This window comes from Pygocentrus nattereri, chromosome 4, assembly GCF_015220715.1.
Source record: "Pygocentrus nattereri isolate fPygNat1 chromosome 4, fPygNat1.pri, whole genome shotgun sequence".
Classification (NCBI taxonomy): domain Eukaryota; kingdom Metazoa; phylum Chordata; class Actinopteri; order Characiformes; family Serrasalmidae; genus Pygocentrus; species Pygocentrus nattereri.
In genome coordinates this window covers 31,077,637-31,326,458 of record NC_051214.1, presented here as the reverse complement: position 1 = coordinate 31,326,458, position 248,822 = coordinate 31,077,637, and the positions used below count along the sequence as shown (strand labels likewise).

The 248,822-nt window shown below is 40.0% G+C and overlaps 9 protein-coding genes and 1 long non-coding RNA gene across 22 annotated transcripts in view; 4 read left to right on the top strand and 6 right to left on the bottom strand.

The window, feature by feature from the left end:
• Positions 1-6,065: 6,065 nt before the first annotated feature.
• On the bottom strand, positions 6,066-14,460 carry tdh (L-threonine dehydrogenase). 2 transcript variants are annotated; one of them, XM_017710516.2, is made up of 9 exons: positions 14,440-14,460; positions 10,236-10,435; positions 9,962-10,004; positions 9,744-9,814; positions 8,919-9,068; positions 8,185-8,357; positions 7,977-8,067; positions 7,175-7,444; positions 6,066-7,064 (listed from the first exon to the last, which is right to left on the bottom strand). In XM_017710516.2, the coding sequence occupies exons 2-9, from the start codon at positions 10,423-10,425 to the stop codon at positions 6,925-6,927; spliced, it is 1,128 nt and encodes a 375-aa protein (XP_017566005.1). In that variant the 5' UTR covers positions 10,426-10,435; positions 14,440-14,460; the 3' UTR covers positions 6,066-6,924. The 2 variants fall into 2 exon arrangements, with proteins under 2 accessions (XP_017566005.1, XP_017566004.1); XM_017710515.2 differs by lacking the exon at positions 14,440-14,460 and adding an exon at positions 12,982-13,126.
• Positions 14,461-20,150: 5,690 nt separating this feature from the next.
• Positions 20,151-43,408, bottom strand: mtmr9 (myotubularin related protein 9). Of its 3 annotated transcripts, none has more exons than XM_017710517.2 (11): positions 43,328-43,408; positions 42,521-42,703; positions 41,012-41,120; positions 40,001-40,126; positions 39,619-39,792; positions 39,302-39,519; positions 39,004-39,165; positions 36,049-36,190; positions 34,927-35,147; positions 32,892-33,046; positions 20,151-22,720 (listed from the first exon to the last, which is right to left on the bottom strand). In XM_017710517.2, exons 2-11 carry the CDS (start codon positions 42,700-42,702, stop codon positions 22,557-22,559), a joined length of 1,653 nt encoding a protein of 550 aa, XP_017566006.1. In that variant the 5' UTR covers position 42,703; positions 43,328-43,408; the 3' UTR covers positions 20,151-22,556. The 3 variants fall into 3 exon arrangements, with proteins under 3 accessions (XP_017566006.1, XP_017566008.1, XP_017566007.1); XM_017710519.2 differs by having other exon boundaries at positions 32,892-33,043; XM_017710518.2 differs by having other exon boundaries at positions 42,521-42,729; positions 43,328-43,354.
• An 11,915-nt stretch (positions 43,409-55,323) lies between these two features.
• xkr6b (XK, Kell blood group complex subunit-related family, member 6b) lies at positions 55,324-140,189 on the top strand. Its single transcript, XM_017710520.2, has 3 exons — positions 55,324-55,922; positions 132,220-132,416; positions 133,931-140,189. The coding sequence occupies exons 1-3, from the start codon at positions 55,324-55,326 to the stop codon at positions 134,902-134,904; spliced, it is 1,770 nt and encodes a 589-aa protein (XP_017566009.1). The 3' UTR covers positions 134,905-140,189.
• On the top strand, positions 113,644-115,852 carry LOC108435016. Its single transcript, XR_001858412.2, has 2 exons — positions 113,644-114,104; positions 115,347-115,852. It is a non-coding gene; the product is annotated as an uncharacterized LOC108435016 (long non-coding RNA).
• Positions 140,190-142,950: 2,761 nt separating the features above from the next.
• ccm2 (CCM2 scaffold protein) lies at positions 142,951-153,455 on the top strand. 3 transcript variants are annotated; one of them, XM_017710523.2, is made up of 10 exons: positions 142,951-143,314; positions 147,684-147,860; positions 148,177-148,260; positions 148,876-149,056; positions 149,214-149,344; positions 149,818-149,953; positions 150,324-150,381; positions 150,557-150,701; positions 150,821-150,959; positions 151,717-153,455. In XM_017710523.2, exons 1-10 carry the CDS (start codon positions 143,285-143,287, stop codon positions 152,001-152,003), a joined length of 1,368 nt encoding a protein of 455 aa, XP_017566012.1. In that variant the 5' UTR covers positions 142,951-143,284; the 3' UTR covers positions 152,004-153,455. The 3 variants fall into 3 exon arrangements, with proteins under 3 accessions (XP_017566012.1, XP_017566010.1, XP_017566013.1); XM_017710521.2 differs by having other exon boundaries at positions 148,873-149,056; XM_017710524.2 differs by lacking the exon at positions 142,951-143,314 and adding an exon at positions 146,706-146,945 and having other exon boundaries at positions 148,873-149,056.
• Positions 153,456-158,172: 4,717 nt separating this feature from the next.
• On the bottom strand, positions 158,173-167,032 carry fam167ab (family with sequence similarity 167 member Ab). 8 transcript variants are annotated; one of them, XM_017710528.2, is made up of 5 exons: positions 166,916-167,014; positions 165,301-165,318; positions 163,193-163,268; positions 162,377-163,092; positions 158,173-159,168 (listed from the first exon to the last, which is right to left on the bottom strand). In XM_017710528.2, exons 4-5 carry the CDS (start codon positions 162,740-162,742, stop codon positions 158,905-158,907), a joined length of 630 nt encoding a protein of 209 aa, XP_017566017.1. In that variant the 5' UTR covers positions 162,743-163,092; positions 163,193-163,268; positions 165,301-165,318; positions 166,916-167,014; the 3' UTR covers positions 158,173-158,904. The 8 variants fall into 8 exon arrangements, with proteins under 8 accessions (XP_017566017.1, XP_037393353.1, XP_037393354.1 ...); XM_037537456.1 differs by having other exon boundaries at positions 163,193-163,325; positions 165,297-165,318; positions 166,916-167,000; XM_037537457.1 differs by having other exon boundaries at positions 165,297-165,318; positions 166,916-166,998.
• A 1,869-nt stretch (positions 167,033-168,901) lies between these two features.
• enpp5 (ectonucleotide pyrophosphatase/phosphodiesterase 5) lies at positions 168,902-174,303 on the top strand. The gene is made up of 4 exons (XM_017710529.1): positions 168,902-168,965; positions 170,200-171,059; positions 171,954-172,130; positions 172,609-174,303. The coding sequence occupies exons 2-4, from the start codon at positions 170,225-170,227 to the stop codon at positions 173,007-173,009; spliced, it is 1,413 nt and encodes a 470-aa protein (XP_017566018.1). The 5' UTR covers positions 168,902-168,965; positions 170,200-170,224; the 3' UTR covers positions 173,010-174,303.
• Positions 174,304-174,448: 145 nt separating this feature from the next.
• On the bottom strand, positions 174,449-184,126 carry eif5 (eukaryotic translation initiation factor 5). Its single transcript, XM_017710531.1, has 12 exons — positions 184,023-184,126; positions 183,265-183,490; positions 182,384-182,663; positions 182,181-182,262; positions 181,919-182,091; positions 179,528-179,639; positions 178,479-178,597; positions 177,303-177,464; positions 176,941-177,102; positions 176,443-176,607; positions 175,088-175,228; positions 174,449-174,827 (listed from the first exon to the last, which is right to left on the bottom strand). The coding sequence occupies exons 3-12, from the start codon at positions 182,453-182,455 to the stop codon at positions 174,729-174,731; spliced, it is 1,287 nt and encodes a 428-aa protein (XP_017566020.1). The 5' UTR covers positions 182,456-182,663; positions 183,265-183,490; positions 184,023-184,126; the 3' UTR covers positions 174,449-174,728.
• A 737-nt stretch (positions 184,127-184,863) lies between these two features.
• Positions 184,864-231,718, bottom strand: LOC108434973 (tumor necrosis factor alpha-induced protein 2-like). Its single transcript, XM_037538115.1, has 14 exons — positions 231,506-231,718; positions 225,780-225,867; positions 211,518-211,643; positions 210,810-211,419; positions 210,610-210,724; positions 210,383-210,472; positions 209,048-209,142; positions 208,649-208,738; positions 207,522-207,645; positions 206,776-206,901; positions 206,429-206,584; positions 201,238-201,359; positions 196,225-196,360; positions 184,864-184,938 (listed from the first exon to the last, which is right to left on the bottom strand). Exons 1-14 carry the CDS (start codon positions 231,716-231,718, stop codon positions 184,864-184,866), a joined length of 2,166 nt encoding a protein of 721 aa, XP_037394012.1.
• Positions 231,719-241,755: 10,037 nt separating this feature from the next.
• The window catches only part of LOC108411899 (tumor necrosis factor alpha-induced protein 2-like), a 10,229-nt gene continuing 3,162 nt past the window's right edge, over positions 241,756-248,822 (bottom strand). The window contains exons 3-12 of the mRNA XM_017683694.2: positions 248,510-248,822; positions 248,263-248,377; positions 248,012-248,134; positions 247,742-247,836; positions 247,277-247,369; positions 246,350-246,473; positions 245,781-245,906; positions 245,508-245,663; positions 243,909-244,030; positions 241,756-242,053 (exon numbers count right to left, since the gene is read on the bottom strand). The exon at positions 248,510-248,822 is cut by the window's right edge and continues 339 nt beyond it. Coding sequence (XP_017539183.2) covers positions 241,894-242,053; positions 243,909-244,030; positions 245,508-245,663; positions 245,781-245,906; positions 246,350-246,473; positions 247,277-247,369; positions 247,742-247,836; positions 248,012-248,134; positions 248,263-248,377; positions 248,510-248,822 — 1,427 coding nt within the window. The 3' untranslated portion in view covers positions 241,756-241,893. The remainder of the gene's footprint in view (positions 242,054-243,908; positions 244,031-245,507; positions 245,664-245,780; positions 245,907-246,349; positions 246,474-247,276; positions 247,370-247,741; positions 247,837-248,011; positions 248,135-248,262; positions 248,378-248,509) is intronic.

The following is a 248,822-nucleotide window of genomic DNA, read 5'->3' as shown; positions in this document are numbered from 1 at the left end:
TGCTTGTGTGAAAAATTAACTTGATGTTTGTTAAAAAGAAACTTAAAAGTTTGCATAAATTACATGTTTTCTCCCAGTTCCACTACATGTGTACATACAGAAAATCCTGATCCTTGTATCATGTATCAATTTATGGTGTGGGGTAAAATGTTTTTATTTTTAAATAAAGTATTATTCATGCCATAAAGGTTTAATGCATCAACTATTTTCATTACACCCAATACCCCATTTCTGAAGAGTCTGGAGAGGGGAGTGAAATTTTAATTGTAGAATGTGGATAAAAGAGTTTGGGGGACTGCATTTCAAATTAAATCTTAGAGAAAAAAAAAACACACAGAACACATGCATGGCTAAATCAGCTGTTAATTATCAAGTCTGACAAAGTGTCAACGTTAACTTATCAGATTTGTTGTCATAGCTGAAACAGAGCTAATGAGGTTAAATTACCATGAAAGAAGCCATAGGTTAAAACTCTGCAGCTCTGCAGCGTTTTGTGAATGGACATCCTGCACCTGGCCTGACCATCCCTGTCAGGAGGAGGAGAGTGGAAGATTAAACTCACAATGTGAATACAGAATACGAGCATTAGACTGAAATGGAGATGTGCTGACAGCATAGTGACAGTCTGTGATAGCCTAACATTGGCAGTATTTACCACCACATTATATGCTTGTACAGCTTTATATTCATAGCAAAGGATCAGTTTAGATAAATGGTAAGAGCATGTTTGCAGAATTTCTTTGGCTAACAGCTTTACTATAAAGTGAATTTGCAACCAAGTATCATACATAATGCACTGCAGATCTTGCAGGACTAAAGCTGGCTATGTGTAGCTGAAACATACAAATGCCATAATATATGAGGACAGCCAAAGGTTAAAGAGTTCATCTGCTGTCAGCAGTGATATATAGTACATGCGACAATTATGCCCTGTCACTAGGAAATGGTTTTTGATGCTGTATTGAAATCCAAACCAGCATTCAATTGATTTTGCTGTAGCTGGCAGAAGAGTGATTTCTAAAAGGTCACCACTAGGTTGCATCAGCTATTTTTAGGAAAGAATCTAGCAAATTGATGTATTTTCAAATTAAGTTTGTAGTAAAATATCTCAGGAGACCTCATGCATGTCTCAAGCAAGCGTTTAATATGTAAATACTAATATAATTTAATTAATTGGAATTATTTTTGTCTCTCATCTAAAGCAGTGTTTTCAAACATCCTTATACGAGTTACTCAACATTCTCTCAGTAACAGGTTACCATGTGAATAATGGCTGTGACACATTGTGTTTTTGCATTCTCTATCAAGGAAGTCTCCAGACATACTCATACTGAGCCCATTCAGTCATTGCTGAACTGCATGTCTTGGCATTTATTAAACATGGGTTTGTATTCTCCGCGGCTCCTATTGGTCAGAAAGCCGATAAGTGTGTGCAGGTGTTGAGACCTTGCATAACATGTTCAGCCAGAAAAGAAAACAGATACCCTGGCACTTTCTTTCAGCTTCAACAGTTACCTTATGATTTTGGCCGATACTCAAAACACGCACTCCCTGAACCGTGGGGAGATTATTTAGACTCTCCAGGCCAATTCCAAGAAACCAGAAGAATCACATCTATAAACAATGTGTACATAGAGATTGTGTAACAGGACTGGAGTGTGTGGGTATGGAAATCAAGGTTATGTAAGAGATTCCTTTGGCATGACGCTTAAACAGTACAGAGGAAAACATATGAACAATAGCTCACGTCACAAAAGCCTTTCGTGCATATCTGACTTTTACTGAAAGATATTTTAATCTGCATTTCTACCTGCTGCAGAAGTTATTCTTATATTTTAAAATATAAAAGTACCTTTTGGGTTTCAAAAGAATTTTTTAATGGAAACTTGTGAATGTGAAGGACAATTTGTAGCATCTTTCTCAAACAGACCTTTTCACCTCAAAAGGTCAAACAGAGAGCAGCTTTTACAGCAATGCAGAATTAATCAGAGTTTATGTAGCATGACTGCGAATGTGCATACATGTCACATTAAGCTGTCTCACATGATTTACAGCTCCTCTTAAAAAAGACATGTTTTCCATTGAGTGAACTCAATTGCAGCACTGTTTCCCTTGAGGGTCAACGAGAGAGCCACATTCTATGATATGCATGCATACTGCAGCCCAAATCACTATACAGCATGTAATTTGACATGTGTACACTGATCAGGCATAACATTATGACCAACTCCTTGTTTCTTGGCTCAGTCCATTTTATCAGCTCCACTGCATAGTTGCACTTTGTAGTTCTTCAATTACAGACTGTTTTTCATCTGTTTCTCTGTATACTTTGTTAGCCCCTTTTTACCCTGGTCTTCAGTGGTCAGGACCCCCATGGACCCTCATAGAGCAGGTATTATTTGGATGGTGGATCATACTCAGCACTCCAGTAACACTGACTTGGTGGTGGTGGTAAGTTAGTGTGTGTTATGCTGGTACAAGTGGATCAGACACAGCAGTGCTGCTGGAGTTTTTAACCACTGTGTCCACACACTGTCCGCTCTATTAACTCTATGAAGCACATGTTGGTCCACCCTGTAGATGTTAAGCCAGAGACGATAACTCATCTCTTGCTGTATAGTATGAGCCAATCATCTCCTTATCCTTCATTGGTGGTCACAGGACACTGCCCACATGATGCTGTTGACTGGATATTTTTGGTTAATGGACTATTTTCAGTCCAGCAGTGACACTGGGCTGTTTAAAAACTCCAGCAGCACTGCTGTGTCTGTATACAGTAAGTGGTTTTGATAAAATGGACAATGAGCATAGAAACAAGGAGGTGGTCATAATGTTATGCCTGATCGGTGTATGTGTGTATACAATAAGAAAAGTCATTAAAACTTATGAATGAAAAGAAAATAAAAAATACAATAATCTGTAAAAATCATTGTGTATTAATAAAGTGTGACAATGTTCATTAAAAAGTGACAATTGCAAAAAGATCCAAAAATGTTAGTTTACATTTTTACAGGCAAATACATAAACTATGATGAAATATTTTGATTCACAATTTCAAGGGAAAAAAATCATCCAAAGCCCAGAAAGTCCTATTTTATAAATGTTATGTTGACATATACATACACACACACACACACACACACACACACACACACACACACACACACACACACACTGAAGAGTGTACAGAGTATCAATGGTGTAACTAAGGGTAAAAAAATAAAGACTCCCCACCACACACAAATTGTATTTGCAGGTATGAAAAAACGACTATATAATTGTTTACTCACTATTTTTGTGTCTTAAACAAGTTGATGCTCTCTCTGAATGGTGTTCCACCCACCGGCATCTAACATTAACCTAAATGTTTAAGACTATTTGGATCACAATAATTATACACCATACTTAGCTGTCTGACACACTGCTGGCCAAATAAAAAGATAGATTCCCTGGAACCCTTGCTGTGTGGTATGCATATTTTAATAAAATTCATATTTTCTTTCCCTTGTTTTCAGGGGTCCTGTTGCCATGACCTCCCTCCACCCAGACACCCGACCCCTGTAAAAGCTGTATTGCTTTTATGCCAAACATAAGTTCGATTTTGGTTTCGTCTGACCAGAGCACCTTCTTCCAAATGTTTGGTGTGTCTCCCAGGTGGCTTGTGGCAAACTTTAAACAAGACTTTTTATGGATATCTTTGAGAAATGGCTTTCTTCTTGCCACTCTTTCATAAAGGCCAGATTTGTGCAGTGTACAACTGATGGATGTCCTATGGACAAAGTCTCCCACCTCAGCTGTAGATCTCTGCAATTCATCCAGAGTGATTATGGGCCTCTTGGCTGCATCTCTGATCAGTCTTCTCCTTGTTTGAGCTGAAAGTTTAGAAGGACGGCTGGGTCTTGGTAGATTTGCAGTGGTCTGATTCTCTTTCCATTTCAATATGATCGCTTGCACAGTGCTCCTTGAGATGTTTAAAGCTTGGGAAATCTTTTTCTATCCAAATCCAGCTTTAAACTTCTCCAGTATCTCGGACCTGCCTGGTGTGTTCCTTGGTCTTCATGATACTCTCTGAGCTTTAAACAGAACTCTGAGACTATCACAGAGCAGGTGCATTTATACGGAGACTTGATTACACACAGGTAGATTCTATTTATCATCATCAGTCATTTAGGTCAACATTGGATCATTCAGAGATCCTCACTGAACTTCTGGAGTGAGTTTGCTGCACTGAAAGTAAAGGGGCTGAATTATATTGCACGCCCCACTTTTCAGTTTTTTTATTTCTAAAAAAAAGTTTAAAGTATCCAATAAATTTCATTCCATTTCATGATTGTGTCCCACTTGCTGTTGATTCTTCACAAAAAATTACAATTTCATATCTTTATGTTTGAAGCCTGAAATGTGGCAAAAGGTTGAAAAGTTAAAGGGGCAGAATACTTTTGCAAGGCACTGTAAATGGCACTTCATACATCAGTGGTTCCTAGTCAGTCCACCTTTTTCTTTCATCCTGATGTGTTGAGAGTTAGGTTTGAACAAAAATGTGGACCACTGGGGGGTCCTCAGGACGAGGTTGGGAATAAGTGGTCTACATAATTTTGTATAGAGATTAAACAGGTTAATGCTGTTAGACAGGACTGTTAACACCTACTAAACCAAGCAGTCAATCCTCAGTTCTCAGACTAGCCCATTTTAAAATGATTACATTTCTGCATAGAAAAACATGTCAAACACCAAATAAATAAATAAATGTCTAAACCAACATTGTTATTGTTCATCACCGTTTAGATTAACATCTTGTTTTGTTCAATTTAACAGCTCAGAAAACTAAATGTCCAAAATGTTTAAATACCTTTCACAATCTTGTGTAAACTAGTACACATCAAACTGCTACCCATATTTTCCAATACTGAAGATAAACACGTGCGTTCACTGAACTCAACATAAGCTATCATTTCATTTGACAGGGATCATTTGACAGTAAAGGTTGCCTCTGACTAAAACACGTCTGCCTTTTCTGTCTCACTTTACACATACCAAAGAGGTTCTCTCAATGTTGCACCAAGTGGCTTCAGTATCCAGCCAGTAGATACTGACCATCTCTTTCTCACCATTCAAAGGATTCACAACAGGAAGCCAGTGAGATAGTCTAAGGAGTCGTGACTTGTAACACAACTAAAGCAATTGTTAGAAATAGATACAGTACAAAAGTGCAAACCGACAGATTTTGTATTTGTAGGTAATATCACATCACATGATGAGTCACATTTATTTTGGCAGGTTATGGGATACTTACATAACCACCATAGGAAAGTTATCTGGGTGGCTATATTAATCTTGGCTTGCACAATAAGAAAAAGGCCAGATAAAAGTTTTTTTAAAGTCTTAAGAAACTCCACACAATATGAAGCTTCCATACCAATTATTAAGGGGTTTTCTCAGAAACATGTTCCAGGTAAAGATCCATTAAGGCACCTTTATTTTTAAGAGTATAAAAAACAAACAGGAGAATTCTGTTTCTAAAGTAAAAAAAAAAAAAAAAAAAAAAAAAAAAAAAGTCATTTAGACCATAAGCAAATTATTATTATTGTATTTTTGCTGTGTATACACTACTGTGCAAAATTCAGAGACCACTCTTCATTTATTTAATTTCTGGTGAAGTTATTTTTATTTTATAAACAAATACCTGTCAGATCACATAAATGTACAGAGAATTAGTCACATTATATACATACATACACACACACAGTGCATATAAACAAGGAGGTGGTCTTAATTCTCTCACCAATTGTGACTAATTCTCTGTACATTTATGTGGTCTGACAGGTATTTGTTTATAAAATAAAAATAACTTCACCAGAAATTAAATAAATGAAGAGTGGTCTCTGAATTTTGCACAGTAGTGTATACACAGCAAAAATACAATAATAATGAACTAAACTAAACAACTAAAATATATATAACATTATATATATATATTTTATGTGTTTTGTATATATTTGTTCATTTTAGTTGTTCAGAGAAAACTATGATGAATACAATAAAGTAATAATATTCAGACAAGATCATTTCAATCCAGCATAAAAAAGGCTTTATTTTGTTCTCAGCTATATCATGAGCGATATGCTCTTTTATGGAAAACACATAAATTAAGAAAATTGCATTACTTTAAATAGCTATGGTGCAATAAGACCATATATATATTCTACAAATATAAATTCTATTTACTTGTTTGCAAGCTAAGATAGTAACTAAGCACAAGAAGAAAAGCAGCTAAGAGGAAAAATGATAGCTTTACTGTACACAGTGACTCCCGCTTCCCTTTTAGATCCACACAATATGCTTCAGTTTTACTGATTATTTTCCTTTATTGAAGGAAATGAATCCTTCAAGCTTCTTAGCTGTTGATAGTATATTTGGACCACAGTCCTTTTCCATGAATATCAATAATGATTTGTATATCATACCTTCCCCTTTAAAAAGAAAAAGATCTTTGGAAGAAACATTTAAGGGAGCAACATTACAAAAAACAATGACAGCTGCCTTTCTTTTTAATGATATACCTGTTTGGTGTGCTTTGCCTAGAGAATTCAGGCTAAAATTGCTTATATACAGAATACTAAATACAGCAGGCCCCAAGTGCACCCATAGCTGTCCCATGAGGGTTCCCTATCTGAGATGTAGATCACCAATATGGCAGACTGCTCAAATACAAACAACTCTCCTTTCTCAAAGAGGAGGATGGTTGGCAGACCCTAATTAAATGATCAAAGATTTTCACATTCTTTTCCTGGCAGCATGCACTAGCCAAGCAGGATCTTTCCAAATGGCGCAGTAGAGACAGAGAGAGCAAATGTCTATGCACAGGCCACAGATCTCTCTTGCCTAAAGCAATCAGTCTTTTTTCCCTGTTCTTCTGATTTGAACTTAGTTGGCTTGGGCCACTCGTGACTCTGAACCAATAAAATTGAACATTGTCTGAACCAGCTCTGGTAGGTCGTAGTCATGCTTCCACCCCCAGTCATTTCGGGCATTGCTGTCATCAAAATTCATGGGCCAGCTGTCAGCTATGGAAACAAGACAACAAGCACAGATTTAAGTGTGATTGTTTAATAATGGTGTGAAGTGAAGTGAAATGTAATGATGAGAATGAGATATTGTGACAGTGGACACTTGCCTATTGCTTGTCGAATGTGGTCAACTTCATATGTCATTTGCAGGTCAGGGAGCTGTTTCCTGACCTCTTGAGCAAGTTCCTCAGGAGTGAAGCTCATGGCATTGATGTTGTAAGTGCGCATGGACAGTATCTCAGCAGGAGCTTCCATCACTTCCAGCGTCGCTCGCAAACAGTCATCAATATACATCATGGGTAGCTGTGTGTCTGGCTTCAGATTGCACTCAAACTTGCCTGTCTTGACAGCGTCATGAAATATCTGCACAGCATAATCTACAGAGCAAAAGCAAACTAGAACTTAGTGTCAATTTAAGGTCTGCATAAAGGATTTGTCAACTGTATGACAGAGTTCCTGTCCGTTACAAGCTCAGCATGTGTTCTCATCACGAGTACATGCACGCGCTGATGTATACAGTAGTTACATAATTCCTTCAGGCGTGGCCTACCAAGAAACCCGTGTCGAAATAGTTCTTGGCTTGGATGCATGTCTCCTTGTTAAAATCCTTTAAATGGTATACAACCTTTACTTTATGTAGACGTTCTTTCAAAATTTATATTCACACTTGTCATTTACAAAAACTATTAAAAAAAAAAAAAAAAAAAAAAAAAAACTCAATTAAAAGGTTCTTCAGGGAGCCAAAAGTGGTTCCTTTATGCAGCCACACAGGCCCCTTATGAATAAGACTGGACAACCATTGAACAAGCATTGCCATGGACAAGCATTTCTTCAAAGAACCCCTTTTGGAAACTTGGGCACTGTTTTTTGAAAGAGTGTAGAGTGAAACTGTGGCTGGGACTGCTGTACCTGTTGTGCCACCGCCAGGCTGGGAGTCTGCAGAGATAATGCCGGGGTACCGGAGACAGCGGAAGTCAAGGCCATACCTGTGATGGTAGTACTGTCAATTGAATAAAAACAAGAAAAGAAAACAAATGAGGCGTGTGGTCACTGGTGTGTGGTTACTGATGTAAGCTGAGGTAATGGCTGTATACCTGCCAAAATACATTTGACTCACCTCTCCCATTAGCTCAGCATGGACCTTTGAGACGCCGTATATGGTGCGAGGTCGTTGCACGCAGAGGTCTGGGGTGGGATTCCGGGGGGAAGTGGGGCCGAAGGCACCAATGGTGCTGGGAACAAACAGGCGAAGGCCATGCTCTGCAGCAATGTCCAAGATGTTGTGAAGACCTGAGAACATGAACAGACAAAAAAAAAAAAAAACACCAATAAATACAGATAATATTAATATAAAGTGATGATTTTATATATGTCAGTTTGTTCACTTAACCATTTCCATACCTCCCCTCATGGGAGCATAGTACTAACTGTAGTTAGAATCCAACACTAGGCCTGGCTAATCATTACTTTGTTGGATTAAATCGAGTATGATGGTGATGGAATTTAACAATTTTTCAATTCTCTGGTATGTTTTCAAAATGCTAAAAAAACAGATGCATAACATTAACCAGTGAATAAATCATTACTGGTAAGCCGCATTAAATCAATGCAGTCAAACGTTGAGCTTATTAGTCAGTTATTAACCTTATTCATTATATTCCATTAGCAACTATAAATTAAATCTACTAACTAATGTGGAACTAATCCATAAATATAAGTTATGTATTCATGAGCGATGTTGGCCCACTCACATGCCGAGTTTAAAGGGTTAATTTATGTTATTCAATGTCTGTTAATGCATGTTAACGCTGTTATCAGATAAGAAATGCTATCAGTTTCGTGCAGACATACCAGTTATGTTGACAGCACGGGCTAAGGCAACGTTGGATTCCCCTACAGCACTGAGAAGGGCACTGTAGTGCACCAACCAGGTGATGCGGTTGTTGACAACAATCTCTCGCAAGTTCTTGTAGTCCAGAATGTCAGAGTAGATAAAGGGACCTGTGTAAAAGTTGAGACAGACAACAATCATTATGAAGAAAATTCTGCAGGCCTTCTGACACTGAATGTCCCTTTACACTGTGCTGTCAAGTCAGTTAACCTTAACAGGGCCAAACAGTTGCATGTAAAGGTTTCCCTGTTATAATCCTCAAATAATTTGGCTAGCATAATAGGGAAATTAAAGATGGAATATGGTGTCAAATCCTGGAAGCCTCACCAAGAAGCTTAACCTGCCATGACAGATAACCGTAATTAATCTTCGTAATAAGATTACAGGCAGCTTAGAACATCCACTTTTTAAAACACTCCATTAGTGCTGTTAATATTATTTGATAGTCATAAATAGTTGGACTTATTTAAAAGAAGGCTTGAGTGTGTCTAGCAAGTGCACATATTTTTATAAAAAGGAAAGCATGTGTGAGCTTGCGCATTGCCCAATTATAATATGACCCACTCATAACTTGTCTTTACACCCTTGAATAAGAAACTTGCATTCTGAAGAAACTTGCATTCTGTCCAAATAAGGACACCCTCAACATCTAGGGTTAGGGTTAGTACTGTTGTCAACTACAAAGCTACTTATACTGATAACAGCAGGAAGGCTTTGTCCATGTGCACAAAGTTCTGACACAAGGTTGCAAGTCACAAGAGTGAAACAGACCAGAGAGCACGTACCGCTGTGGAACACATGGCTGGGTGGTTTCCTGATGTCTGAAAGAATGACATTGTTCTTTCCAAACCGCTTCCTGTGAATTGGCAGAAAAATGGTTAAAACCCCTTTCAAGATGCAAGGAAATTGTACGTTATGTGTTGACCAGTTGCATATTCCTTCAACACCTGTTACACCTCTGTTACACACAGAGCAAACAGGCTACATCTGCTGATGCGCTTACCTCAACAGTTTAGCAAGGCCAACCCCTAATTGCCCAAGGCCACCTGCAAGCACACGAAAAAGCAGAAGGATCAAACACAGAGAAAGAAGAGCTGAAAATGTGAACTGAAGGCTACTTCAGTGTTATGTAATTTTCAAAGTAAGCTGATATCCACAGCAGAACAGACTACGCTGACTCAAAAACAATCCTGTGTCACAGGGACAGCATGTCTATAATACTTGACTGGGAGCCAGTGACATTAGGAAATCGTGGATGTGGCAGGTGGTCATCATACCTGTGATAAGGACTTTGGGGTGATCTGTTTCAGAGAAGGACACTGAGTGAAAGCTGGCATCAGAGCCAGATGTGACCTGGCGGGGGGAGAAGCTGATGTTGCGCATGGCCACTGTCAAAGGTTGGCATCCACATCCTTGCACCTGCAGGGCCTGCTTGGCTACTTTGCTCAGGGCTCTGACCACAGGCATTTTCTTTTACCTGTGTATACAGTTGGTGGCAAGTGAAGAACACAAACTGTTTAGCATGAGTCCCATAAAAATATACGTTTCCTAAGTGATGGCAAATATAACTTAATCAGTTTATTAATTTATTGATCTGAGATTCAGCTGTCAGAGCTTCATTTCGTATTAACGTATTCACACAAGAAAACCGGGTAGCAAAAAGTACATATCAGTGGAGATGAAGGAAAGAGGGAGTTGCCCATTAAGATAAAGCCAGCACCCTTAAGAGGAAGTGTAGAAACGCTTGCACATCTGAAGTGAAAACAAGAACCCGAGGAACTTCTCTCACGCTTCATGTTCTCTAGTGAATGTACAGTTTCCACAAAGAGACTGTTTGAAAGGTTTCGTTCCAAAGCACCTAGTAGATGAGGTTTCATTTTTTCTTTGTGATACAAGTTGATATGATCAGTACCATCCGAGACAGCAAAAATCTGTCAGCTGGCTTGAAAAGGTTGGCACCCCAATGACAGTATGCCACTGCTGGTCTGCCCTCAGTTTGCTGTATACAAGTTTTAAATAGTTTTTAATCTCCTCAAACAGATTTTAAATGCATAGAGACTTTTATTTTAGAAAATAAACCAAGACAAATATTACAAACAACTGAAAGAAAAAAAAAAGGCCTGATTTTCTAAATGTTGTTGCTGACACTGAGCTAGCTTAAAATGATTTACCAAAGTATAAAGTACAACTAAAGAAAAGAGAGACGATAAACAGTTGACAGGACCGTAAATGGAAAACGAGCAATGATACGTGGAGTTTTGTCTAATACTCCGCTTAACCGCCGGTTGACCGCCCGGAAAACGCCAAGAAAAAAACATCAGTGGAAGGCCACATTTGCCATCAGTGGGCCGACAGGGGTCCACTATCCTCTTGCTATCAGGGACCTTTATTAGTGAAATAAATATGTTTCCATAATTCGCCAGCTGATCTTCTTTTTAAAAACACGCTAGATCCAAAACGGTCACAAATTGATATTTATCAGTTTGGAGCGAAACTCTTCAGTTTCCAGTATGATCTTCTAGCTAAGGTTCATTTTTTCCTTCTTATAAAAACTAAACTGAGCAAAGATAACCGAGAAAACAACGGAAAACACAGCTGAAGGAGACCCACCTCCAACAGAAATGGCTCAGTCTTGACTAATTCTCTATGTCGAATGTCTTACCTTGCAGTTTGGTGGCGAAAAAGATCGGGGGAGTATAATTTGGAATCATTTATAGTGCCCTGCCTTCGCAAACAGCCAATCAGCGCACGGCAAGACAGACAACAGTGACAGATTGACGAGACACGAGTTGGCATGGCAACGACTTTCACTCAGCCTAAAGCTACTCAGGTAAAAGTGACTTCAGAGAAAAAACGACATGTACATCTACCAAAACAGCTTGATGTCTGAGGTAAAAAAATATTGAGAGATGCCTTTTGGAACTTAACCTAGACCATTTACTTTACGAAGTGAAGTTTATGTACTACTGTTCTCTCTGTGCGATACTGTTGGTCTAGAATAACATGATAGCGCTCGAACTTGAGAGGTGTGAACAACAGAACAGCAGCCCAGGCGCTGTCAACAGCAGAAATTAAATGAAATATGAATAGCTAAAAGAGAATGAGTCAAATATAACAGTAGACTATCTATATTTATGCAGTAAAAAGTACATTTCCCTCATAAGTAAAATTTGCACATACACACAAAAGAATAAGTTCAGCAAAACCGTGTGAAAATGAACTATTTACTCTTTATATTGCATAAGGGATAATGCAATATAGCGTAGTGTTTTATCGGGCTATGTGGTGAAAGCTCGTTATCAGGAGCAATGAACAGGACATCGAAGCTGATCAGGATTACGTTTTAGCACTAGTGGAAAAGCGAGGAGCTGCACAGTTGCGTGAAATGCCTTTTGTAGCACTGATGAGCCAAGTGGAGATAGATCCCCAACTTTCAGAGATCACCGCCCAGCCAAAGGCTACATCAACAACAGTATCCCCTCAGTCAGCGTACAGCTCCCTATACAGAGACCCCATACACGGGTTCCTGGAACGATGACGCACAGACTGTTTTTAACACCCCCTGCCGAAGTTACGCCCACCGTACCACCTCACAGCCAAACGTTCTGTCTCAATCTACTGAGGCCTAATCTACACTTTGATTTATCTTTTATAACTGAATCTGAACCCGAGGAAGTGCAGCATAAAAGATAAAGATCAACTGTTTTTGTGTAAAAAATTCATGATGGTTGCGCCAACAGAAGAATTATTTGTGATAAAACGGATTTACATTCACTCAAGTTTTTTTCCTTCTCCTGTGGAGTTGCCACTTTGGAGATGCGAAGTTTTGTTCCAACAGCAGCAATAAGAAAATAATGAGCTGAAAAAAGCCACCATCATGCTAATATGGAGACGTACTCTGAAATCCTGAGATCCTGAAATCTATGCGCATCTCAAGCAGTGTAGGACACACGAGATCAAAAAGTAACGCCTTCGTGGCACCAACGGCGTCAAGAACGATAGATTTCGACAAACGAGACTCACCAATAATAAATACTTTAGGTAATAAAAGTGGAATTGTCTCTCTCAAGTACAGGATGCTGTCTCGCGCTGCTCCTTTAGTTGGACTCTTTCCCACCGACTCGATATCTCCAAAATTGCATCAGCTCCTGGTCGAGGTTATATATCAGCATTCAGCTGCTTTCAAGAGAAGCCGGTGCTCGCTCTCTGATTGGCCAGCGGGCGGAGGTGCGGTCTCCGGCCCTAGCCACGCCTCCTTTACGTCAGCGAAATGTCTGCGTGTTGCAGCGCCATGTCAGAAAGCTTTAAAGCCCCACGTGTTCTCTCTCTCTCTCTCTCTCTCTCTCTCTCTCTCTCTCTCTCTCTCTCTCTCTCTCTCTCTCTCACACACACACACACACACACACACACACACACACACCGTGCGGCGTAGTCAGCCGAGGCTTTTAAAAACGCCACTGCTTGCTAGACCTGTTTAGGGTTCAAGGCACAGTGAAACTGGGATTTCAGCACTATTGATCGAAACGCTTTTGGACGCTGCTCTTTTTGTTAACTAATTTTGAATCATTTCTCATTTCTTAACCATATCATTTCAGTTTATTGGCACTCTAGCAGGTTAATTGTTCAACCTGAAACCAGAGAAGGCATGGGGAACTGAAATCATGACGCATCTTTAATGACAGACTTGCATAAAATGTATGAAATCAGTCTGAATAATTCTCGTAAGTGATGAGGAATGTCATAACACCATTTCCTTATTTGTGAAACAGATTTGTTTTAGTATAGACGTGACTTCCAAGCACGACAGCCCTAGAATGATAAAGCGTATTTGTTCAAAAAAGCTCCTCTGAGTTATCAGAGCTGAAAAAATAAAACTTACTATCCTAAAAAAGAAAACAAACCTGTTAATGATCCACTCTAAGTGATACACCGTCAGGTAAAAACAAGGCATATCTGAGGGGCTATTATTGGTCATATCCTCCTTGAGGTCAACATTTGTCATATATGCCATGATATGTAGGGAAAGTGTTTTGAACATGCTCTTATCACTAAACTACTTGATAATTTTATTAATCACCTCTATACTCTCAGAAAAAGGGTATGAAACTGTCACTGAGGCGGTCCCCTCAAGGGTACATCTCAGTACCTTTAGTCAGGGAACATAATTGTACCATAATTCATTGAAATTATGTTTTTTAAAGTTGTATTGACTCCACACACACCCCGTCTCATCGCTAGGCTTTTTATTTCATTGTTGTTTTAGAGAATTAGGTAATGAAAATGTACAAATACAGACTTTTCACCTAAAATACAAAAATGTATCTGCACAGAACCTTTGTTTCTGACAGTGTAGTTAAGAAAATTCTCATCCGTTTATTTTTACCACTTCATTATTGTAAAGTTGTCAAGAGTTAATAAATGTTAAGTAAATATGAGGGCAGCCAAAAAAGTTGTTTAAAAGATTTATCTGTGCAATCTTACGTTCATAGCCGAGCTGTCCGACGCCTTGATGAGATAAACTTGTGCCAGAGATATGGCCACGTCGGCAACTTGCTGAGAGACAGTGTGAAACGTGAGCACATGCACAACTCAAAATGGTTCCACACTGCTGTGTCTCTTTCCCCACCCCTCAGGAAAAAACAGAGAGCCTCTCTTTGTGCGAGGCAGAAGCTGAAAAATACACAAATGCCCTTGTGTTATTGCAGTGAACTACTCCTACTTGCCCACCCCACACTTTCAATATCCAGGAGGTTTCATGTGAAGTTTCAAACCATATATACAAGCAGAGCTCACAGCATATGCTACTGTTAAAAGGTCTTCTTTTAGGCTTTTTAATTTCCAGTCAAAATGGATATTAAGTACACTTTATTATTTTTTCTGTATGAGAAGAACAAAATCACAAAACATATAACAGAAAACTACAAAGTACCCTAAATACCTCATTCTAAATTTTCAGTGTTAAGAGCTCTCTTTGCATTTATTGCAGTTTCAATTATTTTCTTTTTTTTCATGTTTTCAAAAAAATCTGCAGGGAAACTCCAAAATTCAGCCTTACAAGTTGGTTGCAATTTCTGCTTCTTCTTCTTCTTTCGTCTGCTCCCTTTAGGGGTCGCCACAGCGGATCATCTGCCTCCATCTTGCCCTATCCATTGCCTCCTCTACTTTCACACCATCTCCATGTCCACCTTCACTACATCCATAAACCTTCTCTGAGGTCTACCTCTTCTCCTTCTACCCAGCAGCTCCATCTCCAACATTCTTTTCCCAATATATCCACTATTCCTCCTCAACACATGTCCAAACCATCTCAACCTGGCCTCTCTGTCTTTATCTCCAAACTGCTCCACCTTCACTGTCCCTCTGATCTGCTCATTTCTAATCTTATCCAGCCTTGTCACTCCCAACAAAAATCTCAGCATCTTCATCTCCGCCACCTCCAGCCCAGCCTCCTGTCTTTTAGACAGAGCCACAGTCTCCAAACCATACATCATAGCAGGACGCACTACTGTCTTATAAACCTTCCCTTTCACTCTTGCTGCTATCCTTCTGTCACACATCAGCCCTGACATCTGTCTCCACCCACTCCATCCTGCCTACACCCTCTTCCTCACCTCTTTTTTGCACTGTCCATTGCTCTGGATGGTTGACCCAAGATATTTGAAGTCATCCACCTTTACGACCTCTACTCCTTGCATCTTCACCTTTCCACCTGCCTCCCTCTCATTCACACACATATTCCATCTTATCTCTACTGACCTTCATTCCTCTCCTCTCCAGTGCAAACCTCCACCTCTCCAGATTCTCTTCCACCTGCTCTCTACTCTCACCACAGGTTACAATGTCATCTGCAAACATCATGGTCCATGGAGCCTCCTGCCTGACCTCATCTGTCAACCTGTCCATCACCATTGCAAACAAGAAGGGGCTCAAAGCTGATCCCTGATGTAACCCTACCTTCACCTTGAAACCATTTGTCACTCCAACCGCACACCTCACCACTGTCTCACTATCCTCATACATGTCCTGCACCACCCTAACATACTTTTCAGCTACACCTGACTTCCTCATACAATGTGCAATTTCTGCTTCTCATGATCCTAATATTCCTAAACACATTCAGTGATGTTGAGGTCTGGACCCTGGGGTGGTCAATACATTGTTCTGAGGACACCAGCAGCTTTTTTTTTTCTTCTTTTTTTGCCATTTTTTGTTTCTACATAATTTGAGCACAGCAGCTTCTTTTTACATTTACATTATGAGGCATTTTTTTATAAATAATGGACCAATAAAAATGCTCCAAAACAGTTTGGAATAAACTGTAAAATCTTTACATTATTTTGCATTAAAAGTAAAAAAAAAATTCTCTCTGGTAAAGTTACGATTTTGGAGAATTTGCTCTTTAGACATCACCGACTAAATGTTCTTACTTTTTGCCTATTTCCTTTTCTCAACATCAGCTTCTTGACAGCTGCACATCCTCTCAGACCCATAGGGTTGAGTGTGAGTCTTATCACAGTGGAAGGATGGACAGAAACACCTGTGGATTTTTTTTCAGATCTGAAATAAGAGTGGAGCTATATGTTCCCATGTCTCAAATAAGAAAACTTTATCTGATGGTGACAGGTATTGGTGGTCTAACAAGTCTCAAGACATTCACCGGTTTATTAGGTACATCTGTTCAATTGCTTGTTAACACAAATAGCTGATCAGCCAATCACATGGCCGCAACTCACTGCATTTAGGCATGTAGAGGTGGTCAAGACAACTTGCTGAAGTGCAAACCGAGCATCAGAATGGGGACGAAAGGCGATTTAAGTAACTTTGAATGTGGCATGGTTGTTGATGCCAGACGGGCTGGTCTGAGTAGTTCAGAAACTGCTGATGTGATTTTCACGCACAACCATCTCTAGGGTTTACAGGGAATGTTCAGAAAAAGAAAAAATATCCAGTGAGCGGCAGTTGTGTGGACGAACATGCCTTGTTGATGTGAGAAGTCAGAGGAGTGGTCTGAGGACTGGGCGAGATGATAGAAAGGCAACACTAACTCAAATAACCACTTGTTACAACCAAGGAATGCAGAATGCACAACATGTCGAACCTTGAAGAAGATGGGCTGCAGCAGAAGACCTCCCTGGGTGACACTTCTGTCACCTAAGAACAGGAAACTGAGACTACAATTCGCACAGGCTCACCAAAATTGGACATCAGAAAAAAATGTTGCCTAGTCTGACGAGTCTCGATTTCAGCTGCAACATTCAGATGGTAGGATCTGTCTATCTGCCTGTCTGCCTGCATGTCTGATCGAGAGAAAGAATTGTACTTGAATTACTGATGTTATAACTGGTTTTTATTAACTGTTGAAGTAAAGTGTGCATGAACACAACATTCACTTTTAATGCCCACAGAACAAAATCAAAACATCAAAATGATATAAAAAAAATCTATATAATCTGCATCATGTTTTAGACAAATAAAAACAATGGAAAAAAGATACAAAAAGCATTAATTTCACTTTCTCAGAAAAGCATCCCACAGAGATAATCATCCATCCATCCATCCTAAGCAATGAGGCCCAGACCTCCCTTTCCCCAGCCACTTCCACTAGCTCCCTGGGGGGGATTCCGAAGCGTTCCCAGGCCAGCTGGGCGATATAGTCACGCCAGCGTGTCCTGGGTCTTCCCCGGGTGGACTTGCCTGTGACACCTCCCAGGAGGCATTCTAACCAGATGCCCGAACCACCTCAGCTGGCTCCTCTCGAAGGTGGAGAAGCAGCGGCTCTACTCCGAGTCCCTCCCAGATGACCGAAGTTCTCACCCTATTTCTAAGGGAGAGTCCAGACACCCTGCGGAGGAAACTCATTTCGGCCACTTGTATTCGCAATCTCGTTCTTTCAGTCATTACCCAAAGCTCATGACCATAGGTGAGGGTGGGAATGTAGATCGACCAGTAAATTGAGAGCCTTGCCTTATGGCTCAGCTCTTTCTTTACCACAACAGACCGGTGAAGAGCCCGCATCACTGCTGACCCAGCACCAATCCGCCTGTCAATCTCCCGCTCCCTTGTACCATCACTTGTGAACAAGACCCCGAGATACTTAAACTCCTCCACTTGAGGCAAGAGCTCATCCCTGACCCAGAGAGTGCTCTCCGCCCTTTCCCGCCTGAGAACCATGGCCTCAGATTTGGAGTTACTGATCCTCATCCCGGCCGCTTCACACTCGGCTGCAAACTGATCCAGCAAAAGTTCACGGCCTGATGTCCCCAATAGGACCACATCATCTGCAAACAGCAGCGATGTGACATTGAGAGCCTTGAGGAACTCGGGACGGATCTCATCCACCCCTGGAGCCCTGCTGCCAAGGAGCTTTTTAACTACCTTAGCGACTTCGGCCTCAGTAATGGACAAGCCTATTCCCGTGTCCCCAGACTCTGAGAAGGTCCTCAAAGTATTCCTTACACCGCCCAATGACGTTTTCAGTCGAAGTCAGCAGCACACCATCTCCACTATATACAGTGCAAGTGGCACACTGCTTTCCCCTTCTGAGTCACCTGACGGTTTGCCAGAATCTTTTTGGAGCCGACTTAAAGTCACTTTCCAAGTCCTCACTTTTTCCAAACTCTTCCCACACCCGGGTTTTTGCCTTGGCAATGACTGAAGCCGCAGATCGCTTGGCCTGTCGATACCTGCCAGCTGCCTCTGGTGTCCTACAGGCCAACCATGCCCGGTAGGACTCCTTCTTCAGCTTGACGGCATCTCTCACCTGGGGTGTCCACCACCGGGTTCGAGGATTACCGCCCCGACAGGCACCATCTACCTTGCAACCACAGCTACAGTCAGCCGCTTCAACAATAGAGGAGCAGAACATTGCCCATTCTGAGTCAATGTCCCTCACCTCCCCCGATATCTGGTCAAAGTTCTGACGGACAAGTCTGACAGGTTCTTCTGCCAGACGTTCCCAGCAAACCCTCACTATACGTTTGGGTTTGCCTGGTCTGACCGGCATCTTCCCCCACTACCTGATCCAACTCACCACCAGGCGGTGCTCAGTTGACAGCTCAGCTACTCTCTTTACCAGTGTCCAAAACACAAAGTCTGATTGACTACAAAGTCAATCATTGAACTGCGGTCTAGGTTGTCCTGGTGCCATGTGCACTTATGGACATCCTTTCAAACATGGTTTGCACAGAAGTCCAAAAACTGAACACCACTCGGGTTCAGATCAGAGAGGCCATTCCTCCCAATCACACCCCTCCAGGTCTCACTGTCATTGCCCACGTGAGCAGATAATCATAAAGTGACAAATGGCACGTCTGTCCGGAACGCTTAAACGACTGACTATTTGAAATAAAGAATATTCTGAGCAAACAGTGCACACATACAATACATAATCATATATGGTTAATATGCCATTCTGATTAATTACATCTAAAATACTATCAATAAAGAGTCAATCCATACACTGCCTCTATGTTGGTTTTAAAAAAGGCTATAGTCAATTTAATTAGTAAATGTAGTGCCATGGAATTAGGCTTTTCATACGTACTGAAAATATGAATAGTGACAGCAAGGGCCCGTAACTTGTAGGGGACAAGGAAAAAACAGCCTGAACAAATGCAGTTTACTTGGATCATTCATTTGAGTAGTTACTTTAGTCCATGCAACTAATATGTATTAATTAGCACAGAATAAACACACGAACAAATAAGTTCCTACAACTGACCAGGGCTATATTTATAACAAATCTGGAAGCTTTCAGGGTTTTCCCCGAATGATCCTAATAAACTTTTGTTAAACCAAGATTACCACACAGAATAAACAATTACGTAGCCTCATTTACATGTACCTCACCCTACTAGGTATTCAGACCAGTCAGTTTATGCTAAACACCCAAACTGTACTTGGACACATTCAAGAATGCAAATGTATGCTGTTTGTCAATAATGCAACCACAGAACACGAGAGAAAACACTGAAATACAGGCCTCCAGAATATGTAAATGTAAAATATATAAATCCTAAAGCCTTCGTTGCCCTACTACAGATAAACCTATTACTTGGGCTTGAACAAATGGATCTATTCGGGTGAAATCACGAGTACGTGATAAGAAAGGATGAGAACATAGTAACATTCATTTCATGAGAACAGTGCTGATTTTTGGGCTTGGTGGCATATTTAGAATGAGTCTTCATGTATACCTTCCATCAGCATCACAGTACAGGATTTAATTTTGCTTCATTTTCTAGATAGAGAAAAGGAATATATTCTGTATACAGCATATACACTTCCAAAAATTGCTATAATCAACCTTTTGTAGGTTAAAGTCTAGAATGAGATGAAAACGTATAGAAACAGAGCAAAACCTCATAACCAACTTGTACTAAAATGATGTATTCTACATAGTTTGACTATTATGACATATGTCTTAAAATAGTATACAAGTCAAATGAAACGTTTTGTTCATGAAGAAGAAGGATAAAAAAAAGAAAGTCAAAATACATCTACTAGTAGGTCAGCATTGTCACACTGACACGTTATACAGCCTATACAAAACAAGACAATTGGAAAGTTTCTCTTCCATACGGTCACTCTCTAGAGATTAAAAGATATATTTGAATTAAATTAGATATTTAACTTACTGTTTCATGGTCAGTTGACGAGAGAACACCCATTTGCTTTTATGCTGCCTAAAAATTGCAACCTACTAGTAGAGAAATTCTGTTTATAATTGATATAAAACAAAGTATTTTGTTTAGTTTGTACAACATATTTTCAGTGGGAGGAGAGGGTCAAGACTAACATGTGCTTCCTCCATGTCATATGTAGCTACCACCACATCTTTTCAAACTGCTGCTAAGGTAACATCATTGGTTAGTTAAACACAGTTGTAGGAGAATGCTAACTGCCAATTCTGTTATGTCAGATAACAGATGCCTGTGTCAGCTTGTATGATGCTGATTGATGGGGAGAGGGGGAGGGCTATCCTACCCACTCAGAGAGAGCATGGCCATCCTACCTACCCAGAGAACTCAGCCATGGATGGCTGTGACATCACCAAACACTGAATTTGCAATCTTGCAAAGATAGAGCCAACACAGCTGTGCTTCCTAAGAGCCCAAAAGACTATCTATCTCTATCTCGCATTTATACAACAGTTAGTTCTGGCCATGCAAGCTGATTGGTTGAGAGGTATTTTAATCATGCTGTTATTTTGCCATAACATCATAGTTTTTTTGATGATATCACTCCACCATTGCCAAGCAACGGGTTGGACAGGTGTAGGAGACGCTCAAATTTGAAAGTTTGTCTTCTTACTTTGCGCATAGACAGAAAATGGATACTTCTAAGTTTACATTTTACCTAAGCCCATTTGGTCAGACTCTGAAGAGGAGAGTACACTAAATTCCTAAACCGTCATCACCACTGAGCAGTTTTTCAGCCGGCAGCTATGAAAGAAGAAAAACTAAACAACCTGGAATCAGCCAGAAATTAACTGAGTAGCATTCGCCAAACGTGTAGTCTAATTTTCAGAGTTGAAAAATTGGACTGAACTATAAAACTGCTGCAATAAAAAAACAAAAAAGCTGGTGATGACAGTTTTGGGATTTCGGGTAAGGAACTGGAGAACGAACTGATGGCTGTGCAGCGAGTGAGTGGAGCTTGCTATTCTGATGTAGCTACAAGCTGCTTGTAAAGGACCTATAATTTGGCAGGGCCTAATTTCTTACTTTATTTACTTAACTGAGTTGTATAAAAGCAACACTCGAGGTCGTGTGTTATCGCCATAACATTCAGCTTGTGCCTGCAACGAAATCACAGCCGTGATATTATTTCATGATAACACACTTGCTTTAGTGTTTTACTGCTTAAATCAGCAGCAGACAGAGCACGCTATATGCTCATACTGACCTCGGCAAGGTTCTATATACCAGTATGGGGAGAACTCATCACTAAGAAAAGAACAATGCTTATATTAGTTGTGGTAAGTGCTTTTCTTAAACAAGTCATCATTGTGAAGAGTTTGTGATACCACACTGCTTTTGAACCACAGCCTGCAAAAGTAACTATGTCTGTAGCAGCTACTCAAACTCAAGGTCATACCATCTCCCTTTTAAAAGACTTTTCGTTACACTGTACACTGTCTCTCAGGAAGTGGAAACAATGGCACAGTTTAGTGTAGGCACCTATATAACCACTACTACTCACAAAACATCAAGCAGGTAGCACCTCATGTTTTTAAAGCAATAACATATAGTGTGCTCGAGAGGCATGAATACGTAGAATAGTGTTAGTGTAAAGTACAGATTTGTTCGATAGTCAGAGATCAACTGCTTGGCACAGTACCAGAGCTAATCGATTAGCCTCAGCAAAGTAAAGGCCAAATGCAAGGGCAAGAATTATAGGTGGAACAAGACTATAGATAAGCAATACAGGAACTGAGAAACACATGGATAAAATGTGATTCTAAGAAAGCAGAAGTAATGACTGATGGGTCTACATATGTGGACATACGTGCACGGACAGAGTAATCTCAGTAGTGGTGAAGAGGAACTCCAAAGAGTACCACTCTTGTGAAATTTCTCAGTATAGAACTGAATGTCTTATGGAGTCTGCAGAGGGCTGTCCTCTGTCTCCAACTGAGCCAGCTGTCTTCTCAGGCTGTTTACTTTATTCTGTAGCTCCTTATTGTACTCAATAATATGGACCATCTCCTCATAGGCCTCATCCAGAAACTTGGTGGAGCGATTCCAGCGTAGGAAGACACCTACGAGAGAGTAAGAAAAAGTAAATAGACTAGTGAAATAACAGTGGTTTATAAAAGGTTGAACTGACATTCTCATCATGAATTTTTGTATTTATTTATTTGTTCATTTATTTTTATTCTACTTTAAAAAAGACCAGCTGCCTAAAGGTAATTTTAAAAATTACAAATTTCAAAGAAATATTAAATGATAAGGTGTGTTAAAGATTCAAATTTACATGTATGTAAACTTTTTTCTTATTCTGTAAAAAAACATTTAAAAAACATTTTAAAAAAGCAATACATTGACCAGCAACAGCAATACATTGTACATGACTGACTTATATATTCCTATGAAAAACACCCACACTTCAGGTACACAGCCTCATATACAAACATGAGACCAAAACTGAATGCTGCATGAGTAAACAGTTACAAGGCTACGCCAGGAGATTCACATATCAAAATGCCAGCAACTCAAACAAGCATGTGACCAGTCTCATGGTGCTAACTCAGTTTACACCCGTCACTAGTCTCATGAATGCCCTGCAAAACTCATCATGCCCTTTGGGTAACATGAGAAATGTACTGCATGGTCCGCATTACTATTTGCTCTCATGTTTCACCATTGTGTCCAGTGAGGCAAATGGTTCATATTACTGTTCCTGCTCTTCTGTAATAAACAGTGCTGGGTGTATTAAAGTCTTCTATACATTATTTCTGTATCATTAAAAATATCTTAAAATACACAGAACATCAAATAACTGTGGAGAAAAAAATTGGGATGCACCGATATAGGAATGTTAGGTGCCAAGATATCTTTTTTTTTTCTTCAAGACTAAACACTATATGGACAAAAGCATTGGGACAGAACTCAATCATTGAATTCTGTTTTTTCATTTAGTCGTACTGCCACAGGTGTATAAACACAAGCACCTGGCCATGCAGCCTGCCTTTACAAACATCTGTTAAAGAATGAGTCGTTCTACAGAGCTCACTTAATTTGAGCATGGTACTGTAATTTGATGTTGCAACAAGTCAGTTTGTGAAATTTATTCCCTTCTAGAAATTCCACGATCAACTAAGTGGCATTATTGACAAAAGGAAGTGTTTAAGAACCACAGAAACTCAGCCACACAGCGTGAGACCACATAAAGTTACACAGCGGGTCGCTGTGCTGAGGCGCATCGTTTCAAGTCCCCAATGCTCTGCTGACTCAGCAACTGCAGACTTTCAAAACTCTTGTGGCACTAACATCACCAAACACCTTTGGCATAAACTACAACATAGATTGCGCGCCAGGCCCTCTCATCCAACATCAGGGTGTGACCTCACAAATGCTCTTCTGGATGAATGGAAAAAAATTACCCACAGACACACTGCAACATCTTGCAGAAAACTTTTCTAGAAACGTGGAAGCCATTATAGCTGCAAGGGGAAGATCAACTCGATATTAATGCCTATGGATTTAGAATGGGATGTCATAAAAGCTCCTGTAGGTATAAATTAAGTGATACTTTTTTAATCCCACAAACGGGGAAATTCCACCTCCGCATTTAACCCATCGGTGAAGTGAAACACCACATACACACTAGTGAATGCACGCACACTAGGGGACAGTGAGCACATTTGCCCAGAGCGCTGGGCAGCCCTATCCACAGTGCCCGGGGAGTAATTGGGGGTTAGGTGTCTTGCTCAAGGACACCTCAGTCATGGACTGTTGGCACTGGGGATTGAACCAACAACATTCCGGTCACAGGGCCAGTGCCCTAACCTCAAGCCCATGACTGCCCCCAAATAACTATAATACGTGTAATACGACCTATAATACGTAGGTGTCCCAATACTTTTGTCCACATAGTGTAACTGCCAATGTCAATGCGAATAATATTTATAAAATGTAAAACCTGGTACTAGATGAATCTGGATTAGCATTTTAAAGAGATTTAAAATATATAAAATTATAAAATATATAAAAAAGACATTTCTGCATAGTTACCTAAACATTCTGCTCTTCTCGAGTACAATAAGTACATTATCAAGCATTGGTTTAAAATATTGATCAAATGTGAAACAAAAAAATCTTGCCTGATACAGACCAAGTTTTAAAATGAACATTTGCCGATACTGATATGATCTAGATATCATCATGAATCACTAACTGTTTCATGTGACACCGTAGCTCTTTTTTTAGAACAGATTAATGTTATTATTTGGGATCTTCTGAGACATGAGAAAAGTATATCACAGTGACAAACACATACTGATGTAGACCTCACCTCATTATAATTACCACATGCTGCCTTTGTGATAAACTCTACAGCTTGATTTTGTTTTTGAAGTTCATCACTGCCTTAAATGTGCCAAATGGGTGTGACTTCTTTTTAGAGAGGAACGAGGAATGCTCAGTCTTCAAACACACTTTCTCCATGCTTACAGTAGGTGAGGAATGTAACCTCTAGGTTTAAACTCGTATGTGAGTTCGCTGCAAACTGTTTTAGTGACTGTCTAAATACCCTTTAAACTCAGTGACCACTGAAGATATGCACCTGACACAGTAATATTCACTATGGGGAAAATCTTGTTTCTCCTAGAATAAAAAGTAAACACAACTTGAGCGAAAGCTTAATTTAATCAGTGATTGATATCACTAGACAAGCAACTAATCATTTAATCCACCTTTAATCACACTCTGCATGGCCAGAAAAGAATCTGAAGAACACTCTGTGTGAGCCACTGCTCTGTCACAACCTATGCTGTTTTCTATATACTTTACACTCTTAAAAAACTCTTTAGAAAGCGTTGCTCTTCTAACAGTTTCCTCTGGCACTTGATAAAATGCTGCTATCTTTATTTAAAAAAAAAAAGTTTATTAAAGTCCTTTCTACACAATGGACACTAAAGCATTTGGTAGTTAACTTTAAATAAGAAACAATGTTAGCAAATCCAGTTATGCCTGTGGCTTTGTTCCCATATGAACAACCTAAAGTAACCCTGCTTAAGAACAGTGTGGTAATCAAGAATACTGTGCTCATAAAGAAACAAAAATGTCCATAGGAACGTACAACATACATAAACGTTTTGCCCTGGGAATCCTGCTGATTTACATTCTAGGAAGTTAAACAAGCTAAAACAGAACAAGCATGTAGTGGTCAGCCGTGAACCATAAAGCCTTCATGAAGTGAAAAAAAATGTTTCAAATTACTTGAAATTAACTTTGAGTCAGTAATTTCTGTAATTCTAACATGCATACACTATTGTTCTTAGTACATTAACCGAGTCTACATAAGGTGATAAGCTGCATGGTATTCTAAGTGCACTTAACGACACTGCACTGTAGTCGCACCGCTGCCATCTAAAGGTTAAACAAGAGTCAACTGCACATTAAAGACTTTTTTCCTAACATTTCTGTCAAAGACTTTAAAACAAGTAGAGTTTCTTAGAGCAAGGAAAAATAACACCCAAGTCATATTTCAACTTCAGGGACCAAACAGAAAAGAAACAGAAAGGTGTCGTTACAAGGAATGAAAACAAACTAAACCGGGAAATCTGCAGAATTATTTGAGCTCTATGAAGTAATGCTGTAAAAATACCACATTGTGCAAAATAGCACAACCAGTGCAGAATATACAGTAATAAATATGCAGTAATGTGAAGATGGTACAGAGATGTACAATGATGCATGAGGAATAGATGAATTACAGTGCAGAGCTAAAAAGTCAGATGGCTGCAGAAAAAAACCTTTTCTATTCTTCTATCCCTGTAGTGTTTTGTGGAGTGGGTGGGAGGGGTCCTTCAGGATCACTGACACCTTTGCAATCATCCTCCTCCCGACCACCATGTCCACTACATACAATTTCGCCCCCAGGACTGAGTCAACCCTCCTAATGATGTTGTTCCTTCCGTCAGTGCCCTTCGCTGTAATACTGCTGCCCCAGCACACAACAGCATAAAAGATGGCACTTGACACCACAGACTCATAGAAAGTTCTTAACAACTGGCCTTTCACATCAAAGGACCTCAGCCTCCTCAGAAAGCAAAGCTGTTTGTCCATATTTACTTCTCATCCCAACTTGTCACACAGATGATTATCCAGGTCCCTGTATGCGTTAAGCACTCACTCTGGATAGTGACAGAAGAGACTTTATTCAAAGGAGACTTAATTTTGCAATAGTCCACAGCAAGCTCCTTGGTCATCTTGGTGTTTAGTTGGAGATGGTTGTGCTAATAAGACTACACAGCCGTTCACTAAGCTCCCATACTCCTCCGTGTCATTTGAGGTAGTTATAGTTAGCACAATCCATATGTGAAATCACAGGTGTAGAAAATGAAAAGGAAGAGAGCAAAAACAGGTGCAGTACAGTCTGCTCTGACACACTGCCCTGTAAACTGATGATCTGCGATACCACAGCAGTGTCCGCCTGCGCTGCAATCAGCTTGTCCCTTAGCAAGACAGCCTGGTTGGTGTTGAATACGTCAAAGAACATGACTCTCACAGGCTTCCTGCCGTCTCCAGGTGTGAGTAGGCTCTGTGTCATAAGCAGATCACAGCATTCCCCATCCCCACATGCAGCCAGCAGGCAAACTGTAAGGCGTCCAATCCCGCACCCATATGTGTCCTGAGGTGACCCAGGACAAGCCTTTCCAGGGACTTCATTATATGTGATGTCGGCATTACACAGGGTTCAACTTTTCCATGACAAAAAATGTAATTCCCATGACAAAAATGCGAAGTTATGCGAAGTTCACAGAACAGAGCAAAAGGGAGAGACACTCGCACCAAGGATGCTTCGATAAAATGGAGTTTATTGGCTAAATATTAAACTACCTTGGACTACATTCAATGATAGATGAAAGAAAATAGAACAAAACACAACAAAAGGATAAAAGTTAAAAGGACAACATAGCTCGCGTGAAGTGGTTCAGTTTAATGATATGAGGCAGGGTGGTTCTCGGGAAGACGTGGGAAACTTAAACTTGAAAGAGTCTCTGTAAAGAACTAACTGGATGGGAGTAACTACATATGGCAGAATCTCATGCTACCGGACTACACTAAGAGACGACAGGAGGTTCCGAAAGGGGAGTCAGATCGCTGGAGTCTCGCAGCCGATCGAGTCCGCAATTCGAGTGTAGTTTGCAAAAGGACAACATAGCTCGCGTAAAGTGGCTCAGTTAAATGATATGAGGCAGGGTTCTCGGGAAGACGTGGGAAACTTAAACTTGAAATTGTCTCTGTAAAGAACTGGATGGGAGTAACTACATATGGCTGAGTTAGATGTACCTATTAAACACTGCCTTATTAAATAAATTGGCGTCAGAACCCTGACTGTCTTTATAGAGCAGATTGTTATTATTTGGGATCTTCTGAGACATCTGAGAAAAGTATATCCGCCTTTGAGGCCGGAGCTCACGCGTTGCTTTGTCTCCTCGCTGGTTGCAGATGCTGTGTCATTGTGCAGGCACGCGCCTTCCCGTCAGGGATTGGTGAAGGCGTCTCGTGGCTGTCTGAGGGTGGCATCTGGCAGCCTTTCGCTGGTTAATCTGCTCACAGATTAGTGCGTGACACTGGGTGTGCTTTTCCTGTGTCCGGTTTGATTGCAGTCAAAGTTCTGAGGCTGGTGATGCTAACTTAACTAAATACCTCTCTTTAGCAGACAAGAAACATCTACATTCCTTCTCCAAGGGTGGTCTAAACTTAAGGTCTGTAGATGGACTGATCTAAGCAGATCTGATCTTGGAGCGTTCCAATTCTGGCCTGTCTCTTTGACTAAGGCCGGCACAAACTTAAGCGTTCAGCTATCTTCTGGTTGAGAAAGCTGACTCCTGCTCACTCTGTCTCTCTTTCTGTCTCTTCTGTCTTCCTTGACCTGTCTGTCCCCTGGGGTTTTGCTCCAACTTCTGACCCTTCCCCTTGGGGTGGAATCAGAGTGCTGATAGGTTTTCCTAACATAACACTTACAACCCCAATTCCAATGAAGTTGGGACATTGTGTAAAACATAAATAAAAACAAAATACAATGAATTGCAAATCCTTTTCAATCTATATTCAACTGAATACACTACAAAGACAAGATATATAATAATGTTCAAACGGATAAACTTTATTGTTTTTTGCAAATATTCATTCATTTTGAATTTGATGCCTGCAACACGTTCCAAAGAAGTTGGGACAGGGGCATGTTTACCACTGTGTTACATCACCTTTCCTTTTAACAACACTCAATAAGCGTTTGGGAACTGAGGACACTAATTGTTGGAGCTTTGTAGGTGGAATTCTTTCCCATTCTTGCTTGATGTACAACTTCAGTTGCTCAACAGTCCGGGGTCTCTGTTGTCGTATTTTGCACTTCATAATGTGCCACACATTTTCAATGGGAGACAGGTCTGGACTGCAGGCAGGCCAGTCTAGTACCCGCACTCATTTACTACGAAGCCATGCTGTTGTAACGCATGTAGAATGTGGCTTGGCATGTGTCTTGCTGAAATAAGCAGGGACGTCACTGAAAAAGACGTTGCTTGGATGGCAGCATATGTTGCTCCGAAACCTGTATGTACCTTTCAGCATTAATGGTGTCTTCACAGATGTGCAAGTTACCCATGCCATAGGCACAAACACACCCCCATACCATCAGAGATGCTGGCTTTTGAACTTTACGCTGATAACAATCTGGACAGTCCTTTTCCTCTTTGGCCCGGAGGACACGGCGTCCATGATTTCCAAAAACAATTTGAAATATGGACTCGTCAGACCACAGGACACTTTTCCACTTTGCGTCAGTCCATCTCAGATGAGCGGTGTTTCTGGGTGTTGTTGATATATGGCTTTCGCTTTTCATGGCAGAGTTTTAACTTGCACTTGTAGATGGAGCGGAACTGTGTTCACTGACAGTGGTTTTCTGAAATGTTCCTGAGCCCATGTGGTAATATCCGTTACAGAATCATGTGGGTTTTTAATGCAGTGCCACCTGAGGGATGGGTGAATATTTGCAAAAAACAATAAAGTTTATCTGTTTGAACATTAAATATCTTGTCTTTGTAGTGTATTCCATTGAAGTTGAATATAGATTGATATATATACATATACATACATACACACACACATATATACATATATACACACACACTGCTCAAAAAAATAAAGGGAACACTCAAATAACACATACTAGATCTGAATGAATGAAATATTCTCATTGAATACTTTGTTCTGTACAAAGTTGAATGTGCTGACAACAAATTCACACAAAAATCATGATTGGAAATCAAATTTATTAACCAATGGAGGCCTGGATTTGGAGTCACACACAAAATTAAAGTGGAAAAACACACTACAGACTGATCCAACTTTGATGTAATGTCCTTAAAACAAGTCAAAATGAGGCTCAGTATTGTGTGTGGCCTCCATGTGCCTGTATGACCTCCCTACAACGCCTGGGCATCCTCCTGATGAGGTGTCGGATGGTCTCCTGAGGGATCACCTCCCAGACCTGGACTAAAGCATCCGCCAACTCCTGGACAGTCTGTTGGTGGATGGAGCGAGACATGATGTCCCAGATGTGCTCAATCGGATTCAGGTCTGGGGAACAGGCGGTCCAGTCCATAGCTGCAATGCCTTCATCTTGCAGGAACTGCTGACACACTCCAGCCACGAGGTCTAGCATTGTCCTGCATTAGGAGGAACCCAGGCCAACTGCACCAGCATATGGTCTCACAAGGGGTCTGAAGATCTCATCTCGGTACCTAATGGCAGTCAGGCTACCTCTGGCGAGCACATGGAGGGCTGTGCGGCCCTCCAAAGAAATGCCACCCCACACCATTACTGACCCACTGCCAACCGGTCATGCTGAAGGATGTTGCAGGCAGCAGATCACTCTCCACGGCGTCTCCAGACTCTGTCATGTCTTTCACATGTGCTCAGTGTGAACCTGCTTTCATCTGTGAAGAGCACAGGGTGCCAGTGACAAATTTGCCAATCCTGGTGTTCTCTGGCAAATGGCAAGCGTCCTGCACGGTGTTGGGCTGTGAGCACAGCCCCCATCTGTGGACGTCGGGCCCTCATACCATCCTCATGGAGTCGGTTTCTAACCGTTTGTGCAGACAAATGCACATTTGTGGCCTGCTGGAGGTCATTTTGCAGGGCTCTGGCAGTGCTCCTCCTATTCCTCCTTGCACAAAGGTGGAGGTAGCGGTCCTGCTGCTGGGTTGTTGCCCTCCTACGGCCTCCTCCACGTCTCCTGGTGTACTGGCCTGTCTCCTGAGAAGTGAGACGGTACTGAGAAGTGGTCTGTGGTCCCCACCTGCAGAACCACTCCTTTATTGAGTGTGTCTTGCTAATTGCCAATAATTTCCACCTGTTGTCTGTTCCATTTGCACAGCAGCTGTGAAATTGATTGTCAATCAGTGTTGCTTCCTAAGTGGACAGTTTGATTTCACAGACGTTTGATTTACTTGGAGTTATATTGTGTTGTTTAAGTGTTCCCTTTTTTTTTTTGAGCAGTGTATATATATATATATATATATATATATATATATATATATATATATATATATACACATACACATACATATATATATATATATATATATATATATATATATATATATATATATACACACACACACACACACACACATACATACATACATACATACATACACACACACACACACACGCTAATGCTGTTATTTCATCCAATTTGTTTGAGAGGGCTCTCAAATAGCTGAATGGCTGATGGGTCTCTTGTCTAGATGCACAGGTGTTTTCCACAGCGCAAACAGCTGCTCCCCTGGCATGAACAAAGCTGTGCATCACCAGTGTGTACTCTGCAGCTCCACAAAGTATATTAGCGTTCATTATTAACAAATCCAGAGGAAGTGTTATAGCGACTTAAGTGTTATAGTGAATACAATGTTACAGTATCTGGAAAATAATACACACAAAATGAAAAAAACAAACATGAGGGTTGACGGAGCTGCTGCAACAGGCTGCCGCTAGCATGGCGCCGTCTTGGGCAAATGTGTTGGCAAACCCATAAGAATATTGTGCTTAAAAGCAACTTCATATTTAAAAAAAAAAAACCTCTTGAATAACTTTTATAGATTCAATGCCATGAACTGTTTTTTTCACTCCAAAAGGCTCAATCACAGCACAGAGTTGGCAACTGCTTGCATTTGTGCATTTCCCACTAGAAAAATACAACCCACTGCACTGAATTGCACTCACAAGGCTGTGTGGGTAGCCAATTAGAATATAACTGGCAAAAACTCTAATAGCTCACTTAAATGGGAATTCCACAAATTTTTCAAACTTTCAGAATAATTCAGACCTTGAGTAGTCAACAGATTAATCTAGTGTGATTTGATGTGAAGTGGTTCACCTGCAGAGCAAGTTAAAGAATTTTCTTACAGTGGTAGTAGTAGGAACAAGGGGTCATGATGTCAGTAATACAAATTTAGCCATTTTATCTACTGTCCAAGACCACCAGTGAACCCATGTGTGTCTTCTGAATTTTATATGTAAATGTTCATGATGGTAAAATAGTCAGAAAAAATAAGCTTTGTTTGCTTTCACAATATCAATACATGCATCCCTCTGTGATGAATGGATTAAAATTAATGGGTTCAAATACATTTTAAGACAAAACTATTATAAAACAATGTGTCAGACATTAGCAGTGGATATTTAACTATTACATAAACTAACTTTTTGTGAGTAAGCTTTCAAAAGCATTAAACTCTTCAGAGTCTGGTTCCTATCAACACCACTGTGAACAATTCTGATTTGGTATGTTTCTGCAGAACAGCATTTCACACCAAATCATTCTGAATGACTTTGTTCATATCTCAACTATTACATATATACATGTAGAATATTTTGTAAAAATCAGTGGAAGTCCCCTTTAACATGCAAGAGATCAGATGCTCCATTTATGTGTGGGCAGAGTGTCAAGAGTACTTGTTAGACTTGTGAAAAATTATGAATATCACAAATCATGGCTCAACAATCACTCACCTAATCACATCACCTGAACTACATTACCAATACAAGTAAACTTAATGTAGCTTGAACGGGGCTTAAGATTCATTTACAGTTAAAGGACAGATGGAGAAAAGAAACTGTCAGACATGAAGATGCAGAAGTATAAGACAGCTGGGCTATGGGGGTTAGGTGACGGAAGTAAATAAGTTTGGTTCTCACCCTCCCACAGAAGCAGACTCTGCGGGGCTACAGAGGGCCAAATCACCAAGCTGTTGGGTTCATACAGTGGGTTAACGAAGCGCTCCAGCTCCTGAGGCCTGTTTACCCACGACCACAGAGACACCGTCTTCCGAGACAACTTCAGCTTCACCCTACTTCGCCAAACAGATTGTACATAGATACACATTATTAGACACACACACACACACACACACACAACCCCAATTCCAATGAAGTTGGGACGTTGTGTAAAACATAAATAAAAACAGAATACCATGATTTGCGAATCCTTTTCAACGTATAATCAAATGAATACACTACAAAGACAAGATATTTAGTGTTAAAACGAATAAACTTTATTGTTTTTTGCAAATATTCATTCATTTTGAATTTGATGCCTGCAACATATTCCAAAGAAGTTGGGACAGGGGCATGTTTACTCCTGTGTTACATCACCTTTCCTTTTAAAAACACTCAATAAGCGTTTGGGAACTGAGGACACTAATTGTTGAAGCTTTGTAGGTAAAATTCTTTCCCATTCTTGCTTGATGTACAACTTCAGTGGCTCAACAGTCCGGGGTCTCCGTTGTCATACTTTGCACTTCATAATGCGCCACACATTTTCAATGGGAGACAGGACTGGACAGCAGGCTGGCCTGTTTAGTACCCGCACTCTTTTACTAAGAAGCCAAGCTGTTGTAACACGTACAGAATGTGGCTTGGCATGCGTCTTGCTGAAATAAGCAGGGACGTCTCTGAAAAAGACGTTGCTTGGATGGCAGCATATGTTGCTCCAAAACCTGTATGTACCTTACAGCATTAATGGTGTCTTCATAGATGTGCGAGTTACCCATGCCATGGGCACTAACAAACCCCCACATCATCAGAGATGCTGGCTTTTGAACTTTGAGCTGATAACAATCTGGGCAGTCCTTTTCCTCTTTGGCCCGGAGGACACGGCGTCCATGATTTCCAAAAACAATTTGAAATGTGAACTCGTCAGACCACAGGACACTTTTCCACTTTGCATCAGTCCATCTCAGATGAGCTCGGGCCCAGAGAAGCCAGTGGCGTTTCTGGGTGTTGTTGATATATGGCTTTCGCTTTGCATGGCAGAGTTTTAACTTGCACTTGTAGATGGAGCGGAACTGTGTTCACTGACAGTGGTTTTCTGAAGTGTTCCTGAGCCCATGTGGTAATATCCGTTATAGAATGATGTCGGTTTTTATTGAAGTGCTGCCTGAGGGATCGAAGGATTCCTTGCAGTTGCACATTGAGAAACGTTGCTCTTAAACTGTTGGAATATTTGCTCATGCAGTTGTTCACAAAGTGCTTGTGAACAACTGAGCCTTTCAGGAATGTTCCCTTTATATCCAATCATGACACTGACCTGTTTCCAATTAACCTGTTCACCTGTGGAATGTTCCAAACAGGTGTTTTTTGAGCATTCCTCAACTTTCCCAGTCTTTTGTTGCCCCTGTCCCAACTTCTTTGGAACGTGTTGCAGGCATCAAATACAAAATGAGTGAATATTTGCAAATAACAATACAGTTTATCCGTTTGAACATTAAATATCTTGTCTTGGGGACAATTTGCTTTTCTCTGAAATAAGATTTTTCCTGCTATATAAAAAAAAAATTTCACATAAAACATTTATTTACTAAAGCTTAGGGAGTTTTTGGTAACACTCAGCATCATGTTTATCAAAGTGTCTTTCTTGCTGTGAAGAGTAAGTTTTGTCTAAAATTTGACTTGAAGCATATACTCTTTGTCTCTGAAGGATGTTGACATCACAAATAGGGGACAAACTGTGGGCTACAGTATTGTTACCAAGAAAATTCCATTACAAATATTGCCATAAGTATTTACATGTGATATTATTTTCCTCAAAACAATTTGATTACATTAAATGATGGCAAAGTGACCAAAAAAAACATACTCATATGAAGATATGATTGTTGTGCTACGGTGAGATCATAAAGTACAGCAATTAAAGAAGACTCTCCAGCACATGTTCAGACATTGAGCCCCTGACCTTTCAGCGGCGCTGTTTCCCAAAAACGTGCCGAACTGGGATGCATAGGCATGTTCAAAAAGCGTGATCAGGAAGTGCTCATTGAACTGGAAGGAGCAAGGGAACTGGCGCAGAATCTGCCACACACAGTCCAGAAACAGCAAGAACACCGGGGCCTCGCTCCTTGGCTTCCCATTGGAATAGGCAGACTGCGCACAGCGCTGCTGGAATGGGTGACCTGCCTGTAGTCAATGTCACACGTTAAAGACTAATCAGTGTTACATCAGACATTATTAAGCACTATGTAAAAACGCATGATAAGTCTACACCAGCATTCAAAAGTATGAAAATCACAGTCAAACATTTGGAATAGAGGTTTTCAATATAAATTATGCAATTATGCCAGTGCAACTTTGCAAAATTTCAAATAGTTAGCAAGAAAAAAAGAAAACATTTTTTAAATTGTGACCAAAATGATGAGATGCAAACGATTTTGAAAAATAATTTTTTTGCAGTTTATCATCACTTAATAATTCCTTTGTCCACAAAAAGCATAAAACAAATTTTTAAGTAATGTTTTACCTAAAATACCTTTTGTTCTCAAGTTTAATTCGATATTGTATATGCTCTTATTATGTACTAACCTTTTTTGTGTGATTCAATGTTTTTATTTTCAAGACAAAGCTCCAAAATATCAATATCAAACCATATCAAATGAGCAAAACTCTGGCAAATATGGGCGTCCCTGATACAACATGGTTACGCAGGGAATGTACAGTTTAGTGAACTAGTTTTTTTTTTTGAAGCTGTAACAAGTGATGATGTGTTGACTGATGAGCAGTCTCTCCATTTTGTTTTTTCCTCAGAACAAGACACCACAGTTTGCCTTCTTATTTTTTATTAGTTTATACTTCTAAGGTTGACAAACAAGATTCTTCTAGATGAACTAGCTGAAGTAAAATTAATCATTACTGGAAACACATTACTCTGTCAACTGAACCCATGTTCAGTGTGACCACAGCTTGAGGCTTTACCTGAGTTTTAGTTCCAACTTTGTTTCCTTAACTGTGTTATTTGTTGATGAATGTTAATAAACAGCAGCTTCCTTTATTGACAAGAGATAGATGAAGCAGTCTCGCTCACCTGGAGCCACTCTCGCTCCACCAGGGCCTGGAAGCCACGGATAGTCCGGCAGGCTGGTTCCAAGATGATCTGGGCCAGAGAGGTCACCTGCAGTGTGGAGTCAGTACCCTCGGTCCCATGGACAAGTACTGATGCACCCTCTCTGGGGACAGAGACATAACAAACAGAACCAAAGTCAACAAAACAATGTTTCATTGGTGCAATTAGCTTTGCTGTGATTTAGAGTTTAACTCAAGTTTAAACCTGAATGAGTCATGAGTGTTCTTAAACTCTGTTACTGTGTCCTTAAAAAATGCAGTTTAAACTAAACTAATCCGCTGTGTTACTGAGAAATCACACATCTGTCACTAGATGGTGTACATCAGGTTTAACTGAGGTTTATCTTATACCTGCTAAAGACATGGCTTTACCATGATTTAAGGCAAGATTATTTTTAACAGGAGCGCATTTAAGCTCAAATATTCCATACCTCATTACACACACCTTCCATCATAATGTTTTATGGACTTCGTGGCATGTTTTAATTTAATGCCACGTTGCTTAAATAAACACACACTGGGATACTATACTGAACTAGAAGAAATCACTGCATTAATCTGTGTTAATCACTGCAATCATGATTAGGCTTTTTCAGAATGTGAATCACAGCTCCGTGGCCGAAGTGGGCCTTTTGGAAGAGGTGTCAGTAGGTACCAGTGCAGAGGGTAGCCTTACTCTCAGAGCAGCAGTCCACTGTAAGGACCTTCATCAAGTCGAGTCATTCATTCAGTGATGTTCAGTTAGTTATTTAAAAAAAACGTCATGGATGCTTCTTTGAGTGAGTGGCTACCTGGTTAGATAGAATTTTTACATGTAAATTTTTTTTTTAACACCAGTTATTTATCAGTTCAACCAAACCTGCGTTAAACAGAGATTAAGGCCCAATCCCATTTCTTCTTTACACCCTCACTCCTTGTTTTTGAGTGTCACCTTTCCCCTTTGAACGGAGTTACCAGGTGTAGTGGCCGAGGGCGTGTATAACATTAGTGACTTCTGAGTCTGTTCATGTTTAATGAACCCATTTGCGATATAGATTTAATGTGTTTACTGTGATTTGTGTGTTTTCTCTAACACTTAGTTTGGAGTGTGCCTCTGAAAACATCCCTCTATCCCAACAAGAATTGGTACACTCAATACAACAAAGTCAAATACAGAAAAAGGAACCTAATCAAAATTAAAATAACCAAGACTAAACAAAGAACTAACCAATCTAAAACAGCACATGTATCAAATGGTTATTTGGTAAACTCAGTTTAACCTAAATGAAATAATAAATCATTACTTCCAGAGGACATGAATATTATATAGGAGACAGCTTTATAGAACATTTCTTCATTCCAGTTGAGTAACAGCTAAGTCAGAGCTTTGTGTTGAAACAGTAATTCCACTAGATTAGAGACCAGACATTGCTCATAGTCTATAAGCTCTCATGAAGCAAAATTAATCCTCCAGCACTTTTAAAAATGTCATGAGCAAAACACAAGGACAACTCCATAAAAACTAGATAAATTAGCCCAAACCCATGACAAAGCAAAGAAATTAGCCCATATGTAAAGACCCAGCAGCACAATGCCCAGTAACGAGCTGTGTGCCAAAAGCAGGATGGGCCCACAGCAGTACCAGGGTTCCATGAACTTAATGATGATTGCAGGCTAGACAGCAGCTAGCAATTACCACTCAAATGGGCTTTGCAACAAGTGCAGCATGAAACAAGGCAATAACAGACTTGGCAATTAACTTAAAATAGAACTACCAGTGAGAAAACAATAATTAGCACAGTTATAAACTAGTTACGTGCAGTTATCATCTAAAATAAGTCGTTTTGAGCATGCACACATACATAGTCAGACGCAAAAGTATGTGCACCATCTATCAAATGACGTTTTGTATATTTGTTTAGTGAAAGCAACTTAAATATGGCATTTTCTATTTATTTCTACTTATTAATTTTTAGACAGTCTAACATGAGAGTGTAACATGTTTCAAAAAAATAAAAACAAGCTACTTTTGCACAGGTAACATTTTATGTTTTATTTGTTGTTTTCCCAAATATGTTTCATTGTATGGATGTGTATTTATTTATTTTCAAGCTGTATTCCCCATCAAGAAAGAATTCAAGTTGCTATGAACAAACAAAGATGCATACTCTCATAATACTAACAGATATTAAAGCATAAGATAATCAGTCATTTAATGGGCTTTTCAACTTTGTCACATATCCAACTACGCATTTTAATGTATTGTTTAATGTACATTACAATATTCACTTTTACATCACCATTTTCTCCAACCAACAGCAAACTAATGGTCATTTATTTTTACTTTCATACACTGGTTTTAGTTTACATGTGGGAATTTGAATCTTCTAATATATACAAACAATCTATTTTTTACTTTGTATGCTGCATTTTTACAGTAGTTTTTGTTTTATCTTTCAAACTTTCAACGTTGAGTGTTCTTGCTTATTTGTACAACTTGCACCGAGCAAAGAATAATAAAAAATGAAAGACTCCAAAATGGCTAATTAAAATGACACTTTCAACTATTTTTGTTTTCTGGTAAAATAAGTAGTTCAGAGAAAGTTTAACACAATTTCTGTGATAATGTCATATTAATTATCATATATCTGCCATTATTAAAGAATGAAAATAGTGTTTTTTAATTTTTTTAGTATGTTGTCTTATTGGGTTTTATTACAATTGATATTCAATACCATAATGAGTTTCTGGAATTAAATTCTCCAAACTGATATTGTCATTTTTCCCCTCACTGGAACGGATTTAGTATACTTTTCAAGATCTGAAAATGAATGCTTTTAAATTCCATATTTTTCAAGACTTTGCTGGAGAGTTCTGATGCTGAGGAGAAGAGAGGGACCACAAAGAGACACAGCTGAGAAAGTGGCCAAACACTGACCTGTCAATGCACTGAGCAGCCAGGCAGGCAGTAGTGAGGATCTCTTTCACATGGCTCTGCCAGTTGGAGGCCTCCAGTTTGCTAAGCCAGCGATCCATGCTGTTAGATTGATCATTACAGGCTTCCACTAGTTTAATCAGACTTTCTTGTAGAATATTGGACCTGAGAGAGATCAGATATCACAACCACAGAAAAAGAGAGATTTTCATTATATAATCAACCACACATGCATTTCTGCTAAACTACTTCATAAACCATTTTAATGATTTATTTCACTGAGATTTTTAAGTAAACACACCTCTCAATTGCCTTGTGGATTCTTCTCCACTGTGGGTAATTGGCCTCCTGTTCAAACCCGCCTCCACGAGCCTTAGCTTGTTGTGCTACAGCAATAGTGCGTGTGTCGATGATGTAACCCCGTTTTCCTGCACGAAGTGTAGCGTTGATCAGTTTCTCATCCTCCTTACAGCGGCGTCCATTGGTTCCAGTAAGTGGCTGCCCTGCTCGCATCATCACCTGACAACAAACAAGGAGACACCATATGTGCATATCCATTCATGTCGAATTGACCTCAGACAAAATCACAAAAAAAAAATCCTCAGACGCATGACTGACCATGCCATTCTTCTTGTGGTAGTAGCTGAGGACTGGGAAGCGGCCACCATGGCGAAATGCAGCAGCTTTGCAAAGAGTGTCATCATCTATGTCCTTGGGTACAGTCACCAATGATGGGTAGGAGGGGCAGACAGTGAAGTCTTTATTCACTTCACTAAGTCTCCATTCATCTGTCTGTCAGGGGAAAAAACAACATTTAAAGTACGCTATATACGTTTTAGGCTATTTCTCCAGTCTCAGATCAATCCTAAGCCTAGATTTTATTGTCAATGGTAAAACACTATCAGCATTGTGATTTGGTCCAAGACTACATGTCTTAGAAATCAGCTCTATGAAATATCACTAGTCACAGGCTAATGACTGCATAAACAGTGAAACTAACCATTGATTCCAGATCTTTGAAGGCCTCCTCTGGAGAGAACAAGTGCCACCCATCCTCAATGACCTCAAACATAGGGCGGTAAAAGAAAGGGTACATCAGGGAGACAGAGTCAAGTGTGGACAATGCCTAAAGAAAAAGACACTTTATGTTAGACCAGGGGTTCCTAAACATTCTTTCCACATCTGGGATATTTTTATCAGTTTCTGGGTAACCATCCTTACAATGCTGTCACTATCGATTACATCAAATTAATATTAAAACTTACCAAATATTTTGATGATTAATCAAGTAGTCATGGTTTAAAAATTAGTGAGTGACTTAATGAATTGATGAATAAATAAATAAATAAATGAACCTCTCTGACAATTTAAAGATGGATTAATCTGTCCAATAGCAGAACACGAATATCCCTTCAAAGATTCCAAACTACTTTAATGAAAAGATAAACTAGAAAGCCTTAAAAAAGAAAGCAGCGAGTTAAAGAATTTTAATTTTTTTTTATTATAATGTTCAGCTTTTTAAGGATCCACTGATATCCTTATCACCCACATTCTTTGAGAGGGTTGACTTTTTAAAAACAAGTTTACTCAAGTAATCCTAAAAAATATAACCTCTCCTCTCCTCACAAACAGGACAATATTTGCCTACTGGCTAAATGCCTGGCATAACCTTGTTTTTTTATGATATAACCTTGTTCAGGGCCTTAAGTGTCACTTGTTTTCAACATTTTGGCAGGGTAAGAAGCATTAATCAAAATAAGTGCTATTGCGCTACAAATTAAATGTAAACAACTAGGAAATAATGTAATATAATTTGACAATGAATCACTGGTTGCCCAGTTTGGGATAAAAGCATTGAGCTGTCCACTCTGTGTAAAGGTAAACTATGTGTAAAGTTACATGAGGTCAGGGTCTCAGACCAAATTAATGATTAAACATTTTTAACAGACATATCAATACATGAAAAGTGATCAATCTGACCACAGTTATCTTAGCAAATTATTAAATACACCTCAATGGAACTGGCGATGTTGAGGCACTCCTCCATGCCAGGGATGTCCAGCTGAATAATTCGCAGGTCCTTGCATTTCACAATAATTGTGCCAAGAGATCCAATAAACCTAAAACAGAGGATGTAAAATGTGCAATTAATGTCATATTTCTCTTGTATCTTTAAGGAGAAGTATGAAATATGAATACTTAGATATGATAACACTCTACGCAGTATAAATATATAAAAATTGGAACAGTCAAAGGTTTGGACCCACTACAGAATTACGCAGTGGCCAAATAGTTCTGGAATAAATGTATATTTGTCTTAGAAACATTTAAACATTAGTCTTTAGATTACAACCTTATGATTCTCCAAGATCCTATTCTTTTTGTCTTAAATTTTCTGAAAACATACATCTAAGCAGATGCATCATCAAGTTGACAGGAAGAGTAACATGAAGGTAGAAGCTTCCTTTACACAGACAAAGTTACATAATATCATATGTATTATTACGTAATATTATAAAAACAATTAAAAAAACTACTTTGACATATCTGGTGTTCATTTAATTGCCTTTCATCTTTTGTTCACACTAACTTGAATAAAGGAATCATTAACACATAAGCTGATCACAGCCTCAATTTCAATTTAAAACATATATTTTTAGTGCTGTCCTTTAAGCAAAAACAGTTCTGTAAAAGTTCAAAGACCAGAAATTGTGTCATACACTTTACGCCTTGAAGTTTGTAGGTAGCTGTTTATCAAATGTTTCTTCTAAAACCAAGAGTATTAATAGCAGGTTTTTCTCCACTTTGCTGCAGTAACAGGTTCTACTCTTCTGGGAAAGCTTTACACTAGATATTAGAACACTGCTGTGAGGATCTGATTGCAATCAGCCAGGATCATAGATGCTAGTCAAACTCATTCCAATATTAAATGGCACTCTATCACTCCAGAGAATGCAGTTCCACTGCTCCACAGTCCAATGCTGGGGGGATTTATACTCCTCTAGCTGGTGTTTGGCATCAGCTATGGTGACCTTAGGTTCATGTGAAGCTGCCCCTGATTGTTCCATTCAACTGGAAAAACTTTTCTATGAAGACTATACAAGCCATGTATAAACACCTGCGTCAGCAATGCAGGCACCTTAAAGCAGCTGAGTTCACTCATTTATAAGGGGTAACTCAATACTTTTGGACAAATATTGTATCAAGGATCCATTCTGTAAAACTCAAATGACAAATTAATGCAAGATTGGCCAGGAGGTTTTCTTGCCCCCAACAGTGGAGTAAGGTGCTTCTAACTGTGTACTGGTTTGTGCATCATCATGTAGATGTTTAGGGTTATACAAATATGATTTAGCTTTACATTATATGGACATAGTTGTCAAGGGGGTCTTCTTCCCTCTTCTTCGCATACATATCTGAGAAGATGTAATCAGTTGCCATCCACAACTGTGAGAGGATAATAACTAATAATTACACTCACAAGTTCTTATGTAAAAGCCACACGTTACAGCAAATATACCTTTTTTCGATTGCATCGATGTTTGAGTGGAGCAGCCAGAGCTCCTCTGTGTTATCCTGTCGAGAGGACAGGATGAGATGATGTCCAGTCAGACACAGAGTGCCCTCCACTGTGGGCAGGAAAGGACGGTGGAGAACAACACCATCTACCCGTGGGGTCTTTATCAGTTCAGCGAACTCCATTCTGGACAGAAACAACAAATAAAAAGCCTGTCGACGATATATGAATCGATTAAAAGGATATTCAGAACCATTTCCGCTTAACTTTAACTATAAACTGTTAGACCATTTCGTCGGAAACCGTTACAACGAAACAGACCTCAGAGCCTAAGCAACTTTGAAGGAGCTTTTTTATGCGAAAAGCCCCTATTATTACTCTTTATAAAACATGAGGCGCCCAGACCAACGGAGCCACTCAGTTCTGTGAGAGCACTCAGAAAACCGTCAGCTGGTTATCGCCACAGGCAGCTGGCAACGAGCTTACACAGCAAGCAGCAAAGACGAGGCAGTCAAAATGAACCTCGCCCATTCGTTGGCAAATCAGAGACTAATCCTAACAGGCGCTATTCAGACATTTACGACGTGTAGCAGTGATCTGCCTTGGTTAGCTAGCTGGCTAACTAGCTGCTGTATTCGCTCAACGGCGCGTTGGCGATTCATCATCTGGAAGACAAATTTAGCAGAAACACGAGCCATAAACGTAACTAACTAACTAAACCGAAGGTGCAGAAATTCACAGACCTTACATAAACGTGAAATGTCGTTTTTTTATGGATGTCAGTAATAAAAATAGAGTGATGTATCATACCTGCTCCACCTGACACTGCTCCCTATTATTTTTCACTTCTTCAGAGCTTCACAGCGCGGGTGGCGGAGCAGATTCGTGTCGTGTCGCCGCCTACAGTTCTGGATGATATCAAAGATGCGCAGTCAAAGGTAAAACAACGCACGCAGTTCTAATAATAAATACGGGGCCCCGCTGGTGACATCATGTATAAATAAAAACAATGCGTGGCAACGCCTTATTAACGCGCTAGTAAGGCGTGGGAATGAGATGATCAAGTCGTGGCCATGAATTAGTAAGGCGTGGGAACGAGATCACGGCTTACTAAGTCGTGGCCACGCATTAGGATCTCATTCCCACACCTTACTAAGTCATGGCCACGCATTATTTTTATTTATAAAGGATGTCACCAGTGGGGCTCCGTACAAGCGGAGCTCTGTACGAATACATATATTTTTTTGTTAAAATAATTGGTGCTTACTGATTTCTTGTATCCAATTGTTGAAGACAGGGCAAAAGTAACAGTTGGAAGCCTCAGTATATGGTCTTTTTAAAGTCAATGCATTCACAGCAACTGTGGTTCTTTTGATATCCATTTATTCTAGTTTAGGCTTATTATAATAATGAATAGTAATAGCATAGAAATTATATTTGTTCAGCCCACTGTGAAATTGAGGCTTCAGCAGTGTTTTTGCTGTAATGATCTTAATCAAAATCCTTAGTTTAGATATAAAAAGAAGAACAAAGAAAAGAAACTAGGCTTGGAAAAATAAACTTTAGACCTTTTATTTATCCATCCATCCATTTTCTAAGCCGCTTCTCCGTCAGGGTCGGGGGGGGATGCTGGAGCATTTCCCAGCAGTCATCGGGCAGAAGGCAGGGTACACCCTGGACAGGTCGTCAGTCCATCGCAGGGCAGACAGACAGACACAATCACTCACACACTCACACCTAGGGGCAATGTAACATGCCCAATTGGCCTGACTGCATGTCTTTGAACTGTGGGAGGAAACCGGAGAAAACCCACACAGACAACATGCAAACTCAAACAGAGAGGACCCTGGTCACCCGGCAGGGGAATTGAACCCAGCGCTGTGAGGCGACAGCGCTACCCACCGCGCCACCGTGCCGCCCCTTTTGTTTGTGTGTTTGTTTGTTTGTTTGTTTGTTCAAAACCACTGCATCAGAATTGTTCAGAGTGACAGTGGTATGAAATAGACAGCCAAAGTGTTTAACACCTGTAAAAGCTCCCTCACAGAAAGCTATGACACGAAACGGTTACAGATTCACTGCCTGATGTCTGACACATTATTTTACAATATGGTTTTGGCCAAAAATTTATTTTTATTATACATTCATGGTGGAAAAGTACATGTAGGCCAATTTATTCTCCAAAGAAGACTGCACAGCTGTCTGCACCTTTGTGCTCTTGAGTGTGTGTAGATTCTAATCTTACCTAAGACCAAATCCCAAGCAAGAAATTTTTGGTGAATGTCCAAAACTACATGTCCAAAAGTTTGCAGACACTTGCTCATCCATAGTGTCTTCTGAAATCAACAGTATTAACAGGAAGCATTGCTGTGGGGATTTGGTCACATTCAGCCACAAGAGCATTAGTGAGGTCAGGTACTGATGTTGGATGTTTAGTTCTGGTAACAATTTACACTCCAACTCATCCCAAAGGTAGTGGGTGCACATTAAAGGAGTTGAGTTCACTACTTAGAAGAAGTGTCTGGATACTTTTGGACACATAGAGCTGTTTCTCAGACCTAGATTAAGCCTAATCTAAGACTAAAAATAATTTCTAACAAAGACTCTCCATTAGCACTGCAATTTAATCAGAGACTTAATCCGCACCTGGAAAACCAATTGTTTACACCAGAGAGCCTATTCAAACACGTCATATAAAATAATAGTCAGATAAAGAAGTGCAGGTTTGATCCCAATCATTTATAAGAACAAAACTCAGGAGGTCTCTGCAAAATGTCAGTAAAATCTTCTCTCACACTTGAAATGGAATCATATAATCTACTTTAGTGCAGTAATACTGTAATAAAGGTAGTTTTGATATACACTAAATAATAATGATACCAAAAAGGGTTATTTGAAGTGATGCCGTAGAACCTTTGGTTACAAAAGAACATTTCAAAGGATCATTTTCTTGCTTAAAGAACTACAACATAATGTAAATGTTCTATATCAGTTAAAAGGGAGTTTTCCAACTTTATGCATAAATCAACTATTGAGCTGTAAGTCACAAATTACACCACATGTCCAAAAGTTTGTATAGATACCTGCTCATCCAAAGCTTCTTCTGAAATCAAGAGTTTTAGTAGGAAGCATTGCTGTGATGATTTGGCTGCACACAGCCACAATGTGAAGGTCAAGCATGATGTTGGATGATTAGTTCTGGATAACAAACCCCATTTCCAATTTATCCCAAAGGAAATTGATACACTTTAAAGTGGCTGAATGGTTTGATGTGAAATGCTCCATTTTAGAGAAACCTACTGACTCAGATTTCTTTACAGTGGTAGTGATGGGCACCATGGGTCACCATGTCTACAACACAAATAGCCATTCTAGATTTTGTTTACTATCCAAAATGACCGGTGAGCCTACACTGTTAAAAATGAGAGGTCAGCTCAACTCAAAATGATAAAGTAAATGATTTCATGGATTTTCTTGAATTGCCTCATCTTGAGGACATGAGAGTTCACACAACTCAAACTTGAGTCAAGAGTTCTCTAAATGTTTTAATTCTATATCTGTTCAGTAAATGAAATGAACTTTATACTTTATACTCAACTTCTCCACTATCCAGGACTCTTTCCATCATACAATCCTGCTAGACATTTTTCCTCTTGGCTACTCACTTATAGATGGCTATGACATTGCTGGGGCTCATACTCACAACCTCCTGTTGGGGTGATGGTTTAGTCTACTGCACCACTCAGGAACACATGAAGCAACTTCTGGATCACAATTGAGTGTGGTCAAATGTTTAATACATTGGAGAAAGTATATGTTGTTTTACCTTTAAAGCATGGCAGAGTCTCATGTGGTGCAACTGCTTAATAATTCATCTCAACATCATGAGGTTGTAAGTTAAAATCCCAGCAATACCGTAGCCGTCCATAGCTTGAAGCCCAAGGGGAAAATATGCCAGATGGGTCTGTGTGATAGAAGGAGTGCCAGCTAGTTAGGAAACTGAGTAAAAATTACATTCAGTCTTGTTTATCTAATTTAGATTCAGACCTAGAAACAGTAGCTGGGAGAATTTTTGAGTTGTGTAAACTCTTGTGTCCTTAAATTGAGTCAACTCAAGAAACGGCATGTAATCAGTTACCATATTCATGAAGTTGAACAGACTTCTCATGTTTTACAGTGTACATATATCGTCTGAGTTCTATATTTAATGGTGATGATCATTAAATAGAGGCAATTCTGGGGTCCATTTTGCCTCACAATACCCTCTATGCACCTCTGCCATGGATGGATTCAAAAACATGTTTTAGGTAAAAATTTATCTCAATTGTCATGAAACTATGCATCAGGTTTCCTAACCATTCCATGTAATAACTTTCTCTGAGGGAGCCTTTATAGACATTAAACTCTGCAGACATCTGGTTCCCATCACTGCTGCTGTGAACATATCTAATTCTGTAAGTTTTTCTACAACAGTGCCTTTCACATCAAACTCTCAGTGACTTTGTTCATTTCTTAACCACTTAATTATGCAACCATTTTGAAAACTCCATGGAATTCCCCTTGAAAGACTTTTCCAAGAACCATACGCCCAATCCACGAACAATTTAGGGACCGTTATCATTTTTAGAGTATAATTGCAGCAAGATTTGGTTGTGAGTAGAGAGGCTTCCTGTTGAGTGAGGTGATGTGAGTGTGTGGAGCCTCTAGGGAATGGGCTGCAATTGCAGCCACTGCATTATTTAGCTTGAGTTACATGTGCACCATGAATCCCACACTACTCCAGAATATGTGGCTCCATTTGCTCTCATTAAAAATGCATGGAGTTTTGCAGGAAAACAGATTCCCCTGACTAAGAGCTGATATTTTAGTGGCTGTAACCAAACAGAGGTGTCTGTCTGAGCTTTGGAAGACGGGACTGTACATTATCGGCTCAGGTTTATAGCGTATCAGTTCTCTATATGGTAGCATGAGAACACGGTGGTCTAGAAGTGTCTGCTGCGGCTGCCTCTTATATGGCACTGTAATAATCTTGTCTTTGTGTTGTTATTGCAGCATGACAGGGGTGGCTTGTTAAAAGCCCAAAGGCTATGAAGCATTGCAAGAGTGCTTTGATGAGCCATCCGCCTCGCTGCAATGCCACGACACACTGCATCTCACACACACTGCTTTGCCACGTTTGGGGCCGCTTTGATAGGCCCTCCTCGCCGCAGTGGCCCAGAAATGCTGGTTATTCCGGGTTAATGCTTCTCATCAAACATCTCTATGAGATTTCCTCTGCTCTGAAACACAAAAAGAGCCTCCAGCTGACACTGACAGAGTGGGCTGACCGGCTCCACTAAAGCTGCTCGAGTGTAATGCACTCCTCAGTGAACTGTCTGCAGTACAGACGGCAGCTTACAAACCTCTGCATCCAGCTTTTATTTCCCAATTCTCTTAAAATTAAAGGGTCCAAAAGGGATGTGTGGGAGAATTCATGGAAGAATCCTCTTTGGTTCCTTGAAGGACCTTTTAATGGATGTTTCTTTAAAGGAATGTACGAGCACTAATTTAATTAACTAATAAAAAATGTGCATGCCTCAATTGTTAAGATGTAAACAAAAGCATTCAGATATGTTTGATGTGAAATGGTACACTGTAGAGATTTTTTTACAATGGTGGTGAATGGATGGGTGGTGAATGGAACCAGGGGTCACAATGTCTACAACTACAGCCATTTATTTATCATACAAAATAAACAGTGAACCTACAGGTGTCATCTGAGGTTTTATATGTGATGATGAAAAATAGTGGTAAATCTGGAAAAAAAAGGTTTTTGGGGGTATTAGTTTTTGTTTCAATACTGTAAACCTAACACTTTGCCATGAAAGAGCCATTAAACTCTTCAGATCTTTGGCTACTATTACCACCAGTGTGACGTAAATTTCCCACAGTAGGAGCTGAATCTCTGTGTGCTGGGTGACGGAAGTGGCTGCTCTTGTGGCTGCAGGAAACGGCCACTTTGCGGCCACTTTTATTAGCAGCTGCCATTGAGCAGCCACATCACAGCCACTTTTATTAACAGCCACCTTTTGAAGTGAATTTGTAGCTTTTGAAATGAATTTGTGCTCCAGTATCTTAATTATAAATGTTGGTAAATGGACCTTTAACTGGACAAAAGCAAGTGTTGTAGATTATTGATACTCTGTGAAAATGTAGTTTGACAATTTGGTATCTTGTTTGCCATTTGTGAGGAAGTACAATGCAAAACACAGCAGTCAGTACCGTTCATTTAGTTCATGTATATTTTGTTACATCTTTAACCATCCATCCATCCATTTTCTAAGCCGCTTCTCCATCAGGGTCGCGGGGGGGTTGCTGGAGCCTATCCCAGCAGTCTTCGGGCGGAAGGCTACATCTTTAACCTTTATTAAAATTGCACACAATTAAAAAATATAATAACAATACAAATAAATGCATTTATTTAATAAATATTTTTTGGCCATTTTCATATATTGCAAAAATATATTTCAGATATATATTTGAAATATACACTATATTGCCAAAAGTATTCGCTCGTCTGCCTTCACACGCATATGAACTTGAGTGGCATCCCATTCTTAATCCATAGGGTTTCATATGGTGTCGGCCCACCCTTTGCAGCTATAACAGCTTCAAATCTTCTGGGAAGGCTTTCCACAAGGTTTAAGAGTGTGTTTGTGGGAATTTTTGACCATTCTTCCAAAAGCGCATTTGTAAGGTCAGACACTGATGTGGGATGAGAAGGCCTGGCTCACAGTCTCCACTCTAATTCATCCCAAAGGTGCTCTATTGGGTTAAGGACGTGTCATGTTGGAACAAGAAGGTGCCAGCCCCAAACTGTTCCCAAAAAGTTGGGAGCATGAAATTGTCCAAAATCTCTTGGTGCTGAAGCGTTAAGAGTTCCTTTCACTGGAACAAAGGGGCCAAGCACAACTCCTGAAAAGCAACACCGCACCATAATCCCCTCTCCACCAAACTTTACACTTGGGACAATGCAGTCAGGCAACTAGTGTTCTCCTGGCAACCGCCAAACCCAGACTCATCCATCGGATTGCCAAATGGAGAAGCATAATTAGTCACTCCAGAGAACACGTCTCCACTGCTCTAGAGTCCAGTGGCAGCACTTTACACCACTGCATTCAACACTTTGCATTGCGCTTGGTGATGTAAGGCTTGGATGCAGCTGCTCAGCCATGGAAACCCATTCCATGAAGCTCTCTACGCACTGATTTTGAGCTAATCTGAAGGCCACATGAAGTTGGAGGTCTGTAGTGATTGACTCTGCAGAAAGTTGGTGACCTCTGCACACTATGCACCTCAGCATCCACTGACCCCACTCTGTCATTATACGTGGCCTACCACTTTGTGGCTGAGATGCTGTCGAATATGTGGAATATTTAGAAGTGAGGAAATGTCATGACTGGACTTGCACAGGTGGCATCCTATCATGGTACCACTCTGAAATTCACTGAGCTCCTGAGAGCAACCCCTTCTTTCACAAATATTTGTAGAAGCGGTCTACAGGCCTAGATGCATGGTTTTATACACCTGTGACCATGGAAGTGATTGGAACACCTGAATTCAATTATTTGGATGGTTGAGTGAATACTTTTGGAAATATATTGTATATATTTTCTCCTTATGGGAGACGAATCTTAATATTGCTGTAACTCATGAAAGGTTGGTGTCTGTTTCTGTTTAACACTACTCACACTCTATTTAAGGTGCTGAAGTAGACAACACATTTTGTTAAACTTGACAAGCAAGGATAATTAATCATAGATATTGGGTATCAATGGGTATTTTGGATTTAAATAATAATAAAGGACAAACAGAAAATGTGTATGGAAATAATAGGGAAAGCAGATCAGTTTTACTGTAGAAATTACAAGATTAAATGTTTAATAATGTAATGAACCTTTTATCTTCTAGAGGCTTGCTGTCTTATCAATTAAGAGTCCAAGTTTTTTGCATTTCCGTACTTTCTTTCTTTTTTGCTGTATTTGCTTTAGTAATGCTTTGGTGAAAATTATTTACTACATTTATTAATATTAATAAATCATGAACATAAACATTATTAAGACATAAGTAATGTTTACAAGGTATTTATTATTTATAAATTATGTTTGTTATTGTCAAATAAAGAACACATCATGTTTATTTAATCTTTTTTCTTCTTTAAATCTTCTTTGTAAATTCAACATTTCTTTACGATGTCTTTTTACAGGTATCGTGTAATTTTTCATGCCTTCTGACTTGGTGGCTGTGATGTGGCTGCTCAACGGCAGCTGCTAATGAAAGTCACTGTGATGTGGCTGCTTTGTGGTGTCAGCTAATAAAAATGGCTGTGAAGTGGCCGAATGTGGCTGCTCAAAGGCAACTGCTAATAAAAGTGGCTGCGATGTTGCTGCTCAATGGCAGCTGCTAATATAAGTGGCCATGATGTGGCTGCTTAATGGTGTCAGCTAATAAAAGTGGCTGTGAAGTGGCCGAATGTGGCTGCTCAAAGGCAACTGCTAATAAAAGTGGCTGCGATGTTGCTGCTCAATGGCAGCTGCTAATATAAGTGGCCATGATGTGGCTGCTTAATGGTGTCAGCTAATAAAAGTGGCCACAAATTGGCTGCGATGTGATGGTGAAGAGGCTGCAATGTGGCTGCTCAGTGGCAGCTGCTAATATAATTGGCTGCGATGTGGCTGCTCAGTGGTGTCAGCTAATAAAAGTGACTGCGAAGTAGCCGCAGTGTGGCTGCTCAGTGGCAGCTGCTAATAAAAGTGGCCGCGTTGTGGCTTCTCAGTGGCAGCTGCTAATATAATTGGCTGCGATGTGGCTGCTCAGTGGTGTCAGCTAATAAAAGTGACTGCGAAGTAGCCGCAGTGTGGAAGCTCAATGGCAGCTGCTAATAAAAGTGGCCGCGTTGTGGCTGCTCAATGGCAGCTTCTAAAAAAAAGTGGCCGCGATGTGGCTTCTCAGTGGTGGCTGAAAGTGGCCGCGATGCAGCTGTTCAATGGTGTCAGCTAATAAAAGCGGCCGTGATGTGGCTACTGAATGGTGTTAGCTAATACAAGTCGCCGTGAAGCGGCCGCAATGTGGCTGCTCAATGGCGGCTGCTTACTGCGACCACTTCCACCTGTCACTGGGGGCACAGAGATCTGATGGAACATTTCACATCAAGTCACTCTGAATGATTTTGTTTACATCTTAATCAATTACTTTTGCAGATATTTAAAAAAAATTGGAGGTCTCTGCCTGTAGCATATATGATCACTTACCCCCGACAGTAATTTAGACCTTTTAGACCTTTTACCTATTCGTAAAATACCAGAAAAGACATTGTTACACACTGCCTATGGGCTGCTATTGTAAGTGTGCTTTAAGTTGATGAATTTTATATTCTCTAACTAAGTACAGAAAAAGATCTAAATTACTGTCAGGGGTAAGTGATCATATATACTACAGGCAGAGACTAAGAGGGAATTCCAATGATTTAGAAGAACCACTTTTGGCTCCATAATGTATCTTAAAAATAGATATCTCTCTGAAGAGCCATTTTTCAAAATGAGATGCATGAGTGTGAAGAACCTTTTTTTAAAGTTTAAAGAACCTCAAGACCAATACACCCAAGCAAAGAACCATTGAGGGGCCTTTATTTTTAAGAGTGCAAGCTGTAGATTCAGCAGATCAAGATTATGTTTAAAAACCTGAAATATTCCTTTAAATAACCTCACATTAAAAGGCCATTTGAGGAACTGAAGGTAGGTGGTTCTTCTATGGCATCACTCCAAAGTATCCCTATGGCGTTTTTATTTGGAAAAATGTAGACAGACTGCAGTATTGGAGCATTAAACTTCAAGACTGTATGCTAGATTTATAACAATGAATATCTGTAAAGAAATTTCAATTTAAGAGGTCTGTGTCAGTGTCTCTAACACACACACACACACACACACACACACACACACACACACACACACACATTTTCTAAGCCGCTTCTCCCTCAGGGGAGCCTATCCCAGTGGTCATCGGGCGAAAGGCAGGATACACCCTGGACAGGTCGTATCAGTGTCACTGATTACAAATTTTAAATGAAGCAGATATGTCATTCTCTTGTGAATCTAGAGGATTATTTAACACACTCATTATACTAATATCATTTAATTAAGTTTATGATATTATCACTTTATGAAATTCATGACTCAGCTTCATGAAAGGGTCCAAGCCTGGTGACAGCATGAGGCATGGAACTGGTCTTAATGTAACAGTTGTACAGTCTTAATCCTGGTAAATGCCTCCCTGGTGGAAGCACAGGTGTTCAGGATTTAGGAGGCTGTGAAAACAGACAGGACGGTGGAACTAGACAGCAGTGGAATGTTTTTGGCTGCTGTGCTGGTAAATACATGTGGACAGGACTGAGTTCTTTGTCTCACTCTCTCTCTCTCCCTCTCTCTCTCTCTCTCTCTCTCTCTCTCTCTCTCTCTCTCTCTCTCTCTCTCTCTCACACTCTCTCTCTCACTCTCTCTCTCTCTCACTCTCTCTCTCTTCCTCCCTCTCTCTCTCTCTCTCTCTCTCTCACTCTCTCTCACACACACACACACACACACACACACACACACACACACACACACACACACACACACACACAGGTTTGTTTTTATACAGCATCAGGACTTGAGGATGCATTTGACCCCTATGATACACATACTGTGCTTGAAATGGTTTGTTTGATTGACTGAAAATGTATTGTTTATTATTCTAAATAAAACATTTTAAAAAATGTTTTAAAAAATTTTTTTTTTTAAATTTTCAGAACGATATACAACACATTCTCCATCAACCTGAAGAGCCATTTCACAACGCGAAGAACCCTTTAAACATTCAAATGGCTCTTTGAGTGTTCATTCTATGCACGCTTAAAAAAAAGGGTTCTTATTTAGTAGAGAAAATGGTTCTATATAGAACCATCAGCACTCAAAGAACCCTTTTCAGGATTAAAGAGTTATTTGCATTGCATGACATAATAATAATGGAGGGACCCTTTTTGGTGCTATATAGAACCATTTTCAAAAAGGTTCCATATAGAACCATATATTGCACATTGTAAAGAATCCTTTCACAAAGAACCTTTTAATTAGGCAAATGGTTCTTTGGGTGTTCATGGTTCTATATAGACCCACTTTCTTTACTAAAGAACCCTTGAAGATCCACCCCTTTTAAATATGGTTTTTGAGGAGGTGCTGTAAAGGGTTCTATGTAGAACCATTAGCACTTCTATTCTTACAAGCGTGGCATTGTAATAATTGAAGGACCCTTTTTTGGGGCTGTAAAGAACCCTTTTCAATCTAGTGGTTCTTTGAGTGCTCATGGTTCAATATGGAACCATTTCTTTACTGAAGAACCTGTGAAGAACCATCCTTTTTAGGGGTGTATATATAATATAATTGTAAATGTATTGTTTTCTAAGCCGAACCCCAACCTTAACATCTGAAATCAAAAATGAGCTGTTTTCCCCTTTCTTAAAACATTTTTGATCAGGATAGTGCTGGACGCATTTATCTTAGATTTATTTATATTTTTGTGCTAAAACAGTCTTAACAAAAACAAAACTTTGATGGCCGGAACTTATGTGGAGGTGTACTGGAGTGGCTTGTAAGTAAACTGCTCACACCTGCTCACACCACTAATCATGATTCACGGCGTGTTTCGCTCGCCTACAGAGACGCATAGTGGCACCACATGGCGCCCACACGATTCCTTATGCTCACAAACTCTAGTTACCCAACTACCAGATGACACACGCTTTCCACGGTGTTCTTTTTCGAAGCTGAGTAACTTCAGCACCGCGGACAGTTCCGCTCCTCGCCCGTACTGCATGTAAGAACAGCAAGGAACGATGACAAATTTCCTAACACTATAAATGGACTTTCTGCGCAGGACACTGGTCGTGATTTTAAGGGGTGGTGGTGGTGATTCAGGGGAAAGGAAAGGGGGGTGATCCTGTCTCTGTACCAGTCGTCATCGTTTTTATGCTTTCTGCACGAGCGTCCTTGTTCTGGACAGGCAGCAGGGGTGCACGGGACATACTTTATCCCCGCACGCCGTGTGAGCGCGCGACAGACTTCGGCGAAGATAAACCTCACGATGTTGCTCGAGTCTGTGACTGGAAGGGGTTAAAGGGGAAAAAAACAAGAGCGGCGTGCTCACTACTGCATTACATCATTCAGCCACCCCCTCCGTCCAGTTTTAGGGTTTAAAGCGAAACACTAGGTGGCATCATCAATGAGCAGAGGAGGAGGATCAGGAGGAGGAGGGGGTGGAATCGCGCCTTTGGTTGAGGTGCATTTCGACCGAGAAGCCGGCAAGCAAGCAAGCAGCGCTGCCATTCGCCTCGCGCAGCTCAGGGACGAAGAGAACGGGGGACACGGCAGGGAACACGGCGCGCGCTCGCCATGCGCAGGTGACAGATGCAGCGTCCTGCCACCAGATTGCTTCTCGAGATTAATCTCTGACCCCGTGGCGTTCCCAGACACCTTCCCTTAGAGGAACGATTGGACCCTCTTTCTTTCTCTCTCTCTTTGGTCTCGGAGAGTGGAGGATGCTCGCGCTCCGCTGCGTTGCTGCTGCTGTTGCCGGTGCTGCTGTCGCCGGGACCCCCCATTGTGTCGAGCTGCTGTTGCATGCGCGTGCCCCCAAAGCTCCATGGCTCCCTCATTAGGGGTCCCCTCGCGAAACAGGTGTCAGGGAAGTGACGTGGGCAGGCCCGGAAGCCGGAGGTGGGCGCTCGAGAGAGCAAGATGGCCGCGAAGTCCGACGGTCGGGGGGTCGTCACCGGCTTCGCCCAGCTGCACAACCTGGACGAGGTGGGCGCGGGCGGCGGGTGCGGCGAGGACGACCCGCGCGCGGGCAGCTCCTTCCACATCTGCCACTGCTGCAACACGTCGTCGTGCTACTGGGGCTGCCGGAGCGCGTGCCTGCACTACCTGCTTGGCAGGCAGCGGGGGGGCGGCGGAGGAGGCGGCGCACGCCAGCGGCGGCCCCCCGACGGCGAGGAGCGCCTCTGGCTCGACTGTCTATGGATCGTGCTCGCGCTGCTCGTCTTCTTCTGGGACGTGGGCACGGACGTGTGGCTGGCCGCCGACTACTACGCCAAGCGGGACTACCTCTGGGGCGGCCTCACGCTCTTCTTCGTGCTTGTGCCCTCGGTGCTCGTGCAGATCCTCAGCTTCAGGTGGTTCGTGCAGGACTACACGGGGGGCGGCCTGGGCTCCGTGGAAGGGCTCAGCAGCGGCCGCAGGGCCGCGGCGGGCTTGAGCGCGAGGGGCAGGTGCTGCCGCATCTCCGTGTGGGTCTGGCAGACGATCATCCACATCCTCCAGATGGGACAAGTGTGGAGGTGAGTAAAAGCGGCGCGGCGGGAGAGCTGTTCGCGTGGCGAGGAACCAAAGTTGCAGCGCGCGCCGTCGCCCCCTGCGCCCTCACTCACTGCCCAACTCAGCTTGCGTTTGGCAGCCGTCACCTGGTTTAAACCCCGAGTTCGGAGCGCGTCATGATCTCGCAGCCAGAGTCACGCCGGTGCGTAAACTTGCGCTCACTTTTACGCATCTCCAGCGCTTTGGCTTTGCTTGGCCAGACGGAGCTGCGCCGGCAAAGTTGTGCACTTTTCAAAATGACTATGTCGAAAAGGGCTCTGTGGAGCGTGAGAGAGCCACTATTCCCTAAAGAACATGTTTTTTTCAGTGGGGAGCCGTTTTTGTAATTGAGAAGTGCCTTGTACACTTTTAAGAATCTAGACCATTTAAAGGCTTCTCTGAAAGGCAGACGTCTGAGCCAAAAGTCTGCGTTTGTGAGATTGTAGATAGTCGGTGAGCGAGTCAGTGAGTGAGTGAGTGAGTGAAGAAGAGAGCGTGGCTATGAATGCTGAACAGGCTGGAGTAGTGATGATGAGGCGCGCGTGCACGGTGCATCTGAGGATCCATCGCCTCCCCTGAGGAGACCCGCTCTCTGCTGTTGAAACGAGCCGTTACTCCACCAGCCTTTCTGCTCGCTCTCTCTCTCTCTCTCTCTCTCTCTCTCTCTCTCTCTCTCTCTCTCTCTCTCTCTCTCTCTCTCCAACATCACCGTTCAAAGCGACGGTGTGTGTGAGGTGTATGTATGTGTGTAGAAGGCTTTTGCGTAATGTCTGCGCTCGGTGATCAGCGCTGTGAGTGCAGACAGAGCAGCAGACTAAACATCAGACCGTCCGTGCGTGCGTGTGTGTGCGTGTGTCTTCTGTTTGTGCGTGATAGACTACTCGGGGAAAATCTCTGCAGCAGACAGACGCAGTGCCGGCATGTACGCGCGCGTGTGTGCGTGAAGATTAAAAAATGGGCTGCTTGGTGTGGCGGAATGATGGTGCGGTCTGTTCCTGTGGTTATTTTGTGCTCGTCTCTCGTGTTTCTCGTTCGGCTCGGACTCGCGCGTCCATTTGTGCCGGTGTTTTAAAAAGCCACGCTCGCGATGATCAATGCCTCACGATTGTCATGATGTCATCGCTTTCGAGGTGGTGTGGAGCTCTCTCTCTCTCTCTCTCTCTCTCTCTCTCTCTCTCTCTCTCTCTCTCTCTCTTTCTCTCTCTCTCTCTCTCTCTCTCTCTCTCTCTCTCTCTCTCTGTCTCTTTCTCTCTCCCTCTCTCTCTGTCTCTTTCTCTCTCCCTCTCTCTCTCTCTGTCTCTCTCTCTGTCTCTCTCTCTGTCTGTTGTGTATGTTTATAATGATTTATAATATTATTTTATAATTTATAACATAATATGATATTTAGAATAATACATGATTATTATTAGTATTTATTTGCTTATTTTTCAATCCTGACATTCAGCTGGTTAGAACAATTGCATTGCTGAATGCATCATTTTAACAGCCAACAACAAAAAAATGAATGAATGGATGGATGGATGGTTGAACAAATGAATGAGTGTAAGAGCTGGATGCAGATAATGCACTCAAAATAAACTGCAATTAAGTGTCAGGTGGCTTGCAAAAGCTAGTAAACTGGAAAAGCTTATGACTGTAACATAATCATTCCGAGGTTTGATATTTTCTATGGAAACTCACAGTGTTTGTTTTGGGAACCAAATGCCTCTAAAAGCACCCTCACAGAAAGCTAATACAAGAAATGGTTATGAACATGCTGCCTGAGACATTGTATTTGTATGCCAGTTTTGATATAAGCATTTAAATGCCATCTGTAGCAAATATGTAGTGTCCAAGCCCTTCTGACATTGAACCAGGGTTCAGTCGTGTACATACAGCTTGTATAAACTCCATAGAAGAGGAATGCCAGCAGAATGGAGTGCTCTGAAGCACACACACATGAGCCTGAGGTCACAAGACCCCATGCCAGGTGTTGGCTAGAGGGGTATAAAGCCTCCCAGCATTGGGCTGTGGAGCAGAGGAACTGTGTGCTCTAGAGTGATGGAGCTTTGTCCAATATCTTATAGTTGAGTTGGAGTGGTGTTTGTGATCTAGAGCTAATCATCAAACATCAGTAACTGACATCACATATGCTCTTGTGGCTAAAAGCAATCAAATCCTCACAGCAATGTTCATCACAATGTCTAGTGAAAACCTCTCAAAGAAAGACACACTCCTCATTAATACACTTGATTTCTGTTGAAACATTAAATGAGCTGGTGTCCACAAACATTTGGACATGTAGTATGTATGGCACACTAGTATCTAAAGAAAAGTTATATTTTTCAGATTTGCCACTATTTTGCCATCATCATCACATTTACAAACTCTGAAGACACGTGTAGGTTCACCTGTCATCTTAGATAGTAAATAAAATGGCTTTATATGCATTGTAGTCATAGCAACCCCTGGTTCACATTACCACCACTGTTAAAAAAAATGTTTCTCTGCAATGATCCATTTCACATCAAGCAACTCTGAAAGTCTTTTACATCTCAGTGACTGAATTTTGCAGAAACGAAAAAGAAAAATCAGTAGGATTCTCTTTTAAAAGGGCAATTGACTGGGTAAAGCCTAGTTTGAGATCTGCCTCAAAATCCATGTTAGGTGGGAAACATTCTTCACTATGATTGTAATGGGCCTGTGTGTTTGTATAAATCTTGTGTTAATCTTAAAAGCCATTGGTGGATCTTCCAAAGAACTTGAATCTTCAAGCATTGCCTCTCCAGCATCACTCTCTGAGATTTTAATGTGACCAAATATTCCCAAACATTGTTTGGAGCTGACATCTTCCCACACTGCTGCTGTGTCCTTATTACAGTCGTTTCCACATTAAAGCTACTAAGACGGGGTGGAATAGCTCAGCCTTTTATTACCACACTCCACTTTTGGTCATAGGTGAAATGTTCTGTCAGCTGTCAGAGGTGTAACACTCTGTAATAAAAAAAAAAAGTAAACCAGTAGTTGTTTGACTAACAACTGAAAACACAGTAACATTAAATATGTTAGTATTTTATGTTGAAGAGACTTAATCTGTGGTCTCAATCTACTGCATTTGATTGAATGGAAATGTGTGGTATAACTCAAACATATCTTTTCATTTTTCTTGCATTTATTTGTCCCTGAGGTCCACATTCGTGTGGCTTTACATACCAAAAATTATCCTCCCTTTATCCTGATTAATCAGGCTGGTTTTGTTACTGTGCCTTTAATACTGATATATATATATATATATATATATATATATATATATATATATATATATATATATATATATATATATATATATATATATATATATATAAATGAGCTCTGTTCTGATGAGCTGCACATCATTGTATTACACCTAATTCAAAATGCAATCTTATAACTTCACTGTGTGTAGGCTAAATAGGTGATTATATGTTAATATGTTGGTAAAACTCAAGCTAAAAAAACAGGTTTCCATTATGTGGATGCTTTAAAGTTCATCAGGTTCATACAACTCCTGAGTGCAGAGATATAACACATTGAGTGACAGCATCACCAGCTGATGAGAAAACCACTCCTCCTCTGGAGTGCTTCTTTCTGCTAGCATGGTGTTAGCGTTGTAGTCTGCCACCAGAGCAAATGAGGCAGGCAAGACCCTAGGCTGACACCACTACCGTTAGCTCCACTAGCCAGAGAGGGTGAGCACTGTGGGGGGTAAAGGGGAGAAAAGCGCCTGAGGCATGCTTCCCCAGTCAGTTATGTACTGCACACCGAGCCCTTGGGCTGTGGAGACATGAAAACCTCTGTGTGTGTGTGTGTGTGTGTGTGTCGGCAGTCTGAGCAGCTCTGTAAGCCGACTGCACACACGTGCACACTTATGTTTATTGCTATCACGATCCACCTGACGTGCTCCGTCTGTCTGACATGCTCTGTGTGTTTCTGCCACATTCCAAGGCTATGTGAATCTCTAGGGAGCAGAGTGCAATCTCTGTGTCCTTTTTTCCCCCAAGCCATAGAGATGGCATACAGAGTCTGCCTCTGTTAAAGACTTTCCCTGGAGCTGCCACTTAATACTACATATCCCTGCCTACTCCTTCTGTAGCAGTTGGTGTAGCATAGAGGGTAATACTACAGCAGAGTGGGGTTCAATTCCCAATCTGGGTAATCACATCACATTACACCTGTAAGAGTACTTGGGCAAGACACCGAAGCTCCTGACAACAGCTTCTTCCAAATGCCTTAAATGTAAATGTACTCCATCATGTCCAGCTCTGAGACACTCTTCAGTCTTCACCAGCCATTTTTTCATCTGTGGAACATATTATTATTTTCTTTCTATTGTATTTGGGGGGGGGGGGGGGGCTTTGCAGTGATGTCATAGAACCTTTGGTTCATTTCAATATATTTATAATTTTTTAATCTTGATTGCAAGCACTTATCTGAAAGGTTCTTTAGGGAACCAAAAATGGCATCCTTAGCCAACACATTGAAGGCAAACAATTGGTTTTACCTCTTTTCAGAAGAAAATTGTTTGGTCAAGGGTTCTGTTAGCAAGGCTTTGGTTATATAACCGTGATAATTCCAAGGACCATTTGAAGGCATAAATTGCTCTTTGCATGACTAAATGGTTCTTCTCTAGAAAGGAAAATCCATTGTATATGGTTCTTTAACTCTCTTTCACACTAACCATGAAATGCAGTTTCTGCCTGTTTTAGAGGAAAAAAAATGTATTAAATGAAAAATGTCTGTGTCGATTTTCTTTTGAATGGCTACTCAGGGACCTTCAAAAAATGGTAAAACAAGCTTTCATGAATGGTTCCATATAGCACCAGAAAGAGTTCCACTATTGATACAAGGCGTAGGACCTTTTTTTTGGTCTTACAAACAACAACTCTTGTTCTAAGAGATTTTCACTAGAACCGTATATCCAAGACAAAAAACATTCAGAAGCCTTTATGTTCAAGACTGCATAGCCACCAAGTTAACTCCTGAAGATCTTTCCTACAGATTTCACCTCTAACCCAAATCTCAAAACCTCTAGAGATAGTGATTGTGTTTGAAACAGCATACTGTGTATTCTATAACACAAACTGCAAACACTATATACTACATCCTCCCCTTCATCATCAGTAGCATACTGTCCAGTATACAATGCAAGCCATATGTTGTACTACAGGGCAGAAGTGTGACTAGATCACTAACATCATGGACTGAGCCAATTAGACCCATCTTAAGACCCACCCCATATTCCTCAGCCCTCTATCACTGCTTAGCAACCGTTGCTACCCTCTTTTTATAGTTTGGTCAAGGGATGAGCCTTTTAAAAGACACCTAAATCCATCACAGAGGACAGGATGATGTTTTCTGTCTGTTTCCAAAGCCAAGAATAAACTTTAAAAATGTCAGCATTGGACTGTCTAGCTTCTAAACATACGTATTTTCATCCATTTGCAAGTGATTTCATTTTTATTACACTCGTAGTTGGTAATATGAGCTAGTTAGACTAAATAATAAGCAGTGTGACTCCACACAGGAGTCTGAGAAACAAGTGCTAAATGGATTGTTCAGCTAAGCCCAACTTTATTAGCTAAGTTACTGTTTAAACCACATTGTCTATGTAGTAGGTTAACTTTATTAAGCAAGAACACCAACTTTAAAACCATCAGAGAAAGCTGGTGTGGCTTCAAGAGTTCAGCAACATTTGAATACATTTCTTTTATTTTTCCATAATTTATGTATTGAATGCTGAAGCCAGTTGCTTATGTCAGTGATTACAACCTCCCAAAATGGCTGCACTGCATTATGGGGTGCAGTATGTCTGGGAACTAGCTCTGATTTTTTGCTGGAGCAGTATTTCATTGACATCTTTGGCATATTGAGGAAATTCAGGTCGGTCACATACTACACATTACTTGCTACTTTGGGCACAATTACTATGTGAGCAGTATGTAGTAGACTATTTTGAACATAGCCAGTCTTTAGCTGGATGAGGTGAGGCAGATTGGGATTGAAAGTGAATCCTGCAGGACGATAGATCTCTATGGATGGTTACCATTGCTCTACAGCAAAGAAACCAGTGTGTGCTACTGGACAGGAATGCAAAGGATGGCATATGTTTGATGAAGAAAATGAAATAAGAATAGGCAGCTGCCAAGTGACACAGAAACCCCTGAAGTGCATGATGCAAGGAGGGCAGTAGAGGTCACACACTGTTTTCCAAAATTACTACTACTAATGTAAATATACAGAGAGGTAAAAAGTTGAAATGAGACCTTGATGTGAGGAATGAGTGTCACTGAGTCGCATAAAGAGATTACTCTGGATTCTCTGATGGCTGCCTGCTGCTCGTTCATCCCATCACTCCATGAGAAACGTGCTTTACACTATTAAAAGTAAAGGCTCTTCAATGGTTCCTGACTTTGATGTTCAGTTCTAAGAAAGGCCTTTAATTGATATAGAGCCTTTACATTCTTTATACTTTAAAAAAGGTTCATCACACTTTCACACCTCATTTGCAAATAGTACCTTCTGTTTTTTTTCCCCCTCCTCTCTATGTGATCCTTAGCTGTGGGGTCGTCTTCTATCTTGGGGCTTCAGGGCTGTTTTGGGGGCAAAATCTCTTTTGGTCTACTACTATTATGCATGCAAGTCATCAGAGCATTCCTCTGCAGCTACCAATAGGCAGGTCACATGCGCACCGCCGGCTATAGCATGGTAGTAAGTATGGTACCTCATCCTGTAATAGGGACATGTTCCTACAATGCTGCATTACTTGTACCCTCCCCCCATTTTGAGGGAAAAGGGCAGGCAAGGAGTTAAGATATGCAAGTGTGACAAACCTTCAGGGGGAACCAAAGGTAATTCTTCTTTAATATTGCCTCAAAAATCCTCTTATACCTATCTTTCCTGTCTATGCTGTGGTTTTTCTATTTTTCCCCCTTTCCACTCCTTCCAGTTAAAAGAATTGCACTGCTCCTCTGTCCTCCCAAACCACTAGTTAGTCATAATGTGCTCCTTTGCCTTCGCTCCCTCTCCGCCTGTGTTCCTTTCACATAAAGCTCCACTTGACCTCCATTTCTGTCAAGGAAACTGGAGCATCTGTCGGCCTCCCCATTATTGCAGACTTTTTTTTTCTCCCCCATCTGTGATGGTTAGATCATGCCATCCGGCCCTCTCCTTCTTTCTCTTCTCCCTTTCTCTTTTTCTCTCTCTTTCTCTCTTTCTCTCTCACATTCTCTCTCTCTCTCCCAATCCTCCCAGCGCCATCTATCAGCTCTCCTAAACTCAAACGGACACATGCAGTGTCCCAATTCTCTCCTGTATCCCCTCTCACTGTCAGGGCTTTCATCTGAAGCTATGGTGTGGTCCCTTGGTGGTCACTGCAGAGCCTTTCTGGCCCATGCATTTGTGAGGCAGTAAGAGTGCTCAGCTGTAGTGGCATTTGGTATCAAGGCTTTATCCCCACCAGACCCCATATGTTATTCATGTTTCACTGAGCTGTTGATTAAATATCACTCATGGAATTAGAGCTTGGTTGGTTAAACAATGCTAAGACTGTCAGTGGATTAGTTCTGTGTTTTTATGGGAACGCTGACAGACACACACACACACACACACACACACACACATGCATGCACTGACACACACACACACATAAACAAAATGTTTTTGTACCTTGTCAGTATGCAGGGTCATCCATATATTACATGAGTATCTATATAAGATATAAATTCATAAATAAAATAATAATATGCTCATATATATATATATATATATATATATATATATACTGCTCAAAAAAATAAAGGGAACACTCAAATAACACATCCTAGATCTGAATGAATTAAATATTCTCATTGAATACTTTGTTCTGTACAAAGTTGAATGTGCTGACAACAAAATCACACAAAAATCGTCAATGGAAATCAAATTTATTAACCAATGGAGGCCTGGATTTGGAGTCACACACAAAATTAAAGTGGAAAAACACACAACAGGCTGATCCAACTTTGATGTAATGTCCTTAAAACAAGTCAAAATGAGGCTCAGTATTGTGTGTGGCCTCCACGTGCCTGTATGACCTCCCTACAATGCCTGGGCATGCTCCTGATGAGGTGGTGGATGGTCTCCTGAGGGATCTCCTCCCAGACCTGGACTAAAGCATCCGCCAACTCCTGGACAGTCTGTGGTGCAATGTTGGTGGATGGAGCGAGACATGAAGTCCCAGATGTGCTCAATCGGATTCAGGTCTGAGGAACAGGCGGGCCAGTCCATAGCTTCAATGCCTTCATCTTGCAGGAACTGCTGACACACTCTAGCCACATGAGGTCTAGCATTGTCCTGCATTAGGAGGAACCCAGGGCCAACCGCACCAGCATATGGTCTCACAGGGGGTCTGAGGATCTCATCTCAGTACCTAATGGCAGTCAGGCTACCTCTAGTGAGCACATGGAGGGCTGTGCAGCCCTCCAAAGAAATGCCACCCCACACCGTTACTGACCCACTGCCAAACCGGTCATGCTGAAGGATGTTGCAGGCAGCAGATCGCTCTCCACGGCGTCTCCAGACTCTGTCACGTCTGTCACATGTGCTCAGTGTAAACCTGCTTTCATCTGTGAAGAGCACAGGGTGCCAGTGGCGAATGTGTCAATCCTCCTGTTCTCTGGCAAATGCCAAGTGTCCTGCATGGTGTTGGGCTGTGAGCACAACCCCCATCTGTGGACGTTGGGCCCTCATACCATCCTCGTGGAGTCGGTTTCTAACCGTTGTTGTGCAGACACATGCACATTTGTGGCCTGCTGGAGGTCATTTTGCAGGGCTCTGGCAGTGCTCCTCCTGTTCTTCCTTGCACAAAGGCGGAGGTAGCGGTCCTGCTGCTGGGTTGTTGCCCTCCTACGGCCTCCTCCACGTCTCCTGGTGTACTGGCCTGTCTCCTGGTAGCGCCTCCAGCCTCTGGACACTACGCTGACAGACACAGCAAACCTTCTTGCCACAGCTCGCATTGATGTGCCATCTTGGATGAGCTGCACTACCTGAGCCACTTGTGTGGGTTGTAGAGTCCGTCTCATGCTTCCACGAGTGTGAAAGCACCACCAACATTCAAAAGTGACCAAAACATGAGCCAGAAAGCAGAGGTACTGAGAAGTGGTCTGTGGTCCCCACCTGCAGAACCACTCCTTTATTGAGTGTGTCTTGCTAATTGCCAATAATTTCCACCTGTTGTCTATTCCATTTGCACAACAGCTGTGAAATTGATTGTCAATCAGTGTTGCTTCCTAAGTGGACAGTTTGATTTCACAGAAGTTTGATTTACTTGGAGTTATATTGTGTTGTTTAAGTGTTCCCTTTATTTTTTTGAGCAGTGTGTATGTATATATATATATATATATATATATATATATATATATATATATATAAAACACATATGTTGTATTTCATATGTTGTAAATATGTTGTATTTCAATTCGTTTCTCATTATCTTATTGAAGTACTCAGTCTATAAGTTTTAAAATACATGATAAAATTACTACAGCTCTCAAAACCTTACCTCTCACTGAAAATTTAAACTGGCTCTCGCTATCTGCACTTTCGTGAACTAGCTTTATCAGTTCGAAGCAATAGTCTGTGAAACTTAAAGCAAGTAACAATCATTTGCATGTCTATAGATAAGCATTTCAGAGTGAGACAGTGGCTGAAATAGACAAATTTCATGCTATCCCATCTTAAGAAATTATATAATTATTTTTTATCACTGATGTAATTCAGGTAACTGTCCTCAACCAGTCAACCTCAACATGTTGCCTACAGCACTGATGACTGGTTTTATTGGCTGACTTGACTAATCTTGCAACCCCTATTTCAAGAACCTGTATATAATAATAGATCCTATAGTGCATTTTAAATGGGTCACTACTGATATGTAATAATTATTAATATACAACCCCAATTCCAATGAAGTTGGGACGTTGTGTAAAACATAAATAAAAACAGAATATGATGATTTGCAAATCCTTTTCAACCTATATTCAATCGAATACACTACAAAGGCAAGATATTTAATGTTCAAATAGATAAACTTTATTGTTTTTTGCAAATATTCACTCATTTTGAATTTGATGCCTGCAACATGTTCCAAAGAAGTTGGGACAGGGGCATGTTTACCACTGTGTTACATCACCTTTCCTTTTAACAACACTCAGTAAGCGTTTGGGAACTGAGGACACTAATTGTTGAATTGTTGAAGCTTTGTAGGTGGAATTCTTTCCCATTCTTGCTTATTGTACAAATTCAGTTGATCTACAGTCCGGGGTCTCCATTGTCATATTTTGCGCTTCATAATGTGCCACACATTTTCAGTGGGAGACAGGTCTGGACTGCAGGCAGGCCAGTCTAGTACCCGTACTCTTTTACTAAGAAGCCACGCTGTTGTAACACGTGCAGAATGTGGCTTGGCATTGCCTTGCTGAAATAAGCAGGGACGTCACTGAAAAAGACATTGCTTGGATGGCAGCATATGTTGCTCCAAAACCTGTATGTACCTTTCAGCATTAATGGTGCCTTCACAGATGTGCAGGTTACCCATGCCATGGGCACTAACACACCCCCATACCATCAGAGATGCTGGCTTTTGAACTTTGCGCTAATAATAATCTGGACAGTCCTTTTCCTCTTTGGCCCAGAGGACACAACATCCATGATTTCCAAAAACAATTTGAAAGGTGGACTCGTCAGACCACAGAACACTTTTCCACTCTGCGTCAGTCCATTCAATGTTGGTTTTCTGCCTTGCCGCTTACTTGCAGAGATTTCTCCAGATTCTCTGAATCTTTTGATGATATTGTAGACTGTAGATGATAAAATCCCTAAATTCCTTGCAATTGCACGTTGAGAAACATTGTTCTTAAACTGTTGGACTATTTGGTCGTGCCCCCACCCCCATCCTTACTTGTGAACGACTGAGCCTTTCAGGGATGCTCCCTTTATACGCAATCATGACACTCACCTGTTTCCAATTAACCTGTTCACCTGTGGAATGTTCCAAACAGGTGTCTTTTGAGCATTCTTCAACTTTCCCAGTCTTTTGTTGCCCCTGTCCCAACTTCTTTGGAACGTGTTGCAGGCATCAAATTCAAAATGAATGAATATTTGCAAAAAATCTATAAAATTTATCCGTTTGAACATTAAATAGCTTGTCTTTGTAGTGTATTCAATTGAATATAGATTGAAAAGGATTTGCAAATCATAGTATTCTGTTTTTATATATGTTTTACACAACGTCCCAACTTCATTGGAATTTGGGGTTGTATGTCACTACCTATGTGTAATAATTTTCAAACCTAATACTTAGCCTAACCCTAACCTTAACCTCAGGATGAAGACTTGCTTTTACCCAGTCAGTGCAAATTAATGAAACATGTAGCTATTGTGAAAAGTCCTTTACCTGATCAGGATCATTTGTTGATCTTGTAGATTAGCCATTTCTATGCTCTGGTTTTCCTACAAAGTCAAGCAGAAAATGTATGAAAACAAACTCAAACACACACAGACATACACAGTTGGTGGTAGAAACCAATGGGGAGTGTGCTTGACACTCTTACTGAAGCCCGCCAGACACTGTTACTTTCTCCAGTGACTAGCACAGTGCCAGAAATCTCCCTCATTACAGTTTTGGTTCCATACAGCCTCACATGTCTTTGGTACATTCAGACTATTATATTAGCACCAAGTAGCCTTGCCAAAGTTTCAGCTGCCATAATTGGCTCTTGCATGTGAAGCAGCAACCTCTAGATTTATTTATGTATGACAGGACATACACGTGAACAGCCTTGTTTTTTTCTGGAGCAAGGCAAGGAAAAGTAGTGGTGTACCTGTTTAAGAGCAATATATGTAGTTTAACAACCCTGTCAAGTGCTCCTTCTCACAGCGACCACTGGCAAACCTAGCGGCAGGCCATTCAGCAGTTTCCACCTGCTCACCTGTCCTCAGAAGCAACCAGCACACACACACACAAACGCTGCAGGCCTACAAAATATATTGTTTGTTAAACATTGTTCCAAAATTGGCCTTAGTGATACTGAGATGCCTGAAGGCTGCACTATACAAATAATTGAACTGAACCTGCACTGTATGTCCAAAAGTTTGTAGACATCTGCTCATCCTCTGAAATCAAGGTTATTAGTAGTTTATCCTCCTTTGCTCCAGCTTTCCCAGGATCCCAAACTCCACTCCAACTCATCCTAAACATATTGGATAGTCTGTCATCACTCCAGAGTACGCTCCACAGACCAACACTCAGGGGCTTTAAAAACTGCTAGCTGACGCTTCACATGGGGCATGGTGACCTTAGGCACTTGTGTGGCTGCTCCAGAGCATCATAATCTATTAGCAGCGCTTTTCCCGGAGATTTTACAATTTCTATTTGCACAGTTGAATGCCTGTGTCAGCAATGGGTGCATTTTAAGTAGCTGAATTCAGTAATTAGATGGGCTGTCGGGATATCTTCAGGCATATAATATTTCTGTCTTTGCAGTCTTATAATTACACTGTATAAATTGACTAATTATGAGGAATATTGGACATATTGCCTGCATTTAAGACATTTTCTCTTGCCTAGAAATTGTTTGCTACTGTGAATTGTGTTCTGTGAGTGTGTTGATCAGTCTCAGATGTTCCACAGAAGCATACTTTAATTTTATTCATGACTCAAGGCATTCATATAAAAGATGAACATCAATTATGTTGCTTAAAATAAAGCAGGCCAGCCTTTGTTGATGTCACATCTAGTGTTCACTACTGTGCTTTCGACCATAATATAGTATTGTTCAAAAGACATAGACCAGCTTTCATTTATTCCCTCTCAAAAAGTAATTGTTCATTTTTTCAGCATTAGGGAAAAAAGAAATTTTACTGTCCACTCTTTGTCTTTATTAAAGCTTCCATCCCTTTTGGCAGACTTGCTTTCCGTTTTTAAAGAAATCTGCAGGGATATTTTTTCCCACCTTGAAAGTTCAGTCTTAGACGTTGGTTGCATTTTCTGCTTCACACGATCCAAGTAATCCCAAAAACACACAGTAATGTTAAGGTCTGGACTCTGGGGTGGTCAGCCACTGTTCTGAGAACATCAAAAGCTTCTTGTTTGATTTGCAAATTTTCTTCTTTTGTGTGTATTTCCTTTCCTCAGTAACAGCTTCTTGAGAGCTACAGAGTTTTTCAGATCTGATCCGGAAGAAGGGCTTGATTTTTTCCTACCTCTCAAAGACGCTTTTTTCTGATGGTGACTGTATCAGTGGTCTACCAGGTCTTACACAGTTATACATTTTTATGAGTTCATTTTTGTGCATCTTTTCATAATTTAATTTAATAATAAAAATGTTTTTTTTTTTTTTTCAAAAATAGAATTTTTGAAATCCGTTTTTGGAAATTCCTATTTAACTTTTTTCCTCTGACCTTCCTCTTCCATATGCAAATGAATTATCTTGTATGTAATTTCAGAAACATCTCCTAGATGACTGGAGATGAAATAATGAAAGGTGGTCTCTGATTTCTGCACACTACAGTAGATAGCAATAAAATTGCAATGTATTATACAACCCTAAAACACATACACATATGCACATATTCACTCTGTCTCTCTCTCTCTCTCTCTCTCTCTCTCTGTCTCACACACACACACACACACACACACACACACACACACACACACATATATATATATATATATATATATATATATATATATATATACTATCTCTTGTGTACAGCCACTTTTCTAGTGAGGAAGAGCATTTAGAGCATGGCCTTCCTCAAGGCTATTCAAGGCAACCATTGTTCTCCCTCAGTGAAAGCTTTTCAATGCAGACCCCCTGCCTGCACCATTATCATATGTAGTCAAAAATATAACAGATCATATCAGTCAGCTGTGGTGCTTAGCAGTTGCATGGGTTTGTGATATATGATCCATACATGCCAGTAAGCATGACAAATAGTCGCAGTGTGTGTGCTAAGGCTCAGTTCTGGCCCAAACTGTAGGGGGGAGGATAATATGAGTGATTGAGTCACGTGGGCATCATCTGCGGCAATAAGTGCCAAATACTCAGTTGATACTTATGAGTAATATGCGCATGTTTTCGCTTGTTGGTGTTAAGACTGTAATGGCTAATTTACGTGCGTTTGTGTTGGCTTGGCTGTAAATTACGGTGACTAATTTGCAAGTCTGTTTACCAATTGGACCGCAAAGTGCCGTGAATAATTCGAATGTGTTCTATCGCACCATCTGGGTTTAAGATTATGACTGTTTTTGTTGTTGTGCACCAGCGCTCCTGACAGCTAACAAGTTCTGGACAGTTTCTGGAACTGAGTGAGAGACACAGAGCGCTCGATGGAGCATGTTTGTGGACATGTCTTACAAATACAGCCTGGCTCGTGAAACTCCCTGTTCCCTCTCCTTGAACACCCTCCAAGCTGTCAGACTATTTAAAGGGTCCATGTCCTATTCCAGTGCTGTTTTATTGAATTTTTCCCTGAGGTATATCTGCAATGTTCGAATTGTTATTATTTTTATTACCATTTTCCAACTTCTGTATATCTCTTAGAAAAACAGGGTGTTTTTTTTTACTGTGTTTTAAGACAGAACACTACTAAAGTCATCATTCAGTAGTCAGCATCACTCCCATATTAGGAACTCTGTGTCTAAGTTGGATTCCTTTCAAACATTTTTGAAAATTTCTTGCTGTCCATGTGGTAAAAAAAAACTGTTCCAAACATGAACCTGATACATTTTGTTCTTAATACATTTTTCATGTGAACATTACTGGATGCTCTTAATTATGAGGATGTCGGGGAGTCAAAACATACATTTTGCACTAAACTGACAAAATACTCTGAACAAACCAGCAAACTGTTAATAGTAGACTTGCTTTCATGTGATGTCTTATTGATGATAGCTTATTATTTGTATGTGTGTAACAATGTATGAAGATTGTTAAGCAGTCATATTTTGACTCCTTAACAATCTCAGTTCAGAGGATTCAGTGTCAATCAGTGGAAAAATTTGCATAGGAAAAACTTCAGGTTTGAAACATTTTATTCACCCTGTGGCGCAATAGCAGTGACTTCATGTCACGATTGGCTCCTCCCAGTCCGGTCCATGTGCATTTGTTTTGGTCTAGTCCATGTGCTTTTTGTTTTGATCCTAGTCCAGCCCCTTGTTTTGTGACTCCGCCCCTGATTGTCACCACCTGTTTTCCACCTGTCCCTCATTATCCCTGTGTTTTATAAGCCCTGTGTTTTCCCTTTGTTTAAATTGTTGTTTGGGCTGTTGTTTGATGTTAGATGTGCTGTTTGTTTGATGTTTGAATTGTTGTTTGATTGTTTTGTTGGAAGTGTTTGGTCTCGTGGTTGTATTTCGTCATGTCTGTCCCTCCTGCTCTTTGTATTGGCTACCTGAACCTGGACTGTCTTGACCCTGATTTTGGATTTGCCCGTAATAAATCTCGCTTGTCTCCGTACATGCGTCTGCCTCAGCATCGCTCCCCATCATTACACTTCAGATGCCTATGTGAGCCAGAAATCTTTTTTTCCCTGCACTATGATATATTTCCTAGAGAAACACAGTACCAAGAGGAGTCTTTAAGTCAACTGAATGTTTTCACTAGGTGATATGGGAATATGACATTGTGATGGCTCTTCATGATGTAATCAAAAACAAAAAGACTTATTAGAGGCAGGCAAAAGTAATTTTAATAGAAAATGTTATAGTTAGATTTTTGTCTTTTAAGTGATAATGGATAATATGAATAGGGACATGCAATAGCAAGGTAATAGAAAAATAACTGAGAGCTGATGCCCTGTATTGAGTCTCACTTGAAAAGCAGCTCAGGCTGAGTCTCTTTTATAACATCACTGTGCATGCAGGGACCTAAGCTACGGTGAGTTGAATAGGCTGATATGTGTAAATGCATTTGTTTTTGTGACAAAAATAGTGAATTCAAAGAGAGCTATTTTTGTAACGTAATGGACTGTATAGAGTGGAGATTGAACATGTTCACGTACTACATCAAATAGGAAAATGTTTTCTCTGATACTGGCCCTTTAAAGATTTTGCATTTGCATTTCTGTAGGTTAGCGAATAGTATTCTCGTTCAAGAGATGCATTTCAAGGATTGCAAAACTACAGGGTCATGGCTGGGGAAAAGCTTTTTCTTTATTCGCTCTAGCTGATGGCAGTCCCTGGGCCCTGTGTTTGAAATGGTACCTCCCAGGCCATTTCCAATCTCATGCTTCAGTCAAATGGTCTTTTCATTCTGGACCTTGAGGCATGTTACTTAAGGCGTGTGTGTACTGTCAGGATGTAAGTGTGTGTCAGGCTGCAAGTGTGTGTATTGCAAGACTGCTCTTTCTTGTGTTCACTCAGTGTGTGTGATGGCAGATAGAAGTCTTAAGGGCCTTAAGGGTGAGAGAGAGACAGAATTTTCTGTTCATCTATTCACTGCTCACCCATTAGCCCTCACACTCTCCCCCACCAGCTCACTCACTGATGCCAATGTGTGCGTAGCATTTTGCAGTAGGTTTGGAGCGAGGTACTATTTTATGATTGCTATTGTTGTTTAGAAAAACGTTATCCATAAGGTAAAAAGACACAATTCTTTCAAATAACTGTAAATGCCTACCAGTCCATCTTACATTGTTCCAGAATAGTTGGTGCAAGCCTGTATATATCTAGGAGTGACCCACTATGGAATTTTCTCATGCCTTCTGCTTACCAGCCTTTTCTTGAATAATAACTGTGAAATCTGTATTGCAGCTGTCTTGCAGGGCGGCCTAATGCGTGCACCACTCTAGATCTGATGTAGATGGAATATAATAATATGGCCATTTACTATATATATATATATATATATATATATATATATATATGTTATATAATATACAGTTTTCTACAAATTTTAACATCCTCTGTTAAATTACATGCTTTGTTGATATTCTGATGGCGCATACACATCATCTATAAGCAACAAACATATATATGGCATTTTACTTGTAATTTAAAGAGCACGGTATCAATTTGTTTCCATTATGTTTTCAACAAAAAGTAATTCAACCTGGGGCAGCCGAACTTTTGCACACACCTCTGCCCCAACCCCAAATGTAGTCGATAAGTCAAGACTGATGTCTGAAATTTCCTTCAGTTGTTTATCACTGGAGTTTCAGGGCCCATATAGCAGTGAAGCTTATAGCCACCCATTAGCACGCTGCAAGCTTAAATCCAAACTGGCACAAATTGTTAAGAAATCTCATCCAGATTTTTGTATGTGGTTTCTGACACTGTATAACAAACTGTTGAATATATATTTCTAAAAATGCTCAAAGGCATGATGCGTCAATGAAGCGGTCATCTTGCAACCTAAATTTGGAGTCTGAATTAAAGGTCTGCACTAGAAGTGTGAACCAACCTTGTAACCATGAGTTTGACACCCAACCTTAATAGGCCCAATCCCACTTGCATGCGCTAATGGATGTGGATTATCATTGATATCATTTACAAACTTATCTGAAAGTCGAGTCTAGGAAGAATTCGAACACTGTCTGTAGTAGCTGCTGCAGAATGGCTGTGTCCACGGTAAATGCAGAAAAGACTACTGTCCTCCTTCTATTATAGCTCAAAATACTATTGCAAGCTCTGTATGTGACCAGTGCACTTTTTATCTGATGTAACTACCAAATCATAACTACAATGAAGTTGTCCCTGATTCATTCCCTCCCCAAACAGTTCCCTCTCCTATAGCAAGGTTTCTTTTTATTTCATCCATGATGAGCAGTTAGTAAGACTAGCTTTATTGTGCACACACTAGATTATACTAGAGAGAGAGCACGCACGAGAGAAAATGTGTGAGAGTGTGTGAGAGTAGGTGTACTGCTTCAAATGAAAACAAATCTCAAATTTGAGAAACTCAATAAAAAACAAACCTGAGCCTGACTGTTGTTGAACATGAAACGCTGGCCTGAACCCAGCCTGAAACCTGATATTTTGCTGGGTTTCTCAGGTTGAGTAGCAGAGCTCCAGCTGAACTCAGTTTGAAGCTGTGATGATTTAGGCATGCAATTTGCACTGTGCTAATATGTAGCTACATTAGCCTTACATCTCCAGTGCAAACAGCTACAGAAGAGAACTTTGGACACCAAACATTTTTTAGCTGAGCAACTACATCATTCAAACATTTGGAATTACTGGTCATATTAATAGTTGTTGTTTCATTGATAAATAATTTATACAGTGCGGATGTAAATATTACAAGCTAGACACCAGAATGTATAAAATGTTTTATTTAGCCTTTCAAGTTTTTGAGAACAGCAAGAACTTATTTATTGTTACAAATTAGACCATAATAATCTATTTATCGTCATTTCTTGATGTGTTATTTGCTTTGAGATTTGTTGACCATATTTTAAAACTGTAAACTTTATTCATCCAAAATTATACAACTTCTTTCTCAATGTTACTAACGTCTCTAATGGTACAGCTTTCCCAGCCATGGAATCATCTATAGTTCTCGTCATCATTCTGGACACACCTGAAATTTCAACAGCTTCCTACTAATTAGTTGAACTATATGAAGCTGTAGAGTAGAAGCGTCTTAATAGAATCATTTTATACACATACCTGCAACAAATTTGCTTTTATGTTATCGAACAGTGATTCCATTCTTTTAAAGTGATAGCCAAACTATCTATAACCAAATTTCTAATCTATTCATTATTGTTAACCTTCTTCAAAAACAGGCTGTGCTTTTTATCCTGGTCTTACTGTGCCATTTGTTCCAGCACCAAACAACATTTAAAATCATTTATCAAGTACTTCCACTGTGATCGCAAGCCAGCTGAAGCAGAAGGCCTGTGTGAATGTGTGTGACTCTTCTTCTGTTGTGTGAAGAGTTGCACTCACAATATTAACGCTGCTTAATGATCCCAAAGTGCCACAGTGTCTCTCTCCTTAGCTCCTTTTCAACTAGAAAGCAGACCGTTTTTTAGTCCTGCGCCTCCAAGTTTGATGCACACGGAGCTGTGCTCAGCACACTTTATAGGTGGAACTTTTGGAGATTAGGCTATGTTTAATCAGTGGGGTCTTTGAAGAGAAAAATAGAGGGAAAGCTTAACTTTTATCTGCGAGCCAGGAATAAGACTGACAGGAAATCCTTTCAGCATAGGAGAGCAAGATATCCCTAGAAATCCAAACCAAACGATTCTGTTGCTTCAACACTGTGAATGTATTGGCTTATATATTTATTTTCTGCTATTTTTGTCTGCGTGAGTGGAACAGCCAGAGCCAATTTAGACATTCCTGCACTGCTAACAGGGATTCCCTGTTCTCTGCCTGTACTATCCACACCTAACACTGCCTAACTCTGCCTAATCTGCACATTCAGTCTTTTAAGCAATTATACCATGCAAAACTGGCTTAGTGCAAGTTTGAAAGTAGTTTGACTGCATTGCTAATGCGCCATATGTTTGGTGTGCTGGCACTAGAGGAAAGTCTATAAATTCTTTAAATCTTTTTAAATCCCTTAAAACTTTTTCATTGGGTATATACACAATTTTGCAATGATATAAACTGACAAGAAGTAATGGAAGCTTGTAGTTACCATTGTTAGCAACTTACTTGGTTAAAACACTGTATGACATATTGAATAACAGTATGTTTATATTAAATGTTAATAAAGGCTGCAGAAGGACAGAATAAACATAGCATTTCTAAATCAAATTTTGCCCATCTCCATAGCTGTATGGAGCATAATTGTTAAAGAGGGGGGCAATGTATTGTTGGTAATTAGCTCAGTCTCGCACATCTTGCAAATCTAACCTTTAAAGCTATATTATGTAATTTTTGGGGATTTGGAGACCTCTCTGGTGGAAATACGTAATTGCATGCAACATGCGAAGAACATTTTATAACATTGGTTGTGCTTCAAGCTTCCACAAGCAGATGAATCTAACTTTTGAGAGTGCATTGAATGGATATTCAAGGAGAACTCAGTAAAAAACTTTATAAGTGATGTCATCATGTCTTCATCAGTATAACGTTGATTTTGAAGACCTACACATCCTAAAAAGTCCTTCTTTTTGGACCAGTGCATGTGATGTTAATACATAAAGACACAAAACTCCCACTAAATCACTAAATGATTATTTCGGGCTTTACAGGGTGACTCACAGTGGCACACCATATTTTAGTGTGTTCTTTTTTCTCCATACTGAGTGAGGCTATTATTTTAAAATTTTAACCAAAAATATTACATAGTACTATTTTAATTGAATTGAAATATAGTCAGTCTAAGAAACACACACAGGCACACGCACATACACTACACACAGACACAGTTATTGGTACCTCTACATTCAGTACCTTGTACAAGCTTCTTTTGCCAACATACCCTTCTCCTTTAATGCTTATTAAGCAAAATAGTTTTTTGCAGGATGCTTATACAGAAAAGAGTCTATCACAAAAGGCCCTGGGAACCGTATTAGTATGCATGGCACCATGGGTGCTGTGATGTACAAAGAGATTTTAAATTGAAAAACTGTTTTCCCCTGCCTGCCAAATGCTAAAACTGGGTCATGGTTTGATCTTCCAGTAGGACAGTGATCCAAAACTTGCTTCCAAATCTACAAAAATGCTGTAATGACCATAAAATTGTCCAAGCCCCTTGACTTAAACTTCACTGAAAACCTGTTGGGTTTGAGCTGAAGAGGAGCATCTAAAAGACAGGACTGAGGATTTAACATCGAGAAGTGCTCTCAGATTCCTTGGTCTTTATTCTCTAGTCTTATTATCTTATTAAGCATTCAAGGAGAGGGGTATGTTGGCAAAAGAAGCTGGTACAAGGTACTAATTGTGTCTGTATATAGTGTGTGCATGTGCCTGTGTTTGTTTCTTAGACTAAATATATTTTGATTCAATTAAAATAGCACTATGTAATGTTTTTTTGTTAAAACTGAAATGAAGCCTCACTCAGTATGGAGCAAAAAAAAAAAAAAAACACCAAAATATGGTGTGCGTGAACCACTGCGAGTCACCCTGTAAAGCCTCAAATAATCAGAGGTGGACAAAGTACACAAATCATGTACTTCAGTTAAAGTAGAGATACCCAAGGTAAAATGCTACTCCAGTAAAAGTAGAAGTCCGTACTGTAGACCTCAACTTGAGTAAAAGTGCAAAAGTATTTGCCTTCAAATGTACTTAAGTATCGAACGTAAAAGTACTAAAAGATTAATTATGGTTCTGATGTCCTGTTATCATTTTTATAACAAGACTTGCTTCATGAACTCATTTTGGGTGAAAATCCTCCAGTGTCTCTCTTGGTAAACCAGTCTTTTAATAGAATCTCATTAATTAGTGATGCTGATCTCTATTAAAATGATCATAAGCACGAAACACTGAAGGTAAACCGTTTCCATCAGGTAGAACCGAGTGGCTCTGAAATCACTTTTACAAACAAGCAAAGTTTCAGTTTAAGATTACTTTATAAATTAGTTACAAGTTGAATAAAAACTTGCTTTAAACACAAGTTCACAAATGAGTTTCCTTTACTATATTGATCTGTAGGTTTTTGTTCATAAACATAAACTAACCGAAACTAATTTACTATAAAATGAAAGTGTTTGTATGAATTCAGAAAAAAAGAAACATGCCAGTCACAGCTGCATGTGTACATAATTCTATACTGTGGTCTATTTACACAAAGTTAGGTTAGTTCATCATTTAGGTGACGTATGTGCTCCCAAAGTTTTACGCTGCTGCACTGATGTTGAACCATGTGCTGCACTGGGTCGGTATAATGCTTTGTGGCTCTTTTGTTTTGACATGTTACATTTTTTATACACACAAAAACCAAAAGAAACGACAGATGTCTCAAAATGTAGTGGAGTAAAAAGTCAGATATTTGACTTTGAAATGTAGTGGAGTGAAAGTAAAAAGTCGCCCAAAATGGAAATACTTAAGTAAAGTACAGATACATGAAAAAACTACTTAAGTACATTAACTAATTACATTTACTTAGTTACTGTCCACCACTGCAAATAATCCATTTAAACTCACAGGCGGATTTGGTGGGAGTTTATGTATTGTCCTGATGTATTAACATCACATGCACTGGCTCAAAAAGGACTTTAAGATGTTTAGGTCTTATATTCAAAATTAATGTTATACTGATGAAGACATGATGACAGTGTTTAATTCACTCACATCCGAAGAAGACATGTCATTCATAGGGTTTGTCATTGAGTTCTCCTCGGATATTCATTCAACGCACTCACAAAAGTCAGAATCATCTGCTTGTGGAAGCTTGAAGCACAACCAATGTTATAAAATGTTGCATACAATTACATATTTCCACCAAAGAGGTCTCCAAATCCATCCCATCCATCCATCCATCCATCCATCCATCCATCCATCCATTATCTTCCGCTTCTCCGGGGTTCGGGTCGCGGGGGCAGCATCCTAAGCAATGAAGCCCAGACCTCCCTTTCCCCAGCCACTTCCACCAGCTCTCCAAGGGGGATTCCGAGGCGCTCCCAGGCCAGCTGGGCGATATAGTCGCGCCAGCGTGTCCTGGGTCTTCCCCGGGTCTCCTCCCAGGTGGACTCGCCTGTGACACCTCCCGAGGGAGGCGTCCAGGAGGCATCCTAACCAGATGCCCAAACCACCTCAGCTGGCTCCTCTCGACGTGAAGAAGCAGCGGCTCTACTCCGAGTCCCTCCCGGATGACTGAACTTCTCACCCTATCTCTAAGGGAGAGTCCAGACACCCTGCGGAGGAAACTCATTTCGGCCGCTTGTATTCCCAAAGCTCATGACCATAGGTGAGGGTGGGAACGTAGATCGACCGGTAAATCGAGAGCCTTGCCTTATGGCTCAGCTCTTTCTTTACCACAACAGACCAGTAAAGAGCCCGCATCACTGCTGACCCAGCACCAATCCGCCTGTCAATCTCCCGCTCCCTTGTACCATCACTCGTGAACAAGACCCCGAGATACTTGAACTCCTCCACATGAGGCAAGAGCCTATCCCCGACCCAGAGAGGGCTCTCCACCCTTTTCCGCCTGAGAACCATGGTCTCGGATTTAGAGGTACTGATTCTCATCCCAGCCGCTTCACACTCGGCTGCAAACCGATCCAGCGAAAGCTGAAGTTCGCGGCCTGATGTCCCCAGTAGGACCACATCATCTGCAAACAGCAGCGATGTGACCCTGAGGTCACCAAACCGGACACCCTCCATCCCTTGACTGCGCCTAGAAATTCTATCCATAAAAATTATGAATAGAATCGGTGACAAAGGGCAGCCCTGACGGAGTCCAACTCTCACTGGGAACGAGTCTGACTTACTGCCGGCCATGCGAACCAAACTCCTGCTTTGTTTGTACAGGGCCTGAATGGCTCGTAGCAAAGAGCCATGTACCCCGTACTCCCGAAGCACCTCCCACAGAATACCCCGGGGAACACAGTCGAATGCCTTCTCCAGATCCACAAAGCACATGTGGACTGGTTGGGCAAACTCCCATGAACCCGCCAGAATCCTGGAGAGGGTGAAGAGTTGGTCCAGTGTTCCACGACCAGGGCGGAACCCGCACTGTTCCTCCTGGATCCGAGGTTCGACTATAAGCCGGACTCTCTTCTCCAGTACCCCTGCATAGACCTTGCCAGGGAGGCTGAGGAGTGTGATTCCCCTGTAGTTGGAACACACCCTCCGGTCCCCTTTTTTAAAAAGAGGCACCACCACCCCAGTCTGCCAATCCAGTGGCACCGCCCCCGATGTCCACGCAATGTTGAAAAGGCGTGTCAGCCAAGACAGCCCCACAACATCCAGAGCCTTGAGGAACTCAGGGCGGATCTCATCCACCCCTGGAGCCTTGCCACCAAGGAGCTTCTTAACTACCTTAGCGACTTCGGCCTCAGTAATGGACAAGCCTATTCCCATGTCCCCAGACTCAGCCTCCTCACTGGAGAACGTGTCGGTGGGATTGAGAAGGTCCTCAAAGTACTCCTTCCACCGCCCAATGACGTCTTCAGTCGAAGTCAGCAGCACACCATCTCCACTATATACAGTGCTAGTGGCACACTGCTTTCCCCTTCTGAGTCGCCTGACGGTTTGCCAGAATCTTTTCGGAGCCGACTTAAAGTCACTTTCCAAGGCCTCACCAAACTCCTCCCATACACGGGTTTTTGCCTTGGCGACAACTGAAGCCGCAGATCGCTTGGCCTGTCGATACCTGCCAGCTGCCTCTGGTGTCCCACAGGCCAACCATGCCCGGTAGGACTCCTTCTTCAGCTTGACGGCATCTCTCACCTGGGGTGTCCACCACCGGGTTCGAGGATTACCGCCCCGACAGGCACCAACTACCTTACGGCCATAGCTACAGTCAGCCGCTTCAGCAATGGAGGAACGGAACATGGCCCATTCTGAGTCAATGTCCCCCACCTCCCCCGATATCTGGTCAAAGTTCTGACGGAGGTGTGAGTTGAAGATCAATCTGACAGGTTCTTCTGCTAGACGTTCCCAGCAAACCCTCACTATACGTTTGGGCTTGCCTGGTCTGACCGGCATCTTCCCCCACCACCTGATCCAACTCACCACCAGGTGGTGATCAGTTGACAGCTCAGCTCCTCTCTTTACCCGAGTGTCCAAAACACATGGCCGCAAGTCCGATGACATGACTGCAAAGTCAATCATTGAACTGCGGCCTAGGTTGTCCTGGTGCCATGTGCACTTATGGACATCCTTGTGTTCAAACATGGTGTTCGTGATGGACAAACTGTGGTTTGCGCAGAAGTCCAAAAACTGAACACCACTTGGGTTCAGATCAGAGAGGCCATTCCTCCCAATCACACAACTCCAGGTCTCACTGTCATTGCCCACGTGAGCGTTGAAGTCCCCCAGTAGGACAATAGAGTCTCCAGGAGGAGCACTTTCAAGCACCCTTCCCAAGGACTCTAAGAAGGCTGGGTACTCTGAACTGCTGTTCGGTGCATAAGCACAGACAACAGTCAGGACCCGTTCCCCAACCCGAAGGCGTAGGGAAGCTACCCTCTCGTCCACCGGAGAAAACCCCAACATACAGGCACCGAGTCGAGGGGCTATGAGAAAGCCCACACCTGCCCGCCGCCTCTCATCATGGGCAACTCCAGAAAAGAATAAAGTCCAGCCCCTCTCAAGGAGATTGGACCCAGAGCCCAAGCTGTGTGTTGAGGTGAGCCCGACTATATCTAGCCGGTATCTCTCAACCTCGCGCACCAACTCAGGCTCCTTCCCCGCCAGTGAGGTAACGTTCCAAGTTCCAAAAGCCAGTTTCAGCAACCGAGGATCAGAACGCCAAGGCCCACGCCTTTGGACACTGCCCGATCCACAACGCACCGAACCCCTACTACTGCCCCTCCCATTGGTGGTGGGTCGATGGGAGGGGGGACTCATGTAACTCCTTCGGGCTGGGCCCGGCCGGGCACCATGAGTAAATGCCCGGCCACCAGACGCTCGCTGGCGAGCCCCTCCCCCAGGCCTGGCTCCAGGGTGGGGCCCCGGTAACCCTGTTCCGGGCAGGGTACACAAGTCCTGCTTTTGTGTCTTCATAGGGGTTATTATGGATCACACTTTGTCTGACCTGTCACCTAGGACCAGTTTGCCATGGGAGACCCTACCAGGAGCTTTTGCTCCAGACAACATAGCTCCTAAGATCATTCAAGCACGCAAACCCCTCCACCACGATAAGGTGGTGATCCAAGGAGAGGTCTCCAAATCCCTAAAACTTATATAGTATAGTTTTAAAGGTTAGATTTGTAGATCATGTGAGACTGAGCTAATTACCCACAATTCACCCACCCCCCATCTTTAACAATGCTTAATGGAGCTATGGAGATGTGCTAAATTTGTTTTAGAAATGCTATGTTTCTTCAGCACCTAGACATTTTACCTTACACATCTGGAAACTCCACACCTAGACACTTTACTTTGGTACCAATACCTGCACACATTTTTCAATATTGTCATTATATGCTGTTACTTGTGCCTCCTTGTACAGTCATTATTGCATTGCCTTTTTCTTCTCAGGTTATAGATATTATTCCAGATTTTTGTATTTTTCTGTGTCCTGTGTTGTGGGACTGCTATAGGCTGCTAAATTTCCTTCAGGATCAATAAAGTATCTATCTATCTGTCTGTCTGTCTGTCTATCTATCTATCCATCCATCGTTTTATATACACTGCTCAAAAAAATAAAGGGAACACTCAAATAACACATCCTAGATCTGAATGAATTATTCTCATTGAATACTTTGTTCTGTACAAAGTTGAATGTGCTGACAACAAAATCACACAAAAATCATCAATGGAAATCTAATTTATTAACCAATGGAAGCCTGGATTTGGAGTCACACACAAAATTAAAGTGGAAAAACACACTACAGGCTGATCCAACTTTGATGTAATGTCCTTAAAACAAGTCAAAATGAGGCGCAGTATTGTGTGTGGCCTCCACATCCCTGTATGACCTCCCTACAATGCCTGGGCATGCTCCTGATGAGGTGGTGGATGGTCTCCTGAGGGATCTCCTCCCAGATCTGAACTAAAGCATCCGCCAACTCCTGGACAGTCTGTGGTGCAACGTGGCGTTGGTGGATGGAGCGAGACATGATGTCACAGATGTGCTCAATCGGATTCAGGTCTGTGGAACGGGCGGGCCAGTCCATAGCTTCAATGCCTTCATCTTGCAGGAACTGCTGACACACTCTAGCCACATGAGGTCTAGCATTGTCCTGCATTAGGAGGAACCCAGGGCCAACCGCACCAGCATATGGTCTCACAAGGGATCTGAGGATCTCATCTCGGTACCTAATGGCAGTCAGGCTACCTCTGGCGAGCACATGGAGGGTTGTGTGGCCCTCCAAAGAATTGCCACCCCACACCATTACTGACCCACTGCCAAACCAGTCATGCTGAAGGATGTTGCAGGCAGCAGTTCGCTCTCCACGGTGTCTCCAGACTCTGTCACAGCTGTCACATGTGCTCAGTGTGAACCTGTTTTCATCTGTGAAGAGCACAGGGCGCCAGTGGCAAATTTGCCAATCCTGGTGTTCTCTGGCAAATGGCAAGCGTCCTGCACCGTGTTGGGCTGTGAGCACAACCCCCATCTGTGGACGTCGGGCCCTCATACCATCCTCCTGGAGTCGGTTTCTAACCGTTTGTGCAGACACATGCACATTTGTGGCCTGCTGGAGGTCATTTTGCAGGGCTCTGGCAGTGCTCCTCCTGTTCCTCCTTGCACAAATGTGGAGGTAGCGGTCCTGCTGCTGGGTTGTTGCCCTCCTACGGCCTCCTCCACGTCTCCTGGTGTACTGGCCTGTCTCCTGGTAGCGCCTCCAGCCTCTGGACACTACGCTGACAGACACTGCAAACCTTCTTGCCACAGCTCGCATTGATGTGCCATCCTGGATGAGCTGCACTACCTGAGCCACTTGTGTGGGTTGTAGAGTCCGTCTCATGCTACCACGAGTGTGAAAGCACCACCAACATTCAAAAGTGACCAAAACATGAGCCAGAAAGCATAGGTACTGAGAAGTGGTCTGTGGTCCCCACCTGCAGAACCACTCCTTTATTGAGTGTGTCTTGCTAATTGCCAATAATTTCCACCTGTTGTCTATTCCATTTGCACAACAGCATGTGAAATTGATTGTCAATCAGTGTTGCTTCCTAAGTGGACAGTTTGATTTCACAGACGTTTGATTTACTTGGAGTTATATTGTGTTGTTATAAAGTGTTCCCTTTATTTTTTTGAGCAGTGTATTATAATTATATATTGCTGCTGTCAGAAGATAACTTTATGGAAAAAAGATAACTTTATGGGAAAAACAACTTACTGTTGTTACTTACTGATCATAATAGGAAGAACAGTACATAAAAACCTCAATATATTTTAAAATGCTACAAAATAAACAAATTCTGAATAATCTATTAGTTATTTCCACTGGGCAGAATTGTGCATGTAGAAAGAATATTACTATTTAGAGAGATGATGGTGTGTAAAATGCTACATGTTAAAGTGTTGATTAAAAGTGTTTTTTTTCCCTGCCATGATGGAAGAGCCTCTGATTATAATTCAGATGATAAGTAGCTTGCTGGAGGCTATCAGTGTAGTGGCAGCAGTTGAAGTGCTGCGATGTGGAAAAAACGGAACATTTCTCTTTGGTTCCAGGGACTGCACTGAGACACATCTGAAGCGCTGCCCTGGTGCCAGGACTGACCTACTTTACACACGCAGTCATGGTGTCCTGCAGTGACCAGTCATGATGTTTAGTGCTTAAATGTAAAACCCTATAACAATAGCTTGCACTCTTTTGCATTAAACTATGCAGAAACATTGTGTCCCAGCATTACCCAGTCTGTCAGCAGCTTTAAGGATACTTCAGCGTTAAACTCTGTCTGCCATAACTATAGCATACGGCCAGTTACCATAGACAATACATCTAAAGCTGCTGCCTATTGGCTTCTATTATAAATATGAATTGAGTCAGCAATTTTTCTCTTATTTTCTAAGCACAGAGAAATTATTGCATGTGGGGCAAACAGAGTTTGTTGCAGTATTCCTTTAAATACAATGGCCTTATGAACTGTCCATGCAACTCCCCCACACCTTTATCTCCCTTTCTGTCTGGGGGGATTTTAGACTCAGAGACTCTGTCGCAGGTTTTTTTTTTTTTTTTGCTGTGTCTATGTAATCCTAAGCATCCGCAGATGTGACGTTGTGCTGACTGCAGCACCCAGGCTCGGCCTTGTGGAAGAAACTCGAAGAAAATCTCATGCTGATATGATGTTACAGATTCCTAATCCATGTACGTTGAGCTCTTTACTGAACTCTAATCTAGGGATTTCTGAGTGAAAAGGAATGCACAAAAGGGAGATTTCGGCCTTTGTGTTCAGTTTCAGTAGACCCACATTGCACTCATCTTTCTCAGGTAGAAAGGATTTTTCCTCTGTCTTGATTATGCAATATGACCTTCACAGAGGAAAGCAGTATTTTTTCTTCTTCTGAAGCCCTTCTTATTAGGAGCTCTTTGCCTTGACTTTACTCAAAATATGTTATACACATCGTAGCAGTTGATGAAAGCTTATGCACGGGCATCAGCCTAAGAAATTACCTTCCAATGTTTAGTATATATTGTCTATATATATGTCTATGAGTAGTATTATTGAAGATTGGAAGCAATTAGGAACCACAGCAACCCAGCCATGAAGTGTCATTAATTAAGTGATACTTTTTTGATCCCACAACTGGGGAAATTGCACCTCCGCATTTAACCCATCCATGAAGTGAAACACCACATACACAACAGTGAACACCCACACTATGGGGCAGTGAGCACACTTGCCCGGAGCGGTGGGCAGCCCTATCCATGGTGCCCGGGGAGCAGTTGGGGGTTAGGTGTCTTGCTCAAGGACACCTCAGTCATGGACTGTCGGCCCTGGGGATCAAACCGGCAACCTTCCGGTCACAGGGCCAGATCCCTAACCTCCAGCCCACGACTGCCCCTAATTAGTGGCATTAACATCAGCACAAATACCATGTGCTGTGATCTTCGTGGCATGGGTTTCAGTGGCCGAGCAACTGCATGCAAGCCTTGCGTTACCAAGCACAATGCCAGGTGTCGGATGGAGTGGTTTAAAGCATGTCACCACTGGACTTGGGCGCAGTGGAAATGTAATCTGTGGAGTGATTAATCATGCTTTTCTATCTGGCAGTCTAATGTATGAGTCTGGGTTTGGCAAACACCAGGAGAAAGTTACCTGCCTGGCTGCATTGTGCCAACTGTAAAGTTTAATGTAAAAAAATGCTATGGGGTTGTTTTTCAAGGGTTGGCTAGGCCCCTTAGTTCCAGTGAAAGGAAATCTTAATGCTTTGGCATACTAAGATAATTTGGGCAATTTTATCATTCCAACTGTGTAGCAACAGTTTGGGGAAGGCCCTTTTTTCAGTTCCGGCATGACTGTGCACCAATGCACAAAGCAAGGTCTGTAAAGGCATGGCTAGGTGAGTTTAATTTGGAAGAACTCTACTGGCTTGCACAGAGCCCTGACCTCAATGGCATCAAAGACCTTTAGGATGAACTGGAACAAAGATTGTGAGCCACGTCATCTTGTCCAACATCAATGTCTGATCTCACAAATGCTCTTCTGGATAAATGGATAATAATTCCCACAGACACACTTAAAAATCTTGTAGAAAGCTTCCCACAAGAGTGGAAGCTCTTATAGCTGCAAATGGGAGAGCAACTCCCTACGAATGCCTATGGATTCACAATGGGATGTCATAAAAGCCTGTATAGGTGTAATGTTTAGGTATCCCAATACTGTTGTCCATTTAATGTATATTATTACATAGTTAGTTATATGCAAAGGCTTGGGTGCCCCTTGTCAAATTCCATGTTTTGTTGAAAATAAGTATACATCCTCTATAGAGAAAATGTATTTACACATTAATGCATAAGCGCTGGTTATTTGCTAAAATTAAATGAATGGACCAATAGAAATGGTCCGAAATTACTCAGAATAAAATTTTGTTGAATTGGCTGAAAAAGTTGTAGTTCCAGTTATAGTCCCGTGAAACTCCTTTGTGGATGATTTAGTTTTAACATGATGTGTGAATGTGTATTGCACATAGCTAACACCTTTATGTTGTGATTGATTGTTACAGAGCCACTGACATAGCTAATTTGTGAGACATTGTTAGTCATCATAAGAGCTTGCTAGCTATCTAACATTAGCCTGCAGACTCTGTTGAAGCCCAGGTTCCACTTTGTTAGCTTTGACTGGCACTTTTAGTGTTATCTCCTCTTATCTCCTCCTGCTTTAATTTCTTAGATGACCTACCAGCTGTTCTAGTGAATCTCAGGCTATCACAGCTGAGTTTTTTTGCTAGCTAGCTAGCTATAATGCTACGAATACAGCATCTGCTTTGGATGCACAACATGACTCATGAAGTAGATATACGCACTTGACCCGAGTAGGTTTATGTTGGTGGTCATCTTAATTTGTCTTTTCTCTTAATTAAAGACCCACAGAGACACTTTTTTTTCTGATCATGTCTTCACTGTCAAAACAAAACCTTCCCAGTTGGCAAAATTCATCTGGCCTAGTTGGGGGGCCACATCCTTGGGATTTTTCTGGCCCAATATACAGCTGGATCCTCGGCCCAGATCTGACCCACAGGCTAATGAGTAGAACTAACAACTGTGGCCTAAATCTGACCCAACTACATTGTTGGTTCTTAACATTCACACCAGAATTGGCCAACAAATATACACACAAGGCAATGCTATATGTGGCTGTGCGGCATCTAGCCCACATTCCTAGTATCTGCCCAGCAGTCAACCAACACTTGTACACTGTGTGCACAATTATTATGCAAGTGAGTATTTTGACCATATTACAAATTTTAGGCATATTTTCAAACTCCAAGCTGGATAAACTTGAATGCTTAATGGATTTAAGCATAGCAGGTGATGTGTATCTGTGTAATGAGGGAGGGTGTGGCCTAAGGAGGTCAACACCCTATATCAAGGTGTGCATAATTATTAGGCAGCTTTTTTCTTTAGGCAAAATGGGCCAGAAAAGAGATTTAACTGACTCTGAAAAGTTAAAAATTACCAAAAGTCTCACAGAGGGATGCAGAACTCTTAAAATTGCTAAGATATTGGGGTGTGATCACAGAACCATCAAATGTTTTGTTGGAAATAGTCAACAGGGTCGCAAGAAACGTGCTGAGAAAAAAAGACACTAATTAACTGCCAAGGATTTGAGAAGAATCAAGCGTGAAGCTACCAGGAACCCATTATCTTCCAGTTCTGTCATATTCCAGAACTGCAGCCTAGCTGGAGTATCAAGAAGTACAAGATGTTCAGTGCTCAGAGACATGGCCAAGGTAAGGAAGGCTGAAACTCGACCACCACTGAACAAGACGCATAAGCTGAAGTGTCTAGACTGGTCCAAGAAGAATCTGAAGACAGATTTTTCAAAGGATTTATGGACTGATGAAATGAGAGTGACTCTTGACGGACCAGATGGATGGGCCTGTGGCTGGATCAGTAACGGGACAGAGCTCCACTTCGAGTCAGACGCCAGCAAGGTGGAGGTGGGGTACTGGTATGGGCTGGTATTATTAAAGATGAGTTGATTGGACCTTTTTGGGTTGAAGATGGGCTCAAAATCAACTCCCAAGCCTACTGACAGGTTTTAGAAGACACTTTGTTTAACCAGTGGTACAGGAAGAATCTGCATCTTTCAAAAAGACAATGATTTTTATGCAGGACAATGCTCCATCACATGCATTCAAGTACTCCTCTGCATGGCTAGCCAGTAAAGGGGTTAAAGATGAAAAACGCATGACATGGCCCCCTTCCTCACCTGACCTGATCCCAACTGAGAACTTGTAGGCAATTCTTAAACAGGCGATTTACAGTGAAGGAAAACAGTACACCTCTCTGAACAGGGTCTGGGAGGCTGTGATTGTTGCTGCACAAAAAGTTGATCGTCAACAGATCAAGAAACTGACAGACTCTATGAATGGAAGGCTTATCACTGTTATTGAAAAGAAGGCTGGCTATATTGGTCACTGATTTTTTTTTTTTTTTTTTTTTTTTTTTTAAATATGTCAAATGTTCATTGGAAAGTTTTGAGTTGTTTGTTTATAATTCTCACTTGAACAGATGAAAATAAAAAACGTGACATGGGAAAATGTGCGTAATAATTCTGCACCATTATAGTTGCCCGATAAATGCACATATAGATATTCTCCTAAGAAAGCCAAAACCTCACTTTTACTTTCTTAAACATTCATGTTTGAGGTTTATTAACATTTTGGATTAAACAAGAGCACTGTAGTTGGTCATTAATAAAAATAAACCTCAAAAATAAGACTTGCCTAATAATTGTGCACACAGTGTATATGAAAACTAGAATCAGCCCAAACCTGTCTGTTATCACAGTTTGATTACTTTTTTGTTATTTTTATTATTTTTTTTTTATTTGAGGACAATTACTCTTCATAATGTGGTAAAATATTATGCTGAATGGAGTAATAGAAATAGAAATTCTAAATTACTTTGAAAAAATCTTGTTCTATTAACTTTCTTTCAAAATGAAAGTACTTATATCCTTCAGTTTTATTTTATTTTATTTTCTTCCCAGGAGTCCTCTTCTGAAGTTAATTTTGTTTTAAATACCAAAAAGAGTGATAATTAATTTTTATATCGCCATTTTCCAACCTCTATTTATCCACAGACTGGTTTTGTTACCGTCTTTTGTCCAGTAACACATGGGATAGGTTCCAGCACCCCCCACGACCCAGAAGATGAAGCGACTTCTGTGTGTGTGTGTGTGTGTGTGTGTGTGTGTTACCCTACCCTTAAAAAAATGGATGTAAATGACCACTACTCTGATAGGTTGTCCTATATTGTGCCTCAGCTCCTTATAATGGGTGTATGGGACACGGCAGATTAATTTGTTGTTCCACCAATAGCTGCCAGAATGGGGAAAAAATTGCCAAATAATCCAAAAGTATCCTGACTTAAAATCACTGACCCCACTTGTAACTTACATTAAGGCTAGTAACACTTTTTAAAGCTCTAATAATGCTCTGTAAGTTACATTTGTATATTTTTACAACTGTGACAATACTCCTTAGACATTCAATGCCACAGTAAGAGGCCACAGTTAATGTTTCTTCCAGTTGCACGCCATCGGATACTGAAGAATCGACATTACATGAGCACTCGCACACAGTACCATTAGGAAACCACACCATTTTAACCTTGATACTCCAGTGTGTCTATCCCTGTGACTCTTCCTCCCTTCCTTCCACAAATACACACACTCCCAGTTTCATCCCTCATTGCCTCCTATCAGTCTACCCCCCCCCCTTGCTTTCCTCCACTCTCCTGTCCTCTCCCTATCTCTTTCTTTGTCTCCCCACTACCCCCAGCCCTGCTGGCTTGTCGCTGGCGGCTGGTAGGAGGCGATGACAGTTGTATTAGCAGTCGATTGCAGGGTCACTCACACTCAGCTCCTCCGAGACTCAACCGCACAGAACAGCACAACAGAGCACGAAAGCTGAGAGAGACAGAGAGGAGCTCAGAGCAAACTTCACCCAGTGGTACACAGACTATTTGTAAAATCTATTGTAGTTGTGTGTCAGTGGATACCGTTCGTGTGTGTGTGTTGAAAGCATCTTGCTGTGCACCGAAATGTCTCCACGCTTAAAAGAATGACAAGTTCCAGAAGAATTCTTCAGAGGATTTCTTCAGCTTATGACTGCAGGGAGAAAAATACATAAAAGGATTGTTTAACATTTAACATCCAGAGCTGGGTACATTGAGGGAGCATCTTCATGTAGCAGTGTGGAGTTTAGTGTTTTTTACTTTGCTGAAGGGTACAATGGTGGCAGCCTCAGCCTGAAATGAACCCATAACGTCTTGGACTTTTCCCAGACTCTACTTTTATTGAGCTACATCACTTTTATGAGGGTTGTCTGAGTCTAAGCCAAAGGTGGGAACATCTATATGTAATCATAGTCAGAATGCACTCTTTAAAAAGATGGTGACAACATGGGTTCTTTGGAGAGAACAATTAAAAGAACCACTTTTGGTTCCCTAAAGAATCTTTCAGTGCATGTTTCTTCAAAGAACCGTTTGTAAATGAGAAAATATCTTTAAAAATCAAAAGAACCTCAGTATAATGTAAAGTTTCTATACCATTTAAAGGTTTTCCTTAGAAGTGGGATCAGAACATTTGGGGGGCTCTGAGCAACATCCTACTTGGGGGCTTCCCAACCAATCAATGAAAGAGAATTAGTACTTCATTCATTTCAAAGAAGAAAAGAAAATAAGGTAAAGAGTGAAGAGATTAAAACAATAAATAACTATATGAAGGATAAATACAATCTACCAAATTGTATAAAATAAATAAATAATAATAATCAAAAAATAAATAAATACTACATGCTTTGTAGGGCCCCCTAAGCAACTGCTTATACTGCTTATAGCCCAGCTTACATTCAAGCCAAGAACCATTTAGGAGCCTTTATTTTTGAGTACAGGGTTATTATGAAAAATGATGATGTCAAATAATAACATTTCAACTTGATTGATTTCACATTGGGAAAGAAAATTAAGAAAATAAAATAGAAAAACAGTCTCTTACTGTTGCTTATTTACTGGTAACTAGCTAGCTTAATTAGCTAGATAGATAAACAGATGAAGTCAACATGACAGCTTTATCCTTTATTTGGATCCCCATAAGTTTCCACAAAGTGGTTGCAAGTCTTCCTGGGGTTCTCACAGTTGTATGATCAATGCTCGTGCAAGTGCTTTTTTAAGCTTTATGATACATGAATATGTGATGCACAACACTTTCATTATTTTTTATTTTAACCTGTAACTAGGTGTACAAAGCCAGCCTTAAGGCCATTCACACAAACTCCATTTTTTTCAATGAAAAAAAAAATGCATGTCTGTGAACATGTCATCTTTTACACTGAGGCAGAAACTGGTGGACAGCAATCCTGTGTAAAATTTTTGTCTGAGTCACATCGGATGCTTTACAAATCAGGCTGATCAGTCAGAGGTCTGCTGTCATGGTTGCAGTCCAAGCAAACATCCATAAAGATAATGGCAGAACAGCTCTTCTCACTTGTTGCACAAAAGGTTATACAAGCAAAATGCTAACTATAAAAAATTTGATGGTTGAGGAAAATTGCTCTGCTTACAAGAAAAGTGCTAAATTCATCATTGCTACTACTCAAGGAATCCATGGGTGTTTCTCAATATACTTTCTTGGTACTGAGAAACACCACATTGTCTTCTTCCTTATCTGACATTCTCAGGGCATTTAAATGCATCAGACATGATATGAAGCTTCCATTGCCCTAAAAGTCACATTTATCCAAAAATATCAGACTTGGTGTGAATAGGCCTTGATGGTTATGATGGATTATGATGCACTATATCACAGTGGGGTTTCATAGTCATAGAGTTCATTTTCAATTGCTTGTAGGTTTCAAAATCTTCTTGAAAACCCTTGAAGGACCCTTTCTGTAAGAGCATGGTAAGGTGGCCACTGAACGAGAGAAGTAAATTAGAGCACTAACCATATCTAGGGCAACTAAAGCACTCGCTACTCCCTCCCCTGTGAAGAAGGACCCATGGAGGATCAGTAGGTGGGGTGTCCTCTCCCCTCTGCTGGAGGTTTCTGCTTAACGTGACACACAGCAGGACGCCAATCACAACATCAAAGAGAGCAGGATAGTGAGGATCTAGAGGAAAGCATCTGCTAATCTCCCACCATAAGCAGGCTGATTTAGAGACATCCTGTGGCCATGCCACATCCTCAGGGTAAAGATGAGCTGGATGAGAGGTGCACTAGGAAGTGTTCCCATTTGGTTTGGGAAAAATGTCTGACTGAACACTTTGGCAGATGCCACTGCTAAAGATAAAGGTTCCTCACTTGTTTTTTGGACAGTGCTGTTTAGTTAGAGACCACCCTTTTGTTTGTTTAATTTCTGACAAAATGTCCATTAAACACAGGGTATTCATTTTTCAGTGTATCCATTTTCCATACTGTACATTTAAAGGTGTCATTTATTCAGTATTTTAATTTGTACTTTTATGTCTACATAGAAGATATGTGACTTGGTCAGGAGAAGAATGCCCAGATGCAGATTTACACAACCATTTACAACCCTGTCATTTGGCATGAAACAAGTTGTTTTACCATTTTTGGTGGGCTTATTAATAATTTGATGATCTCTACTCTACTGATTTGCAAGGCACCACCGTAGCTCACACACAAGCAAGATGACGCTACAGATATAGGCAAGAAAATAAAATGAACCTTTGTTTAAATAAGCTAGGTCATCATACTATTTAATTACTTATGCTAGTTACTTGGAGCTTGCTGGTTGGGAGGTGCACTAACATGACCTATAGGTGCTAACATGGCCTATAGGCTACTAGCTACTTGCTACTTGCTTTCAGTCTCAACATCAAAAAGTAAAGTTATTAACTGCATATGAAACGTTCAATTTAAGATGATGTGGCTTAAGCCATCAAGAGTGGATAAAATCACACAGCATGGCTACTTACAGGTTAATCTTGGGGTTGTGATATTAATAAAGCTGGAACTGCCCCTCTATCTCTTCAGTGTCACATGCTATGCAAAGCCTGCTTAATAACTCTGGGCAGTTTGAGAAAGGCCTGTTTAAAGATAAACATCAGCCTTGACTGTTATCAGTTCAGTTTCTTGGGATGGGTATGAAAAGTGCCTATATTCCTTTTACAGCCTGAAACAATGCATTTCTGTATATAGTCTGTTGTTTTCATTGCTGTTGCTGTTGGCATATGTAAGTTTTGATGGCATAAATATTTATGAATCAAGACTGTTGCGTAACAGTTTAGGACTGTGGGATTGGCCTGTTTTTTGCAAATGTGGGATTTGCATTTGAAGGAAGGGACAGCAATGTTTCAGGTTCATGTTCTGTCAGTTCCATGTACCGAACTCTCCTTATTCAACTATTCCAGTGTAGATACAGTTATTTGTTCTAAAGCACCTTTTAACAGAAAATTGCACTGATGTCTCAAAAACTTCATTTGGCATCAGATTTATATATATGTATAAATCTGTATATGAATGTTTATATATATAAATCTGTATATAAATGTTTATATATATATATATATATATATATATATATATATATATATATATATCTGTCCAACTTTTGCCTTTATTATAGCTTCCATTCCACCTCCTCTCTCTCAAAGGATTTAAGTATTGTTTGTCTGATGGTGACAGTATTGATGGTCTACCAGATCTTGCATGGTAGGAATTAGCAATCCCATTTTTTGTATCTTTTAATAATATTTTGATCATCATTTTGGAAGCTACTATATTTTTGTACTTATTTTCCTTTGACGTTTCCCTCATGCAAGTGTATTTTACAAATATTTCCTGAAAATGAAAAACTTGTACTTAATGGCTGTTTTAGAAATGTAAAAGAAGTAAGGGTGGTGTCTGAACTTTGCACAGTTCTGTATGGTTTAGGTGAGGGGTAGGTGGTGAAAATGAATTATAGATAGAATAGTATAGTCACATTATGTGGGGGTTCCACCATCAGTCACAAAAAAAGTGGTTCATGAGGGAGCCAAATGAGACTGTGGTAGAGCACTCTCCAAAGAACCCCTTTGGTACTTTTTTTAGGACTGTGGCTTGTTTGATGCTGGGGAATTGCATCCTGGTTGAGAGTGTGAAATTACTACTGAACCTCCAAACCTGCTGTTCTCTGTTTGACTCTCTCTTTTGTGTCTTTACCTGCCAGCAAGATTCTCAGTGAAATAAAGCAACCAGTATTTTCATTCCCCATAGGGGAAGTAGCAGTCATCCATAGAAATACTTTCATTACTGCGCCTGTGAGTCAGATGCAGTGTGACTGGTTTAAGGTCAGTGGTGGCATTCTGTGTACTCTCATTCTACAAATTGACAGGAGGATTGAGAAAAGGCTGGTATTGCTCTCTCACAGTAAGCAGTGAGCATGCTCCGTAGCTTTGCTCGTCATGGTGACTGGAGGTTGACATGAGGCTCCTGTGAGGCTGTCTCAGGCTGTTTGTATGGCCCCAGGCTGTACAGGGAGCTGCTCTATCTCTGAGGACACCGCACACACCTTCTGCGCACAGATAAACACACCCTGACAAAGATGGAAAAAGGTGAAATTTACACTCAATGTAAAGAGCAACAGGCATTTTCACATTATGTCAAAAACTGAAAATTGACAAAAATAGCCCATCTATCCCACACACACACACACACCTCTATTAAGCCACCTCTCCTTCTGGGTCGCGGAGGGGGGGTGCTCAAGCCTATTCCAGCGGTCATCGGGTGGAAGGCAGGATACACCCTGGACAGGTTGCCAGTCCATCTAGGGCAGACAGACACATTCATTCACACACTCACACCTAGGGGCAATTTACCATGCCCAATTGGCCTGACTCCATGTCTTTGGACTGTGGGGGGAAATCAAAGTACCCGGAGGAAACCCGTGCAAACATGGGGAGAACATGCAAACTCCACACAGAAAGGACCCTTGTCACCCGGACGGGGAATTATACCCAGGCCCTATTTGCTGTGAGGCGACAGCACTTCCATCCATCCCATTTATATCAATCTCATTGTGTGATGTAACCTGAAATATCTATTATAGATACTTTGCTTTTCCATCCATTATTTTGCAAGATTTGATTAGATGAGAATTAAAATCAACTGGGCTGAGAGACAGTGGAGAAATAAAGATTTGTTGTAGGGAAGAAAAAGCAAACTTTGTAAGAGGGAAAAGCACCAAACCGCTGTAGAGCTGTCAAGCGTTTTGTATTTTTTTGGTCAGATTTGTCTCTGATTCATCCTTTACTGCTGTCAGAATTGTTTGATATGCTTTGTACTGTTCTCCCCTCACCAAAACCCTTTGTTCACATATTAGTCACCACTGTCTACTAAAAATGTACCGTGATTAAAAATCACATGACGGAGCTGTAAAATATTTGACGGAGCACTCGTGAATCATCGCTGACAGGATATTACACCTGATTTCTGGATGAAGATTGTGATCTTTTAATGTTATAGCCTTAATCATAGAGGGGTTTGAGAACTTAAGCAAATATTATTTTAATTAAATTTTTTACTGTTAGTGTTAGCTTATCATAACTGGACAACCTGTATTCCTGTATATCTGTAACATGGCAGGTGTGATGTGTGAGACAGCTTTATTGAAGTCCTGGCTAACAGCACGAGTCAACAAGCAAGCAGAAATGAAGTGCACAAGGCTATCCATAATGACAACAAAGGGACAAGAACAACAAGAAATGTGACTTAAGAGACAGTTGTAAATATAAACACAAGGAACAAACAAGCGAGCAAAATAGTATTTGCCAATGGGAAGACAATGGCAGTGTCCTAAAGCTATTGCTACTGCTCTTGTTCTACCCTGGGAGAAAATGGAGGGGTGGAAGGGAGGACTGCAGTAAGAGTAATGGAGAAATTGGACAGCTGTGTCATTTCTGCATCATCAAATTTGATGTTAATAGTAGATTAAGTAAGTTGATTATTAATAAAGTTTAAGTTTAATTTACATTAAGTACAAAATGACTGAGAATATGTGATACAAATAAGACACAAAATGTGATCTCTGGGAGTGCATGCAGTGATGTCAGACTAAAACCTATAAAAGCCTTTTAGGGCAGCGTACACAATATATGTATATTCCACTTGGAGATGCTTCCGCAGGAGTTTGAAGCAGCTTCTCTCATCTCTTCTGGCACTATGACAGCCAGTGAGATGGTGTCGCGATAATCAATTTACAATGTAGTGCTGCATCAGCAGGAAGAAGCAGCAACTTTTTTGGCTATTTGGATACATCCAAGGACAGATAACTAGACACAGGTGCAGACAATTACAAGGTGGGCCTACAAACTAAAACCAGGTAATGGACATGGCAAGAGACTGGAGAAGCAGAGTTTGGCTGAGGGTACCGCGACAATAGCCCTGTCCACATTAACGCAATTGATGCACTTGCCTCATTTCTGAATGCCCCTGAGGCCTACAGGGCTGAAGGGTGTTCCATCTCTTATTTTGCTTTTCAAAGGATTATTCACGAGCACCCTCTCTGTGCCCTTTAGCAAGGGCCATATCACGGTACACTAAGCAGCAGTCTCCAAAATTAGTTAAGATACAGGCAATGACTATTCAGAAGGGATGGTTGTGTTCACAGATGTCAGACCAACATGGCAGAGAAGAAGACATTTTCTAGTTGAGCCACTGTAGTTAAGTAAAATAGCCAATAAGCTAAAAAATAAATATGACCAGTAGTATAATTCAGTCCTTCACCTTCCTTTACCAAAGTGTGAACTTGGAGGAGGTCCCCAGGGCTTTGGGCAGTTTCAGAAACAGTCTAGATATTTACTTTTCATATCATTGATGTCAGATCAGAAGCTTTTTGGTCTGGTTTTCATTTGAAAATGCCAGCTGCCTATTACATTGTATGAAAAGTGATGAGTGATGAATGAACAAATAAAAAACTCCAGCATTACTTTGGATAAAAACTTGCAATAAAAGTTGAGTTAAGAAAAACAGTTTATATCAAGCACAGCAGGGTAAGGAAGTTAGGGTGAGAGAGAGAGAAAGACAGAGCCACACTACCCAGTGGTACACCCAGTGGCTTGTTTGTAAAAAGGTATTGTAGCTGTGTGTCACTGGATGCTGTTTGTGGATGTGCTGAAAGTATTTCACTGTTCACTAAACAATTTCAGAGTGAGAGCAGTTTTAGACTTCTTCAGCTCGTGACTTCAGGGGAAAAAACAAACATGAAAGAGTTGTCTGACATTTTGTCCAGTTCTGCTTACATTACAGAAGGATCATCATGGAACAACACCCATATATTCCCGTCTATTCACATGCATTATTCACTAGTGCCAAAGTGAACACAAGATTGCTCTCAAAATTTCCCAGAGCAAATGGACACTGAGTAAATCAGAGCTCACTGCTGCTCTGATATGTCTGTCTTGGTCTCAGACACAGGCCAGGGATGTGAAGCAGCCACCGCTTAAGCATGTGAATGGGCTGGGAGGTACACACGTACACCAGGCAACCAAGCAACATCATAGACTCTGAGACACTGGCCACTAATGACTTATTGACTGAACTTGCTCCACAGACTGTGATGTGAGCAGTAATTCCAGACATGCAGGTGCACACGTACAAATACTTACACATACACCTATACATATTACGTTTTACATGTGCATGTGAAAGTAGAAGCTTGTGGTTGCTGTTTGCACTCATTACTGATTACTTACATGATTAATTCCAAAAAAATTCAGTTTTCATTAACCTAACATTTTAAACAATAACCAGGTTTATTTTAAAGAAAACAAAAGGCTTTCACGTATGTGAATATCTGTAAAAATAATTATAGTATAGCTACTATTGAATAGTATAGTTATGGATATGAAAAACATTTTACATCACTCTGATGTCTATGCTGGTCAGTACTCAAACCCTCCAGGTGTTTGAATCACCTTTTCAACCTCTTCAATTTGTGCTTTTAGCAATAGAGAACTGGCACCTTTAATTATGCACCTATCCTTCAAGTAAGACACTTTGTTGAACATGAAGCTGAGTGTTGCAAAATCCATTGCAAGTTTTATTAAAGCCACACTATGTAAATTTTAGGGATTTTCCACCTCAAATAGGTAATTGCACACAATGTGTGGAAGAATATTTTGGAGCATCAACTGTGCTTCCAACCCCACGAATGGAAAAATCTGACATTTGCAAGCACATTGAAAGTGTATTCAAAGAGAGCTCAGTCAAAACTTAGTGAAGGTTGTTTCTTATGAGGAAGTAATTATATGATCACATCTTCATTAGCATAATGTTGAATTTGGATTTGAGATCCAACAAGTGTATGTAAATGTTAACAAGCAAAGATGTATGAAATGGAACGAACTGATTTCAGGCTTCGCAGGGTGGCTTACAGCAACACATGGACACCATATTTAAATTTTATATAATGTGAAGTAATTCAAAGTCTTTCAATTTTGACAAAAAATTGTACATATTACTGCTTGGCTCTATCCATAACACAAAAGACTAATCCTTTTTCGGTCGAAGGAATTGCCAGTAATAAAGCACATTTAATGCAATGTTTGGGGCTTCTTTGCACTCTTTATTTGAACTGTTGTATAAAAGCAAAACACTCCAGGGTGTGTGGTATAGTTAATGCAATCATGTTGCTGTGCCTTTAAAAGTGGCATGTCAATGCCCTCTGTTCTGGCTGCTTTTTATTATCCTCACCCAAAAAGCAGTCCAAGTTAAACACTCCTTAACCACTTTAGGCCGAACAGGCAGTGATATATAGAGTTACCCCTTAAAATTTCAAGCTTATTACATCCTAGGGCTTATTATTCAGTACCTGTAGGAATTTCAATGTAAATTGGTTGAGCTGTTCTTAGGTTGCAGAATTGTGTAGTAAAACTTTGGGGCCACTTAAGGGGTTAATTGGTGACATCAGTGAACAAATCAAACAATGAAATCAAAACAGGCTCAACTGAAGTTTAGTTTCCGTATCATCCTGTAACAATTTTTACATGCCACATTAGACTGTTTTGATTTAAAAGTGAAGAAATTTCAGTTTTCCACAATATCCCAGAATAATTGGAAAATATCCCAGAATAATTGGAAAAAATAATTGGAGAAAATGCAAATTTTGAAAGAAAGCAAAATGTCCCTAAATTATTCTTGGACTAATCCTAACCATTTTGGTAAAAACTGCCAAATTTCTAATGGCGGTAACCCATTTTTGATGCCCCCTCTCCTAAATATGGACTGCGGTATAAAATGGACTGCGGTATAAAAGCAGCTGGTGGGCAGTTTTCAGTGGGCCAGTGTGTCTGTCTTCATCTACATTCTGCTGTCTCTTCAGCATTGTGCTCACCTGCTCTGCATATCCGTCTCTCCACCAGGCGCCTTAAAACTGTGATCAGAAGGGAAATTAATTTTCCGTTTCCTGCTCATGAGTGGGAGGTGGGGAGTTAGGGGGCAAGAGGGAGATTTCTCTCTGTTTTTTTATTCGTCCTAAAAGAGACCTGGTCCAGGTGTCCAGCAGAGATACAGCGGACAGAACAGAGGAGGGAGATTGTCAGGGATGAGTGCTTGAGCCAGTGGAGAGGGATGGAGGAGAGTGGTGGCTTGTCTGGATTTCAGCTGTCTTTTGGCGTCAGCGCCTTTTTTTTCTCACCCCTCCTCAAAACGCTGAGTTTCAAGGGGCTTGTCTTCTCCAATTTGTTCTCAATGTCTCACTCTGACATTTTTCTGAAACGCTTGGCTCCAGGAGTGAGTTGGGGGGGGGGGGGGGGCTTTGTGGAAGCTTGGGCTATTCCAAAGAGGGGCTACTGGCTCACATATCTGGCTGCTATGTTGCTTGCATGAGAAAAGCTGGTTATACATCAGCTTGCATGTGCTTTCAGGAAATCTGTGACAAATGAAAAGAAATACATTTTTTGCTGTTAGATATAACATAGAAATGAAAAATGTGAATGATTAACTTAATGTAAAATCATTGTAATAGATTTTAAATAGGCTGAACACATTTCTATGGCATAAAAATTAAAAATGTAATCATCACTACATCTGTTTCAAACATATTTACTCGCACCTATAGTGGTGCCACAAGAGTCTGTAAAGTAGGATTTTGGCGTTTAACCTTTTAGATCAAGATGTGTCCGGGCATATCTTTAGATTTTTGACTGTAAATTGGTGATATTACAATATTACCAAGTTATCTACATTCTCAGTTATTTACACAAATGATGAGATGAACAAATCCAAATGCATACGCACTACCGAGGCTGAGAGTGATAATGTGCTAATACTGCGTAACACGACAAATGACATTAAACCCTAGTTTAGACCTAGTTTATTCCCTTTAAAATCGATTATATGTTAACATCTTGATTAGCATCATGAAACCAATCATCATTGTCACGATTGGCCCCTCCCAGTCCATGTGTTCATGTTTTGGTTTTGCCCATGTGCGTTTTTGTTTTGGTTTAGTCCAGTCCCTTGTTTTGTAACTCCTCCCCTGATTATCTCCACCTGTTTTCCACCTGTCCCTCATTATCCCTGTTGTATTTAAGCCCTGTGTTTGCCCCTTGTGTTTGCCGGTCTTTTTTTGATGTATCGGTCTCTGTTGGATGTTTTGGTCTGTTGTTAGAACGGTTTGTGTTGCTCATCGTGTCTGTACCTGATTCTGTCCGTATTGGCTCTATGACCCTGGACCGTCTTGATCACGACCCTGGATTTGCCCCTAATAAATCTTGCTTATCTCAGCGTATGCGTCCGTCTCCTCGCTCTCCGTTACAATCATGTTTTTCCCTGTACCCTAAAATTTACCTAACTACAATTCAGAACACAATCTTAATCCTAACCTTAAAACTGGTACTAATCTTAATGTGATTGAAAGTTCCACCTGGACAGTTTGCAAATAATTTGAGTATCTGAACATGTATAAAGAATCAAAAAGTGGGACCGCAGTTTTTCCTTATGAAGCACACTTTGGGCCTTTTTCAGAGAGGTGGTCACTAAACTCACTGTGGCCTGTGTTCTGAGAGTACTGTATGAAAGCACCCGCTGAGCCCTTATTACAGGAGCTGTCCTTTTAGACTTTTAGAGAGCCCACACACACGCCTCTGTCCTACTTTCCCCACTCATTCAATACTCCCCTCTTTCCATCCTCCTCCACCCCACCATCACCTCAGGAAAAAAAGCAACAAAAAAAGAACATCTCAGAACCTCAAATGCACAAGATTCTTGTGTTGGCTAAGCAAATATATTGGTTAATTATAAACATAGAGTGCACTTGCTTAGATCTATTTTTGTACAACACATGATCATGATACTTTCCAACCTCTCTGTATTTCTCAGAATAAACAGCTCTCTTTTTCTTTGTCTTGATTGACATGTTAAAAAATACCTTTCTTATGATTTGCTGCCTTGCATTGCATGTTGTTTGCTGTTCAAAAATATAATGTACAGAAAAAAAACCTGTAAAGTTCACAATAAATCCTTTGGGACCAATGAAGCTTCAGCCACTCCTGGATTCTTTGGAAGACTGCAATGATACATTTAACTCCAATTAACTATAAAAATCACAGCGTTTAATTGATTTCCCAACATCTTGTAGTTTTGTAATACTAATTAATAACACTTTAATAATAATAAAAATGTGCTCATGGTTGTGACATCAAAATGAGCTGTAGATGCTGCTTAGTTTTCATAAATTGACCAGGGAATAAAAAAGGACCCTTTGAAATCGCTTTTTTTTCTTCATAGTATTTAGATTAAGTTTTAGATTAAAACCATTAAACATTGTGTAAAAGAAATACGTATCACTGGTGATTACTTAATCTGTAATATTGACCATTGCATTAAAATCTCTACCCATACAAAGCAAAACTTATGTTTAGTCCTAAAACCCCTGTTACCTCCCTCTGACTTAAATGAACTCTTAAAAGCTCCCTACAATTGCTTCTAAAAGAAATAAAACATAAACCTAGAAAAAAGGTGGTGTCATGATTGGCCTCTCCCAGTCCTGTCCATGTGCTTGTGTTTACCTCCCAGTCCTGTCCATGTGCTTTTGTTTGTTTCTTCCCAGTCCTGCCCCATTGTTTTCAGACTCTGCCCCTGATTGTACCACCTGTATTGTCCACCTGTGTATCGTTAACTCTCGTTGTTTCCCTGCCTTTAAGCCCTGTGTTTTCTTCTGTGAGTTTGCTGGTCTTTGTATTGTATTCTCGTGCTGTTTCATCTATGTTTGATATTTGTTTCTTCTGGCCTCTGTTGTTTGTTTATCCTGCATTTCTCAAAATTCTTAATGTGATAGCAAACATTCAAAAGCAGAGAAACACTCCTTACCACTTCGATGTGAATAGGTGGAGCTAAACTGCTGTAGGCTCAGTGGGTGAGATTTGTAAATACATTGATTTTTGTGACATGAATGAAAAAATGTGCTGTTTTTACAGCTTAATTCCTCTTAGCAGATATTAAACAGTACAGCACTGAACTGTTTTTTTTCTTTTCCTCCTGTCTGAAATGAAATTGGCTGTACATGTCACATAGACATGCCAGCTGAAAGGCAATAAGTGGCAGGCTGGTGGACTGAGTCACAGTGAATCACAGGCCTGTGTGTAGGTTCTCAGCGCAGCAGAGGAATGGAAATATGACCTGCCTTATCATAGTGGGAGTGGGCCCCCACTTCCCACCACACACAGCAGACTCAACTGATGGGATGACCTCTTTCTCTCTTTCTCTCGTTCTCTCTCTCTCTCTGTGTGGGGGTGTGCTCCTTTGGGAGCTTGGAGATATCTTCTTTATCTGCTTGTGTGGGTTTACATGGATTGATGTCCAATGTCATCTCTACGCCAGTATTAGTAAGTGTTGCTGATGTAATGCATCTGTCTGTCTGACTCAAAGGCCAGTCTGGAACATTGACATGCCCAGTGTGTGTGTGGAATAGTAATGGTGTGGCAGGGGAATGTCTCTCAGCTGGTTTTGTGTAGCCAGATGATGATGTTCCAGCTTTTAGAATCTTGCGTTCTTTCCTTTTTAACCCCATTTTATCTTGACGCCTTGTCAGTCTTTCCACAGAGGAGTTGGGCCTTCAGCGTCGTAAAATGGATCAGGGCAGTCAGAGCTTTCTGTGTGTAAAGTGTTTATTACTGATTTGTTTTATCACATTAACAGTGAAATATGAATAAATGTATGCCTAAAATGGTGGTTTGTGACTGACAAAAAGAAAATGATAATCTTCCACATTTACAATTGTTAAATCATGTACCTTTCATAACAGAATGAATGCAACAAGAACACTGAGGAATCTCTTTTAAAAGAGGAAAGTGGATTAAAAAACAGAAAGTCGTAAAAGGTTAACTTACTGAATCCTTCACAAAAACTTTAACCTCATGTTGTTTCCAAACCCCAAGGTTAGTTCTGAGCCTGATCCTTTAGAGTTGGAGAAATGTTCAGTTCTCTAACGTGCGTGGACAGGAGTGATTGATGGTTCATGCGTCTGTGTCACCATCGCTGCCAGTCTGACCTTTTTCTTCCCTAGTTTTCTCCTCTAGCATGTTCATTATGCATCGATGAGCACAGCCACACTGACCTATTCTCTCATTCTCTCTCTATGTATCTCTTTTCATTCACTTTTCCCTCTTTCTTTCTTTCCCTCTCTCCACCTTTTCTCCACCTTCTATCTTTTTCCCTTGTTTTCTGTCTCTCTCACTCTCCCGTTTTCTCCCTCTCTTCTCTCACTGCCATGTCTTCTCTCATTTCCTTTCTTTTACTCTCATCCCTCTGTCTTTCTCTTTTACTCTTTTCCTTTCTGTCTCTTCTCTCACTGTCTTTCTCTTTGCTCATTTTTCCCTCTCCTTTCACTTCTTTCTTTTCTGTCTCTACCTTTTATTCGCACTCTCTCTCTTTCATTCTTTGTCCTTCTTTCTTTCTCTCTTGACTCATTTTCTCTCTTTCCCTTTCTCTTTTTCTCTCATTCTCTCACCCACTTTTATTTTCATTCTTTTCTCTCCCTGTCCTCTCATTCTTCACTCTCTTCCCTTATCTCTCCTCCCAGTCTCCTCTATTTCTCTCATTTCATTATTCCTCTAATTCTCCACTGTCTTTCCTCCCATTTTTACTCTTTCCCTTTCTTTCTCTTATTCTCTCACCCTTTCATTCATATCTCCCCCATTCTCTCTCTCTCTCTCTCTCTCTCTCTCTATATATATATATATATATATATATATATATATATATATATATATATATATATACTGTGTTCAGACCTCTCACCCAGAAGAGATCAATGAAGGATCAGATTGCTGTATGCTTTTCATGTTCATAAGCAAGCGGTGTGTGTGTGTGTGTGTGTGTGTGTGTGTGTGTGTATGTGTGTGTGTGTGTGTGTTAGAGATCTTTGGGTATTGAATGAAAGACGAGACCTCTCTCATTGAATTGGCTAAGTGGGAAGTGTGGACATGGCTGGAGTTTTATGAATGAAATGAAAGCCTTGGAAGAGGTGGCACAGCTTCACTGACAGGAGCCACAAGGTTTCCCTGTCTGGGTGTGTGTGTCCAAGGTTCTCCTCTCTCGCTGAATGCTTTCCTGTAAGTCCACAACTCAACCCAACTGCTGATAATAGCAACCTCTACAGTGATGATACCATTTACGAGCAGTATAACTCAAAATACATAAAGAGCTCAGAGAGGGCTCTAGCTTTACTCCTCTAATGATTATTAAAATAGAGCAAAAGGAGTTTTACTGGCCTAAATCTTTGGCTGGAAAACCTCAATTAAGCATGGAATAAACAGCACCAAGCATAGCCTTAGCACCATGTTTCACACCAAGAGCCTGGTGAAATGTTGTAGTCAGTGGTGGATCTGGAAAGTTTTTATAGGGGTGGCAGAGTGTTTTGGTAGGGTAGCATGTGCATGTAGAACTTTGGTCTATTTGGTACATTTATAAATACAGAACTATTTATACAACCCTCTGGTTTAATAGCCTTAATCTAAAGCTAAACTTGTATGAAATTGCATAAATGGGTGGGGAGATGTCACAATTGGCTCCTCCCACTCCTCCATGTGCATTTATGTTATGTCTGTCCCTCCTTATATCTATGTTGGCTCGTCGAACCTGGACTGTTTTGACTATGATCCTGAATTTGCCCCAAATAAATCTTGCATTTCTCAGCACGTGCATCCGCTTCCTCTTTGCTCCACATTACAGGAGATTATCTCATCACCCCACGGGGAAATAAAAAGGGATGTTTTGAGATGTTCTTTGCATTGTGGTTGACCAGGAACCATCTTTCCATTTGATGCTCAATAAAGCAAAGACCTTTTCATTCTTTCCATGAGAACTCAGTGGCTGAAGTCTTTTTTCATACCTTTTATCCTTTTTCATTTTTGTTGATATTATTTTATTCTTTTAATTCTTTTTGGACATATTACACTATACACAGCTATTAGGGTAATAGTATAGACAATATTAGAGTTACTTATAAATGTCCAGACACTGGGCAAAAAGAGAGAGCTCTTGGTTGCGACATTACATTGGCCATATCAAAACCAAAAGCATGTTATACACTTTAAAAAACTAACCAACTAGGTTGTTGGACTTACTAACTGAAAATATGTCGACATTAAATAAATGAATTTCTTTGAGTTATGGGTTTACATAAAAAAAGAATAAAGTATATAAAAAGTGCATTTCCTTTAGTGAATGAAAACTGTTTGTTTTGATCCACATAGAATTCTGTTCCTATGAAACTCAAATGGGTTGCCCTGTTTCAGGTTTGGTCCATCAACAATTGAACCTTATTTTGAGGAAACAAAGTCTGTGTACACTGACTTTATTTGTTTGAATGGAAACATATGGCGTAACTGAATTAACTTTGCATAAAAATTCATTGTTATTTAAAGTGTAGTATATAGCGTGTAGTTCAGTGGCATAAGCAGAAATAACTTTTTGGGTAAGCCTGTGAAAAAGTGGGAAGGCTACAGCCTTCAGTGCAGTTTAGATCATATTTATTTAAGTGCCTCTGCCAGCAATAACCAGATTTTCTACATAAACTCAACCAACACTGCAACTCCATTTTATAACAACATAGCAAAAAGCATACTGCCACAGCAGGCATGAAAAAAATGACCATTTATATCTCACCTTGGATGATTTTATGCACAGGAATAGACATTTGTATTGACCTTTTTACATCACGTTTGCTTTTAGCTTTAGTGCTCTTCTAAAAGATATTTGAATTCAAAATAAATGACGTACTATAGTATAGTGTAGCTATTGTTATTTAGTTAACTTGCTAGCTGAGAACATAGCAAACAGCACACACTTCTGTATTTGTGTGTATTTGTCATTGAACTGCTTCCAAACTCCTGTGCACATAATAGTGTTATGATATTAATATGGAATTCAATCATACTCACTTTTTTCAGGTGAAACATACTGCAATGAAATGCCCTTCATTATAGTTTTACAGGGTTTTTATACTTAACAATTGATTTCCAAACATAACAAACAGTTTCCTACCACCGCTTTAAATGTAAAGTTGCTTGTTTTTTTTTAAAGTATGGCACCTTTGCCCTATTTCTAAAACCATGCAAAAAAGCATTTCACTGCCTCATACCTTTGTTGTAGTTGTAAACTGGCTAACATTAGCAGAGCATTTACAAAGGTAAAAACTGTAGTAGTACCAAAAGAGCACCTGCCAAACAAATGAATGTATATGTAAACACAACCAACTTAAAAATATGGTTCGTCAAGGGTTCTTTAGTAAAGGCTGTGGTTCTATTTATGTCAATTTTGTAGCAATAGAAGAACACTTTTTGGTGCTCTATAGAACCCTTTTCAAAAAGGTTTTACATCAAACTATATACAATAAATTCAGACATCTTTCTAAAGATCTCTAAATATCTATGCAAAGGACCATTTGTACATGAAATGGTTCTATATAGAAGTCATTGTCTAAATAGACCCATTTCCTTTATTTAAGAACCATTTAAGAATCTTTTTTTCAGCATGTGTGTTTCCACTACTCATGTAAGAATTTTTTAATACCATTATAGCCCCTTTGGCAAAGCCAAAAGATCAATTCCTGTCACTGAGTGGCTATTGATCAAAGTTAGTCAAGGCTTGCTAGCCCAGAAGTGCCTCACACACTGATGGCCTCTCTGCCACTATGCGTTGGCATGGCCAGGCGCAGGCCAGGGACATTCTCACAGTGTCGAGAGACACCCTGGGGCCAGCTTGCTGCTCCTCAGCAACTCCGAGCCTGCAGTATGACAGTGCTAGAGCCGGATCATGACCATGTGAACTATGATGGATGTTCCGAGGGCCAAGAACTGTGGAAACTCAGTCCCAGCGGCATGGGAAATCAAACTGTCCCCCCCAGGAGCGCTAATGCCTCTACAGTTAGTGGAGTTTTAGATAATTGTAATTGATTACAGCTTCCTCTAAATACTAAAGCTCCACTATGATTCCCCTAGAAAGTGAAGATGAATGAAAATAACTGGAGGGGGGGAGAAGAACAGTCATTGTGTTTGTTTATCTGCCTAGGATTCTCAGAGTAGAGCATGCTAAGAATAAGCACACACAGCTCTGATTTTCGTGAATTTTTGATGGAGGAACCTCTCCTAAATGTCGCTGTAAATGTGCTAGCGCGAATATGCAGATGTTCGCATCTATCATCATCACAAAGGCATCGCTAAGCTGCAAGGCGGGTGCCTGGGGAACGCCATGAACCGTTACACATGTGCTATCAAACGTTCTTTAAACACCCCCTCCTCCTGTGAGAGCTTCACGTGGCAGCTGCTTTCTGTTCACTGTGCACACTCTTCTCTATCTGTGCAGCACTGCAGTGAGGGTTAAGCACAGTCTGGTAATAGAAAGGTAATTAAAGATTCTTCCTACCTCCACGTAGGAAGCATTTAGGAACCTTTATTTGCTTAGAACCTTTATGTGACTGAAATATGTCAAATTAGCCATGTTCTGATTGGGTGTATTGTGCCTTACTCAAAAAGCAGTTTAGGCTAAAACACTCTATATAACTTCAACAAGAGCTAAGCAGCTATAGGTTGAATAGGGGGATACGTGCAAAGGCGTTGGTTTTCATAACATTTTTGCAGCTTAGTTTCTTTATCATTGCAGTTAGTGATGAAACAGTCAAAAGATTACTTGGTACAAAGTGTTTTTACATTATATTTCAGTTAAAAGACAGGATCTGCTTTTCCTTGTCAAAGATTTGTGCCAACAGCAATAGTATATAGGTCAGATGGACTGGGGAGTGAATGGTACGTTTTAAAAGTTTACACTACATTATACTTTTTTACTTCTAAAAAGAAAAAAAAATCTGTTTTCCATGGTATGGGTGTTGATGAGTGTTGTCCCAATTGTATATTCAAAAACTATGTCGCTGTTTTCAGTAGAAAACCTTGTATGTCCAAAATTATAACTTTATAGGAGAAGGAAAAAATCTACTTTACTTTTAATGTAAGACAATGGAACCAGACATTTTTCCAAGTAATTTTTCATAATTTCTTTTAGTCCATTCATCATAATATTTACACACAACAAGCATTTTCAAATGATGTCAAAAACTGAAAATCATCAAAAAGATTTTTTTTTCCCCCAACATCAGCGATATCAATCATATCATGCAGAAATTTGGGATTTCATAATTCATTCATTCAATTATCTTCTTAATAATCATAATCAAACTGAATCACTGTCAGAGATTAACACCTCTATTCCCCAGTATACCACACCCTCTCTTCCTTATACTCTTCCTCTATCCATCCCATCTATCCCTCCCTCCTTTGTAATTTACCTCTGCCATTCTCACTCCCCCCACACACCCCTCCTGCATGGAGAAGCAGAGTGGATATGTCCGGCAGGGTCTGTGAAATTGGGGGGTGGGGGAGGGTGCGGCAGCGGGGGTGGACGTGAAATGGTACAGTCTGATAGATGGAGCGGGGGAGAAATGGAGTATGTGAGCAGAATAGTAAAAGAGCCCGGAGACGAGGGGGGAGGGAGGAAGAGTGGAGGCACAGAGCCAGAAAATTGCATTGCGTGTTTGGTGATTAGTTTATCTTCTGGGTTCTTCTGTTCTTTTTCTTTCTTTCTTTCTTTAGTTCTCTCATTCTTTCTTTCTTACACTCTTGCTCTCTCCTCTCATTCCTCCACATGCTCATCGTCCTTTCACTCCTGCCTGGATCGGTGTTTCTTCTTTCAGGCTGATTCTCGCCATTTCCGTTATTGCCCCCACTCTGCGGCTCTTGATTTTTTCTCTGCTGTGCTCAAAGCCGGAACATTACAGTTTGGCTCCAGCCTGTATCTCAGGAGGACAGCATCTCTTGTGTAGTGTCTCTAACACAACCCTATAGGAGATCCGGGCCACTGCTTTTGATAAGTCTAGGCCAGTTTCTCTTGCTCCCTTTGCTCAGGACAAGGTTTCACAGCTGCTCTCTAGTCAGCCATTATTTAGAGGTAAAAATGTCCTCTTTGAAAAATTTTAGCTCAGCCTTTTGTGCAAAACACAGCACTGAAACCACACTATTTACAATGACAAATGACCTGCTTATAAATGCAGACACTAGCAAATGCTCTGCCTAAGTTAGTGTGCCTGGGAACTCTAAAAGCTTCAGCTAGTGGCTGCCACCAACTGCAAGCAGAAATCGAATGGCCAGCCCTTTCCTGAAGATACACCTTCCTGTGTGTTCAAAAATATCCATGTCTAGAGCAGGTGCACATGAGCCTAGGGTCACCATTCCCACTGCCGATCATCAGGTAGAACTGAGGCCCAGAGCAGTGGAACTGTGTTCTCTCTGAGTAATGGAGCCCCATTGAATACCTTTGGGAATAAATAGGATGCCATTGGTGCCACTAAGTTCTTGTGACTAAATGCAATCAAAACCTCACAGCAATGTTCCAACATCTAGTGTGAAGCCTTCATAGAATAGTGGTGGGTGTTGCTGGTTCAAAGATCAGTTATTGGCCAGTTCCTTTATTTTGGAAGGAACATTGAATAAGCAGGTATCCACAAACTTTTGAACCTATAGTGAAGGTTCAGTTCAAATTTATTTGCATAATGCTCTTTTAATGGACGTTGTCACAAAGCAATAAGATGGAAATAAGATGAAATAAATAGGCATTAATATTACACATGAACATTCTGATCAAACAGAGGCAAGATCTGTGACATAAACCAGTGAATAATGTGGGAAATCTATTAGAAATATTCAAAAAGACTTAGAATTAGGGTTGATGGACTATCAATTGAGTTAACAACTAAGTGAGAACATCATGGGTAACGAAAGATCAGCCAAAAATAAAGAGTCTACAGTTCAGAGGTAATGCCTAATTGATCATTAAAGTCTCTAGGAGAGCCAGCTAAGGCTTTCTGATACAGCAGGGTGAATTTCATGTGCAAGTGAGGTGACAGTTAAGTGTTTTTCTTGGAAATGGCTTCATTTTCAAGAGAGCTTTCTGTCTCACTTTATTTGGATAGTCCACTATAGTTTCCTGTAGATTATCTACGGATGTTCAAATTGTTAACAAACTATTTGTTGACAATCAGTTGATTCTAAGCAGTGGTGGGGTTAGGGTTAGTATTTGGACCAGGATTAGGGCTGGCTGGGTTTAAGTTTAAGTTAAGATTAGAGCAGGTTTAGAGTTAAAGAAAATGATAGCCAGTTTAGTAGATATTTAGTTGAATGTAACTTGAAAGTAAATTAAGTATCTACAAAGCATCTAAAGTGGACTATCCAGATAAAGTGTTACTGAGCTTTCTCTTCTGACAGCTTTAATCACAGTCTCCAATGCCACAAACCCAGACCTAATGCATTCCAATGCCGAAAGGGGCAGATAGTAGACTCTGCTCTGGTTTGTGGTTCTCTCAAAGGCAAGTAGGTCAAGCTCTTTCTTTTAATCCTGGCTTAGTCTAGCCTCTTGTCTGGTTGATGTGAGCTCTCATTCTCCAAAGCAGCAAGATAGGCTCCCACCCTTTTCCACACAGCCCAAAGCCTGCACTCTCTTTCTATTCGGAATCAATGGCAGATCAGCCGCCATGTCTCAACTCTTCTCCTCTGCCTTTTCTCTTCTGTTTGGGCTCCTTTAGACTCTGAACAAATACCCAAATCCCTTGTTTCCTTCTTATTTGTTGGAGAATTACGTATACTGTTTTCTTTTTCTGTATTCCCAGTTATGAAACTCAATCAAGAGCTAAGGAATGCACACAACAGCAGCAGAAGACTGCACCAAGTGTCCAGCTGCAGTAGAAGATATGCTTTTGAAAGGCTGACCACACACATTAAAGGGCCTGTATCAAGAAAACCAAATTTCCATATTGTGAAATATTGTTAAAGTCTCAAAATTTACAGTTTCATCTCCAGTTCATACTTTCCATATTGCGGTTTTCGAAAGAAAACCTCGTATCTCCATTTTTGATGTTTTTCTGTTGTTGACATTATTTGAAAATGCCTGTTATTCTTTACATTGTATGTAAATTTCATCATGGATGGACCAAAGAAGTGACTTAAAATTATTTGGAAAAAGGTCCGGTTCCACTGACTTACATTAAATGTAAAGTAGGTTTTTTCCTTCTCCTGTAAAGTTCTCATTTTGGAGATAGGAGGTTTTCTTCCGACAAAAACGATATAGAAAATAAGCTTGCATTTTGGCCTAGTGTTTTCTTGATGTTCCAAAAAAACTGGACATTTATGTATATGCCGCATTCAGCTTACAGCACTTTAGCTAAGCCCATTCAGTCCTGAAGTTGCTTCAATCCTGACTGCTTTTTCAATGAGGCACAATACAAGGCAGCCAATCAGAACAGAATTCATTTAGGTGTCAGTCTTACACAAACAGACACAAAACCATTCTGTTTCATTCAAAGGGATAAAGAGAGACTGAAAAATGTTAGATGTGGACCATAAGGGAAAAAAATAAAGGAATAGTTTGACTAAAAGGTTCAAACAATAACTCCAAATGTAGCTGATCATCTAAGATGTGTTTTGTGTTTGAAGTCGGCAACAAGACTATTGTAGCAAACCACACACACACACATATCTTCGAAGCCGCTTCTCCTTCCGGGGGGGAGAAGATGGACCCTATCCTAGCTGTCATTGGGCAGAAGGCAGGATACACCCTGGTCAGGTCGCCAGTCCATCACAGGGCAGACAGACAGACATACACATTCACTCACACATTCACATCTAGGGGGAATTTAGCATGTCCATTTGGCTTGACTGCATGCCTTTGGACTGTGGGAGGAAACCGGAGTACCTGGAGGAAACCCATGCAGACACGGGGAGACTCCACACAGAAAGGACCCTGGTCATCCGGCCGGGGAATCGAACCCAGGCCCTTCTTGCTGCGAGGCTTTGAAAAAAGACAAAACAAAATTCAACTGTCAACTGCTAGTGTTTTTATCCATTTCATAGACGTTGTCATACAGTGTAATAAACCTATTTGATATTGCGTAAAAGGCTATTGTGACCTAAAACTATAGCTTATTATTTGTTGTGAATATTATAGAGTATTATGTAGTGCAGCATCATATCTCTCAACATTATTGGTTTAACAGAATTCCCAATTTTACATTTTTTCATGTTTATATTCATAACTGTTCTCTCACTACAATACCTAGCATGCACTGTACAAATACATCATATAACTATTGGCAATCTCTGTGGTGTCAAACAATCCTGACTGCCAGACTAGTTTGATCTATAGGCTAACAAATACAACCAAACACTACTGTTAACATGACTATTACCTCAGTCATCAAACAAAAGCATAAAAGTAAACAGAGATTCAGGACCAAATGGATGACGGACACAAGTTTGACCCTTTTGGCCAGAGAATAAGAGCCAAACTGAGGTAAAATATTTAACTAGCCTGTTACTATGCTAACTTTTAGTTTGACACTGGACTTTTAGCTCCTCATCTGACTAGTAATTTCTGTCATTTGAAGACAGGTGTTGCAGTTATATGGCTGCAATAATATACTTTGCTTTTCAGTGAGGTTAGCTATCTGCCTACTTCTGCATCTCCAAAAAAAAAAAAAATTCAAAACACCCTGCGCCTAAAAATCCACCCAAAACAATTGTAGCTTTTAAGACTTCCTCCTGCATTCAAGAAACATAATCAAAAAAGAGCTTTTTGAGTGTTTTAACCAGAAAATCTCACTTTTGTCTTCTGCAGTACCATTGTAGGATGCCAGTAGGCATGTTTGCAATCAAGGCAACAGATGTAGCGTTGGTGACATTTTTCATTTTGGCAGGTCTTCTTTTAACAATTAGACACAGTTTTTGGCACATGTGTTTATTTAGACATGCAGTTTGCATGATGTTAACTGGTGAAATATAAAGTTGACTACAATTGTGGTAAAGGGAAAAATATATGTCAGCTTTTTGTTTTTGCCAAACTATCGCTTTAAGACCTTGTGTGCTCGCTGTGGTGCCGTGAAAGAATGGTTAACAGGACTCGGCTGACTAAACCCAAACTCTCTTTAATCAGCACAATGCTAATCCGCTACTCACTCGCATCCAGCCACAGGAAAGCGCAGCAGCCGTGGGCATTCAGCTGCATTCTCAGCCAAATGCAGCAGCGGAACACTGGCTGGCAGAGGCACGGCCGCTGTTCATTGGCTGGAGAGGAGATTCAAAAGGGCACAGCTTCTACCCAATTAGCCACTTTTTGTTCCCTCAGGGCAGCGATGGTGGACGCATGTGCTCTCTGACCGTGATGATGGAGTAGCATGTAAAGCGTTTTTGTAGCCAAGGATTTCCGCTCAGGAACTGGGACACAGGGACACAGTGTGCAAGGACAGCAGGTCCAAGACGTGTCGAACAGAAATGGAGGAACGAGGTCTTGAGACGTTTTTTGTGCTTTCTGCAGAGGAGCAAGTAATTCTACTTCATTAGGAAGGGGACACGAAAGCCCTGGTCATTTTGACATGATTTTAACTGTAAGGGACCAGATCTTACTACAGTATATGTTCAAAAGTCTGTAGACACCTGCTTGTCTAATGTTTCTTCCAAAATCAAGTGTATTGCAGTAATAGGGAGTTGTCCCCCCTTTGCTGCAGTAGCAATCTCTAACCCTCTGGGAAGACTTTGTAGTAGATGCAGGGGTATTGCTGTGAGAATTTGATTGCATTCAGCCATGAGAGCCTTAGTGAGGTCAGGTAGATATGTAAGATGATTAGTATAGTACCAATAGTATTAAATGGTGCTTCATCTCCCAGGCCCCACTGCTTTAAAGCTGGGGAGCTTTATATCCCTCGAGCCAATGATGTGTGACTGCTCCAGAGTGTCCCATTCCATTAGCAATGCTTTTCTATGGAGATTTACCAGCTGTCTGTTTGCAATAGAATGCCTGTTTCAGCAATGGGTGAACTTCCTGATCAAGATGGAAGTACCACGTTTTTTTTAATTATATACAGAGTGATAAGCCTGGCCAATCCATTTGGTGGTTAATTTCCGAGATTTTAAAGTAGTTGTTTTTGCTAATTAGAACATGTGCCAGTACATACTTATATTGATGCTGTCCAAAGAAAATCATTTAACGCCCTTTATCGAATTAGATTTTTCTACACAATTTGAACATGGCAGCCGTGCTTAATGTGTTAAAATTTTATGATGAATGGTCCAGTAGCAATGCTCCAGAAACACTTGGAATAAACCCTCTTTACGTTAACCTACATTGAAAGTAATGACTGTTTTTCTTTCCCCAGTAAAGTTACCATTTTGCTTTTTCTTTAGACAGTGATGATATATTAGTTTCAAAGTGCTTATTGGGTAATAAGCCTTAACGCAATGGTCTGGCCAAAATATTCACACAGTTGTTTCTGCTTCCCAAATGTTGTCAATTGTCAAATGTTTGGAGTCTAAAATTTCCTTCTATACTTTTGTATTGGAGCTAGTTGCTAGCTGTGTTAGCCTTGTAGCTCCAGTGAAAAATTACAAAATATACAGTTGGTGCGTGTTCATATTTACATGACAAAAAGTCAAAAATGTTCATGAACTGACAGAGCTAGTGTCAAGCTTTATTTTAGGTTTTATTATAACGCATTATAAGAGCACCATCAGTGCTCTCCTGTGTCCGTGTTTATTGATAACTAGTCAAAATGTAATGTCAAACTTGACTTTAATTAAGGCCACTCATTTTATAAACACTATTGTTACATCTACATTTTTTTTTATTTTAGCCCCTGAAACCATCCATAGTTCCAGCCTGAACCCTGGCTGCTTGTGCAGTGTTGCTGTGACTCCTGAACCTCCACTTTAAGTTTGAAAGTGTAATATAAGCTGAAGCTGAAGCTGAAGCTTAATCTCTCCTCCAAACTCTAAACATAAAGTCATGAATCAGAGGCCAATGAGGCAAAGAAGATGATGAGTGGTGGATCAAAGGTTGTGGATGACAGCATGTCCTGCCAGAAATGAGGCAGTGGTGCCTTCTTCACTGCAGCCACCTCCTCCTCCCTCTCACTAGGATGAGGCATGGTCATGTGACGCATACCCTTGCTGCCCATGCAAGCAGGCGGTTGCTAATAGTGACAAACTACCGTGGCCGTGCTGAGGGAGCCAGAGCGCGAGAGACACACCGATGACTGGGAGCCGTGAGACTGTGGGAGACACACACACATACACATACACACACACACATCTGAGTGGGTTGAGCTTTTGTCTGTAAATAAATTTCAGCTCTATTTAATTTGTCAGTATGGAACTCACTTCTATTCATTTAATCAGTATTGATTTTAGCCAGTGTTCTGTCAGCCTCTCAGCTCCGGCTTAAACAAAAGTGACATTGACCTATGTATCCAAAAATACCCACTCAATCCTAGAGAGATTTCAGTATTGTTAATTATTTCAGCTCGTGCCAAAAGAGGCACTCATGCTGGCTCTACACTACCGCAGTCACATTATTCACTATTTGACAAAGGAAGTTGTTTACTGCTAGTGCAAGCTTTGAGGAGATGCAGCGCTGTCACAACACTGTCAGAGCAGGTCCAGTGTGCTTAATCTCCATGTCTCTCTCTTTCTCCTCATTTTCCTGAAGAATGCTCCATTTCCTTATGTCTCTGTCACATAAACATGCATACATAGTCTCCACACATGAATACATACATGCACCGAAGCTTTGGCTCGCTCTCTCTCTCTCTCTCTCTCTCTCTCTCTCTCTCTCTCTCTCTCTCTCTCTCTCTCTCTCTCTCTCTTTGAGGTGAATATGATACATTCCTAAAATAATTAAAGCTGTCAAAAGGGTTCTTTGAAGCAATACCATGGAAGAACATCCTTTGGTTACCAAAAGTGGATGGTTCATTAAAAGAATATTCCATATTTTTTTAACGGTTCACTAATACAGACAGTATTCAAGAACCGATGCAACTGCCCATTGGCTTTTGTTATGAAGGTGTTTTGTGGGATTTCTTTTCTGAATTTAAGGAATAGCATTGAAATTGCTGTCCTTAGTAATACAAGCGTACCTACAGATGCAGCACCTAGAGATAAGGTTGAAAAACACTTGAGTATTCCTTTAAAGCACTTTCCATTGAGAGATTCTTAAGGAAGCCAAAAGTAGTTATTCTACCGCCACTTTTCCACTAGGTCACTATTCCACTGCAGCTCTTTTACAGCACTGTTGTGGCTCCACATCAGAATTAGGTATTTCAGTAAAAATAAAATAATCCTCCTTTAGAGTGAAATAATGCTCTGCTCTGCAATAAATCATCTTAAATACTAGAGAAAATGTAGCCTATAACTGCTAATTCACCTTTTAACCCTGAAGGTTGGTGCACAGTCTTTTGGTCACCATGTTAAAGAAAACAATCTCAACTAGCTAGTCGCTTTTAGATTTTAGACAAACATTGATAATTTGGAGACGAATGGACTAAAAGCACTCCAGCTGGTTTACTGATATGCTTAATCTGCAACAAGAAACTCTCAGACACTAAAAAGTCACTAAAAAGTCTTCTTGTTCAGCATTACACATTCCACCCTAAATGGTGCAGCAGTTACATTTTAGTGCCTTAGGTACCATTTAAGGTGGAACATAAAAATTTGAACAAAAAGGTGGCGAATGAGAAGCTGATTTCAACCTCTTAAAAAGTCAATTGTTGAGAGAAACTGCTACTTTTGTGGAAAGGTATCCCACCGGATGCGAAAAGCAGCTATAGCTGAGGTAAACCTTAAAGCAGAGCAAAGACATTTTAGACTAGACTAGTACATTAGAACAAATTGAGACATATTTACAGCTAAGACGGTACAGTGGACATAAAATGTTGTGGCTCCCAAGTTGGTTTGATTTTCTGTTGAAAGGACAAAATGTCTCTTAACATTTGGCTTGCCGACTCCTGCTCTAGGTAGTGGGTTACTAATCCAGACACAAAGCCATAACCTGGTTGAATACCTGTGTCTGTTTCCCATCACATTACAGAACCATATGGATTTGTAATTGAACAACTTCTAACAAAATTGAGTAGTCAGCAACTGTTAATATGTCCTTTATGGCACCATACAACCTTTATGTACTTGTAAATGGTGTATTAGTATAAGTGTAACAGTTCTATATTACACATGGCATCCTGTGACACTTGGTTGCATGCTGATCAGTGATTAAATGTGACTGTCACTCCCAAAGGCCTCATTCCCTGATTCAGCATCATATAATCACAAATATATTGTGCTAAAGCAGTGGCTAGAGCTTCACCTTTTGTTGGCATTGCAGATTTAAGACCTATTCTAAGGCCTCCATGAATCATTGTGCCCTCTGTCATAAAAGTTTTGTGGCTCTCCCTGAGATATGGAAAGCCTTTTGTGTCCCATTGGGAAGCGTTTAGGCCCATACTGTCTCCTGCACGCTGATGTAATGGGAGGCATTTTCTTGCTTCCTCCAGGGAGGACTGGCTGCCTCTAAATCTGGCCCTGTCACACTTTCATAAAAGCTCAAATTGAATTCCGAGCCATTTCTGTGTTTCTCCCTCACGGTGAATAGGACTGTGGCTATAAATACTTCAGACGCAGAGAGCCAGAGATACTGTGCATAATGAGAGGGAACCTGAAAAGAGATGAAAAATCTTTAAAAGGGAAGATGGAACTAGAGAAGAGAAGAGAAGAGAAGAGAAGAGAAGAGAAGAGAAGAGAAGACTGGAAAGCCAGGGTTGCCTCAGAAGTATGTTAGAGGATTTCTTTACAAAATAAAGCATAAAAGTCAAGAAAAACAAAGGTGGTCTGGAATAGCTGCTCTCACAACAGGTAGTGTTAGCAGACCTCATTGACAGTCTCAGCAGTGTTCCACCCTGGGTAAGTGTTCCCCCTCACCTTCACTGAGTGACTCACTGAGTGACTCATCTGAGCCCAATTCCACACTCACACACACACACACATACACCCACTCCCCTCCCATCAATTAAATGTACACACATACTTAGGCAGATATACCACCCTTTGCCCACAGCACTCTCATCAGATAAACAGCCCTCTCCTCACCTAGCGGAAAATGTAATTGCTCAGAAGTCACTCTTTGATAGTGATGTTAATTCTACAAAAATTATTAATTGAAGTAGCGTAAGACAAAAAGGAGACATGAGGTAGTTCTGGCCCAGAAAACAAATATTTCCTCAATTTTTTCCTCAAATTTCTAACATTTTGTAAAATTTTTGTAAAATAAATATAAGGTGCAGGGTTGCCCTTTCTGGAAATGGGGTTTGCAATTATTCACAACTTCAAAACTGAGACAGCTTTCAGTCTTGGATGTTCGTAGTAAGATTACCAGTTTAATTGAATATAAAGATCTCTAAGAGATCTCTAAGAAAACAATACATTGTTATCTATTGTTATCACAATATTAATATACTGTGTGCTGAGAACATTTTGACCAGTGACAGTTCTAGATGATTGATTCTGTACATGTTGGGATGAGTCAAGGTATTCAAATGTTTTGAAAAAAGCAAATTATTTTGGTCAAAATCATAGGCGCGATAATGCTTGCTGTACTAATTTGAACTAGATAACTAATTGCAGACAGTTGCAAGTTTTTGATGACTCAGACTTTCAGACATTTTTGTTGTTGTAGTTCAAGATACTTCAAGTTCATATACCCACTTCAAATTTACATGCGTAATGTCTTTTAACTACTTTGTAACTATATACAACTTATTGTCCCCAGACAACTACATCATGCAAGATTTCTCTCAGACTAATGATAAGGAAGGTAAGAGAGAAGCCAGCATTCAGAAAGAATTGCAGGATGACCTGAAAGCAGCAGGAACAATAGTCACACTGAGAAATGCAGTGATCTCCATTCCTACATTCACACAAATCTTCTCTGCTAAAAAAGAAACACAGAGATGCACATCTAAAATTTTCACATGAGCATTAAGACAAATCAGAACTTGTTCGTAACAATGTATTCTGGTCAGACGCAGCAAAAGTAGAACTCCTTACAACCCTTAAATAATTCAGCTCGTCATTTAGAGACAGAAGAGTTGATCCCAAGTACACTGTATCCACAGTGAAGTACAGAGGTGGGAGCATCATGATATGGGCCTGCTTCTTTGCAAACAGTATTGGGGTGTTACACATCATTGAAGAAAGCATGAATCTGTTTTTATGTTTATGAAAATATTACAATAATCATTTTTGCTCATATTTATAAGTACAAAATAAAAAAAAACTGTTTGTGAATTAGAACTAAACATTTGCACCGAAGGTCTCTTTAACAACAAGAACAAAAGTGTCTTCAGTTCATTGTAAGTTGAGTTGCAGGTGCTCCGCTTGTTCCATTGTTCAGCTGCTTATGGGTCAAAATCAGCTTGTCTTATTGATTCAATGGTGCATTTATATTGCAAATATTGCAATATGTAGCAATATAATCACAATGCTAGTATCATGCAGCTCTATTCTGCTGCATGCAGCAGAGGTTGCTCATACCATGCCTGATAACTCCATTACAGATGCATAGCAGCCATTATGGCTGCTGGAATCTGCAGTGCACAGATGAGGAGTGCTGCAGTCATCATATTGTCTTCAGCGCTGGAGAGGAACAAGAGCATCTTCAGCCTCGCCTGTCAAACTGTCAGGTTGCTAGTTAGCCGAGTTCCTCCACAGCTCAGCCAAGAACCTGAGCGCATACGTGCACGAGCGTCTGCCAGTCTGCATCTTTTTGTTTGTGTGTGTGCGTGTGCACATCCACTTCACCTTTCATGCTTTGACGGCCTTTCATTTCCATCCAAACAATACATGGTCTTCAAGCAGGAGTTAATTAAGCAGAAACAATGCGGCGTATGCCTTGGTGAATCATTAGTCGTTAGCGTGTGGGCGCGGCAGGAAATGGGCTGTATCAGTGGCACAGACGGGCAGACAGAGTGCTCAGATATGACCTGGCACGGCTAGGCCAAGTGTAGGCTAGCTAACGAGGCGTGAGTGAGCGCTATGATCTCAGCACGAATAATTCATGGGGAGCCATGTTCTAGGCCACGGTGCCGCAAGGAGAGCCAGACAGGGGTTTCACATTGACTGCACACCCAGATCTGACAGGATGGTTGTGTGTGGGGGAAACCTGTTGTACGTGACTTTGTGTGTGTGTGTGTGTGTGTGTGTGTGTGTGTAGTTTGTTAGGGATACACAATATTGTAGGACTGTGTTCTGCTATTTTAATATCATGTAAATGAGTGCTGGAACCCTTTGACTGATGCAATAATGTGGCTTGTTTTCTGATTAATCTAGCTTTATTAGGTTGTGTTACAAACTGCCTTTTTGAACAGTATAATACACACACACACACACATTTCTCCCTCAGGGTTGTCGGGGGTGGGGGGTGTTGGAGCCTATCCCAGCTGCCATAGGGCTTAAGGCAGGATACACCCTGGAGAGGTCACCAGTCCATTGCAGAGCCAGTATAATACATACATTTGAGAATGTCACACATCAGAAGCTTTTTATAATTACTCTGTTCAAACAAAACAATAATAAGCTTTTACCAGTCTAAATTGTGCTCTGAATATAGCCGTGTTGTCACGCAGAAAATAATTATAGTATAGCATATCCATCCATATATAGTATAGTAGATCCAACAATAAAGGAAGATCTTGTGTATCTTTTACGCAGTGATAGAAAACAAAGAAGCACACAGAAAGTTGTTATTTTATATACTGATATGTTTCACTCTGGCCAACTTGGCCAGACTTGTAACTCCTCTGGTGGCAGATTTAAATAAGTTTAAAGGGGCAAATTCTCTGAATGGCTCGCTGGTGAGATGCTTGGTTTGATAATAATAATGTAGGTCAAAATCACGCGGTTCTGTCATTAATCTTATTACATCAGTGTGTTTTAATATCTTGCAAGGCATATCACTGTTAGTTATTGTTATTGTCACAATACCAACATTTTGTATCGGAATCAATACCAACCGTAGTATCACAATGCTTGATACCAAACAACAAGACCAGGCAATCCTGTTTCTGCCAGATACTCTCTCCTCTGCAACTTTTGGTAATTGACACCAGGGTGGAGCAGTCATTTTAAATGTGAGGGGGGGGCAGTTGTCAGTATATGACACCCCTGAAACTCATAACCCCACACTTGTAGGTTCAGTATTACTTTTACAAAGCCTGTAGCAGTATGTACATTTTTACAATCAAGCCTGGGGCAGCACTCAAATTGTGGTTTCCTATGCTACATAGTGTTAGGTAAGTTAAAGCTGTGGCATTTAGCTTACCTAAGGCTACCTCACCTCACTGCAGCTGCCCCTGCTACACTTCATGCAAGCTAATGCTAGCTATGTTACTTTTTCTTCTTCTTTGCCATGTTTTATTCTTACATTGGATAAAGGCAGGCCTGTCTCCTGTCTTTTAGACAGAGCCACAGTCTCCAAACCATACATCATAGCAGGACGCACTACTGTCTTGTAAACCTTCCCTTTCACTCTTGCTGCTATCCTTCTGTCACACATCAGCCCTGACACCCGTCTCCACCCACTCCATCCTGCCTGCACCCTCTTCTTCACCTCTTTTCTACACTGTCCATTGCTCTGGATGGTTGACCCAAGATATTTGAAGTCATCCACCTTTACGACCTCTACTCCTTGCATCTTCACCTTTCCTCCTGCCTCCCTCTCATTCACACAGATGTATTCCGTCTTGTCTCTACTGACCTTCATTCCTCTCCTCTCCAGTGCAAACCTCCACCTCTCCAGATTCTCTTCCACCTGCTCTCTACTCTCACCACAGATTACATTGTCATCTGCAAACATCATGGTCCATGGAGCCTCCTGCCTGACCTCATCTGACAACCTTTCCATCACCATTGCAAACCAGAAGGGGCTCAAAGCTGATCCCTGATGTAACCCTACCTTCACATTGAAACCATTTGTCACTCCAACTGCACACCTCACCACTGTCTCACTATCCTCATACATGTCCTGCACCACCCTAACATACTTTTAAGCTACACCTGACTTACTCATACAGTACTACAGTTCCTCTCTTGGCACCCTATCATATGCCTTCTCTAGATCCACAATGACATAATGTAGCTCCTTCTGACCTTCTCTGTACTTCTCTACCAACACTCTCAACACAAAAATTGCAACTGTGGTACTCTTTCTGGGCATGAAACCAAACTGCTGCTCACTGATCTGAACCTCTCGCCTTAGCCTTGCTTCAACAACTCTTTCCCATACCTTCATGGTGTGGCTCATCAACTTTATACCTCTGTAGTTACAGCAGCTCTGCACATCACCCTTGTTCTTAAAAATGGGGACCAGTACACTGCTTCTCCACTCATCAGGCATCCTCTCACTCTCCAGGATTTTGTTAAACAACCTGGTTAAAAAGTCCACTGCCTTCTCTCCTAAACATCTCCATACCTCCACAGATATGTCATCTGGACCAACTGCCTTTCCATTCTTCATCCTTTTTAAAGCTGCCCTCACTTCCACCTTACTAATTCTCTGCACTTCCTGATCCACTATCTCTCCCCCCGTCCAATCCTCTCTCTTGTTTTCCTCATTCATTAGTTCTTCAAAGTTCTCCTTCCATCTACTCAACACTCTCTTCACTCACTAGTACATTTCCCTCTCTATCCTTTATCAGCTTAACCTGCTGTACATCCTTTCCAGCCCCATCTCTCTGTTTAGCCAAACGATACAAGTCCTTTACTCCTTCTTTACTGTCCAGCCTCTCATACAGCTCATCATAGGCCTGAGCCTTTGCCTTTGCCACCATTCTTTTCACAATGCGACTAGCCTCACAGTATTCCTGCCTACTTCCTTCATCTCTCTGGTTATCCAACTTTTTCTTAGCTGCCTTCTTCTTCTGAATACTCTCCTGGACTTCCTCATTCCACCACCAACTTTCCTTGTCTTCTTTCCCCTGACCAGACAAAACACCCAACACATTCTTGCCAGTTTCTCTCATCACCTTAGCTGTAGTTTCCCAGTCCTGAGGTAGCTCCTCACTGCCCCCAAGGGCCTGTTGCAATTTTTCCCTGAAACACACTCATTTACAAACATTTTTAAAGAATCAGAAATCAGTTAGTGAAGCAAAAGTTCTCCTTTATTTTTAAGAATATAGGTAAAATACAATGCCAACCTTTATTTTTGAAAAAAGAATTGAAAGTATTGAACATATTAAAAGTTAGAGTAATAAATTGTCCACATTGCAGTATTAAAAATGTATAGAACTTTTAATACTTTGTGCTCTAATTACACTTGCAATATATAGCAATATAATCACAACATAAAATTCTTAACTCATGTGTCTGTGTGTAGATTGCATTAATATGACTGTTAACATAGTTATGTTTGTAAGAGTAATGGATTTTTCCCTTTAATTGCATCTGTGGAAATAGATATTCATCCCACAGTCGGCTAGTAATCAAATTTAATTTATCTCATCTGCCCATTCCTTTTGATTCACTCTCTATCTTGATTCTAGTTGTCTTTGGCTCAGCAGTGAGGTCTGGAGATGATGTTTTAGTGTGGATTTTATTGGAGAGAAATTGGCTGTGTGCATCAGAAAAAAATACTCAAATCACATCAGTAACAAAAAACATCATTGTTTTTGTTTCACTGGACAAAACTGACAGGAATGTATTGAAGCATGGTGCACTTTCTCTTAAACACTGGTGCTGATTATATTTCAGCAAGGCAGCATGCTCTGGTAGAAGTGTTGCCTGAAAATGCAGGCTAATTTACAGCCTATACAAAACATTGCTTTGGGAAATATAAAGTGCAAAGCCTGGAGTTAAATGAGGATCTCGCTTTGCATTCAAATCCAACATTACTTTGGGAGAGTAAGAGAGGTGGGCGTGTTTTGGGGGGTGTTGTCTCCTAGCACCCCTGACATTTACAAGACTAACAGAAAATGTCAGCGAATGCCAGATGTTACCTCAGGTTATGATGCAGCTCTTGAAAGGCCTGAGCTATTGATCCATAGTTTTCCTCTTCTCCCTCAGTTCCCCTCTCCTTCCCTGCTGCTCTCATACTCTCATCTTCCATTCCTGATCTCTCTAACACTCTTTCTTTCATCCCTCTCATTGCCCTGCGCTAAGCCTCTTGTCAAAGATCTAAAGTGTGATGTCACTGGAGGATGTAGCCATGTTGGTCATTCTAACTCACTTTTACACCTAACACCCTTTTTACAGCTAATTGTTTATGATATCAAGATGATGTCTGCATAGTGTTTATCTACATTAACAAGCAGGTGTAAATGCACAGAAGAAGCGTCAAATCTGAAGCGTTAAAGAAGCAGTCTAAATCTGAAGACCCCTCCCAATATATTACATTGTAAAGCATTTCATTCAATGCCATGACCTTAGTACTCAGTGTCATGCCCATAGTAGTAACTCCAGGTCTAAGCACATTCCTCAATGGGAAAAAAGTCATTTTTGAAAATCACTACTACTGTGCACTGTAATAACTAAGATGGTCCAAAGCTGATACATGTGCTGTACATTTTTCTGGGTCCACTGAATTATGAAGTCGTCGAGATGTTGAAATATAAATATTGCTACATGCAAGCTAACACTACAGCGTATTGATCTGACATCATAAGACTGGCAACCTCACTAAAAATGTACGCAAACCAGAAAACTTTGTCACATGTGGTAATTGGGTTGCTTAGGCAGTAGTAGCCTAGAGTTTGAGCATCTGGTGTTGTTGTATAATAGTGTTGACGTTTAATACTACACTATTTAGCATGTGCATCATTTCAGTGCACATGACTGTTAGCTTGACTGTAGCATTGATGAAGCATTATTCATATTTTGACTGCTAAACAATCTCATATATCAGAGGATGGAGTCCCGCTTTGAGAGGAAACGTGCCCAGAACAAAATCTTCTTTTTTTTTTTAACCAAATTTTTGTTCACCACAGAATATGACATTCTCCCATAATAAGAACTTAGAATTCCTTATATGATCATGATTCTGACTACAGAGTGATGCACAACTTCAGAGGTCTGTGACTGGCAAAGTTGAAGCCTTTCTCTAACAGCATGCAACGATTGTTGCAGTGTTCGTGTGGCAACTAATTTTCTAATCAAACCGGACAAAAGCAGAAGCAAAGAACAACACAGACAAATGATTGTCATGTTATGAGCTGGTTTGCAAACTATAGCCATCAAATTTCAGTCCAACTAACTGGAGACATGTTTGACTTCTAGGTATAAATCCATGTGGTTAAACTCTTATGACAGATACAAGTTGCATGTAATGATCAGGAGTAAATACGGTCAAAGTGTCCTCTGCCTGTATTCCACAAGACTCTTTCTTCATGGCTGGCTGCATGCATTCCAAGGCCATGTTCTGTGGTAAATGTTCTGAAAGCCAACAGGCTCATGGCTAGAAAACCAGGCTAGTTTCGGAAAGAAACATTTTTAGGCTGACCTGCCCTACCCCTTTCCACACTCTCCAAAACATCAACTCCAATCTTTTCACCAATGCTCTGCCACTCCTCTAGCTGTCTCCCATGGTTAGCAAATTGTATGGGTGACTAGCAAAACAGGAGCTAAAGCGCTATTTCTGCCAGAGAGACCAAGCGTGGCAGTTGTTTGTTCCTCTTGTTGGATTTTGCCAATGCTGTGGCACCAAGGACTTTAATGATCTTGCTCTGACATAGAGGATTATGATGTGCACATGCAGTATCAACTCCATGCAAGGGTTCATGCACAATATTCAGAAATGGCAGTCAGTGATGGCTGATCACCCCATAAACAGACATATTTTACAGATTATTTCATGCTGTGCACTGAAGTTGGTCCATGCTAGGCAACACGAGCATGATAAAAGCCAGCATAAAAAGCCTGCTCCAGTTCACCATATGGTGCTAACCCAGAGGAATTTGCTCATGTTGAATGATGTCAAAGGAAAGGTTTAAACCAAATTGTGAGCTGTGGATTTCTTTTCTCTTGCTGTGAGACAGCCACAGCTAAGTCCAGGCTATTTCTGTCTGTCTTTAAGTTATTGTCTTCGCTTGAGTGGCCTCACATCATTATCATGAACCAGACTCTTCTGTTCCTGCACAGATTCCCCAGCACTGACTCGTGGGCAGGCGACTTTTTGACTTCTATAGCAGCATGAGTAAAATCCGAGACTGCTTCAAGGGCATACAGTGGTGAGCGAGAGAATTTCAAGTGGCAGAAAAGGGGAGCGGGGAAAAAAGGACACTTATGTGACTTCCTCATTTTGACGTGCCGAGACTTCTTGAAGTTTGCGGAGAATTTACTCTCCCAAAGATAATGTGCTTTGCTAGAGTGCACAATGAATTTTTTTGTTGGTGTTGTTAGTGGTGTTTGCCACCAAATGTTCCTCTCACTTCTCCATAATTACCAGTTCCGATTGCAGCCATTACGCTCTGCCACAAACACAAAGATGATTATGGCTCTAATTAGCTACATCTGAGTGCAGAGTGGCAGGGACAGATTACGTAGCATTCAAAAAACACTCTAGTGAAGAATTTCTAAAGATGTGCTCCCTTGAAAAGTCAGGGAGTCAAGTATCATTTAGAAATAATTTCATGTGGAGCTCAAAAAAATGCAAAGAGATAATGGCTATGGGTAGGTCACAACTGACAAAGGCTTTTGTTTTAGAAATCTTGATGGACATAATAATAATAAATATTGAAATGCCTTGAAAAAATGGTTAAATCCATCACCTTGTTTTATTACAAATACACCCCAGAAGAGAAAAATATCTAAGCTGAACAAGCTTGAACATGCAGACTGTAGCTGCTGTACTTCTAACCAGACAAAGCAATGAGCAAGACATTGTCCTTAATAATGTGTTTCAGTTCAGCTGTCCATACACACATTAACTGAAGTACAGAAGAGAGAAGAGAATTCCTTGCACTTGCTGAGTGTGTATTGGCCCAGTGGACTGTGGGTGTACACTTCTCAGAGAAAAAACAAATACTGACCTGGAATCAATTCTTGCTTTTCATTTCATAACATATGTAAGTGTAGGGATATAAGGAGGTGATATACACACATTTATCAATTTTTTAAATAAATGCTGCAAATAAAGTAATATTTTGTCACTGCTGGGACAAAATCTTCATTCATTCATCTTAATTTTTCATATTTTCACATAATTTGAATTTCACAAAATCTTGTGTTTTGCTCAGACTGCAACAACTTATATTACAGTATGTTGTATTTTTAAGTAAAGAAAAATGAATACATGTTAGAAGAGTCCAGAATGGTGAATGCAGTTGTAGAATAAAATGACTGTGAAAGCTGTATTGCAACATAAATAAATAAATTATAATGAAATGAATGTCTGCAATTCATCATATACTGAATGGCCAAAAGTATGTGGACACCCCTCCTTATCATTGCATGCAGGTGTTTCAGCCATACTCATTTCTAACAGATGTATAAAATCAAGCACACAGTCAGGCAATCTCCATAGAAAAACACTGTGTAGAATGGGCCAGAGCCCTGATCCCAACACCACTGAACACCTTTCGTATAAACTGGAACATTAACTGTGAGCCAGATCTCACAACTGCTCTTTCAACTGAAGTCCCACAGACACACTCCAAAATCTTATGAAAAGCTTTCCCAGAAAAGCTGAGGCTGTCACATCTGCAAAAGGGGAGCTGACTCCAGATTAATGCATATGGATTTGGAACGGGATGGCCAGCAAGCTCATATGTATGTGTGAGACGGTCGGGTGTCCACATACTTTTGGCCATAGTAGAGTATGGCAAGAAAAGAAGGACAAATCTTGAGGCTGATAACTTGATGAAGATGTGTGGAAATAGCACTACAAAAATGTGAAAGTGTGCACCAGAGACATGTGACAGATCATTGTGGAAAATGGATATTCTGTTAACTATGACATCTAATGCAATTGCATTGTTTAAACACCAACATTTGCAAAGAACCAGCACCCACCAATCAGCTCAGTCCAGCAAATTTATGTCATGAGCCAGATGCTTCCCACCTTTCAGCTTTAGTTTTGTTTGTATATTATGCAACAGCTGGATACAGTCAACATTTTTCTTCATTCAAATTTTGTTCAAAATATCATGAGAATATTGAATCATGAGTCCAGCATCATGCATTTAATCAAATCGTGTGCTTAGAGTATCGTTTCACCCTTATTATGGCAAAGGTTTGAATGTTAGTTGATAGGCAGCATTTTATGACATGAAAGCTGGGGCATCCTCTGCATTTCATCAATATTTCATGTGCATGCATATTTAATTTCAACATTGTCAAATACTTCGATCACACAAGCTCTTGCTCAACCACAGAGATGCACCAATGTATGGACCATTCTACTCAGCTAGTTAATTCCCACAGTAAAAACTATCTAAAAAACAACTTCAAAAATGTATTCAGAGTATACATTTTTATATTCCAGGAACTTATGGTGAGTGCTCACACAAAGACAAAAGTTTATAACCAACACATAAAAATCACAATATACACAGCACAAAAATGTGCAATACATTACCGGTTCCAGTGGAACAGAAAGGAGGAGGTAGTTTAAGTATCAGCTGTACTTAGTAAAAATATATTCAACAATGAATAAGTGAATAGAATGGTCAGTTATGTATCACATACACAGCATTGTGCATATGGAAGCGGTAAATCCCAGCAGTGTATTTGAAATGTACACACATTTCAGTTTTTAGCATGATTGAAAAGAGGCACTGGAGGATGAAGCTGTTCCTGTGTCTTCTCAAACAGGAACAGCATTGTGCATCAGCTTTACCACCATGCAGCTGCCTAGTTAGTGTGTAAACAGCAGCAGAGAACAGCCTCTTGTGAACAAGTGTTTCCGAGCAGATGGCACAGTTTTGGCCATGAGAGAAGTGAGGCTGCTGTCAGCAGCATTTCTGGCTAAAAGTCACTCATCCGTTTGGAAATCGAAGCAGCTTCACCAGTTCTAGCTTTAAGCCTTATCATTCAGAGAGGCACCACAAAACTGATCTCAATTCAGTGCTAGATCACAGCAGCCTGGCTGGCCGGCCCAGAGAGAGGAAGAGGAGGGCAGGCGTTGAGTACAGACGGCGTGGATGAGTCGAGCATAAGGAGCATATTGGATGAACAGAATGGAAAGTGCAGACATGAAAGGAACATGGAGGGAAGAGGAGGGGGTTCAAGGCTGTCAACCTCCGGATGGACATGAGCCAAGGGGGTGGGGCAGCATCTGAGACTAACTTTGATGTGTGTGCATGCATGTATGTGCATTCTGCTATGCACCGTGTCTTATCCTTCTCTCCCAATCTAAGCTCCACCCTGCTGATGCCTAGGTATATAAGCAATAAGAACACTCTTAAAGAGAGTTCTTGTTCCCTAAACAGACTTTGTAAAAGTGTTTTTTTATTCGCTTTGCTGTCTGAACAAAACATTGTATCTGCATTTTTTCAGATTTATTTTTTTTTACAGGATTTGAAAATGCCAGATGTTCTTTACAATGTTTTCAAATTTCATGATGAATGGACCATTAATTACAACTGCTCCGGAATGAATTAGGAAAAAACTGGTCTCATTATCTTCCATTCAAAGTTAAGAACATTTTCCTTCTCCTGTGAAGTGACCATTTTGTAGATATGTGGTTTTGTCACAACAGCAACAGTATTGGTTATTCAATAGCATGGCTCCAAAGACCCATTTTTAACACATTTATAAAAGATATCACAGAAAACTATGTTTTCTTAGCTTTTTAAAAATAAAACAGACTGATGTAATATGTTATGGTTAAAATTTTAAAACAAATCATTTACTTTGCATTCTATACACTACATACATGGAGACCCACTTTATTGTTTTATTTATTGTTTTTGTGATGTCACAAAAAAATTGCTCATTTACATAAAACTGCCTATTCAAATTATAGCAGTTTAGTCTCACCATTCAGGCTGAAGGTCTAAGGAGTGCTTCAGCTCTGAGTGCTTTTTAAACGAGGCATGATACAGGGTAACCAATCAGAACAGAAGTCATTTACATATATAAGTCTTAAAGGTCAGATTCCAAAAATAGCCTGCTTAATTCTGAGGGATAAAGAGCAGTTGGATAATAGTCATGTAAATGTGAACTATGACCGTTTTTGGTACATAAAACCTCAGAAATGTCATACGTGGATTTCTGGGAAAAAAATAAAATACAAGAAAAATGTCAGATATGGCCCTTTAAGAGAGAAGCTTTTGTAGTACTCATTGTACTGCATGGCATTGCTACAAGAATATTATGTCCATGTTGCTTTTTTACTATTATTTTTCATTTTGGAATCATGAAATGTAACTGGAATGTATATCGCTTCTCTGTCAAAACATCTGATAAACAATAAACCCCTGATATTGTTGGATTTGTGGCAAAATACTGTGATGACAGTAAAATCTTGATAATCTCCAGAGAAACAGAGATTCAGCTGCAGCTATAGCTCAGCAGCTCCGGTAGGCAAGGTAGTGAACTGTACCCTCTAGTGGTGTCATGGCCTCACCACAACTATTTTTAAGTTGTGGTTTAGCTTTATTGAACGGTGGGCTTATGAGTACCATTAATTTCACCTTGACCTGAGCATAATATTTTTCAATGTACTCCACTTGAACAAAGATAACTAATTTAGATTAGATGACTGCTCTATAGCATCCTTAAGAACCAAAGCTGGACCGCCAGAAGGAGACCAAAAATGGTAGCACCGTGGGATAAGTCCTCAGAGGTTTGCCTAAGCCAGAAATCCCAGCCGATTGATCTCAAACAATCAATTCCAGACAGGCGGTGGCATGGAACCCTCTGTCTCCATGCCTGCCCAGACAGACGCCACAGACGCCTGCCTCCCACTGGCCTTGTGTGTGCTATTAGGACCCTTATGAGCCAGATGCACCACACGCAACCTGAATTTTGACTGGGGTTTGTAACTATAGGAATCTGTCTCAGGTCAATTCATTCAAAGCTACTAGTTTAACTGTGTTTTCAATATAATTGAAAATATGAAATGGAATTGGTGATTTGCATGTCCACCAAGATACCGATTGCTCTGATTAGGCAGTGATGTGAGGATTCAGCTATCATGCACTGGTGATGTTCCTGACTCTAAAGGGCAGCCCCATCTGTTATCATATTTGCCATATTGGATAATTGCATGCATCAGGAGTAATGATGCAGTGTCTGTGCATTACTAGCTTGTGAATGTAACTAATGTGTCAAAACTTGATTTGTTATGGTGGTTAATAATTGCAGAGTTGGTAGCAGCAGCATAAATTAGCACAATCTCAGGCATGTAAATTAAAAGAAGTACACTGACTTTGTATATTGTAAGCATGCCAAGTAGTGAGAACTACTGCAGTGTAATCTTTTCAGGTTGGTGGATTTTCTGTTCAGAAACGTTGAGAATTTGAGAGCATATTTTGAGTGTAGAGAGTGTAGATATTAGTAGATTTGCTACAAGTGATAAAAAAGATGAATTACATTGGTTGTTGTTGCCTCTCTCCATCATATTTTCAGGCTTCTTTTCTCAAACAAATTTAGTTATGTGTTTTGTGTAAACTCTGTGTAATGTTTTCATGCAAGTTTCAGTCTGACACTTTGTTGGTTTTGTTTTTCCTGTGCATCTTTTATCTGCAGGTATATCCGGACCATGTACCTTGGCATACAGAGTCGCAGGCAAAAGGAGAACCAGCGGCGTTTCTACTGGGCTATGATGTACGAGTATGCTGACGTGAACATGCTTCGGCTGCTTGAGACCTTTCTTGAGAGTGCCCCACAGCTGGTGCTCCAGCTCTGCATCATGATCCAGAAAAACCGTGCCGAGACGCTGCAGTGTAAGGAGTGCCCCAAGGCTCTATACTAGGACTACTGATGTTTCTGCATTGTGTTGCTTTCGTACTGATTTTGTGTCTCAAAAATGTAAATGTCACAGTATCTTTGTTTGTGCGCCCGGTTAAATTGTTATGGTGTAAAGATTTCTATTGCACTAAAATGATGTACTGCTACTGTATAATTTGTTACTGTACAAAATACTTGTTGACATGAATGGCTTTGCAGTTTTGTGTGTAATATTTTATCTGTATTGTATACTAAAGCCATTCTGTTTCTTGATTAGAAATGTTGCTGAAAAAGCGCTTTTTAATTTTTCATGAGTATGGCTCTAGGCTTTGTAACAATTTTATGCATTGCAGCACTCTATAATCAATTCTGTTTTTGAAATCAAACTAGAATATGAATATGACTGGATCTCACAGTTTTGTGTTGCATCAATTCATCAACAAGTCACAAACATTTTAATCATGTACAGAGGGGGCACATCATTGCCTTTCCATGCTGTATATCTGAAAAGGGCTGACTTGTGTATGAATCCAACAAAAAAGTGTTAGAACTGTCATGGTTGAGACTTTTGAATTATCAACAGTGTATGTGTGGGGACAAGCCTTTTCTGCTGCTCAGCACATAGGCTGAGATGTAGGACCATTTCTCACGTTTGAGCTGACAGCAACGCAGATGCCTCTATGAACATCCTGAAGAATACTGAGCTCAGCAGGATGAATAGTAAACTTGGCTATGCTATAAAAAAGATACATAGCAAAAGCAAGAGGTAAGTTTTAGAGAACATTTCTAAGGTTGAGCGTGAAATAGAGAAATAGGGAGTGGTGCTGATTTCACTCATATAAAGTTGCAATCTACACTGTCGAAGAATATGTGAACTATATGAGGTTAGACCATTTTAATTTTCTTCATATTAAGCTGAACTCACCACATACAATATGAGGTTTTATGGTGAGCCATTATTTTAAATTAATCTTTTCTCCCCTTTCTTGGACTTTTCATATGAAGTAAAGAGCATTTGCCTTAACAGGAATTCTGTGTAATTTCATATTTCAGATGTAAACAAATTCATGGTGTGATTTAAAATGGTTTATTGTAGAAAAACTCACCTACTTGGATTTCTTTACAGTGGTGGTGATAGGAACCAGTGATCACAATGTTGCAAATGTAGCCATTTTTATTTACTATCCAAAACAACCAGTAAGCAAAACAGGTGTCTTCTTTTTATATGTAATGTTGATAATGGCAAAATAGCAGCAATATGTTTTAGGCCAAAACCTTTTCAAAACTTCTTATTCTGTCATAGAATAAGATCTCAGGCATCTTTCTTTAGAGCCATTAAACTATTCTGACTATTCCTAACACCACCCTCTCAAACAATTCTGACTCAAATACGTTTCTCTAGAATTGGTAGAATTCCTCTTTACCAACTTGAGAAAGACATGTATGGTCAGTTTTACTCTCTTTACCGGTTTCTCTTCCTGCTCTCATTCCTCCCTGCCCTTCCCTGCAGGCATGTCAGCAGTCGCCTCCCTCTTCTCTCTCTCTTGGGTGCTGGCTTCCTACCACAAGCTTCTGCGCGACTCTCGCGATGACCAAAAGAGCATGAGTTACCGAGGAGCTCTGGTGCATCTCCTGTGGCGCCTTTTCACCATTTCCTCCCGGGCGCTCTCCTTCGCCCTCTTTGCCTCAGTTTTCCACCTCTACTTTGGCATTTTCGTGGTGCTGCACTGGTGTGCCATGGCCTTCTGGGTGATCCACGGTGGCACCGACTTCTGCATGTCCAAGTGGGAGGAGGTGCTCTTCAACATGGTGGTCGGCGTGGTCTACGTCTTCTGCTGGTTCAATGTCAAGGAAGGCAGGACCCGATACCGAATGGTGGCCTATTACTCACTGGTGCTGGTGGAGAACATGGTCCTGACTGCCCTGTGGTATGCCTACAGAGACCCGACCACCACCGACTCCTATGCCGCCTCCATCCTCTGTGGCATCTTCCTGTGCTTCGCTTTAGGAGTGGCCTGCATGATCATCTATTATGGGGTCTTGCACCCTATGGGGCCCAGGCTGAGGGTCTTGGCTAGTTCCTGTTGCGCTGAGCTCCTCTGGGGCCTCCCCTTGCCTCCAGAGGCCGAGCCTATGGCCCCTACTCCAGGGCCTCGGGGCTCTCAGGCCACTCCTACACGGGGCATGGCTTCAGGGGACTACGGAGAGCCAGAGGAGACTGCCACGGACACCTGCCTGCCTGTATTCCAAGTGAGGTCCACAGAGCCCACTGATGAAGCAGGCAGACCCATTCGGCCTGAGGGCCCCCTCATAAAGATTGACATGCCCAGGAAGCGCTACCCAGCCTGGGACGCGCACTTTGTGGACCGACGCCTCCGGCGGACCATAAATATCCTCCAGTACATCAGCCCCAATGCAGTGGGCATCAGGTACAGGGATGGGCCTCTCCTCTACGAGCTGCTCCAGTACGAGTCCTCCCTATAAAGGCAGTCTTTGCTGCCATCCTTTCTCTCTCTCTCTCTCTCTCTCTCTCTCTCTCTCTCTCTCTCACTATCACTCTCTCTCTCTCTCTCTCTCTCTCTCTCTCTCCTCTCATTCACTCTTTGCTTCACTTCTCTCCATTTGGTGCTTACTTTTCCTCTGTTTGATTCAGTTATTCTGTCAAGCTATTACAGTATATCAAAGGTCTAAAAAGAGTCTAAACAGAGAATCAACATTTATTTTCACAAATACAGAGAACAAAAAAAACCTATTCCAGAAAAGGTATAAAGTCTGAAATTCAGCGTTTCTTAAGCTGGGCCCTTGTTATGGTGTGAGTGTTCTACTGATGTGTACGATTGATGGCGTCCGTGTCCCTGTCAGCTCTGAGATGTGCAAAGCCGCATGGGAATGATGGAGGACCATAGTACTCATTGTCTTCTTTTGGATTTCTGGTAACTATTTTGTGCCTAAGATGATTATGAGTGATTGTGAAGACTATAAATATGGTTTGATGCCAATAACCAACAAATAATCAACACCAACCAAACAATCCTGAAAAGCACATTTGTTTGCAAAATAAAAGCACACAGTCAGCCAGCAGCACATTTTCCACCTCTCTTCTTCCTTTGAGTGGACAAGAGGGCAAAAGTTTCTAAATATATCTTTACTGACCCTTGTTGAAGTCTCAATGAAAATTTGATAACTTTCATATAAATAAGACTGTGTGCTGCTTTATGGATATATGTTAGATGTTTACATGTTAATGGATTTAATTTACATTTGCAATTAAATCTAAAAAAGTACACAATCCCCATATTACAAGTAATCACATTATGCCAATTGTTGTGTAGGTATGGGCAAATAACACTGCCAGAGGCATTTTACTGAATAAGAAGGCCTTAAGGTATCCGTATTAAATGCCTTTATATTTTTCATTTTTTACCCATTAGTGAAGTGAGGTCTATTGGTCTGAGTTGTATGTGTGAATGCAGAGCATGAGTGTTTACATTTGGCCCATTTTACACATATTTTTTGTATTCTTTGTAAATGATAGCACAATTGATGAGATATTTTGCATATATGGCTAAAGGCTTATGAAGTGTATGTATTTTTATTTAAACAAATTCTGTGAATGAGAAGTTCCCAAAGATTGGAAGGAGCAGGGTTTTATCAAAACAATAGCTGGAGATGAAAAAATAATAATAATAATTCTATTAAATCACATTGGTTTTGGTATTATATCACAGCTTACAACAGAAAGCAAAATCCTTGCAAAATGTGGTGCTAGCATTAATCTCTAAGAATCCTCCATCATTCCCTACTGAAGTGAAGGTTCCAGATGAAATTGGCCTCTATACCCATTTTACTGTAGTTAAAAATAGACTTTGAGTGGAAAAAAATTTGTAAATGACAAACTATTCTTACTATTGTTTTTTCATTAGAAGGCATATTCCTTTATATGTTGGTGTGCGTTGTAATAATCACAAAAGAAAAGGTTACTTTACCTTAAATCACTTAATTTTTACTCTAAAGAATGCATGCCAAGGCTGTGCACTTTGATGAGTAATTGGGTTCTCGATATGTGCCAGTCAACGTGTGAGTGTTTCAATGGTGCTTCTCTTTTGCAAAATAATTGGAACAAAGCCCTGCCGCATTATTGTCAATTTCCTGTACATAGAGCACTTCGCCTCCTTTGAGAAAAGCGTGAAACTGAAAGTGAATGTGGTATTCTCTGTCATTTTTGGGGGCTTGTGATAAGTTTGCCACAGGGGCTGATGTCAGTGCACATATTTTATTCTCAGTTGCACAACAGAAAACCTTTTTTTGTTTGTTTTCTGATTTTTCTGACAATGTGCTATATATAACCTTTAAAATTTTGTTTGTAATATAATTTGTCTCAGCAGCGTAATAACATGAATATGGGATGCCAAGGTTCACCACAAAAATGGAGACATGGGCTACTACAGACCCCTTTGTGCCTGCTGTGATCTCAGACTGGTTGTAATGGAAGGGGTGATGGGTTTTTGCCAGGGATGGAAAAGAATGACTGGACAAACAATGATGTATACATATGTGTGCGTGTTCATGCACATATTTCTGTTACACTGATAGGTGGATCTGGTGTCCAGTAGTTTGGCTCCATCCTTGGTTGCTGCTTTGGCCCTTACACCCCTGATATGTAAACGTGATTGGGAAAACTCTGATGCAAAGGTTATATCATAAGACAGCAGCCTGGGTTCATAAACTGGCCTAAGGGATTGAAGGTCAAATGGGACAGGAAACCATTTGCAATGTTTCATAATTTCCAGTAGTTAACAATGCAAATAAATCTCCCAAACTCTCTTGTTTAGAAACTTGAGTTTCCAGTTTGAAATTAGCGTTGAGATCCAAGGCCATACCGTTGTGTCATGCTAAAATCTTTCATGCTAGTTTCTGGACAGCTTCAAGACATCAGCTTGGTCTGGTATTTCTATATAGCTTCAGTCACGGCTCTTAATCAGTAGTTTCTGGGAAGGTAGTCCACCAGGTTTATGCTACAGCTTACACTCTTAAAAATAAAGGTTCCCAAATTGTTCTTGGCTTGGGTTTATGTTTGTAAGTAAAACCTTTGAATGACTGTTTGCAAAATTATGATTGACATGCCTCTCAGCTAATCACAATTATCTCTAAACATTCCTTTCTCCATCATCATCAGAACAGTCCTGCAGTAAGAATGGCACTAGTAATCAATTAGTCTGAATTATTAGACTAAGAAACAGTGGCAAGGTGTTACTGAAGAACGTATAATGCCTGAAACAACACTGTTCCGATCATCTGGAGGGTGGTGGTGTTTTTATTTCCTTCCTGAAGCTGAAAGTTAGACCAAAAAGACCAAATACTCAGTGGCAAAATCATCAACTAGCAGATTTATACAGCTCTAAAGTAAGCTAAACTAGCTAAACTAAGCTAATGCATTACTGTTTTTATTGAAAATAAGTTGAATTAGATGTCTAAAGATAAATACCACAACAGCCAAGTGTAAAGACCAGTTCGCTAACTTGTTAGCCTTTTTTAACTTAGCTGCTCACAGTTAGCTTGATAAAACAGTTAAAGTAAGCAGGACTTTACAGGTCCCACATTTGATCAAAAGCATTGTATAGAAAGATAAATATTAATGAACTTGTACACATGACATGCCATCTATGTACTGTTTAATTAAGTTTTCAGAAAGAAGGTGGGTAAAAGATGGTGGGTCTTTCTCAGCATCTAATATTTCTCCCACCAGATCTAGTATTAGCTTATCTGTAGGTGTAGCTTCTGTTGCTAACCTCTCCTCCTTATCAAATTGCATTTTTTTTTTGTTAGCTTTAAATTGGCCTACATGCATATCTGTCAGTTTTTTTAACATGTCTGTCTGCAATAAGCATCTTGTAAAGCCAGTTTTTGAATGTAAAACATTTCAAATGTGCTTTTCTGTGTGCTTCTCAATTTTCTGTTAGCACATTAGCAAGTACTACAGATGCTACCCGATAGCCTGAACTGAAAGTTTGATGGCTGTATAGACAATAACTAAAGGAGGTGGGGTCTTTCTCAGAATTTTGCAAATGGTCAAGTGATCTAGAAAATTTACATTTTGTAGAGGTTCTTTAAATGTTAGAAGTGTTCTTTACAATCACATAACACAAAAGCATTATTCAAACCCGTCCATTCAAAGATAGATTCTTCTCCAGCATTGCTAAAAAAAACTTTTTGCTTCCATTTGTCACTTTAATTTTTAAGAATGTAAGTCCTGTAGCTTTAGCATAACTCATGTGATCTACCTGCCCTAGCCTGTCCCTAAGCCTTTATGGTTCCTGTTGAACCCACAGGTCTACTAGCTCTTCTAGGTGCTTGGCACATCGTTGCACTGTTGTTTGCTGGGATTTCACCAACTCTCCTATTCTATGATTCATGATGGTGTGAATGATTAAATGGGTGCGATGGTTGGATGACTTGGCTGCCTGGCATCCCATAGTGTGTTCACACTTCACATACTCAGTCTCAGTTACTATAGTATTAACACTCTTCGAGGAGAGAGATAAACATTTAACCAGGTGCAAATACACTGTGATTCTTTCTTCCCCTATTCCACTTGTTCACTGCTGTATCTGAAAGGATTTAAACAGGGCGATTTGCAAGAGGACTCAGTCGGCACATGGAAATTCTGAATAAGTTCCTTTAGATTACTGCCTTACAGGACAATGAATCACAGACTAATGGCTGTATAATCAATAGACACTCATGTCCTTCACCACAACATTACATACACCAAGTAGGGTGGGCAACATGAACCCTGTAATGTCAGACCTTTTGTGGTGCCTTGTTTCTCTGGGTGCTTCTATCTAGCCATGGCAGCCAGTACAGCAAACAACAATGCCAGTGTCTTTTTTCTCCTTTCATGTTACACACAGTACTGTAACCAAAAGGATCAAGTTCGACCTAAACCCACACAGCGAATGGGCTCAATGTAATGACATTCCTGTCTTTAGATGAAGAGGATTCATCTTTGCAAAACTAAATTACCAGAGTGTTCTAAATGCAAAGGCAATACTTAATATCTACTTGAATGTTGGGTTATACATTTTCCTAGTTAGAACACAGCCTGTGTATGCTTCTACTCCTTTAGGTGAAATTGGATTTAACAAGGAATCAGAATGTCCATCATCTTACAGGGTTCACTTGAGTAATAGAACGACACTTATGATGAAGTTCAGCCATTTATTTGACAATTGTTAATGTATTTCTGTCTATGCCTTCCTCTGTCTTGCAAGATGAATGATCTGTAGTGCCAACAAGTTAACCTTTTCTGTGTGTTGTTTGTCTTGTGAACAAAATGTCTAGCCAAATGGATTTATGCCTGCAAAAAAAAAAAAAGTACGTAGGAAAAAAATGAGTAGGAGAAATGTTGTATGTAGACAAGGTGCTCACTGGGTCAAATATTTAACCTGTATTTAAGATGGTACTGGAAGCATTGGCTTTATAAGGGCCTGTAGTGCCAGACTGCCCCGACATCACCCGGCTTCCTAGCATGCCCACAGAATGCATCAATGGTGACGCCTCCGATATGTTTGCATGTTAGCTTTCTTCAGTGCAATGTTTCCACCCATTCCCTGGGTTCCTTGAGAGCATTGCCAAGTAGCAGCTCATTGCACCGGGTTCAGTTTCAACCTGTACATTTGTGCCACAACCATCAGTATTACAATAGAGCCAAAAGTTCTTTAGATAAAAAAAAAAACCGAAAGAAATCAAATGGTGCATTTCTGTTTCTTGACCTGGTGCTTACACACATATTCTAAAGGTGCTACCACTGAAAGTGGACTGCAGGACCTGTGTTGTGGCTCAGAGCAAGGCCACCATCCGAAGAACCCTGCTTCTTTAAGCTCACAGACTTTTTCAGCTCTGGAAGAACAAGCACCTCAGCACAGTTTACAGCTGAACTTCATTCTTTGAAATACAGTGGCACTTATTTCTTTCACAACCTGCACAAAGAAGCAACAGTGGATGAAAAATATATTGTATATTCATTTGATCTTTTTTATTTTTGTTGTCCCTGTTTTTGTATCCTTACTTTGAATATGAGTTGTTTTTTTTTATTATCTGCACTAGGGTTTCTCTTCAGAGAGGAAAATGGAGAAAAATGCATCACTTTGACATTCATCCAGTGGCATAAAAGTAATGCTGACAAACAGAATCGCTAAAAGTATAGAAGGTGATTGCTGTGTTGTATATTCCTGTCATCTCTATGTCCTAAATCTGTGTGTATCTCTTCTGTTACTGTTATTGTAGATCTGGCTGTAATATTATGTTGGAAAATGATCTTATCAATGGATATGGTTGTCAAGACAAATTGCTGCTGATTTTAGAATTGTTATCCATGCTGTCGGAGACTGGTTTGAATAATACTGATTATATTCTAGATTGTGTTAGATTGTTAATGTATTTGATGAGTATGTAAAAAATATCCCAGAATGAAATTAGGGGTATTTAAGCGAGTCAACACTAAATTATTCAGCAAACTATTTGCTACCGAGAGTAGCATTTTTCTTTCTTCTCTGACTGTACTCATTACTTATCTTAAAAACATAAAAAATGGTTTATTTGATGTTGTCAAATATAAATGAAAGTAAATTGTTTCACTGGATTTCATGTTATTTGAAAACAAAATCTGATGTCCAGTATTGTATAATCCCTTATGTTTTGGGAACAACATTAATGATGTTAATAACATATGGTGCTACGGTTGGGGCAGCACGGTGGCACAGCGGGTAGCGCTGTCGCCTCACAGCAAGATGGGCCTGGGTTTCATTCCAGGACAGGCGACCAGGGTTCCTTCTGTGTGGAGTTTGCATGTTCTCCCCGTGTCTGCGTGGGTTTCCTCCAGGTGCTCCAGTTTCATCCCACAGTCCAAAGACATGCAGTCAGGCAAATTGGAGATGCTAAATTGGATGTGAATGTGTATGTCTGTGTGTCTGCCCTGTGATGGACTGATGACCTGTCCAAGATATTTCCTGCCTTCCGCCCAATGACCCAGGAGGATAAGCGGCTTAGAAAGTGTGTGTGTGTGCTACAGTTTTTTTTTTTTTTGTACATTTTGGTTTTTAGATGGAAAAAAGAGGAATATTACAACAGAAGAAAAGAAAAATACTTGTCGAGCCTTACTGTAGATCATGATATGAGACTGTTCATCTCTTACGACAGAAAATGAATATATTATTTGAAAGTGAGTACAAATACTTATACCATAAAATGTATACTGTACACACATGCACAGTTTGCCCAATGACAGATCAAAAGTGGTGATATACAGATGTATATGTACAGATGTGTATGTGAATGTACTGATATGATAGAGATAGATTTCCCAGAGTAACAAATTGTTGTTTAATAAAGAATTACTACATTCTATAATTCATTTTAGCATTACATTTTATTTTTTATAACATTTTATCAAAGCGTTTACAGCGGTACTGTTATTTACAGTCTGTGGCACTGAAGTAGACCTAACTGCCTTCTCAGATTTAAAGGAGCTTTAGAGCCTAAACCTAGCATTAAGATATTACGTCATGTTAAGTCTGTAGGAAAGCGTTGTGTCCCTTTGTCACGTCGGTTTGACAGAATTCATGATTTTGTATCTCTTTTGTGTTTCTATTCATCAGCGCTCTCTCACTACACTACCCAGCAGGCATTACGTAAATATGTCACACAACCAATGGGAATCACCCAAAGTGTAATAAAGAAATCCTCACTGCAAACACACAGCTTAAAAAGATGACTCTTCAAGGGTTCTTTAGTGAAGGCGAGAGAGTTCCATATAAACCATTTTATGCTTAAAAGGTTAAACGGTTCTTCAGATTGATGGAGAATGTCGTGCAAAGAACCTTTCTGAAAATGGTTCTATGAAGCACCATAACGGGTTCTTTTATTGATGCAGAGGCATTTTTGTTGCTACAACACATTCTCCATTAATCAGAGGAACCATGCAAAGAACCATTTAAGCATGAAAAGGTTGTCTTTACAGAAAAACGCTTGAAGAACCATCTTTTTAAGTGCGTAGCCACTGACGTAGTAGCTAACGTTAATAAATACAGCAGGGATTCAGTCTGCTAGCCAGTAAAGTATCTGCCTCCTTCTACATAAGCCACAAAACAAACAAAAAACGAACCGACCAACCAAACCAAAAAACAGTAAACAGCCAGATGCTTTTAGTTTTTCTTAACTTGCTATCACCTTCGAAATACGTCATCAGGAGGTGTTTTTTTACTTTTAAACTGGAAATTCCCGTTTCAGAGACACAGTGGCAGGACGGGGGAGGACACTAGGCATGTTTACAGTGTATAGTCATGGTTTTATTTTTATTTTGGCTGGATTGCCCCTTTAAGTTGTTCCATATGAATTTAGCTCGTTTATCTAAAAATATTAAGGCACTTACATATAAAGAAAACTCTTTAAGACTAACGCAGCTGTTTGTACAGCCCATAACTCTCCAGCCAGCCACCAAACTTTGTTACTGGTGTCTCCGTTGCAAAGCATATTGGGAAAGCGTTCTACGCCCAAAATGGCGGCAGGATTGAAAAGTTTGGGGCTGTTTTTGTTCTAGTTTGTACTTCTCTTGTACTTCGTCTGCTTTCGTTCTGGCATGAGTACCGCTCCTGTTCGCTAAGGAGTATGTTATTGTTTTCGTACGCTGTCATAAACATGCGAAATGAGCTGTGGTTTTCAGCACTGTCCCACTTTCCGCTGGGGGGATCCCTCTGTAGTTCACTGGGAAGGTGCCACCATTGATTGCTGTAGCTGTTTGGCATTGAATCCACGACAACCTCCACGGCCTAATTAAAGTAACCATGAGGAGCATTTGTACATAGACATGGAGGATGATGTAAAGAAAGTTAAAAAGGTAAGTTCTGTCTGTCTCTCGGACTTTTCAGCAGATTTTTCTGAGCTTGCCTCACTGTTTGGCTACAGTAGCCAGCGCGCTAGCCTAGCCACAGGGCTAACGTTAGCTAGTGCTACGCTAATGAGACCAGCATTGCAGTGCACAGAGAGCTGCTGTGCTGAGGCGCTGTGTTAAAACTAGATCCACGTCTCTGCTGTCTGTGGCTGTTAGTGTTGTAAGCGGAGTGAATATTTAATTACTGATGGGTAAGTGTGTCCTCGCAAAGAGAAACGTTTAAAACTTAAATTTAAATAAACTGTGTTGGCTCACTTAGTTGGCCGCTGTAGCTTTAATCCTGCCAGCTGAACAGCTGTCACACAGCAATAGTCTGTCTCCTCGGATTTTCTGTCAAAGACTATTTAGTAATAAATCTGGAGGGTGACCTAAATGTGGTGTCAGTTTCATTTCTGAACATACTTTGTGCACCATAGGGACTTTCTCTGTCTTAGATATATGTAATTTGTATGTGTTTCCCCAGGGAATCTTCTGCCCCACTGATTAACATTCCGTAACATAGCTAACGTTAACTTTACTGAAACAGTACATTGTCTTTGTCATTGAACATGAACACCGAGTGTGTTTTGTCAAGTGTGGCAGAGAGCTGTCTTATTAACTCAGTTTAGGGCTTATGAGACAAAATTTAATGCAAAATTAGCAAGCACTTCTTCAGCACTAAGCTTTAGGTGGTAGGTTATTACTTCTTTTTTCATGTGGCAATTTTTTCTTGTTATCTATCTGAATTATTAAAAAGAAACAGGCTATAAATATCATCAGAAATGTAGTGATTCATAAAAATCAGACTTGCTTTGATACAGTATAGCAGTGTTTTTAATTTGATACGTTTTTTAATGCAGAAATAATCAGTGTTTGAAAGTGAAAAATACAGCATTTGACATTGTAAAAGCGCAATATTTGAAACAACTGTGCTTTGTAATATCCTGATATAACTCTCTAGCCAAAAACTAATACGATAACCCCAAGTTAACACACTAGCCATAACAATACAATGATAGGATACAGTACAGTGTTGTTACGTCATTCTAATCATCATCCTAATAGCTCATATTTTCTCAAATACATGAGTGAATTTTGCAGCATTCTTGTTTAAAGGGAAAGTATGTGTACTTTGAAAAGTCTTAAAAGAACAGAAATTAACTGCCCCCACACCAAACATATTTTTTCATTATTTTAGCTTTAAAAATAGCATTGAAATCGCCTCTCATGTATCTATTTTTTTCAAACTGTCTTGCAGTTGACATGCTTTCCCACAGACTTTCCCTTACCATACACAAGGGAGAATAGAGGGCTGGGCTCACAAAAGACTCAAACAGGATATGACTCCCCCTGTGAGCGCCCACTCAGGAGAGGGGAAGAAATCTCCTTAGCGTTGTTTCTTTTTCTTCCTCATTTGAAAAACAATAATATTATCTCAGCTGAGCTATCATTGCAGTAGTTTCTCAGGGAAAACACGGGCCATGTTGATTAAATGAAGCCCATCTGCTCCGTCAGCAGGTGTGGCCTGCTGTTGGGAATGCTGTTACGTTTTTTTCTGTCATACATTAATTAATACAGTAATAACAGAACATGTGATTAGGTGCCCTGTGTTTAATTTTTTTTATTTTTTAACCTCATTAAAATCCATAGTGTTTTAAATGGCTGGTGTTAAAGGAGAAGAAAATAGAATATGTGGCCACAGGATGGCACTGTTGCCTTATACAGTGCAGAGAGTTCACAGATTCAGAAGCACAGAAAGGTCATCATGTATATTAATGTATATTGAACTACTTCAGGACAGCCTACCAAGCACAGTATTCAGAGACAGTTGTCCCATGGTCTGAAACAGGTTGATGATTGATGAACAGAGCTGAATATGGCAAACATGCTGAAAGTCAAAATAGGGCCAACATGCTGCAACATACATCATGCATAGACATACACTGTACATGCATATACTTGTATAATGAAATAGATTTCCACACAGTCTTTTTGAAAGCTTGTTAAAAGACATGAATATATGCCACAGTTCAGATTGCATGTGTTATATGGTGAAAGCTATTTATTTATTTATTTTGCAAAGCAGCACCATAATCATAATACATTTTTTTTTGTTAATTGGAAAGCAGTAGCATTATTGAGGATTTTTTTTTTCTAAAATTCTAAAATTTTCTTGTCTGTGTTGTATGCAGCTACATCATTTCACCAGAGAGGTCTCGATCACCAGAATGTAGGCCTACGTAGTGCAGCTTTAAAGTGTCAAAGTTTAACAAAATGTATTGAATTTCATTTTGAAACTTTTGTAGCAACCCTGAGCTCAGTTACAGCCTCAGAGGCTATCCATTGCTGAACACTCCCCAGACTTCAGCCACTGTCTATGTCTACTTTTAAGTATTTAAACTTGTTTCTTTTATAGTCACCATGCCCATATCTTGTCACAATACTGGCTGGCAGAATGAACAGCAAGTTTTACAAGGGGCAGATAACCATGAGAAACAATCGGGCCATGACGCTTTGTTCAGTTCAGCAATGCTCAGCCAATGTTCTGTTTTTGTTTTGTTAGGATAAATATCATCATTAATGTGATGCAGAGGGGAAATATTTCTTTCCAGTACAGGTTTAAAGTGGCTTAGCTGTATGTATACTTTTGACAAAAGTCACCTGTAGAGTCCTGGATTCTCACATTGCAAATTGAAACAGGCTCATGAAATGTTGATGCTCCCGTAGAGTCCCGGCACTGTCCTCTCAATAATTAAAGCAGCTGAGAAACCACTGAGGAGGGGGCAACAGGTAGTATGTTAAAGCAAGTCAAGAATAAGAATGAAAATGGTTTGTCAGTTTGTTTTTTGTTGTTGTTACTGTTGTTTATTTTTTTTTTAAATAGCAAGTGAATTAGTAGCTTATAGATGTTGAAATAGGAAAAGCTTCAATTTTTAATACATTTTAGTTTTTTAAATGTTGTCTTCTCTGTGGCATTTCTGCAGATTTGACAAGACATGCCTTTAGATTTGGCTTTTGTGTGAAGAAAAGTAAAACTGTTTGACTTCTTTTCAAAACTGTTCATGATTCCAAAATGCAGGTTCTCAGTCCATGTTTTTTCCCAGTAACCTCATTAGCGTAATTTATCCAATCATTGACAGGTTTTGATTACCTTAAGTGCCTGTTTAGTTTGCTGTTTCAGGCCTAGAATCAACTTCATTCTTCTGTCCATTCATTAGAAGAGAAGTATGGTGCCATTAGTGGGACGAGCTGAAGAGAATGAAACCAGTTTCACGTACCTTTTTCAGTTCAGCTGTGACTTTCATCACAGGAAGCAGTGGTTGCTCATCTTCCTTTTTCACCCGCCCTATACTGCAATACGTAGTGTGAGCAGTTGGGTTTAGTGTGTTTGTATGCGGTAAAGAGCTCTTTCTTTTGCTGCTTTGAGGGCGGTGGCCCCCTTGTCATTTATCTTGAGCCACGTGCCACCTGTTGCAAGTACACCAGCCAAAACTGCGCTTGTAAAGGAGCGTTTTATTGAAGACTGTTGAAGGCGACTGTTACTCTTCTCTTATTGTGATTCACTTAGAGCTTCTAGAGAGAAATCATGGAGACCGAGGTAGGTTGATCCTGAGCTTCTCATTTCTGCCATCACTTTTAATTTTGTTATTATGCAAAGCCAATTGCTGGCCATTCATTTTTAGAACCTGAAAAGGAGGATTTGAAAACAATAAGCTGCTTCCAGTTGTGAACATGGACTTTTTAAGCCTGGAAAAAGAGGAAGGAAAATGTGAAGCTCTCTCATATTTGATACTAAGCCGACATTAGCAGTCGGTTTACCACAGACATTAGGTAACGTTTTTGGTTTCATAAAAACTCTCAAGCAAAATGTAGTGCTTGGACAAGCAGTTGTTTTCTTGTTCCAGTTGTACTTTTTAGAAGCAGGCTGTGGTGGTTACGGTGAGGCCACTGTGCATTTGTGCTCTATAAGAATGAGCCTTCTATCTTATTTGTGCTGGTGTCTGGGAATAGAGGTAGGAAAAGGCTTTAGTCAGCTTGTAGCACAACCCTCAGTGTCTTTGTGACTGCCTCTACCTCACAGCCTCAGACTACTTTGCCTGGGAAAGCATATGCCCATGCGTTGCTATGGTTACAGTTTTTACAGCAGCTCAGGTGACTGGTCACATACGTTGAGTGGAGGTATTACTCAGTAATAGCACACAGATGGTTGTTCCAAGTCACTTCTTGCTGTAATATTCAGATGTTCCTGAAGCACTTGATTAACTGGATCATGGTTTTGATTTTTCATGTTCTTCATTTTTCATTCTTCCTTCCCTCTGTCCTCCTGTCCCCACAGCCAGGTATAGTATCTCCATTTAAGCGAGTGTTTCTGAAAGGGGAGAAAGGGAGAGATAAAAAAGCTCAAGAGAAGTCCACAGAACGCAGGGCTCTACACACCTTCTCACTTTCTGTGCCAGACCACCGCATCGACCCAGAAATCCTTCTCAACGATTACATTGAGAAAGAGGTCAAGGTGAGATTCTGTGAGATTCTTGATGCTCTTGAGATAAAATAATCACATTAGGACTGAGCTGTGCTTGCTGCGTCATTGCTCTTTTGTGAATCAGCCTGGTTTGAACTTTTTTTTTTTTTCCTCAAAGATGTCTTACAGACTTCTCAGAACATTTATAGGTTGTTAGGCACATCAATTCATGACTGGCAAGCTGTATTGATTCATAAGCTTTGACGGTTCGCAACAGAGCAGTGACACATCAAGGCTGTTTGTACTGTCATGTGCTTCTTATATCTGTGAACTTAGACTGACCTGTGATTTTTGCGTGATTTTGTAGTATCTGGGCCAACTCACCTCTGTCCCAGGATACCTCAACCCTTCAAGCCGCACTGAGGTCTTGCAGCTCATTGATAATGCCAGGGTGAGCAAAAATGTTAGATCACGATTTCATATACCCATAAGTTTCATGTCATTTATCTATGCCTAGGGAAAAAAATCTGGGTTTTCCTAGAGGGTCAGAGTCCAGCACAGTTTGGTGAATTACTTGCTCTTACTAACTGCTGAATTGAATCAAGTGCTAAACTGTGATAGAATGAAGGCCTTGGTATACTTTCAGTAAAGCAAAGCTTGCAGGTGTTGTGCAAAGCTGAAACCTTGCCGAGCATACAAGCTAGCATACACTCTGTGGTTTGGTTTTGGCTGATCCATTTTTACATAATGGCACGCCTGTTTTGTACAGATCAGTCACAGACATTGATGCGTATTGTGATTATCTGCAGAGTTCACCTAGATGCTGTGTTCAACACAGCAAACAAATCCTCTGTACAATGTCTGCATTTGTTCATGTTGTCCACAATTAAGTAATATTCTGAATATAAGCCAGGTGAATTTAGTCTCCACACAAATTATATATAGGCCTACCTTAAGGTGCTCTAGCATTTAACAGTATGTGTTCTGGTGGTAATAGTCAGAATCACTTTCTTTTCTTTCTTTTTTCCCCCTCTCTTTCCTTCAATTTACATTTTGCTCCCAGAAGTCTCACCAGTTAGCCGGTCAATTGACATCAGAACAGGATGCTGTGGTCAGTCTTTCAGCGTATAACGTGAAGCTGGTGTGGCGTGATGGAGAGGACATCATCCTGAGAGTACCCATTCATGATATCGCTGCTGTGTCTTACATACGAGACGACTCGCTGCACCTAGTGGTATTAAAAACGGGTATGGGAATATAAACCTAGCCATCAAACCAGAACACACCTCTCTTTCAGCAGTGTCTCATTACACTTTAAACAAATGCAGCAAAATGCTGTCTCAAAACTTTTAGTAAAGCTTTTCTTATATATGTGTTTTTTTTGTTTTGTTTTTTTTTGTGTAGCCCAAGAGCCTGGAGGCTCTCCTTGCCCCAGTATGTGTCCTGAGCTGTCAAAGTCACCCACACTGAGCTCTCTGTCAGAGAGTGGGGCCGTAGAGGTCTGCTGCCTACTTGTGCTGGCCGTTGAGAACAAGGTGTCTGTCCTCCTCACTTTTTTCAACCCAAATCCAGCTTTCCCTACATGAGTTGCCCAAAACTTACTTACCTTAAACATAGCAATGTCATGTTTTGTTTCTTTGAGCACTTGATTACTAGTGATTTCTTTGAACACGTGATCACTAGTTCTGTTTAGTAAGCAGCCCACACTGCATAATTTTTGCCAAAAAGATTTTTATTTTTAAAACACTGTTTTTCATTCTAAGTATGCTGCTGGCCTAAGGGCTGATTTCATTAACCTGGATTAAGTCTGGTCATATTGGCAATGGTGAATCACCATTGGAAATTCCTTTTAGTCAAGGTTTAGGCTTAATCTTGCACTTCTATGGTGGTTTACTCCATGACTGGACATAACCCAACTGTAGCAAACTAACTGTAAGTATGCTGTATTCTTTACTTTTAGCACAGATTCTTTCCACATTGTCAAGCTGTATTGATTCTGTCATTCCAGGCAGCGGCAGAGGAGCTCTGTCTGCTCCTCAGTCAGGTCTTCCAGATAGTCTACACGGAATCCACAATCGACTTCCTGGACAGAGCCATCTTTGATGGTGCTATAACACCAACAAGGCATCTCTCCCTGTACAGTGGTGAGTAAAGAAGACTGCTCCATGCTGTCACATGCTGAGTCATTGTGTCATGGTAGTTATGACCATTACAAACACATCACAAATCAACCATGTAGACTGGAGATGTTTGTCTAGAATAGGAAATCGATCAACGTGTATACCTTGTTTCCCTGAAATGACCTATCAAAAAGTCAAAGTTATCATAAGATAACTTTGATGTTTCACAATAATTTTAAATTAGCATGAGTCAGTTTTGGTCTGTTGTAGGCTATGCATATGATGCATTATTTGTTGTTCAGTAACACTTTGGTGACAAAATGGGAAGCTGTGTGCTAGATGACACATGCTGATGTTTATGAATCACATGGTATGCAACTATTTTAACTTCAAGATGACTCTTCAAGCAAAGTAGACGATAAAGAAGCATTTGAAGGAGAACCAGGAACGTTGTAAGTACTTGCACAAGTCCAGTATTTATTTAGCAGATTCCCTATAATTATTATTTCCCTATAATTATTGAGCTTCACTAGATTGTTATCTATTGCCTGAAGCTGTCTGTTTTTATCTTTGGCCTTTTGACCCTGAAGACTTTCTGTAAAGTTAATCTTTTTTGTCCAATCCCAGCTTGTTTCAGAGCTCACTGGAAGCAGCAGGACACTCCCCTTGTCCGTCCCCTTCATCCACACCAGCCTCACCACAGGATAAAACTGCTAGTGAGAGTGAACTAAGCACAACAGCAGCAGAATTGCTTCAAGACTACATGACTACGGTGTGTCAGAGAGAAAAATATTGAGCTTAAATATTTTTAGATTATTGTCCTGATTATTTTCTTAGTAAATCTCTTAGGATCCCGTCATGAAATCTCTGAATTAATCCTTTCTTTTATAGTTGCGAACAAAATTGTCCTCTCAGGAGATTCAGCAGTTTGCTACACATTTACATGAGTACAGGAATGGCGCCTCCATCCACGAGTTCTGCATCAACTTGAGGCAGCTTTATGGGGACAGCAGGAAGTTCCTCCTACTCGGTGAGCGTTGTTTCCTGTGGCTAAACAGCAAACTGCTCTCGGTTTTTTGCAGAATCTGCAATGTTTGATGTGAATCACATAGGAGCCACTACCTTGAAAGCTAAGTCAAAGTGAAACTGTACACAGGTGTTTTAATATGTTTTGTTAGGGACCTTCTGGGCTCCTAACCTTCCTGTTTGCAGAATTTTAATCTAATCTCCAATGCAATGCAACTGTTTTATTAATGGAGGGTTATAAGTATAAGCAAAATTCAGGCATCATAATGGCTACTGCTGCTCTTTCTAGTTTAGATAGATAGATAGATAGATAGATAGATAGATAGATAGATAGATAGATAGATAGATAGATAGATAGATAATTATGTATATATAATTTTTTCCCCCCATTTTTGTAGATGACAGCATGTTATCTCTAAACGACTTGATACAGTTTAAAGCACGTAAAGTGGTCAAAGCCCTGCAGTGCTTATTGGTGTAGTATAAGCTTCAATTACTTGCTAGGTATACTGTCTTCATAGGTGTCCTGAAGAAATAAGAATCAGACTTTGGCCCACTACATGTCTTGGCTTATCGTCGACTACAGTGACTTTTTTTTTATTTCGGATGAACTATTCTTATAAATGGGGACCAGTTTAAGAACCACTAGTGTAAATAATTTCAGCTCGTAAAATGAAAAGAATATTGACCCCAGAATGCTGTTGCTCCCTTCTGGTTCCTCGTTCTTGGTGAGCTCACTAACTTTCCTGGTTCTTCTGCAGGCCTCAGGCCCTTCATCCCAGAGAAAGACAGTCAGCACTTTGAGAACTTCCTTGAAACCATTGGAGTGAAGGATGGCCGCGGTATCATCACTGACAGCTTCGGTCGCTACAGACGCACAGCCAGCTCTGCCTCAGACTCTACCACTAATGGAAATGGGGCAGCAGGTGGCTCAGATGAAGGAACGGCGCACTCTGAGGGTGATGAGTGGGACCGCATGATTTCTGATATCAGCAATGACATTGAGGCGTTAGGGTGCAGTATGGACCAGGACGGTGTGTTGCCCTGACAAAAGAACCCAGGGGCAGGAGCAGTCACCACTTGATATAAACCGACTGTTACATGGTCCAGTCGTCCATGTCACTGTTCATCAAATAATGCTGGAATGTGGATACTTTGCCACTTAGGCTCGATCCAGATTTTCATGTAATGGTGTGACCACATTGCTATCATTCAAATTGGATGATGGTGCTTTTTGAGACACTTGAAATGCATGAGGACGCTTTGTAACTGTGCGTGGCACAGTTAATGTTTTTCTCAGTATTTATTGGCAGTATCTGCTATCGGTAATGAGACGTTGCCTTTTTATTCTGATCTGAGACCAGCTTTTAGATTTTGTTTATGAGGGTTTAGGACATGTTTTATAAAGTAGCTCTGCACTGCACAATTTTGTGTTTTCCGTGTTCGCTGTAACCTCATGAAGTGCTTGTTAATTAGTGGATGAGTTGAAATCATGTTTTGAGAGCAGATAAAAAAAATCTGAAACAGAGTTTATCGATTCCAGTCCTGAAGGGCAATCACAATTTGGTCATTTCTTTGCTTAAACACACATACTAAGCCTGACAATTGCAAGATGTGTTTGAGCAGGGAAATCGCCAAACTCTGGAGACCAGCCCTCCAGGGCTTAATCATCAAACTGTGCTGGACTGAAATGTACATGGGTGGGGGTACTCCAGAACTGGTAAACAGTGGGTTAGGATGATGCTATGATTTACAGCGCTGCCCAGTGTTGTGATTTTGCTTTATATAGTGATGAAAGGTTTAAGTGACAGCAGTGAATTTGCTTCTTCCTTACTGATTTTGGAAAAATTGGCAGAAGCTGTGGACTCACCAGAAACAAGAAAGCACCCCAAACAGCAAAGCAAAGTGTCAGCTGTGGTTCCTTTAAGTTTTGGAGAGATGCATTCAACAGATATTGAGGGTTTCCAGGTAATTGAGGTTATGTTTTCTTGCTGGTGGAAATAGTTTGGCCCTTGAATCTCAACTGAGTATTGTACTGTGAGACTGGTAAATTGAGCTGAATTTTTTAGTATTGAGTTGGACATGCTGGTTTTGGTTCATTCTAAAAATGCAGCGTCTACCTGGATTGAAGCGCATAAGCGAGTAGCTTTCCTATAGTCCCTTTGGGAAGTCTCATTCAGCCTTTATGTGGATCAGTGGTTTCCTGTGTCTTGTAACTTAATGATTTGACCGAAGTGCAGTATAATTTTTCTTTCCCATTTTAGCTGAACTTGAAACTCGATCCACAAAGTGCTTTTATTTCTGGCCTTATATTAACTGTTTAGCGTATGTGTTACTCTTATTTTTATTATGACATTTAAACACATTTCACTATTACATTTTTACAACTAGTGCTGGTTGTAATTACCATTTGATTTGTTTATGTGGATTGCACCAGGTAGGCAATGTAGCGCTCTCTCTCTCTCTCTCTCTCTCTCTCTCTCTCTCTCTCTCTCTCTCTCTCTCTCTCTCTCTCTCTCTCTCTCTCTCTCTCTCTCTCTCTCTCTCTCTCTCTCTCTATATATATATATATATATATATATATATATATATATATATATATATATATATATATATATATATATAATTTTTTGTGGTTTTGGCTGAAAAGTTGGAGTGTTTGGATCTTTGACAAGGCTAGTTTGCTGGCTGATTGAGAATTTACTGTTTTATTACACTGCAGAGCAATTGAGTCTCGTCTTGTTTTATCTTCCTCTGAGTTTTTAGTAGCCTGACATTGTGCCTTGCAGAACAACTGCTTTATTGTATCATCCATCAGGGATGTAAGAATCATTCTGTAATCTGTACAGACTGTGACTGATGAGTTTTATTAAATATTATGTGCAGTATGTAAAGTCTCATGTCTGAGGTTACAAATGTCTTGATCTGGAACACTGTTTACTGTTTGGAAATTTGAGACTGGTAACTACAACACCCTGTGCCTGTCCGCAGGATTGTCCTGCAGAGGGTGCCATTGTTCATGTCCTTGGCCACCTTTAACTGACACTGAATTTCATTCATAACCTTTTTAGTGTATAAAACATTGGACCACCGGTCACATGCCAAAAATGTCTTTACTGTTTATGATTAACGCAAAGGTCTTTCAGGATTGACAAAAACTTAAGGCATCTCTTTGAGGGTAAGGACTCCCAGTTTGTCTAGTAGTACCTGATCAGAGTTGTGGAAATACCTGGTGTGCAATAGGAGAATAATTTTAAAGGCATATAAACAGATTTAATTAGGCATGGTAACCAAGAGACTGCACACGGCTTCAGCTTAAGAGGCTCTGCAAGCACTGCAGGGAGTGTCACAGACAATCATTTGTGATGGTTGGCTGTTTTTAGAAAAAATGACTTAATTATCTTGATCTACTTACTGGAGGAAGGACAGGAAGCATGAGAATAGAATAAGAAGTAGAATAAACACACTTTAAAAGAAAGACTGTTGTTTCACTTACACTGGGTAAAAAAAAAAAAATTCTCCTTCTGCGTTCTGCTGGCAGCTGAGGTAATATGGTTGTGGAGTGTGGTTCAGATATTTTTCTAAAGGATAGCCAAGGTTAAATGCTTGAACCCAGCAAAATGTCTACAAAGAAACAGTCTTGTTTGATATAGTTTCCATAATTTGCTAAATATCTTTCACTGTGGTCTTGGCTGCCTGTCCTCTTTAATACTTCCTTCCTGTCCTCAAAGATGCTTGTTATACCATAAAATATGCTGTGCAGGACTTTGGGAAGTTCGCCAGAGCTTAGATGAGATGACCGTGCTTGCCTTCTTGTAAAGCCTGTTCCATTCATGCCTGCTTGGACTGATGACATAGTTAATTTGCTGCAGACATCCTTTAACAGATAGCATAATTTAGTACATAAACAATAATTATGGGCTATCAATGCTTGGGTTGCTCTTTTTGCTGTCCTGACTTAATGAGGGTTGCCTAGAGGGAGGATGTTTGATTTAAAATCCTAATTATTCTCTTAACGTAGTATGAAACGGAGCATGTTCCCAAAAAAGAAAAAAGAAGAAAATCCAATGTTGCCTTTCATTTTAGACTTCAACCTAGGACAAGAATAGACTGAAGAGAACTCTTTAAATAGGAATAAGCCTTTGCAACTGCAGCTTTCTCGGCAAGATAAGGAGGATTAAGTTATCCCAGGGTGCAGTAGGGGAGCCCTGCTTTTTCATTAGCAGACTCTAATGGAGCGGAAGACTACAGCCTGGTATGACCTCCCTCTGGGTTACCTGTAGGGATGCTAAAATGGGAGTAGATCAATCTGTGCTTTCATGAAATCTTTTATCTTGGTGGACAGGACTTTAGAGGAGCAAATATAGTGCTAAGTATTGCTGTCTAAACTCTGACGCAGGTCTCACAGTAATAAACTGCACCAGCACCAAGTAGGAACCCAAGAAGAAAAACACCAGCTTCAGCAAAGTCATTCATTCATGACATGGTTCTTAAAGTCACACAGACAGTTTTCACATAACTTCTGCCCACTTAGTGATGTTCTGCTTGCATTCCAGAGAATGTGTAATAATGGGTTTTCGAGGTACCCCAATAAAGTAACTGAGGAACAGACTAACACAAAGAGGAGCAGAGGTCACTGCCCTCCAGACCCAATGAACAAGGCACCAGCATCATACGTCATGTCAGGTGTCACTTGGCCCAGAACATGATGGACATGAGCACAATAACAGACGCTGAGCCACACAGTCATCCATGCACTACCATTGTAATCCTACCTTGAACCTACACTCATTAGCCATTAAAATTTTTTGTTTTGCAGTTTTTCTCGATTGCTAAAACACATTTAACAAAACTAATCGACTTATTCATGTCACTTTCTTAGCAAAGCAAGTGTCCTTTAGCAAATGTTTTAACACATTTTTATTGCTTTGATTTTTCACATACTTTTTCCAAACAGAATAAGACCAAACAAAATTGGATAACTATGTAACACACAAAGAAAATGCATTGGCAGCAGATTGAAAATACTTTATCACGAGCACATGTGAACTACTTGGTGCACAGTTGTCAACTCAGTTATCAGTTGTCATAATCTGCTGACTAAGATTTCATCCCAGATATTTAGTAATACTTGTTTTCACTTTTTGCTGTTTTTCCATACTCCAATTTTCCAAAAAGGTGACCACAGCAGAAGGTCTTGAATGATGGCAAAGTGGAGACCAGAGACAGTACTGGTCAGTAGAAGGCTGTGTAATAGGTAAGTCTGTTATTGTGTAAAGACGATGTATACAGTGTCAGACTTACTTATTGAGATGTTTTAATAAAAATGCACAATGGATGCTACAGCGTGTTAACTTTGAATTAGGTTGAATCTTAACCATGATTAATAATTCAGTATGTTATCTATGCAAAGGCTCAGGCATCTTATGTATCTTATGTTCTTCTTATACTTCAGCACAATGTAAGTAAATACAATGTTGTATGTGAAGTATCAGAAGATATAGCAAAGATATATAGCACTGATGAAGGCTAAACAGGTTCAAACTGAAGGCTGTGCTTTATGTTTATTTTAAGTTATTTAATGATTGAAAAAAAAAATAGCTCTACACTTTCAGAATCAGCTTTGTGCCTGCCTTACTAATTGTAATTTGTAATGTTTGATGGAAAAGATTGTGGTGTGTGTTTAAAGTTTTGAGGATGTTAGACTACCAAGAATCGCAGTGAAGGATATGTTATTTTGGCCAGCATGCCTCTGATTAGTTCATATGTTGTGTTTGAGAATATAACGTCTAAACTGACAAGTGTTAAAGCAACTGAGGAAAACTGTAAATACTGTGAACTTCTATGACCAACTTTATTAAGCACAGTAATCTTGTAGCTATTTTTTCTATGCATAACCTATGTTATTCATCTCCTTTTCTATCATCAGTGGTCAGTTTCTCCTTTACTGGCAGGATGTTTTTGGTTGGCTGGCTATTCTTAACCCAATCTTAACCCAGGCTATTCTTAACCCAATCTCAGCAATGCCACTGTGTCTGCTACTCTCATACCACCTACACACACAAAACCATGCCACTGCCATGTTGGTATCTGTGCTGGCCTGAGAATCAAGCATTGGGTGGCCATCAGTAGTCCAATGGTGGTCGCTTTCTGTTAACAGAGTAGAGCAGAAGTGTCAGGCTCCAGTCCTTGTGGGCCAAAACACTCCAGAGGTCAGCACACTGCGGCATTAAACACACTTGATTCAGCTCGTCAGCTAATTAGCAAAGCCTTCCTGAACTGAATACAGAGTGTTAGATGAGGGTAAATGCTAATATCCACAGCAATTTGGCCCAGAAGGTCCCCAGTTTGACATGCCTAAGGTAGAGGGTGGCTGACAACAGATGGGCTACAGTCAGTGATTGTAAACCTACAATGTACAGTGTACCTGACAAAATGGCCAGTTAATTTAGATACAAGGAATCAGATATGACAGATGCCATCATACAAAAAAAACAACAAAACAAATAATACTGAATGACTCTGGATCACACGGAAAACAGAATCTGTTTACTTTCATCAGCAGTGCTGGTGCCTTTGCATGACTAATTGCACAATAAAAAAGCACCATGTTATTTTTGCCATCTTTTGGGAGTCTGGAGTTTCCCTCCACTGGCTTGTATTGTGTGTTCTCTCATTGACTGGAGATGGCGTGGTCTCACACAAAAGCCAGTCATTGTGAGGGGCTGTGAAACATTAGCCTTTTGAATGTGGCCTTTGGGTCAGGACCCATGGTTTCTACTTTGGTTGCAAATCAGATTTTGCCCCCAGCATGTCCCTTTAAAGAGATGCGGATGAATGTAGCGCACAGCTACTGTAGACAGTAGAAACCGAAGCTATCTTGCTTGTCTTTAACTGACCCATTTGAAATGCCAAATTAGGCTAGCATCAGAAGTTTTTTTTTATTATTTTACCTTATTGCAAGAATGAAGACAAAAAGCCGATGACCATGATTTAAACCGACATGGACTTCTTGAATGCACTGAATTAGCCCAACATTTGTACAATTGTATGACTGACTGTTTCCTTTTTGACAGAGTACTGTTAGACTAATGTATGGCTCTGTTCCAGATTTCCATATATTTACAAAATGATATCAATTGTACGTAATTGACTGCAGACCCATGACATCTGTACTGCACTGTAGACTGAGGTAATAGACAACACAGCAATAATTCTGTAACAGAAAGTTTATTGTGGGTACAAAATATGCTAGAATGGAAAGCAACACTGACATATTGCCAAGATTTCAGTATCAAACCTTCATCAGAGCAGATACAAAACGTCCAATTATGATCCTAAACATTCAAAACACAATACAACAGAATAGAATGCAAGCTAAATATTTCCCTGCCACATTACTAAGGCCTTGGTTTGCTGAGGGACTTCAGGTCACATACATCTGCTACTTGGGTCAGTTTTTTAAAACTGCAAAATGTATAGTAAATTTGTTTACACATGAAGTCAAACATTATGCATTTATTCTTCAGTTTGTATTTACCACATTGTACCATCTGTATTTATTGTAGGATTGCCATCTGTCGCTTATGAACTGATCAAAGTGAATGAAGAAGCATGTTTTGACTGTTTTGGTAGCATCAGAATTACTGCAGCAAAAATAAGGCTTAATGTGTCTAATAAAAATAAACATGCTGATGTGTCAGCACTATTTACAGACATGAGTTCATGAGTTGTCCGACATGTTCCATTCTTGGGCACAAATGAATGGAACGGGTGGCACATGAAAGAAAATCTGCTGCAGGAATGCTGCTCTGAACTTCATAATTCGTAACAATAAATGTTCCATATAAAACATTGCAAAAATATTTCTATAGGTAGTAATTTCAGAACCTCTTTTTTTTTTTCTCATTGTACATATGACAAGACAATCACACCCACATGGTTTTGGGCTAGCAGAGGGAGAAGCGCCTTGAGTTGATGTTCATCTTAGTGACACCAATCAGGCGGAGTGGCGCAGAGAGACCAAACCCTGGTGTGACTGGACCATCACAGAGAAGATCAGAGAGCTCATCATGCTCCTCTAGGCCAAATGTGGCATCGTTGAGCATTCGCCGGTGGAGGTGACACGTCTGTTCGATCTTCAGTTTGTTGATGTCACCGCGCAGGCGCATGAGCTGGCGGGCGAGCTGCTGATCCTGCAGACGCATCTCCTTCTAGGAATTAAGAAGAGAGAAAAGCAGGAATGATCTACCTGAATCTCAGTTAGCAGTAGGAAGCAAATCCTCATAGGCCTATTTAAAGCAATCATTGCTTTGACTGATCAAAATATGTGATACATCCAATTCCAAGTAATAGGAGCTTGTGGACAACAGTTAGCATTGTGCAAACTGCACACCTAAATCATCAAACACTTCCCTCAACTCACTAGACTTGTTAATGAGATTTCAGACACTATATGACATTCTACTGTGTGAACACAGACAAAAGTACAGGTGAATCGTTAAAGACTTCAAGGCTGTTTCTACTGTGTCATCCTACCACTGTGGTGACAAACTGGGTACGAACGTTGATACATATTTAAGTGTAAAATGTAGTTTGTTACAGTGATCAATGTCAGTAAAGTTAGAACACTACTGACAATGTTGCTAAAATCTGAGCTTTCCTAAAATATAGTCTACTGTAACTTTAGTATTGAAAGTCACATTGTAAGTCAAAAACTGCAAATACTGCATTCAGGTTCTTATTTAGTTTCAGTTTTAAAATCACTTATGTTTTGTGAGTGAAGGCATCAGTGTTCATCAGTGAATTTAATCAAATTGATCAGAAATATAAAGAGATTTCACTAATTGTATACTATGATATGCCCACACAAGATATTACTATAACCCTACTGACAAAGAAGCTTTCATTATCAAAATAAAATATCTTTTATATATTTAAATTATTTTGACATAAGACAATGCATTTTTACAATTCAAATTTGGTTCTCATGGTGGGAATAAGAAAGGAATAGACTTTTTTTTTATTCTTATGTCAATATAAATATTTTTCATGTCGTCAAAGTTGTGAAACACCATTTGCCACCAAAATAGTAGAATAACCCTACTATTTTAGATAGGCAGTATACTCCTGTCCATTTCCTTATATATATATATATATATATATATATATATATATATATATATATATATATATATATACACTTTCACAGCCAAAATAAGTGTGTTTGAAATTACTTAATAACTCAACATGGTTTGAGGACAGTGTGATGTCTAATTGGTGGGGCATAAACTTCCATTACATCTGAGCTACATTAGCCTCATAGGTCCAAACCCAAAAAAGAAAACTTTGGGCACCAAACATGACTTGGCTGATTGAGGAAAATTAGGTAAATTTGATTGTTGGTTAAATTCTCACTTTCACAGTTCCACTCTGAATCCAATAAAAATTAGATATTTATTAGTTTGGGGGGTGATGTTTTTTCAGGCCTTGCTATAAGGCTAATTAAAAGGTCATCTTACCCTCAACATGGCTTCTGGGCCTTCTTGCATAATGATAGTGGTAAATACTTCAGGGTTATACGGGTTATGTGCTACATTTCTGCAGAACATGTTACTGTTAACAGCAGATTATCTTCAATGAACAATTCTTAACCTTCATTAATTTAAACTGAACTTTCTGATCTTCCTGGGGTTCTTATCTTCATACCAAACACTACAAGAGAATTGAATGTTTGTTACTGAAGAATAGAGAAAGTGGGTAATGACAGGGGCCCAGCAGGGAACCACAACCTTCCCCCTAATCATCATAAATGATGGAACATCAGTGTTTTCATGCCTGATTTTCTTCTCGCAAATATTTGCGGACACACGCTAGGTAGAGCTGGGGGGAAAATGAGTCCTTTATCATAGGGGGTGAAAGGCACCTCATTGTGTGCCTGGACTATAGAAGCCTGTGCGTGTCTACATAGCATTTGCTATATGGCTCAGCAGAATCTCAGATTAAACTAACAGAAGGGGAGTGATGGAACAGGCTCATCATCAGTCACACTCCTCTGCTCCTCATCACTTCCACCCACTTTAATCTCAATGCAGATCCTACGCACTAATGGTGCTTTGGACATTCGCCCCACTGTCCCATTCTAATTAGCTAACTAATAGGAGATGCTAGTTTTTTCTTTCTTCAATGAGGGGAAACACAAATTCAAATGGCCACACATCAACATTTGGAGCAAAGGGTTGAACATCTTTAGTAATAAAGATGCACCGATCTGATGAACTTGCCTGGTGTCAGGTGGACATGACCAATCCACATTCAGTGCTGTTTCTCAGTCACAGACATTTTAACACTGTAACAGTGCATTACTAGTAATACAATCCTGTTTTTTATACACTTCCTTTATTCTGTATCTTATGAATGTGTTTGTGTTTTTCCCCTTACAGTTAAAGGGCCCATATTGTACATTAATTTCAAACTTTCATTCTTCCAAAGGTTTCAGCAAAATTTGTGTCGTTCTACACAATCAAACCAGACAATTCAATTTTCCAACCTCTCTTCATGCTTTGGAATTAATGTTGCTGTTTTTGTTGCTTTTCCTTTAAGACTGATATATTGTTGCTGTTGGAATAAAACTCTTCAAATAAAATAAAACATCTCAGAATAAAAATCTTCAAAAACTTTACAGCAAAAGGAATTTTTTATGTAACAAAATTATTTTATAAATTATTCATACCATTTTTAACAAAGTGTAAACAGCAGCTGGTATTTTCAATGAAAAAAAATAAACAAAAATCGATAAAAATTGAGATAAAACGTTTTGATCCAACAGTAACAATATCTCCCTGCACTGGCTACCCTGTACTGTGGCTCATTCAAAAAGCAGCCCATCTGAAACAGTCCTTATAACTTCAGCATGAATGGGCAGGGCTAAACTGCTGTAGGCTAAAAAAGGGGGATATATGTAAATGCACTGATTTTGTGATTTCACAAAAACAGCAAAATCAAAACAAGCAGTTTTTTGCATATTTTTATGCATGGAGAAAATTGTGTGTTTTGAAAATGTTAACAAAACTAAATCAACTTTTGTTTCAAAAATGAGGAAAGTTTGTTTTTCTATGATACAGGCCCTTTAAAATCTAATGTGTAGTAACAGTTAAATAGAAAATCATCCCAAGTAATTCCACACAATGAAGTAAACAGACTAAAGTAAAGACAAAGATGAGGAATGCTATCGGATTGTTACTCCTAATGGCTGATAGTACAGATACTGGAACCCTAGTATTACGTTCCTAGTAATAAATATGATTAGCCATTCTGATTAATTAAGATTTAAGGAGATTAAAGCTGCCTAACTAGTTTACATAACACTTTCATTTTAATGAACTAGAAAATGAATGGATCATGCCCTCAGGTTTCTCTTACCAGTTCTTTCCTGAGCCAGATAAGAGCCTCATCAATATTTCCAAAGCCTTTCAGACTCCCTGAGGTCAGATCGCTCTCTTGTATCAAGTCAGAGTTTTGGCCATTTCGTTCGGGCCTGTCTGCATGCTCCTGTCCCACAGCCTGACCTGGCTCAGAGCATTCTGCTGGTTCAGATGGTGCTTTGGCACTCTGAGCCTCTACTTGGGCTTTCCACTCTAGATATGAGGGCCTCCTTGTTTCTAGCCTCAGTTTCTCAGCCAAGGCCTTTAAGGTTCTCAAGTGGTCATCTGTAGCAACCTCGAGGTTGTCATAGTCCAAGCCACTGATATCCTCCACATTAATCTGTGGTATTGTGCCTGTATCCATGGCCTGTCTAATACAAACAGGCAGGGGTAGTTAAAAATTAACAGGAGATCAATTGAAATGCTAATGCAGTCTACGTATTGCTTTACTTGGTCAGCAAAACTGATCTGGATTTTTGGAGCCAGGTGCAAAGATTTGTATACAGCGTCTGCTGAGCCTTCAGCCAAATCAATGGGGCTGACGCAATGCTGTCATTGCATCCTTGCTGTAGCTTCTTCTTCTTTTGGTTACCATCCAAATAGAGAATACCTCAATCTTGTGTCATGTCAGCTTGATTCTTTCTTCTGGTCAAAGCCACATTTTGTCACTTATCTTTCACCTCAGGCAAGGAAAAAAAGCTGATCCAGGGAATCCTGTGAAGAAAAGATGCACATGTTTATATGTTTTACTAATATCTGGTTAGATGCGGTATGTGGTTTAAAGTCTAGCCTCTTGAATGGTAACTTCACTTACTTGTCGCAATGAGTGCTTTCTTTCTACACCTCATGTCACGCTCTGGATCCTCCTAAGCGGGCAGTTACCATAGCAACTAAAGACAGCCAATGAGTCAGCACTTCAGTGTTACATTAAACCCTGCCTATAAGACCTTTAAAAACATGAAAAATCAATGGCAACACAGCCCGTTCCACACAAATCTCAAAGGAGACAGAACTGACTTAATGAAGACATTCACATGATCTGCATACTTTGTGTGTTGTCATAATATTATAACATTAAGCACCCAGCTGTACTTTTACATGACCAGACTAAGACCAAACATAAACGCTGTGTGTTCAGACCAAGACAAATTCTTGAACAAATCCCCCTGAAGCTGTTTGCCCCTATCTGTTTTACTCATAATGTTCAGGGACACTAGTACCATCACATGACATCACATCATCTGTTGAATGCTTGTTGCCCATAACAGGAGAAGGTCTTACCAAATGTCAAGCCCTACTATGCACAGTTTCTCTATCCCACTGAGGGCTAACAACATGCATCATATATATACATATGAAAATTCCAGGCATCGTCTCTGAGTAGGATTACTGAGCGAGTGAGTAAGCTCTTCTAATGCACAGTCAGGCTGCGCCAAATGATTCGGTCTATCAAGGGTTCATAACTGCACCAGCGTCATAACTCCTAATCCCCATTCAGCTGTGACATTGAGTTTGAGGAGTTTCAACAGTTACTAAAAGATGAGGAAGGCAGCTACTGATGTAGATATAAAGACAAGAGAAAAACACACAAAAAAACACACAAAAAAAAAACACAAAAGCTGAAATTAAATGAAACGAGACATGTTTCTATCCATAGCCTGCAGGAAACTGTCTGTCTGGGAAAAGAGTTCATCACTGCATCCCCAAATACAAGCTAAAACTCTACCATTCAATGAGCAAACCATATATAAACAGGATCCAGAAACGCTGCCACCTTCTTTGGGCCCAATCTCATTTAAGATGGACTGAGCTGAAGGGGAAAAGTATCCTGTGATCTGCCGAATCAAAAATTTTAATTATTTTTGGAAATCATGTACACTGTGTCCTCTGGACTAAAGAAGAGAGGGTTCAAAAGCCAGCATCCGTGATGGTATGGGGGTGCAATGGTGCACATCTGTGAAGGCATCATTATGCTGAAGGATATTGTACATTTAAGTTAATAGCATTCTTTTCCTTCTTATAAAATTATCACTTCAGACACACAGTGTTTTGTTACAACAGTCACTATTTGTTTCCTGCTTGCTGCGTATGTGTATGCATGTATATACATGACCAACAGCCAGTTTTACAGAAATTATTTGATCTATTTGGGTGACTATTGTGTTCTAGTGTTCGTTAGCAATGTTAGCCTCACTGCTCCAGTTCGGAATTAAAGACGCAAAATTTGGACATATCTTGGTGATTGACTACATCTAGTGTAAAGCAGATTGTTCATTGAACCGTGCCTTTAAGATAATTTTCCAGTGATTATTTTGGTTACCTTGGTTTCTGAAGGAAATAATTTAAGGGAAAGAGAGATTGGCTAGATAAGCTACTGTCATGCACTGTAAACTGCCAGTGATGAATAAACTGAACTGAGCTCAATCATGGAAACTGTGATTTAAGGTGCAGTGTGTAGGATTTAGGGGGATCTTTTAGCAGAAATGGAATACAGTTTACAAAACCATGTTATCTTTGGTGTATAATGACCTTAATTCTGAATAGTTGTGCTTTGTTAGCTTGGAATGAGCCCTTCGTATCTGCATAGGTCATGAGTCTTCTTCTAACAGAGGCTGCCATGTTGTGCTGCCATGTTTCTGCAGTAGCCTAGAACAGCCAAACCAAAGACTGGCTCTGGAGAGTGTCTCAGCTTGAATTTGGTGGCACTACAGCACCCTTTGCAACACGTAGAAAGAGGAAGGATCAGTGTTTGCTGCTGGCACTGGCTGTTGTGAGAAGTCTGAGAACCAAAATTTTGACAAATGGAAGCTAGTGCTTAATATTTAGCACAAGAAAAAGCAAGAGAATGTAAATCCTCATTGTCAATGAACTAAAGACATGTAAAATGAAATGAGGACAAGTGATAGCAGAAAACTCACCCACCAAAGGTTCTGCTACAGGCTTGAAAAGAGAGGGGTGAGGGAGGGGATTACAGTTGGTTGCAATCTGCAGCCTCACCACTAGATGCCATTAAATCTTACAAACTTGCACCTTTAATTTAAACATTTATTTTTACAGTGTACAACAACTAGATCATAATATTGCATACATCAATATTTCATTAAAAATCAAAAACAAATATCGACTAATTGATGTATTATTTGCATGAATTAGACTTTGATACAAGCTGCACTTTGAGAATATAACTATACACAGAATACTGATCCAGAGATTTATTTGTTCAGTCTAAGATCAAATGTTCATGTCGTGAAATTAATCTTATAGCATGAGCTACTATTTGAAAAATTAGGTCAAATTTACATCTGATGTAGTCACGAGAATATGACAGTTAAAACAAATGTTCTTCAGAAAGGTGCAGTAACAATCATAGCTCTACTACACGCTAAAATTCTGAAATTTACTGAAATAGGCCTGCAAATATTAGATAATGTCTCAACATTAATGACCAATCCAGAATAAATTTGGCTTTATTTTCAATGGTGTCTGGTCTCATGTCCAGATTTCATCATGGTTACTAGGCTTGCCAATGTGTAAGCACTCAATCCTCTCTTATTATAGCCATCTTGTGGCCCAGTTAAATGCCAAAATGTGACCCAACCACTCAGCACTTTCACTCTGTTTTCCATCTAGGCCATCCAACCCATGTCCAGTTGATGTTAAAATCCTAAAATATGTCATTTATTACATAATTATGTATTAATAACTTACAACCTAATTATAACTGAGTTATAATCTGTATAAACCTTCGTTAGAATTTCTAACAGAACTCCACTGAAAACTTGTTCTGGTGACACGAAGAAAAACACATCCACTTTGAAAATCGGGGAAGACACTTATCTTCAAAACAAACCAACAGCCAGCCTACAGAGCACACAGCTGAACCTCGCTTTGCTATAACAGTATTAGAACCCACTGTTGTTTGAACATGTCCAAAAGTTTGTTCAACATTTCTTTTAAAATCAAGGGTATTAATAGGGAGTTTGTCTTCCTGTACTGAAGTTACAGCACCTACTCTTCTGGGAAAGCTTTACACTAGATGTTGGAACACTGCTGTGAAAATTTGATTGCATTCAGCTACAAGAGCATTAGTGAAATCTGACATACTGATGTCTGATGATTTGTTCTGGATCACAACCTCCACTTCAACTCATCCCAAATTTTATTATGATGCTCCATCACTCCACGCAGTTCCACTGTTGCGCAGCCCAGTGCTGGGGGATTTATACCCCTCTAGCTGACGCTTGGCTTTGAGCATGATAACCTTAGCCTCAAGCATAGCTGCTCCATAGGCTAGAGGGTTATAAATCCCACATCCGACTGGCAGTGCTTTTCCATGGAGAATATACAGGCTGTGGGTGCACTTGAAATTACTTTTGGACATATAGTGCACTTAACATTAGCATGGAATGATTCCATAAGTTGTTTTTCTTCCTATAAAGTCTATAGGCTGTCTCCTGTCTGAAATCACCTAGGCTACCTCCCATATCACCTCAGACAAACCTCTAGATGGGATACACAAATGTAGACAGTGACTTACCGGCTACTGCAGACGAAGGAAGAGGAATAAAGAAAGGGAAGCAGGCAGGGAGTTTTCCACCCGTGTGAGTGTGAGAGAGTGTGGCTGCACCTCTCCTTTTGGTTTTGAATGAGGAGGCCGTCGGAGGAGGAGCTGGCGGAGCTGCGTCACGAGGCGGTTGCCTGGGAGACCGTAAAGAATCTGATCAAACGGCGTGAGGAGCTCAATCACCGTCCGCCCTGTGGAAACACTGAGAGACGCTCAGTCTCACACACTTCACAGTACAGGTCATATTAGAGGCTGATAGAAGTCAATGCAGTACCGGCGGACAACTTTATAATAAATAACAACATGCAGTAAATCAGTAAGTTATTCTAAAACCTAAGTGCACATGTAGAATGTTATTTTGGAGAATGGAAACATCTAAGCAAGATGTAAACACACTTTCGCTGACAGAGTAAAAGGTGCCACACAGATTTTTGATGTTGGCCTGACCTCTAGTGGACAGCCAGCGCAACAGCATGCTAATGTAGGCTTTTCTGTCTCTCTGTTTCTTGATATTAATCAGTTATCCCAGCCATGTATAATCTTCTGTAGCTCTGTTCATCAGTCTAGTCATCATGATGACATGTACATTATTTAAAGATTCCTCTTGTAATAATTTGCACATGACTATGTATTAGAGTAGTTGTATACATTTACCTGCAGCTAATTAGATTAAATTGTTTTTATCTATTATAAAAAAATTATATTAGTCATTTCACACAGTTACTTGCAGCCAGCATGGTTTTCTGTACAGATCCTGGTGTGTGAAACTGTCTGTAATCACTTAATATTTCATCACATGTATGTCATGTGTGTTTTAATATAATCATAATGTAATTTAAGTGATGATGGATCAAAATGTAACGTACGTTTTCTTATTGTTTCTTAAGTTTTGATATGCAAAAGATTTCTCATGGCTGATTTTTAATCTTCTTTTTCTTGTTCTTCTTCTTTGTCCTCTTTTTCTTCTGTAGACACTGATCTACCATAACATAAAAAAAAAATTTAACAAAAACATTAAAACCACTTCTTTGTATCTACACTCATTGCCCATTTTATCAGCTCCACTTATCATATACAGAGCAGGTGCTATTTGGGTGGTGGATCAATCTCAGGTGGTGGTGTGTTAGTGTGTGTTGCGCTGGCACAGACACAGCAGTGCTGCTGGAGTTAAACCCTGTGTCCACTCACTCATCCTCTAGTCCTTCATCAGTGGGCGCAGGACACTGTTGGCTGGGTATTTTTGGTTGATGGACTATTCTCAGTCCAGCAGTGACACTGATGTGTTTAAAAACTCCAGCAGCACTGCTGTGTCTGTGTCAGCGTAACACAGACTGTGTGGTTGGTATAGTGTAGTGGTTAAAACTTCTGCCTTCGACACTGTAGACTGGGGTTCAATCCCCCACCAGGGCAAGCACCCTACACTATACCAATAAGAGTCCTTGGGCAAGACTCCTAACACCACCTCTTCCTCCCTGTGTAAAATGATCCAATTGTAAGTCGCTCTTATCCAGAGCGTCTGCCAAGTGCAGTAAATGTATGAGAATGATCCAACACCCAATACCTGCTCTGTGGGGGTCCTGACCCCTGAAGAACACAACAAAAGGGGGCTAACAAAGTATGCACATACAGATGGGCTACAGTCTGGAATTACAGGACTCCAAAGTGCTCCTGTTTGGTTAGATGAGCTGATAAAATGGACAAAGCGTAGAAACGAGGTTAATGTTATGGCTCAATGATTGTTAATTAAGGACAGAATTTAAACGCTTTTTGGAGAGGCAATAACTTTGATACATCATTTTCTCGATTTTTTTTCCTTTATTATTATTTATTTTTTATTAAATACTTACTAGAAATCAGAGTCAAAATATATCAACAATATTTGAACTCAACACAAGCCTTTTTTTACAGTAGCTCATAAACATATGATTACAGTCCCTGTGGGAGAAAGGGGCGGGACTTCCTGTTTACGCCACAGCTGTTATCTTTTCTTTTTTTGCCTAGCGGACTGTAGCTATCTAAGAAGGTAAGGTGCTGTTCTGTGTGCATGGCGCTTTTATTTCACCTTGTCTTGTAATGCAACATTTTAATACTGGACCTCGGGTCGTGGTGCATAATTTCCCCCGCCGGCTCATTTTGCCGGGGTGCCTGTTGTAGCTGCTGAGGAGCGGATTATACAGCAGAGAAGAGCAGCGAGCTAACGGTAGCCTGAGAACCCCGAGCTCAATTAGGCAGCCGCGGTGTGTGGGTATGTGCTTCGGTAAATCCTGCGCAGGGCGCTTTTCAGTGCTGGCGTTTAGGCTTTATTTCATGAATGCATGTCACTCTGATCCCGTGCGCACTCGCAGCGATAACGCCGTGAAGCGCCTACCTGCGCTGCATTGCATGATGTCATCGTTTTCCGCTGAAGCCCATTTTTAACGACGCAGTCCGCGGCTGCCCTTAATAACCAGTTTGCACTGTTTCCCCGTCACCGTGGCTCATTTCCATGCGTGCCGCTTGCAGCCTGGTTCCCTGCTTTATTATTTTTACATGAGAGACTCATGCACCTGTTACCAGCTCACGCACAGAAAGCACGGCGGATGCGTGGAGGCTTTTCAGCTGTTCTTCACACATATACTACCTGTGATCAGCTGCTTTACAGAAATGTCTCCTTTTTTGGTTCATTAACTGTACTAAACTGGACCAAATTGCAGAGAATATGTGATTTGTTTGGACCTTAAAGGGGAATTCCACCACTTTTAAAAAAATTCAGCATAGTCAAATCATTAATGTATAGGCACTCAGAGTGGTTTGATGTGAGATGTCCTGTTCTTGAGAAACTTACTGCATCAGAATTGTTCACAGTGGTGTTGAGCCAGACATCTAATGCCTCTAAAAGGGACCTCACATAACATGGTAGTAAACACCCTACCTGATGCTTGAGACATTGTTTTACCATTGTTCTACCATTGTTCTGAGATCAGGTTTTTCTTTAAATAATTGATAGTAAATAAAATAGGTATATTTGCATTGTTGACATTGCGACCCCTGGTTTCTAACACCACCGCTGTAAAGAAATCAGTGTCCTCTACAGTAAGTCATTTCACATCAAACAACTCTGACTTTGTTTACCTCAAGAACTGAATTATGTACAAATTGGTGGAATTTCCCTTTAACATATTTTGGAGTAAGTAAATGAAGATGAAAACTTCCAGATGCACAGATGTTTCAGGAGGAAGTTGTACTGGGGTGTATCATTAATTATTTTTCTTCTGTAGGTCCCTTCTTACATCAAAGTGCAACATGCCAGTGGTGGTAATGAGGAAGACCTGCTTGCTGAGCTGCCTTTTAGCCCTGCTGCTTCCGATCCTTTCACGGCAGGAGGAGCATAGCAAGCTGCTGCTGGTGTCCTTTGATGGATTTCGCTGGGACTATGTGAACAGGGTTCCCACCCCCAACTTCCGTGCCCTTATGGAGGAGGGGGTGCAGGTGGAGAAGGTGGAGAACACCTACATCACCAAGACCTTCCCTAACCACTACACTTTAGTAACAGGCTTGCATGCGGAGAGCCATGGGGTCGTAGCCAATGAAATGTATGACCCAGTTCTGAATCACTCCTTCTCCATGGAGGGCCCAGAAATATATGACTCTCGATGGTGGGAGGAGGCAGTTCCGCTGTGGGTGACCACTCAGAAGGCAGGTCGGAGGAGCGGCGCTGCCATGTGGCCTGGATCAGACGTGGCCATTGGTGGAACTTACCCAACCCGCTATATGTCATACAATGCATCTATGCCCTTTGAGATGCGAGTAGAGAAGCTCATCAGCTGGTTCTCAGGAGCAAATGCGATTGATTTTGGGGTCCTTTACTGGGAGGAACCTGACGAGAGTGGCCATAACCTGGGGCCAGAGAGCTCGCTTATGGATGTGGTCATCGAGGACATTGATAGAAAACTGGGCTTTCTCAGAGAGAAGCTCAAGAGAGCTGGTCTTTATGATAAAATCAATCTCATTGTCACAAGTGACCATGGAATGACACAGGTATCACACGACAAGGTCATTGAGCTGGACGCCTATGTGAGTCAAGATCTCTACACATGGGTAGACAAGAGTCCAGTGGTGGGCATTCTACCCAAAAAAGGTAAGGTTAAAAAACATGCATGATGCCATAGAAGAGCTACTTTTGGTTTGCTGTGGTGGCTCTCTTATTTTTAAGAGTGTAAAAGGAATGTAACATACAATGCATAATATTGCATCAAATTGTATCATAACAGATCATACTGCATGGTATCATGTTGCATTGTGTCTAGCTTGAGGCCAACGTATATTAGAATAGACCGTGGTTCAAAATTTCTATAAAATAAAGCCTAGTTACAGTAACTTAATGGACAATGTTAATAGTCTTCTTTCCTTTTCCTGTAAAATTACTTTTTTTTAGATACAAGGTTCTTTCAGCAATGTTACCTATCATTTAAACTTAAATTATATTGCTTATCTATTCATTTACCCTAATTTAATCTAACCCCCTAAACCTTGACCTATCCTAACTGCTAACCTTAGCCTCAACTCAAAACCTAAAACCCTGGCCCTAGGCAAACCATGCTACTAATCCCAACGCTGACCCTAACACTAGCATGCTTTCAACAGATAGTTTGTTAATAAATCAATAGTATAGACGATATATAGATATAATGTTTTGGGGGCTATCAAAATAAAGTGAGACCACATTAACATATTGTTGTATGGCTCATTTTCAACCACTCTTTATTTTTGCTCTAATGATAATATAATATACCCCAGGGTGTATCTTTGCAGAACGCAGCAGTAACTATCACAGCTCTTTACAAAGATTGTATAAAACACACTTATGCACTGCATTGTTTGTGCAAAGATCCATGTGCACTGTTCATTTAAGCAGCTTTTATTTAATGGCTTTATATAAAAACTAACACAGTAAAAGTGCAATTGCATGTTGTGGTTTTGGTTGTGTTTCAAAAAAGCCATTGTATTGATAACTGTTTTTTCCTTTTCTCAGGTAAATTTGATGAGGTCTATTCTTTGTTAGAAAATGCTAATCCAAATATGGTTGTATACAAGAGAGAAGACATCCCTGATTACTTCCACTACAAGCACAATGTCAGGATAATGCCAATCATTATCGAAGCCAAAGAAGGATGGACCATTGTGCAGAACAGAACTGGATCCTTTATGTGTGAGTACCAATGTAATTACTCCATGTTGTAATTAATGTGTTTTACATTGGTTAAGATGAGTTTAATACATACAGTACAGTGCAGGGCTGAGACCATCTTTTATGTATTCGATTACCAGTCAAAATGGCCTAACTAAGTGCTAGTTATTTTTAGCATCAAAGTTTTCAGGGTATCCACCCTGTGACAGTATCCAGTTTTTTTTCTCAAGAGACTTGCTTTCAGTTTCATTTTCCACAAAATCTGCAGGGACATTTTTTTCTTAAAGGTTGCTTGAATTTTCTGCTTTTCTTAATTCAGGTAATCCCAAACACATTCAATTATATTCAGGTCTGGACTGTCTCCTGAAGAATTAATAACTTAATGGCTGTTTTGACTGGCAGTTAATTTAAGGGCTTTTGCACACTATACATTTAGACTGAAAAGTGATGCTATATAACGCAGTTATGCTTATTATTCTGTGCTTTTTATTGTTCACAGTGGGCAACCATGGCTATGATAACCACCTGCGCAGCATGCACCCTGTGTTTCTTGCCCGTGGGCCATCATTCCGCACTGGCTACACCAAGGCCACCATGCGCTCCGTTGACCTCTACCCTCTCATGTGTAGTATTCTCGGGGTTCAGCCCCTCCCCAACAATGGCTCTCTGGCGAGCGTGCGGGATCTCCTGATGGAAACACCGACCCCCAGACCAACACTGCCGTCAGTACCCAGGGAGCCCCAGAGTGCCTGGGTCCTGGGCGTGCTCCTGGGTGCTGTCCTGGTGGTGGGGTTCCTTGTGACCTTCGTGAAGCAGGTGACACAGAGGCAGCTGCCTCCTCTGCCTCTCACCAACAGGGAGATATCTCAGCCCTTACTGCAGGAAGAATTACGCCTTTAATGAAGATACTGCATTTCTGTTTACGATCTTTTATTTTGATATGTCAAAGGTGAAGCTTGCAGTAATCTTTTAAAGTCTCTAGTGTGAGGCTCTTGAAGCATGTAGCACTGATCCTCTCTCTGGTGCTTCAGAACCTGTTTCTATCTTCTATTAATTCCATTTGACTCATCTGTTATAAATTTAAACCATAAAAAAGGTCGCTTTATGTACCAGTCAAAGATGGGCTGACTGCCAATTCAGATCATTACCAATGGTGCCATGCCAATGCATGATAAATCAAGAGCAATATGGAGGGAGATGTTACAGACAAGTCAGAACAAATTTATCATCAAAATTATATCTGACAGATGTCACGGTGTCGTCTGCTGGTCAACCTGATCAGTTTCAATTTCTGAATTCTTGTAGCCTATACATACACACTCAAAAAAGGGAAAAGTACTAACCGCTACCATTTCAGATTCAGTCAGAGCCGTAATGTTTTTTATTTCTCAAGAAAGGCAGTGTTTGTTGTGAATGTTTGACAGAAGTGTCACTTCTCTTTTGTTTTCGACTTAACTTTTTAAGGGGCATTGGTATCTTTCCTAATTAGTTGCTTTTTATACTGTATGTTTTATCTCTCAAGATTATATTGATCAAGTGGTGAAGTGCAATGGCTACATGCTTTTAAATATTTTGTTTTTTTAATACTGGCATAATGTTATTTCTTTAGTTTATTTACATAAAGTAGGTAGTTACTAAGCTGCCTCTGTGTTGCACTAAGATCAATGTAAGTTAATCAGGATTTGTAGAAAAGAAAGTGGATGGGAATAGTGGTTTTAGATTGGTTACATTTTGCACAGTATTTTCCCTTGCTTTTAATGCTTTTTGTAAAAAAGAAAAAAACTGGATATGTGCCAAAATCCTTTAGTTATTAATTTGGGAAACTCTGGTACAAATTAGTGGCAGAACACTATATTCCTTTGTTGAGTTTCTAATTTCAGATTCAGAATTTAACATCTGATGTCCAAAATGGGCAGAACCACTGTGATTTACCTTCTACAGGTGCAAAAACTAAAAAGAAACAAAATATTTAGGATAGTCTTTGATGTAGTTGTTGATGGTATAGAATTAGTTTATATGTAAATTGCTTGCAATGTTAAGTTTTTGTGTGGCTATTTGAGAAAAAAAAAATGATTCAGTGGAAGTCATGTTTGCCCTTAAATTATATCGTAGTGCTTAAAATGTGACAAACTATGATTTAACTGGTGTCTCACGTTCTAAATTTTAATTAAAGACTGGTGCAAGTTGCACAATTTCTCTTTGTCCAGTGTTGTACAGATTTAAACACAACCACACTCAAACTACACACACAAATCTCAGGTATTTATCAAGTACTTCAGTTGAAATCAGGCACATAGGTAAAAAAAAAATAATAATAATAAAAAAAACACAGCCAAGCATTTCACTGGCAAACATTCTTTAATGGTCGCAAAAATACAAGGAAGGGGAAAAGGTGTATTTTCTGCCCTACAACCAAAAAAAAAAAAAAAAAGAAAAAAAAAAAAAAATCATGCATACAAACAGAATGGCAACAATTCATCAAGAGGGCTTGTGAAGGGACTAAAGGCTTTCTAGCAATGTACCAACTTAGGCCTACAGCTGAGAAGAGCAAAAATGTTCTGAAGGCATGCGTCAGACCACCTGCAGCTTTGCAAAATGTCAAGAGGTAAATTTAAGGTTTTAAATGGCATCGATATCAATGTCCTCCTCTTCTTTTTCAGACTTCTCTGGCTTCGTTGTTTCCATCTTCAGCTCACGTGCAGAAGATGAATACACCACCTTGACAAATGTGCCAGAAAACATTTTTAGCATTAACCAAAAATAGTGTTCATATGAAAATCTTAGAACATGTAGAAAATGAGGGCAAATGAGGGATTTATTCCTCATAATGTAACTGAGTATTACAAAACACTAACAGAATTTGAACTGCATCCATCCAAATGGGTCAAACTTTTGAGGCAAAACATTTAGTCTAGATTTCAGCTTAATCTGGGTCTGGGAAACCAGCCTATTGATTTTCTCACTAAACCAATAATCACCTCCACATTGTCCTCGTCTTCCTCGCCCTCTTCCTCACTGCCCTCACTCTCCTCCTCAGCCTCCTTCAGCCATTTCACAAAAGGCTCTGCCTTAGCATGGATCTCCTTAGCGAGTTCTTTAGAGACATACTTCTTAGAAACCTGGAAGGAACAGACATCATAACATCCTAAGGTGGGGGAGAGAAAAAAAAAACCCTAACAAAACAAACAAAAAAAAAACTTAATTGACAAAGTTCAAATGTTTTGCATTTCGCAGCTGTGTTTAAAGTGTATGCCTTTCTACCTAAATAAAACTGAACAGGGTATTTCTCCAGTGCTGGATGAGCAAAAAATATGGGGGGAAGGGAAAAAAAAAAAAAAAAAAAAAAAGTATCCATGTTAAAGAACAAATTCTCTTATCTAAGAATAATATTTAACTTATACAACTTGTGGCACCTTTGCCAACATTTGGTAGATTAGACAGTGAACTGTGAAGGACCTGCCATGGATTTCATGCATAGCAGTTGTGTTGATCAACTGCTCTGACAGCTTTAAAATGTTTACAATAGTAGTGGGGAGTATAGGCAAAAACTTATCGCAGAATTAATTCAGATGACTGACAGCTTCAGTATATTTCAAGGCATGTGTCAATATTGCTTTCTAACCGTAACAAGATAAAGGAGAGCATGTAAAGCGCACACTGGCTTCTCTGAGCAGCACAAAATCAGTACAAAACTGAAATTATTGTTTAAAATCTTTTAGCCTGAATGTTGTTTTACATTCCTCATGTGCATCTCATACACTCGAGTTTTAACCCATGACAATAAGACGCTGTTGGAGTTTAGTAAAGATTACAAGCCATTCACATTAATTTTTTTCTGAGAACCTGTGGACTAGTCAGAGCCTCTAGACTAACTAGTGGCTAACAACTAATCCCATAAGACTTTTCTTTACACTCCGTTTTCCCACTGTGAACTCATTATGCAATCCAATGTCCGCTCCTTTGACACACTGGACTAATTTAGTTTAACCAACAGCATGTTTTGCACTGTTTTACGTTGCCTTATATGCATACTGGTGTAACGGCTTATACCTTAAGAAGAATTTCAATCACTATATTGAATAAGCCAGAATATCACCCACCCACCACTAGTTCACATTCATAATTACTCTCCAAACAATGAAATAATTAAATACTGTCATACTAGCAAGCTTACACAGAAATGTTTTTTGTACCCCCCCTTCAGTTAGCTTTTTCTACAAAACTGTACAGGACACAGATGTTCATTATTCAGTCAGGAACGTGGCTGCAAGCTCATACATTGAAACAAATGAACACAAACTATTTTCCAAACCAGGTGAGTGTTTTAACTCACCTTCTCAGCCCATGCAAGTATGACATCTTCCTCCAGCAGGTCTGCATCATACAGGTCTTTGAGAACAATGGACACACGGGGCAGCAACTGACTCTGATGGAGTTTCACCAGGCATTCAAAACCACCCAAGAGGTACTTCTGAGCCTTTTTATCATTGTGGCAGAACTGATGCAAAAGACAGGTGCATTAATTGGACACAATGACAAGTAACTACAAAAGGTCAAAACAAAACCAAATAAATTACAAAAATACTAATAATAGCCATCTCACAATCTATGACTTTCAATACACAGTCGAACCATCCTACTAAATCAGGTATTTATAGAGTACATCACATTTGAGAGCGCTCACTGCTAGTGCTATAAATAAAAGAATAAAGGATCATTTTTAGGAAAATAAAAAAAAAATCTCTTTGAGGAATGAGCACACATTTGCTGCCTTTGAATAAAACAAGACATGAAACAGACAACTGAGACTGCTGACTGAGACTGCACTTACTCTGAGGAAATGTCGTTTGTACTTCTTGATCTGCTCACGGATGTTCTCGTCAAACAGCAGCTCACTCAGGATCAGTGGGCCCATGGCCCTCACCTCAAGCCGCTCTGCTTCAGCCAAGATTTCCTTATCAGCCGAATCAATCACTCCCTCCTCCTTCTTTTGCTGCAAATAAGGAGGAAAGTCAAAATGAGAGCAAACAGCAGGAAAAAAAAAAAAGAACCCTCAAACACTAAACACAAAGCATGTATTCTATATGCAACACACGCAGACACAAGACACAAAAGATTTTTCTGTGTTTACTTGTCAATCTTCAAAACAAACATTCCAAAATAGGTCAAGCAAACTTGTGTTACCAAGCACACCTTCACAAAGTTGTAGAATATGTTAACCCTCTCCTCCAGAGTCTTCTCCAGATCGTCACTCAGTGTAAGACCCTTAGCATGCTCACTGATCTCCTCCATGCGGCGTCGCTGGGCCTCCTCTGTGGTCTCTTCTGCCCAGTCTTCATCATCATCATCCCCATCCTGTCCAGATAAAGTCATACAGCACAGACAATTTGCAAGACTGGTTGAAACCTTAATGACGTGATGCATCCCGATGATAAGAAGCACACCTGCTTACTTTAGTGCTAAAATATGTGTGATGCCCAATACCAAAAGAGGCTCTTCCAGTAACATTAAAGTTTGGCATCTGCCGTGAACAGTTAGCAGTTGGGGGTTGAACGCCAACTTGCTGTAACTATTATGAGCCTTGCCTACATGATCGCCCTAGGGCTACTGATTTAAAAAAAATTTGATTAAGGCCAGCTGGCACAATATGCTGTGCTTTGTAACAAAAACAAAATTTTGAAATTGTGTACCAGTTAATTGTTTTTTATTTTGGTTGTTTGGGCAGCTAAACAACAAAGAACACAAAAATAAAAAGATATACTGGTTGTTCATTTGTTTACTTTTACATGGTATATCTTGATCTCGCGGTTACAGTCTCCCTTTCTGTTTGCTGTGCGGGAGAGGGGAAAAATTTTTTAAAAAGACGATCCAAGTAAACGGGGTGGAGAGAAATGGGGGTTGAACACTGCAGTCACAGCTGGCCCAATTTCCAGGTTGTGTGGAGCTGTATAGTATAGTATAGTATAGTATAGTATAAAAAACCCACAAAACAAAAACATAGATGGAAATTCATTCTATAAGCCACATTACAGTTACTGAAATGGCCCAACATGAATCCCCTAGAACAGTGGTATCTCGACATTTAGGGCCTTTCTCTGCCATTTTTTAAGCCAAGGCTGGGTTTTCTAATGCTGCACACCCAACCTGCACTGTTTAAGGACATGATTACAAATCCTAAACATCTCTTAGATCAATCAGGGACAACCATCTGGCACAGGTGGACTCCCTTGTGGTCTGTTTCTGGGCACATAGTCATATAAAAATGGGGATAAAGCCACTTAAAGAAGATAGACCTATCGCTTTCAGCAGAGGAACAAGCAGTTGACCCTCACTCTTGAAATTCTATAGTGTAAGGGAGACCATACTCACCACAGCATCAGGGGCATCTATGTCATTGTTTCCAGCCTCCCCGCCACTCGAGCCATTCTCCTTGTCTTTTTTGCGATTCTTTTTCTCTTTCTCCTTCTTGACAGATCCACTCTCATTCTCTGGACAGGAAACACACAAAACAAATCAGCATTAAATTTAATAGGTCTGTGTACATAACCTCACTTAAAGTATATATTTTGTTAGTGTGATTCATCACAAGCTGAAAGAAAGTTTGAATCCTCATCACATGCACAGAAACCAAAGCTGGAGGGCTAAAGCATGTGAGATTTTTCACAGCCTGCAAAACTGTGTGAACATTTTTTTTTTCCACCTTTAACACATACTCGTTCCACCAGACAGAAGTTATATCAGTGATCTAACTGTTTGGTTAGAAAGCCATGTATTGATTAATGGTCCATCCAGGGCAATCCATGCATGTGGTATGGCCTTTGCTGCTGAACAATAGCAAGAAGAATTTTGCAGTTAAGCCAGAGAGCCATCACTCAAAAGGAAGCAGGTGCCAAAAGTCATGAAACAAATGCCCATGGCTTTAGACACTACTGCAACATTTCACCAATGCAGAGCACTCCAAGAAAACACTGAGTCATACCAACAGTTCCAGAGTTACATGACAGTAAGGCTCTGCAGTTTCATCTGGACCTGCACAGACCTCAAAAATAGCCTATAGTGAAACAATCGACACACTACATTACTGGAGGTGAAAGACATAGCCCTTCACCCAGCAAAGGACTGTTGCCAAACACAAGGCTTATATTGGTATTAAATTTATTTGATACGATTTGATAAGCTAGTAATGAAGCAACAAGCCAATATATTGGACCGGTACTGGTAGCACTACTGTCTTTACTAAATGGACTGGATACTTGCCACATATCATATGCTTTCTTAGGAATAATAATACATATATCTGATCAGTGCATGGTATCTGCAGATACTGGACCCCAGAAGCAGCATCATGACAGAAAAGGTTGCACAGGTGCATTGTCAACTAGCAGTCTCAAACAGGACCAAAAGGAACCTCAACTTACCGGGTGGATTTTTGAGAATGAAGGTGCACAATTTGTGTCTGGTGTCCAACATGCCTCGGTACCCACAGGCCTTGCAGGAGTTTCCTATGGTCTGCTTTTTGGGATTGATGTGCTGCAAGAGAAAAGTCCTTGTGAATTTACAAAAATGTAGGTGAATTTTTTAACCATTACAAATTGCACACTGAATACTAAATTGTGTTTCAATGCACTTGACAGACATGCTGGAAGATTTTGGCTTTAATAGTCGAAAAGTGTACTACCTTCACCACTATGAAAGTCATTTTACAAGGTTTTAGAAACCATGTGCTTGTGAGTGCCAGCCAAGTTGAGAAACAAGTATGTGAGTGCCACTGAGAAAGTATGACTGAATATTTTCCCGCTAACATTAGGATAAATACATAAAAACTAAAACAATGCGTCAGCTTAACTGTTCGCAAACCCTAATATTTACAGTTACCATTCAATTCCTAGTTTATCTAAACCAATTTTTCTTTAAAATTCAATCAGATGTGCTGTTGATGTAATTTAACAAACACATGCGATGGCTAGAGCACACAGAGAAGTCATAAGCCAAACATGTGCTCGTTTCTCTATTCTTTTCAAAACAAAAATCTTCCACTGTATTTAAGTTTGCTTTTATTCTAATGTTATATCTTGTTTTGCTAGCAAAAAACACTTTCTGCAAAGAAAAACTGTTTCAATGGAGTTCCCTTGGCTGTACATGCGCTCTGACTTCCTTTTTCAAAGACAGTACATAAAAGTACCAAAAGGAAGGCTTAAATGTTAAAATAAAAAATAAAAAAGTAATTGGCCTCAGTTTGCAGATCCTACTGGTGAAAACATTCCGCAACACTCAAGAATAAACATAAAATAAACAAATCCTGGAGGGCCAGTGTCCAGGAGACTTGATTTCCCTGCTTAAACTCATCTGTTAAGTGCCAGGTTTAGTGAGTGTTTTTTTTCACATATAGTTCATTTTAAAAGAACCGAACAGAGTTCTGTTAAAGTGAACCTGGAAGGAAACCAACTGCAAATGACCTCAGTTCTTTTTGCATTCACGGTGTAACTGAACTCTAAAGAAAACTGTTTTCTTTCTGGTCCTTTAAGATCTCAGACCACAGCCCCATTAGAACTTGCCCCCCTTTCACAGCATTCAGGTGCTCCACCCAGTAAATTTTCATTCATTCAGTGTGAAAGCAGCTGAAAATTGCGTTGCGTGCCCAGCTTGAGCCTTTAACATGAAATCACATCTATATCGCTTTAATATGTCAAGCGTTGCTGTCTGTCTCAGATCACGGACATACTTTATCCTGAGCAGAACCTTATGAATGATCCTTGGTCTGTTTTACCTGCTGAATTGCTGTAGACTGTGGCTGTGTGCAGAGTGAGCCTCAAGGTCTTCACCATAAAGCAAAGCTAAAGTCAACTGTGGCTGTTTTGTTTTCACAATTTACTAATTAATCGAGCCACAAGAACTACAAATGAACCGAACTGAGACCACCTTGAAAAGTGGTTTCAGGTCGGTTTGTTTTAGGGGGCCCGAATTTGTTTGGTGTGTTCACTTATGCAAAAGAAACCATAACTCAACGGTCTGAGTCCACTTCAGGCGCTGAAACGCCCCAAGTGCAAAAACACACCAAGTAGGGAAACTACTAAACTGTGCTGGACACTTTCCCTCCAGACAGAGTTGTGCACCCCTGATCTCCATCGCTGTAGGCTCCTTATGAATGCCACTGCTAAAGACATTATGTTCTCTCTGCAGCACAAACATTCCTAAGCAGGAAGGGGGAAAAAAAACAGCTAGTTGAGACAATACAACCCAGATTGCTGCACTGCAACACCAAGGAGGCGATCTTCCTCAATCCTCCTTCCTGACACTGCTTTCAAACAAAATATAGCCTCCCCTGAAACACTCAGGTGATGTCTTTTCTGCCCATCCCTGCGAACTCTGTGGTCATACTGATCATCTCAATTACAGCTTAACCAGTGACTCTCCAGGATCAGTAGCCTCTCCCATAGAAGCCACTAACAATTTAGGTGTTAAGTCAGCTCTTATGAGCAGTCATTTCTTTCTGGCACATTGGGCAAAATCACCTTTGTACTCATACACTATTGATAACCTTACAGGAACCTGCATATTCAGCAACACATTCAAACCTGTAGCCAATACAGAGGGTACCAAGTTCACTCATTCAAACTGTATGGTCACACACGTAAGCCTTTCAAGAGACTCGTCACCAACAGCTCTGATCCTCCATAGTCAACCAGGCAATTGGCCAATTCTACAACCAGCAAAGAAAATGCTAGCTGGTGAAAATAATTACTAGTTCTAGTTGGTCTAAATCAGCCTTTTTACAAAAGATGAAAGGACAAGGGGGCATTTATATTTACCAAATCGGTTTCTGGATTGTCACACTCAGGACACAGCACAAACTTGCGAATGAATCCATCCAGCATGTCTTGCAGTTTGTTTGCCTCATGAGATCCATTGACAATGTAGCGGTCATTCTTGGCATCAAACTGAGTCTGGGCTCCCAACTCACAGCCAAAGAACTTGGTGGGATCTAGAGAGAGCATTTTAAGCATTACAGGTATTTGACAATCTTCTTAGGGCTCTATTGAGCCCTCCAAAAAGTGCTCAAGCAGTACTCACAAGTTGGAGGCCTATTAAGTGCCTTGGCAACATCAACCATGTTGACTATGACGGTCTTGATTCCATTTCCTTTGCCTTCCACCTACCAGGAAAATAAGTTACATTAATGCAGATCCAAGGTGTTCCAAGTAAACCAAATACACAAATCTCGTTTTTAAACGGACACGGATACAGTATATATCAAAACTGCAGGCCATACCCACCTTAGCAATCAGACGGGGCATCTTATAGCGGTAGAACTGGTCTGAAACGCTGCGGTTGACGTTGACAGACATTTTAGTTTGCTGTAGGCTTTATCAGCAAGATGTAAAGATCTTGAACTGGCAATTTTTGGTATCTTCTGTCTCGAAAGGAGGGGATGACATAAACGACTGCAAGAGGACTGTGTCCCTGACATGAAAAAGGTATGGCCACTCAGGCTCTAAACTGCAAGCTCGTAGGCTAAGTTCCCCACACACAGGTTTCAAAAGCCGTCCAACAGCTCTGTAAAACAAAGAACAGCATAGATGAGCAGAAGTAGATGAGTAAATTTGGGTACCTCAGCGTCCATTATATAACGCTACCCTTATAAACTTGGCCTCAACATCAATATGGGAGCACAACGTGGTTCCCACCCAAAGGCAGAAGGAACACACTCTTATCTGCTGGTAACAGCTGTGTGCTCCTAACCAACTCGACAGTCAAACGACATCGAATATTACAGGGTGGAAAAAACGCAATAAATATACATTATTTGCTTCACATGTTACCATTAGCACACAGGCACACGCCACATGTCTCAACTTACACGAAACAATAAATACTGTATGCTCAAATAAGTTACACGAACAACTGTTGGATATTGACACAAGAAAATAAGTTCTAACTTTAACTTAAATGGCCAATTATCAGTGGAGAAGTTGTGTAAAGCGTGCTGCAGAATGCGTCACTCCTCGCCAAGCAAACACGGTGTGACAGCAGCTACGAATTAGGAGGAGTGGGCCGCCATTTTGAGCCACACTTCAGCGTTTCCAGGGGGGTGAAATACGAGAAAGCACGCACATACTGAAAAAATAATCATGTGGTAAACTCAATGCCATCATACCTTTCCCATCCGCAGCTCCTGACGTCCAGGTACTCGCCGTTTGCGTAAAATAAAGACATAAACACACCGCTGGTCGCCCTGAGATGCAGCGAAGTGTATTCTGGATGATGAGCGGCTGTAAGCTGAAGCAGAGGAGGACAGCGCTGTATGGAGTTAGTTAACCCTGGCACTGCAGAGGGATAAAGCCCCGAAGAGAAAACTCGAGACGCCCTCAAAACAGGGGGATCTGGAACGAACCAAATAAACACTGATCAGCGGCAGCTTAGCGCTAGTCCAACGTGAACGCTCGCTAGCTAGCTTAGCTAACCTAGCCTAGTTAACATGACGTTACCGTTAGCTAGCTACCTCTCGGGTCTCCTAGTCTGGCTCTGGAGTGCACCGCAAATTTGACCGTTTTCCCTGGTCACTGCAGGCTTGCCAATTAGCTGCTGAGTTATTTTAGATGCGCTGTGAGTAGGGACAACGCTGAAATGTGAGGTGGTAACCAAGGACCAGGATAAGACATTCAGAATGGAAACCTAAGCTAGCTAGCTCATGCTAAGTGTCTAGTTATTCCGAGCTTACTAGCTACCATATGGCAGGACTTCTTAGCCTATAGCTTAGCTGACGCCAAACCAGCTCACTGCCTCTCGCTCTAGCGCGCTAATGCTACGTGTTTGAAACACAATTCACGGCACTAAAAATGACTTCAATATAAAACGATGGGTGCTCGTCAGTTTATGTGGGCAAAGAAGAAGAAGCAGCAGCAGCACACGTACCTCAGGATCCTGTTAGCGTGTGCAACGCCACAATGCGTTCCTATGGCAGCGTGACTGGGAACCTTAAGCTACCGCGAAACTCTCCCCGCCCATTCAGCATCACAGATTCGGCACGGTGTCTGCTCGCCGCTCTGTGGGTCATCACTATTTGCTCCTTTGGCTGTCAGTCATTCTCTCAACTCTGAGGGTAGAAACTTTAACAGAACAATATGAATATAAACATTTTAGCTACCTTATCGACCTTCCAGTGTGTAAATGAATAAGTTGTAAATGAATTTGTAAAAAAGTAAATCAATAAGAAAAAAAAATCTTATTTAAAGTGCCCATATCCTAGTTTTTAAGTGGGTCTACTTACAAAGTTTTGGTTTTATGCAGCAAAAAGAAATACTTCATTTTTTTACAATTCAATTTTCCAACCTTTCTTGATCTTTTAAAATGAAACAGGCTGTCACATTAAAACTGATATATGTAAATATGTTTTGTTGTGATTGGCTGAGCAAGAATGAGCAAGGCTAAATTGCTGAATCTGTCTGTGTGTGAATACATTTAGTCATATCTCTTGGGCTGTTTACAGCTTAATTTCTACAGACTGTATAGACAGCAGAGTGAATATGTTTTTTTTGTTTTGTTTTTATAAAGCAAGGTAATTTTGGCTTTCCATGATGAGAGCCCTTAAAAATCCATAAAAACTCTACGTAAATATGTAAATCACTCTAAGTAAATAACTCAAACAGATGGCCTTTTTTGATGCATAAATGGCAAGCTTCTGAATAGGACCACATTTCAGATCTGCAACCCTTTCAGAGTGCATTCCGCTTTTTGTAATGACACAAATACCCATCTACCCAGGACAGAGGATGGCACACAGAGTGAAAGCTCTGGATGTGTTTTCATCCTGCTGCAGAACAAAGGCTTCCTGCCAGAGTCACACAGGCCAAAGAGGGAGGAATTTATGGAACAAACAGGCAGGATGGACCCTCAGGATTACCTGTGGAATTACAAGGGGTGAAAAGGCTTACTGCTGAATGGCCAGTGTGTGGCACATTGGACAACAGCACACACAGGCCAAACATAGCCAGAGGAACAGTAAACACAAATTCTAGCATACTTGTAGAGTAAGGTAAGCTTATTATGCAGTGAAGGCATTCTGTGTTTAAAGGCACGTGTTATTAAATTGATCTTAAAATAAAATACTGGTAAAAAACACCTAAGCATTGATATGTTTGTTGGCATATTTAAAATTTTGTCATTTAAACTGGTTTTAAGAGGCCACTGACCATAAAAAGTCCTCCCAGCATAAAAAGGTACTGTTGCTGCTGTTGCTACATTGCTAGCATCAATCAATTCATGCGGCCTGTCGCTGTACCTGTTCAATAAAAGAGCATTTGCCCATATGCGCCACATTTTCCACATCTTCTTAGGCGAAAGGGGTATGTTTTTACATATTTACTGTAATGAAGCTAATGGGGCCGCTGTGTATATAATGTTAAGGAGAGGTGAAAACTGAGGCCCATAGGTGCTCTTCTGTAACACCAACAAGCATTGAGTCAATTTTGTGTATGTACATCATTAGTTTTTTATTTGCCATTTTCTACCAGTAAACATGTTTGAATTTAGCATGTTGTGAAATTTAGAATACTTCATTTTTTGCCACAAATGATATGACAGTTTAGACTCTGGCTGCTGGGATATGTAGTGCTTGTGACATTTAGCCTGAAGCATAAACAGAGGGCTTTAAATAGTTGTTGCGGTTTTGTAATGGGGTCTCAAAAGTTCATCCATCAGTTGCCTATTCTGAAACACTTTAATCGAGTCAACACCAGGTCAATAAACTCCACTACTTGCACTGTAAAAGCACTTTTTGTCCAAATGTTTGCTCATCCAGTGTTTCGTCTAATATCAAGGGTATTAATAGAGAGTTTGTTTCCCCTTTGCTGCAGTAACAGCCTCTACGTTTTGGGAATGTTTTACAGTAGATTTTACAGCAGAATTTACTTTTTCGTGGAGTGCCTGGATATTTTGGATAAACTTTGGATAGTCTTTTGGAGATACTGTCTGTATTGGATCTTGCAAAAACACACTCCTGCACTGGTGAGCTCACCTGAATCAACATAAACAAATTACACTAGCTGCACATAAGATTGCCATCTACTGAAATGTTAACTGTTGACTTTATATGACTCCATGAACAAAAAAGTGCTAAAGCGTTTAAAGGTGCTATTCTACATGCATCTTGAAGTTTCCTTATTTGTCAGCATTGCATGTGCAGTAGGATTTGCTGTGTTTTTGGTTTATATGTCTATATAATAAAGGTTGATTCATGTTTCCCTTAGACTTGTATTTTAAAGTTTGAAGCATATTGGATGAATATGTTAAAGGGGCACTCTGTCTGCAAAGAAAAAAAAATAACCATCGCTACATTTGTCACCACACCAACTTGCCTTCTACACTGGTGCCACAATCACCCTGAGAATGAGATTTTCCAGTTAAAAGAGTAGAAAAAAAACTACCTTCAGATAATGTATTTTGAAGTTTTTTGTTTCCCACTTAGCTGGCCAGTTCATGATGCCAGATAGCTAATGTTACTGCTAGGAAGAAATATCATGTTTGCATTTATTAGCTTCTACATTAGTGGGGGGAGGTCAGGGTGTACCATGCAAGCTGGGTATTGCAGACAGAGAACATCGATGGCCTATCCTGTTTGTGGCATTGGGGAAGGATACATTCATTAAGTAGCTTTATTTGGAACAATACATCATTCATAGCCACCACTACATGCAGGGGTCAAAACATAAGCAGGCAAATTCACATTTAACAAAATCAAGAACTACAGAAGCCAAATACCTGCACTCAGAGCTACACAGTATTATAGGCATGATTTCAAAAAAGCAAAGCCAGAGTATATGCTAGGGGTGTAAATCGCAAGATTCATCACGCTATGATCTCACATCGATTCTTTTAACCATCGATACAATCATTTTCGATACTTTGAAACTTGCCACGATGCGATTCGGTTTGGTAGTGGTTTGTTTTGACACAACTGGATTCCAGACGATCTGTTATATTTCTATGAATTCACAAATGCAGACAAAAATATAATTTGACCATTTTATTATTAAATGCCAAATACACAGTCATGACCAGAAAACAATGTAACAGTAAATAGATACTGTAAACAAGAGCAATTAACATTGTGAAATGAGGTAGGCTAAACAGTTTTACGGCGAATATCTACAGCAGGAAATCTATTTTGCTTACTACTATTGTTTAGTAGTAGTAAATGGCATTTTAATCAAATATATCATTGAAAAAAAGACTCAAGTAAGAAAAAAGTGAAACAACCCAACTACTTCCAAAAAAAGCGATGAGTATTACGTCTGCCATCAACTTCATTTGCAAGGATATGCGGCCTGTTGTAGAAAAGGAAGGCTTTCGTGAACTTCTGCACACGCAGGAGCCCAAATACAACATTCCCTCTCGACAACTTCAGTGAAAGCTGCACACATAAACGGTGTCAAGAAGTACAAGATGACATTAAACACCAGCTAACGGATGCAGGACGACACGCAATCACAACAGATGGCTGGACAACCGAAGCGTATGCAACCACAACCTGTCACTTCATTGCTGCTGGCTGGCAAATGAAGAATTAACGTTACGTTCTTCAAACACGCGTTTTGAACGACACACATACAAGTGTAAACATACAGGCAGTGCTGAGAGAAGCACGTGAAGAGCGGAATTTACAAGACAAAAAATCCCCGCTCTTGTGACCGACAGTGCCACCAACATCTAACGCCGCGCATTGACGGTGTTGCCAACTCCTCAGTAAGTACGCCATCGCCTACTTTGCATTATCGTGCATTTGCGTGTATTTGAAGCTGTAGAATAAAGGAATAACACTGTGGGAGAGAAAAAAGTGAGTAAAAAACACCCTGAATGTGTTAGAACTACAAATGAACTCTGAATAAATTAACTTCTTATGTTGATTCTTTTTTTTTGCCTTTGAAATAGGCCGTCACTTCTCAAAATTACTTCATGACTTTAATGCTTTGTCTAGACCCACATTACATGTTTACGTAAATTACATAAATCAGTTTTGTCCTGTGTTGTTAAATGTTAGCATATCAAATTTATTAACAATAAAAAAATAATAAAATAATAATAATAATAATAATAATAAAAAAGCTGGAGGTTAGGGAACTGGCCCTGTGACCGGAAGGTTGCCAGTTTGATCCCCAGTTCCGACAGTCCATGAATGAGGTGTCCTTCAGCAAGACACCTAATTCCCTATTGCTCCCTGGGCACCGTGGATAGAGCTGCCCACCACTCCGGGCAAGTGTGCTCACTGCACCGGGTTTTTCCCGGTTTGTGGGATTTAAAAAGTATCACTTACTTAATATGGGGGCAGTGTCAGCGGCTTTGGGCATGCAGATCATTTGCGCTGTGGACGTGGAGCGGCGTAGGTATGCTCTGACTGTGAGACTGAGCACTGAGTGCTGTGGGACCCGCTGCTCGCTGAGGACACTAACTGAAGAACATGTGTGTTCACCTCAGAGTCTCCAAAAGTCTCCAATAACACCAGAACATCGTTAGATTTGTCGCTAGTCGCTTTTTTAAAAAAAGACACTAAATATAGCGACAAAGTCGCTAAGTTTGCAACACTGCGCATTGAATGCTTCGTGCATACCATTAACCTAGCAACACAGGAAGGCCTGAAATGTGCCGGTGCAGTACGGCTGTTGGGGCGAGTAAGACGGCAGCTTAGCTACTTTAAAAGAGAAGCAGAAGTTACTTGGAGATCCAGAACACGTAACAACGGGAGAGTGTATAAAACAGTTTTCTTCGCTGCTGCTGCTCGGACACAAACACGTATTTGGCGGACTGCAACATACAGCCCCCCATAGCTTAGCACACAAGAGGAAATATACAGATAATGTTTGAACGCGTGTGCATCGATGCACCTGGTAGTTTGCTATTTGGGTCGATGCATCGATACAGATCGATGGATTGTTCCATCACTAGTATATACCTGTATGTATAGATCTGTAGGTCTGAATTATGCTTTGCAAGTTTTAGGCCGTAATGTCGCTTTAAGAACAGTCTAACCTATCTGACGCATAAAATGAACAACATTAAAACTGATATAGAAATAGAAGCCGAGCTCCAAATGTCATTTTGGTTTTAATTATAAAAAGAATGACCGAGAGTTTGCCATGAAAAAAAAATCCAAACCACAGAAGTCAGAAGCATGACTAATAAATAATAATTATTCTTGCATAATACACCCCAGATCTGAATAATGTCAGATATGAACGTCATTAAACTGCAGAATATAGGGGAAAATTGTGCAGACTTGGTACACCATTGTTACTGCCTGCCCTGGATTTAATGTTGTGTTTCATCAAATACGACGTCCTCTAGAGGGCAGCATAGCATGAACATTACACTGAGTGCACAGGGCCGCATCAGAGCCGGTTTATGAGGAGCCTGGCCACTCCCTTTTCCTCCCGTCACATCAAAAACAGGCCTGCTAAACAGCAGAGGGCGCTCGCGAGTGAGTCCTCAATAAGTGGAAGTAAATGCAGCTCAACGGCTAAAAACGAAAACTTAAAATAGTTTCTGATCATTTACCCAGAACGTTTCTTTAATTTTAGAAAGTAGAAGGATGTATTTCACAAAAAAACAAAGAAAACTCACCTGTATTTTTCCTTTTTTCTGCAGCAAACGGGTTTTGGGCAGCAGGAGGCGGGCTTTGCTGCTAGAGAGTGATGATTGATTGGCGAGCGGAGCAGCTCATTGGCTGTTTTCACTCACTGACGTCATGGACATACATGAAGCGCCGTTTTAAACTCCTATAGCTCGATTTTAAAAGCTCTTAAAATATAACAGCGGTGTTAAAATGTTTTATGATATTCACTGTTCAGAAAATTATTGTAGTCTTTTCCATTAAAAATGTTTAAGCATTTATAAACTATGATTTTGGCCAAATGCTCCATATCATCCCATTCATTTTGGACTTGGGAGCGCCCTCTAGCGACTGAGAAAACCGGAAGACGTTGCAGAGTGCTAATTCTCTCTACGAGTTCTCTGGACGCATGCCCATTAGGTCCATTCACCTCAGTTGAACTTAAATGGAATGCCTGCAAAATCTGTCATGTGTTCTGTCCTTATATAACAGCCTGGGACATAATTCAATTTAAAATAAAACTCCCATATGAGATGGGAAATTGGATGTGAAATATGAAATTCAGCCCATACTTATGGAGATCTAACTACTACAATTATTTTTTATATTTACTGTGATAACACACACACACACACACACACACACACACACACACACACACACACGTATATATAAACACTAAATGTTCTTTATTCTTATTCTTTATTGCAATGATGTCAGAGTGCCTGACATCAGTGCCTCAAAGGAAGCATAATGCTGTCACGCTATTAGACTTTCTACCACTGAAGAACTTTTCGTTTTTAAAGAGGAAAGTCTGTGCAAGAACAAACTGCAACAGTAATCATTCAGTATACCATAAGTGATTTAACACGGAACGTAGAACTGGGAGGTCAGGAGAGGGATGTCAGTCAGAAATGGGGCTATTCAATAACTGCTACATGTTCATGTTTATCTAATATGCTTTTCTAGATATAGGTTGAAATCTGCTTTGTGCCCATTCATTGTCATTGTATACCTGTCTATCTCACCACTGTAGGCTATGAGCAAATGTGTGTAGTAATTATTTGCAGTTATGTATGTGGACGGCTCTACTGAATTGGTTTAAAGTCAAAGTTGAAAACACATTTCAGACTGTTAACTGACTTGAACTTTTGCTTTGACTGACCCTATGCCTTAATTCTGTTAAATGACTGAACATTCCATTTTGTCACTATTAAAACATTCATATCACTACCGAATCTTTACCAAATGTTTCAGTAGTGACTGTTTGAGTAGATACCATTTTAGGTAATTATTTTGAGCATAACATAAAATCCTAAAATTTTTATTAAACACAAAACGTTTCCATAATTGCAAAAAAATCTATGTTTTTGTAGTATCAATTCCTAAAGTTACACACAGATTTTCAGACTTTGGGACACCTTTGTCCTGGACTAATACTCTTTGTATTTTGGTAGTGACATGAAAACATACATAGTTTTTTTAATTAAGTTGTTCTGTTTAAAAAGGTTAAACCTGTAATTAATCTAAATCATTCAAACCCACTTTTAAAGAAATAACAAAGAAACCAAATAGAAAACAGCATTGAAAAAAAGTGAAATATAGAAAGTAAAGTATGAGGGATGACTTTGAATATTGTTGCAAACAAACAAAAAAGAGTTATTTTATTCCATTTTTATTCTTCTACATCATCACAACATGTTGGAGATACTTGCTTCATTTGGCCAGTGACAGTATGTTAGGTGTACTACTATCTCGATTAATGCCTTGGGATTATTTAGATCATAACATATCATAACATAATCAATGTTTTTTTTTTTTTGCTGTGCAAATGCAGCTTGAATGAATCAGGTAGAAAGCTGTGCATCCAAAAAAATGACTCATTGCTCTTCTCTAAGTATTTTCAAATAATAATTCTTTTAGATGTGCAGAAGTATAATTGGGAGAAAAGAAAAATTTCTCTGTTCCTCATGGGTCATTCACAGTCACACCTTTATGTGCTTGGATCCCTTCTGTTCTCTTGCTCACACCTCTGACATTTCAGCTTTAAATTTTCAGTGTTTCATTTTACACCAAGATTATCCTAAAAAGTGAAACATGGTTTCTAACCAGTTTCAGTTCCTAGGGTGATAGATTTTTGATGTGCTATAAGTTCCACTGTGATTTGATAAAGTACAGTGTAGTTTTTTTTACATTTGGTGGTCCTACTGAAGCTGTTCTTTACCGGGTTATGTTTACTTCGCTGTAGTGGGAAGAAATTAACATTTTTGGCACAATTTGAAATTGCCTGTTACCCTTTACATTATGTGTACATATCATGAAAAACTAACCAATTGAAATAGCCCAAAGTGACTTGGAAAAAAGTCTGGTTCCAATGATTTACATTAAATGTAAAGTAGTTTTTTTCCTTCTCTTGTAAAGTTGTCATTTTGGAGATACAAGGTTTTCTTCTGACAACAGCGACTTGTCAGTAGTTCACCAAAGTAGCAGTTGTTTTACTTGAGTATAGGTCTAGGCTATTCTACCTGTCTCTATGTGTGCCATATCTTGAAATCAAGGTCAAGATTCTTTAAATGGATTGCACTATTTATTTTTTTGTCATGTATAGTACAGCACAAGACAGTCATGTATAGTATTCAATTCAAGATGAGGATAAGAGATGCTCACAATCAGAGATGTGCCTTAACTTGTAACAATGAAGCCAGTCAACAGTAAGCCCTCCCACTCAATAGTCACATTTCTTCTCCCCATTCTAATCAAATAAAAGAGGCTGGCCATTGAGTCATGCGCTATTAGCAGACCCTTAAATGACTTAATGACTCATACTAGAGAAGGGGGCTACATCATGACAACAGAGCAGACCAGGATAACCACAATACCAGCATTTTGAAGAAAAAAAAATGGTCATAATGCTATCTGTGATGAAAAAGGCCCAGCATGGTAGTATAGAGAACAGTGAGTCATTATACGCAATATATGACATCAACACTGCTGACTGGCCAGTATGATTTACTGTAACAGATAGCATGACCGAGTTCTGGCAGTGTCGTTTGATAGAAACAGTGTTCGCTCTAATCACTGTACTGCTCAAAAGTAAGCGACCACTCTTCATTTGTTCTAGTCAAAATGGCCATTAAGTACAAGTTATTCATTTTTCAGCATCAGGAAAAAAAGCAGAATCATGCATTTAACAGAAAATCACACAGAAGCACCAGAAACTAAATATTATATCATATGAATATTTTTCCACAGCTCCAAAGTTCCGTATTAGAAGCTGGTTTCAGTTTCACAATCCAAGTAATCCCAAACTGATACAATGAAAAAGTTTGGTTACATTTAGTTATTGGGACTTGTTATTGTTATTGTTCCTGGAAATTCAATAAATGAAATGGTGGTCTCTGTGCACAGCACTGTACATACACAACCAAGATTCCTTGCACAAAACAAAGCAGTCATAAAATAAGGAGACTTCATACTGTGTTAAAATAAATATTGGCTGAAATGGAATATAATTGAAATCATTCATTTGGTGGAGAAAAGGTTTCATTAAAACATGTGGCCACTGAGCGACAGTCCAGATTATGATTTGTTAGAGTTTGTGTTCTTCTTAAAATGCCTTATTGTTTCAATATATTTTGAGTCTATATCTACTCATTGTGTTTCAAAATTGTGGATGATCTGTACTGAACAGGTATATTTAAATACAAAGTTAGTACAAAGTTAGTATCAACATGACAGCAACCAACAAGATGAATATGAATATCAAAATCAGAGATATTTAGATACAAAGCTACCTATAACTGGGAAGGTCATTAATGTAATGTCATTATACAATCATGTAATTAAAATACAGTCATTACCCCAAATTTGATGGCTATTTTTTTAATCATCTGACTTTCTAACCAAAGCGGCTCTAGAATACAATATTCTATTGTATTCTTCTGTGCACAAAAAATTAAAATATTTAAGTTTGTACATCAACAAAACATGTAATTTGACCAGAAGTGTTCAAACATTTGCATATAACTTTATTGGGCAGTGTTGTGTAAAGGTCAGCATCACTCATCATCTGTTAAATTCTAATCATTGTTAGAACACAAACATATTCAACAGAGAATTACACTGAAACTTTAACAGTTAAATCTAACATTGCATTTTTCAGTATTTAGTATGTCCACCCTTAGTGTTGAGTTGTCTTCTCACAGTGGAAGGACAGACAGAAACACCTGTGGATTTGATCAGAAATGAAGCATAGTGGAGTTTGGTGTTCGCCTCTCCATTAAATATGAAAGGTTTAAGTACTGTTTAACTGTTTCGGTGGTCTGTTAGGCTTTGCAGTTTTGTTGGGAGCCCCCAGTTTTTTAATAATTTTATGAGCACCAGTTTTGGAAACACAATTCTTTACTTATTGTCCTTTGACTTTATTCATGGAAGTAGATTATCTTATATCTAATCTCCTCCGAAACATCTCCTGAAAAATGAACATATTGTACTTATTGGCTGTTTTTACTTGAAATTCAATAAATGAAGGGTGGTCTCTGACCTTTGCACAGTACTGTATATTATAAACCTGTATTGGTGTAAAACTAATGTACTGACCCTAAAAAAGTCTATCTGCATGTATTGCCTCTCTGTAGAGCTGACATCTGGATATTTTTGCTGTATTTTTTCTAAAGAGTACACACAAGTCACTGTTTTAAATTAGCTAAATTCTTAGCTAAATTAGCTTTAAATTGTTTAATTTTGGTTAGAAGCTTTAGGAGAATTATTCTCTTTGAACACATCAATTTATTTATTTTGATGGGGTGAAAGAGGCCCAATCCTGGAGGAACAAAATGTTGAGAAGCAATAGTTGTTTTTCCAAGTGTATGCTGTGAATTTCTCTCCTGAATTATATTTCATGTACAAACAAGGATTAATGTGCATCCATCAAGCATCCTTGGCATTAAAATCAAGCCAGTGGTCTATGGCTCCTGTGTGCTAAGTTTGCACTATAAGCTTCGAAAAACAGATATTATCCAATGGGTTTGATGGGTGCCGGTCCAGGGGCCCAAGCCTCTAGGGGACCCTGTGAGCAATTATGAGAAAAGCAGCTGTTCTGAGACGCTTTAGGAACAGCAGCACAGTAGTAAAAATGAACTAACACTATGTCTCAACAACAAGCAACAACAATAGAACCAAACTACAACCCTTCCAGTTAACAATGGAGACAAACAGCCAGAGAGCTGGAAGTTAGATGTGAATACCATTTGTTTTAGTTATTGTATTTAATTATTTTAGTTATTTATTTGTGTTAGTTATTGGGTTAGATAAGTAGATGCAAGTTAGCATAACTGTGCTGCCCACCAGCACAGTACTATAATGCTATTTGTACTACAGAATTTAAACTACTGATATTGAATGTCGGTACAAATGTAACCTGTTATAAACTCTTTAAATATGTGCCCCAAACTACAGCTGCACAGCTCCGTCAGTAAAGCAGCTATGTATTGAGAGTTCTATGGTTTGTTTTACGTTTTGACTCGTCACCCACTTGACATTTCTGATGTAAACATCCTGCAGGCCTTGAGAGGCGATGCGATATTAGTTATATTTAACGGTCAATTTCCTGTTAATTTTATGTTGTACCCGATCATAATCCTGACACTCTCCACATCTTTCCTAAACATCAGTTTATTGTTCTCCTCCAATGACTGCTTAGTAACACTATTACACTATTCTTCATCATCTCTGTCAAGCTTTCAGGTATCATAACATCAAGCTAGTGTTCCCATGAATGTACTTTGAATATGAAGCTCCAAGTATTCAAAAGATATGCCTGAGGGATCTGCAGTGAGACTGCCCATTTCATAAGCCAAATATAAAATGTCAAAAGCTGATTTGTGCTATTTGGCAGTCAACCGCACCATCAGAGGTAGGATATAAATGAAAGAAACTAAACATTTCCTCACCCACCAAGCTAGACTGCTTGACAGTTTGGGTTGTTAAGTTTGCTGCTTATGTCTGTCTTTATGCACATTTCAGTTGCCTGATTGTAATTTATGTCGTCTTTATTAGGGTTAATATTTTGCTTGTCAAGAATGGATTCATGCTTTATAGGGAAGTGTTGCATTGCTTGTTGGGCTTATGTTAAGCTGTGTTCTCATTAATATGTGTGTAATCTTGCTATGCTCACAGTAGTGATATGCACACATTGTGTGCTTCTATTGTGGGGCTGCACAGGCCTGCAAAAATATATTGATGTAGTTTTTTATTCATATGGTAATAATGCATTGATTCAATAATATTCAGTGTTTAAATGTAATTTTTACTTCACATTTCATAATGTATGTTAGGTGTTTTTGCCATTTACCTTCTTTTATGGGGTTGTGACAGGGTTTTTCTTTTACTGTACACTGGACTAGTTGTACCAACTTACTGGCAGCCATTTTTACATGAGAGTTTTCTATTCATATAAAAGAAAGGGCATGTACAGAAATAGGAACAGAAGTTTAATGAACAGTTCTGAGGCACTCTGCAGAAAAAAGGTGGAGCGGGGTCTGAGCTGCTTATATTGGTCTTAGATTGATGGTAACACTCTGTGATCATGCGCTTATCTGCACAGGAAGTGTTGCTCCTCAGCTGCAAGATTGAATGGACTTGGCGTTCACTGCGGAGATGAAAAAAAAAAAACCTTTTAAATGATGAAAGTGTAACATGTCCTACTTTCTGGACCATTTAATTAACTACTGTTTTGTTAAATAGATAATAACACACACACACACACACTTCTTCTTCTTCTTCTTTCGGCTGCTCCCTTTAGGGGTCGCCACAGCGGATCATCTGCCTCCATCTTGCCCTATCCATTGCCTCCTCTACTTTCACACCAACCATCTCCATGTCCACCTTCACTACATCCATAAACCTTCTCTGAGGACTACCTCTTCTCCTTCTACCCGGCAGCTCCATCTCCAACATTCTTTGCCCAATATATCCACTATTCCTCCTCAACACATGTCCAAACCATCTCAACCTGGCCTCTCTGGCTTTATCTCCAAACTGCTCCACCTTCACTGTCCCTCTGATCTGCTCATTTCTAATCTTGTCCATCCTTGTCACTCCCAATGAAAATCTCAGCATCTTCATCTCCGCCACCTCTAGCTCAGCCTCCTGTCTTTTAGACAGAGCCACAGTCTCCAAACCATACATCATAGCAGGACGCACTACTGTCTTGTAAACCTTCCCTTTCACTCTTGCTGCTATCCTTCTGTCACACATCAGCCCTGACACCTGTCTCCACCCACTCCATCCTGCCTGCACCCTCTTCTTCACCTCTTTTCTACACTGTCCATTGCTCTGGATGGTTGACCCAAGATATTTGAAGTCATCCACCTTTACGACCTCTACTCCTTGCATCTTCACCTTTCCACCTGCCTCCCTCTCATTCACACACATGTATTCCGTCTTGTCTCTACTGACCTTCATTCCTCTCCTCTCCAGTGCAAACCTCTACCTCTCCGGATTCTCTTCCACCTGCTCTCTACTCTCACCACAGATTACAATGTCATCTGCAAACATCATGGTCCATGGAGCCTCCTGCCTGACTTCATCTGTCAACCTGTCCATCACCATTGCAAACAAGAAGGGGCTCAAAGCTGATCCCTGATGTAACCCTACCTTCACCTTGAAACCATTTGTCACTCCAACTGCACACCTCACCACTGTCTCACTATCCTCATACATGTCCTGCACCACCCTAACAAACTTTTCAGCTACACCTGACTTCCTCATACAGTACCACAGTTCCTCTCTTGGCACCCTATCATATGCCTTCTCTAGATCCACAAAGACACAACGTAGCTCCTTTTGACCTCTACTTCTCTACCAACACGCTCAACGCAAAAATTGCATCTGTGGTACTCTTTCTGGGCATGAAACCAAACTGCTGCTCACTGATCTGAACCTCTCGCCTTAGCCTTCCTTCAACAACTCTTTCTCATACCTTCATGGTGTGGCTCATCAACTTTATACCTCTGTAGTTACTGCAGCTCTGCACATCACCCTTGTTCTTAAAAATGGAGACCAGTACACTGCTTCTCCACTCATCAGGCATCCTCTCACTCTCCAGGATTTTGTTAAACAACCTGGTTAAAAAGTCCACTGCCTTCTCTCCTAAACATCTCCATACCTCCACAGGTATGTCATCTGGACCAACTGCCTTTCCATTCTTCATCCTTTTTAAAGCTGCCCTCACTTCCACCTTACCAATTCTCTGCACTTCCTGATCCACTATCTCTCCCCCAATTGTCCTCCTCTCTCTCTCATTTTCCTCATTCATTAGTTCTTCAAAGTACTCCTTCGATCTATTCAACACTCTCTGTTCACTCACTAGTAGATTTCCCTCTCTATCCTTTATCAGCCTAACCTGCTGTACATCCTTTCCAACTCTATCTCTCTGTTTAGCCACATGATATAAGTCCTTTACTTCTTCTTTACAGCCTCTCATACAGCTCATCATAGGCCTGAGCCTTTGCCTTTGCCACCATTCTTTTCGCTATGCGACTAGCCTCACAGTACTCCTGCGTACTTCCTTCATTTCTCTGGTTATCCCACTTTTTCTTAGCTGCCTTCTTCTTCTGAATACTCTCCTGGACTTCCTCATTCCACCACCAACTTTCCTTGTCTTCTTTCCTCTGACCAGTTGAAACACCCAACACATTTTTGCCAGTTTCTCTCACCACCTTAGCTGTAGTTTCCCAGTCCTCAGGTAGCTCCTCACTGACCCCAAGGGCCTGTTGCAATTTTTCCCTGAACTGCCTGCAACCATCCTCCTCCTTCAGCTTCCACCATCTAATCTTTGGCTCTGTCTTCACTCTCTTCCTCTTCTTTGTTTCTAATCTCATTCTACAGACAACCACCATTTGCTGCCTTGCTACACTTTCCCCTGGTACCACTTTACAATCTCCAATCTCCTTTGGGTGGCATCTCCTGCTAAGGATATAATCCACCTGTGTGCACCTCCCTCCACTCTTGTATGTCAACCTGTGTTCTTCCCTCTTCTGAAAATACGTGTTCACCACAGCCATTTCCATTCTCTTTGCAAAATCTACAACCATCTGACCTTCCGCATTTCTGTCTTTCACACCATACACACCCAGCACCTCTTCATCCCCTCTGTTCCCTTTGCCAACATGTCCATTGAAGTCTGTACCAATCACTAATCTCTCCTCTTTAGGGACACCATCTACCACTTCATCCATCTTACTCCAAAATTCCTCTTTCTCCTCTAACTGACAACCAACCTGTGGTGCATATGAACTGACCACATTCAAAATTACACCATCAACCTCCAACTTGATCATGTGAACATGATCCTCTCTGACACTCTCTTTACATCCAGAACACTTTTCACAAGCTGTTCCTTTAGGATTATCCCTACTTCATTTCTCTTCCTCTCTACACCATGATAGAACAGTTTGAATCCACCTCCAATGCTCCTGGCCTTTCTTCCTTTCCATCTGGTCTCCTGGACACACAGAATATCTACCTTCCTTCTCTCCATCATATCTGCAAGCTCTCTGCCTTTACCAGTCACTGTCCCTATGTTCATACTCTAACCTCCACACTCCTGCCTTTCCTTCTCTCTTGCTGCCTTCTAACCCGCCTTCCTCCTCTCCTCTTTGATGGTCTTCGACCTACAGTAGTCCAATTTCCACCAGCACCCTGCTGGTCAACAGCACCGGAGGAGGTCGTTGTTAACCCGGGCCTCGACCGATCCGGTATGGCAATAATATTTGTGATTCGCATAATAGTTTTGGCACAAGTTTTACGCCAGATGCCCTTCCTGACACAACCCTCACCATTTATCCGGGCTTTTTAAAAACATAACAAAGAAGGGAAAAAAAAAAAGAGGGTCAGATATGCACATAAAATAAATATTATCTTGCTGGACCACCCTACTGCCCTTTTCTTTTGTGTGCTATAACATATGTCAGGATGTTGAGTTTGCACAGTGTGACAAACACAGCACATTTATGGCATTTGGCAGACGCTCTTATCCAGAGCAACTTACAGTTTGATCATTTTATACAGGTAGGTGAAGTTAGTGTTAGGAGTCTTGCCCAAGGACACTTATTGGTTTAGTGTAGGGCGCTAGGTGTTACCCACTACACTAACCAACCACATTTAATAATGATTTTTCAGGGACCCTTTCCCTGATGAATAAAAACTAGGGCTATCGAAGTTAATGCGATAATAACGCATTAACGCGATTAAAAAAAATAGTGCCATTAACGCAAATTCCATTTGGCCCTGCGAGTCATCCTAGTTCATGTTGAGACTTGACCGTGAGCGGCGTCTCTCATTAAGAGTAGAGGAGTGAGCGTCTGTGTTTACATGCAACGATTTACCCAATCCGACTGAAAACAATCGGATTACAGACTCAGACTGAGGTGTTTATGCTTACTTTATTCAACAGTCTGATGAAAATCTTCGTTTACATGCTCACTACAAGTAATCCGACGCAAAATGACGCGCATGCGTGGAGAACCGCTTAGAGTGAACGTTACCATGACAGCGAACATCACGTGAGGTCCAGCCGCGTTGAACAGTATAAACCTTTCGCTATGACGCGCTGCGCATGCGCAGAACGTACTTACACGTTCCGACTGGACGTTTACACTGATATTATTCTTCTATTTAACGGATTATTTAGAGGTTTACCCCCCTCGTTCAATCGGATAGAAATTGTATTCCGAATGGCCTCAATCGGACTAGACTATTCCGATTGAGGTGTTTACATGGACGTATTCTATTCCGATTGAGCTATTAGTCGGATTATTAACAGATCATTAGGCTGCATGTAAACGTTTACGTGCTGTTTACAATGCTGTAGCACTGTAGTATGACACTACATTGTCTTTAATGAAGTCCAAGTTTGTGTAATTTATTTTTGTTTGCACAGTACTGTGAAGTCGTACAGGCTGTGTATGAATACAACTTCAGCACAATTGAACTTTTAGTTTTTATTTTCTTTTGTTGCACATATCTGAACTGAGACACAGCAGTATGTGACTACATGTCTTATATTTGAGACTACAGCTCCCTAATCTGTTACAAATCAAATTTTGTGTTTTGTAGGTTCAGTATTACTAACTAGTATGTGAGTGAATAAAACTCCCTTACAGTTTTCTCTTGTCCCAGCAGTTTTTAACATATGTACATTTAGCATAAAATGTGTTCACCATTTCACATTTCACTTAAAAATCCTTATTTTCTATAACATTTACACAGATTTGTAAAAAAAAAGTGATTAATCGTGATTAACTATATGAAATTCTAAGATTAATCATGATTAATTTTTTTAAGCATTTGACACCCCTAATAAAAACTAATTCAGACATCATTAATTGCACACAGCCATGATTTTTTTTTTAGTTGGTGAAAATTTTATTTATTTCCTCTATTGAGAAGATGTTATAAAAATAACTGCCACCCAATCAAAAGTTCAATTCTAAATTCCTGAAAATCATGTCTGTCCAAACTTACGTGAGGTCAGGGTGGTCTTTCAGCAGTGCACATATCTCCAGTTCAAGAATGTCTGAATCTTGCTCTTTCAGCACTTCTGAAACCTTTGGCAGGATTTCGCATAGCCACCGCTTGTCTGATCCCTGTGAGAACAGTGATGATCTCTTCAGACAAGGCAAGGCTCTTGCCTCTCAAACCCAAACAGATGTTCAAAAAAATGTGTAATTAATGTGTTAAATGTTAACAGTACTGACATGAAAAAGGAATAGTTTAGCAAAAAATCAAATTTACATAAGTTACCACCTACCTCAGATGTAGTCGACTGGCTGAGATATGTTTGGAGTCCAAATTTTGCAACTTTAGTTTAAAACTGGACCAGCAATACTAATATTGCTAACAAACACTAGAACTCAGTAGTCACCCAATTAGCCCAGATAATTTCCAAAAAATACCTCACTAAAACCTTTTTAAATAGCATTCAGATGTTCATTATGGTTGTGCAGACTTACCAATGTAGTTTAGGAGTCATATAAAAGGTTTACAATTACATTTTAGTGTCTTGTAAGACATCACAAGCCTCTTAAATGCAAAGCACACACTATAAAGTCCAGTGCACACCAAAGCTTAGCTTAGCACTTATAAGCATGTCCACTACAGAGGAAACAACGTTCACAACAGTGCAGAACACATCCACTACCAGAGGTGGGTAGAGCCAAAATACCATTTATTGGGTCAAAATCTACTGAGTGTATATATTATATCTTTATGTATATTATAGAACTGCAATGAATAATTCTTAATAAATCCAGCACAGCAGAATCATTAGGCTATGTTCTAAGCTAAGCTAAGGCTCCAAAGTCAGAGTTGTCCATCCATCCATCCATCCATCCATCCATCCATCCATCCATCCATCCATCCATCCATTATCTTCCGCTTCTCCGGGGTTCGGGTCGCAGGGGCAGCATCCTAAGCAATGAGGCCCAGACCTTCCTTTCCCCAGCCATTTCCACTAGCTCTCCAAGGGGGATTCTGGGGCGCTCCCAGGCCAGCTAGGCGATATATCACACCAGCGTGTCCTGGGTCTTCCCCGGGGTCTCCTCCCAGGTGGCATTCTCCTCCAGTAGGCATCCTAACCAGATGCCCGAACCACCTCAGCTGGCTCCTCTCAACGTGAAGAAGCAGCGGCTCTACTCCGAGTCCCTCCCGGATGACCGAACTTCTCACTCTATCTCTAAGGGAGAGTTCAGACACCCTGCGGAGGAAACTCATTTCGGCCACTTGTATTCGCGATCTTATTCTTTCGGTCATTACCCAAAGCTCATGACCATAGGTGAGGGTGGGAACGTAGATTGACCTTGCCTTATGGCTCAGCTCTTTCTTTACCACAACAGACCGGTAAAGAGCCCGCATCACTGCTGACCCAGCACCAATCCGCCTGTCAATCTCCCGCTCCCTTGTACCATCACTCATGAACAAGACCCCGAGATACTTGAACTCCTCCACTTGAGGCAAGAGCCTATCCCCGACCCAGAGAGGGCTCTCCACCCTTTTCCACCTGAGAACCAGGGTCTCGGATTTAGAGGTACTGATTCTCATCACACTCATTCGTCACTTCACACTCGGCTGCAAACCAATCCAGCGAAAGCTGAAATTCGCGGCCTGATGTCCCCAATAGGACCACATCATCTGCAAACAGCAGCGATGTGACCCTGAGGTCACCAAACCGGACACCCTCCATCCCCTGACTGCGCCTAGAAATTCTATCCTTAAAAATTATGAATAGAATCAGTGACAAAGGGCAGCCCTGACGGAGTCCAACTCTCACTGGGAACGAGTCTGACTTACTGCCGGCTATGTGAACCAAACTCCAGCTTTGTTTGTACAGGGCCTGAATGGCTCGTAGCAAAGAGCCATGTACCCCGTACTCCCGAAGCACCTCCCACAGAATATCCCAGGGAACACAGTCGAATGCCTTCTCCAGATCCACAAAGCACATGTGGACTGGTTGGGCAAACTCCCATGAACCCTCCAGAATCCTGGAGAGGGTGAAGAGTTGGTCCAGTGTTCCACGACCAGGGCGGAACCCGCACTGCTCCTCCTGGATCTGAGGTTCGACTATAAGCCGGACTCTCTTGTCCAGTACCCCTGCATAGACCTTGCCAGGGAGGCTGAGGAGTGTGATTCCCCTGTAGTTGGAACACACCCTCCGGTCCCCTTTTTTAAAAAGAGGCACCACCACCCCAGTCTGCCAATCCAGTGGCACCGCCCCCGATGTCCACGCAATGTTGAAAAGGCGTGTCAGCCAAGACAGCCCCACAACATGCAGAGCCTTGAGGAACTCAGAGCGGATCTCATCCACCCCTGGAGCCTTGCCACCAAGGAGCTTCTTAACTACCTTAGCGACTTCGGCCTCAGTAATGGACTAGCCTATTCCCATGTCCCCAGCCCAATGACGTCTTCAGTCGAAGTCAGCAGCACACCATCTCCACTATATACAGTGCTAGTGGCACACTGCTTTCCCCTTCTGAGTCACATGATGGTTTGCCAGAATCTTTTTGGAGATGACTTAAAGTCACTTTCCAAGGCCTCACCAAACTCCTCCCATACACAGATCGTTTGGCCTGTTGATACCAGCCAGCTGCCTCTGGTGTCCCACAGGCCAACCATGCCCAGTAGGTCCTTCTTCAGCTTGACGGCATCTCTCACCTGCGGTGTCCACCACCAGGTTTGAGGATTACCGCCCTGACAGGCACCAACTACCTTACGGCCACAGCTACAGTCAGCCGCTTCAACAATGGAGGAACGGAACATGGCCCATTCTGAGTCAATGTCCCCCACCTCCCCCAATATCTGGTCAAAGTTTGACAGAGGTGTGAGTTGAAGATCAATCTGGCAGGTTCTTCTGCCAGACGTTCCCAGCAAACCCTTACTATACGTTTGGGCTTGGGCTGACCAGCATCTTCCCCCACCACCTGATCCAACTCACCACCAGGTGGTGATCAGTTGACAGCTCAGCTCCTCTCTTTACCCGAGTGTCCAAAACACATGGCCGCAAGTCCAATGACATGACTACAAAGTCAGTCATTGAACTGCGGCCTAGGGTGTCCTGGTGCCATGTGCACTTATGGACATCCTTTTGTTCAAACATGGTGTTCGTGATGGACAAACTGTGGTTTGCACAGAAGTCCAAAAACTGAACACCACTCTGGTTCAGGTCAGAGAGGCCATTCCTCCCAATGACAGCCCTCCAGGTCTCACTGTCATAGCCCACGTGAGCGTTTAAGTCCCCCAGTAGGACAATAGAGTCTCCAGGAGGAGCACTTTCAAGCACCCCTCCCAAGGACTCTAAGAAGGCTGGGTACTCTGAACTGCTGTTCGATGCATAAGCACAGACAACAGTCAGGACCCGTTCCCCAACCTGAAGGCGTAGGGAAGCTACCCTCTCATCCACCGTAGAAAACCCCAACATACAGGTGCTGAGTCGAGGGGCTATGAGAAAGCCCACACCTGCCCGCTGCCTCTCACCATGGGCAACTCCAGAAAAGAATAACGTCCAGCCCCTCTCAAGGAGATTGGACCCAGAGCCCAAGATGTGTGTTGAGGTGAGCCAGACTATATCTAGCCGGTATCTCTCAACCTCATGCACCAACTCAGGCTCCTTCCCTGCCAGTGAGGTAACGTTCCAAGTTCCAAAAGCCAGTTTCAGCAACCGAGGTTCAGATCGCCAAGGCCCACGCCTTCGGACACTGCCCGATCCACAAAGCACCGAACCCCTACTACTGCCCCTCCCATTGGTGGTGGGTCGATAGGAGGGGGGACTCATGTAACTCCTTCGGGCTGGGCCCGGCCGGCCACCAGACGCTCACTGGCGAGCCCCTCCCCCAGGCCTGGCTCCAGGGTGGGGCCCTGGTAACCCTGTTCCGGGCAGGGTACACAAGTCCTTTTTTTGCCTTTTCATAGGGGTTATTATGGATCATACTTTGTCTGACGTGTCACCTAGGACCAGTTTGCCATGGGAGACCCTACCAGGAGCTTTTGCTCCAGACAACATATCTCCTAGGATCATTCAAGCACGTGAACCCCTCCACCACGATAAGGTGGTGATCCATGGAGAGGAAGTCAGAGTTGTGACCAATCTAAAAGCCATAAAGATGTTGTCACCAGCAAAACAATAAAAGTAAACACAAAAAGCAATTTCTAACTAAATATGAACAGCTAAAGTGTAACTGAGTATGAACCAAATTCCTTTATTCACTAATATACCTAAGCAGAAGTATTTTACTTAAATAATGAGCTTAAGTTAATGTAACTAGTTACTACCTAAGGAGACTGTTCAGGTCGATCATCCCTCAATAGAGCTTGGTAACACTGAGTTAAGTAACTAGCTCAAGACATTGGTTTATCGGTCTATGTATGCTTAAGCAGGAACTTGTGTTAACAAAGAAGTTGTTTCTTGTGTTCTTCTTTAGAGTCTGTTTAAGAAGTGTGCTTGCTTGTGCTAATTTTAGATAATGAACAATAAGCAATAATGGAATCTAAAGACTGTGGGTTAAGTGTACTAAACCTTTTGCACCTTTGGGGTGCAAATTGGATGCATCCCGCCTGCAAATTCCGTATAAAAATGGTGCACAAGGCTACGTACACAGCTTATAGATTGTGTGCATGGAAAAATTCAAAATGCACTTCTCTTCCTCATGCATTTGCATTTGTGGGAGAGTTGTGCAAATCATAGGAGCTTCATTTAGAAAGTTAACAAAGACATTACAAGTTTGTCTTATAAAACTGCCATTTTAGTAAATCAAATATATTGCAGCCATAACAAGTCACTTTTTGCACTTACACTCGTACAAAAATCTGTACTTGTAACCCTTTAAAAACCCAGGCTTATTACATTCTATGGCTTGTAAATTAGTAAGCACAGGGACTTTAATGAAAACTGGTTGTGCTTTTTCTTAGGTTACAGAAGTGTGTAATAAAGTGTGTAATAAAAAAGAGCATGCCGGTGGCCCTGGCCTGGTTAATTTGATCAGTAGATATTCCAAAAAATATTTTCTTTGAAATGTAACTATGAATACTGTCTTTGTAAAATGTAACATGGACTGAATATGGATACTTCATATCTGTATTTTAAATCTTCCAAGTGCTTGTATTACATCACATTACATCCATAATTTCCTGACCCTCTGGGTTTGGGTGTGTGTGCCATACTAACATTTTCGATAAACAGTGTGTTGATTCTGAAGCTGTCCTCACACAGCAAGCCTGCAGCTGTCTCTTGCTTATCCTTGTTTTTTAGTTTCAGTTTCCTCTTCAGCATCCTCCTCACATATTCAATCATGACCTCAAAATGCAGCTGGCTCAACAGCTCCTAAACACACACACACATACACACACACACACACACTAGATATATGCAAGCTTCTACTACTAAGACAAACACTGTTAAATGCCTTTTGGTAGCCTTATTACCACAAAAACGTATCACCACAAAACAATACCTCCTCATTATTTTTGAGAAATATATGAATGCCTGCATTATTTTGTGGTGATACTACTGACCTGCAGACAGGCAGAGTTGAGGTCCTTAAGAGGATGTATATTTTGATTGAGTTGATCTTCCAGCTCCTGAATAATCTCATGATGCTGTAAAAACCAGTCTGGAGTCCACAATTTACGGTAATTCACCTGTGTAGATACAAAAGAATAAGGTAACATCAGATTTATATCTTCCCTCCAAACATGAAGGACAAATAATAATGCAGCTTCTAAATTACTTTAATCAGTTCTGTACTGTACTCAGTGCTCTACTTTCAACATCTTTCTTAGATATATCTAAATGAGCTATATTTCAATCATATCTAATGTAAATCTAAAGTAAATACAGATAAATCACTTATTTTATTGTACATAGCTGATTGATACTTTTATTTATTAGTAAATAAGTTTGTTTATACTTCGTTCTGAGTACACTGATTAGTTGGTTATTACAAAATAGCTCATGCACTCATTAACTGTCCATACATACTATATTGTAATGCCAGTTAACTGAACAGTGCATTTGCTCATATAGAGAAGTAACACGTGAATTTACTCCTTATGAATTAGTATTGTTAATTACTCTAAGATAATGGTCTAAGATAATGATCTGTTAATCTACTGATTTATGGTTTTGCATTTCTCCACTACGCAACTTTGTAGGTAGGACCATTGTGGAGCCTTATAAGTAATATAGGTATTAACTAAGTGAAACTTGCTGCCTTTGTGGACACACAATGATCTGGTCTAGATATTTTGTTTTCATGTACCTTGAGATTATCGTGTATGCGGCTGAGAAAGTATTTGTGGCAGGAGTCTCTGATATCTGCTGCAGTGGACAGCCAAACTGCTTTCACATCATCTGGTAGATTATCTCTTTCCTCAATGTAATTCCTGTGGATACACATCCATTGTGCATTACAGGATGTTCTACAGAGCCACTCTTTTGCAACCAGTCGTCAAGAAAGGAATATATAAAAATATTTTATCTGTTGTCTTTTTAATTAGACAGTTTAATTAAATCTGTGATTTTCCCTGCAAGAATTACATATTTTTATTGGATTAAATCACGAAACACTACAAAATTAGCCATATCTCTACATAAGTGAATCAGAACCTCATCAATAAAAATCTCTAATCTATATTTAAATCCATGTTATTACTTACACTTCCAGTAATTCTTATATATATATATATATATATATATATATATATATATAGATAGATGGATAGATAGATAGATAGATAGATAGATAGATAGATAGATAGATAGATAGATAGATAGATAGATAGATAGTGTGGTGAATTTGACCTTATTAATTCTATAGTCGTAACATTATTTTCTATCATATTGGTTATTAGACTGTGTAGATTCTGGTTGAGTTTATCCTGTGGGCCTCTGACTGAAATATGGTGGAGCTGATTCAGGAGGCAGCTGCACAGGATGGGCCCCCCTGAATGTAAACAATACTATATATTAGACTGGGGCTACTCTGGACAATAACGTATGTTTATACCAAATTTGGCTAAAGAAGATCCATACATTGAACAAACTGAGGCTATTTTGACAGAAGCCAGATGTCCACACCGGTATAAAAACCAGGAGTTGGAATGTACGTGTCAGAGAAACAATTGGCTCTTCTCTCCAAGCTGGCTCGCGAAGGCTTGTCTGTGACTTCGACCTCTCAATGCTAATAAACATCTTTATATGCAAGAGACGAGTGTCACCGAAGAGTTTGTTCCTACACCTTTACAGCATCGCTACTAAAGAAACCACAATAGATAGATAGATAGACAGATGTGGGCTTTTTAAACTTCAAATTCTACGTGTTGGACAAAAGCTGAATCACAGTCCAGTCCAGTTACTTATGAACTACAGAGTATGGCTTTATCTCACCTTAGTTCCTTGATGCCAGACAGATGAGCTTTCAGGATTTCAGTGATGCTTTGCTGATTTTTGAGGAACTCTTCTATGGATTTATTGTATCTGATAAAATAGCAAACAGTTTTTTTTCTCATATGCAACAATTCAGCCTATAATAAACATTTTAATGGTACAGTGAGCAAAAAGCAATCAATTAAGAGACTAAAATTCTGTAAGGTGTATGGTAAGCAGAAAGCCCCCAAACATAAATGTTGTGCACATGAACCTCTGCATATTGTGTCAAGCGTAGTTAATAATAAAAAATAAGACTTTCAATGGTTTTGTGGTTTTAAGGTTTTGAGGAGACTGGTCCCTTATACTCTCAATGTTACTCAAGTTCTCTGATCTGTGTGGCAGCATTAATTGAATCACCTTGTCAGAAAGTTGGGAAGTAGATACAGAATCCGCTGAGCTTTTTCCCTGTTACTCAAAAGAACCATGGCCCCTTTCATGACTTCATCAACAAGCTGTAAAATAAGAGGTTTACACATCAGCATGATAGTAAAAATGGAACATAGCAGCCAATAACCTGTGGTAAAGTGCACTTACAAATGCACTTAATTCATTCAATTTAACTGAAACATACAGTACACTACTGTTAAAATGTTTAGAATTGTTATTTTCATTTATAGTAAAGCAGTTTGGTGGCAGACAAGAATAAAATAATTTTATAACTATTACAACACTAAGAAGCTGTAAATAAAAATGAAGAAAAGGTCAATTTGTCCAGAGTGATAAACAGAGTCATAGAAGATTCTAAAATGACAGAGAAAGCTGAATAACATAAAATGAAGTTATGCATATCCAGAATTGAACCTGTTTCTAAGGTGGAGATTGAATCCCAAGTCAGATTGGACAAATTTGACAAAATAAATATATTTCTAATTAGATCATTCCAGGATATTATTTATCATTTTGCTTACATCTTGTTTCAGAATGATTGAAATATTAACCAAAACATTTAAAATGTCTTTTGGGGAATACTGCATAATATTGAAATCCATCCATCCATCCATCCATTCTCTAAGCCGCTTCCCCGTAAGGGTCGCGGGGAATATTGAAATCCACATTGTATATATAATTATTGTATATAAAACACCAAAAAATGTTTATAATGCAAACTTCTGAATAGTACACTCCTAAAAACGATGTTTCTTCAAGGGTTCTTTAGTAAAATGGTTCTATATAGAACAATGAACACTCAAAGAACCCTTTGCATGATTAAAGGGGTCTTTGCATCATGAAATGGTTCTGCAGATGGAAAATGTGCATGAATGTGCTACAGATGGTTCTATATAGGGGTTCTGTGTAGCACCCAAAAAGGTTCTTCTATTGTTACAAGCTTGACATCATAATAATAGAAGACTCCTTTTGGGTGCTACATAGAACCATTTTCAAAAAGGTTCTATAACATCTACAACATATTCGTCATCAATCTGAAGAACCTTTTTCATGATGCAATGAACCCTTTACTTATGCAGAACGGTTCTATGAGTGTTCATGGAACCTGTTCAGGATATATCCTGCCTTCCAACCAATGACAGCTGGGATAGACGGTTTAGAAAATATGTGTAAGTGTTCATGGATCTCTACAGAACCATTTTCTTTACTAAAAAACTCCTGATGCACCATCTTTTTAAGAGTGTAGTCTGTGTAGTGTACATATGTGGCAAAACAGAGTCAGTCATCTCACAGTCTGAATCATACCTGTTTAACATCCAGGGCAGTTGCTTTGTTCATCTTCCCACTTTCATCTTCTAAGTTAAGAACATTGGACAACAGAGTGTTGACTTCGTTCTATAAACAAAACAGAAATTTAGCTAATATGAATATAAACATTGATGATTCCTGTGATAGACTTTATATCCTAGTATACTTTTACATTTTATTTTGCAAGGTAATTCATGTCACTCTGTGCTGATGTTTTGCCATACCTCTTTGTGTGACAGATACTGCTCCTCCAATGATTCAAGATATTCTGCAGGTAATAAAGGGTCTAGAGCTTCACTTTTGATGTATGACTCCAGTTCTTCCTGATGTAACACGTTGCTGGAAAACAATTGTCAAACATGTAAAACTGTGCAGGTGGTTGATTGAAGCAAAGTTAAAAGTGTAATGTTCTTAGTTTTCTTACTTTGAGTAATCCCTAACTTGTTTCAGTATGAAGATGCATGCCTCTATGGGGATGTTGTGTCGAGGCAGTTGCCTGAGTTTTGCAGAAAAAGCTTGATGGTACAGCTGAGCGTACACGTTACATATGTCAAACTCTGGTGGATAACATCCCTGCACATTTCTGACCACTTGAAACATGTCATTCTGAATAAGGTTGCAGACCTCCCACTTCAGCGTTTCTGGTCCAAGTTCCTCCTCATCTACGTGCTGCATCCGGTTTTTTACCACTTTCTCAAGCAGCATATCATGCATCTCTCGCCACTTTATGGGCCTCCAGCTCGGACGTTCCTTTCCAGCTGCCTCCTTCCAGTGCTTGTCTTGTTCCTCCTCCTGAAGTATAGCATTGACAGCGCTTTCCAGGGTCTCCTTATTCCTGTCGTCAAGGGATTTGCGGATCACCTCACTTACTTCCAACTCCAGGGTTTTATAGTCCATCTTCAGTTTTTCCTCATCTTTTCTGTGAACCACCTGGTGCTTTGAGTTACCTGACTCTGATCTGAAGAGGTTGTTTTCTCGTTTCAAAAGCTTCTGGCTAGCTTCTGCCAGGCCATGCTGCTTTTGTTTCTGTTTCCCTGAGAAAGAAGGCAACATTAAAAGGCACACATTTTGACTATTGCCTCCAGAATAGCAATCTCAAAGCTTGAAAACTCTGAATTCTGACAGTATTTACCTTCATCTTTTTTCTTGGGCTTCACTGAGGGGGAGGCCACTTCAGAACTACCAGAGACCTTCGAAGTTTGTTTGATTACTGTTGTGCCAGTAGAGCCCCCAACAGCTCCCAATGTTTCATTATTCTCTGAGAGAATAAAAAGAAATTACTCATGAACAAAAAGGAAATATCTTTCACCAAGAAGGCACCTATCTAATACATTTTTATTCATAAGTTATTATACGGGTAGAAAACCAGATTAAACCTAATCAAAAGCAGTCCTGAAGCAGAACACGACTAGTATAGATTAGTCAGCTTTGTATCATTGTAGTTTGTCAGCAGTGATGATTCTAGGATTCTTTTTTCAGGTTTCAGTGCCCTTGGTTTAGGGGCAAACAAATGCCTTCATCCCACGTGTTAAAAAAAATGTCAAAAAGCTCCCAATTTACTTCATAATATGTCTAAATACATATCAATCTTCTGAGATGGCTCATTCTATATACCGTGATTAGCCACATTCTATAAGCACACCTGCTTGTATCTATACTTTTTTTTACATTGTCCATTTTATCAGCCCCACTTACCATATAGGAGCATTTAATGTTTCCATAATTAGAGATTGCAGTCCATCTGTTTCTCTGCATACTTTGTTAGCTCATTTTACATCCTTTTGGCATTTCATGGCCAAATCTAAAATAAAAAAGCTAATTGAGAAAAGAAAACCCAAGCTTCACTTTGGCTTTGGCTTTTCTTCGAAATGCAGAATATAACATTGTCACAGTTTTTTCTGAGGCCATTTGGTCTGATGTGCAGTTTATATTTGGCCATGAAATACCAGAATAATGACTAAAATGAAATGACAAATAGCAGTTTTAAATTTATTTTTATTTTTGTCACAAATGACTCATGCTTATGTGAAAAATGAATTTCCAAATGCAGGTATTTCATTTAATTTTCAATTTTTGGCAGGAAATCAGACACAGCAGTGCTGCTGGAGTTTTTAAACACCTCACTGTCACTGCTGGACTGAGAACAGTCCAGCCAACAGCATCCCGTGACCACTGTTGAAGGACTAGAGGATGATTAACACAAACTGTGCAGCAACAGATGAGCTACTGTCTCTGATTTTACATGTATAAGGTGGACCAACAAGGTTGGAGTGTCTAATAGAGTGGACAGAGGGTGGTCCACTAACATGCCATCAGCACATCAGTGTCACTGTAGCCACCCAAAATAAAGCCTGCTCTGTGGTGGTCCTGTCTACTGAAGAAAATTATGAAAGAGGGCTAACAAAGTATGCAGAGAAACAGATGGACTACAGTCTGTAACTTTAGAACTACAAAGCACATCTATAAGGTAAGTGGTGTTGATAAAATAGACAATGAATGTAGAAACGAGGTAAGTGTACTGAATGAAGTGGTTGGTATATTGCATGGTAAAATATCTAATCACAAGGCTAATAATAACAAATTGATTAGGAATAAATTTTAAATCTAAAAATAGCTACCATATTTATACATGCCAACTCATGAGCAGTGAAAAAGGTGCCAACCCTTTGAATGGCAGTCTGGAGGCTTTGAGGCTTGTATTGCTTTCTAAGTATTTTTAATAATTTGTTTAAAACCTATTACTTCTTATACACAGTCAAAAGAGCAGTGTATATACAATATGAGAGACATCTAATTTTGAGAATCTACAACAATTTTACGAGCCTGACTCTAAAGAGTTAAGCCACATGTGTGAAAACATTTTGGTCAAAGTGAGAAAATCGAAGTTTATTTCTCAGGAGCCAAATTTCCAAAAAAGCTGAAAATGGCTCAAGTCTCATTCTGATTTGAAACTGGACTTAACTGTGTCTAGAAGTACCTGAGATCAAGAGGAACTCTCATTTAGAATATTTATTTCCTCTGGGCACGGCTAATTCTACACTAGCACTTTGTCTTGACAGATCTTACCTCAGAGGTTAGGAGTTTGTTTGGGTTTAAGTGATATAAAATCTATTTTACATTCTATTTAAGTGCAATCTGCTGTTTACTTTTCAGTGAAGCTTCTTCAGGACCATTTAAAGACTTCACCATTTGTTTGGTAATCACTGGATGATTTGCTCTTCTCTAATAAAAGGCAAAAGTAAGTTAGCTAAATTAATGTTATCTAGTCCTTTCAGCAGTCATGAAACCTTTTATAATATTTTATCTGAAAAAAACACAATATCTGTATACATTTTAAAAAACAGTGTCTTGTCAAGTGAAATGATCTTTTTTGACTTGTTTTAAGTCGTTTTGTTAAGTAAAATGATTTCAATAAAATGACTTAAAACAAGTACAAAATGTCGAGAAATATGGTAAATAATGTTGAATTAAGCTTACAACAATGTCAACAGGAGAAATATTAGATTTATTGACTATATTGAAGATAATTGTACTTAGCAAGAATTAATTTTTTGCTGTGTGTGAATGACCATGATCTGCTGCTGCAGACGATGATTTCCTTGTTTCGAACAGGAATACTCTAAACACTCTAAACGATTCAGTGAAAGTTTTAGGTGGTAACGTCTGGGGTGGGGGGGTGGGGGGGACTTGCTAACATGATGACACCAAATAGGTGCAAGAAGTGATTTCATTAAACAACAGGACCTAAACAAACAAACAAAACACTGAACAAAAAGGAAAGAAAATGTAATAATATATACACTATTTACAAGTAAATATGAGTAACAGCTGCGGGGCTGGAACTCCACACACACGTCTAACACACGTCTAACACACACTGACTCGAGCTACACAGGCGGCTAGTATTGAGTACAGCTGAACCCCTTTATTGAATGACTGTGCCAGAGCTCTTGTACTCTAAGCTCTGCCCCAGCCTACACCAAACCTCAACCCCAGGGTACATAACTAATACACACACACACACAACACATGCTGTGTCACCCATGACAGCTTTAACGGTAATTATACAAATATTACATATAAAAATCGTGATGTCTCTAACAATTTTTCCTTTTCTGTACAGGTACCGCACAAGAGGCATATTTCATAATTAGAAAAAGCTAACTTTACTAAAAGGAGATGAGCTTGCATGTTTAATATCAATCATTGATGTGCTGGAGGTGGTGCGTGACAGCAGAGGGCTACATAAGGAGCCAATCAGAATTTTACCAGGGCCAGTGCCCCTGTGGTGCCCCCACTCATATATCCTTTGAAAAATTAGAACCTTGAAATAAATTATTACACAGGAGAACTGCAGCACAGACATATGTAGTTTCTTTTTTAACAACTTTATTTGTTACTGACTGGTTATTACATAATAGCTGAAAAGCAGACAGCAAACAGACAGAGTTCAAAACATCAGTTAGATGCCACTGGCTGTTGGGTATTGCTCAACCTCGAGGGCATTATAATCTGTGTGGCAAGTGATTGATAACAATAATGCACCCAAAGAATGTACTGTATGTGAATGAATTATTTCATAAAATTAAAATGACAAAAAATTGTGACTACCCCCCCACCCCCACCCCCATCTATAGCTGTTATTTATGTCTGTCAACAGTTCTACTCTAACACTTAGTCTTGAATGATCTTACCTGGCAATTTGTCAGGAGTTGGTTTGGGATTGAAAAATTGTACCAATTGCGCCATCATTTTCCGTTTTGGAGTCTTTGTTTTAGATTTTGAAGAAGCTGCTTCAGGACGCTTCAAAGATTTTGCCTTTTGTTTAGCTGTTGCTGTGCCACTGGAATCTCCAACAGCTCTGGATGATTTGCTATCCTCTAAAAAGGCCAAAAAATAAAAGTGCATTTATGTTGCAACGTGGTACATACATTTTTCAGTTATTGATATAATTTGAAAATGCCTGTGCCTTTACATTGTGTCAATTTCATGAAGAATGGACCAAAAGAAACAGCTTAAAATCACTTGTGAAAAAAAAGTCTTGGTCCATTGACTTACATTAAAAGTAAAGTAGGTTTTTTACTTCTCCTGTAAAGTTACCATAGTAGAGAGGTTTTCTTCTGACAACAGCAATAAGAAGCATTGAAAAACGTTAACTCAAAAACTAAATATTAATTTTTTTTCCCAAAGCCAACAAGGATATTAAGAAGGTTCCATAAAGAAAAACCAAAAAAGAACATGATGGGTCAGTTAAGTTCTCATTCAATTGGATAGGCCAGGTTTATGACTTGTGCACATGGTTTATACAGGGACCTCAGGGGTCACCCATCCATTCATAATCATTGTGAATTTTAAATAAAACTAAGATGTATAAAATTTAAAGTGCCTGGAACAGCATTTCACTTTGCAGTGTGAATCTTTGTACAACCCCAATTCCAATGAAGTTGGGACGTTGTGTAAAACATAAATAAAAACAGAATACGATCATTTGCAAATGCTTTTCAACCTATATTCAACTGAATACACTACAAAGACAAGATATTTAATGTTCAAATGGTTAAACTTAATTGTTTTTTGCAAATATTCACTCATTTTGAATTTGATGCCTGCAACACGTTCCAAAGAAGTTGGGACAGGGGCATGTTTACCACTGTGTTACATCACCTTTCCTTTTAACAACACTCAATAAGCGTTTGGGAACTGAGGACACTAATTGTTGAAGCTTTGTAGGTGGAATTCTTTCCCATTCCTGCTTGATGTACAACTTCAGTTGCTCAGCAGTCCGGGGTCTCCGTTGTCGTATTTTGCGCTTCATAATTCGCCACACATTTTCAATGGGAGACAGGTCTGGACTGCAGGCAGTCCAGTCTAGTACCCAAACTCTTTTACTACGAAGCCACACTGTTGTAACGCGTGTAGAATGTGGCTTGGCATTGTCTTGCTGAAATAAGCAGGGATGTCCCTGAAAAAGACGTTGCTTTGATGGCAGCATATGTTACTCCAAAACCTGTATGTACCTTTCAGCATTAATGGTGTCTTCACAGATGTGCAAGTTACCCATGCCATGGGCACTAACACACCCCCATACCATCAGAGATGCTGGCTTTTGAACTTTGTGCTGATAACAATCCGGACAGTCCTTTTCCTCTTTGGTCCGGAGGACACGACGTCCATGAACAAATTTAAAATGTGGACTCGTCAGACCACAGGACACTTTTCCACTTTGCGTCAGTCCATCTCAGATGAGCTCGGGCCCAGAGAAGCCAGCGGTGTTTTTGGGTGTTGTTGATATATGGCTTTCGCTTTGCATGGCAGAGTTTTAACTTGCACTTGTAGATGGAGCAACGAACTGTGTTCACTGACAGTGGTTTTCTGAAGTGTTCCTGAGCCCATGTGGTAATATCCGTTACAGAATCATGTGGGTTTTTAATGCAGTGCCGCCTGAGGGATCGAAGGTCTCAGGCATTCAATGTTGGTTTTCTGCCTTGCCGCTTACTTGCAGAGATTTCTCCAGATAATCTGAATCTTTTGATGATATTATGGACTGTAGATGATGAAATCCCTAAATTCCTTGCAATTGCACATTGAGAAACATTGTTCTTAAACTGACTATTTGCTCACGCAGTTGTTCACAAAGTGCTGAGCCTTTCAGGGATGCTCCCTTTATACCCAGTCATGACACCTGTTTCCAATTAACCTTTTCACCTGTGGAATATTCCAAACAGGTGTTTTTTGAGCATTCCTCAACTTTCCCAGTCTTTTGTTGCCTCTGTTCCAACTTCTATGGAATGTGTTGCAGGCATCAAATTTAAAATTATGTGCCTGAAAGCAATATTTGCAAAAAACAAAAAAGTTTATGCATTTGAACATTAAATATCTTGTCTTTGTAGTGTATTCAGTTGAATATAGGTTGAAAAGAATTTGCAAATCAACGTCCCAACTTCACTGGAATTAGGGTTGTACATAAAATAGCTGAAGAGGACATTGAAGAGGGGTAAAATAGGGACTTAATGAATGGTTTGGAGAAACTTTAGGGAAAACATTCATCATTGAGAATGGCCAGGGGTTGAACCAAAAAGAAAGAAAATGAACAGAATAGCCTTCATCAGACTTGCTGGCATGTTGACTTAACATGGGCCTCACCGAGAAAGACCACAGGGCCATAGGGCTTTGCAATTCTGTCATTCATCTGGGTCATAAGGACAACAATATGGACTTAAGGCAAATTTCCATAGAGGCGGCTAAGGATGCTAGCTTCAGCACACTTTCTTTGTGGAATTAACCTAAGTTCATAGCACTATGAATGTGGTGACACAAACAAAATGTAAGTAATGCATACATTTCAGGTTTTAATGTGGAGGTCAAAGTTTGCCCAGATGCAATCTCCTTTTCTTCTACACTGCAAAAATGGTCAAAAAATATAAATATAGTCAATAAATCCAGTATTTGTTCTCTTGACTTTGTTGTAGGCTTAAGGTTATTTGCCATATTCTTTACATTTTAAGCAATTTTATTGGGTAAAATTATCTCACTATAATGTCAAATAATTGTGCTGGTTATAAGAAATATGCTTAAAACCAGCCAACTTATCTGCCAGTATAGTGGGATAATTTTTACTTAATAAAATAATGATAATAATAAAGTAATAATAATTACTTAATAAAATTACAAGTCAACAAGTCAAAAAATGTCTAGATAATTTTATAGATATTGACTAGATTTAAGATCATTTCACTTGACAAGATAAAAGTGCATGCTTGCAGAATGTAGGTCCAAAGTCTGTGAGAGTGAAATGCGTGGGTCAAGATAAATCCAGAGATTTAGAATGGGCAGATGAAGAAGAGAAAACAGGGAAGTCCAAGCAGAACATGCCCAAGTACAACAAGAAGAGTAATTTGAAGGAATAAAGGACTATGTGTAAATCATATAGTGACTAACTAAGCAGTTACTATAGTCACTATAAACTGGCTGAATACGCAATACTGGATTCAGTGTCTGACACACAGTTTAGCAGATATGGATGACACAAAGTTGAATTTTTTGAGGTGTGCATATCGTAGCCTCTGCTAGCCTCTGTGATCCATTAATTCCTTGTGCACTATGATGCAGATACATTTCTGCAGACATATAAATCAGAATAAACTTCAAAAATAAAGAATACACCACCTCCAACTGATACACTGAACATCCTTCCATTCCAGGAAGAACTAAGTGTCAACTGTGAAAGGCCAACAAAAAGGAACTGGCAAACAATCTACTAAAATCAGGCAGAGAAGTATGACCAGTCGATATTCCTCAGAAGACACTTGTTTTGTTGTCGTGAAAGTATCACACACAGTGCAAGGAAGAGACGGAGGTAGAGCGGAGTAGTTTGCAGCTTGCGTTCTCGTTTAGTTTTCTTTTGGACTACAATAACCAGGTAGGCACAGACAACAGAATGGTGCGCCGAGCGGCCAAAACACGTTACCAATACATATCATATTCCTCCCCCCATTACTTTGAATGTCCACCAGTGCTAACACTTTAGCTCTTAATGTGATATAATCAATTCCTATGAATTATGCAAGTTCTTCTAACAATATTAACAACATAACTAACATTTTTTCTTTTCTGTGCACTAGGGGAAGAGGGTAGACTGCCTCACCTGGTCTTCTCATCACTGGAATTTGTTGAGGACAATAACTGGTCAATATGTCTTCTCCAGATCTCACCACTCTTTGTTTGGACAGTGTATGAGACTGGGCCAGTCTGTGCTACTAGCTGGATAGCTGGAACCCATTTTTCACCCTTGCTGTAGTTCCGTGCTAGAACACTTTCACCTGTACAGAATGTTCTCTGCTTAACTTTTGCTCATCTTTCCATCTGTGCTCTTTGCTGTGATTGTAGAGTTTCCTTGGTTCTTGGAGGTTTCAGAAGGTCTAACCTGGTACGAAGTTGTCGCTTCATCATGGCAAAGGCAGGGGTGACCTTGGTGGTAGCATGACGTGTACTTCTGTACATCAGCAGAAATGAATTCAGTCGTCGGTTCAGAGACCCATTACCCAGAGATGAACGTAGAGCTTGTTTCAATGTCTGCACAAATCTTTCAGCTAACCCATTTGTTGCTGGGTGATATGGTGCTGATCGAAGGTGCTTGATTCCATTTGTTTTCAGGAATGATTGAAATTCTGCTTGATTAAAATTCTGAAATTGTGGTCCATTATCACTAACAAGTTGTTCTGGCAACCTGAAGTGACTGAAAATGGATCTAAGCTCTTCAATAGTCCGCTCAGATGATGTACTCTTCATGATTACCACCTCTGGCCATTTACTATGAGCATCTATGGCCACAAGAAACGTGATCTTCAAAAGGACCAGTGAAGTCTATGTGAATTCTTTGCCATGGCTCGTCTGGAAATTCCCATGGGTGAAGCAACGCTACTTGCAGCATGTTTCTGTGTTTCTGACAAGATGAACAAGCTTTGGCTTTCTCCTTGATAGCTGCATCTAACCCTGGCCACCAGAAGTATCTATGGGCAATCTCAATCATTCTTACAACACCGCAATGCCCTTAATGCAGCTCTTCTAAAATCTAGCTCCTTAGATGTAGCGGTATCACAACTCTTTGTCCCCACAGCAAACAACCTGATTGGACTGCCACACTCAATCTGTGCGTAATTGCTTTCAGCTTTACTCAAGGTCCTTGATGGAAATAAAACAATTGGTCTTTCTTCACCAGACGGTAGGATGTGCGATATTACTGCACCCAATCCATAAGGCGATGCGTCGCTTGCTAGCTGGATTGGCAGGGTTGAAATGTGATGCCTCTGACTGTGTTAGGGCTACTTTTGCATCATTAAAAGCCTTCTTGCATCTGACGGTCCACTTCCAAGGCCTTGACTTGACTAATAACTCATGCAGTGGTTCTAATGTGTTTACCAAGTTGGGTATGAACTTTGAGTAGTGCATTAGCAGTCCTAGAAAGGATCTCAGTTGGCTCACATTTTGTGGCAAAAGTGCGTCCATTACTGCTTTTACTTTTGACTGTGACTTGTGGAGACCTGCGCTGTGACCAATGACGTGACCAAAGTACTCTACTTAAGGATGGAAAAATTCACATTTATCCTTCCTGACACGAAGGCCATACTCTTCTAGCCTCTGAAGAGTAGCATCCAAATTTATAAGATGGTCGCTGTCATCCTCGCCTGTAATCAACAGGTCATCCAGATACACTGTACCCCTGTCAGCCCACTCAGAATTTGATCCATAGCATGCTGAAATAAGGCAGGTGCAGAGGAAATCCTGAACGGGAGCCGCTGGTATGTGTATAATCCCTTGTGTGTCACAATCGTTAGCATTTCTTGTGAGTCTGGGTCGACATGCATCTGTAAATAGGCCTGACACAGGTCTATCTTACTGAATTTCTGTCCTTCTAGCTTGAGAACAGTTCAAGGCCTGAGAACAGGTCATCAGTCAGTGGTAGTGGATATCTTTTAATGGCTAAGACTGGATTCACTGTGACTTTAAAATGACTGCATAATCTAATCGAGCCATCTTTCTTTATGACTGGAATGATTAGTGTAGCCCAGTCACTCACACTTACTGGTTGTAGTACTCCAGCTTCAACAAGGTGTTTCAACCTTGGGTTTGATGGCATATGGCACTGATCTAGCCTTACTGTTTGGCTTCACATTGAGTTTCACAGTAATGTCTTTTGTTTCTTGAGCTCCATCATCACATCCATAACTCCTTTCACTGGTACTGTCTCACCTGTGTATGTTTTCAGGGTCAGTTTTGCAGGTTTTAACTTCAGATGCTTAAGCTGCTCTTGGTGAACCACTTCTGATATGAGTGACACTGCAGCACCATTGTCCACTTGCATCCGCATTGGTTTTCCCTCCAGCAATGGTGACACCCAGTAGCCTTCTGCATTACTTGATAGTGACATCACATGAAGATTTTCCTCATCAGATTCACCACTTTGTTTGTCAGACATGTTCCACTTGATTCACCTGCGTTTTATTCGGGTTCTCTGAACTGTGTTTTTCTGTTCACTGTAGTTTTGTTTGGATTTGGCTTTTTGTTCCCACAGGCACGTTCAATGTGACCTCTTAACCCACAACTCCTACAGTCCATGTCCTTACACCAGCATTCTTGTGCTTGATGACCACTTTTTCCACAACGATAACATGGTTTATTTAGTTTAGGCTTTTGGTTTTCCGTTTGTACTCTGTGTATTTGGAACAATGCACTCAGGTGTTGTGCCCCTCTGGCTGCCATCTCCATGGATGTGCTCACTTCGATTGCTCTTTCCAGTGTTAAGTTGCTCTCAGTCAGCAGATGTTTTTGAATTGTCTCACTACGCAAGCCACACACCAACCTGTCTCTAATGGTGTCATTGAGGGCTCGTCCAAACTCACAATGTTTTAAAACTGCTATGAACTGTGATATTGGCTCTCTCTCCTCTTGGTTTCACTTGTAGAATCTGAATCTTTCTGCGATAATGAGTGGTTTTGGTGAAAAGTGTTTCTTCAGTGTAGTGATGATTTGTTCATAGGAGCAGTCACTCGGGTTTAGCAGGCTGCGCAGGAGGTTGTATGTTTTACCTCCTATTACACTGAGAAAAGTGGGCACCACCACATCAGGTTTTGTTTTGTTGGCCAGCACAAAGCACTCAAAACGTTCAGTATATGAGCTTCACTGCTCTGCAGACTCAACAAAAGGGCCAATATGTCCAACTAGCCTTGCCATGTTTTCTTTCTCACTAGTTTTAGTCTCAGTCGTGTTCCGGGTATATTTGTACGTGCACTCGTTTTCTTTCCATTCACAGACTTTTGTCTCCTTCTCTCAACATTTTGTTGTGAAGTGAGTGTCTTTACTTTCTCTTTCTCCGGCTCTCACAAACATGTGCGGGCAGCCCCTCCCATGCTCCCAGAAACCACGCTTAAATTTTGAAATGCAAAGATATTTTTTTAAGTAAGTAGCATTAACACATTTTTTTGTTATTGCAGCTGCAAACCCTTTCTTATCACAAGAGCAATTATGCAGTGCAGAAGTACACATACAGGTAAATAAACAGATAGCTTTTTGGTCGTCACAGGAATCAATGTCACAGGAATGTCACTGGGGATGCATCAATACCAATAGTGATTCTGGGTATTGGGCTGATACCATACTCATTTATTTGTAATTGTGCTAAACATCACCTATACTAACACCCGATTCTGTAGGCTAGCAAAATGGAGGCAAAAAATCAATATATCCTACCAAAGTTTGTAGATGCTGACTTTACTCTGTTTAACTGATTACAATTACAAGGTGTAAACAGGCTGTAGAGAGACCATAGTGTCCTACTGTGTTAGTTTCAGTGCACACTGCAGTTAGCCAAGCTGCTGTAAGTAGCCCAGTTTCTCAGTGTATTTGCTCAATTCTCATTATGCATCTTGTTATTTTTAATGAAACAGCTTAATTTGAAATTATCCATAGAAAAGCTGTGTTTCACATAGCATAGACTGAGCATTTTCATGTATTCCCTGTTTAAACTGTCACCTAAGTAGCCTTTTTTTCCCACACAGCAGCCAATTATTGGTGTTTTACTCTCACTTTCTTGTCCCAAATTTAACTCATGAAATTATTAGATTCTTTTAAAGATGACTGACTATTTAAGATTGCTACAGATTTACTTGGGGTTTTGAAAGTAATGTAGATGAAAAGTAATGGGAACTGTGGGATTATTTATGATCCCAGTACAGCTTGAGAGAACTGCTAATTTGTAATGGAATATTTTTTGAGTAACTACCCCACCACTGGTCAGTTATGAGTCAGCTTCTCATTTTGGAGCATAACCATAGTTTTGTGTTCTTGGAGTTAATCGTGTGTCAAATTAAAAACTTTGAAAGGCTCATTTTGGTCCATGTGTTTACAAATTTGGACCATATTTAAATGTACATAGCAATACTCAACCTATAAGTGTGGGGTGTGGGGTTTGATGGGTGTCATATACTGACAAGTGTGTCCCACTCACTTTTACAATGGCTACTGGCTGGCGTTATTTACCAAAAGTTGCAGGAAAAACTATACTTGCCTAGTCTTGTAGTAGTAAAGGACTAAACTGTGAGGAAAAACCTCTGGGACAAGAACAAAAACAAAAAATAAATTAAAAAAATCTCTCTTTTTAGGTTCATCCATCAGCCGCTAATGAAAAATAATGTATAACTATTTTTGTATTTAATCAGCAGAATGAACAGGAGACATGATTAAGACGGTGACTATTACATTATATCTATCATTTTGACAAGCAGCAGTTATTGTAAGTAAGCTTTACCTGAATGCTGAAATATCTTCTGAAGGAAGCGGGGTGTTGACTTGCTGCATTGACTGGACTTACCAACAGCTCCTTCTGAATAAAAAAAATAGGTTCATATATATATATATATATATATACACACACACACACACACACACACACACAAACACACACACAAATGTTAACGACAGTTTAAGACAATTTTATCATACAATGTGAAAGTCATTTTCTGATTTCTGAACAAAGATCTACCACAACATCAACAAAGATGTAAGACACTGTGTGTAGCCGCTCCTTTCAGAGTTGGTTGCACAGAGATTTAACCCAGTTGCTTATCCTTGGTCGTGGAACGTATTTTCTAGCACCTAGTGAAAGAATGAGTGTATGTCCTCATCAACAGAGCCTTCAGACCCCCTATTTTGCTCCTTATTTGTGTACATTTCTACATTTTACAACCCATTATTCACTATGTTTAATGCTAACATATCATAAAATAGAAAAAATTCATCCAGAACCAACTCATGATTGAAAGCCCTACTTAGCAGTACATTCACCACCAGAGTTTTTGACAGATTGGTGAAGCCCTGCCCATTTTTGCTTCTGAGAGACTCTTCCTCTCTAAAATGTTCTTTTTATATTTAGTCATGTGAATTAGTTACAAATTGCTACTCCAGCCTTTCATTGCCCCTGTCCCAACTTTTTTGAGACGTGTTGCTGCAATCAAGTTCTAAATTAGTCAGTGTTCTTCATGAAATGGTAAAATGTCTCACTTTTAACATCTGATATGTGTTCTGTATTCTATTGTGAATAAAATATGTTTTTTGAGATTTGCAAATAATTGCATTATGTTTTTATTTACATTTATTTCTATTTTACACAGCATCCCTTTTTTGGAATTGGGGTTGTACATGTAGAACATGTTTGGCATTGCTTGCTAAAATAAAGCCTTCCCTGAAAAAGATGTAATCTGTATGGCAGAATATGTTGCCAAAACTTACATATTGTTCAGCATTAATGGTGCTTTCACTGATGTGCATATCACCCATGCCATGTACACAAATGTGCCTCTATGCCATCATGAATACTGGCTTTTGAACTGTGTGCTGATAAGAAGCTGAGGGGTCTTTAACCCTATACAGTGTCCATGTTTTCCACAAACAATTTCAAATGTTGATTTCTTGAACCACAGGGCACGTTTGCAAAAATAATTTAAAATTTTGATTCATCTGACCATAAAACAGTATTCCTTTTTGCTTCAGTCCATTTTAAATGAGCTTTGGCCCAGAGAAGGTGGGAGCGTTTCTGGATCCTCTTGAACTCTAGAATTTATTCTTTGTATTTTATAGTTTTAGCTTTCATTTGTGGATGCACCGACAAACTGTTTCCATAGACAGTGTTTTTCAAAAGTGTTTCTGAGCCCATGCAATGATTTCCACTACAGATCATGTCTGTTTTTAATGCAGTGCCCCATGAAGGCCCAAAGATCACAGACAGAAAATACTGGTTTTCAGTCTTGTCCCTTGCATAGAGATTCTCTGAATCTTTTAATGTTATTATGTACCATAGATGAAGAAAAGCAAAAAGTCTGTTTTTTGTGTTTACCCTTGGTAGAGCAAGAGGGACCATCAAGAATTAATTTATACAATTTTACATATAAAAATAATTCTAATATATATATATATACATATATAAGTAATTCATTATTAAATGGTTATAAAATAAAATTAATTTCAGGCCTTTAAGTGAAAACACTAAATAGTCAATTTACCCTCAGATGGCTCAGTTTACCTGTTGTGTAGGATTACTCACCTCTTGATGGACACTGATGGACAGGGTAGAGGATGACTGATGCAGTGTGTAATTGTATACTTACAAAGTTCACTTATATACTAGATGTACCTGAAAACCTTTCAGTGCACTGAATATATAATCATCACTGAATGTATAATCACATATTCATAATATTTAAAAGTTTACAAAAATCATTTGTTCATACTCTCGGTTATCATTCAGCCAATATCTAATCAATTATACAAACAAATGTTTAAATTGCAAACTCAAAGCACTTTAGTTAATGCGATGCATTAATGTGAAAGAGAAAATACTTACTGGCCTCAGGCGGCATCTCAGTATTCTCCTGCGGCGGCTCATGTTGTGTTCGGTTTGCTTTTAGTAAGCCAGATGAGGATGCAGTAATCTGTGGAAGAGGGGAGACATCATAGTCTGGTGCATCTGTAAAGAAAAAAGAGATTTGAGCTCAGATGAGTTCTGTGTTTATCATAGAAAAACATAATTATGTTTAGGTTGTAGGTGAGTGTGTATTTCTCTTGATTTATCTCACTACTCTTTCTTTCATTTGGTAGTAATATACTATGTATATACTGGTATTATATACATAGTTCAGTTTCTTGGACCTCTGTTTGTTTTTAAGGGCTTATGGCTGTGTGTGCATGGTACAGCGCCCATCCTAAGGGAAGAGTTTTAACTTTCAGACACTGTGGATCATATGCTGACAGCTGATGCTATTCCATGGCATGCTTTTGAGGAGGTAGATGGACTTGAATTGTTCAAATAGCACTTTTGAAGAAAACTCTGCACCTTGTAAAAATCTGGGGAAGAAGTCCATTAGGATTAAAAGCTGCTGATGTTGAACCTTTTCCAATTTTATACCATGCCATCAGGTACTTAGGCCCAGCAACCACACTGAGTGTTTTGCCCTACAGTATTTCTGCATTTTCCAATGCTGAGGTGATCCTCATGTAGCTTACCCAGGATAGCAACTCTAAGTGGAGTTGGTATTACAAATCTTTGCCCTTTCAGAAACAATTAACTTGGAGCTCGCCAGATATAGCGGAAAGGAAAGGTTCAATAGAGAACTTATTCAGCCACCCTTGTATTGTATTTAATAGGAACATGATTTCTTCTTTACACGTATACCTCTACATTCATTCAGTCTCTTCTGACTCCATTACAGCATTTATAGGGTTATTATTAGTTTTGTTGTATAGCTTTCATTCCCTATGCCTCCCACAGGAGATCTAGCACATCTGCTGAAGCTATGTTCTTGGCAGCAACATGTGATTTGGTTTACAGATATTGCATCAGTCTCATTCGCAGATGCTCATTTAGGCTTTGGTCACCAGAAGAAAATTTCAGAAGTCCATTTTTTAGAAACCGAAAGCTTGCTTGTACCAGTATCCTGTACTGCAGAGCAAATTCAGCCTACTGTCACGCATTCAGCTCGACGAGCGGACTCCAACTCCCAGAACACCCTGGGAAATCATGTGACTCTGGACTCCGGCACGCACACCTATCAGCGCTCACTCTCCCCAGACTTTTAAGGAATGTCACCTGTACCTCATTAGAGCTGAGCATTTAAGCTCGGCTCTGACAAACAGTCAGTGCGAGGTATTGTCTTTCCTACAAACTTACTGAGCGGATTCCTTCTTGTTATTTGATTGTCTTACTGTGATTTCGACCATTTAGAATCGTGTTTTTCGACTACGTCTGTTGCCTATCCCTTTTGGTGCCTCTGCTGGTTTTGTGGATTTGTTATTTGGACTCTTGGACTGCTCTTTGACTACCCCCTTGTGTTTTGCCCCTTTTGTATCTTTGGCTGTTAGTCCACCAAATAAATAGTGGAACCTTACATCCGCGAGCGTCTGGACTTCTGTCACTTCGTAACACCTGCCTTTCATAATATAAATGGATGTGTCAGTGTTTGGTTTTGGGTGGTGCTGCTGCATAATGAATGTGATGACTGACAGCCTGTGCAGTGCCTCAGCTGCTGCATCCTGGAGATTTGGCTTTCAAATGGGCAGAGGACATTTTAAATCCTAATTTAACCCCTTTAATTGTCAAGGTTACTAAATTACTGTTTATATTTAGCTCCTTCTTTGCATTTTAGAGTTTTAACTTGCTTTTGTGGATGCAGCAATGAACTGTGTTTAGAAACAATGTTTTTCAGAAGTGTTTATGATTCCGTGCAGTGATTTCCACTACAGAATCATGTCTGTTTGAAAAAGCAGTGCTACCTGAGGTCCAAGATTATGGCTAGCAAGTTTTGGCCTTGTCTCTTGCATACAGAGATGTCTCCAGATTCTCTGAATCTTTTAATGTTATCATGTACCATAGATGAATAAAAGCCAAAGTTCTTTGCTAATTTATGAAACGTTATTCTTGAATTGTTGCACTATTTAATTGTGCAGTCTTTCACAGAGTGGGGAGCCGCTCCCAATCTTTACACCTGAAAGACTTAGCCCCTCTGGGATGCTCTTTTATACCTTGTCATGTTACTGACCTGTTGCCAATTAACCACCAGGTGTTTTTTTTTTTTAGCACTACACAACTTTACCAGCCTTTTATTGACCCCATCCCAAGTTTTTTGGAACATTTTGTTGGCATTAAATTAAAATAGGCAAATATTTTTCAAAAAACAAAACATTTCTCAGTTTCATCATTTGATATGTTGTTTTTATACTATTTTCATTTCAATATAGGGTTTAAATAATTTGCACATCATTGCATTTTGTTTTTTATATACATTTTAAACAGCATCCCAACAATTTAGAAAAATGGTGTTGTACTTTAGTTGATTATTTACAATTTGTGTCTACATGGTTGTTAGAGGAGCTACCCAATGAGGATTAAGCTCTGTCATCATCAAGCTGTGTCTGTTCTGTGTGCTCACAGCAAAAAAAAATCTGGTATTCATACACAGCCCTTGCTCTGTTCATCTGAAGTAAACAAAGTGGTCAGAGATGAGCCACACAACACTATTACAGCAACAGTAACAGGGAATTTTGTTTTTGTGCAATGGACAGTGGGAGGAGGAGGGGCTACATGCTGAACTCTACACATTGTCAAGAAAGAGATATAAAAGAAAAAGAAAAATATCTGCAGAACAAAGATTGAGAAAGAATCTCAAAGACACTTCAACATTGGAGAGGCGTCAGAGCTGAGAAGTTGGCTTATCCTAACTAATTTCCTAACTCACCCTTAAACTGTGCAGCACTTCCATTCCTTGTTCTTTTTCACCATACTTCACTGGTTCAACCTTTTAATCCTACATGTTATGGCATTAACATATCTTAGAGAAAATATGGGGTTGTAACACCACCACTGTCCATCTTTATGTAATTTCTATATGTAAATTGCTAAATTGGTAAACAAGGCAAACAGTAGCACTAACACTGCCTGTTTTGTTAACCAGCCCCAGATACATACTGTCACGCTGAGCCAGAACAGACTAATCTCCACCCAACCTAGCCTCTTCTTATCTAATGTATTATTTTCAATTCAGATATCTCTGACCATGTGCTTATTCATGAAAGAGTGATTAGTCTTTCATTTAATTATTAAGGTATATAAAACACCATTTAAAAATAGGTTTTTTTATCTTGTGCCAGGTTTACAATTTTTTTATAATATCAACCCTGAGATCACAAAAAAGATATCTGTCTGACTTTGATCATCCTACATAACAATACCTAAAGGCTGTTCTTACCTTTTCTATCCATTTGCAGCAGAGTTGGAAACCAGCAGGTTGGGTGGGTGAGTGTATGTGTGGATGCTGAGCAGTGAGGGGAGATCAATAACTGCAACCATGGCATCAGCAGTGACATCACCATGTGATCTGAGAAAAATTTGCTGAATAATGCTCACCATGTAATTTCAGTTTCTATACTGACCTAGACTGCTGAAGACATCACTGAGCTCACAGTAAAGTCACTTGTCTGCCATTCACTAGTTAACAATTGTAATGAGTCTTTATTTATGTTACACTTTTCTTTTTAGTCACAAAGTTACAAACTGCTTAATGCAAGAATATTACTAAAACTTTGAAAAGCTAAAAACTCTAAATGGCAATAACAGCACAATTATAAAAAAAGAGATGGCCTGCATGGCCCATTCAAGTATATTTTAAATGGATTTAATTTGATTAAGCTGGATTTTAGCAGGATTGGGCTTGTATTCCTAAAGTGCTCATAATGCTAAATAGCTTTGTTCTGTGGTCCCATTCATCATCAGAAATATCTTAATTTTTAAAGCTTGAAACACTAGCCAGTACATGACTAGCAAACACAGCTTTAAGCAGTTACACACATATAAAATCATAATATGTTTTCATAAAAAAACACAAAGTTAAACATGAAGTTAATTAATTCCAGAAAATACGTGCTTCACTAGTCATAATTCTTAATGTTGAGTACTGATTTTCAGACTTTGGGACACATATGCTTCAAAACAATGGGACCTATCTGCTTTCCATGTAGCAAGAGGGACAGAGATGCAGTCTCACGCCTTGCTCTAAAATACAGGGGTGTGGCTAAAATATGGCTGTAACTAACGACAAAAGCTCTTTACATTTAAGAAGTTATGTGAAAATAAGGGACAGCAATTTTTTATAAAGTTTTTTTATATAAAAAAATGTTTTTTTGTTACGTGTCGGGCCTGAAAAAGGGGGGGCTTTTCTGGCTGGTGTTATTTTCTTTCTCTTTACTAGTCTCTCTCCCTTTCGTGCTTGCTCACCGGTATGTCCCCTCCCTCGTTTGTTCCTTATCTCTATTACAGGTTGGCTGCAGTGTCAATCATCGTCAGAGGACCCGTCCCCCACTGCGGCCAATCATCATCCAGAATTCAGGCCCTGGAGGAGGGACTTGGCTTTTAAAAGAAGACGGGCGCCAACCCGTGTATTTCGGTTTTGTGTTGGGGAGACTAGTGCAGTCAGTGTTTTGTTTCTCACTAAGGAACGAACTAGGGTAGCTTTCTTTTTCGTTGGTTTTCATTATTTCCTTCCTTTGGCGCTGTCCGGGTCCAGAAGTCCATTTAGTGTTTATTTTGAAAGATATAAATATTGTAAATATTGGTGGCTGTTGGTTTGAGGGGAGGGTTTCACTCACTTGTCCCCGGTGCAGTGTGAAATAAACAGCACGTAAGACGCTGAACGTGTTGTGTCTTGGTCCTTCCCGGTTCGTGTTACAAACATCACATCAAAACCATATGTTACTGGCCCCTTTTCCCCTAGGTTTAACTATGGGGTCGTAACATTTTTGTTAATGTTTAATAAAAGTAAAACTTCACAGTTTTGCATGCTTAAAAAAGAAACACACTTCACTTTGCACCTGCATATGACAGCTGCGTTTCTGTTTCTTGGGGTTTCCCTTAGTTTCCAAGGCAGCGTGGCCCTTCCCATTGGGCAGATAATGCAGGTATGCCTCCTTGTGGGTGGGTCTACTAGCAAGGAGCTGAGTGAGCTCTGGGAACACACTGGTGTGCGTGCATTGTGCAGCAGTAGAGTTTTTGCTTCTTTTTTTTTTTTTTGTAATTTTTTTTAATGAAAAGTCACCAGTTGAAATGCCTAGAAGAATGAAGAAATTGAAGGAATTTAAGTGGCCTCTTGTGGGATCCCCTTAACCTGCTGTACTGGGCCTTTTGCCACAGAGACAGACAGCTTGGAAAATACTAAGCAAACCTTGCAATTCAGTGCAACTATAAGAGGCCACTGCAACTATGAGGGGAGTTGATGCTATGTCTTTCTGGATAGTGATTCTGAGGACAAGGGTGAGCAACAGCTTTAGAAATGGTGATGACCTGTACTTTGGCAGGCTAAACGAAGCCTAGTCTACCCAGCCCGGTCTCTTTGACAGAGAGGGATGGATAAAATGTCATGCCCCGCCTCACAGTCTACCCCTAGGCCCTGGACTATGCTGCCTCCCCTGTGTCTCTCTCTCTCTTTGTGTTGAACACTTTCTCTCCTTCTGTCCCTCACACTAGAGCCAGATGAGCTCAAGCAACCGGTGCCCCCCAAGATGTCTATCGTCCATTGCCCGTACCTGTCCCTCAGCCTGGTCTTTGCTCTCATAGAGTCGGGGAGGTGGGCATGGTGAGTGTGGGCTCACGGCAGTGGCCAAAGACTTTCCATGGCCCTCATGACTGGCTGATGTCTGGGCATTGCCTAGTAGTCTGGACAGCACCTCAGAGCTGCCCGCACCAAAAGCACTGCCTGGTGCATCAGAGAGAACTGCCACTAGAGCACTGAGCCACATGTGTAAGATTCCTTCTTGATTACAGACATCTGAGACTGATTTGAGGGGGTGGTTTGGAGAGAATCTTGGCTGGAGAGTGTTCTGTTTGTGAAAAGCCCCCAACAGGCTGTATTTTTGGTTTAGTTTTGGTTTTGTTTCTGAAGTTTAAATAAAAACTCTGCTTTGGCCCTGCATTTGGCCTGTGTGTGTTCCTTGGGGTTTATCTTGGCTTCCCAGCCAGGAGGGCTCTGCCCATCCCCAGGCCGATGCCAAATGATTTTGTATATATTTACTTTATTACTATGTCAGTTGTTGCCTTGGGTTTAAAAAGATTGAAACATAATCCTTGCAAATATCTGAACACTTATTTTTGTTTTTAGTTTTTAATTATAGGACTGCAGTAGAAAGGTTATAGGTGAGAGAAATTTTCAGCCTGAGAGAAATATTTCTGTTGTCCATTCATAATTTTAGGAAAGATTGAACAACTACAGCTGGCGAAGAGAATTCATGTGGTATGATATGAAGGTTGGAAGTGGTTAGTGATGCTCAATATCTTATGTAGATCAGAAATGTATGAAGTGTACCATAATCTAATGTAGATTTTTAAAGATTTAGGAATTCTAACAATCATTTTGACAATTATGTGTAATTGTGTTACTGCTACAAAGTCCATTTTGACATGGATACACTTGGGGGTGTTTCTATAGTGCTGGTTGCACATTCTAAATTATGGGTGCTGCAGCCAAACCTTTTTGCTTGTCAGTCTTAGGAGCCAAACAGTCCAAACAGAAAGCTACTTCTGTTTTCCCTGAATATTCTAACCTGGAAAAGTTGTACAACTTAAAAACATAATTTTTGCCAAAATACTGATAAATGCTGAGATACTGGCCTTACTAATGCTTTCAATTAAACATTTTCCTTACATGCCTAGGAAATATTTGCAGACAAAACCACTTGTCAATTGTATTTTTTTTCTTTTTGCTTTGCTTACTACTCTTCTTTATAGTTGAAGGAAATGGAGCTCGGTATGATTATTGCCATAGTTTACATAGTTTACAGCTGTGTTTACATACACCTTACTAGGAAATTCAGCTGCTTTTAAGTGCACCTAGTGCTAATATAGACTTTTAACATTGCAAACCCAACTTGTTTCTACATAGAAAACATTGTTGATAAAATGAGACACTCTGGAGCAGCCACACATAAACATAAGGTCACCAGACCCAGTGCCAAGCATTTGGAAGAGGGGTATAAAGACCCCCAGCAATGGACTGTGAAGCAGTGCAGTTGCAAACTCTGGAGTAATAAGTAATATTGTGTGGTTACAAAGTGCTTTATGAACTGAAGGTGTTCAATTTGCTGTCTTCGCCTTCCCAGAAGTATGTGGTGTCTGTTTATGCCATGCCTCTCTGCTTCTCCGAGCCATGCAGCTGTTATGCTGCAGTTCCGTCTCCCGAGGAAACATGAGTGACCATGCCAGAGCATAATATAATAGACATAATGTGATTGTGAAAGAAAAATGAAAGAGCACACCATAAGAGAAAAGCAGTAATAGTGGGTGGCAACAGGGGTGTGGTCAACGATTGGCTGGAGGGCTGCGGTGTCCAATTCATTCCTTTGAATCAGATCTGCTCAATTATTTTATCTGTCTTTCTGTTGCATCTTCACAATGTTTATGTTTATGTAATCGGCTAAATAATTACATTTCCAATTTAACTGTACATATATTTGCATCCACCTATATTTTCTCTCTGAAACCTGATCTAAATCTGTAAATGTAATATCTAAATCTGGTGTAAACCTGATCCTTCCTCTGCATGTGCTGTTTGCATGCCAGCCTGCTAGGGCACAGGTTCATACACTATACACATTTGCACAACTGATTCAACTAATTAACAAGCATTACGTTGGTTGGGTCAGGCGAGCAGAGTAGGGAAAAATAAAACATGTGTAGAGCATTAGGTCACCAGGATTGGGATTGGGAAGATGTGTGCTAGGAGGCTTCCTGCACTGAGGAAACTCAGCCCACTGACCAGTTCCAATCAAAAGTACTCACTTGCTGAAGTCAAAAGCAAAAATCAGTTAATGTGCTGTTAGAATGTCCTGAAAGCCAAACCTTATCAGTTCTTGAACATGTTTGGTCACATTTGGCATAGAAAGCCAAAAGAATTCCCAAAAAACCATGCAGTCATTGTCAAGAGTGATGAAGGCTCAGGCTGATCACAGAAACATATGAACATGAAGTAAGCAGAATATTCCCACCATTTCGTTAACATTTTAGATACAGTGATATTACCCAGTCATGTTATTACAGTATTTAATATCAGAATGCAATGATTAGTACAGAAATATAATGTGATTTAGCCTTTGTTCTTACCAATTTCATGCCAATTCCTGCTACTAATACTATGTAATGTTACATTACAAGTTGAGCTCTGGCTTAAGCATAATCCTTGAGCTTCTAACAGATATTCAGGTAATATATTTAACTTTCCTTTGTAAGTTTTACAGTGAGTGCTAAAATATCTAAACTTAAATCCTGTCTCTGAACAGGATCTGTTCATGTGGGTGGCCTAATGAGGGCAGTCCTGTTCCAAAGAGTCTAAACATAGACCAGATACAGACTGCCTGTTTATAGCTGCCTTTTTTAGCTTTTGCAGGGCAAACTCTGTTTGTATGTGTAGTTTTGTACATTGGTCTTGATTTACACCATCATTTGCTCTAGTTATGACACTGTAGCTAAAAATTCATCATTATTCTCAAGACTTGTCACAGGACCCCTGGCTTGGAAGATTCCGACTCTGGCCCGTCATTATTCCCAACACCTTTTTCTTGTTGTTTCCTGTTTTGTTTTCAGTGGTTTTTCATGTGCATCTTAGCCATGTCTCGCAAAGGTTCGATTTTCCTGCATTCAGCCTGATTGGCTATCCTGTGACCCCTGCCCCTCAAAATTTATACAGTGAAACTATTTATCGGTATAACCTGTCCATTTGGTACAGCTGATTTTTAAAAAACCCACACAGACAGGACCCTGGACCCCTGGTCACCTGGCAAGGAAATCAAACCCTATTGTCTCTGAAGTAATTACATGAGTGTAATAACACAAATGTATTTTTCCCAGAAGTTTTTCCAGCAGTAAAAGGAATATGTAATAACTTACATTAAAACATTACTAACACTGTATCTGCCAGCTTTCCTGACATTTTGCAAGCATCTATATTGCTAGTGCTATGACATCGTACCAGTTTTAGCTTTAAATCATTCTGTAATGTGACCATTTCAGAGGCCATTTCAAGGAAGGGGGGCCCTAAGCAAACACGCCCCCCAACACCAACCGGGGCCCCCTCAACCTCCACACCCGAAATCCCATCCCCAAACCCCCCTCCGGCCAAAACAAACCACATTCGCCCGCGGCCTGCCTAAAGCCTACAAGAACCACAGCATAGACACAGTTTAAGTCCAACACACTTTATATCAAAACATATTTTTGGACAGTGAAAATACTGCTTAAATATTTTGCATACACTGCAAATATAGCAATAGTAACATTTGAACATTGGCAAAAAACCCACCACTGTCCCATAACAACAATCATAAAAATAAAGTGCAAATCGCATAGTAACTATAAATACACACACACACTTATATTAATATAAAATTCTTAATATCAAAGTGCAAATATTGCTTAATTAAGTTATTAACAAAAGTAATGTTTAAATGTGAACAGTTAAAACAAAACACTCCCATCCTATGCAAAAAAGCATACATTCTTCACAAACAGCCTATAAAGAGTGCAAGCTGCATAGTCATTTTAATATCCAACATCAGTATAAGTGCACACGCATAAGAACCTTTAAGGCCATTATGTGCAAAATATCTAAAACTGCTGTTTTCGCTTCGCTTCAGCAAAGACAACCACAAAGTCCTCCATGTCCAAAGACCGGCACCACTGCATGTAGTTTCTTCCATGTCTTCTCCCTCATTGTCTTTCTCATCAATGAGAGATGCTGTTGATGGTACAGCTGGGAAAAGAACGTTTTTATTGATATAACATACTTTTCATGCACAGCGTGCATCACATAGACATGAGGGCCCCATATTCAAAAATCTGAAATGTCCAGCAAAAATATGCATGACCATTTTCTAACAATATTAACATATTGTAAGAGCTCAGTATTAACAGCTCTGTGAGAGAAATGCACTCTACCTTCATCAGTGGACGCATCTTTAGGAAGAGGGCTTAGAAATTTAAGCAAAGCACCTTGAGGGAGAAGGAAAAGATATGGTGAGAGATAGCATTACAATATTTTTTTCTGATTTTGATATTTAGAAGGAACCCAGCTGCATTCACACAACTACCAATGCTTAACATCCCAAACTAAGGTTTATGTTTAATATACGGATTTACTACTTGTAGCTTATCATAGCAGATTTAAGTATTCTGTTGTCTGAGAATTAGACAGACACACCTGATCCTTTAAAGACAGTGAATAACTGGCGTGCATGGATACTACTGGACACGTACCCCCCATTTGGTAGATAGATTATCACGGTAGAATAGCTAGCTAATATAGCAGAGAAGCTATGCAAGAACGTTAGGCTGTTGCAATGTCATGTCATTAAATACAATAAACCGTGAATCTGGAACAGATCTGCGTTTTCCTGTTAATATAATATATTACAGTGTGTAGCCATATTATCACCTGTTCAAAGCTGCTCTAACTGTTCTAATTAATTACTAGCATTGACTGCCAGGCATGTTAATATAAACATTACCCATATATTTTGTTGCTAGCCTACCTGCTGCTAAATTACACCATTTGAACACATAGGCCTAATTTATCCAGTGTAAAAATCTACTTACCACTGTCGTGTTTTTTTGTTTGTTCCTCTTCCTGTCTCTTCTTTCGCTTATGGCTTCCTGACTGATACATTCGCTTCATGATGCTGAAGCTTCAAATTTGCTGGAATCTCAAACCTGGCTGGCTGCCTGCTGTCAGCAAGTGGTGGGAGGGGCCTCCTTGAGGGGGGTTCTGATTACAGTGTCATGCTCATGGACTGTCACAGAATTTAAAGGGGAGATCACACAGGTTGTCGCTGTATTAAATTCTTAACCTGTCGTTGTCAAATTGCAGGCAAATTGCTTGATTTGCTTGCCCCATTGCAACAGGCCTGAGTACAGCAGATGTTATCTTAAAATGTAACTTTTATGACATTAAATGTTTTGCATTTCCCCCAAAGCCATGCCTGTATTACCACCTCATTATTACACAGTACCTACATAACAACTACACAGGAACTGTCCACCTATTTTAAAGTGCAACATTAACTCTACACTACAGGAAGGTTCCTGTGTAGAAGCTACACTTGTGTAGTTGCATGAGGCAAAGCTGAAGTTGATGCACATGTGTAATTGCATCATTATATTTGCAGTGTTGTTGGATATGTTATTAATGTGTAACTACAGGGTTATTAGAGACACATATATGAAGTGGGAGCTACCTTTTGGAAAATGGTTCTATATAGCACCAAAAGGGTTCCTTTTCATGACAGTGTAACAATAAAAGAACCCTTCTTGGTGCAAGTTCTATACAGAACCATCTACAGGACACTCCATTAATTTGAAGAACCCTGTTACAATGCAAAGGACCCTTTAATCATGCACAATATTGTTTGAGTGTTCATGGTTCTATATTCTTTACATCTTTTTAAAGAATGTAGATTTAGGTAATCCTGAGCCATCTCCAAATGCAGACATCAGGCTACAAGAAAATGAAAGAAAGACAGCTAATCATGCCAGATTCCTTTTTTCCATTTGTCCAGGTCCAAATATTTTATATGCAATGTGATGTCTTTGTGCATTGGCCTTGCAAGTGGTTTTAAATGGTAGCCCTGCCATAAGACAATCAGAGCGACACAGGTGCTATTCCAACTTTGGGGCAATTTCTAAGGCTGTAAATTTATGGTGATTAGCAAACATGCTGTTGAAAGGGAATTTCAGCTATTTATTTCTGCAAAATTCAGTTGCAGAGATGTAAACCAATTTGAATGTGGTTTGATGTGAAATGGTTCATTGCAGAGAAATGTAAGGGCTCAGATTTCTTCACAGTGGTGGTAATAAGAATTTGCTATTTTATTTGCTATTCAAAGCAGTCAGTAAGCTTACAAATCTTCTGAGGTTTTAAATGTAATGCTGATAATGGTTAGATAAAGGTAATGCAAAAACATCTTGGGTATTAGGCAACTTATTTTTATGCATTAACCATCTCATTTAATGGGTTCTGTGAGGCATTACATTCCTTGGTCATCTAACTCTTATATCACCATCATCGCCATGTGAACAATTCAAACTCATTAAGTTTCTCTTACTGTACACACACACGTGCACACACACACACACACACACACACACACACACACACACACACACACACACACACACACACCGGCCACTTTATTAGGTACAATAATTGCTTGTTAACACAAATAGCCAATCAGCCAATCACATGGCTGCAACTCAATGCATTTAGGCATGTAGAGGTGCTCAGGACAACTTGCTGAAGTGCAAACCGAGCATCAGAATGGGGAAGAAAGGTGATTTAAGTGACTTTGAACATGGCGTGGTTGTTGGTGCTAGACGGGCTGGTATGAGTATCTCAGAAACTGCTCTGAGAAACCATCTCTAGGGTTTACAGAGAATGGTCCAAAAAAGAGAAAACATCCAGCGAGTGGCAGTTGTGTGGACAAAAATGCCTTGTTAATATGAGAGCTCAGAGGAGAATGGACAGACTGGTTTGAGATGATAGAAAGGCAACAGTAACTCAAATAAACAACCAAAATCTCTGAGGAATGTTTCCAACACTGTGTTGAAAGTGTGCCATGAAGAATTAAGGCAGTTCTGAAGGCAAAAGGGGCTCCAACCTTTTACTTTTACTTTAACCTTTTACCTAACAAAGTGGCTGGTAAGTGTATATGTGTGTGTGTGTGTGTGTGTGTGTACGCTAAGTGCCTTTGGTATTGTCATTTAGTTACATCAAGGGTAAATGTGCTATTTCAAGTCATAATTCAATTATTTTGGCCACCCCCACATCTGAAAACATGCCATGTCTGGGCACAAGAATTATACAGCAATGCAAAAAACAAAACAAAACAAAACAAAAAACAATACAAAATCACAATTTAATCTTGTAATGTCAGCATATTTCACATAATGAACATTGCAAATCTGTAACGGGGAGCGAGGAGGTGGACGCATATGCAGAGATAAGCGACGTTTATTATGGGCAAATCTAGGGTCATAGTCCAAACAGTCCAGGGTCATAGAGCCAACACGGATTGATCGGGGGACAGACATGACAGAACCCAGAATCAAACCAGCAGAACGGTACAAACACAGTACAAAGACCAATACAAACACCAAAGACCAGCGAAACAAAGGGCAAAGCGCAGGGCTTAAATAACACAAGGTAAACGAGGGACAGGCAGGAAACAGGTGGAGACAATCAGGGGTGGAGTTATGAAACGAGGGGGCTGGACCAAAACAAACACATGGGCAAAACCAAAACAACAGGAACACATGGACAGGACTGGGAGGGGCCAATTGTGACAAAATCATATCTCCTTACAGTAAAAAGAAGGTATACGTTTTCTATTAAAATATAGAAATAGAGGACATTGTAAAATAAGAAACACCCAAACAAGTGTTTACAAAAAAACAAAACAAAACAAAAATACAGAAGGCAGATCAAAGGCCACATTTGATAACAGATGTGCTAGCTCTAAACAGAAAACACTGATTTGGGAGTGGTTGGCAGAATCACCTTAATATTAGCTCCTCTGCTCCATCAGTCAAACATCTCTCAATTTCTAAATGTGCCATGCATGAACATTTTCATGTAACACTTAAACAAAACCCGTAAAACATGTGATTACACAATGAAATGTCATATGTGATAAGAAGATGTTTCAGACTTACTGGAGTTTCATTTATAGCTGGAGTTTCACAAAAGAAATGCATACAAATTACATATGAAATGTTTCATACTTCCTTTCTTTCTGACTGCAAAATTAGCATATAGAAACACAGTGCTAAAATGTCTGTGAAGGTTGACCAATGCAGTCATAGCCTGAAAGCTGCTAACACACAACAGCAGGATGTTGAACAGTTTTGCGAGGGCTTCTCTTACATCAGAAAATGGGCTCTTTTTATAGTACACTACTAAAAAAGTTGGTTCTTCAAAAGTTCTTTTGTAAAGACAATGGTTCTACATAGAATCATGAACATTCAAAGAATTACTTGCATGCCTAAATAATTTTTTGCATGATAGAATGGTTCTTCAAACTGATGGCAGTTGTGTTGTATATGGCTCTTTATAGCAGTAAAAAGAGTTCTTCTACTCTTGCAAGCCTGAATTTATAACAATAGCAGAACCGTTTTCAAAACATTCAATATAGAAACATTACACAACACAATGCAAAGAACCATGAGGCATGCAAATGGTTTTTTGAGTTTTCATGGGTGTGTATAGAACCATTTTGTTTACTAAAGAACCCTTAAAGCACCATCTCCTAAGTCTGATGTGTTGTGAAGCAAAGCACATAGCTAGTCTATTGAGTGATGAAAGCCCAGCTGTCAGAGGGCTTGTATGTGACTCAAAGTCTTGGAATTCCTGACTGCTGTCGACTTCTCCCAAGTTGAAAAATGATATCTGTAACAGGTGGTTTTACAGTGCAAGCATTTTGCTCCTACACCACAGTATTATGAACTGTCATGGTTTCCCTGGTCAGATTTTGCCCCAAGCTATGTCCAAAACTAGAGTACAATATTATACATACAACACATACTGTGCTGATATTGGTGGGGTACTATTGTGACATGTGGCAGTTTTGGACGCAGCCCGTCTCATTTCCGTTGTTTAACTATAGATTGTCATCATACCCATTTGGAGTGATGTCTATCCTTTCTCCTCAGTGCTGTGTGTATTTATAGTTCTTTTCTACCCTAAGTTCACTGTCTAGCACTGCTAATAGTTTGTGACCTAGTTTTGTCCTGTAAACACTGTGCGTGTGTTGTGTTGTATTGTGTTACTTCCCTTTGTTTTTTTTTTTTACTTTTTCTTCATTTGATTTTCAAGGCCACCCTGTACTCTTCATTTCAGCCTGCTTGCTGCCTCCTTGTTACATGAGCCCAAAAGCATAAAATCTGGATCTTGTTAGACACTGTTTCAACACAATGTGAAAAAATATCTCAGAAGAAGAACTGAAGTGGTAGCACATGATGGCATGTTGACACTGATCTTTACTTTGTCATTCACAACATAACTCATAATGGTATACTATAAATTTAATTAATATTGTATTTGTTTTTTACTCATTTTAAATTTTTTTAAACATTGACTCCCATTTCTTGGAGTCAGAGTTTTCTCCAAATGTTTTTGGAATCGAACAACCCTGGGTGACTGTCTCTTGATTAATAATCAGTGTAACTGGATTCCTTTTTGTAGTGCAGACTTGAGAATGACTATGAATGTTAGCCAGCTGTTATTCTGCTGCTGAATTAAATGCTCGTAGAAATCAAGAGGAATTCAGCTCATAGATGTTTCAGTGTGCTCCTGTATTCTGTGCTATTGACCTTGGCAAAAAGATTACTGTAAACCCATAAACAGTTTATTTTTTTATTTATTATACAGCATGTAATAATACTGTCTCTTTACGGCAGGTTTAGTAGCAGATAGTAAGGTACAATGTCACATTATAAGCTTCAGAAGACCCTCAAGAGTACCATATATTTGATTATACTGTATTTGTAACAGGGCGGCACGGTGGCGTATTCGGTAGCGCTGTCGCCTCACAGCAAGGAGGGCCTGGGTTCGATTCCCCGGCCAGGCGACCAGGGTCCTCTCTGTGTGGAGTTTGCATGTTCTCCCTGTGTCTGCGTGGGTTTCCTCCGGGTTCTCCGGTTTCCTCCCACAGTCCAAAGACATGCAGTCAGGCCAATTGGACATGCTAAATTGCCGCTAGGTGTGAGTGTGTGAGTGACTGTCTGTGTCTGTCTGTCTGCCCTGCGATGGACTGGTGACCTGTCCAGGGTGTATCGTGCCTTTCGCCCGAAGACTCCAGCATCCCCCCGCGACCCTGATGGAGAAGTGGCTTAGAAAATGGATGGGTGGATGGATGGATGTATTTGTAACAGACCGTTAGATGAGCATTCTTTTAACAGGCACATTGCAAAAGAAAGGTGGTGGAGGCTCAGAGACTGGTGATGTTCTGTTCTCGATTAGGCTGTCTTTAATATTGCGTACATCCTCACTGGAAAGGTTAGTCTTTAGCTGCAGAAGGGCAAGGACTTGGCGTTCACTGGGGAGAAGAAATATGAAGATAAGGGTTAATGTGATCACTATGACAACAACTTCCTTAACAAGAAATAGCTGTTTCCATTTCCCCCGTGACCCTGAGGGAGAAGCGGCTTAGAAAATGTGTGTGTGTGTGTGTGTGTGTGTGTAGGTGTTTGTGTGGTTCCATTTCTGCACAAACAATGAACTGAACAAAATTGCTGTATTTTGTTTTTCATCAGTTTGTTTCCATGAAACTGACTTTTAGAAATAAAAATTCTTTACATAATGATGTCATTTCCTGTTGCCTTAGCTTTATTGTATGGATAATGAGTGTTTAATGTTTCTACCTCTAATTTTATGTCTATTGGAATTTGTGTACCTTTGGCTTTTCTGACTGAAGAAATTGTGTTTATTTTATTTTTCTTGCATTGTTGTTGTTATTGTTCCATTGATATCATTATGGCACTTTTGTTTGCCATATGGAGCTGTCTGAGCACTTTCCATTTGGAAAGACTGTAACTATTTTTGCTCACCTCTCTCTGTAAGAGATAAACCATTTCAACATTCCTTTTGAAAACACTCTTCTCTACACTATTTCTATACCTCTTGACACAAAAATACCTAAAAAAAATGACCCCCCACATTACAGTGTTTTCACAACACTTCAGGTAGGGATAAACAATTTTCTGCTGAAGTTGAGCAGAGGCTTTGGTTCACATTCATCAGCTATTACAATTTCTGTTTTCATAGCCTACATCAACAAACTCTTTGAAACATTAAAACATTTATTGTAAAAATTCCTTTGACGAAAACATAGACAATGACATATTGAATCAATGCTTTGAAGAAAAACAGCACAGAAAGCTATAAAAGCCATAAAAATGTCAATGAAAGTTTTGACCATACCAAATGTTGCCATTGTCACTTTAATTTTATAAAGAAAGATTCAGAATCACTGGCACAATTCCTGCTGGGAGTATGAAAGAAATCTGACAGCGCATTCTTTTTCCTTATTGAGTCTATTGTTTCAAAACAGCACAACTGGTGGCAACTGATCTCTGAATAGATAAAATGTGTTTCTTCATTGGATGGAGGGTTTGAATGTTTTATAGGACTTTTGAGAAAAACTACACACTCATTGTTAATGATAATCCCAGACAGGGATTAATCTTAGAGATGGACTATACAGCATTCTGAATGGAGACAACGTTCTATTCAAGGAAAATTTTAACTAAGCTAAATCTCTGTCCAGAAAGCTGACCATAGTGTGTTGTCACACCTATGAAAAAATGTGTTTTAAAAGTTCCACAACACAAATCCTTAAACTGGTTTTGATTAGGTCTTGTTGAAGGATCAAGTTGAAGGAAATGGGAAACTGCTCCCTCAGATAATGTGACAAAGTTGATAATAGACAACAATTCTTCTTGCCTACTTTAGGACAAGGCATATACTGCTAAAAGGAAGCACGAATGCTCCTTTATCCTCACTAAAGTTCTACTATAAACTAAAAGCTAATGCTACATTTTCTCTTTCTTCTTCATTGCCCTGCTTGCCTTGTGCTGTGCTGTTATGGCTATTGAATGTTGCACCCATCAAGTAACTTTGATGTACTTATCTGGCTATGAAGATTCAGTCAGGGATATTTGTGGTAATTAGAGGAAATTACAAGAAACCCCATACAAATGCCTTACAAATTACATTTATCCATCTGATAAAACTAATCCAGCTTGAAAAGCAGCTTCGCTGTTCTAAATCACAGGGTGTTCCTTTAACTGAACATTAGTCACTTGTAAACATGGAAATTGAATAGTTGTAGCTATGTGCAGATAGGATTTGGCACAATTTCTAGCACCAACCTGTCTGTGTACTTTACTCACCTTATATCTGGGTAGGTTCTTGTTAATGTAACTATCTCTGAACGCAGTGACCCTGCGTCCTGCAGCCTCAATACCTCTGACATTTTGGGTAAGACATTGGACAGCCATTTCTCTTTAGACCCCTGTGGTAGAAGAGTGACAATCTGTTCAGAGACACATTTTCCACAAACAGGCTTCATTTATTTAACAAACTAAATTAAGCATTATATAAGTATAGGCTCCCTGTCTCCTCCCTGCATTACCCTATACCTGTTTTACCAGTCAAATTCACACAACTGCTTCTGACATCAGCATTCTTAAAGCAGGCCCCGCACTCGGCTCTTCTATAGAATAAGGCCTTCCATCTGTTTCCTCCTCATTGTTTTTAAGCCCACTAGGCAGTTTATTAGCACATATACCATTGTGTTTTCAGGAAGACCTGGCATGCTCTGCTTAGAACATGAACATTCACAAGTCACAAAGATCACATAGACATCCTCAACACATAGTGCCAGTGGAAAAATACACCACAGTATTATGAATGTCATGGTAATTAACTGTCATAACTTATGAACTGTCATGGTTTCCCTGGTCAGATTTTGCCCCAAGCTATGTCCAAAACTAGAGTACAATATTATACATACAACACATACTGTGCTGATATTGGTGGGGTACTATTGTGACATGCTATTTAATATGGTAGCATGCAGTTTTGGACGCAGCCCGTCTCATTTCCGTTGTTTAACTATAGATTGTCATCATACCCATTTGGAGTGATGTCTATCCTATCTCCTCAGTGCTGTGTGTATTTATAGTTCTTTTCTACCCTAAGTTCACTGTCTAGCACTGCTAATAGTTTGTGACCTAGTTTTGTCCTATAAACACTGTGTGTTTTTTGTGTTGTGTTACTTCCCTTTGTTTTTTTTTTTTTTTTTTTTACTTTATCTTATTTGATTTTCAAGGACACTCCTGTACCCTTCATTTCGGCCTGCTTGCTGCCTCCTTGTTACATGAGCCCAAAAGTATAAAATTATTTGTGTGCAGACTTTCGACAGACCTTTCCTGGCTACATGTTTAGAAAAAAAACCCAAAAAACCCAAAACAAAACTGAACTTTCAGTTTAATGCTTATAGTGGCATTAGAGAGGAGAAAAGGAATGCCTGTGGTTTTGGTGAGCTGCTGATTTATGGGTTTAGTCCAGAGCAAAGCAGGGAAAATGCAGGGAATGTTTACATGGGTAGATGTTTGTGTACATGCTTCCGTATAATTTGGTGGATCTGGAAGGGCTAAAAGCAAATACTCTTGGGACTCTAGAAAAAGGAAAAACACCCTCAAAATGTGATTTTCCCTTTCGAAACTAAATGAATTAGGTTTTCTTTTCAACTTGGTCACATTTAGGAAAATTAAAGCCAAGCTAAAGAAGGCGCATTTAGCTCAGGCTAGAGAAGGCTGTAATACACTAGGCCCACAGGCCCACAGTCTGTGTGTTTATATTCACTATTTGTTCACTATATTTGTTTCTCTGAAAAAACGTGACACTGTGAAGACTGATGCATTGATCTTTGGTTAACATAATTAAGAATAAGTTTAGGTTTTAGTGTATATAATTCATGTACTCACGGTTCTGATAAATAGTGCATTGATTCTGGCGCTGTCCTCACACAGAAAAGTTGCAGCTGTCTCCTGCTCGCCCTTCTCTTTCAGTTTCACTTTCCTCTTCAGCATCCTCCTCACATATTCCATCATCACCTCAGTATGCAGCTGACTCAACAGCTCCTACACACAGTTGTTTCCTGACTTTAGGACTATTTTAACACATACACTAAGAAACAAAAGTACCCAGAAATCCTAAGTTTCTGACCTGGTTAATCAGTTTAGAGTTTTGATACTCACCTCCATGCAGGCAGGCTTTAGGAATGTGATACGTGTTGTCTGATCCTCCAGAGCAGTGAGGAGATCTCCAGTAATATTATGGCTGCTTGAAAACCAGGCCTGAGTCCACAGCTTTTGGTAATGCCGCTGTGTAGATGAGGTATATTACACTTATGTGTAAAGGTTTGAACAATCCCAAAGTCAAATCAAATATGAAAATCCTCTACAGGGAACAAACATGAATATGGCATTGATGCTGCAAATTTTAATGCAGAATTTCTCTTTATTTGAAAATATAAATGTTATGTGCTATGACTTTTGCACATGCTATATTTTTTTATTTTTTTCGAGTTTGTTAAATTTAGCAAATTAACAGTAATCGTGCATCCTGCTAAACTGACAGAGTAGAATTGACTAGATACTTACATCACAACATTATAATGCATGAAATATATGTCAGTGTAATACAATGTAACTCATTTAGAGCATGATATTGCTATACAGCACAGTTTGGATTTCATCACATATTTCGCTGCAGGCTGTGAGAACACAGCCAGCTATTAGTTTAGAAACACCTTATTTTTAGCTACCTTGAGCTCCTTGTGTATGGTGCTAAGGAAGTATCGGTGACAGGACTCTCTCAGATCTGCTACAGTGGACAGCCAGGTTCCTTTCACATCCTCTGGAAGATTTTCTCTTGCCTTTATGTATTCCCTGCAGATATAAATACTTTGTTTTGTACTTGTGTCATGTTCCACAGAGCAACATCTTCACAGGTAGATAAACATTTTAAGTATAGTTAGACAGCAACCAGTGCGAACAGTTTTTCGTATTACTCTAAAATTAAACTACACCATGACACTACTCACATTTTAGTTCCTGAATTTTATGAAGCTCTATAGTTCATACTAAAGTCTGATGAGATAATTGTGTATAAAGCATCATGTATGCCTATTTATGTCAGTGTCTATTTACTGTAACAGTAAACTATACCTGTACATTAGTTGATCATACACATAGAGGTAAATCAGCACACAGGTTTAGAAAATAAAACTGGAACAGCAGTCAGTTTTGTTGTTGCTGGTCTTCTTTTTATTCTTCTTCTTATTATTATTATCTTATTATTATTATTATTAATAATAATAATAATAATAATAATAGTATTATCTCAACAATAATAACAATACCCATTAAAACAAAGCAACAGTATTCAACATTGACTTGATAGTAGAAAAGAACATCAGACATGAAAAAAACAAACAAAGCTGGCCAAAAATGTTATACTATAAATTGTTTTCAATGACAAAATGTTATATCAACTGATCCCAGATATCTCTGGGGCAGTAAATCCCAGGAATGCAATGATCCAAGTTAAATTAATTAGACCATACATTTAAAGTAAATTTGTCAAGATTAGATTTGGCTCCTTCAACTGATCAGAATGTGGACATTTTACCCAAGCTACTGTTGCAGGACTTACAAATTATTAATATTTGTTGTTTTTTTTTTGGTCTCACCTTAATTGCTTGATGCTGACCAGATTGGCCTTCAGTATATCAGAAATGTCCTTGTTCTTCCCTTTGAGAAGTTCCTTAATAGATTTCTTATAGCTGTGAGAGAAAACATATTTGTTCAAACATATTTTCCCTGTGGCATACACATTTTGAAAATTGAGAACCAAGAGGGATGAAACAGAGATCATTTATTTTCTCAAAGGCAAATAGAGAGATTAGAGTAGAGAGATTTTCTCTGATATTAGGTTGAGAATCGATCTTGCAGACAAATAATTTGATTTTATTTATTTCTCTTTGTTCATCCAGGGACCCTGTTTGTTTGTTGTCATATGAAAGGACAGTGGTCAATGGTAGTGTTTAAGTATAGCTCTCTAATTGCCAATGTGAACATGCCAACTTTGTGGTAAAAGGACATACGGGAGCTATAGAGCTGCAAAGGATTTTAGGTTTGGGACACTGGTATCTTACCTTGCAAGAAAGCTGCACAGCTGAAACAGAATCCTCTGAGCTTTATCCTCATTGCCCAAAATAGTCACAGCCTCTTTAATCGCTCCATCAACAAGCTATAAAATGAGAAGTTCATGCTATAATGAAACTTTTTGTTCCAGACAGGTGGTCCTATAGAGTAGCAAGCCAACTGACTCAGAGCCTATGCTGTAAAGAAAATTAATCCATGTATGACAAACATATAATGTGACATATACGTCATATGATATGTTAACCCAGGGTTGGTCGTACATGTATGACATCAAGGGCAAGATGGGAAATGTAGTAATTATCCATCAGTTCAGGTTTTTCACCAGTCTGCCAATGTTCCTCCTCTCTCTTTAGGGCGCTGGACAACCATGTCTTGACCACAGCCTAAGAAGATGGAACATCATTTAATATAAACATAATGTGCACTGTAGATTGTAAATAGTGAGTATGGGATTATATGCAGATATTTAATAAATAAACTCATGTCATCTTGAACTGATGCTTCACATTACCTCTTTGTGTGATAGATACTGCTCATCCAATGTCTTAAGACCTTCTGTGGGTAACAAAGGTCCTAGTGCTTCACTATTGATGTGTGACTGTAATTCTTTCTGTTGCAACACACCCCTGAAAAGCAATAATTGAACATTTCAAACTGTGGTAATCTCTAGATGGTGGCATACAACAGAAAAATTAAGTCTCATTTACATTATAAGGCCTTTATTAATTACAAAAGACACATTGTATTGTTTCTCTTACTTTGGATAGTAATCGTTAATCCAACTCAGTATGTAGATGCAGTCTTCCAACTCAGTGTTGGATTGAGTCAACTCCTGGAGTTTCATGGAGAATGCCTGATGGTACAGTTGAGTGTACATGTTGCACACGTCAAACTCTGGTGGATAACATCCCTGCACATCTCTGACCACTTGTAGCAGGTCATTCTGAATGCGCTTGCCCATCCGGCAAATGTCTTTCTTTAGGGAGGTGGACAGCTTGTCCGCTCCACTCTCTTCTTCATTTGCCCGCTGAAGCCGTACCTCCACCACCATCTGGAGAAGTTTGTTATGGA

What these genes read in the sequence shown, in the direction of transcription:
- tdh (XM_017710516.2), bottom strand. Translation starts at nt 10,425, where the DNA reads ATGCCTGTGGTCAGAGCCCTGAGCAAAGTAGCCAAGCAGGCCCTGCAG. An exon ending in CCCCAAAGTCCTTATCACAG is followed by an intron (nt 10,005 to 10,235) that starts GTATGATGACCA and finishes GTGTGCTTGCAG; the next exon opens with GTGGCCTTGGGCAATTAGGG. An exon ending in GGCCTTGCTAAACTGTTGAG is followed by an intron (nt 9,815 to 9,961) that starts GTAAGCGCATCA and finishes GCCAATTCACAG; the next exon opens with GAAGCGGTTTGGAAAGAACA.
- mtmr9 (XM_017710517.2), bottom strand. Translation starts at nt 42,702, where the DNA reads ATGGAGTTCGCTGAACTGATAAAGACCCCACGGGTAGATGGTGTTGTT. An exon ending in ATCGATGCAATCGAAAAAAG is followed by an intron (nt 41,121 to 42,520) that starts GTATATTTGCTG and finishes CCTCTGTTTTAG; the next exon opens with GTTTATTGGATCTCTTGGCA. An exon ending in ACCACAAGAAGAATGGCATG is followed by an intron (nt 39,520 to 39,618) that starts GTCAGTCATGCG and finishes GTTTGTTGTCAG; the next exon opens with GTGATGATGCGAGCAGGGCA.
- xkr6b (XM_017710520.2), top strand. Translation starts at nt 55,324, where the DNA reads ATGGCCGCGAAGTCCGACGGTCGGGGGGTCGTCACCGGCTTCGCCCAG. An exon ending in CAGATGGGACAAGTGTGGAG is followed by an intron (nt 55,923 to 132,219) that starts GTGAGTAAAAGC and finishes TTTTATCTGCAG; the next exon opens with GTATATCCGGACCATGTACC. An exon ending in CCGTGCCGAGACGCTGCAGT is followed by an intron (nt 132,417 to 133,930) that starts GTAAGGAGTGCC and finishes CCTTCCCTGCAG; the next exon opens with GCATGTCAGCAGTCGCCTCC.
- ccm2 (XM_017710521.2), top strand. Translation starts at nt 143,285, where the DNA reads ATGGAGGATGATGTAAAGAAAGTTAAAAAG. An exon ending in AGCTCATTGATAATGCCAGG is followed by an intron (nt 148,261 to 148,872) that starts GTGAGCAAAAAT and finishes TTTTGCTCCCAG; the next exon opens with AAGTCTCACCAGTTAGCCGG. An exon ending in GCATCTCTCCCTGTACAGTG is followed by an intron (nt 149,954 to 150,323) that starts GTGAGTAAAGAA and finishes TTTAACTTCAAG; the next exon opens with ATGACTCTTCAAGCAAAGTA.
- fam167ab (XM_037537459.1), bottom strand. Translation starts at nt 162,742, where the DNA reads ATGGATACAGGCACAATACCACAGATTAATGTGGAGGATATCAGTGGC. An exon ending in TCTGGCTCAGGAAAGAACTG is followed by an intron (nt 159,169 to 162,376) that starts GTAAGAGAAACC and finishes CTTAATTCCTAG; the next exon opens with AAGGAGATGCGTCTGCAGGA.
- enpp5 (XM_017710529.1), top strand. Translation starts at nt 170,225, where the DNA reads ATGCCAGTGGTGGTAATGAGGAAGACCTGCTTGCTGAGCTGCCTTTTA. An exon ending in GGGCATTCTACCCAAAAAAG is followed by an intron (nt 171,060 to 171,953) that starts GTAAGGTTAAAA and finishes TCCTTTTCTCAG; the next exon opens with GTAAATTTGATGAGGTCTAT. An exon ending in CAGAACTGGATCCTTTATGT is followed by an intron (nt 172,131 to 172,608) that starts GTGAGTACCAAT and finishes TATTGTTCACAG; the next exon opens with TGGGCAACCATGGCTATGAT.
- eif5 (XM_017710531.1), bottom strand. Translation starts at nt 182,455, where the DNA reads ATGTCTGTCAACGTCAACCGCAGCGTTTCAGACCAGTTCTACCGCTAT. An exon ending in CATTCTCAAAAATCCACCCG is followed by an intron (nt 178,598 to 179,527) that starts GTAAGTTGAGGT and finishes TTTCCTGTCCAG; the next exon opens with AGAATGAGAGTGGATCTGTC. An exon ending in TAGATGCCCCTGATGCTGTG is followed by an intron (nt 177,465 to 178,478) that starts GTGAGTATGGTC and finishes TTATCTGGACAG; the next exon opens with GATGGGGATGATGATGATGA.
- LOC108434973 (XM_037538115.1), bottom strand. Translation starts at nt 231,718, where the DNA reads ATGTGGCTCAGTGCTCTAGTGGCAGTTCTCTCTGATGCACCAGGCAGT. An exon ending in CTGCCCTGGATGTTAAACAG is followed by an intron (nt 209,143 to 210,382) that starts GTATGATTCAGA and finishes CTTATTTTACAG; the next exon opens with CTTGTTGATGAAGTCATGAA. An exon ending in GCATACACGATAATCTCAAG is followed by an intron (nt 206,902 to 207,521) that starts GTACATGAAAAC and finishes GTATCTACACAG; the next exon opens with GTGAATTACCGTAAATTGTG.